General features: G+C 46.1%; 13 protein-coding genes, 1 long non-coding RNA gene and 1 other non-coding gene across 65 annotated transcripts in view; 10 read left to right on the top strand and 5 right to left on the bottom strand.

Moving 5' to 3' along the window:
- The window catches only part of STRBP (spermatid perinuclear RNA binding protein), a 73657-nt gene extending 36322 nt beyond the window's left edge, over positions 1 to 37335 (top strand). For 10 of the 24 annotated variants that reach the window (XM_087752741.1, XM_087752744.1, XM_087752735.1 and 7 more), the window contains 13 exons: positions 544 to 688; positions 6306 to 6400; positions 6817 to 6912; positions 7647 to 7758; positions 8365 to 8462; positions 8949 to 9060; positions 9794 to 9886; positions 10722 to 10921; positions 13213 to 13371; positions 15495 to 15629; positions 16544 to 16684; positions 18374 to 18497; positions 20556 to 22716. In XM_087752741.1, the coding sequence (XP_087608867.1) occupies positions 544 to 688; positions 6306 to 6400; positions 6817 to 6912; positions 7647 to 7758; positions 8365 to 8462; positions 8949 to 9060; positions 9794 to 9886; positions 10722 to 10921; positions 13213 to 13371; positions 15495 to 15629; positions 16544 to 16684; positions 18374 to 18497; positions 20556 to 20734 (1689 nt within the window). In that variant the 3' untranslated portion in view covers positions 20735 to 22716. The other 14 variants (XM_087752755.1, XM_087752754.1, XM_087752759.1 and 11 more) reach the window with 14 other exon arrangements.
- Positions 37336 to 49686: 12351 nt separating this feature from the next.
- On the bottom strand, positions 49687 to 125156 carry RABGAP1 (RAB GTPase activating protein 1). Of its 5 annotated transcripts, none has more exons than XM_087753485.1 (26): positions 125074 to 125156; positions 117990 to 118191; positions 111378 to 111612; positions 110628 to 110832; positions 109821 to 109995; positions 109313 to 109470; positions 105627 to 105737; positions 104447 to 104513; positions 102855 to 102957; positions 101458 to 101627; positions 98526 to 98700; positions 96684 to 96777; positions 93607 to 93757; positions 69100 to 69213; positions 68061 to 68135; positions 65669 to 65794; positions 64954 to 65097; positions 63318 to 63359; positions 62846 to 62974; positions 58416 to 58508; positions 57309 to 57419; positions 54433 to 54537; positions 53876 to 53959; positions 52955 to 53026; positions 52204 to 52401; positions 49687 to 51419 (listed from the first exon to the last, which is right to left on the bottom strand). In XM_087753485.1, exons 2-26 carry the CDS (start codon positions 118137 to 118139, stop codon positions 51297 to 51299), a joined length of 3210 nt encoding a protein of 1069 aa, XP_087609611.1. In that variant the 5' UTR covers positions 118140 to 118191; positions 125074 to 125156; the 3' UTR covers positions 49687 to 51296. The 5 variants fall into 5 exon arrangements, with proteins under 5 accessions (XP_087609611.1, XP_087609612.1, XP_087609613.1 ...); XM_087753486.1 differs by having other exon boundaries at positions 124984 to 125122; XM_087753487.1 differs by lacking the exon at positions 125074 to 125156 and adding an exon at positions 124434 to 124454.
- GPR21 (G protein-coupled receptor 21) lies at positions 84044 to 86909 on the bottom strand. The gene is made up of 2 exons (XM_087753491.1): positions 86785 to 86909; positions 84044 to 86361 (listed from the first exon to the last, which is right to left on the bottom strand). Exon 2 carries the CDS (start codon positions 85989 to 85991, stop codon positions 84945 to 84947), a length of 1047 nt encoding a protein of 348 aa, XP_087609617.1. The 5' UTR covers positions 85992 to 86361; positions 86785 to 86909; the 3' UTR covers positions 84044 to 84944.
- A 13-nt stretch (positions 125157 to 125169) lies between the features above and the next one.
- Positions 125170 to 133577, top strand: ZBTB26 (zinc finger and BTB domain containing 26). Of its 6 annotated transcripts, none has more exons than XM_087753481.1 (4): positions 125170 to 125258; positions 125512 to 125592; positions 127652 to 127755; positions 127962 to 133577. In XM_087753481.1, the coding sequence occupies exon 4, from the start codon at positions 127972 to 127974 to the stop codon at positions 129286 to 129288; it is 1317 nt and encodes a 438-aa protein (XP_087609607.1). In that variant the 5' UTR covers positions 125170 to 125258; positions 125512 to 125592; positions 127652 to 127755; positions 127962 to 127971; the 3' UTR covers positions 129289 to 133577. The 6 variants fall into 6 exon arrangements, 5 of the variants coding, with proteins under 5 accessions (XP_087609607.1, XP_087609609.1, XP_087609608.1 ...); XM_087753483.1 differs by lacking the exon at positions 127652 to 127755 and having other exon boundaries at positions 125176 to 125258; positions 127962 to 128535; positions 129559 to 133577; XM_087753482.1 differs by lacking the exon at positions 127652 to 127755 and having other exon boundaries at positions 125176 to 125258; positions 127962 to 129219; positions 129559 to 133577.
- Positions 133578 to 133795: 218 nt separating this feature from the next.
- ZBTB6 (zinc finger and BTB domain containing 6) lies at positions 133796 to 138379 on the top strand. The gene has a single exon (XM_087753484.1). It carries the CDS (start codon positions 133918 to 133920, stop codon positions 135199 to 135201), a length of 1284 nt encoding a protein of 427 aa, XP_087609610.1. The 5' UTR covers positions 133796 to 133917; the 3' UTR covers positions 135202 to 138379.
- A 608-nt stretch (positions 138380 to 138987) lies between these two features.
- On the top strand, positions 138988 to 170014 carry RC3H2 (ring finger and CCCH-type domains 2). 7 transcript variants are annotated; one of them, XM_087752542.1, is made up of 21 exons: positions 138988 to 139135; positions 147328 to 147624; positions 149065 to 149182; positions 149637 to 149870; positions 150829 to 151004; positions 152315 to 152515; positions 152918 to 153050; positions 153304 to 153422; positions 153759 to 153871; positions 154502 to 154810; positions 155577 to 155791; positions 156788 to 157215; positions 157658 to 157828; positions 158955 to 159110; positions 160526 to 160739; positions 160886 to 160970; positions 161500 to 161581; positions 161984 to 162118; positions 162682 to 162789; positions 163864 to 163993; positions 165680 to 170014. In XM_087752542.1, exons 2-21 carry the CDS (start codon positions 147394 to 147396, stop codon positions 165709 to 165711), a joined length of 3390 nt encoding a protein of 1129 aa, XP_087608668.1. In that variant the 5' UTR covers positions 138988 to 139135; positions 147328 to 147393; the 3' UTR covers positions 165712 to 170014. The 7 variants fall into 7 exon arrangements, 6 of the variants coding, with proteins under 6 accessions (XP_087608668.1, XP_087608664.1, XP_087608663.1 ...); XM_087752538.1 differs by having other exon boundaries at positions 163864 to 164012; XM_087752537.1 differs by having other exon boundaries at positions 163864 to 164012; positions 164620 to 165812.
- On the top strand, positions 152716 to 152829 carry LOC148056261 (small nucleolar RNA SNORD90). Its single transcript, XR_015703809.1, has one exon. It is a non-coding gene; the product is annotated as a small nucleolar RNA SNORD90 (small nucleolar RNA).
- Positions 170015 to 170120: 106 nt separating the features above from the next.
- PDCL (phosducin like) lies at positions 170121 to 175046 on the top strand. Of its 3 annotated transcripts, XM_087752545.1 has the most exons (6): positions 170382 to 170603; positions 170689 to 170812; positions 171268 to 171318; positions 171771 to 171945; positions 173010 to 173191; positions 174300 to 175046. In XM_087752545.1, the coding sequence occupies exons 4-6, from the start codon at positions 171777 to 171779 to the stop codon at positions 174849 to 174851; spliced, it is 903 nt and encodes a 300-aa protein (XP_087608671.1). In that variant the 5' UTR covers positions 170382 to 170603; positions 170689 to 170812; positions 171268 to 171318; positions 171771 to 171776; the 3' UTR covers positions 174852 to 175046. The 3 variants fall into 3 exon arrangements, with proteins under 3 accessions (XP_087608672.1, XP_087608671.1, XP_087608670.1); XM_087752546.1 differs by lacking the exons at positions 170382 to 170603; positions 170689 to 170812 and adding an exon at positions 170121 to 170155; XM_087752544.1 differs by having other exon boundaries at positions 170382 to 170812.
- A 7462-nt stretch (positions 175047 to 182508) lies between these two features.
- Positions 182509 to 195270, bottom strand: PTGS1 (prostaglandin-endoperoxide synthase 1). Of its 3 annotated transcripts, XM_087753256.1 has the most exons (12): positions 195122 to 195243; positions 190475 to 192237; positions 189272 to 189388; positions 188970 to 189110; positions 188082 to 188225; positions 187487 to 187668; positions 187297 to 187380; positions 186651 to 186897; positions 185781 to 186067; positions 184712 to 184859; positions 183958 to 184333; positions 182509 to 183880 (listed from the first exon to the last, which is right to left on the bottom strand). In XM_087753256.1, the coding sequence occupies exons 4-11, from the start codon at positions 188986 to 188988 to the stop codon at positions 183978 to 183980; spliced, it is 1467 nt and encodes a 488-aa protein (XP_087609382.1). In that variant the 5' UTR covers positions 188989 to 189110; positions 189272 to 189388; positions 190475 to 192237; positions 195122 to 195243; the 3' UTR covers positions 182509 to 183880; positions 183958 to 183977. The 3 variants fall into 3 exon arrangements, with proteins under 3 accessions (XP_087609382.1, XP_087609381.1, XP_087609383.1); XM_087753255.1 differs by lacking the exon at positions 190475 to 192237 and having other exon boundaries at positions 195122 to 195270; XM_087753257.1 differs by lacking the exons at positions 190475 to 192237; positions 195122 to 195243 and adding an exon at positions 190331 to 190464.
- Positions 195271 to 206231: 10961 nt separating this feature from the next.
- MRRF (mitochondrial ribosome recycling factor) lies at positions 206232 to 220755 on the bottom strand. Of its 3 annotated transcripts, none has more exons than XM_087752843.1 (7): positions 220625 to 220755; positions 219459 to 219658; positions 218651 to 218806; positions 217298 to 217416; positions 214371 to 214462; positions 208302 to 208461; positions 206232 to 206777 (listed from the first exon to the last, which is right to left on the bottom strand). In XM_087752843.1, the coding sequence occupies exons 2-7, from the start codon at positions 219631 to 219633 to the stop codon at positions 206700 to 206702; spliced, it is 780 nt and encodes a 259-aa protein (XP_087608969.1). In that variant the 5' UTR covers positions 219634 to 219658; positions 220625 to 220755; the 3' UTR covers positions 206232 to 206699. The 3 variants fall into 3 exon arrangements, with proteins under 3 accessions (XP_087608969.1, XP_087608971.1, XP_087608970.1); XM_087752845.1 differs by lacking the exon at positions 220625 to 220755 and adding an exon at positions 220387 to 220412; XM_087752844.1 differs by lacking the exon at positions 220625 to 220755 and adding an exon at positions 220049 to 220319.
- RBM18 (RNA binding motif protein 18) lies at positions 220622 to 232782 on the top strand. The gene is made up of 6 exons (XM_087752846.1): positions 220622 to 220766; positions 220852 to 220968; positions 227343 to 227469; positions 228732 to 228818; positions 230689 to 230774; positions 232153 to 232782. The coding sequence occupies exons 2-6, from the start codon at positions 220856 to 220858 to the stop codon at positions 232310 to 232312; spliced, it is 573 nt and encodes a 190-aa protein (XP_087608972.1). The 5' UTR covers positions 220622 to 220766; positions 220852 to 220855; the 3' UTR covers positions 232313 to 232782.
- A 3473-nt stretch (positions 232783 to 236255) lies between these two features.
- Positions 236256 to 255192, top strand: LHX6 (LIM homeobox 6). 6 transcript variants are annotated; one of them, XM_087752997.1, is made up of 10 exons: positions 236256 to 236357; positions 236900 to 237027; positions 237288 to 237473; positions 237558 to 237679; positions 243474 to 243694; positions 246393 to 246493; positions 246575 to 246670; positions 248703 to 248877; positions 249577 to 249672; positions 251460 to 255184. In XM_087752997.1, exons 2-10 carry the CDS (start codon positions 236923 to 236925, stop codon positions 251540 to 251542), a joined length of 1185 nt encoding a protein of 394 aa, XP_087609123.1. In that variant the 5' UTR covers positions 236256 to 236357; positions 236900 to 236922; the 3' UTR covers positions 251543 to 255184. The 6 variants fall into 6 exon arrangements, with proteins under 6 accessions (XP_087609123.1, XP_087609121.1, XP_087609119.1 ...); XM_087752995.1 differs by having other exon boundaries at positions 236269 to 236357; positions 236962 to 237027; positions 251460 to 255189; XM_087752993.1 differs by having other exon boundaries at positions 236274 to 236357; positions 236887 to 237027; positions 251460 to 255190.
- MORN5 (MORN repeat containing 5) lies at positions 255003 to 269646 on the bottom strand. Of its 2 annotated transcripts, XM_087753001.1 has the most exons (6): positions 269479 to 269646; positions 269260 to 269407; positions 268837 to 268948; positions 267790 to 267921; positions 255842 to 255957; positions 255003 to 255060 (listed from the first exon to the last, which is right to left on the bottom strand). In XM_087753001.1, exons 1-5 carry the CDS (start codon positions 269523 to 269525, stop codon positions 255878 to 255880), a joined length of 519 nt encoding a protein of 172 aa, XP_087609127.1. In that variant the 5' UTR covers positions 269526 to 269646; the 3' UTR covers positions 255003 to 255060; positions 255842 to 255877. The 2 variants fall into 2 exon arrangements, with proteins under 2 accessions (XP_087609127.1, XP_087609126.1); XM_087753000.1 differs by lacking the exon at positions 255003 to 255060 and having other exon boundaries at positions 255424 to 255957.
- On the top strand, positions 269587 to 271841 carry NDUFA8 (NADH:ubiquinone oxidoreductase subunit A8). The gene is made up of 4 exons (XM_087752999.1): positions 269587 to 269735; positions 269837 to 270000; positions 270940 to 271105; positions 271594 to 271841. The coding sequence occupies exons 1-4, from the start codon at positions 269685 to 269687 to the stop codon at positions 271729 to 271731; spliced, it is 519 nt and encodes a 172-aa protein (XP_087609125.1). The 5' UTR covers positions 269587 to 269684; the 3' UTR covers positions 271732 to 271841.
- Positions 271842 to 275449: 3608 nt separating this feature from the next.
- LOC148056260 (uncharacterized) lies at positions 275450 to 279564 on the top strand. The gene is made up of 3 exons (XR_015703746.1): positions 275450 to 276126; positions 276773 to 277097; positions 278900 to 279564. It is a non-coding gene; the product is annotated as an uncharacterized LOC148056260 (long non-coding RNA).
- Positions 279565 to 280257: the final 693 nt, after the last annotated feature.

Below are 280257 nucleotides of genomic sequence, written 5' to 3'. Positions count from 1 at the left end.
TGAAATCTCTGTTGCTAAGGCATCTGAAGAGTATCTTAGGGTTGGTAAGAGATGGCCGAGGTGTATTTGGTCATACTTCACGGCAGGTACAGGGACTCGGCGAGCTGGTGCGGCTCCTGCACTGGAATCCGTCATCCGTTTGCACGGACAGTCACGGCTGCGGTGGTCATACTGCGTATGAGAGCTTTTACATTCAGCGGCAGCGTTACCGGAGAAGTGTGTACTTACTAAGAACAAAAGTTGCTGGTGGTATTTTGCACACTAGCGGACATGAAAGTCAGCTTCTGTCTTCATTTAAAAAAAAAAAAAGAGTGATAATATAGTGGGACTACTTAGCGTTCTCATTAAATTTGCTGCAGACCTTTTTTCTTAAGCATGTTACTGGGGTTTTTCTGTTTGCTTTTAATGAGGAAGGCAAGGCCTTATTTGTCATTGCAATGTCTTGCAGGCTTCTCCTTAGTTAAGAGGCATATGCACATACAGAGATTCTGCAGTTTTTCAGTTGATTGGGAGAGTCTTGAAATCTTTCTTGGTGACTTTCAGAAACTTACAGAAGAGAAGTATCTCGTGGAGGAGCATGTAAATGAGGCAGCTATTATTATTCGTAACACAAAGGAGCCCAAGCTAACTTTGAAGGTGATACTTACATCCCCTCTCATTCGAGATGAAGCAGAGAAGAAGGAAGGAGGTACACAGAGCGTTTTAACTTATTTTTAAGACTGTTCTATCTAAATGCCTGGACTGTGCAGCACAGGGTTAATTGGGAAGTAGGTTTTTAATTGCGCATCATGTACTAACTAGACTGGCTATTGCCACGATAAGTTACATTATTTGTGCCTTAAAAAGACAACGGTCACTTAATTTTCATGTACCTATGCATAGTTTTCATTTGCAAGCAATATTGCTACGGTGTTAACTTTGACGTACAATTAGATCTTAGTTCTCCTTTCTTTCAGACTTGCTAGTTAATTCTTGAGCACCCCAGCGCTGCACAGTCTTGTTTTCAAATTAAGTCAGTCAAGTGGGATTGGTTCGTAGTATCTTGAAAAACTCATAAAATTGTTTCTCTTTTTACATTAAAAAAAAACTCTCCTGCAAAGCTCGCAAGTATGTCGTCCTGGCCCTCGATTTTTATTAATCGATGATACATATGTGTATGTTTCTAGCTTTAAGAATTTCCTAACTGGGATGCAGTTGAAGTTACGGTGCTGTAATACAGCACTTTTGCTTCTGAATTGAACATTGTACCTCATGTCCGTAGAGCAAAGTAGATATAGAGAACTGTAACGTAGTTTCTTTCTGTTCCTTCTCCCTATAACTGCCTGACGTCCAATACAGCGATAGGCCCCTTGATAAAGGAACGTTGGCTGGTAGCATCAATGAGGTTGGAAACAAACCGAGAGAAGTAGAGAAGAGCAAATGTAGCCATACTTTGTTTTATTTTTTAAATCTTGTCAGTAATTTCTGCTTCCACTTCCCAAACCTATCCCTAGCAACTTTGCCACTGGATGATGTCAGACCTTTGACCAACTGGCCACTCTCTGTCATGACAACTGAGGCAGCTGGGCCCATGTGGGCTAGGGAACTCCCTGTCGCTCTCTTCCCATTTCTAGACTTGCCACAAGTCCTTTGCTTCCTCCCTTCTCCCACGGGAAATACCGACACAATGAGAAATGTTGGTCAGTTTCTCTTCGTTTCTGTTTGAGGCAATGGCAGGAAGGATCCCTTCTCAAATGCAACCTAACACTTTGGCAGCGGTTGGATGCAGAAAAATCTTACAGAACAGATGAATGGCAAAGATTTCCTAATTGCAATGTTTGTTTATTCTCAAATTAGTAACCATGCTCTTTTGCAAGACCATGGAAAATAAATTGCGTATTACTTCAGTTGTTCTTCAGCTACCCATAAGATGCTGAGATCAGCCCTGTAGTTGTTGCGGTGGATACGTGTTTGTGAGAAAGAGCACAAAGTGCAGAACAAATTGTAATGGTAAGGGACTGGTAAGATTCCCACAAGGGAATACAGTTTTGCACAAAGGCTTCCGTCCAAGTATTTCCTTGCAGAAAGTGATGCCGTTGCAGCAGTAAACTCTAGGGACGCCTGAGTTCATCTCAGTCTGAATGAGGATTTGAGGTTTTATGCTTTCCTCTATTTAAAATGTAGGTGTTCTATCTTGTTTTCAGTATCTTAAAATATTTTCAGAATTCTGCACTAATTTTTTTAAAATTTAAAGTAGTGTTACTGCCTCTCTGAGTGGTGTTACGCTATCATTCCTGAACAGCCGATGAGGCTAGTTAGTAGGGCAATGGATCTCGTTTTAAAGCCCAGGTTCTTTGACACTGATTCATCACAAGTGAACAGAGACATTTATCCTATTCCTTTTCAAAGGTATGGGAGACGTTATGCAGATGTCACTAAGTAAATTGAAAGGTGGGAGGGATACTTTTTTCCATAACACTTCCAACCACATTTAGGTCACTCTCACTTAGATTCAGACCAAAAAGTTTCATACCCAGTATCAAGGGAAAATCCTCAGAGCAACTGTCAGGGGCAAATACCTTGATCCCCAAAGAAAGCACTGCCGTATTTTTTTCAGTGCTCCTGAATAATGCCAACCAAATGTCAATAGACTTTCTGTGCAGTTTTAAAAACTGTTTTGAGCTTATTCCGTCCATTCTTTTGAACGAAGGAGCTCAAAGCGCTTGTCAACTTGCCTTTCATCTCCCATGTAAGATAGGCGCCGGGGTTCCCGGCGCTGCTGCGGGTTGGCCCCGGAGCCGCTGGCCCCCGGCGCCGCTCCCCGGGCGCAGAGGCTGCGCGAAACTGACCAAGGTCTCAGCGTTCGGTGTGATTAGCACTAATCTGTCCTCTAACCAAACCGGCAAGGTTAGGCGCAGCGGACCTCGTTATCAGTGCTCCCATTTGTTCTGTAGGAATGCTGTGTGTGCCTTCATGCCCTGATGTCAGAATGTATCGATTTCCTGGATTTCTCTTCAGTCCCCACCTCCTTGGAAAAGTGTTCATGTTTAATATGTGGTGTTTGTCCTATTTGTTTTTGCTGCTCGTTAGCAAAAATAAATAGTGGACCAGTGTGTGTGTGCATTTCAGTGTTTCTCACAAATGGCTATCCATAAAGCTCTGCTTTCTCATGTCGAGTTGAGAAGTCAAGCATCTAAAATTCCTGCATTTTGCATCAGTTTAAATTTTAAACTTCTCAAGAAACTGAATTTTTAGTCATAGCATCAAATATAAATTGGGCTTTCCAGACCAGAACCTTGTAGCTTGTGACTCAGTTGCTGTTACTGAGTGCACAGTAACAACAAGCTTGTGTAATAACGAATGAGTTCGTTTACCAAAGCGGGGCTGAAATCAACCTTGCTCCTGGAGCAGCTGCTGCATAATCAGCCTGCCTCTGCTGCTGCCTTGGCTGGGCAGGCGCGGCCAGCGACGCTCCAAAGGTGCCAACTGCCTTTGAAGGGGCAACAAGCCACAGATTGACCTTGCCTCTACGGAGAAGACAACGCTTCTGGTATGGCTGGCTGCAAATGAATGAAGTTGGCAGCTCCTGTGTGAAGAGAATACATAGAGCAAGGGGGGAGAGAATTATGGAAGGACTGGTTCTGTGTTGCATAGTGGGAGCTCATGTCAGGGCTTTATTAGTAACTGCTTATTCAACTCCTTGTATCATTGCCCTTGTTAAAACCACAAGGAAAAAAAAGTAAAGCTTTGCAATCACATTTGAAAATTTTGATTGGGTCTCACTTTCCTGACTGGCAGAGCATGAAGAAACATGCCATTCTCCTGAGGGTGTCGAAAGGGAGCCTGCTGCAAGCCGCTCGCCCTCTTCACTGCCTGTTCTCTTCATCTTTCTGTTTAATAGAATCTTGCACCCAAAAGTTGGCTGACTGCAACATCTGCAAAAGGTGCTCAGGACACCAGAACTGAATTTGCAATTGGCAAAATTCTCCAAGATGTTTGTAATTCAGACCTTTGGAAATAGCCTGAATCCTGTAGGGAAAAGTACGATTCTCACTTGCTGAAACAAAGTAAATCTTACGAGGTTTCTCATTCACCCGAATGACAGATGGCACATATTCTGGTTTTGTTTTGTAGTTTAAAGGAAAAATAAATTTCCTTTGTCAATGGCTGCAACGCACTTTAGCAAAGCCTTGTACAATACTAAATAAAAGTCCCTAGGCATTTAAAGATCCAGCTCATTGCAAAAAATGAATGATTTTGCAATCAGTCACCTTTGCCATTTCTAACGTTTTAAAATAAGATTCTGATCATTCATTGACAGTAGTTGTTTTATGCAATACATGAGCTTTAAGCAGATGTTTATATTGTCCACAATAAAGTTTTCTTACAGAACTACATAGACGCATACTTAGTAACTGTGTGCCACAAAACATTACTCCTGAAAATAGCAAAACTGCAAAGGAAATTTAGAAGCAAATCTTGTGTTCCAAAGTGACCTTTTGTGCTCACAGAAATCCAGTGCTTTGAGACTTTGCAGCTTTTATTTGGAAAATAGGCCTAAGAGGAGTGATTAATGCCAATATTGTAATACTGTTGATGAGGGCAATAAGAAACAATGCAAATATCTGCTGCGAAGTTCATTGGGGTTAGAAAATAAGCTTATAGCACTTAAGTCTTCTGCTGACAGCAGAGCCAGCAGGTGCGAGCTGCAGCTATGACCTGTCAGACAAGATACCTGGTTCTGTTCAGTTTTACACTGTCTTTATTTTCCCCCCCCCCTCCAGCTTTGGGCTCTTTTATCCATCATAACATGATGTGCTTTTACCAGAGTAACCTTCCCATTGAATGGCTTAGGAGGTGACGCAACTTTAACATTAAAGATGCGATTGCACGTGCGACCAATGCTATCCAAAGCAACCTATGAAAATGTACTTTGAGGTGTTACTAATAAATTGCACTACAAACTGATGGTACTTTTTTCTCCTAACTTGTCCTCCTGTTTTAAATGTCTTGCTGGATTTTGCTTATCTAGCATAGTCTTCAGTTTGGAATGGATATTGTATTTCATTCAGACATGCATAGGTCTCTCGTAAGACGTGGAGAATTGACCATTATGAATAATGAAAATACTATATTTCCAAATTAATTATTTTGAAATAAAGAGTAATTGTGTATTGACAAGAAAATAATATATTCAAGGCTTTAGTTGAGCTGTGGATTCATTTAGTTCTTCCAATATGCTCTTCTTATGTCAGCTAAATACTTTTTAACCTGATTTCACAGATATGCAAAATCTGTCATTTGTACAGAGTTTCCAGAGAATCTGGGTGCTAATAACTCCTTAGGATAAAAAAACAAACAACAAAAAAAACCGAACAAACAAACAAAAAAAACCCCAAACAAACAAAAAAAATCCAGGGAAGAAAGGACTTGATGCATCATGTCCCTCAACACAGAATCAGATGCGAATGCTAAAAGCAGTTTGTTGCATGCTGGATAAAAAAAGAGAACGGGGGAAAAAAAAAGAAAGTGTAAACCTGCACAGAAGATATCAGTGTCTTGTCTCTCAAATCCTCTTTGAATCTCCTCTGTTGATTTCAGTTACTGTTGGGAAGAGAAGATTTTTACAAGAGGGGACTGCCTCCCTAATACATTAATAATCTGCAAGTTACCAAACTTACTCGCTTCTTTCATATGTTCTGGTTATATGAAAGACGATTCAAACTGTAAAATTTCTTACTAGCATTTCTTATATGTTTCTTTCATTTGATTACATTGGCTAGTACTGTTAATGCAATAATATTTCAAATATATTCAATGTTTTTCTTTGGAACTCTCAACAATTGCATGGACATAACTTCAGTTTCTACCTGTTACAATTTTTTTATATCCCCCCAAGAATATCTTCCTCTTGTCAAAAGAAGCTTGTCTCTTTGAAATTCTGTGCCGTTTTTGTGCACTTGGAATTGAAGTCACAAAGAAGGGAAATGAGGGGAAAGAAAAGCCCAATACAACCCAACCAAAAGAAAAGTGCTATATAGCTATTTTCTGCCCTGAAATGTGTTCTACATTTTAATAAGATCCCAGATTGTCTGTAGCAGTGGCCATCTTTATTATTACTATTATTTTACAAGGTGTGAATGCCTTTGCTTCTGTTGCACACGTGCACATTTACTACCTTTAATGGCTTGTTTAAATTAAATAACACAGTGCACTTAAATTCTGGGAGTCTTATTATCTCATTGAGATGCTGCCGCTCTTTTTGTATTGTGACAGAAACCCCTTGGTCAAATTGTATCTGTCTCTTTTTATCCCATTTTTACCAGTAGATAATGTTGCGATGAAAGATCCTCCGGACTTATTGGACAGGCAGAAATGCCTGGAGGCCTTGGCGTCTCTGCGGCACGCCAAATGGTTTCAGGTTGGCTATTTGTTCTTACCTTGTTGTTATTGTAGCCTTACGAGGTTTAATTTGAGACAGTTTTAATTTTAATGCCTCTCTAATTTCTGACTAGTCCCTAATAGAGCGAAGGTCTAGAATTCCGAATTCAGTGCTGTACTGTACAAGGGCAAACGTGACAGGTAGAGAGCCAGCTGGTCTAGAGTTGTCATGAGGCTACAAAAGCAATCTTGACGTTGTGCTTCCTTTTTTATATGTCTCTCTAAATTGAAGTATTTTACTTTTATATACCTGTCTTTATTTTGCATGAAGCTGATTAAGTATTAAGTAATAATAATTAAAAAAAATCTATCGCAGGACTCTGTGCATTTAAAAAGAAAAGCAAAATTGAAGGCCAGGTTTTTGCAGGTGTATTGGAATCATTTTGTTTGTTTTAGGCCAGGGCAAATGGACTAAAATCATGTGTAATTGTCCTTCGTATTCTGCGGGATTTGTGCAACAGAGTCCCCACATGGGCACCACTGAAAGGATGGGTAAGTACAGAAAGAGTTGAAGGCCACAAGGTCAGGTCTCAGATCTCCTGAGAACTGTAGGAGTCTCCGACTGGAGAAAAGGGTCCGTTGTATGGAACGCCTCCTTAAACCCCCCTTCCTTTTACTCCCCACTAAGCGTTACCTGTGTAGGAAAGTGCTGATGGGAAGGAAAGAGAACACGAGTATTTGTTCAGTCTGTAAGATGTACAGATACCATGGAAAGAGGCATAATGTTGTGGGGCCTTGCGTGTCCTCGTGGATTTGCAATAGAATCCCACTTGTTGCCTCCAAGTTTAGCTTTTCAAAACTATCCTGCTACCATGACAGTGCTGCTCCTACCAGCAGATACCATGTCACGTTAGCAGGTTTGGGGAGGGCCAAATATCCGGAGAGGAACGCTTTGTAGGTCAGCGGAGGCAGTGTTTTCTCTCACCTAGAATTGATAACCCTTTGAGAGGAGGAGAATACTCACGTGGCTTGGCTTTAGAGGGCTTCTTGTAGGCTTCCTGGGCAGTTAATGGAGAGCAGGCGCTTTCCTCAAAAGGTGACTCTGAGCAGGGAACACACAGATGTGCCGTGAACTGTCCTCCGGGACGGACGTCTGTCGGTTAGACCTGTAGTGGATTAGAAACGAAGTAAGCGGATGTGAACATTCTTCCCCTCTACCCCTCCATATTTAACTGCAGTTACAGTTACCCTTGTGTCCATACTAATCATAATTTAATGTCTTCTAGCCACTCGAGCTTATATGTGAAAAATCTATAGGTACTTGTAATAGACCATTGGGCGCTGGGGAAGCATTGCGACGAGTGATGGAGTGTTTGGCATCCGGAATTCTGCTTCCCGGTAAGGGGCCAAATGAACTTCAGGAACACCAAAGGTTGCTCAGACAGCCTTAACGTTTTGCTGTTGCTGTGTGATTAGATAGCAAATGCCTGCCTTGAACTCCTAACCTGCAGTGGAGCTAAATGAATGGTTTCTGGTTTAAAATGAAAAAAAAAAAAAAAAGGGAAGTTGCATGGTTGTAACTGTTTGAATGAGTACTTCCAATGCAGTAGAAGTTAATGGGGAATGTTAGGTTTGTTTATAAATTAACCCATATCTCGTTAAGGGGTTGCAAACAAATAAATAGACCTAATGACCATCTGCTTTCTATAGATTCATTGAAATCTATGTACCTATCCAAATTATTTGGTTTTTTAAACCTCCCGCTTTAGCTCACGCTATTGCATATGCGCAGCGTTAACCCTGATAAGTTCTGCGGCCGTTGCTGCAAGGGAGCAAAATCTTGGGGCTAGCTTGCTTTGTACGATGCTGGAATCCTTTGCTGGAAAAGGTGCGCTTCCCACTCTGCTGCAGGCTGAGACTGGCAGTTGCGATACCCATCGGTCCCCATTTTCCGATTGCTTCTCGTTTGCTCTCAATAATCTGCTGTGCCTCTTTCCCTCCTAGGAGGCCCTGGTCTGCATGACCCCTGCGAACGCGAGCCAACAGATGCTTTGTCCTACATGACAGTTCAGCAAAAAGAAGCCATTACACACAGTGCTCAGGTAAAAAACTCGTACTTCTGAGGAGCCAGATACTATGAGCAGTGAATACTTCAGCTCGTTAATAGAATTGATTCTCTGCTAGGATAGCTTATTTTAATGGCAGTCCTGACAGTTCTGGTGCGCTACCCTGGAAAGATTAATTGATAGTTCATGAGTGCAAGAGTTAAATGCGTATAAAATCTAATCTTTACAAATCTTTACAAAAGGCCAAAGTCTGTGCACCACTTGCATCCCACCTCAAGTGCTTATGGCACAGAGCCCTTGAGTAGGCTCCCTGTCAGTGTGCCCTGCGCTTTCTATTACAGAAGTCAATGAGTTTTAAATTTGTAGATGTTAGCATTTTCTATAGCTATCGGAGAAGACAGCTGTAGAAGCTGTCTTCTCATAGAAGAAGTGGTTTTGTGTCTGCAAACTTATTTAGAAACTTAGACAACTGAGGTAAAGTAGTTCTGTGATGTAACTTACGCTTCTATTGTCACCTTATAGCATGCCCTCAGATTATCAGCCTTTGGTCAGATCTATAAGGTCTTGGAAATGGATCCCCTCCCATCAAATAAGTCATTTCAGAAATATTCCTGGTCAGTAACTGACAAAGAAGGTAGGTATTGCTTGCTCCAGACATCACTAACTGGGCAGTAAACTAGGGGTTAATTTAGAATGGGTGAAATTCCTGAATTATATGCTGTGAATGCGAGGTAAAGGCTTTTCTTTGTGTTAAATGTGTGGTTGGTTTGGTTTGTTGTTTGGGGTTTTTTTTAATATTTCATTGTTAGGAGAAAATCTGGAAGTTCTGTTCTCTAGAAGTACCAGCAGAGGAGCAGCAGTACAGCTAGAATACAGCCGATGATTTTCTTTAAACACAAAGTCCTTTTGGAGTCCTTTGAAGAGTAGAAGTAGTGTTTGTGATTCTTAAGCTGGGGAAGGAGAGACTGTAGACTGATCAAAAAGCATATAACGAGTGTCCGTAATAAGAATTACTCGAGAATTTTTCCTAGAAAACACTTATACATCTAATAAAAATAAATTTCCATGTGTATTGTTTGTAAAAACAATACTATTAGAGTTCTTGCCTTAGACTAACTGTAAAAAACACCACTGCAGAACTGCGCTACTTACATCACAGGATATTGGAAGCAGACATCTTGCATGGTGTGGTACAGTGAGCAAGAAGCTACTATCGGCTTACACGTAGCCATAAGAAAGGTTTGACTGATTGTTGAGGTCTTTTCGTTATAAATGTGCAAGGAACAGTGTGGGACTAATCTGACTCCTGCTGTGGAATTTTGTTTTTCTAATAGCATATTCATATTACAAAGAAATTTATACCCTAGGTACAGGCTCATCTGCTCTGAAGAGACCATTTGAAGATAGTGTCGGGGATGATAAAGATCCAAATAAAAAGATGAAGCGTAATCTGAGGAAAAGTAAGTGCAACACTTCTCCGTTCTGTTTTCAAAGATCTATTGTACAGGGGGAGCTGGTGTAAAAGCTGCTCTGTGTTGGTGTGGAATAACGTGTGAAAAAGGCTTTGGAACAAAAAATGTTGTCTCTATCACCCCACATTTGGAATGTCAAACACATCTCTTACTGTGCATCTGAATTTCCCTTGACATGTTACTAACTGAATGATTTGCATTTTTAAACGGGATTACCCGTCAAGTTACAGTAAAATTTAAGTTGCCCAAGCAGCTGAGGTATTTTATTGGTAATGTCCCTGTACTGTGGGGGTTTTTTTTTTCAAAATACTGTAGTGACTTTGCTGTGTGAAGATTTGCCTTTTTGCATTCTTCCCCTTCTTGAGCTAGTTGTTGGTCTCTCAAGACCTCCCACAAGAAAAACAGAACGCTTCATGGACAGAGCATTGACATTGCCTATATGCACAGACCAGAAGTCTCAGCATCGCTGGGATCCAGCCAGTTCTGGGGGCTATTTTCATTGTGCTACTTTGGTGCCAGTTCTGCATCTGGTTCCTCCCTACTTGTTACTCCTTTTATAGCAGCCAGGACGAATATAGCTAGCTGCAAAGAATTGTGTTAACAATATAAAAAAAAAAGGGGTAATTATAGTTGTTACCCAAAAGTAGAATGGCTTATTAAAGACTTAGCAGCATTATGGCTATCCTCAACCTCTGAGAGGCTGAGGGGTGGTTTTGCTCCTTTATACAGACAGAAGGCACTGAAATGCAAACTGTTTCATTTTTCTGTTCATCTTGTTTTGTTCGTTTTCCCTTCCTCCCCCCTTCCTACTATCTTGTACTAGTACTAGATAGTAAAGCAATAGATCTCATGAATGCTCTGATGAGGCTGAACCAAATCAGGCCAGGGCTTCAGTATAAGCTGCTGTCACAGTCTGGTCCCGTCCATGCCCCAGTCTTCACAATGTCTGTAGATGTTGATGGTACGACATATGAAGCATCAGGACCTTCTAAGAAAACAGCCAAGCTCCATGTGGCAGTGAAGGTAAGGCAGCCTGAAGTAATCTGCTTACCCCAGATCTTGGCACATAGAGTGAAACGTGGTTAGAACTAGTATTATGCAACCTCAAAATTAAAAAAACTTGGATGAAGCTGAGCCATACCTATATACTCTAAACGCAGCTGGGCATGGTTCAAAGAGCGTCACTGGTTTTATACTAGCGGAGGGGAGGGAGAACTTCCCAGGGCTCTGCAGGTCAGCTCATGTGGCAATGCATTGAACGTGGTGGTTAAGTTCGGGACTGGAGGGGTTCAGTTTTGTTCTGTTCTACTCCTTCCTCCTCTTGGTTTGAAAACGGCATGTTGGTGGCTCCCTCTTTCTCTGTGTCCGTTCCTGGGTTGTAAGCTCCTGGGAAAAATGGAGTTGTTTCCTGTCCTCAATGTCTAAAGAGTACCTTTGCGCGCTGGGATAAACAGTGTACGTAAATGATTGGTCTCCAGTCAATTTTTCAGTAAGAGACTAGCATCATTCAGGTACTGGTCATCCTGCTGTTGCGTCTTGTAGGTGCTCTACATGACAGAGCTTAGGTCTGTAAAGCAGCGATAGACTGGAGCGCCCAGCGTGAACATCCCTGTATTGCATGAGGACAGTTCGGAGTGCTGAAGCAGACCGAGCCTGCTGGGTGTCTGGGAAGAAACGAAAGTTTCCTACAGACAATTCATGTGAAAGAGAACCTCTTTTAATAGAACTGCACTTAGGATAAAAACAAGCCCATCTGTCATACTGTGCTTCGTTTTGTTTTGAACAAGAATTTCCTTTTTAGAAGCTTCATTTGGCAGCTTTCTGCTTTCCTTTGATTTCAGTTTTGAAAACCCCATTGTCCCATGTGCTTTCAAGTTCAAAGTGTCCAGAAGTATCTGAGGGAATGTTTTGTTCCTCCAGGAAAAGTAGCTCTCTGCATGTGTGTCCTTCCAGACCTTCTGCCTCATTCTTTCATTTCGCCTCCCTCCCTGCAGTTGTTTTAAAAAAAAAAATTGCCCTGAAAAGCTGTGACTTCTCTGCCCTTGAACCTCTCTGCATCAGCCAGATCTGCGCTGGTGCCTACCCAGCTCTGTTTCCTCTAAATTTACACATACACAAATCCTGGGCTATGCTTCAAAACGTCCATGATTCAAGCCAAGAGGAAATGAGTGGTGGGGCAGAGACTAGCTGCTTTTTTTTTCTTTTTTTTTTTCTTAGCAGATCCGGGCCCTGCTTTCCCAGACTTATAAGAGGAAATAATGTGACCATTTCAGTGTCTAGACCTGACCTTTTTACAATTTAGAAGCCCTAAAAATGACAGCCAACTGTCCCGTATGTACGGGAGCTGAGCCCGCAGTTACCGTGCAGTTCTCAATTCGGTGTTGGAACACTGTGATTTTTGCAGACTTTGTTCTTGGGACTAAAGTTTCAGCGAGGCTTCGGGTTCTTTTCAGATTCTTTTGGGCCTGCGTCTGGTACCTGCGTACAACTAGGTTGGGTAGCTGGTTAAAGGAGAGGCTGGCCTTGCTAGCGGAGGATGTTTTTGAAGGAACTGATGAATAGTACCTTAACCAGTAAAATTTCATTTGCCCTACAGCTGCTGGTTTTAAGCAGCACAGAGGCAGGCTCCCTGCAGACAGACAGTCTGTCACGCTGCTAGCCGGGCATTCCTCACCCCGCATCTCGGCTCAGGAATTTGCGCCCTGTACCCCTGCTTTGGAAGCACCTACCCTCCGGTGTTCCTGACAGATGCGAGCAAGGGAGGTGCTATCAGTCCTCTAGCTGCAGGAACACCTTCTGTGTACTGCTTGGGTACCTGCCGGCTGTCGCCTGCGGCTCCCTAGGGAACTCCAGAAGTGCCATCTTTAGAAGTACAATGCTTTCATTCTCATCAGACTGTTTGTCTTGTTTGCCCTACAGTCCATCTCTTTATCTGTCCACATACACAGAGAGAGGGGGGAATGGTGTGCAAAACAGTCTCCTTATACTGTTAGGCGGTGACAGGCAGTGGATCCATTTCTGAATTTTAATCTATTATTTTACGAGGAATTCTCGAGATGATGAATGATGCTCATGAGTAATTGCTGTCTTTGAGACTAAAATTCTGTTTGTGTTGATTCCACTTTTGGAAACCTGGAACTAGTTTCCCCATTGCTATTGTGTTTTTCCCTATTTCAACACAGCAGAACACTTACTTCTAAGCAGTCTGCCTTTATCAAGCGTATGGGGGGCATTCTTTTGCGTTGTGATTGGCTTTGTATTTGTTTCTGTACTGCTGCCTATTTTACAGTTCATTCCGCGTGGCTTTGTTGTAGGTTTTACAAGCAATGGGGTATCCAACTGGTTTTGATGCAGATGCGGAGTGTATGAGTTCTGATGAAAAATCAGATACTGAAGGTAAAAATGAAACAATGTCTTCAATCTCAAGCAATAATACTGGAAATTCCACAGCTGACACCTCCGCTACCCTAGAGGTGAGTACCGCGTTAAAAAGTACGAGTGATGGAGGGGTGTGGGGTTTGGGGGTTGGGTTTTTTCTCTCGGCTCCCAGAAGAGGATGGCGTTTTAGTTAGGGCGGTGGATGAGGAATTAAGGGATAGTTTCCAGTCTCAGATCTGCCATAGGCTTTGTGTCACTGTGGACAAATAACTGATCTTTGAGCCTCCTTTCCTCACGTTTAAGGTGGGGTAGCCATCTTGTCCTTGTAAGACCATGAACTCTCTGAGGCAGGCGTTGTTTCCTCTAGGTAGCTTTGTATGGTCTTACGATTGGGGCAGCTCCGTCTTGTTTGGTGCCTTTGGGCTCCGGTAATGCAAATTTCACAATTTCTGTTTTGTAATAATGGGCTTGTCAAAAAAGGTAGACTTACATAGGCAGTATTTTAAACTGATACACGCGAAGACCAGTGAAAATATAAAACTTCATTAGGCGATGTTAAGAAATGTAAAACCTGATACCTCTGTGCATGCTGACTAGGCGAGAACATGCTGCACTGACAGTGCTCCAGTTCAGTGTAATGGACCTTAACTCTGGCGCTTGTAGCGGACGTCAGGTGCTACAGGGAGCGTGCCGCGCTTGTTTTCTCACGGAAGTTGTGGGAAATGGAGTATTCCTCAAAGGACAAAATTCCAGTAACTTTAGTAACGTTGGCTGAATGTCCCCAGGAATCAAGCTGTGAGGGGTCTGCAGTACATTAACGGGATATTTATTCCTAAAGTATTTCTGGCATTTGTTTCTTGTCACCGTTGAGAAACCAGGCGATTTTGAACTCATGCTTAGATGTCATCCCTTTCACCCTCCTCTTCCTGATTTCCTCGACCAGTGTTCGTAATTGCCACCAGGGATTTTAGAGAAGCATCCTGTGTAAAGACTGCGTAACAGCTTTCATTTCTGTCTCTCTTTGCCTGCCCGACAGCTCTGTGGCAAGCTCGCTGGGGCTCCACTGATAAACCACTGTAGATCCCTGCTTTCTTTTTCCTTATAATGCTTTTTTCCAGGACTACGGGGGGTTTGTGCTGTAAATATAAGTAATTGTTCTGTTCTTCAAATATTTGTCAAGGTGTTAAAACATGAATTTCTTCAGTTGGAAGCCACTTAATTTCCAGACAGTGCGTAATCAGAGACAACTCAATTCACATATGTGTTTAGTCCACTGAGACATTTCCAGGGGAAGGAAATGGGGGTATTTCATAGTCAGCAAACTGACCTGTCAATTTTCCTTTAAAATGTATTGGATTTTATCACAAAAGCGGGTAATATTTTAAGATGACCAAGATATTTCCCAAGCTGCATGACTTTGAGTTTCCGTCTTTACACTTCTGAGACGCTTTACTTTCAAAGGGCAGGTCCTGGTACTGGGACTCCTGGTCTTTATCCAGAATAAGAAGTTGCTTTGGAAAACATTGGTTTGATCCCTTAATTATCTTTTTCTTCATTAGGGAGTAGTCATCTGTATCTGTAGCTGAGTGCACTCTAACACAGGCTGATGTGCTGGTGCGCCGAGTTCCCAGCTTTACCTTCCTTGCTTTCTGAACAGTTACGGATATTTCTGCTGAAACATGTGACCGGGATAGGAGGCTTCTTCAGTCGGAGCTCCGTAGTGGCAGGACGTAATTAGATCAAGCAGCAGAGATGTGTGCAAGGTTGGGAAGGCTAATCTCTCCTTTCAGCGATAAAGCCTTCCAATTCAAGGAACTTGACACCGTGTCCTCAGGGTCAGCTTTGGATCCCCTCAGGGCTGAAATTCCAAGCGCAGCTGGTGTAAGTTCAGTTTGGGTAGACACCAGACCAGGCCGCTCTCTCCAGCAGAAACAAAGAGGGTGTGACTTCTTTTATAGGATTGTTTGTCCCCCTGCCATGCTTCAGAGACGAGACATTCCATCCGCTCTCCTGGCCCAGCACGTTATCCTGAAGCCAAGGCAGTGTTATCTAAGCGCGCCGAGCCCTGCGCGTTGGGAAGAACAAGCTGTTGCAGAGGCTTGCCACGGTGATAACGCTGGCATTCTCCAAGTGGCACTGTAAGCCACAACGCTGTAGGTGTTTGCCTGCCATTTGAAGAGAGAAAGGCTCTAACGCATCACCATAAATGTCTTTCTAGGTAAGAACTCAGGGTCCTATACTCACAGCAAGTGGCAAAAACCCAGTGATGGAGCTCAATGAAAAAAGAAGAGGTCTGAAGTATGAGCTCATCTCTGAGACAGGTGGAAGCCATGACAAGCGCTTTGTGATGGAGGTGAGTGAAGCAGAGTTACAGAGCTGGTGGGTGGTTTTATTAACAGTGCTTCAGTCTTTGGAGCTGCTTGCTGCTACAGTTCAGATGTTTTGTATCTTGCTTTTTGCAATGCACGTCTGTGGTGGTGGTTTTCACGGTTTTGTATCTCTTATTGCTGCTGTGATGATTAGACTGGGGAAGGGAATGTCTTTTATGCTTTAGGAAAATACAATGAGAATTAAAACTGGATTCTGACAGGCCCAAACCACATCATGTCTTGACATGAGGAGGAAGAGGAGGGAAGTAGAAGATCCACAGCTTAACAAAAATACCGGATTTGCAAATTTTGCAAACATACTTGGTAACCCCATGTCAGTGACCTGATTTGAGCCTCCCGTTGCCAGCTTACCAGGGGTATTTGGAATGACTGTAACAGAGGGCAAACACATTTGATTTCTTCATCTACTTGTGCTATCGCTGAAATAGCACTGGGCTCTAAAGTGGTATGAGGTAGCATCCCAGTTGAACAGTGTATGTACAGTGTAGGCAAAGACGTTGGTATACAGGGCCTTGGTCAAGATAAAGGGGAGCCTCAAATGATTCCCCAAACCCCTGTTCCCCAGTGGTATCATTCATGTGTTGAGAAGCTCAGGCGTACTGGCTGAATTCAGCGTCAAATAAATACCCTGGGGCTCTGTGAATTGCGCTTGTAGTTTCCAGATTCCCGATATCTGCGATAGAATGGTTCACAGGATCACTTAGGTGTTCTTTATCAGCTTCGTGATCTAGAAGCGATAGACATTTGTCACATAAACCACTGAGGATTTTTTTTTTTACTACTGAAGTTCTTGGTGGATGGCACATCGTGACGCGTGGGTGCAGCACGGTGTTCCCAAGTATAAATACTAGGCATAAACTCATGTCTCGATTTTCAGGTAGAAGTAGATGGGCAGAAGTTCAGAGGTGCAGGCCCAAATAAGAAAGTAGCAAAAGCAAGTGCTGCGTTAGCAGCACTTGAAAAACTGTTCTCTGGGCCTAATGCAGCGAACAACAAGAAAAAGAAGATTCTTCCTCAGGTAAGAATTGTTATTTGCTTTTGGACTGCTCTGTTATCACAGCTCTGCGTTGTTTTTTGATACAGAAACATCTACAGAGCAAGTGATTTCAGTCTCTTTGTTTTATGCACACATACAGGTTTCTATTTTTATTCTTCTATAATAATTATTGTAATAACAATTTAATCTGATAGTTGGGACCATATTGTGGGAAATAGAGTAGAAAAGGAGGCACAAAGAGCGAGCGGTGCGGTTAGCTGGAGGGGATCCAGTAAGGTCAGCGGTTCAAGCAGCGATGCTGTGGAAGTCTCTCGTGTTTCAGGCCGGAGCCAGGGTGTGCTCCTCCTCACCTGAGGTGCGTAGCCGTAGGGGATAAGTCGTTTATAGCCAGGTAAAGGCCTTAACTCTAGATTCTGGGGTAAGCTGAGATTTTTGCACCTTTTTTGCACCTTTTCAACTTTTTAGATGAGCCGTTTTGTTTGGTGAGGAAGACTCGTGTAATAAAAAGCTCGGTCTTGTCCATTAGGTTTAGCAGCCACAAGGAGCTCTCAAATGTATTACAGTTGAACAGAGCAGAAACTAATCAGCAGTGCTCTTCCTCCAGAGGACTACAGTCTGAACTACGTCCTGAGGATTACAATTTATGTCTCTCCTGTGCGAATACGTTAGAATTAGGATTTTCTTGTCATTTCACGCTGGAGCAGAAGGTATCATAAAATACACTTACAGAAGATAACAGTCAGCCTTTATTTTTGTTTTTGTTCTGTAACTAATAAGTCTGCTCCATTTCGCTAAGACCTTTGGTTAGGAGTATTTCAGTTTCCATTACTGTGGTGAAAGTCTAGTAAATGAGAAAAACACGGCCTCACAGGGTAATGGTCCACATGCAGTTAAGATACAAAAATGGCCTCTGATTCAGGCACTTCCTAAATTCTGATTTTTCTTTTTTGTTGTTGTTGGTATGTTGTTTTTTCAGTAGGTCAATGATGGCAATAACTGCCAAACTTGTTTTTGAAATACCTGGATTTGCATGATGCTGTTGTTTTCAGGAGGCAGTCAGGGCATCTGGTACAGCAAAGCTGTGCTCTGATGCAGTGAGCAGCACCAGCTTCTGTAACTCCTCGCCGTTCTTTCGCTTGTAGGTGCTGGCAATGGGAAAAGGAAGGTGGCGTTCTAGTAAAGTTAGGTTAAAGCAGTCCGGGGTTGCCGTGAGGCGGTTATTTGTCTTTGGGGTGAACTCCTGGCCCTGCTGAAGTTACGTGGGATCAGAATGGTAGGGGAGAAGCAAAGAGGATGTTGTAGAGGGAGGAGGGGAAGCCTGTAAGGAGGTGGGCAAGACAGCAGCGAGGCGCAGCAGGGAAAGGGTCAGGAGCCACCGGTGTTCGTGCGTGCCCGTGCGACCAAAACGGAGGTAAATAACACGCAGTCTGACCACGCCGACTGCCGGGTCCGAGTGAGGCGAACGTGCTCCGGGACTCGGCGTGCGCTGCTGCGCGCTGCAGTCAGCGGCCTGGCAAGGGACGCGTTTGGTTTCTGCCAGTCGGATTCTTTAGGACAGTGCCTCTCCAGTCCGTATGCCGCCTTCCGCAAGACTGGTGCATCAAGCACGTTCAAAGAGGTTTTTAAAAGGTGGTGATTTAATGCAGATGGCCTTGTATTTCCAGCAATGCTTTCACTTTCTGAATTGCTATTTTTTATTACTCTGGGCAGACGAAAGGGGTTGTCAATACAGCTGTTTCTGCAGCAGTCCAGGCTGTTCGAGGCAGAGGACGAGGTGCTTTAACACGAGGGGCATTTGTTGGGGCAGCTGCTGCTACTGGATACATAACGCCAGGTAAGGCATGACACTAATAGCTAATGGTTTCATTTTTGTCTGCTGGGGTGTTCCTTTTCCACGTGTGTCAGTCGCCTATGCAAGTGATTTCTTCAGCTTTAATCATCTGAGATGGAGCAGAAGGGAGAATTCATGGGCCTTTAAATACATCAAAGAGCTGAAAAACCGGCAGGACCTGTCCTTTATGAGCGTACAACTTGAAGCTCGGTGTGCACAGAGCAGGCAGTTATGGACAGAATGGCTTTCCTGGCTTTATTATTTTGTGTCGTATTCATAGTTCACGGGCACGGCACAATTCCCAAAACTCTCTTCCTAGCTGAGAACCTCCTGGACCACGTGCCCTTTAGCATTAGCAATGGCTTTCCCAAGAAACCCTTGTGGAGATTACGTTGGCAGGCTCAGGAGTCACTGGGCCCCTGGAAACCTACGTGAATAGCTTCTGCGGTGGCCAAAAACCAAAAATAAAAGAATTTCCATTCAGACTCTGGCTGATGTTAATTCGTCATCCCTGCCGCGTTGTTCTGATTAGCAGAAACATCTTCTGAAATCCAAGGCCCGTCTGGTTCACATTTATCCTTGGTGCTTACTGTACAGAGCAGGCGGGTGCCCCGTCAGGATACCTCATTGCTGATTCCTTAGGGCAGGTCTGCAACCATCAGAAGCAAAACTGCTCCAGCCTGAAAACAGTGTAGGGCTTTTTGTTGTGTTGTTTTTAATATGACAGGCACCTGGAGTGTAAGGTGTTAAAATGTAAACACGAGAAAATTGTAACGAAATGGTCACTTTCTCATTCCCCTTACTTTTCAAAGTGCGTTGTTCTTTGCAACTCTCTACAACGTGTCTGAGGCTTGCAGGTGACGTGAAGGGAATCTAGACATTGTTTTTACTTGGAATAAGAACCACAAATTTGTAAGAATGAGATGCTGGAGATTCCTTAGTCAAAGCAAATCCAATAGCTTCCAAAAAATAACACTTCTGTTCCTCACGCTCAGGTTTTCAGATTACAGCGTGAGCTGTAATTGTACCCATCAGCATTCGCACATGCTAATAGCACAGCCCTGTTGTTCGGTGGACTTGCTTCCTGGCACAGTCGACAGCATGTCGTCTTCATTGTTCCTGTATGTTGATGTAATTATAAATATTAAAAACCAGTAATTCATTTTTAATGGCTGTTAACATTGTTTTTGGAACTGTCTGTCTGCCTGAGGAGTCATTTATGAGACACTTCAACCTGCCAGGGGCGTGCTTCCTGCCAGCATGGAATTACTCCAGAAATAGGTTTACTTTTGCAGTCGCTGTAGTTGTTAAGCTTTTATTGGCCTTGGCCTTCACAGATTATTTCTCCTCATCCCCTATTCCTCTCAGAAATCTCTTGCTTTTTGTGATGGACACAAGCGATCCCACCAGAAAAAAACCTGTAAAGCCTTCCTGAACCACGGCGATGCAGTAACCAAGATGGGTGTTACCACTGTTGCTTTTTGTCGCGCTCCAGAGACAAGCTCAGCTCTTTGGGACGGTTCTGTGTGCGGCCGGGTGTTCAGCTGTCCTTCCGGAAACCTGCCTCGGTCTGTTAGAAAGGGCAGAGAAAGCAGAACTCGCAGGAGCGTTACTGATGGTGATGTGGTACCTGCCACAGGCGTCTGGCATTCCCCTCTTCGTAGTGGAAGTTGAGGAAAAGGACTGTTCTCTGCTTTAGACTGTATTTCTATTTTAGGAGGAACGTAAGCTACTATGGGATGTCTGACTGGATCGTGCCAGCTCTGTGCCCTGACAGTGCAGACTGGAGGGCTTCAGCTGAAAGAAAATGCTAAAGGAAAGGAAATACGGAATTTAACGCTCTGATGCCGAGGCTTGGGAGAGTCCCGGGGTAGCTTGTTCTTCAGGCCAGCACGTAGAAGGATTTTAATGTTGTCAGCAAGATTTATGTGTGTTAGTGCGAGTTTGTTTTTTCTGCTTTGTGTAGCAGAAGGGCCCTTCCCTGCGTGTTGGTGTGCAAACACTGAGTGTCTTCAGATGCTGTAGGAAATGAAACCCATCCCTTATCTGTTTGTCTTGCAGGCTACGGAGCACCATATGGGTACAGTACAGCTGCGCCGGCTTACGGTACGTATAGCCCAATAATTAACAAATTAGAAATGATACAGGAACTGTTGTGGCAGTCCAAATGTGGCAGTCCAAGGAGAAATTCAAAGAGATTAAAGCTCTTAAACGATGACAACAACACTTTTATGCCATAACCTTGTGGTTCTTTTTTGGTTGGAGTAGCTTTTTTGCCTATGCTTTGCCTGACTTGTGGAAGGACTGCTTGTTCTAATTGCCTGTTCCCCTTCATACCAAAACTGAATTGAAGTAGTTTTCTTACTTTTTACAGCCAATCTGTGCTCCATTCAAAGACTACCGAAGGGCCTATCTCAGCATCTCTGACCAATATTTATCTAAGTGGCATTACAGTAACACTGGCGAAACGCTTGTCCCCAAGCGTAAGCGGCTTGCGGACAAAGCTCCCCTAAAGCCGTCAGCTCTGTGCACATGCACCCGCCCCCGCCCCCGCAGGCTACAACACTGCTGCTTGGGCCAAGCAGAACGGGTTCTGTGTAGCTCATACCCTTAGCCATCAGCTTGCAAGGAAGCTAGGAGATGGTCGTTTGCCACAACGCTTTTTACCAAGAAACACAGTAATACTAGGCTGGCAAAGCACTGGTTTCACGAAGATTGTAAAATAAGCTAATAATCAGAGCGCTGTGATGGAAGGGTTTTTCTTAACTCAGCTTCTCCCTCCCCACCGGCTTTTTTTCTGCTAGACTAACAATGCACACCTCTAACCGGCCCTTTTGGTTACTTTGAATGAGGTTTATGTGGCAATGGGAGCAGAGCAGTTTGGAGTCAGTGATATGTCCTGGCACACAGAAAGCGAGCCCGCCAGAACCAGTCCCACTGTCCTCTCCTCTCCCGGCGATGGGGTGAAAGCCTGCTACTCAGATGATGAGTCGAGTGCATTTCAAGGCCTGCAGTTTTTCATATGGGAAGCTAAGCCTGCAATTTGCTATTAATTTTCTAGCTTTTGTAGCATTTGCAACACTTGTGCCTCTCAAATTTGTATAGCTTGGGCAATACCAACTCCCCTGATAGCGTTATAAAAGTTAAAAATATTTTGGAACATTGATTTCATTACTTTCTTTTAGAGGTATGAGCTATAAACAACGGAGGAGTGCTGCTGCTTTATTGAAAATGCTCCCTTTGCTTGACTAAGACCCGCGGGGCCCATTCCGTGCTCCCACAGGGGAAAGGGGAAGGAGAGCGGGCCCCTGGGTGCAACTCCCCCTTCAAAACGAAAGCAAACCTCCCTGGGCGCGCTCCTGCCCCGCTGGCTGGCCGAGCGCCTTGGCAGGACGGCAGCTGGCGGCAGCGCTCCCCACTGAGCCGGCTCCGTGTGTCGTCTTCTGTGTTGTGTCACAGGAGGGACAGCGGCCTGTTAGCTCCAGGAAAAATGAAAGGAAGTTTAGTTTAGGGCTTGCTTCATGGTAACTTTTCATGGACTTCATGGTAACTTCATGGTTACCTCATGGTAACTTCATGGTTACTTCATGGTAACTTCATGGACTTTTAAAAAATCCCTTTGGTTCTTTCCAAGCGATAGTCACAGACTGCAGCCAAGCTGAGTGCTATCTGCATGCGTGTATTTTTACGAGCAGAGACACAGTGACTTAGGAGGAATCCTTTCCCTGCTGCAGAAAAGAATGCAGTTGTTACCAACTCTCCTTGCAGCTTTTCTTGCCTTTGTCATTCATTCCCTCCGTTTTGTGTTTTTTCTCGCGATGCCTATTTTGGGAGCTGGATTTTAATCACTTAGTTGTGCCTGTGTGACATATCACTGACTTCAAAGCATTGTGGAATTGAATGCCCCCATTTTTCACATAAAGAGTTTCTGTTTTTAATGTCTTATGGTTGTGATGCGAAGTACTGGGATAATGCTTTTTGGCTGTAAGGTAAACATGTCTCTGCCTTGGTAAGCTGTTGCATGTTGGGAAACTTCACTTTGATCATCTGGTGCTCTGGAATACCTGCTGTTGCTGCTTTGTGATTTCTAAATGGATACACAGGTTAAATACTAGAATTTAAATAGGAAAGATTAAAAAACCAAACAAACATTTCATTGTGCAGAAGTTTGCGAGGCCACAAGAACTCTATAATAATCATTAAATCAGGCAGATATTAATCTTTCCAGATTTGCCACTTCAATACAGGAGAGGAAATGCAGAATCATGAAGCAGATGCAGAATTTACTGTAGGTGCTTGATTTTTGGCTGACCTACCTGGATGCGTATCAAAACTGCTGAACAGTTTCCCTCTGAGTTCTTACGCACAGCAGTGCCTGTCTAGAATATCTGCAGTTGTAACTGGCCTGTGAAATTAACTCAGAACGTGGAACGAGCGAGTAGAGATGAATTACCATAAAGATTATGAAGTAGAGCCTCAAGCCCGAATACACGCTCCGCTTTGGAGAGTATCGCTTACTTTAATTTTACCAAACAGCAGGGCAAAACTAAAAGCGAACTGCCAGCTAACCATCTGTTTGAAACAGTGCGAAGCGTTGAAGCGTTACTGTTCATGGGACTCTGCGCCCTAAAATCGCACGGGCTGACTGATCTGGAAGAGGTTAATGAGAACACTACTGTAAGCTCTTATCTGACTTTCTTGGATCACTGAACTTATGTGGAGTCCTCTCCCTTTCTTCTCTCTGTAGGTTTACCCAAGAGAATGGTTCTGTTACCAGTTATGAAATTCCCAACTTATCCTGTTCCCCACTACTCATTCTTTTAGCACATGGCAGAAGCTAATTCCTATTGATTGAACACCACAGTACAGTACAGAATGTTAGAAGAAAAAAAGCCTTTTTATCCTGTTTTCTTTGAACACATACTTGAGCAAAGTCATTTGTAAAGAAACATCTTTTTCCTACTTTTTGATTTTAACAAAATGCAAATTTAGTTCTCTAAAACTTGAAAAAAATGTTCTGTGAAATGTTACCTCATTTTCAAATAACTTATACCAGCCTTCTGTTATAGGGAAGAACTAGAAGCTTAAATCTTACGTTTTAAATGAAGTATCCGATTATGTAAAATTAAATTTGTGAAGGATGTATAGAATATAAAACACTGATCACAAATAAACTGTTTTGTTGTAACACAAGAGTACTGCCTGTTTCCTAATGCAGTCACACAGATTCAGTTAATGACCTGTACTTGCTGTAGGGTTATTAAATGCAGGGCATAGTTCTTTAAAAAATAAAAATTAAAAATTTAAAAAAAAAAAAAACAAAAACAAAAACAAAACAACCAACCTCACACAATAGAAACTTTACAGTTAACATTTAACTTTGTAAATATTATGGTGTGTAATAAACTTAGTAAAATATGGGTTAAAATATTGTTTTATCTTATTTTTTATAGTTAAGCATCAGTACCTGAGTTTCCTTATAATCTTTAAGATCAGCATACTGTAACTGTGATTTTAGACACAGTCTTAACTATCCAAGAAGGCTTTTCGCTTGTACACAAAATACTGAAAACCAAACGAAACAAAGGGAATTAATCGTAGGCTGTCTCTCTGTATTAGGCTGCATTCTGTGAATAAGGATTAAACAAAGCCAGCTCCCGCAGAAGGACTCGTTACCTAATTCCAGGGATACACAGCTCAGTCCGTATTGCCCAGAGAAAGGACGACAATAACGTTACCATCAGGTTCTTTAGAGCTCACAAGCTCCTTTTTTTCCTTTCTTTTCTGTTTTTACAAAAGGAAAAAAAAAAAAAGAAAAAAAGAAAAAAAATAAATTGCACTTGTTCTTGTGGCCTTCTTCACTTTTGAGATTGTCTGCCCACCCTCGATTTTCCATCCACCGTTTCTACAGAAAGCACGTTAGTTGTCAATCTTCTATTCAAACAAAGGCTTCTCCTTTTCCCCCTTACATTTATAAGAATCTAAAGCAGCAACAAGGTCCCCATGAAAACTTGCTATTTAATTGTCCCAGTTCTTGTTGAGTGCTGCTGTGACAAGTGACACACTTCAGCCATAGGCCAGTACTTTCTAAGAGTTGGTGTCAAACCGAACGAATCTCCTTTCCGCTAAGGAGCACGTGCAGCTGCCTGGGATTCCAGGACAGGCCCCAGCTCCACGCTGTCTCCGTGCATCGCAGGCTCTGGCACAAAAACTGCGGGGGGCTCTAACGAGGGGCTCGCGTAGTCTTTATTAAGGTATCACCCCCCAAAATAAGCAGCGTTGTTGGTTGCACTTCTCTACTCGGACCTCGCCCGTTGCTTTTCAGTAGGTTTGCTTTCCTTCCCGCTCTTTTAAAGATTGCCTTTATACGCCGTTCTCCAGCGCTCCGCTGCGAGGCAGGGGAGCTTTGTATACGAAGAGGGTGTAAGAACGGCGCCTAAAGCGATGTAAAGCTCCTCCTCCCCTGCGCCCCCCCTTGCAGGGAAAGAAACATGGGGAAAGCTTACCAAGGGGTGGCTTAGAGAACAAGCTGCTTTTCTCGGAATTAACTGCAGCTGTTATTCTTAAGCGAGGTATTTGTGCTTAGGAATGTGGTCATATCTGAAATGGTTTTTCTTCTGCTGTAGCTCTTGCTTTCGTTTGGTGTCGGTGGTACTTTAATAAAAAACGTAGGTCTATTGACAAGTAGCGGTGAGCCCGCGGTTGTCGCCCACGCGGTAGCGTTGAAGTGGAGAGCAGGGCCTCGGGGGTGTAGTCAAATTGTGGCGCTCGTAAATCACTGATCTGTTTTGCTGGCCTATGGATGAAAGGAAGCCATCACGGAGCAGAAAAAGCATGGCTGATAAGAGCCCATTTTTGTTAATCAAATATTCATTAAAGGAATCTTTTCCTCTGCCCACATTTTTGATCCCCCTTTCTCTTTTGGAGTTCCCCTGATTGGCAACTGTTTGTAGTTTCTGGTTTTTTTTTTTTAATCCCCAGCTTTGTAAAATTTCAAACAAAATGTTCTCTGAACCAATTCTATACAACCAACGTTCGCAAGCCAAATAACTTGTTCTTATTTCAAAAACAAGGAGGGCGCTATGCTCTTTTCCAACATGATGGCAGTCATTTCAGATGATTTATAGAAGTCATTTTTTTATTTTTTTGTCATTTGTTGGGAGTTACTAACCACATTGTAAACCTGCCCCCTTGCTGCATATTTTACATTTCTCTGCTTTACTGAAAATATGAATGAGCTGTCAGTTCTTTGTTTAGAAGGTGGTAACCTTGGAAGCGTTAGATGTTTCAATACCCTCACAGAATTAAAAGTGCCCATTTTACAATGAAAATTCCACTTGCAGCTGAAAGAGCAGAGAAATTTAAACGGAGCTTTAGCTTCAGCCGGTCTCTCTGTAATTAACGTGAAGTTTTGCTTCTCTGCTCTTTTCCCACTGTAGGTGGTTTTTTCATTGACAGTCCCTATTGCCAGCCTCTCAGCATCGCACCTTTTATTATTCACTTGGGCCCTCAAGATTTCTTCTCTGACTTCTAGAACCATCAGGTTGTGTGGCTCGAAATGGCATTTTGTACATGTCTTAAAAGCAAGAACAAACGTGGCTCGTTTTGAGGTTTCTCAACTTCAGACATGGAATCTGAGCTTTTTGCTTTTTTTTTTTTTTTTTAAAGTGTTTTTCTCACTTCTTGAACTTTGTTCCATTTACTGAAAAGCAATACTTACTCCAAGCCACAGTCCTTCCTTTGGGTACATAGCAATAGATGTGTATATACTTCTGGTTATTTCTTTACACTAGGAGGGGAAGACTGGTGTGTCGGGGGGGGCGGGGGTCAAACGCCAAAACAAGAAACAAAACCTAGCAGAGTGCCTGCTGCAAGCAGCGAATCCTGCGTTTATTTTCACTATTTAAGTACTTCGGAATTTTAATACTATGACTGTATTTGCATGTTTCCTATAAAAATTGCTACGAAGACTCGCAATGGTCACTCTGAAGCAGTAGTGCTTTGTACCATTGTGCATGTCAGCAGACACGAAATGTAGCAAAAAGGCAGAAGAAAAAAATAGAATATATATTTTTCCCAAAAGCTAACTAAATCGTCTATTCTCTCTCTCTCGCTCTGTCTCCTCCCCACATCATTAATATGAGGCACAAAAAGGGTAGGCCTGAACTTGACTTTCAAATGGATTGCTTTTGTGTCTCTTAAAATCATCGCCAAAGGATAGGGAAACATAGTATTTGGTAAACATCCGTTCAAAAAACTTTGCTGCTCTAAATTTACCGAGTTTTTTTTCCTCTTAAATATTTGTATGTTGATATTTTGAGATTGTGAATCAGCGATCAGCAATAACTGAAAGGTGAATGTGTTTTTAAATGGTATTGGAACATCTACATGTTGCAGCTTAAGACTTTGAAGCAGTTTTCAGCAGGTTAATACCGCTTTATTCTCATTCTCTCCGGACCTTCATAGCCATATGCACTTGTATAAAATAAGCAGAAATGTAGTGACTGTAAGCTGAGATCGTGATATAAAAGGTAAGAGATTTTATTTTCAGCTTAAAGAATATTTTTATTGCTTCTTTTCTAAAAATCTCATATACCTGTGACAATCTTGTATATGGCACATTTTTATTCTGTCTTGTTCAACTCAATGTTCAAACAGGTAATACGTAGGTCTGAATTCCAACTTTGTATTTTTCAAGGCCACTTCAAATACTCCAGTTTCAGTTAAAAAAGAAAATATTACTTAACACTTTTAAGAAATTGTTTGATTTTATCAACAGACTGTTCTCCTTGAAATATTTTTCTCTCGTGTAGCATAACAAGCTGCGTGCCAGGCACTGCCTTCCTTGCGTACCTGTGGAACGCATTTGGGCAGGTACCGAAGCCATGGCCGTGGCCTGCACTGAAAGCCAGACCGTGGTTCTAGGTACGTGAATAAAACCGAGAGGTGGAATGTGTGATGTTACCTAACGAATACAGAGAGAGGCTCTTTCCCTCAACTATTAAAGCTGAACTCCAAATGAAGAATGAAAGACTTTGATGATATTGCAGTTGAAATCTGCAGAGATTGGATTACGTTAGGCCAAATTAATTCCTGAAGCAGCCAGGTTTGCTTTCCTCTGGTGGGTGCAGTGGGAGGAGAGGAAGGCAGGCAGGCAGTGATTTAGCTCTGCATGAGTAATTTGCTTAGCTGTGGTTTTCTAAAGCTAGAAATTAGGATACAGCCATCCGTAAATAATTCTTTTCAGTTCTGTAGTAAATGTTTTAACAAGTATTTTACTTGGATTAAAATGGTTTTGGATTACGACCTATATGGTGCACATGATATGTGTAGTTTTAAATACTAGGGGTTTTTTTAATTTGCCTTTATATAACCTTGCGTAATGCAAAGTTGCATAGTACAGTACTGCACAACTGCAGTACTCGCAGTACTTGAAGTTGCTGGAAACAACTTTTTATATAAAAATGGTGGTAAAAGGCGGGGGGGGGGTGATGATGTTGTATTAGCATTTTAGGGTCTCAGTTCAGAGATGAAAGCATAAAAAACCCCTGACTGATCACAGTTTATACTGATGTAAAACAGGAAAACACTTGGTATGGAACATGTAGTAGTCTATCAGGCCCAAAGCTTGTTGTTTTGCATCAAAATTTAACAGCAAAAATAAACTGTATTTCATTTCAATATTGAAAACATCAAATTCAGTAAATAACTGCATGTGTAGGTTATCCATAACTCAGGATACGTCTGGATAGAATCATAGGCTGACGTAGAAAAAAGCTGTTAAATATTGTTAGCTATGCTACTGTTGGCAGAATCCCGATCTTGCAAGTGGGCTACAGATTTGCCCCTGGGGAAAGGAACTGAGACCTGTACCAGCGACTTGCCCGTGAAAGCACATAACCATTTGATTACATCTGCAGGTGCAATTGATGAGCCATCAGAATGTCCTTCCCATTCGGTGGTGCAGATTTTCATCTGCTGTTATCTTCAAGGTGCAAACCTGGGGCTTCGTCTGAAGCTCACTTAAGATTCCATTCACTCTTTCAGCCTGTCAGGCTAAGCAATCCTGATAGCGGAGCAGCAGGCTGCTCTGTTTCCTTCGGAAGACAGTATTTTATATGTGTCCAAGCAACGTTAAGGTGCATTATAATGAACTTCTCTTGAGTATTCCTTTCCTAGGCTTAACTGATGTCAGTCTGACAAGCACTGTCCAGTTCAAGGACTGATTAATAAAATGTCTTGCTGACTCTTATTTGATCTGTTTCTTTGTGGCCTGTACTTGGCAGCTTAATCCATCTGTATTGCTTTCCATCAGAACTGCTTTGACTGTGAATTTCCATATTTTTCTGTCATTACCCTTTTAACTCTTACAGTCCTAAGCATTCCACCCTTCCGCTTTTTTTAAATTCTCACTTTGTTGGATCTTCTCTTTTTCGCCGATACCAAATTTTTCTTCGTAATGCAAGTACTTATGTCCGAAATTTGCCCCCTTGCCTTTGCTGCACCCCTTCTCAGTAGGACAGACACCATTTCCTGCAAAATACACAGTGTACTTAAGACGCCTAAATCCTGGTTTTTGCAGCCACTTGGGATGAGTGGTAAGATCCTAAGGTGCAAGACTGCCTAGGAACCCGTCTCACTGACAGTGGAACTTGAGCAAGACAATCCCGTGTACTGAAGTGTCACGGATGTAGGCTCCTTAAGTGCCTAATATATGGATATCTGAGAGAGCAGTTAAATTCTGACAGTAGGTTTTCACCTAACTGAAGTACCAGGCTACTACCTGATGAGTAATTTGGATAACATCTGCTTGATCAATGTTGCAACAAGCACTGTTTTCGTAAGGCAGAACTAGAAATTCCCTTCCTTTGCATAATACTTGCAGGTTTCCTTTTAAAAGCCTCCTCACAGGAGCATGGTCTGAAGTGCCTTTTCTGTGAGATCAGCGGTCTGTTACACAGCTGCTGAGCTTTGTGTTTCTGGATATACCCAACAGCCAAATACGTAAACCTGGTTCCATATGCTTTGTGCAGCTGCTAGTAACGTTGCCTCTTTTGTAGTACCTTTTCAGTGAAGCAGAAATGTTGTAGTTTGAATTTCTGGTTCATGGAGGAGAACTCTGAAACAAAGTTCCTTTCGATTAGTACATATATAAATAAGATACCAGGGAAAGTCTGTGCCTGTACACTACCCACCTTAACTCTAGTTTTAGCTAACCAGATGACAGTGTGTATTTTGGGAGATGATGTCTGGCACTTAAAAGAAGCCAGAGCTTTACCATAAAGATTTGACCTGTTTAATGCATTAACTGTATTGGAGGTGGATGGCACTACCACTGACTTTGGAAGAACACCTGTGAGCTTAAGTGGTCTGCTCAGTTAACACTGAGGAAAGTGAGTCTAGGTGCAGAATGGAGATAAATATAGACTGTTCCAATGTTACAACAGCACTTGTTTGCCTTTAGCTGCTCCTGCATACAAACCCATCATCAGGCAGGTACTTCCTTTCCCTTTCTACCTATTTGGGTTTCATGGGACCACGTGAGGGAGAAATGTATGTATAACCAGCCTGTTGCAGTGTCTGCTGGTGTCTGAAGTGCCCGTGCAGCACAGCAGTTCTCTCTGGCCCATCTCCCCTTCAGAGAATTAAATCCCAGTTGATCTCTTACACAGTTACAGCACTGGTGTAAGAGCAGCATCGATATGACCTTGCTGTGAGGTCATACATTCTGTAAGTATTTTCCTTTGTTTTGAAATAGGTGAAACCTAGACAGAAGTATTTTTTAGAAATGTGTCAGCACGTGACTTCAGGAGACACCTGGTGTTATCATACATATGATATAAATCAGCTGGTAGCTCCTCTCCAAAAGTGCACAGCTCTGCAAGGAGCTGGCACCTCCATTTCACCAGCTGCAATGGTCAAGTAACTGGAGTTCTAAACAACAGCCTTTACAGGTGGAAACCCTTAGGTACTGTGTACTGCTAACCACAGCTCAGCGTTTTTCCTCCTGATGGGTGAGTGGCAGCTGCAATGCTTGTCATTTCCCCAGATATGCAATTCTGAAGAAATGAGGTATTTAATAAAGTAGGACTTCAATCCTACTTTGTCAGCCATACGAGATTTCTCCAGGCATGTTCTATCTAGAGAAGGCTTTAAGGCAACCAGATTGGTTTGGAGGGCTTGGCTAGCTGAAAGCGTGGTACATGATGCTTCCTGCCATCACGTCCTTTCTCTGCCAGTGCTTGCTGTCTTCCTTAAGCACACGTTCAGGAGTTGGAACATGGTGACCTTATTCCTGGGCACTGTGCCACTTGGATGGCGGGAGGCCAGCCTATACTCATGAAGGGAATGTGTAACATGCGGCCTCTGTTGCCCAAGCAATTTCTGTTGGACACAGTGCACAATCCAGCCCTCACAAAGGCAATTTAGTGCCTGGGTAGGTGGCTCCTAATCTGTCTAATTTACTGTCATGTAACCAATATGAGTTAATTAGATGATTCAGCAATTATCATGGCTCCCACTTAATGTGCTGTAAACCCTGCTGCTGTGACTTTCACTGCAGTTAAATACCTTTGCTTCTGTGAATTCTGTCCTTACCTGCCTTTCTGATCACCTTCTAGCATCCCAGTAAATAACTGATTCTCTCAACTTATGGAATTGTTACATAAAAGTTTCTAGATTCTTAAAAACTTTTAATCAGCCTATGAAGAGCTTCAGAGAAACAAGTTTTCCTACAAATATTTCAACTTACTCATGTGCCAAGGGACTATTTCTACTCATTTACAAAGATCTGTGAAAGCTACTCTGGTATCTCTGATCTCTGGAGAGTAGGATTCTTTCTTTGACAACACTTGCCTTCTGGTAGGAAAAAAGATTTTAAGTTTCTTACTCAATAAAAGACAACCCTCTAGCCACTGAAAGAACTTAATTGGGGAAAGGTGCACAAATCTAAAATTATTTGAGGCTTTTTGCTTTCATTGAACTATTGAGAAAAATTTCCCTGACCCTAAGTTCCTCACTTCATTAGGAAGTAGAAAATGAAGAGCGACATGAATATTTTTCAAGTGGTCTAGGGAAAAAAAAAATCTCCTGTTCGTTGGCTGTTCAACTATGGGACATCAATCTCTTGGCACTTCTTGTAAAACTCCAGGATAGCAATAAACGTGAGTGGCTTTAACGTACCATCCCTGATCCAGTCCCAGCAGTGTCCTTGGAGAGTGAGCCTGGCAGCCCCTGTCTTTTCAGTCACCGATCCCCTGAAAGAAACAGTGTCCCTTGCTTCATCTGTAATTCTGCATCTGCACTTCTGAGAGCCCGTAGATCATCACAGTCCAGAGGTGGGATTCCTGAACATCTCTCCAGAACTGTATAAATGAAGAGCAAGCAGACAATATAGTATTTCAGTCTTCACTCAGACAAAATTGCAAGTTTTCCTCTGCCTCTTTTGCTTGGTAGGCTAAGATACGATCATTCCCAATTAGAGCTTCTTGCCTTTAGCTAAATTCTCTGTAGACTGTTGCCTGTTACTTAATCAAGGGGAAAATATGTCCCAGCCTCAGATGAGTTCCAAGTCACAGAAGCAGCTTACAAAAGCAGCTACTGTTTCCGGTGGCTCTGGGAAACAGCACAAGAACTCTGCTGCAGTGGATTCTTTTGGATACATGATGAGATATGTAAATATGAAGTTCAGATTGTTGTTCTCAGTCGTGAAGCTGACTCAGACCTCTCCTCTCTGGCATCAAAAGAATGAAAATGAGCTCTCTGCTGGACTCACTGAGGAGTTCCGTTAAGACCGGTTGTGCTGTCTTAAAAAGCAGTAACTTGGCTTGAATGTTCAGGACACAGACTCTCTGGGGCTTCCTGCTGAATAAATCTATTGAAAAACAAGATACTTTATTGACTTGTTTAAAGCAAAGCAAAGGGATAGTGTAGTTGCATCCGCTATCTATAGCATATGAGAGAGCTTGTCTAACAGCTCGTTGGTTTCACTCTTCTGTTTTAGCCCATCTAGTTTGCCGTGACTCTGATCCTTACTGTAAAGCGGAAATTCTGTTATGGTCATTTTAGAGCAATTCACTGGAGAAACTCGGCACTGAAGTCCTATGCCTACAGACTATGGCAGCAGTTTTCACCTCTATTTTCTTTTGAACATTAACCACTTAACCTAGTAATTAAGCATTTGACATTGTGAATTGTCGTCACAAAGCTGGTTTATTACTTAGCCCCAGAAGTTATGTCGCCTTAGCTTTACTTGTGTCATCTAAATCCATACCTATTGATGTCCAGGTTTTCTAGTGCTCCTGAAACATCTTCCCTTTTCCCATTCTGCTCATAGCAGTGGGACTGATTCCGTGGTTCGTTTGCAACTGATGTTTAAGATAATGCAAAAGCATAAGTAAGACATATGCCTGTTCCTCTAGTCTGGGGTCTTCTAAGAGAAAGGGTGCTTTTTCTGCTAGGCCTGTCTGACACTGTGTAGGCAACACAATGCCTTACTAAAAGTAGCTGTGTGAGTTTTGTAAAAGAAAAGTTCATCATAGTATAAGATTTAAATTCAGTAAAGTCGTTTTTTTTCTCCAATTCCTGTGGCTGCATGAAACATTCAGACCACATGTTTACCTTGACGTTTAAGAGGAGTCGAATAAGTAGTATGTGGAGATGTGCAGTTCTAAAGCAAATTTCTTATTTCGGATGTTGTTTTATCTTGTATTTGGTGCCTTAACTCTATACAATCTAAGGTCATATATACTGCACCACAGGTAGTTCAATAGTTAAGTGTACTTCAAAAGAACCCATCAAGCCTAGTTTACAGAAACTGTTGCAAAGACTGAAGCCTTCTCAGTGGGAGAGTTCTCTTCCATGTTTAATTAATAATCCATTGATAAACAAGAGTTGCAAGAATTTAAAGAGCATATAAAAATTTTAACCACAGATTGAGACTGAATTTATCTGATTTCCAACTTCAAATGTTTGTGGCAATAAGATAATTAAAGGTACAGTCTCTTCTATGCTGTGTAAGTAAACAACATCAAACTGTTTTATACCTAGCCAGAAGTGCATATTCGTGAAAGCCTCTGGACTGTTATCTCCGCTAGAACAAATTACCCTAATTCTAAAAGGCATTAATTGAATGTAATTGGCTATCCTTCATTCATTGTTACAGGGGAGTTGGAATGAGTAAGAGTTGCAATTATTTTTTAATTCCAAAATAGCACGTGGACTTAAGCCTCATTCCTGCCTCTTACCTGGATCTAGAAGCTCCAGGTGTCTTACGCTGCTTTGCAGTTTGCGAGGTGTAGTGCAGCTTCTACTTGAACACGCAACTTGCTGAATGCATCTGGTCCTGGTAGAATGGACTGAGGTGAGAGAGAGAGAAAAGAAAAAAAATGAAGCTAGAATGCCCTTTTCCAGTCTTAAAGGTTGAGCATCATAGATAGGAAGCTGGAGGGAAAGCTGCACTGCCTTTTCCATGTCCGTTAATAGAGTCTGTGGTAAAAGCAGGAGGTTTATGTCTACTATGGTAAACCAGCAGCCTTAGTATACTAAGAGCAGAGGGAGACGGTATAGTTTTTTCAATAGTTTGTAAGAAATTAGCTAAGAGATTTAAGCTATCCATATAGCAGGCTAAAAGCTGCTAGTGATGTTGCTACAGATTAATTTTTTTTTTTCTGTTCAATAAACAAGTCCAGGTTGGAAGGTTTTCCAGTGGAGGAACAGGGACAGGAGAAATCCAATGAACAAATTCTATTTCCTGACGCAGCCCTATCCAAAATAGGGAGACTGCTCCATGTATACAGCATACAACTGAATTTTGGGAGGGAATGGAATCATAGTAACTTCCCCTAAAGGAATACTAACAACTTACTTCTACAATGCCCACAGTATTCTAGACAACTTGCTTTTACAGAGAACAGCATGGCAACAAGGCAAAGCAGATACTGCTTCCACAGCTACATGCTGTAATGTACATACTTCAGGTCACCAATATTGGTGTAACTAGTTATGACAAAGTAGGTTCATCTTACCAGAAAAGCGTATTTTGACATTCTATCCACTTCTATCTTTTTAAATAGAGGGTAGTTAATTATAGCACTCATCTGTTTCAAAGGGAGTAGAGCAGAAGGTAAGTGTTAACTTCATACTTCAAAGCTGCTATGAATAAGCTGATTAACAGTGCTCCATGGAAACAACCTGATGTACTTATTTATTTTCTTTGTGCTCATTTCTATGTTCTTAGAAAAGCACAAGCTTGTGTAAGCGTAATCAATACAAAGTTACTCAGGGTACTGTGTCATCTCAGCAGTGGACACTAACTGCATCTTAAGTCAACAGGCACATATAAATCAAGCTTAATTAAGAGGAACAGAACACGTTGGCAGGTTTTGCTTTACTACTGGCACTGTTACAATTTAATGATCTATGCATACAGAAATGTGTGTATTGCTGCACTCCCAATAGAACCTGTAGTTCTGTAAGGGCACCCTGTTAAATAACAAAGCCAAGTGTAGTCAGTGTAGGAGAGAGAGTATTCTTCTTTCATTATTTCCACAAAGAACTGTTTATAAGCAGACAGAAAGTGATACTGCTCAAAGCAGAATAATGGTGGGCTGAAGAACAGCATCCAGAGCAGTACAGCTTTGAAAAGTTAGTGATTATATGAATTGAATTATGAAAATTCTAATTTGCTGTACAGATGATTTCCTGTGTTTTCAAACTAGTATCACTGCTTCCCTGCTCAAAATAACAGGATAAAGACAAGTATAGTTTTCTGATAACATCTATTGCATGGAAATATACATATACTGGAAGAAAACAGAGGCTGCACTGCAGACAGCATATTCAACTACAGAGCCATTCTCTGGGCAATGCTGCATAATTTAAGAGTGGGTAAATACGCCTTCAGGGACAACACGACACAGAACAGATGTTAAAAAAAAAAAAAACAAACACACAGGAAAAAGCCTCAGAGCTTTGTCCAGTCATACATTTATTCTTCCCTGAAACAGGGACAGGTACATTCATATGCGCTTAGTGAGTTATACATCAGACATCGCCAAGGTCCTTCAGGACAAATGTTTTAAAGCTAGTCTCCTTTTGGACAGAAAAGGGAGGAAGTTGACTCTGTCTTCCAGTTCCAAAGTGCAGTGTCTTATTTCTGATCCTAACCCTAAGTCAATATTTATTCATCAAACTGACTAAGCTTTTTAGGTTGACAAGCTCTCTACGAAGCAATTCTGTTCTCTCAAGCCTCTGCAGGGGCCAGCAACTGGTGCTTAACTACTGCTTCCACTCCAGAATGTCACCCGTCCTCCAGCTGTCCCAGAGCCATTCTGGGACACTTGCACTTCTAAGAGAGCAACACTGCTGTGGGGGGACTGTCAAAAGCACTGAAATACTACAGCAGAGCAAGTCCCAGTGGGCTGTTTGCTTTTTAAAGTCCTGTCCAGTTCTTAGTGACAAAGTTGAGCATGAAACCTGTACTGCCAAATGTACCAGCCCCTTAGTGAGAAGGACATCTATGGGAAGCAGTCTCAGAAGTGGAGATTTTGAGGAAAGGCTGGTGTTTTCCAAGTCCAACTCATAAGCTTTTTTTTTTTTTTTTTTAAAAATGGTTGAGTTTCCACGCACCAAAAATCACCATCAGTCAAATCAATTAATTGTTGCTAATTTGGGCTAAAACATGCCCCTTGTATAACCCAAACTACCACCACCCATCCACCTAAAAAATTCTTAAGCAAAGAATCCTCAGGAGGCAGAGCACTGCGAAGAGTCTGCACACTAGAAGGCAGACAGGAAATCTGGCAGTGCAGTATAATGTGACTTTCTGATGACAATTACTTCTACAAGACAAGGAAAAGTCAGAGGCAGTGCTTTGGGGCAGTGTTTCATGCTCAGCAAGTTTGTAGAGGGAAGGAATGCAATTCTATAAATCACTTGTACTGTATTGCTGTTTCTAGACTTGAATGAATTTCACTTTTCCTTTGTGGGTCAGCATAGTAAACATTAAAGAAAAGGTCTATTTTTCTAAATCTCTTTCACCAATAGAGGTCTGACCTGAGCCAACAGATGGATTTATTTATCCACAGAGGACAGAGCGTTTATTTTTACACTAAGATTGGATATGGCATTGAATAAAAAGTAAGACCTTTGAACTATCTAAACCTTAAATACTATGAACAAATTCCACAAATTAATAATATGGTGGACAAATCCATCTTTCTTCCCAATAAATCTCTCTCTCTCTCAAAAGAAGTTACCCAGAATTAAACTTCCAAATGAAGTACAAGAGATCCTTGTGGTCTAATTACAGACTACTTTCAAAATATTTAAAGATTTCTCTCAATTTGTGATCTGTAGAGAACAACAATTAAACAATTCCTGACTACACTGTAAATAAAGCAACTCCAAATAAAGTAATTTGGCAACAACCTCAGCTATTTATAGCATTAAAAACGTAATCTGAACATTCAAATTGTCTTAATTTGATAGCAGTTGAGTGGGAAGAAAAATAACAGCACACTGAATTTTAAATTGAGTTGTATCTACTCACTAGCCAAAAAAGCCTGCAAATGTAAAGTAAATGGAATGCTCTTTGTACATTAAGTTGCTTCCTCACGTGATGCTGTACCCTGTACACTTGGCTTCATTTGGCTTCTGTGTTGTGGTTTGTACGCCAGCCACTGTTATTAACTGTACACAACACTTAGATCTGCACTGTAATCCTGGTTCATTTGCCACTGATTGTAACCCAACGCTACAGACTTCTCTGTATATAAAACCGTAACCATGTCCCATTTGCTTCCAATAGCATACAATAAAGGCTTATCTCTGTAAACAGGAATTACGGCCTTATGATTGGTTTGGGGTTTTTTGTTTACAGTGAGGAAACTGGCTTTAAGGTTTTCTGAAGCCTGGGAAGCCAAACCACAGAAGTCCATTCTACTTCAGTCAGGTCACAGGCTCAGCAGAAAGGGGAGACAGCGCTTCCTCAGGCTGCAGTTTTATCAGAGATGATCATTAGCAAAGCTGTGCCTTCGTGTAAACATAAAACACATTTATGCTGTAACAAGCAAGCAGAATGCATTCCTTCACAAAGGTGGCAGTGAATAGAGTATGCAGGACCCAAATTGCACTGCTGCACGCAAATACCACCGGGGGTTAGCAAAAAGGGAAGCAGGAACAGAAAAGCCCAGAGAAGGCTGTGATGAGACGAGCCACGAAGGCAAGTTTTACTTCAGAATGAAAACTGGGCATTTCCTAGTACTTAGCCAATTAGAAAAACTGTACGTCTATTTTCTTAAAAGGTAAGTTACATATATAAAGAACAAGTAAGGTTCTCTCTCAAGGTTTTTTCCTCTCCGGTCCCTCTCATTTCACTGTATTTCCTGAACATTAAATTCCTGTGGTCCCAGTCTGTCCTCTGAGGTCTGAAGCAAATCCAAGCAATTTCCTTGACCAGAGCCAGGGCAGGAGTTGAGGATACCATGAGAATTGTGTGGCTGTTGTTGTTTGCTTGGGGCTGCAAGTCATGGTAAGATTTACTGGAATATACAAGTATGTCCAGTTGCCTGGAGTTACAGAACACAGTTTTACTCTAGAAGGGAAGATAAGTCATTTCTATCATATGCTCCTACCTTTTCTTAGAAGTGTTTTTTCTGGTCTTTAATTCAGCATTTCAAGTCTAAGTGCAGAGGAGATCAACCTTGAGGAAGGATTAAAAACTGTTGTGAGCTGACTAAAGCTGAGATTGCTCTTAATAAAATGAGCTGTATGGAACCCCACAACTTAGCATATATGACAACTAGAATAAGACTTGGCGCGAGACTTTTGCACTCAGCGAAACAGTGTGCAGCCAGCTGAGTCTGCTGTTGTGCAGCAAACAAGTCAGTTATGCACATAAGAGCTACCGAGGGACCGCTGTACTGAAACCATGCATCACTTAAAATTCTGAGAGCTGCATCAAATATTTAGCAAGTCAGATCCATAAAGAACTGAACATAGTCAGTTAAGAAAACATCATTAACACTTGGCTGAAACTGAGGTCAGTTTTACCCTATATATCAGTATAATACCATACCTATGGACATGCTTAATGTTAGCTAGCTTATTAAGAGGTCATTCAGAAAGCTACCTCAGGATTATCACCTCGGAGGTTCTGAGAAGGCTGACAGCTCTTCAGCAGTAGCCTGGTCAGTAACAGCTAATGAAATGAGCTGGGCCCACTCCAGGAGCTGGCTGACATTCTGTGGCCTCACAGCAGTGAAACAAGGGGTAGATAAGGGAGTGGTGCATGGGAGGAGTAATACAATACTGAGCCTAGACTGATAAAGGAGGAGACATGTCTGTCTGTCTGTCTTCACTGTGAAACTGCCTGACATCTCCTACTTAAGTTTTATTCCTGTCCTGCTGTAGCTAACCTAAACTTGCCCAGGCAGTTACACAGTGTACTGCTTGGGAAAACAGGGAAGCTGCGATTTGTGGCCCCTTGTACTCATTACTGTTACCGCCTCTCCCCCCGCCCCTTCCAAACCAACAAACAATACCCAAGTCTGTCTGCTTTTTCTCAGCATACTGCAGTGTCTCTCACTACCAACCTGCAGATGAATGCATGCAGTGAGATCTGCAACAGAAAGCTCCTTCATCATTTTCAGGCCCTCCCCAATGTTGCTTAACCGCTCTAGCCCCATCCCTTGCTGGCACAGGGATCCATGTAGAAGGAACCATCTGCTCAACAAGCAGGACGTCCAGTTTATCTTGCTGCAATCAACATCACCTTGAAAAAGTGTATTCGATTACAAAGGAAGCAGGAAAAATTATTTATTGACTGATGTTCATGCAACTAACAAGCCAGCCTGTCACCTCCACGTGCAAAGAACTGCTGCATCTATAAACCTGCCCAAAAAATCAGAGAACTAGCTCTAGTCTCACTTTACGATAACCATGCAATACCAAACAATGGAAATCCCACGTCCTACTGTCTCTTAATTTCAGCAGCCTGATTTATCTAGATGTCAGTTCCCTTTTCTCATGAATAAATAACAAATCCCAAATGCAAGTTTTTGTAACATGCATTTGGGACACTGAGGGCTGGCAAAAGTTCCTATTTACTCAAAAGCACACATAGGCTGTGTACAGCCAACACTAAACCATCCCTCATGCTGCTCTACTTTGATGCTGGTCTGCTTTACGAGACTTGCAAAATGATAAGGAAAAACAGTTAATGCAGAGTGAAAGTAGAGGTCTACTTTCAAAAGAAAACTAGGATACTTAATAGTATCTCAAACAAGGACATCTATGTTCCCCAGGCTCACAGACACCTTCCACAAGGCTGCCAGACAGTTGACGATTCCAGCTTTCCTTGGGAAAAGAAAAAAAAAAAAATAAATGAGAAGGCACTCATTCACTCATTTCAGCATTTAGGTTTCTGAAAACTTACGTGCATGACAGTCTGAGCCACGCCTTGCTTGCCACAGGACCGGTAACTTGCGTGACAACTATTAGTTGTCGCTCAGAGCAAAGACTTAAGCATGGGATCAATTGCGATTGTTCCACAACAAGCATATGAGAAGCCAGATTACAAAACTGTCCACTGGAGGCCAGCTGTAGTGTTCTAAATTGCATCCTCAGACTGAAGTCCCACAGAACTACTGCACTCTCCTTCAGTCCCTCCATCAAGCACCTAGTCTCCCCAGTGCCAGGGGAATCTCCGTCTCTGCTGCAGAACTCACTACTGGCACTTTACACTTACTTGAGCATTACCTATCCTTACAGGGCAAGCCTTCAATAAAAGAGTAATTTCTTCACCAGAACTGTCCCCTCTGCTAAGCTAGCACAAATTCTTCATGAACAGCACCCTTCTTTCTGCAGTAGACGTGTCACCTCACTTAATTGTTCACAACATAATGCTAACTTTGATTGTCTGCTGCAGGAATGAGTTCCAGCAAGTCGGCTAGAAAGAGTTCTTCTCTTTCCCATTTGCTAAGCTGTAAATTATCCTTCCCTTTTGTCACCCCAATCCTTGGTACACTCAACTGAAAGAAACTGGAGCTGCTAACGCTTTCAGGGCCTTGAATTCATCTTCACTTTGGGCTATACATTCCAGCACATTTATTTGTAAAGCTATAAAAAGCCTGTGTGTACTCTTGTTACAGTAATACAAAAAGGCCCTTTCTTGCTCCAGGCACGAACAGGAGCAAAAACCTAAAAAGGCCTTTCGATCTCAAAGAAGGGTCACATACCCTAGCACAAATAACATTTCCCTCTAGTAGCCTTTGCTTAGGTGCTGACACATAACAAAGATGGGGTTTCCTGCTTGCAGTAAAGGTTATCATTTATTCAAAGGGATTTTTTTTTTTTAAATCTGGGTGACTTCTGATAACAGCAGAAGAGGGAAGGCTAAAACAGGGCAAGATGACAAACTACAGCTCAGTAAATCAAATTATGTTGCCCTGCAAAGCAGTTCCACACTTAGTCCTGTATTACTGACACTGCAGGTCTTGAGGTAGCAACAGGATTTTTGCATGCAGCAGGCACAAAGCAAGCATGTGGACAGGGATTTGAGTTGCAAATTACAGGTCAGTTATTGTGGTTTTAATGAACAATGTGCTTTTGAGAAAGATGCTATTACATGTTGAAGACACATAACTTCCTGTGCCTGCAGCTTGCGAACTGCAGGGATCTGCAGGTGCCTCAGTTTAGGCTGTGAATAAACAAACCTGAAAGACGAAGATGAAACCAAACCCCAGTGACTGGAAGAAAGGTGATGAGAGCTTTCTCCATCTTCTGTTAATACAGTTATTCCAAAAATCTTCCTTATGGTGGTTAAGATTAAAGGCTTAAATCCCCAGAAAATTAAGCCAAATTGCAAGAAACTGCTCCAAACTGACTTATGTGGTCTGAGAAGAAAGGGGCTCTTGCAGAGAGAGCCAAGAGCCACTTTGCAAGCCTCAGCCTCAACTGGCAGGCCTCATCCTGGTCAATTTCATCTTATCTTGGCAACAGTGAAGGCAGAGCCCTGCCTGCACCCTGCCTGGCTGAAGCGTGTGACTGTTCCTACACAACAGCTTCGTACTTGGAGATGGAAGGCACAGAATCAACACACCATTCCAGTGATGCCACAGTTATGCAAAAGGATCTGTCCCTCATGGCTCTGGCTGACCCGTACAGAAAGGGCAGTATCACAGATTGTCATTACTCCAGTCCTTTGTTCTGCAAATTTTGTTGTGCACATAGCTGAGGGTAACAAACACAGAGCTCCTTAAAGGAGGCATCTGTTTACAGCATCTGATAGAAGCCCAACAGAACTGGTCTGCCAAGACGGGGCTGCATGCCCGAGCAGCTATCTCAAGGTATTTTATACTCTATTTAATCTCTCACCTTGCTTGCTATGTACAAAGGGCACATGGACTATTCAGGGTTGTCTGGGACAATGAACTGGCTCATTTTAATACTGGAACAAATGAAAAATTACACAGCTGAAGCTAAAGACAACACCCTCCCCTGCAAAAATAACAAAATCAAAAAAACAAACAAACCACTAAGGCCAGACTAGCATACACCCAGATTAGAAAAATGCAGCAGTATTCAGGTGAAACATGATGAATAAACTAAATTCAAGTACATTACATTATTCTCACTGAGAGCAAACGAATGAAGACTTGAACAAAATTTAGAACTTCCTACTTACACTACTTATTACTGGCCTCCTCACTCTGTCCTAACCACGGAAACGAACAGCACCTGTAACTTCTAAAGACATTAAGAGATCAGAGCAGGCTGCTGAGTTGCTAGTGGATTCTAAAAACAGTCTGGTACTGTAATGCTGAGACTGAAGCTTTACAGTTTGCTGTTCGTGTCTGTGCTAGCAGCAGACATCTCATCCATAATTCATGGAAGTCTGGCAGAGGCTTCCACAGCCCCTGCACCACGCTGGCTTTTTCACCGTACCATGCAAAAAACACCTTAGGGAGACGCACAGTCGTCATCTCATAGAAATACTATCCTTTCCCCTCCATGCTAGATGAGATCTTGTTCCACAAGTGATTCTCAGTGGGATTATGCAGCAGTCCTACCATGCCCTGAGTAGGTGGAGAGCTCAGATATACACTACTCTGTAAGCAACAACCCATCATCCTCCTCCTCTTTCCCATCCATTCACTCTGATGCACCAGTATTAAATTACCATAAAACCACTTCTTTAAACTAGCATAAGCCTTCAGGGCACAGAAGACATTAAGTCACTTCCCTCTTTTGTCAGCCAAGAACAGTGCCAAAAGCACAGTGGTTTTCTGTGGTATTCTTAGAAGAACTGATAAAAACCCTTTGTTCACATCATGAAAGCTGATAGTGCACAGCTCTTAGTCTCATCTCAGCAAGTATTTTACTACTTTTTCTCAGGCACAGAAACTGAATGAAATCTGCGCAGCAGTTTTCTTTTCCCTACGTAGGATAAACTGGCCAGACAGATTAGAAAGCCCCATCAGGTGTCATTCTAGTGTCACCTCCCAAAATTCATTTATGAATGTGGCTCTTAGGCTACCCTTTACCCTGGATCACACAGACAACTCCATGCATTAACAGATGCTCACAGCAGGGAGTTTAAACACACAGCTTGGATGTATTCATGGTATATACTAACTGTACACTCTGCATGATGAGGGCTTCTGCTCATATCTGGCAGCCTGCAAGTCTCATCACTTCTGCACCTTCTGGAGCCTGAGAGTCCAGAGTGGCTGTGAGTCCACCTGAAGCGCTGTAGAACCTTCCTAAAAATCATGACTTTTGTCATACGGGGCAAACCTCTGCAACACCATAACTAAAACAGCGTGCTCACTTCTATAAAACCACCTGTACTCTGAATAGTTATCATCTCCAGAGATAGTCATGTACAGAGTTAAGCTGCACACCAAAGGCCCGTAAGGTGAGATTATCATACAGCAAGCAAACAACTAAGGTCACGTCACCTCCAACTGTAACTCAAGTCACCGAAGCCGATTAAAAAAAAACTTTTGCCCTAACATTTTAATTAAGGTAAATTTAAGTTTTTTGTATTCTGAAAAACTTTTCATTAGTATGTGATAAACTTTTGCTATGAAGTTTGCTACACCTCATATCTCAGCCGGTATTAGTAAAGCAAGAGAGTAACAGAAAGACGTATCAGTACTCTAAGCCAAGTTCAAGATGTATTAGAAATACATCCCACAGAGTTACTTCCAACACACTTCAATTTTACTATACTTCCTCCTAGCAGATCCTTTTCGTACAAGGACATAACACAACTTTCAAAACAGAATCATAAGAGAATAATATGGAATGTTCCAGTCTTGTAACTACTCCAGGTATCACTCAGATTGTAGATTTTGGATTTGCTAAAAGGAAATGAGGGTTCACACAGAGGATTTTGCTAAGGCTGGGCACCTAATATCACTAAATTCTTTGGAAAAGTCCTGGCTTAATGATTTGAACATTTCTCAATAACTCATTCAAACAAGCAGCAGTCTATGAAGTTTAGCGACAAGGGTTAGCATGCTGAAAGCAGACAGTTGTCATGAACATGTCTCCCAGATCCAGCTGGGCCAAAGCAAGAGGTCCCTGCCCCTTTGTCACTGTCATCCTCCCAGACACTATCACGGCCATGGACTTCCTAGCAGTGCAGTTCATGAAAGTGCTCCCAGCCCTTATCACGCAACATCAGCGGGGTCAGTTTAAGCAGTTTTGTTGCTGGTCTGAAGTAACCACTGCTCATTTTTTAAGAAGAAAATTATAAAACACCGCCAACTGCTCTGCTGGCAAATCAGCGTGACTCATTATTCTAACAGCCCAGAACAACTGGCATCCGAGGGCAAACACCTCTGATGTCAGCAGTGCATCTGGAAGACAGCATCTATCCAGAATGCCAGAACATGCTCCTCTCTCTTCCATCCCGAAGCACGGGAAAATTGTAAACACAAAATACACTAGGAAGCCTATCTGGAACACGCATTTGGTTCAGACTGGTGCATTACATGTCATGTGCCATCTGCATCCAGTTCAGAGTACCTTTTAGGACAGAGCCTATAGTACACCCTTCTCTTAGAAAAAGCTCCATCAGCAAGTGTATCTCCAAAAAACAGTTGGCACCTTTCCTACACCACCTACCTACAGAACATCAAGCTCCTGGCACAGTTATCACAAAACCTTTTCACTACAATAAGTGAAAAGCAGCATTAAAACATCAGAGTTATCCATAGCAAAAAGAAGAGTTATAAGGGTAATACTACAGGATGTCTTGCAAAACCATTTTAAGATACTCGAGTTAATCCTACTGGATTGAGAAGAGCCTAAGCGTACATTAAAAATTAACTGCTCTGTCCCTACTGATGCAAACTACGGATCTGACTCCGTAACAAATGGCCATCAGGTTGGCTGTAGATCTGCCCCCTCTCTCACCCTAGCACCGGCACGCCTGGGTGAGTGTTGTCACCAGGAAGCCAGTAGGAATGCACAGCTGGGAGAGGAGGACTGACCTTCTAGTGCAGTCCGATCATTCCATCAGTTCCACCACACTGTAAATCTGCACCTAATAAGATCGAAAATATTAATCAGAGAGTGTGCTTTTTAGCAAAGCTGAGGGTTTAGGACTTGTAGAGTTAGACAAGCAGAAACTCAGCACAGATTTGAGTGCCCCAAGGTAAAAAAAAAATCAAATAAATGAAAAGTACAACATGAGAAATGCACCTGCAAGAAAGCACCTGCAAGTGTTTTCTTTCTTCACCTCTTCTCTGACATACACAGACCTAATATGACATGCCAAGCAGACTCAATAATACGTGTAGTAAGCATAAGACAGTACAAAGAAAGATATTATCTTGAAATCTGCATCTCTGGCTGGATGCTATTTGGCATCCTGACAGATTCTGTCTTTATTAGTTCATTACTTGCATTACCTAATTGCCAAATTTTATCAAAATAGATTTTAGCTCCCTAAAAGCACAGAGAACATTTAATTTAACATTAAAAGATCATTCAACAAAGATGATTTCTATTAAGAACTTTGCTATTTAACATTGCTCTTTAGAAGTCTTGCAGGGTCCAGGACTTTTACAGTGCCATCTGTGGCAATTTCATCTATGCCAATTTGGGCCAAACCCTGTAATATAATTACTCAATTAAAAATAAAAGATGTTTCACAAAATTGGTTAGCAAACTGCTTCTGCAGTCCTCAGGGGAAGATCAGATAAATCACATTCTCCTCCCATTACTTCAGGAACAGAAATCAGAGAAGTTCTATTTACAATAGTTTTTACCCTATATAAACACATTTTGTTTGCATTACATATGTAAACGCATAAGGTACAGTGATTTTTTCCTACACAGAAATAGCTTCCTTTTACACATCTATACAAGCATTAGCTCAGTGATTCTTAAGATTTACCGTAGATTTTTTTTCTTTATTCGAGCTTTCTGCGCTTCCAGCATGAGAATACAACCAACATTCAGCAGAGCCCGTAACAGGGAGGAGGAAACCATGAACTGCCTTAACCTGCTCAGCAGTTAGTGATTTGATTGGTTTCTTGTTGTGCAGGGTCTCCATGGGGAGAACAGCACAAGGCAGCCACTCAACACGTTATAGATCAAACGGTTCAAGCACACAGTGCTTTATTAGTTCTCACATCCTATTTCAAGGCTTCCCACTTCAGGAGGCCTCAATTCACCTCTCAGCAAAGTTGGCGCAAGAAAGGAACAAACCTGTCTAGGACTCTGACAAGCTGCCATAAAAATTACCCCCAGAACAGAAGGTGCTGATGCTACACAGGAAGAGAACTTCGCACCTTCCTCAACCTGAGGGGCCTATGGTGCTGTCTAAAAGCGGGGGGGGGGGGGGGAGACAAGGCACTGAAAATCCCATGCAGATTAAGAGAAAATTTTACACCTTCTCCACAAAGACCATTAACACTCTACCAAGTTCAGCATAGGTTTCCCCCAAAGCATTACCAATCATCTCCAGCGATTAACATTTTCTTTTAAACCTCTGCCATCTTCCCTGCCCTACTGCTCTCCAGACACCATTATGTGGCACTGGAAATGCTGGGGAGGGCTCAAGGAGAGCAGCCCGCTGAGGGGATCCACCACAGGCGCCGTATGGGGAATGAGAGAACCGCCATGCTGAAAGGTCTCTGCTCCCTTCGAGGCCTCAGGATCAGGGGTGGCTCAGCAGCTCTGGGCAGGCCACTCAGGTGCCTGCACTCAGGCCCTCCTTCCCGTCCGGGCAGATACAGCCTTTCCTCTGGCCACCCCTCTGCTCCACGGCTCCTCTCCCTCGGCGCAGCGCCCACCACCGTGGCGCAGCGCCTCACCTCCCACGAAGCTTCCAGCAAACAAAATGGCGCCGGGGAGAGGCTGCCCCGGGTAACGACCAACGCCTGCCCCACGAGCCGCCGTCTCTCAAGGGCTGCTCCTGCTGCCAATCAGCGCGCCAGCCTATCAGAGATCGCTCTGGGACCGCGGGCTCTGCCCCCCACTCCTCAGGAAGGAGGAGGGAGCCATGAGCCCCCCTGAGGCGGCCGCTGCCGCGGCCCGGCTTCCCTGCGGCGGGGAGCTGCGCGCCGGGGTTTTCCTCTTTGCAGCCGTGCAAGGAGGGGCCTGAAGAATTCGGGGTGCTCTGCACTGCTCCTCCTCAACTAAATCAATCTCAGACAATCATCCGCATGTTAAAATTCAAAGTCAGCTCAGTTCCACTCATCTCATGTGAGAAAACACTTGACTTTCAACGTTACACCCACGCCAGGCAGCAAATATGGTTTCTTAACAGGGATAGTTGTGCTTTTGTCACAGTCCTTGCTTTCTTGCCATTCCTGTAACTGGACTGCAGCTGTGTGGCCAGATTATCCTAAGAAAAACCCTTCAGTACAGGATTACGCTTTGTCCTATTTCATTAGCATGCAGAAAAATGCAGCAAAATGAAATCCTCATTCCTCAAAGTCAGGGACATGCAGCAGTAAATTCTAGCAAAATTTTGAAAGTTTTTGCATGCAGAGTCCTTGATGGGTAATACAGAAGGGATAAAAAAAAAGTGGGGGGAAAAAAAAGGAGGAAAATTTAAAACAGAAAGCAATCCTCACTATGCACAGAGATGCCACATTTTTGTTGGGTTTTTTGTTTGTTTGTTTGTTTCGTTTGTTTGTTTTAAGAAGGACCTTCAGTTTAGTGAGTTGGCTCGCGGTAGCCTCCTCGGCCAGCCAGGGCGCCAGGGCCAGCCCCGTGCCCCGCAGCACCGGCCCCTCTCCCGCTGCGGGCTGAAAACCTCGCCGGATTAAGCTCTTATGTGAGGCACCTCTGAAGCGTCTAAAGTTAGGCTGGATGAACGCAAGCCAAGCTGTTGAACAGATGGAGTGAAATCCTCCTCTTGATAACAGGAACTTTATATCACTGCCACGGATAAGAAGGGCAGCTAAAAAAAGTCAGGGAGGTGGTTATATAAGTTTCAAGAAGGCTTACCAGCAACGCTTAAAGGTAAAACTTTCTGATAGATCTTGAATATCCACTTCCAGCTGCAGACCCTGAGCAGCCAAGAAGTTCTGCAACAAAAATGAGATTGTAACACTAAAGCTACCACGCTACGAGACCGTAGTTGCCTCATGACGCAGCACAAACACGCAGAGCATTAGGAAGCTGGAGGCTGCAGCGCACGAGACTTAAAACCCAGGATCAGCAGAGTGGCACGAGTTCAGTGCACAAAACCAGCCGAGAGGCATATGTGAACAGAAAGGTGACTGACTACCAGCAAATAACTTACCATCTTATTAATGTCAAAAATGCTACCAAATACACTCACTCCTTTTTGCTTACAGGTCTGTAAAATACTCGTGCTTGTAGCAGCTCTGACCCAATGTCTTTTTTTTTTTTTTTTACCTTGCTTATTCATAGTCTTAAACATCTGCAAATTCATTGTCCTCATCTTAAAAATGACCTGCTTCCTCGTCTTTCACAAGGAATTGCACTTCAAAAGATGTGCGCCTCAGCACAGGATCCATTTTTCTTAATTAGCTGTGGATATTTTAGATGGAGTCAGATGGAAATACATTGGTAATATTCATTTTCAAGCATCAAAATCCTTCAGGCAGATACCTAAAATAATCCAGAATGACTGGAAATTGGCTATAAAATGTTTCTTATAAAACGTTGTGAGGAAATCGGTTTCTCATTATGCATGTTGCATGTCCATACTAAAATGGGGAGTATATGCTGCGTGCAATTTTGAAGTAATGTTTACTTCGAGAGTGGAAGAGATCTGAACAAGAAAGCAACTTTTCCCCTCCCTTTAAGTACCTCATTTTTGGAGGAAAGACCAAGCTGCGCTATTTCCCAGTCCCTTTGGGGAAGATAAGTGGATGAAGTGCTTTGGGCTTGAGTTGTTCCTTCTTCTCCCCTGCTCCCCCTTCCCCTATTTACCATCAAACTTTCTCCAGAAGTTGTAATTTTTGAGAAATTGCAGAGTTGAAGTTACCAAGGGATGCACCTCTGTAAAAGACAAAGCAGCAAAGACTACATACAACCTTATAATGCCATTCTCATAAAGCAAAAGTATGGTTAGAAAAGTGACAGCGTGATAACAGCCTCCTAGAGCAGGGCTGCTTTCGGAGTCACCTTTAGTCATTTTGGTGACAAAAATACATTTTTACTCCTTGTTATCTCTGCAGAACACACACAGCTAGGGGAGCCTGTGCTGCACTGCGACCCAATTAGTGCAGTCATCCCGTCGCACAGCTAAACCCTACGTTCAGCTGTGACTAGAAAATCCTAGTGAAGAAGACGTGAACGACACTTGACCCCACAGAATTTGTTACTGATGATGATAAGTAGAGCTAGCCTACATTTATTTTGCAGATCCAAGCAGAATTTGGAGGGCCATGGGAAAAAAATGTTCTAAATTGGACATGTTTGAGAAATACTGAGTCACGAGCCTCAAGCTGCACAAGGTCATTTTTGCAGTTTCTTTTTTTCAAAGCAAACCCTAGATTTTCTTATATAAAGCAGTGTTGGCAACACTTAGAATATGCAGTCTTTTTTAGCAAAGCCCTTTGCGGCATGACTATAGTTTCGGTCTTAGGGAAGCTTGCAGATGCTACTGCTTCTACTTTAAGAAGAGTATTGGTTTTATATTGCAAAATATTTAATTAATTTCCTGTTAAAATGAAATGAAACAACAAAATAGTTATACAATTTTACTAGTTTATATTTCAATTCATAAAGTATACACACTGCAACTATGCTACCACAATGTCCACGCATCTAATATTGATGGAGTTACAGTATTTTTTTTTTTTGGTATTAAACAATAGAGATAATGTATGTAGTTAAGGAAAAAAGCTTGGACATAGCATGTTCTATTCCGTAGTTACAGAGTACATTAGCTAGCATTAGTACAGTAAACAAGAAAAAGGTAGAAATACAAAATAAACCAAATATCTTTATATACAAACCAGTGCCTCTTATTGTTACCAGCTTATACTCACACTGCACACAAAATTTATCCACTGATGCAATAGATACTTCAGCATAACACAAACCATTATAAATTAAAAAAAATTACAAGGTGCAAAACTCCATTCTACAGCTTTCTGGTGAGAACTCAAGACAATCCAATGAATAAGAAATCCAAGCACGTTTAGCACCTATTAGTGCAACTGCATCGAGCGTGAAAAATGACCTACACAACCTCTGAACATGTTACCAGGGAAGCGAGTTGGATAGCTATAGATGCTCGCAGCTACACTCACGCAGTGATTTTTGCCTCATATATATCTCAGTTTATTGGTTCTTTGTCCCATTCATACCTATGTGCAAAACTAAATCCTGGAAGCTTTCTCAGAGCTTCACAGAAGGCCTGCTACAGCCGGGTAAAAACAAACAAACAAAAACAAAACAAAAAACCTGACAAAAAACACACAAAAAGACTCAATTAAATGTCAGACCATCCACATAATCAGTACTTATTAGCAGTCCTGGTGTTGGGGATTTTAACGCTGTTGATACGTGGATCAAACAATATGACACAGAAGTGAAACGGAAATTTGCCAAGAATTCTGATTATTCTTGTCTAGCACTTAGACAAGTCTCCCAGCCTCAGGTTGTGAATTTGTTTGGCAGCCCATGCCAAAAAAGCCCAGAGTTGCATAGAATTGATTAGTAACAGAAAGAAACGCCAAACACAGAGAGATGGATGCTGCATCTACTAAAACAAAGTGGGGTTGCTCGACAGGAATGCTGAAATCATCCCCATTCATAAAGCAAAACATGTCACCTCCTCCTCTCCATAGCCTACCTCTGGGGACTGCTTTCTGGCACTGATGTAGTTCTTGCTAAAGTTGTCTTTTTTGTTGTTTGTTTTTTTCCTTTTTTTCCTTTTTTTTTTTTTTTTTTTTTTACTTTGTTAGTGACACTTTTCCTTTCAAATAAAATATTAAAAAAGGTTATAACTGTAAAAAAACCTATCATATGTAAACTTAACAATTAGGGTTTGGTAAGTTCTCGTACCTAGTCTGTGAAAAGCCTCCAGCCAGACCGCAGAATGGAGTGTTTCTCTGAAGAGCTTCAATCTAGCTACATCACCTGTTAAATATCAGTAGTATGAAGATCCCATGTCTAGCAATAAAACCTTTCTTGTGTTTCCGTCCTCTTTATCACTGACCTATTGAAATCCTGACATGCTGTGTTTCTATTTTATTTACATTCTGGTCCTCTCACGTCACAGAATTAAACATCTGGCCAAGGAAGGCAACAAAAGGTGTTGTGTTAAGAAGGTATGTTTGACAGAACTGCTTTTCAACAAGTCTCTTTTCCTTGGACTCCAGTCACTGTTTTTATGGAGCTTATTGTTCTGTTGAACCATGTTTTCTTTGCAGCTTGTACTTCATTCAATGCCAGACCCAAATGGTGCTCCAAATCCTGCGAACAGAAGAGTAATTTCATTAATTTGTTATGTATTCACAGCACAAGGTCATATGAGTTAAAGTTAGAAGGCTCTAGGACATCTACAATCTCTTGGCCACTTTAGAAGTTAAACAGGTCTTACATAAATTAAAAGTAGCACAACAAGCTGATGAAGGGGAAAAAAAAAAAGCTTTGAAAAGCAAAACAAGACTTGTGTCACTGCCCTCAGTGAGACATTCAGCTTCCTTCAGTAGATCCAAACCCTTTAATCCTTCCCATCTGAGGAGCAGCTATTCCCACAGGAAGTGGGGCTTTCTACAAACTGATTTTTACGTTGCTGTGAACAAGAAGCACTGACATACCAGTTTGAGGCTAAAAGAACAATGCTGTCGTATTTTACACAAATACCTGGCGTGCTTTCCAATCATGTTTTAAGAAACATGTCTAACGTGTCACATTACTTCTTCTTTTAACATTGATTGTGAGATCAAGAAATGCATGATTCAGTACTTTGTCAGAGCTTGGATTTCTTCCAAGAAGTTGCAGAAGATCAGTCAGTAAGTACTGCACTGCAGCACTGGAAGCTGTAGTAGCTGGTAAATACAGTTCATGCAATTTCAATTATTTTGTCTGCATACACTAAGTTTCAGACCCAATGTTTGGTTAAACAACCCGTGCAGGAAATAGCAGGTCACAGTTTCAACCCACAGGAGCTGTTTCAATCCCTCTACAACACACAGGTTTTTCTAGGAATGCAGACATACCATACAGACTACAAAATGAACCTCCAAAGCATTACCTGTATTTTACATTCCGCCTCCACAAGCTGCAACTTGGTCTGGGCCAGCTCAAGCTCCATTTCCCTCAGCTGGTTTTTCAGCGTTTCCTTCTCCTCGTCTGTGTCCTCATCTGAACCGTCCTTGGCAGAACTAGCAACCTTCACACGGCCTTCTTTATTGAAGAACTCCCGGCAATGCTCACAGTCATCCACTTTTTGCTAAAGTAAATACCTGACTGTGAATGCTTGCATTGAAGTGCTGGTGATATGATCAAAGCCTTTTCCTGCCTCTGCTCTGGAAGAGCGGCAGAACACGAGAGGGACCACTAATGCCTTGCAAACTCAGAACTTTTGGGGAAGCACAGCCAAGCAGGAGCTCCTGCCGCCCCAGATTTATGGGCTCTGGAAACACTGCTGTATTTTTGGTAACCCTGTATGGCTACAATAACGGGCTCTGTACTGCCCACATGTTACTTTATGGTAAAAGACAGTCAGAGAAATCTCCTCCAGAAAAAGACGACCCCTCAAAAAATTAAGTTATTATTGCCCAGCATCACCATTAGTATGTAAGCAATATAGCATGGGAGAGAGCTGACCGTTATTCATCCCTTCTCCAAGATCTCCCCCTTACAATCTTCTTCCCAAAACTGTAAGTCACTAAGGAACTCTCTTTCAGCCACCATTTTAGTAATGAAATAAATTGTGTGCTTGCTGTTATGATTTCGCTAAGAGATTTAAACATTGTAGACTGTGGATCTATCTGGTCTCTTACCCGTATTTTCTCAATTTCAGCTTTATTTGCTGTTTGTTGCTTTTCCAGTCGCTCACTCAGCTGGGAACAAATCTGACAAGCAAAATTATGTTACCAGACGATTTATAAATGTAAATATCCTCCCAAATGAATGCTAAAGCACAAATAAATGCTACAGGAATATTAACATGGATAGTCTGAGGGCTCTTAGAAAGCCAGGAAAATTGGGATGCTGCATTAAGTTGTCTCATCGTAGATATTCTCATTCTCTATGTATTCTTCTATGCCCACAGGAAAAGGTGCAGTTTCAATGTAAGTTATTAGCAGTTTGGCCTTGCTAAAGCAGCCAGAAAAGGTTAGGAATAGCATGGCTCTTTTTGTTGCCTTTGGGATGAAAGAATCAGGCAAGACAGCCAGAGTAGAAAAAACCAGTTCATTCCTCGAGACCTGTGTGATGCAGACTTCAGAGTGTTTTGAAGGTTATGGGCCCACTAAAAAGATAGATGAATTTGCTCCCTTGATACCTTATGATCAGGAGCGTGAATTCCAAAGCAAAATCTTTAAAAGCAAAAAGGCATCTTTTTTTATTTCTTAAGTGCAGTTACCATTTGATTGCAGAAGGGAAGCTGGGAGAGAACATCTTTTTGGAACGAGGTGAACCTTTGCTATACAAGAGCCCATTTAAATGTTAGGCTGTAACCAAGGCTGTGGGGACTGATGACCTACAAACACCTACACCAGGGGCAAACAGAACTGACCACCAAGCATCAGTATCTCAGCAAAAGAAAATGCAAAACCAACCACAAGCTTCCCATTTAAAATAGCTAAAATGTCTCCTCAAAGGCGTGGTGCAGATTACACTTATTTCCAGAAATCTCCTAAAGTACTTGAGAAAGTCTTGCAATTTGATAGCGAACCACATCATCATGAAGTTGTACTTACCTGTTTGTAGTCACCAATAATAGAGCTGTTCTTTTTGATCTCTGACTCTGCCTTGTCTAGTTCCCTACGACACATTTCCTTCAGCTGCAGAAAAAAAAAAGTAAAGGGTTTATATATTTGTACAGTCTGAAAAATAACCAGACGGCATTTCCTCCTTCTCCTTAACCTCACTGCTATACTCTGCACCGGGGAACTATGGTCCCGCTCAGCTCCATGCAGACCAGGAAAAGCTGGACTCTGGTGGCCATCATTGTTAGAAAAATTGACTAGCTAAGAGAAGAAAGTATTAAAAAAAGTGCTGACAGCTGAAGTCCTATACTGCCTCTCTGTGCAGCAATCTCTGGCACAGTCTGTGCCTTCGTGATTTCAAGTTAAAAATTCACTACCCTACGAAGCACCTGGCAGGAAAGCGAAGAATTCTGCTTTGCTGACGTCCTTTACACTACAGAAGAGGGACAAACATGACTTAGAACATTAAGCCCTTCCCACACTTGTCACTTTTTTTTTTTAATTTCTGTACTGCACAGAAATGTGAAAATGACAGAAATGCCTCTAACCTGAGCCGATTCTTCTTCTAGGCGCCTCTTTTCTTCTTCTGCATCAATCAACTTCTGTTTGGTCATTAGCAGTTCCTTATTCAGAGCATCTGCCTTTTCCTCCGCCTGAAACACAAAGCACGGAGTACGGCGCTGAGGAGAGGCCTTCTTGCCGAGCCGATGCTGCTAGGCAGCTGTGGGCAGAGGCTCCAGTAGGACACAGCCCAGAGAGCAGTCTTTTCATTCTTTTTAACAAGGGTCTGTTCATTGTTATTAATAACAATAAAACTTTATTCTGAAAATTATTTTTCTGAAAATTACCATCTGCAATGGCATAGCAGCAACAAATCAAAATTAATGAAGTATACCACTACACTCCATCGCTCCAAAACTCCTCCTTGTATTCTGTGATTAGTTTTAGCAAAACTGGACTAGGGATTGCTCCAAAGAAATCCAATAACAGAAATAAGTTTTGTTTTCTCATCCAGACTGGACGTTGACCAATACATTTTGAAGACAACAAAAGGCACAGAACAGCTCACAGTGTGCAAGGTCAGTAAAAGACTATAACCAGCTTAGATCTAAGTTCAATTTACAAACATTCAACCTTGCAATGAAAACAGAATTAATGAAAAATGCCTCTAGAACATTTAAAAAAACCCCAGAACTCTGACACCTACCAATATATGTGATACCATCTTTATTATGTCACCCAGAAAATACTGCATGAAAAAACTTAGCTGCCAAAGCAAACATGAGTCAGACCCCTCTCTCCTCCTTAAAGAAAAAAGATGTCCCACCAGAAACCACACAATCCTTTTTTACTGCAGTTTTTTAAGAGCAAAGATGCATTGCTGAAAAATCTCGGTCTCTTTATAAACCACTGAAAACTCTCTCTGCAAAGGTAAGACACCTTTTCCTGTCTTATACGCAGCAACCCAGTACTTCCCAATAGGTGTATGAATTCTACGTAAAAATAGATCAATAACTCAACTGATATATAAATCTTCAGAAAGTAGCTGTACCAATTCCCTTCAAAGGGAGAAAATCAAAAAGTGAATTTTAGTCCCTTAAAGTCCTGCTGATCCTTTAAAACAGATGGCAAAGAGAACATCTTTTCATTATACACGATTTTTAAGCTGTTTTAAAGTTAAAGAAAACTGGGATGTGGGAGTCCAACAACAGTAGAAAAATGAAGCCTATTTTCTGGTCTAGTGCAAAGGATATTAAGGAAATTCTTGTATTTCCAAATGCTTTGCTTTGATCTTTTAGGTTGCAAGATTTCAGACATGCCATGAAGGTATTGGAAAAGGTGGGTTAAACAATGTCCTTTGGTACTTTTCTTTCAGGACGTCTGGCTAGGAGAAGGAAACTTACCGTTTCAGGATCCAATTAGGAGAATTAATCAGGGTCCTGAAGTAGGATCAAACCCACCTATCTCCTCCTGGGGGATAACCCCAATGCTGCCAACATCATTTACCGTCTATTAGATATCCAGTGAGGTATCTCAAAGATTTTGCTTAATCTTGCTCCTCTCCCAGCTCTCCATTTAAACGAATCAATGTGAAAGCATAACTGTGTCTCATGCAGGCTCAAACAGCCACAAACAGCGGTTAATAGCTGGCACAAAGAGCTGCTTCAGTACATGTTCTGCTGGAGTCCACGCTCTGAGTGCAACCGCTGGGCAGTCCGCACAGCCTTCTGTGGGCTATCGGTAATGAAGTGAAAAAGCACAGGTAACAGGAAGCGAACATACTAATCCTTTTGAAAACCCTGCTTCTAGAACATACTTCTGTGATTCACGGGTTTTAACACTAAAGGGCAGTAGATGTCATAAACCTGAAAGTCAGAAACCAAACCTCATCAAGAGCAACAGTCACCCATTAGCATCAACATTTACTATGAATATTCTTCCAACAGCAAGTTTCCAGGAGACCGTGGGAAACCTTAAATTCTCTGAAGCAGATAAGCTGAAATATTTTAAAGCCTGTCAACTCCTGCACTGTATGGTTTTCAAAAGTCATTTTCCTTTGAGATTTCAGAAATGCACTTATCTTGATACAGAACAAGAATGGCAAAACAGGAGCACTTGAACTCTTCCCCTCATCTCCCCAAGCAGATAGACTAAATGCATTCTAGCCTACCACGTGCGCTACAAACGCCAGTATCTTTCTGTCTCTGCATGTCCTGTAAAAAAAGCGTAACCTAATAAAATCTCCCACACATGGGTATGTAAAGAAGGGAATGGGACAGCAAGCTTAAAAAGAAAATCCTACAACACAAAGCGAACCTGAAGTTTTCTCCTGAGAGCTCTACTGATATGGGAAACAACCCAGGATGATGAGTTCACACAGGCAGATTTCAACAAGCCAAATGGAAACCACAATAACATTTTCAGAGTTGCCTAAGGTACCTGAGAATCTGATTCTGCTGAGAGCCAGACAGACTCAGACTTTCAAGTTTATTAGGCACTTTGCAAAAGCCTGTCTGCTGTGAAATCTTATTCATGAGAACACCAGTTGAAGGAAAACAGAATACAGCATCCATGTTATTATCTCTGTGACAATTCAAAGACTTGACTTAGCTCCTGCTAGACTTTCTTTTAATACACATAGAGAAGAAAGCAACTACTCGAGTACAGGCTCAGAAACTCTCCTCTCCCTCAAAGTACTCTGAATGCTTTTCAGAGTAATTAGTATTTCAGTCACCGGTCCCGTTTCCCGTGGGCCTCTGACACCGGCCTATATATCATCAGTCTGCAATAAGGACACTGAGGAAAGAATCCTGTCCCACCCAAATCAAAAATACTCTATGTATCTCCTCTCCAAGTGAGAGGCGTAATGAGGAATTAGCCCTAGTACCTTGTCTCCACTAGACAACATAAAGACACGTCTTACATTGTCTAAATCTTTTCGCAGAGCAATCTTGCTAGTCACCAGTTCGTGCGCAAGATCATCATTTTCTTGCTCAAGCCTCATGTTTGCTTCTTGTAGGCGCCTGTTTTCACGCTGTGGGAAACAAAACAAAAGAAATCAAGAAAAGGGTCTTCCCAGGTGTTTGTCCATGAAACACAATGCTTGCCGTGCCTGAGCACAAATGCCTACCTTATAGCTTAAGTATGCAAACACAACTCCACCTGCATGAAATTCAATGAGGATAAAACTAGCTAGCCATATTGTAAAGATAAAATAAAGTAAATAAAACATTAGCCTTGAGAAGAAACTACATGTAAGTAACTCTACTCAGCTATCACTTGTTGAGCTACAGAAATTATTTTGAAGGATGCAGTAGTAGGGGTGTCATTCTGCCATCGATACCTTGCCAGGAGGTTCCTACAAGTACTGATTTTCTTGGCTCAAAATAGAATTTGCATGCTGGAAATAGGTGAGAGAGGAGGATCCTGGGAAAACCACTCATATTTTCTCCTGTTACAACTCCCAGCACACAGACAGATATTAAAGAAAGTTTACATAAAACTCTTCAGCTTAAAATACATAAAATTATGCATGTATGTGCGTTACGTATACACATACGTAATTTCATATGTAAAATTTATTCCTATATCATATTTATTTGATAAAATATTTATAAAATTATATACTTACTGTAACATACATCATTTGAAATTAGGGAGAGGAGTGAAGGCAGAATTATAAACGGAAGACAGAGTTATAATCAATTCGGCATCTTCTTTCTGTTCATGGCTTTTGGTGCAATGAGCATGTAACACAAGTGCTAGAAATGGGCTCTAGTGAAACAGTTGTATAAGCCCAAATATAAATTCATACGATTCCTTTTTTCATGGTGAAGTTGGGCTCACAACAACCCCGTCCCGATTAACATTGCCAATATACAGAGATTCACTTCATCTTCAGGTAGCCAATTCCCCTTTTGTATCCAAATTGGTCCCAAAACAAAGAAAACAGCTCAAAGAATAAGGAGTCAAAGTAGGAGCTTCCTGCAGGTACTACGTGTTAAATCAGACTGAAGTAGGTAAGCGTTACCTCAAATCTTTCTATAGGATCCTCCTGTTGAGCTTGCTGCTCTCTCATGGTATGATATTCCTTTTCGTATTTCTTCAGCTTCTTCTGGCTAATCTAAATTAAAGCAGCCCATTAGTTCCTGCCCAGAACATCAATAAAAGAACACAATTCACAAAGGGTCATGGTACAAGCTTTAGGCAACTCCTGCCTTCTACAAAACACAGCTTATATCTTCACTCAGTTTTGAGTATCAAACCCTTAGACACTGTCAAAAATTCTGTTCCACTCAATATAATGACAGAAGCATCCCTTTCTCTTATCCTTTTGTGGAACATGGGAAAGTGTTTGAAAGGCATCCACAGGAGCATCCTACCCGAGTCCTCCTTGGTGCTGCGCAGCTATGTGATGCTCCAAATACTACAGTGGCTTAGCGTAACAGATTGCCTCAAAACCCACAAGATGTGTTTAATTTTTGAACTAGCATGATGCTGAGGCTTCTTCAGCTGCTTTTTCAGCTCTAACATTTATCATCATGCAGAAGCGTTTGGTTTACTTTACATGAGACTGCAAATGCTGAAAGGGCAAGCGCAGGCTCGGCTGACATTTCTGCTAGTGTCACTCAAGCTCAGCAGAAAACAGGCCGGTCCCAGAGCTGCCTGGGTGCCTCGGCAAGCAGCAACAACTCAGAAGCACGTATGCTCTGTCCCCTGCTGCTCCGGGACTCGGGAGGCTGGAATTCTGTCCTCAGCTCCGGCAGCCACACACCACCCCTAGGCAAGTGACTCTCCCAGGGTCCCAGTTTTCCCTTCTGTGAGAAGGGAGAGAAAGGTGGTGTTGAATTCATTATTTTGTGCACAGTGTTCAAGTCCTACAGGGACAGAGAACACAAGAGAACCCCTAACAGATCCTGACCAGCATCGTCCCGGTGTCACCTGTGCCACGTGCTACGGTGGTTCAGCAACACAGACCACGCCAAGACCACTGTGAGCATTTCACATGCAAGTTAGTATGCCTCGAAATTAAATCTCTAGTACTAAAAGTTGCTGCTGAACCTTTATTATTATTTCAGTAAACCAAATAAATTAAAAAGCTACGGCTATGTCTTCCTCCTTAAAAAAGCCTTGTCTGAGAACCATGTTAAACAAATTTTACATGCATAAATGACAGGCAGAATGGAAAACATGTTTAGTTTCTCTTATCTTTGGTTTTATCATTAACAACCTTGCTTGAAATGAACTGTAGAAAACTGGTAGCTAGGCTCCCTCTAGTGAGAGCTGGACAGAAAGATCTCACCATACCTCAGCTGACATTTTTCTGGAGATGCCAGCCCATTTATCTGGAGGCAGTCCAGCCACATCACAACTGCAGAAGTTATTCTTACTAACCGCTCCAGACAAGCACGCAGAGTATTAACCCCTTACTGGCAATGAAGCCAGTAACCTCGGTTGATTATTTCACTGCTCTGCCCCTGCTGAAACACTGCCCAAATTATTGGGTTTCATACACCAAATCTCAAGCTATGTAAAGGTTAGATCTTGAGAAGAGAGGCATCCAGCCATGTGAGAGAGAAAAGGAAGGCAGGCACACCACTGTAGTTTCATCTTCTACTTTTCTGAGTACATTAAACCAGTTTGGCCTGTAAATACCAATAACAAGGTGATCCTGAGAAGATTTGCTGTTGTCGCTGATTCTGGGCATTGGAGCCCTAAGGGGAACCGTGCCCTGGGGAAGTCAGCAAGGCCTTTGGGTTTGCATGGTGACAGAAAGCAGAAATGAACGCTGAAGTCCCACCAGAGTTTTTCGGGGGTACAGGAGGCAGCAGTAACTCTGTTAACATTTGACCGCAGCATTGAGGAGTGACTTTAAGAATCCAGTGTCATCTCAAGCTGATCATTTACCGACCTCCTTTCCAGCAGAATGCTGTTGTAATCACAACGCCTTAGCCAGGCTACTTCTCCTTTCCTATAAATGATTTATTTTGACATCAGGCCCTTTTCTGCACAAAAACACTTCCAGATACAGAGCTGGAGATTTCTACTGACAGCAAAGGACTTCTATTTTAGGTCAAAGAAAGCAATTATATGCAGCACTCCCATCAGGGGCGACACACATGGATGCGATACAGAAGTGTCCAGCATTGGTGCAGAGCCCCGTAGCGCAGCCTGCACCTCCTCCGGCACCTCCCGTTTCATCCCCCGGGAAACACACAGCGCTCGAGGAGCAGTGAACAACCTTGCCATGTATCGCTCGGAGAAGACTGCTTTAACTACTTCACACAGCACTGGGAACGCAGGGAATTTTGGCAGAATGGGAATAGGAACAAGTTGTTATTTGGAAACATGAAAGGCAAATGCACTCATTACACATGATCTTAACCAGATGCACGTGCAATGTCTAATGTCTGTGGCTAATGTTAAACGACTGCAGAGCTAAAATAACTTACTTTATTCTTGATTATTCCATAATATCTACTCTAGTGTCATATAAGATATGCTTGAACTCTGTGCAGAATACAGTTATGCACACTGCTACTACACCAGGAGTACGAGGTGCCTGGAACGTTAACATACTGGGGAAGTTGTGTACTTATGTGCTGATGCTACAAAGAATTCCTCTACTGAATTCTAAGGAAAAAGGATACTTTCAACCATACCAGTGTATTTGACTAAAAATTAATCTACATGAAACTGTAAAGAAAGAATCACAGCTTCCTTAAAATACACTAAATAAATTATCAAAGTTCCATTTTGGAACTCAATCATCACATCTATAAAGAAGAATCAATAGCTTCCTAACTGTAACTTTTTTTGGAATTTTCACTTTCAGGGCTTATTCCGAAGTGCCCGTATAAAGCTTTACTTACAATATTTACTGATTAGAAAAGCAACTGACTTTCAGCTGGGAGGTAATGCAATATTTGCTATATATAACTGAAGTCTTAATGTCAAAGGCTAGAGCTTTTATTTCATATAGTTATATTTCAGAAACAGAGCTTAGTGGGCAATTGATATCTAAAAAAAAAACCACAATCAAGCAAAAAAACCTCCGCTGTTTACCTCAGTAGTTCAAATTTACCTCAGTAGTTCAAATATACAGGAGAGCTCACAGAGCTCTCTGAATAAATTCTATTAAGAAAACAGGTATTACTGAGATTAATTTATTTATGGGACAGCGTCTCTCCAGTCTAGAGTACACACCGAATTCTAGTTTCTGTGTTTCTGTTCTGTTCAAAAGAAGGCTCCTACAAGGATCAGAGATGACATTTTACTGTGATACACGGTTCTGTTCCCTAAGTCAGAAATCTAATTATCATCAGTATTTCCTAAGCATTGACTGTAGGAACAGTTAATCAGTGCTTTGTGGGAAAAGCCAAAGAGCCGGGATGACCACGTTAGAAGACAGTCTAGATTAGCTTGCTAGCCTCAAAACACCCTTGCAGAAAGCAGCAGGTACTTACAAAAGATTCACGTTCAGAAACATCCGCACACCAAACACCGTGCGGTACGTGTCAGAGCTCTGCTTCCCACCGGGGTGTCCCAGCACTTGTTTCCAGTACCCAAAGGAAAAGCCAAGAAGGAAGCCAATACTGTAAACCTCCCACGTGGGCTGCTCATGAAAAACACTGCTTTTTTGCACTATTAAAAAACTTCAGCTAACTGTGGCAGCACAAGACAGCAAACGACTCGGCCAGCACTTTGTTTAATTTCATAGAAAGCAGACCCTCTTTAGACTACAAAGATCACAACAGATTAACCCGTTACTGTCAGCTACCTTGAGTACAAGTGAAATAGTCTCGAACGGGAAATTAACTTAAAATGCTTTTTAAAAAAGCATAAAGCAATGACAAATCAAAACCTCATAAACCTCAAGGTCATTTCCCTAGCTTGACTTTTAAGAAATTTTAAATGCCAAATCATATTCCTTTATCTCCCCAGAAGATCCGTAAATCAATCGATGCATTTTTAATGAGCTCCCTATTGCAGTACATAAACATCACATGCACCCACAATTAAAAATAGCCATATTCTGTCTGAAAGATGACATTCTGTTGCTGCATTATTTGCTCTGCTTTAAATGAAACCTCCCCACTACCTCGCGGTGAAAGATACTACCCTGTTTGCAGCTACTACCAGAGAAAGATTTCACCAAAGAACTGCAGGGATTTCTGCAATTATTTTATATTAGTGCCATTAGTCATTTAAGCTTTTTTTTTTTTTTTTTAAGTAGTCTGATTTTTAGTAGCACTGAATATTGCTTTCTGAAAGCCACTCTGGTTTTGAGTTCTCCAGGTGGGCCCACATCACTCTGAGAATCTTGGGGCTTTGTTGCGTTTCACTGTAAAGCATCTGCAACATATGTGCATTTGGACAAGCGAGTTGCGAAGTTACACAGGGAGACAGAAACTGTACCCATTAAAGATATGCTCGCAGTTGCTATCACCACATCTTTACCTTCATATTACATGCTAATTCCATCAGCTTTTTTGCATTTTCTTCGGAACGGTATCTCTTGGGCAGCTGTACACGGAAGAATTTTAAAGCCCCTTCAAAGTCAGTCAGTAACAAATCATCCTTGGTAGTCTAGAGACAAGGAAAGAAAAACCAGTAACTGCAAAGCAGATTTTGTATAATTACTGAATTCCCAGAGACAATAACGCAACAACAGTTTTGTAAAGCTCCAAGAACATAACTACTTTTTAACCTTCTGCAAATAGTGTTCGTTTCTATTTCTGCAAGCTCCTATTTCCCCGCCACCCCACCCTAAAAAGCCCTGTGCTGTACAGGGCATGCCAGGGAACAGCACATAGCATACAGGAAGTTGTTAGCTTTTTTTTAAAAAGCATAATATTTTTGTAACAGGCATCTTAATTTTTTATGTTGTGCATGATGATGCATAAAACACAATGTAACATTGGATACTCACTTTTAATAATCCCAGTGCAACATTAAAGATAACACTTATTCCCTGGAGAGAAAAGCAATGACAAAGTCAATTAATTTCTCAGTATTTACAAGCCTGGATATTAATTTATTTGGTGGGTTTTGTTGTTTGTCTAGTTTCTGTGAAAAGGACAACCAGGATGCAAGCGTAACCAGGTGCTATATTAAATCAAAGGCCCAGAAAATGACTTTGCAAACAATTAGGGAAGTATCTTTACTGGATAGCCATTATAGATAGCAAAACAATGTTTCAATACAGGTTTTACTCTCTCTTTAGTAGTCTGAAACTCTAAAATGATGAAGGCACTGTTGTGTACTTTATTTTATTTTTAATGGCTAATTGGTCAGCTCAAGATTAATTTTCATAGATCAATTTTCAAGATCAATTTTCATATAGCAACTTCTGAAAACACTGGATTCAAATGCAGCAATATATACACCAACATATTAAGTTCTGGTATTAAAAAACTGGGATAATTCATGTGATGAAAAAGAAAGTGACTCACTTTAGGACAGCGTCCCAGGTCACCTATTTTGCCACTACTATATTGCCCAATTAAATACAGTGGCTATAGTCAGTAGTAGCATACACCTTCTTAAGGGGCACCTTTGATAATCAGGACACATTGCTCATCTTATTTCAAGATTCTGTCTTTCTTTTTCCCACAAAATTATTCTTTCACTATTACTTTAAAACGATAAAAAAAATTAAAACTTCACTATGAACACATTTACTATTTATGAATTGAAAATGTGTTTCTAAACAAATAGAACTGGTTTTCTCGATACCATCTGTTGCTTTCTATTACATTGGCACATGGACAAAGCAAGCAGCAAAAAGACACAGAGAAAGGATAAGAGCATTGACCAGGAGAGTTACGAATGCTTCAGCAAAGGAAGTGCAGACAAACTGCCCCTTCACAGTAACAACTGCGGATCCAATGAAGAATGGATGCATAATGTTAACCAGTGAGTAAAAAAGCAAATCATTAAAGAACTCACGGATGCTTCAGTACAAAGTGTGATTTGTTCACTTACGTTAATAAGCTCTGACTCAAATTACACTACCTACCAGGATACTACCAAATATACTGTTCTATACATGATTACATACAAAATCTCAATGTAAAGAATTTTGCTCTCTAAATATATGCTGTGATGTATAAAGAGACTTCAAGTTTCCAGAAGAAAGACCTCCAAGCTTGTTAGACTACCAGCATGAGAGATAGCTGGGTGATTTTACATGCAATGGCCTCCATGCAATAATATTCCAGAAAAAAAAAAAAAGTTATCATTGCGTATAATACAATTTAGCAACAGAGGAATCCACATATTTGCAAATTAACTCTCATCCCATGAGCACTGTATGGAATCTCACATAGATTCAACAGTGTTATAAGAAATAGGAGATTATAATCTTATATATAGATATTGACTCCTAATTTATATCTTTAAAACGCCGAGAACTCTTTTTCAGTGCAGAAACATAACACTTCTACATAAAAATAATTATCACGTGCCTAGCTCTGAAAGAACAGATAGTAACACGGACATGAATCAAGATAGTGAGAAACTGTCAAAAGTTCCTAGCAGTACAAGTCTCCAATTATAACACGTACCTCACATAAGAGTAAGTCAATAATATGGAAGACCATGTAGAGAGGGAATTTTGCAGTGAACAGGGTAAGGAACCACTGGGAAGCATACATGTGCGCTTCAAGGCTAATGTCCAGAAAGTGGTTATACAGATCGGGAATGTATTCCTAATAATAAAAAAACCACATAAATACTGAAAGTTAATTTATACTGTTTTGGAACTGTAGCTGAAATCCCAAAGTAACAGAAGTAAGTAGGGTAGAGTGACAATCAGCGCAGCAAGGCAGGTATCCACCCATGCCTGACAGGCTAAAGGGCCTTCCAAGGATGCCGAAGGTTTGCCGCGGTGCGGAAGCTCAGAAGGACGCTCTATCACATGCACAATGAGTGCAGTCTCTGAGCTCTCACCTTGGCAGGGAACCCAGCCAGTGGATGTGCTGACATGGCAAAGCCACGCTGCGGCGTGCCTGCAGCGAGCTCAGAAGTCACGGCTACGCCAGGCCGTACGAGAGCCACGCCAACTGGTCAGACATGGCTGCCTGCAAGCGTACTGCGCACAGCCAGCAGCATCAGACTGGTCTCCAGTCAACTTTCTCTACTCTTAAAAAACCTCCAATATGGCTAGTCCTCTCTCTGCATCCTTACTAAGAGGTCACAAACTATTCACGTATAAGATAAACTGCTAGTTTTGAATTGCAGGCTCCGATCCATCCAATTCACGCACGTTTGAACACCTACCTGCATGAGGCGCTCCAGCTGATAGAACTTGCAGTGCAAATCTTCAAAGTTTTGTTTGAAAAGTTCCCTGAGTCCATAATCAAACATGATTTTGACCAGAACACTGAAAGCTTGCTCCTCAGGCATCTGTGAGAGAGGAAAGCGTATTTATCACCGAGCGTTTAAATCTTTCCTATCGCTTCCATTTGCCCTTACTTCCCTTCTCCTGCCTCGTACAGAAAGGCCAAATTGTCACGGCTTTTTAATCTGGCCCTATCCAGTTTAAAATTAAACACGAATATTAACACACAAAATGACACCTAGTGTTGCAAACGGCATTTCATTCTTACTCTGTGGAATAAACCGCCTCTCAATCGCCCGACTGAAAGTACAGCTTTCAGACATCAAGACCAAAGCAGTTTCTTGGCGTCTTTGTTACAAATCATGTCAGAAGCAGAATCCTACAGATTTTGAACAGTTTAACCTCTTGTCACCTATGCAACTAAGACAGAAGCAGTATTACTAGAGGATGTTAAACAGGATCTTTCCCTTATTTTAATGGTATATTTACTTTTTAAAATGACATTCTTGCATTTGATGTTTATTTATTAGATGGCATGAATAACAGAGACCAGTAACTGCTAATGAAAGTTCCACATATCACAACTCAGCATCGGTTTGGGAAAGTTCAATATCCCTTTCCTGCCGAAAACCGAAGGAACACTCATCGTGGCTCGTCAGTGTTTACAGATATTTTTCCTGACATCAAAATTCAGTTTTCATATTTCTATAGTAAAGTCTGACTTCAGGTCAATCACTTGTTCCTGTAAAGGACAGAACATTCATCTCAAGTATTCTGTTATTAATCTGCAGATGGAGTTTGTTAAAACTGAAAACTTTGCTGAGACATTCCAAACTGGTAGTGAAGGACGCACAGAAACTTAATTTCCTTTTCTGCAACATTTCTTTTTAATATTTATTTTCCCTAGCAGCCACACTCCGAAGGCTGACTTCAAAGAGAATCAAATAAAAAGAAACTTATTTGAAATTTAGCCTTTTAAAATGCATACATTATTCCCAGAAGCAACAGCTATTGTTAAAGAAAGAACTCTAGAATAACACGTGGTTCGTTCTTGACAGTGAGTCTCTCTAATGCAATGGATATTAAAAAAAATGGACATATGACAATGAAAAAGCTAAAAGAAAGCACATATGTTTCAGTAAAAGTGTCCGGTTCTCCTATCAGAAAGTATCACCCTTCTCGACCCGATTCAGTGTAGTAATAAAGAATTGCTCATCAAGTAAATATTTCAGCTTACAGTTCCAAAGAACTAAAAGGTTGTTATCATGAATCATTTGGCTTTTGTTTCAAAAGAATGGAGTTTACAATCTCTTCTATATCCTCCACTGACTTTACAACATTATGGAAAATACTCCACTGAAGACCAGACTTCCTCTTCCACTGAAAACTGCGGAGAAGTCTTCATGCTTAGCTCGCTCTGGTAGCAATGACCACTAAAAAGCATCCAGGGACAAGAAATCCCAAAACACTACTGGGGTTAGGAACTCCGTTCAGTTTCAACTACCCATGCTTGTAATAGAAACACTGATAAAAAGCAGACATTACTTTAAAAAAGAATGGTCTACAAATAATTTGCACAGATTTCTAATCCTCTCAGATTTCCCAAGCATGAGTGAATCTAAAACTTTTGCTTCTGATATACAGGAACCATAAATCTCTCCAGCTTCCGAACACGCAAGCAATTAAAGAATATTACTCTGATGAGATCACTTCTACCAACAACAATTGGTAGAAAGCATAATTCAGTACTTTCAAAAAAATTAAAATATTATTGTATCCTTCACTAACCTCTAAAACCAAGAAGCACAAAGGCCTACAGTGCCATAGCCCGCATAGGCGGTGTATTGCTCAAAGCGCTCAGACCGAATAAACTGACATCCCATCAATGTCGTAAACACACTTCTGTGTATACAAGGCACATGGCAATTACCATCCATAATTCTGACTGATTCCAATAGAAACCGCTTCTAAAAAGCTTATATCTGACCTCGAAACCCTTTAACAGAAACATTTACAGTGTTGTCTTATACACAAATTCCATGCCTACTAATGATCATGAGGACAAGCCTGCAGAGTTTCAAATGGAAGGGGTCCTGAAACAGAAACACAGTGAAATGAGCACTGACTGTAGACAAGACTCGTTACGGATATCACAGTAAGTTTTAAACAATGTACTCTTCTCTGTCTAAAATCACATTATCATTGACCAACATTTAAGTGGGTATGTGGCCTGAAACCCTACTAGTTCAGGAGTTATCAAAGATTATTCTAGGCAAGTGGGGCAATATTTATTCTTAAGCTTAAAACAAACGGGAAAAAACCACCACTTACATGTAGAAGCAGCACAGCAGCAAGAAATGACTGGCCTTGACAGTAGCCAATCTCTTCATCATAGACAGAATAGGCCTAAAAAAAGAATCAAGACTTTACAGCGTATCTGTCTCGAGCTACAAACACAAAAAAAACAAAACACTGCACAGAACATAGCTCCATAAAAGTTTCACGGGGTGCATCAGTTGCTATTCCAATGGAGGGATAACCTGTATGACAATCAAACTGCAATATATAGTGGTGGTGCCAGGTTACAGCGATGCACCAAGACCACTGCAGCCCATTAAACCCCTGGTCTGAGTGCTTTTACCTCTAAACAGGTGCTACAGGGACATTAGGAAGAGGGAGAAACACAAAAGAAAGAGTGCTGGAAGCTTAGAACATTCCAGTTGAGATAACTGAATACAACAACAAGCTGTCCGTTTTTGCCAATTTCTTCCCTTTCATAAGCAACTTCAGTGCATGCCCATGGCTTTAGAACATTTATGGGAGGTACACAGTTATCTCCAGTTTTAAAGACAACTGTGTATGACAACCACAGCTTATGGCGTACGTTACACATAAAGGACACACCCAATATCAGCACATTTCTTTTTCAAGAGGCAACATCAGCGTGATCTCCTGCATGTGTCCCTCACTTTGCCAGCTCAACCCAGACAATATTGGCAAGTAGGGAGCATGCTGCAGCCAACGGTGAGCTGCTCTTGATCGGTATGGAATTAGGCCTCATCTCCATCACAGCGTATAGTTTGTCCAGCTCGATCCAGGCTGACAGGTCTGGAATCACATGAAGTCTCTGTACCAAGCATCTCAGTGTTCAGGAATCCAGAAAGGCTCATTACTTTAGGTCTGCTATCTGGATGGCACTATAACCAGCTGAACAGCTACAGTGAATTGCCAGACCGAGTCTAGTGCCAGAGTCTGTCTCCCTGACACGGTTAACTGTAATACGTACACGCTCTTCTCAGGTAACAGTTGCGTCTGTTAATGATGTTAAATACAAGTTACCAAGACCAGTCAGGAAGAATTTAAAGAATACCTTGCATATTTTGTACAGGGAGTCCTGGCCATCTCCCCCAGTATCTTTAAAATAATCATGAGCAGGGAACGTTCGATTGATGTCTCGGGTGATAGCACTGTCTTGCGGAGACTCCTATTAGGAAAAAAAAAAAGTAAATTAAAACACATCAAAAGAATATAAATTACAATATGCTAGGACTGAAAGTTAGGAGATTGGCACTGTGTTCTGTGCACTGTTCTAAATTTAACGAAACACAGTCTACTCAACCAGAACAGACTGCCTGCAGGCTGGCAGCTCCAGATCACGATCTTGATAGATTTGGTTACCTAAGCACATCTGGGAACGGTCAGTGAGCGGCGGAAAAAGAACACACAGAGAAGTGTTCCAGGACATTGCAATGCAGACAGCAGCCTTCCCTTGGAGACTTCTGAAGGCAAATACTGCCCAGTCACATTTCTTTTATCTCACAACTACAGAGACCAACAGTCAATTGTAAGCAGCTGCACGCTGCTGTCCAAAATTGTGTCCCTTAGTTTCAGCTAGAGAAACCACTCTTCATTCCCTCCATGGAATTAGAGAATAGAAAAGTAGAAAACTGCGTACAAGCCCAAGAAAGACAGCATTGTATAGTAAAACATAATATAATGCAGGGACAGTTGCCTATATGAGCTGGGCATTTCAGCATGAGGAAGACCGAACTTTCTTCTCTACATTGCTCTGATGCAATCAGTTTCAGATGCCTTAGACATTTGGAAGGCTGAACAATAACAAATAGCATACAATTATGAAAACCAGTAAATATGAACAATAGACCGAAAAGACCACTTGGAAGAAACACCAAGCGAGTCTTCATCGAGGGCGAGTCCTACACAAAAGGCAGTGAAAACTCCTGGTAGAGATGAAAGGAATTAGACAAAGCATAACAATTAAGTTCAGTAAACAGTAAAAGGGAAACTTAGAGCATTTTCCTCCCAACTTTTATCTGAGTGATTTAAACACCAAATAATCTCCATGAAATTGGCTGGCAATACTGGCCTCAAATAGCCCACCCTATTAGGAATTGTGAGAATTGTGGAGGATGGCTTAAAAGGAATCCTAGTCCTACCTTGGAGAAGCATCCTGAAAAAAGCTTTCCAGAATATGGAAGGAAGAGGTTTGTGTCAGGCACATCATGAGAAACCATAAGGATTTGTGAACAATGTCCAGCTTAACCTAATTTGCCCTCTACAACAGATTCACATTCCGAATGGGAAAATAAGAGGGTGCCATTCCCACACCGAGGTCTTCTCGGGTCTCTGCCAACATTAGACATGCGACCGAGTGAGATGTCCTCATCCATCTCATTCAGTTCAGTTTGAAACTATTTCTAGTGTAGTCATTTAAGCCAGAACTCATAGCACTGCAAGGAAAAGTATCTTTCGAAAACATAAAAAACTACTACCCTCCCCCATGAGCAAGTGAGGTAATTTGCTTATTTAGGAAGCCAATGGAAATAGTTCATAGACATCGTATGTCCTCCTTTAATACAGAAAACAACAATAAGAAATATGTATTTTAAAAAAAATACACCAAACAGTGCCACAAATGAAAAAATTACTAACCACACACAGAGAAAATAGCTGTCAAAAGATTTGACGCAGTTCCTAAAACCTTTACTTTACAAGGAACATTTATGCAAATTGGAAGACTAAGCAGCTTCTTCCATGTGGATGGAAACAGTTGCTGAAAGAGGCTGTAAAGTCTGCGTCATCACAGGTGTTCAAGACTCAACTCAACAGGGCTGTGAGCAACCTGCTCTGGTAAGACCTGCTTCGAGCAGAGTGTGGGACCAGATGACCTCCAGACGTCCCTTCCAACCTGTTATTCTACGAGTAGCATACAACAGAAATCACTCGCTCAAGCTTGCTTTACAACACTTAATTTACCCGGCATGTAATAGGTAATTTTAGGGTGCCTTTTGAATCTGAAATTGTGCTCACCATATTGAATTAAAAAATCTGAATTGACCTCTACAATTTCAGAACTATTTCTAAAATTTTATGCCATACTTTGCGACTTCTGATTAGTCAGATTTCCGATTTTGTACGGCTGTGTTTCACCATGTCTTGTACCTTTTGAGGCCGTGATGACCCAGCTGTTACCTAGCTGATTATCTAGCTGTTATCTAGCTGAACCATTGCTATTACCCAAACTGCCGAAATAAAACAGAAACAAAAGCCCTCTGTTTGTCTGTAGGTATTTCTTTTTGCCTGCAACTGGTCGCTCTTTCTACTATTTAAAAGATGACTTTCCTGGGCAGCTAACGAGAGCAAGAGCTCCTTGGTAGTGGGAATCATCTGAAAAGACACCAGAATAATCATTAAGGAACCACTACTAGTGAAAGAGCCGAAGGTTCCCTTGTTAGGTGGCTTCCCTGGCAATGACTGAACACACCAATTAAAAAGCCAGTCGTCTTCACACGTGAGATTACCATGTAACAGTGCCCAGGTTAAGACTACGAACATACAAGGTGCTCTGTGGAAGCAAAACAGAAGGGATGTTTTATTTTTTAAAAAGTTTTACTCTATCCAAATAGCCCGTGTTTCTGTCAGACAAATGGAAAAAAGGTTAGAAGTAAAATAGTAAAAAAAGTACATGATGTAATCAGCGTGAAGATCATTAAATATAGCTTTTAGCTGTCTTTTTCTCCACAAAAAAAATTGTGCAAACAAGAACAAAATTACCACAGTGTGCTTGATTTTCTCTTCTGATTTTAATCCAAGGTTAATGTTCCTCTCTGTGGCTTAATACAGGCATTTCATTAGGAAAGCATTACACTGCTATTAGAATCAAGTTATTGGATTGTTTTGGAAATTATATCAAAAGTACTGTTTAGCATTTCAATTTGATAATAATTAACATGCCAAAGAGGTCCGTCTCATTATAAGGAAATCAGACAAACAAAATCCCATGCTAAATAGATTTCATATAAATATAAGCCTTTCCAGTTAACAAAGACAAGTAAGAGGATGGCTGGCTGTTAGCTTCAGCTAGTTTTGCAAGCTGAGGAAGACAATGCTCAGAACCAATTCTGAAAACTTTAAAGCATGTGAATACAGTCTTAGTGCTAACTTTCAGTTTCTTAAAAGTTTGCAAGACTGAATTACAGTAAAGTACTTCGCTTTGCAAGCGCACAGGTACTGCTCGCCGCTAACAGCGATCTGCGGTACCAAACCCGTGGGTCTCCTGAGTGTTTGCTACCTGTGTTCTGCTGCGATGGCAAAATAATCTTAAACCCACTTGCCTTTCAATCCACTTATTTAATAGCAGAGACCAAAGCATCTGGCTGGAAACTCTGAGGATAGGCTTCTCAAACGAATCACTCATTATGGCTAAAGAGAACTAATTAGGGGGCTCTCTCTGGCTTTGCGTGACTTGCTCAGCGCTTGACTCCTATGTTTCGGTACAATTCTTCAAGTAATCTGTAACGCTAGTTCCTGCACCTGAAACATAGCTTGGGGAGAGAAAAATTAACGGAAATGATAAGGTTTAAAAAATGTTTTTCAAACCGTGGCTTTGAAATCTCCCCATTAGTACAAACTGCTGCAATCCAAGCATTGTGTAACCTTTTCTTTACTCCTATTTTTATACCTTGCTGTGAGAATTGGCTCAATGGGCAATTTCTCATGCTTTCAGGGGACTGGGAACTGAAGGAAACCCTTCTGAACCCACACCCTTCACAAACTGGGATTGAAAAATAGAAAGCTAAGAATGACAGGAAGAAAAAGAAAGTAATAAAGAAAACAGAATGGAAAACAGCCATGAGAACTGAGGCAAGTGCACTGAAGATTAAAATTCTCACAACAGTTCACTGCTCCAAAGGAAAGCAGGAAAATGTGGATGCTCAGGCTAAGAACATACCCTTCCTTCCCCTCTTTCATGCACTTTAAAATATTAGTGGAGTTATACTGAAACCTTCGTCTCCAGCTGATTTAAAAAGAAACTACGAGAGCAATTATGGAAACTAGGACGCGGTCCAGCAGATAAAAGCTCATCTATTGTATCAGCCTGTCTATAAAAGCATGTTGGTTCCCACCTCCTAAGCTGGACAAACTTAAAAAAGACATTTTCCTTTTATTTTCATGACATTCCAGGGACCATCCCAGGATCTGCAAACCATATCGTGCAGCTACAACCTTGATCGATGTCTTCAGACTGAGACTGTGTTACTTTAGAAGCTTTTTCTGTAGCTCAAGCCACAATTAAGAGACATGGAAGAGCTGGAGTTCCTAGCACCTCTTCATGGGGCTGATCTACTTGCAGTTTTCAGCAGCTCAGGTTTATTCCTCCTAATCCCCTACATAAACCCAAGAGGATGAAGAAGCAGCAGCAAAGAATTGCTGAAGGGACAAGATCTGTGATGAAAAAAACTGAAATAAGAATCTCCAGAGAAGCAGAGGAGGTTGCCTGCTGGAAATGGCTGCCACCCAAAGAGCAACTCCTGGCTCACCAGGCTACTGGAGAAAGCCGATGGGGGCATGGAACATAAAGCCTTTACCTAGACACAGGTTGACTTCGAAAACGACATAAAAATGGAAAAAGGGTAAGGTCCAAACTTTAGATTCCCCTCCTGTCCCCACCCCCAGAATGATTCGAAATATGGAAGTTTGCTCACTGGGGAGAGTTATCTGACACATCCACCACAAACACCAGCCTTCTGCTTGATTCTCGCTCTTGCCACAACAGCATTGGTTTGCACGTGGCAATTATTTCTTAGGAAGATCCCACCGACTTTGCAAGGATTTTGTCAAGCGGTCAGAGATTACTGTGAGCAGGGTCTAGAGACTCAGTCCATCAGTGGCATTTTACCTGCTTTGCCCAGGGTCGGATCAGCACGTGCCATGTCGCTGCAAGGCATCTCTGTGCAAGGCATAGACAAGTCATTCGAGAGAGCAACAAGCCAGCTGACTGCTTTCAGCAGTTGCAAGGAGCAGAAAAAGCCAAAACTCTCCGAAACTTTCATGGGCAGCAACAAGGGTAACATTACACGACGGGGATAAGTTATTTTGAGCAGATCTGTACATTTTAAATACATCCAGAAACGTTAAAAGGTCTTTCGATAGCTATTTTCAGTGTCAATCGGATGCTGCGTCACCAGGTCTATTTTGCAGACTGATGGCATTCCCCAGTTTACTTTTAATAAGCAAAATTTACACTGACTTTTGCACAGAGTGCGTTTCCTGCGTTTGTCCTCGACCAAACCACTGTGAGAAGGTTTCGGCACGAAGAATTACACCTGTTACGGAGACCTTCAGGGAATATCACAAAACCCCCTTTCAAAGCAACGTACTTGTTAACTTCTCTCAAGAAACGCTTCCCGCAGAACGTAAGTGTTACCTGGAGTTAGCACGTACTGAGAACATCCACAAGTAAATAGTATTTGTGGAAAAAACCTGAATAATTTAGACAAATTCAGAATGGTTAGACAGCTGCAATTTGATACAATAGTGCATTGATACAGCATACTTTCAGTCCAAATATGGCAATATAGTGCAATTCTAAAAATAAAAGTGAATCCCTTGTGATATCCAGCCCTTTCGCTGTGTTTGTTTCCTTTTAGGGCTCAAGTTTCCCACAGGAAAATTATAGAGAGGAGTTTGCCTACAGTGCCCTACATCATGTATGGATAAAGCACAAACACAAAACGCATGCTGGAAGGTTTTCCTGCTCTTGGCAATTACGTACAAGCCGCACTATTTAGAGCCATCAAGATAAGAGGAAAAAACCCCACCCGCTCCCAAACGAACACACCTTTATCAGCACAGTTACATAAAAGTCATCCGAGACAAGACGTGAAAACATGTGACGTATCATTTATTTCTTAAATGTATTTATGATCCATTCAGACCTTTCAAATAAAGTGTACAAGTGCATTTCAGAATAAAAAACTACACTCTTCACACAGCTCTGTAGAACACTACATTTCATCAAGAAACTTGAAGCAAAAACTTCCTATTAAACCACCCATGCATCCTTTGGCTACAATATATCACTGATCAACAAGTACTGCTATTCAATTCTGAGTTTCCCTTTAAAGAGAAGGAGCATCCTAAAATATGCTACCCCTTCCAGAGACCTCTCTTTAAAGAGAGAATATTAAATAAATTAGCTAGGCTTTTAGGCAAAACAGTAAGGCTACTTAGTACTGTTGATGCATGATCCATATATTTGGAGAACAGGCAATCCTAGGCTATGTGAAATGCGTCAACAGCCCTTGAAATTTTAGTAGTATCAAGATTACATCAATCCAGAACAAATGGCAGACAAAAATGTAACCAGTGGAACAATCACTGAAAAATGTGCAGTTTCTCTTGGGATGGGAAGTGCTGATAACAGATTCAGAAAAGTGTTTATAAAATTCGCTAAGAACCACATTGACATTCTTAAAATTACATGTTGTACAAAGCCCTAAACTTTGTGACTGTACAATTACTGCCGTGTTAAATTGCTTGGTTTTAAATACATATATACACATACACACATATATATGTAAAATACACATATGTATGTATTTTAAAACAATCAATTTAACACGGCAGTAATTGTCCAGTGACACAGTACACATATATATATGTATGTACATCTACAGCAAAAAGGAAACAAGCCAAGAGGTGTATGACACAGCTGGGGTACGGATCATTTCAAAGGGAATAATACATTTCTTTGAGTTTTAATAGCTCATAGCAAAATTACCTCTTGGAAATAATTATGCAAAGATTTAGAATCAGATATTTACATGCTTCCAATTTATCTAGTTCCATTTAATATTTAAAAATATGCAAGTATTATTTTAAATCAGTAACATTTGTCATTTTTGGCTCAACTGTAGTTTTTCTTATTATTAGGCTTAGTTGAAAAATCAGCTACAGAAACGTCTATTAAAACGATGGGGTACAAGTACCCCTCTCCCCTGTATTTTAACAACAATTCTGAGTTGGCACAAAACACGTAATTCTGGAGCCACAACAATAACTCTTCCTCAGCTGCCTGGCGTATCGAAACACCCATCTTCACCGTCTCCCCGCTCCCTCGCAGAGCACAAAACAGAGCAAACCCAGGCAGAGACGAGAAACGTCGAGGAGCCCGGACTGACACCCTGATACTCCCCGCTGCGTCAGAATGAAACGCAGCCAGGGAGAGTCTTACGGGTCGGGTTGGCTCTAATTCACCTGTTTGCTTTACTAATCTGCTTTGGTGGATTTTTTTCCGTGGTTCTTCATCGCAGGGGTTTCACACTCACACCTCTTTCTCATCTTTTAATACGAAACCATTTCCAGCATTAAAAGGTGCACAAAGTTCTCAGAAACACACACATACACATTCTTACCTGTGATTTTGTCTATTCTTGGCCCTTTCACTGACACAGGAAAAAACTACCAGTTGTAACACTGCTCGTGTAAGGAGCTGGACTGTCTCCCAGCCAAACTCCTCGGAACGACCCTCTGACAAATGTCAAATCTGCACAGAACACACTGAAATAACCTCACCAGTGGCTTCTGCTGTCCCAGTTACCGTGAAGGCGCAAGGAGACAGGTGGGACGCAAGGAGAAGCGAGCATCCTTTGAAGTCAGATCGCTCCACTGTATTTCACTCAGCAAAGCAACCTAAAAGCACATGCACACATAGCCTCCCATGCTTGCAGTTTAATTGTAAACAGCATGTGGGAAAAAAAAAAAAAAAACCAATTAAAAAAGGTACTAATACAATTTTGAAATCCCTGAAGAAAAGACATACCCACAAGTATTAAGAACAGTAAAAAAGCTCATCATTAGCAACTGCAAACTCATGTCCATCCTGCTGCATTCATTAGAGGAATACAAAATTGAATCTAGTGTTTACATGCTAGAAGTACAATAGAAACTAGATTTCAAAGGTTACATATGGAGATAAATTTATCAGCGTAGGAACTTGCAAAACACTGTGCTGTACAGCATTTCTAAAGACGTAAGTCTGTGAAGACAACATATGCGATTGCAAATCCTTTCAGACAGTTCAAAAGCGTGGCTGGAGGTAACGCTGCTTCCTGTTATCTGAAAGGATTAACTGCGCCATTAGTTTTAGTAGGTTTTAATGACAACAATTTATCCTCAAGAAATACCAAACCCCTCAAAAACCGAGGCGATCAGAAACATACAGGTACCTTACAGCCCTCAGGGTTTTATTTCTTTGTACACTAAACATCAATTCCTTTGACAGCATCTACAGAAAATGTTTTAAAAAAATGTTTGTATGAAATACTTTTAATACTCAGTAATGCTAATATTTAAAAATACTTCACAGTGTGGTACTAATGTAACTTCATAAAACGAGCAACTTGAGTTAGCTAAAGCTCAAAGCCTTACATTATATTAAAATAGTCCAAAGATTTCACACACACACACAAAATCACTAGCACTATAAATACACCTAAGCCACTTTAGTGCAAAGTCTGGTTTTGCTTCCCCTGACAAATCCCTCTATATTCCTGCCAGCATATTAACACGTCATCCTTTACTAATCTAATTATTGATTTTCAAGGATTCATTTACAGTTGAAATCCCAGAAGAACTTTTTTCAATTTACCATAAAAGTAATGACTTGGTTTATTAAGCATTTGATTGGTTGCATCACGTGATCTTGGTAACATTTAAGAATGACTCGCATATGCGCAGCAAGATTTGAGTTCATCTTTACAAGGAGTTACTTCAATTTATTTAACTTTTTAATTAAAGGATCTCCAGTAACGACCACCAGAGAGAAGCCAAAGCTTTGAATTACAAAATTGCTATCCTCATCTTAAAAATTCATAAAAAGAAAGAGGTCGGAACGAGAAGTTCGGACTCCCTTCCCTCTCCCTACCCACCCAAGGGAACCCTCATGCAAAGGAACCGCCCGCGCGCAGCGCTCCTCCGCACACGCAGCGACTGCTAATTTCAGAACGCGTTGGTCCATCTAAACCCCAATTCTAAATATAATCTAATGCAATGTGCATCTGCTCAGCATTTCGAAAAACTTCTCAGCAAATAAAGCTCCTGGCTACCACCCCGCGTGCAGGTAACGGTCCCACAGCGACTCGGCCTCCCGGTCTCTCCCCGGCGCAGGGTCTGCACGTCCTTTGATCAGCTCGGTGATCGCAACGCTCCCCCCCCCAAATCTTCAGGCCAAAACAAAGATGACTTTAACAACTTCTGTTTCTCAATTTAAGTCACCACAAATTCACTAGCTAGAGAATCAGCTTTGACTGGACAGATTGCTGAAGTACGCCAGAGGCTGTAAATAAACAACCTGGATCAGGATACAGGAACGTAACTTACGCTAACGTTTTCATTAAGTGCTAAATCTCAAGAGATCCAAATGCGACATGGGTGAAATCCGCAAACACTTCCATTGCACGTAGAGCAGACACAGACTGTGGCTTGTTTTAAACTCTGCAATGGTAATAAAAACTGAAAGGTGACAGAAGTCAATATTGAACGGAGAACCGCCAGCAAAGCTGCCTGCATAAGCAAAACATTTCACCTCTCCAGAAAACCTTGCCTCACAGAAAAAAAAACTGAAAAGCTGACTAAAACTCTATCACATCAAATTATTTCCCTATTGCTACACCACCTCAGATGGTCAACCATGACACAGCCTGGTATTACCCCGTTTTACCTGAATGGAAATGGAGGGGCTGGATCGCCGCTCCAGGTCTGAGGGGAATCCGTTTGCTGCAGGTGCAGCAGCCCCGAGGCTCAGACCAGCCGCCTCCGGAGTGCAGCAAAGCAAAGGCAAGAAGGTTAAACTCCATCTTTTAAAAAAATGTATCGTAAAGGATATGACCCAAATTAAATACTCCATTGTTTTGACAGAACTGCCATTTACACACCGTCAGCGCAGGCACACTGTCCAGGGGGTTTCCTTTGTTTGTTTCCACTGGCCACAACTTTCAGTTTCTTTCTCTAAATACAACTGCATCTGATTTTACACATACTAGATTTTAATTTAGAGAGCTCTCCCCTTCCAAACACATAATTTTAGTATTAAATTGTCTGCCTTTGCTTATCTGCAGAAAAAGTCATTCGCAGTGGTACCTCTGCAATGCACAGGCAATAAGGGAAGCAACAACTGAGAAGCTTTAAGACATCGGCGGCCTCTAGAAGTCAGGAGAACACTTCTTTTCTAGTGCAAAATGGGTTGTTTTCGCGATGGGGGATGCTCCCATCACCCTAACGGAGGGGCTCTTTACTTTGCTGGAGACAGTCTGTACAACCCGACGGCCCCAAGGTCGAACCTGACCTCGCTCAAATGGATTCCAAGCCCGCGCTATGACAAAGCCTGAGGGACCCCGAAGCGAGTAAGAGATTTAATAGACCTGATTGACCCGAGACCACAGCCACATACAAACAACAGCATTGATCGTATAAAGATTATGAAATATAAGAAAAGCCCTATGTCAACCATGCTTTCTAGAGCTCTGAATTTCAGCAATAGGAATGGAAAGAGAAGAGCAGAAGAGGCGGGCTGAGACAGCAGGGAGGAAGCGCTGCTTTCACCAGGAGAAGAAACGGACTCGGCTCGGGCCCTTCTCCGCTGCCGTTACGCCCCAGCCTCTGCCCTCCTGGAAGCCTGAACAGAACAACCCCGGGGTCTGCACAGGGTCCGCGCCTTTAAGTCACGTAAGGGAAGACAGCTACTCTTCCCCCATTTAAGTATAAAAACCCACGGAGGCCTTTACACCTCTTGGATCTCAGCAGAACATCGGTTACAAACGTGTGCTTTGCCAACTTCAGAGAGTGTTGGTAGTGAGGTAAAGTTCAAGTTTATCTTGAACGACACCATGGAAAGGATGTGTCGTCGTATTCTGCAAAGTCACAGAAGGGAAGAAAAAGGTTTCTAAACTAAACAACAAAATAAGGACCACACCACGCAAATGTTTTAGCAGGTGCTTCAAGTACCCAGAATCAAAAATGTGTTAAAACGACAACAAAAGCCCTCCAAAACCTCCACCTCCTCTTACTAAATTAAAATTACCTACAACAGATGAATCAAGTAATTGGAAAAATTTTAAATGGGCCTTTTGTTTGTAATGTCTAAAAGTAGAGTCCTATGCTCAGATATCAGTTCCTAAGAAACGCGTTTTTAAAGCACCGACCTGAATTAGGAGCAGAAATTCTGTCAACTCCAAACCCTGATGTGGAGTAAGATCAGACTGAAATGTTTCAGGCTTCCCGACTCATGAAGGTTCAGTACATCTGTTACCATCACAGCAGTTGGTAATACCACAACAAACATTGAAAAATCTACTTATTAAATTTGCATACTGAACATTTCCATCTCACATAACCTGTATGCCTTGGAAGTGTCTTTTTCAGAACAAACTGCTGAAATTTAGGACTTCTTACAGGTAAAACCTTTATATGAGGAACAATGCCATAGAGATGCAGCACGAGACTGAAATTTAGAAATTCTCATTTAAGTCTCTGCTGTAAGAAAGACTCTTCGTGCAACCTCGTGCTACTCTTTGAGAGTCTCTGTGCCTCGGTACTTTATTCTTCTTGTCAAAGATTTGTGACAAATATTCAAGACTGCCCCTTGGCACTCTGACACGGAGCCATGTCAGAATTTCAACTAGCAGAAACAAATTTCTGAGTGATAAGAAGCTTAAAAACAAGTACAAAGCCCCTAATAGCAAATGAAGACTGTAGAAACTAGCAACATTTAATTAAAAAAACTTAACAGTAGATAACAGCAAAACTTCTGTTTCACACAAAAGATATCTGTTAAGTTAAAAAATACTGTCACTTGATTGGAGATTATAAAAAAATAGTATTTCATAGATTTTCTGCCAGCCTATTTGGAAAATGACAACATAATCAAAACCTAAACTTCCAGTAAACTTTAAAAAAAAAATAAAAAATCAAGAGTTCTAGATGAAGCAAATTATCACCTTCTGAGAAGTTGTGCATATAGAAATCCTTTCCATGGTACTAAAAAAATGCCACTGAATTGCATCCTGCAAATTGAACCTTCAAGCAGCTTAATTTGAAAGTGAGGCAGATAACCCTAATAAAAAAAAAATAATATATAGTCTGAGATGGAACTTCAAAATTAGTTAATTTAATCATATCACAACACACAATTTTTTATGAAGATGTAATTTGATTTCTGTCTTCTCCTTGGTGTGGCATTCATCTGTGCAATGCTCTTGATACCAATTTCTAAAGCACCAGGCACACTGAGATACAAATATAGCCAAGGAAGGATTAGATTCCTATGTACAACGATGGAAGCGATCCAACTGGAAAGTTTGCTGCCTAACAATTCATAGCAGAGATCGTGATGAAAAGGACTACTGTGCCTCATGTTAGCTATATGACAAAGGATGTTAAATGGACTGCTGAGCAAACAAGGTAATACATTTCGAAATTATTTCTTCCACAGTTGGCACAGTGAACAAGATCAACCCCCATGCAATTTCACTGAAGACAACAGACTCAAATGTTATGAATATTTAAAACACCTAATTACATACAAACCTAGATCAACATTAAATTAACTTAGAGGAAAAAGAAGTAATTTAAAATTTTAAAAAATCAATAAATTAACACAGACAAAACCAGAAATATTTGACACTAAAACTAAGCTACTGAGGCAACATTTAAAAGCGTCTGTGCAAACATTGGATGAAACTTGAACGCATCACTCGGCTGCAACTCCTCTCTGTCCTCATCTCTTGGAGACTTCCAGATTCTGATTTTCACCTCTCACGGAAATCATCTGAGCTGATGAAGACTTTGAGATGAGTAAGGCAACTGAACAAAAGCCTGGCTGTTAGGAATGTTATAACTGAACCCTAGCTGCAAAGCAACAACAGCTGCAAGCATGCATCTGCATCTGTAACAGCCACTACGCTTTGAGTACAATTCTAGGCTTATAGCGGAAGTAGCAACTGCTTCATCTCGAGTTAAATCTCTATGCCATGATTTAGACCCCTTACCACTTTTTTAAATTTTCGATATTCTCAAAAACTAGCATACAATGCTCCTATTTAAACGCTCTATTCATGCCATGGGGAAAAAAAAAAAAAAAGCAACAATCTTTGCTCTCCAGCTTCCACTTAAACCTGAAACTGCCATTTTTAGGGTTTTAGGCCCTAGCAGATTCTTTTCTTCTATTAAATTTAATCAAATGCTATTTTAGTGATAGATTGCATCACTTCAAAGACTTGGAAATGTTAGATAAGGTGAAGAGTCAGAGAAAAGCTATTGGGAGTTTACCTGAGAGGCTGTTCCAAAAATATCACACGCACCCCCTTTGATATTAGTGACTAAAGCCCTTAAATTGCTCCCCAAAGCCCACCTTTGCCATAATACCTACAAAACACTTGAGAACAATTAGCCAGCTGATGTGCTGTGAGCTTATTATACCATTTACAAATGACTCACTACACCCGTACGCTCCGCTCCCCCCACGGCTGTCTGTGTCTCTAACCAAAATTCAGACTGCAAGAGCTCTGCAGAACAAATCACCTCTATCGTGTCTGTGCAAGGATCACAGCGTAAGCCCCGGCTCTAGACACTGCCTTATTACAAAAGATAACAAGAAATGTCGTCGTGAAGGCATCAGGGTTTAGACAGCCTTTGTTCTTAAAATTTCAGATGAACTACGGAGGAAGTTTATCTTGAAAGGTTTGGACTATTGATGAAATACGTTGAAAGCAGACCAAGATATGACTTAAATGTGCTTTGTAACAGGGTTCTCAAACCAAAACGCGGCAGCTATAGTCGGGGGTTCTGCCCCGTCCTCCCCAGGAGCAGGCACCCGCACGTATCCGTGAGAGGAACTCCTGTCTCTCGGCAGTGAGTGCTGACCAGTACGAGCCGTGCCAGGAGCGCTTCATCCCGCTGCTCTCCTCCTTCGCTGCTGCCTCACTGGCAGCCTCACAAGACTGAACTGGAGCAAATGCGGATGGGCAGCAAGCAGGACGGCCTGTAGCAACCGCTGCACGTGCGAACACGGACAGAGACACGAACTGTTATCCTCCAGGGTAAAGCACGAAGACGAGAGGCCAGGGCTCACGGCAGACCGGAGAGGAGGGATGTGTATGCTTGCAGGAGGGACAGGGTAGAGTACTAACAAGAGGACGATCTTGATCTACGACAATGGTAGACCTGAAACCATTTAACAAAAATACAGAGTCTTCCCTTTGGCCAAGAGAATTACCCCAATTCTAAAAAAAAAAAAAAAAATTTAAAAAAAATCAAATTACTTTTCCCTAATATTTTTTCATTCCCACTATGACTAAGAGAGTACACACCAACTGTAAGACGCGCGCTCACGAATTCCCCAGGCTCACGGCAGTCCAACGCACCGACTGGAAGCACAGCGGAGGAAGCGAGCTGCGGGCGGCCATGGTATGTAACCTGCTCTCAGACCGGCGGTGCGGCGGGGGCAGCCCTGTCCCAGGGGCAGGGCGGGATAAGACGATGCAGACTGTAATCCATTATTACAGGAACACATGGTTCACTTTCATTTTCCAATATGGCATCAGTAAAAAGACAAGGATTTTCTTTAGGAAAACTAATCCATTTGAGGGCCATACTGCCTTCTTAACAGCATTACAGTACTCAAAAATATTTAATCTAAACTAGCTTGAAAAAGCTGCGGTCAATGAGGTTTTGTTTCTCAGATACTGACTTTGTTTGACCAGTTAGATACGCGTTTGCCAACAGGATTTAGCTCCTGCTATATTCGAACGATCTTTAATCCCACAAAGGCTAAAGAAAAATGTCTCTGATTTAGCTCTGTGCACTTATGAATAACTCAAATACTACAGTTAAATTTACAACATAGTTCCCTTAGCTGTTTAGAAGACAATTGTTTTCTTTCCTTTCCCCTTAAGTTCTAGTATGTAAAATATCAGAAGAATTTAGATTAAAAAAAAAAAAAAAAAAAAGGGGGACATGTTATTTTTAAAGCTGTTCTTGAGAAAATTTCCACACGCAAAAACGTGGCATTTCTCCACTGGTCTGAGAATAATTTTCACATGTTGGCATCATCCTCGAGTGGCTGCCACAACTCTGGTATCATAAAGCAACATGTATTTTCTCTTAGCTTATCAAAACACATTTTATTCAACTGCTAAATTTGGTCTGATCCAAGTTTTTCTTCTTATTTCACAACAAACAGGAAAATGCAGATGCCGTACTCTGATCGCATGCATGCATCCTACCAGAGAACCGGGGCACGGACGCCAGAGCAGTCCTCCTAAGCGTACGACTGTTCGGATCACACCGCTGCACTCATGGCTCAATAAGACCTTAAGTTCACACTAAAATGTTCACATTGTTCACTACTGTTCTAGAAGTCCTGTCTAGGTAGCACTGAAAAAAACAAATTGTTTGGACCCTTCTGTTATGATGCTGGAACATCGTGTCAATATACTTTGGCATATGTTAAAAAAAAAAATCCCTGTAATATACCATACACTGTGACATTTCCACTTCAGATCTATCATTTACATGTGAAGCACGAATCTCGAAAGAACCTAGTAAAGCTGTAAGAAAGACTACATTTTGCCGAAGCTCTCAGACACCCACTCCATTCAGTCACACCAGCTGGAGAGGTAAGTGTCAAGATACAGCTTTATTCTTAAAAATGAATATGGAGGTGAAACTCCACAGCCTCCTCCACAGCAGTAATTTTTTAAAGTGAAATCACAATGATATGTGCTCCTGATTCTTCTATGTCAGCAGCATTTCTCAGAAACCTTTTTGCAAATCTGGACATCTGAAAATCATATTTAACTTATTTTGCAATTTACGGAATTGTCCCTGCACTTCCCAGTCCAGCTGACAGGCGTCTTAGACATGACATCCATTGGAAGATCTTTTGCTCCTAGAGGTAGAGGAGTCCTTAGCTACCCTCTGTCTAGCGCAAGAGGCACAAATAGCCCCTGAGAGACGCTTAAGCCCCTTCTGAAAGACACTGTTGGAGAGACTGTAAATGACACAGTTGCAGAAACTGTTGCTAATGGCAAGCCAAGTGGTCAAGAAGGATGCAACGCGGTTGCTATAGACATTGGAGCTCTCCAGCAGAAAATAGATTATGTAGGGCAACCAGAGGATGTAGAAGACACTGGTGATGCGGAAAAGAACCATGGCATAGCGCTTGTCCGGGCAAGGCTGTGCCTCCCCAGCCTCCCCATCCTGAGAGCTGAAGCGCACTCGCCTCTCGTTGATCTCCTTGGTGTGCTGCTGGCAGATGCGGAAGATGTTGAAGTAAGTGAAGCAGACGATGAAAGCAGCCGGGGCATAGAGCATCACCACAATGAAGAGGGTAAAATAGGGATCGGTGTTCCAGGAATTGGCACACCACTGAAAGACATCTCCGTGATATCCAGGCTTTCCCCAGTGAAAGGAAGGTAAGAACACCAGGCAGGAGTACAGCCAGATGATCAGTATGCAGATTCGAAGTCTCCATGGGGTAACCAGCGTGTTGTAGGTCAGCGGCTTTGTGATGGCAATGTATCTGTCAATACTAATGCATGCCAAAGAGGCCATGGAGACGCTCTTCAGCACTGAGACCACGTAACCAAAGATTTGGCAAACCAAGGACTCACTCAAAACAATAGGATAGTGCAGCAGAGACAAAGAAGGCACCAGACAGCTCACGCCCACCAGGAGGTCAGCATACGCCATAGTCTGGATGAAGTAGCTGGTGGTGTGGTGGTTCAGCAGAGGTGCACAGTGAAAGACAAATATCACAATAATGTTGCCCGAAATAATCAGCACCATGAGGAACACAATAATAACCACTTCCAGGAGGCAGAAATTGATGGTCTCCAAATAGCTAATGGCCAGGAGACAGAACGGCCGGCCACTCTGGTTGCTAACCAAAGAGGAGTTCATCTTGAGCACTGCAGTGATCTCTTTACTTCATGCTCCTGCCTGCTGCCTGCAGCCACTCCAGGCAGCTGCTGCCATTGCGGCTGGTGCTGCGTGTGTAGCAATGTCAAAACCGGAGCTCCAGTCCCCAGGGCTGCTCCAGATGCTGCTGCTGTGCATTGTCTGCAGCACAATTCCCCTTTAAATCCGGCTCCCCGCCGCTACCGGTGCACCGGGACCCAGCGGCAGTCATGTCAGCAACTTCACACACGCACACGGGAGAGGGCTGATGTTAAAGCCCTCCCGGGTGGGCTGCCTCGCCGAGGAGGGACGAGGGGCCGGGGGAAGAGGGAGAAGGAACCGTCACCGAGTCAGGACGAGAGTCCTCCGAGGGCTGACAGAGAGAAGGGGAAAGTGCTTTACAAAACCGCCTCTCACCTCCACCGCCACCCCTCCTTCCCCACGCCCTGCTACAGCGCTTCCCCGCCGCCGCCTGCCCCCGCTCCCCGCCGGGCTCCCGCCGCTCCTTGCCCCCGCCGCTCCCCCACGCCCTCGGCCCGGGGCGCCGGGCTCCGGCGGCGGGCAGCGCGGGGAGGCTCCCGGGGCGAAGCAGCCTGCCCGAAAGCCCTGCCGCCGGCCGTGCGGGCGGAGGGATGCGCGGCGGGGAGGGGGTCCAGCCCTTCTCTCCTGGCTCCATTTTGCACGACGCTTTTGTTCGCCGCCTCTCCCGGACCGCGCCGCTCCGGCCCCCGCCGCCGCCCAGCCGCCCCCCGCCCGGCCCGGGCCGCAGCCCTCGCCCCGCCGCCCCGGCCCCTACCTGCCGCAGGGGAACAAAAGCCCGGCAGCATCCTCGGCCGGGCGCCGGCCCGGGCGGCGTGTGCTCCGGCCGCGGCGATGCGGAGCCGGGGGGAGGGGACGGCGGGGAGGAAGGGGAGGGAGGCGGGCAGGAGCGCGGAGGAGGGCGCGGCGCCGGCGGGGACCCGGCGGGGAGCGGGGCCGCAGCCCCCCGCCCGCTGCCCCCAGCGCCGGGCCCGGCCCCGGCCCCGGGCCGCCGGCGGGAGCCGGGGGTGGGGAAGGGGAGCCCGGCAGCGCTGCCCGCCGCCTCGCAAATGCGGGTTTCCCCTCAAAAGGCGCCGGGCGAGCCCGTTTCACCGGTGGCCGGCGGCGGGGGGGGGGGGGGGGGGTCCCCCAGCGCGACCCCGACCCCGCAGCCTCCGGGACAACAGGCGGGTCCCCCGCCGCGGGCAGCGGCGGCAGCGGCTCTTCCCCTGCGCGCCCCGGTCCTGCAGACAGACAGACACCCACCCACGCCCCGGTCCTGCAGACAGACGCACACCCACGCCCCGGTCCTGCGGACAGACAGACACCCACCCACACCCCGGTCCTGCGGACAGACACCCACCGCGCACCCCTGCTCCTCCTCTCAACACCTCACCCCACGGCAAATGACAGCCGTCCAAAGCAAGGACAGGAATTCAAACGTTGAGTCGTAATTTAAGGCTTTTCCATCCGAGCCCGTTTGGGGAAACGCTTATTCTGGAATAAACGTCTTCAGTAGGTGTAGTTTGTGTTGCTTAGGAGACACCTGAAACCAAGGGCAAAGCCGAGAACTGGGTCCCACCGGTAATCCAGATGTTGATCCAGGCAGGGAAGCACCTCCTGCATACACAAAACCCAAAGGCGTCGCTGTCCCTGACAGTCCCCGAGACACCCTACACCCAAGTAGACAAACTGGAAAACCCAATGACATTCCAGAGAGCAAAGAGGCACGAGATTCACGACACAGCACTTAAACTTGTATTCACACCATAAGCTAATACCATCACCCGTATTTAACCAGAAAAACCTCTTCGATGCACGCAAGGCAAAGATGCCATCACAGGACACTCGTATGTTGTTTGTCAAGAGCATTTTACTCACTCGACATGCTGGAGAACACGTTCCCGTGGCATGTGGAAGCTCGTTCTCCAGCCCAGACACTGGACTGCTCCACTGCCACGGCTTAGGACAGGCCCATGGCTACGGGAATGGGTCTTTGAACTGATCAAACCAGCAAGAGACTGGAGTGAGGCTCTTCAGCAACTCAAGTCCTTTTGTTCAAAAATGAAAGCGTGCAACTGGCATCCTTAGGAGCGTAAGCCCACACGCTGAATTCAACTGATACCAGCAAACCCAAGGTTTCGGTCCACCTAAGCTAAACATTTCTTATTCTGCGGGACACCTAATGGGAAATGAATTGCAGCCAAAGGGACAGATCTCAAAGCAATCACACTGCAGCGCTCGGGATTTTAGCTGACCTGTAAGCAGAAGAAAACATTGTACAATACACTTGTATTGGTCAAAAATCTGTGCTGGGCAACAGCATGACTTGGCAGATTTTTAGTTAGTCTTATGCAAAAGCCTGAAAACAAAAACTTGGTTTTCCTGCCCTATCTTTACCCCAAAAAAGATCCCTTTACTATTGTCCTTCATTTTTGTTATAATTTATGGCATTTCTACTCATGGCAATTGAAGTACTAGAACTGTAGCTAGGAAACATAAACTTTGAATCAAATTTAGGCAAGGGTATTGTGGTTATACAAAAACCAAGCTATGACTGAATTACTGCTGGAGAAACGATCTCCTATCCTTCCAAAGCAGAGAATGATTTACATACCAATTGGTTCAGATAGTATTTCTGGATCCTTAGGCATGAATAGACACATTATAAACATCCTTAAGAAAACAACATACATTGAACTTTAAATATATCTCAGATATATAAAAACAAGGCAGCATTGGAAATGGTGAGATTGACCAAAACAACATCTGGTTGCTGAAATCTCAAAACAAAAGATGCACCACCGAATCGCAAACTCCCCAATGTTTAGATTTTTATTACAAGTACAAGCATAACTCCTACACAGCTGACAGGTATTTCTGCAGAAGAGACAGGTCTGTTTTTTCCTTTAACTGACATTCTATTGTTTCTCCAAAGCTGAGAGGAATAACTCTATTCCAAGTTCATGCCAGCTTACTCCTGATGGCTTAACACACCCAAGCCCTAACCAGCAATCTCTCAAGTTAATTTTCTCACGCACCCCTGCACCAGAAGCCAGACCGAAGTGGCCAAAGCGGGTAAATTGCAACTGGGAGGTAACTGGGCTGGAGATAAACCCACCTGCTACCCCAGCCCTCTGGTCAAGCGCACAACCAGCCTACCGAGAAGAACCGCTCCTAAGTGACGTTAAAACCTGTGGCTCGGGTGGCTGAGGTCTGCGAGAGGCTGAAAAGATTTCTGCGTTGTAGAGACTTCTCCCACTCTACCCAGTGACACAGTACGACTTCATCTAAGACTGTCAGAAGGTATTCAAGAAATCATTCAAACTTACAACGAGAACTCTTGGGAAAACTACTGCTGGTAAAAGATAATTAAACTTTTATCACCACGTGATCAAAACTAATCAAACAAGGGATCTAGAGGTTCAGGCACACTGACAGCAAGACTACGTCATACTTCTTATACCATGATTCACAGACGTACGTGAGGTTTAATTTCAGTTCATCGTACACAATCGTGGCCCTTTGTACTCCTGAAAATTAAATGTATTCTTCTTAATTTATATGAACATATGGAAATGTGATTGTGATACAAGTGGAAAATAAATGTTAGCCACCCACAGCTAAAGTACTGTTACATTTTATGCCACCGATGAAGCAACACATTCAGTGAAATAATGGTAGTGACATTTTAATCTATTTCTTCATTAAAAACTAGTATCATCTGCACCAAGACAGAGGATTATATTTGGTAGAACTTTTGTGTACTGCAATCCTCTGCTCATGGAGACAAAAAAGTGGGAAGATGAGAAAGTGGGTAGCAAGAGTCCTGTTCTTGAAAACCTGCAACAAATTCACCTCTTACCAGGCCTAGAATTTCTACCAGAAATGGTGACCCGGGGGTAACGTCCCAGGATACTCCTCCTGCCACGGGATTTTTTTTTTTTTTTTAAATTTGTGCCACGCGACATCCCTCTCACGTTGTAATTTTCTTAATATAGTGTATTTATCTGGTACAACAGTTCATGGTTTTTTCCTTTCAACATTATTTCCTCCCACACAGACCTATATCCAAAAGCGTTTATTTTCTCCTCAATATTGTAAATGTCAGGTTCTTAAAATTTTGGTATTATGAAGTACTGCTCCACTGAGAGATCGCCACCAATCTGAGAGATTCAGGAGTTGTATTAATGCTTTTTAAAAACCTTGTCTGAAAAGTGGCTGTTGTCTATCTTGCTTTGTATCATGATCTTTTTTTTTTTTTTTAACCGGTGTGGCTAGCTTTACAAGTTTTCTACTCAACAATACTTTCCATCCACCTATGACTGTCAAAAACATAAAATATTTTTCCTGCAGGTGTCCATTAATGCCCGGAGCGAGTCCCTGTGTCTCTTCTCCTACCTTTCAGTGGCTGGAAGCCTGAAGATTAACAGCCATAACCACGATTGCCAAAGTCCTACCAGGAACAGATGCCTCTCAAAGGGATTGTCTAGATTCATTTACCTAGAGTTTGCTTTCTGTCCCCAGTAGGGACATGACCTTAATTCATTGGGCTGGCTTTCATCCACGCTCCCCACCACGAGCACGGCAATCTGGAGTTGCTAAAAGCTTTATTACTGCACACAGATGGTGTGCAAATTCTCAAAAGTAATTTGTGGAAGCACCACAATGGTGAAACTTAGACACTACCGCAACAACAAAAGCCCAGCTAATGTTTCTCAAAGAAATAAGGAACAAATAATTAATAAACACTGTCACGATGACTAGAACGCAACGAGCACACCTAGAGGCACGGTTTCAACGCCATTTTTAAAGCACATGTCAGATTCAAGAAGAGACCTAGACACAGCCTTCACTGGTAGAACACAGCAGAAGACATTTCCTTTTCAATCATTCCGTAGCCATGCATTAACAATAAGCAAAAAGCTATCCTTGCAGCAGTTAATTTGCAAAAGAAAGCAAAAAACAGAGATTTGTCGAGCACCAGGGGCCAGAACCGCAGAGGAAAGCAAACACCAGAAGAGATACTGGGGCGCCTGCGTCCAACACCCTGCGCGCAGGGGAAAAAAAAAAATCCCCGAAAGAGGCCAGAAGCTTTTGAAGCAGCTGTCAACACAGATCCTTATTAATTTGAGACTGTGCTGCCGCATGGGGTCATGAAAAGCCTGACAGAAATCAAATGCAGCTACAGGAATAGAGGTCAACATTAAGAGAGATGGGGCACTGGATTAGGAGTACTCAAACAGGCTTACTGCATCTCCTACTTGCACTGAAGAGCAAAGGTTTTCCATCAACTCCTTCTGCTTCTGCACTACGCCACAGCAGTTATTCTCAGACATACCACTTTCAGTGCATGGCAATGCAAATAATTGCACGCTTGCCAGAGAAGAATTTGTATTAGTGACATGCAAAACGTGGCAAAGCATTACGAGGACGGTAAAGCAATATATTATAAGAGACCCTTGCCTTCACATAATGAACAAATATCCTTTTTTCCCAGACACGTTTTCTCCTGCGCATTGCTGCATATTGACTGTAACTGAGCTGCTATTTTCAGAGCAGTATGAATTAGTCACATTAGAACTACAAAATTGTCAAATAATCTATGAAAGGCATGAAAATAAAAAATGAAAGCCACAGCGCAACCCAGCATTGTTATACTGTTAGCATATACTATGTACGACGGGTCTGCAAACATTATCTTCCTGGGTCTTGACTTCATGTTCCCATCAGCCTCCCAAACTATTTTGTATTCTTCGCCTGTTCGCATCTTTAGTACTTCCACACAGCCACTGATAACCTTTTTCGAAACCTTACACCTCTTCCGCTGCCTGCAGATTGAAGAAATCACAGATCCACCGTGGCCCAACCAGACACTTTTGCTCTCAAAGCGTCGATCTTTGTCCATTCTACAGAAACCGTCATGGCCCATTTTCATGCAATTTACATTTAAGTCACAATAAGGCGAACGGCCTCAACAGTGGTCTAATATGGCACTTCCAGATTAAAGGAGACTTCATTTTCATTTGCTTGAGCTGGTTATTATAGCATGCTGGTAGTATACTACAGACCTCATATGATTACAGCAGAGCCTGAAAATGGTCTTTCAGTACTCATTTTCTTTCACTGTTTAATTCCTTAACTAGTTTCCACGCTGAATGACCAGTGCAGGCATAGCCAGGCCTTTTGCTGCAGAACACAGTGCTGGATCAGCCTACTCTCCTTTGACTTGGACTCTAGAGATGCTCCCAATACATTAGATCCAGGTTATTTCCTTTGTCTCTGCCAAATGTAAATGAGTGGAAAGGTTTCACAGATTTAAAAATGAAATGTTAACACTATTCCTTTCTAGCTCACAAAGATAGTAGCAGTACATGTCACCAACTGTGCCACAAAGAGATCATCTTTTCCATTCTGATACCAAAACATCGAAACAGAGAAAAGTGACACTGTCAGCTACTCACTCGGCAATTAAAATAACACAACAGGGTAACTGTCACACACTCCTTGCCAGAGCACTCACCCTCCACGTTATTTGTATGATTTATTCACCACAAAATCCAAGTTATAGCTCTACAATGCATGCACCAATATTAAGGAATTCAGATCAAGTTTCTTCTATATTCAATAAGCGTGTGAAAGTACTTATGGCGGAACATTTTTAGCTAATCTAACATGATTCATTCAGATCACGTAGGATCCTTCCTGCATGATTCCAGCAGAAACGGAGTTTAATTTCAGAAGCCCTCTCGCCCTCAGAATAAGGTCTTTAATTGCTCCTTGCGAATCTGCGCCATCAGAACATAGATATACAAAGGCTGATTCAGTTGTTTTGCTTTTTTAACTGGTGAATAATTAATTTCTGTTATATTTGTACTGAAGTTGCATCATTAATAATTTCTAATATAGTCCTTCTAGACTTGCATGTTTGATGAAAGCAGTAAAATACAATGTATCTATACAGATCACGGTCAAATCCAAATTAACACATCGGTTTTCTGGATAAGGAAGTGACATTTTATTTTGCGACCCATTTGTTGCTCTAGAACTCTGAGAAATACCAAATGTATATATGATTCTTATTTTCTTTTCCTACATTACTGAGGTCAGCATTCAAGATGAGAAGTTAAAAACCTGCTGTCTAGTGCAAAAATGTCCAAAGCGTTCTGTTTTTTCTATCAAAAAAAGGCTGCAATTTCAACTAGCATTGGATTTTTAGCATAAATGTGAAGACAATACAGCAAAATTCAGCTTTCGTTCAGGAAAGCCAAACAGGCAAAGGAAATGAGCTCCCTTAATCTCTGTCAATCATGAAAGCAATTAATAGAATACAAATTTCTGAAAAAGTAACTCAGAACTCATCCGAGTGAAAAAGAAGGAGGACTATTAAAAAGAAAGCACTCCAAGTAGAGATAATGGCACAACTAGCACTGCATGTTAGGGCTTTTTGCTGGAGGGAGGATTGAATTATACTCACTGGTTGATAGGCTATATTCAGATACATTCATGAACCTTTAAGCAAGAGGGTACACACTCGGAAGTCTCCGTATTTCCATTCCTTACGATATGGGGGAAAAAAAGATGAAAAAAAGCATTCTACCTTTGTGATGAGAATTCGGTACTTCTCCACCAGGTGATCGTTATTATGACACCCTGCCAGCAACTGCCACACTTCTCCTCTTAGGGCCTCAGGGACACCGCTTCTCACCAACGCTGACAAGGTCTTTGGCCTCACGCTCAAATTGAGGTGCCTGGGTGTAGGGGAAGGCATTGTTACTGTTATCCAAATACAAATAAACGGGTACATGAGCAACAACTGATGTGTAACATCAAACATGTCAAATGACAGGAATTTCAAGACAGTCCATATGTTGCCAGAGTAAGTGAAATTCAAGTTATGAAAAAAACAGATTTGGAGAAGCACTTTCCAAATGATTTCCTTGATTCCCATTACATTTAAATATAATATAAATATATAAAACACTCAACAAACCAAAACACTCCAGCAAAAACTAGAACTGGAGGACAGGTGCCACACTGTGTAAGATTCCAAGCTCAAACGACACCAAAACCAGAATTAGTTTGCAGAAGCATATGCTGCTCTCTAGTCCTCCTACACTCGAGCAGGCAGGTAACCTTCCAGGTGAGGGAGGGAGAGAAGGCAGGCAAACAGAGCTATAAAAAAAGTCTCACATGGTTATCTAACTACATCCACGCATTTAAGCAGCTTCCACTGTACAAGCTAGTCCCATCTAAACAGCTTCTTCAAGCGAGACTGGTGACAGCTCATAAATTACAGCACTGTAAGTTGTAAAAACTAAACCTACATGTAATTTATGCAGTTACAGAAAGTTAAGCTCAACAGTCCATTCGTTGCTTATACATAAAATCCCCAAAAGACAGGAGCCTTAAATCAAGAAATTACATTTTTTTCTGCAGTTACTAAAAACAAACTTCTAGGTAAAATGATTAAGAGGACTGATAGACAAAGCCAGGCAAAAAACTGAACTTAGGTCATATTGATCACATTATCTTCTTAACAATAAACTGGTATTTAATAATGTTTGTTAACAGTCCAACAGATATGCGGATGATAATTTTACACAGACTGGGACTCCTTGTTGCCTTTCTCCAGTCTACAGTGTTCCAACACAGTAATCTGGAGACTAGCAATGTCCAACATTTAAATCAGTATATATTGCACAGGACCTGGTAGCATAATGTCCTCCTTCACTTTGCTTTCTCTAAACAAAATCAACTATAATAAAAATAATGTTTATATAATTGTTACATTTTTATATATATATACACCTTCATATCTATAGACATATATTTACAGAGCATTTATTATACCGTTATATAAATATATATAAATACTTATATAAAACACTTGTTCCATACAAAATATTAAAACTCTTTGTAAAGGCCTATAAAACTGCTTTGCCTTAATCTCGGATCAGAATAAGTACAACAGTAATTCCAATGGATACAGCCATGAACTGTAAGGCTGTAGACAAAAAGCCACACGCTACGAGATTCTTCCGAACTATTTTGAAATGAGAAAATTGTGTGACTCAGCAGTTACGAAATATGAGCCAAATATTATTTAGAAATCACAAAATACCAATGCATATTTAGTTGCTATACAAATCTAATTACAAGATTCTAAAAAACTAGCATGAAACTACCTGAACTCTGATTTTTATGATTTTCAATCCTCTTACGTTAAAAGCTCGAGGATCATTACTTCCAAATACTTGTTTTTAGTTAAGAAGGAAAGCCCTTTAACACATATTAAAGTTGTTGCCAGCATTAGCACAGAAGCACTTCATATCCTCTTAGAGCTGCCAAAACATTTTCAATGGGAGTCAGGTGGCTTAATTATCCTTGAGCCCTTGGAAGACTTACAAAAAAATTCAAGTTGAAAGAAACTTTATCACAGCACCAGATGCATAGAGCTCATCTGTCAAAGATGTTCCTACAAGTCCAGGAGAGGCAGGGAAAAGGGATCACCTATCATTTTACCACAGCCTTCCCCTTCTTATGAATGCGTCCATTTCTGATGTCCGCTTTCCTACCAAATTAGCACAATATATTAGTGCAAAACCAAACTGGAAGTAAAAGTACTTATTCAAATAAGTACTAAGTAGTTGTGGAAAATAAAAAATAACGCTAAATTGTTATAACCTTAATTTAAAGAGAATCCTGGCTAAGTGGTCACATCAATACTTTTCCTCATCTGAAGTGCATGACTTACTCTAATCCCTGCTGTCCTGTTCCATAGATCTAATATTCTATTCAGATCTTTGATTTGCTGTACACTCCTTGCCCTGCTCCTCAGTAACATTAGGAAGCAGAAGGCAACAACCAAAGCCAGAGTCAAAATGCAGCATATTTGAGCTCAATCTGATGTTGTGCCTGTCATCCCCCTTTGCGGGGAAAAAAAAAAAAAAATACTGAATTTTGCAATAATCAGCATCACTTTCTTAGAACTGCTCAGGCTACTTCAAGATGAATAAAAGATCCTTCGTGAAAGGAGAACAGGTGTTGCATTAGCAACTTGACTGTCAAGAAACACTCTTCTTGTAAATTGGCATTTTCTAGGAAAAAAACAGAAGAGCTCATGTACTTCCTTCTTGGCAAGCTCTGGAGCCATCTTCCTTTAGATATGGGAGGAAAAGCATCTTCGCTATCCAAGTACAAATCTCCCATATTCTTAAGCTACAGCTCCTAAGATATGACAGCTGCAGGAAAAATTGGCTGTGAACTGCATCAGAATTACAAAGAGGAATGGAAGTGATCTATGCAAAATAAAGACAAAGGAAGTGCTGCATTTTCTTTATGCTACTTAGTTTTTCTTTAACAAAATCCCAGTGAAACTCACAGATAAGTAAAATGCTCATTTTAAGAGATAACCACCTAAAGACAGAGCACAAGTGAATTTCTATACAGTATTTAAGCATGCACTCAAAAATGAAAATACTTAAAACACCCTCTGAAGAAAGTAGAAAACACAAAGTCAGAGAATAAGGGGTGTTGTGGAGATGAAAGAGGACTAAATACATACTAATCTCATCTCAACTGGCTTCTGGAAATAACAAAAACTCCAAGCAGAAGGAGCAAACAGACTGAGAATATTCAGAACTGCAATTTTCAGAATGTGATTTTGCCACTTACCATTTGGACAGCAGCTCTCCCCACGTCTCAAGAATTTTTTCTGCACACTCTTTGGAAACATCTCCAGAACCACTTAAGAGTGGTTCATCATTGTCTGCCAAGAGAACAGAGGAGATGCTATGAGATCAACAGCCATCGCTCTGCCTCTACAGATTTAAATGTCGCTCTCCTAACTGTATCAGTGTGCGGCAAGAACTGCTCCTCATCTGTGGATGCAGCGCTCATGCACTCAACACAGAGAAGGCAGAAGTAGACTCTTCTTGGAGGCACGCAGTGATGTGACAAAGAGACAGAAGACAAGCAGCAACATGTGAAATTTTGCTTAAAAATCAGGAAAAAAATTTTACCGTGAGGGTGGCCAAACTGATACAGGGGCCCAGAGAGGCTGTGGAAGCTTCACCGTTGGAGATGGCCAAAACACAACAGGACAAGGCCCCGAGCAATCTATCTGGCTGGATTCACACTGAGTGGGAGGCATGATTAAAGACCTCCAGAGGTCCCTTCTCACAAAAGTAATTCTGTTATTTTACCCTTAACCTTTGGAAGACTACGAAAATTCTCCAATAGCACAACTTTCCGTATGTGAAAAGCTACAATACTATAAAAGCAAAAACGACAGTAAAATCAACATGGTTCCACAGAGCAGCTGCAGACTTGCCGTGTTGTTGCAGATCCATGAAAGTCCACAAGGTATTTTACTCTAACTGTTTTATACTTTTACTTTGAAAGCTAGTACTTTTGGTAACTTCCTTGGCTTAAATTAAACAGCTTTCTGAATGAAACGCATTCAAAAATGCAGTGGAGGGGGAGGATTAGCATAATCACAGTAACTCTTTTTGAAACCAGTACTAACTGATGTACTCCCAGATATTTTTAAACACTCACAGCAAGGATCATATACAAAAACTACATTTCATTGATACAGTAGTCAACATTGGTTTTGCATTATTGAGGAAATACATTCTTTTCCATTAAATCTATGCTTCCTCAACTGGCACCTGAACTTGTCAGCTAACTCTTGCAATGCTGCAAGTCCTATGAACGGTAAACAAAATAAATATATGTTCCTGGTCTAGAAAAGAATACCACTGTGGTTAGCGTGGTGGTTAGAGATTGCTAATGAATAACACTTTGCAAAGGAGTTCATTTTCAAACCAGCCTTCCCCTCCTCCCTCCCCCCAAAAAAGGGAAATTAAAGCACAGAAGTGAAACAATTCACCCAAGGCCACATAAAAGGCCAGCAGAAAAAGTGAAAAAGCAGAAACTCAAGTCATCTAATTTCAGCTCAGAGCTGTAAGGCCAGATGTTTATATACCCAAAACTAGTCCATATTTTGGTTTAAGAGAATTTTTAAAAAGCAGGAAAAAGATCTTGAAAATGCATTAAGTTTCAAGCTGGGCAGGTCCTGGTATAGTTTTATGTATTACAGATGTCTATACTCGCCTCTTCACTAAAACATGCTGCTTGCTTATATTTCCAAATAATATCAGCTTCTCATTTTTATTCTCAAATCTGTTCACAGCTGCTCAGGGAGGGGCTGAAGCTACATGATAATCCCAAACTTTTAGCAGCCTCTTTTCACATTGTTCCAAATATATCACACTGGAGGCTTCATGAGGCCTGGGCTGAGAAAAGCATAGACACAGAAGTGTCAGACAAGGGAGAGGCCAATCCAGGAATGCAGGGGTACTGGTTATTGAATACCCACAGCATTAAAGCAAGGAAAAAAAAAAGTCAGTAGGCCAGATTCTGACTGGAAAGGATTCAACACATTTCATAACTATGTTATTTACCAACTGCCCTTTCTTTCGAAGTACACAAAGTCTATGATCCACTTCTTACCTTCCTCTTCATCATCCTCTGGAGGAGAAGGAATCATCGAGCCCTGTGACCCAGACTGGGGCAGGCGAAGAGAGGGGCTTGCTGTAGTTTTTCTTCTCTCCCTTTCTGATTCACTTTCTAGGCACACAACTTCATACAACGTGTCCGAGTTATTCTTTCTGTCCTTTTGCTTTATCTAGGAAGCAAGAAGTTTAATTTTACTGAGAAAAGCTATACGAATACCCATATTACTTCATAAGGCTCTACCTTCTCTTTTTGGAATAGGAGAGCGGAGCACCAATTTTCATCACATTCTACAATGAGGAACGTTCAATCCTTGCAGCACACTTAGTGCATCGTGCAGGCCTGCAAGTGCTTCCATCCCGAATGCCCTAGAACAAGCTGTAAGCATACTGCGCCCAACAGGCATGAGCGCCTGTCACAGGCAGAGCAGAAGTGTCGTTCGGGTCTGCCATGCGTAGGTAGCGCCTCTTTTCAGACATAAATGAACTGGACGCAAATGCATGGATTTTTAAAGCTGTAAATGCATCTGTCCAAGAAATGCTCTGAGAGGGGAAGGTTCCTTAATATGAAGCAATTCTGCCTTTATTTAAAGATTAGCAGAAAATTAAAAGCAAAACATTTAAAATTATGTCTAATTTCTTTCTTTAACTTTCTGGGGATACTGATGGTGGCAAAAGGAGAGTTTTAAGAAAAAATTATTTTCCCACCATGGCAATTGTCTTTAGCGATGCTTCCAAGTCATATATCTATCTGTGTATACATCGCTGCAGGAACACAAATTGTTGAGTCCCAAAGTCTATCATGCGGCTCTGTTTTCTCCTTATTTCTCAATGCTTTGATACCTTCCTTTCCTTTAAAGGAAGATTTTTCTTTGTGAAGTGGTTCTAAAATGTTAATACAGTCTAAGGATTTAGAACTTTTTTTTTCATAATGAATAAAAATAGAGAGCAGAAAAGGAAAGGTGAAGAAAAGAGGGAAATAAGATTTATAATTATACTCTACACTAAGCTCCCAGTGCACAATTTTATCCTTTGGAGTATTAAAAATGAAGAGAAATGCATAAAAACTAAAAATGACTAAATCACTAAATGTAATCTGAGCAAATAAAATCCCTCTGCTTTCACCATTTCCGAATAAAGAAACACTGCCAATGTAAGATAAGCCAACTCCACACAGCTGTATTTTTAATAGGCTAATCATGACTCCATAGAAACAGGTTTCCCTTCCAGGCTTATCAGGCAGTACATTCTATATTTGTTGCTTCCACTATGAATTTTGATAATCTTCCATTAGTAAACACTGGAAGTTGGATAACCTGACAGTGCCTGTGGAAAAAAAAGAATTAGCTAAGATAAGTCACAATGCCTGTGAATTTGGTAAGACAAAAGATACAGAATTAGCTAAGTAAGATAAGCTTCCTTTAAACTGCCAAACAGAAAAGGCACCTTTTGGAGGCTGCAGAGTATTTATAGCCCAACAGCCTTAACTGTTCAACTGTTCATGCTTCGCCTCAAAAATATCCTAAATAAAAAGACTGATTTCATCCATGAAGAATTTTTCCACCTTAAATTTTGAAGGAAATTTTGAATGAAAGTTTCCAAAATGTTTATTCGTATTTCATATAAAAAATAGGACATACACATAAAAGAATTCTTCGTGAACCTCATCTTTGTTACTACCAAGATGCCATTATTTATTCGCACTTCAAGACAAGTGCAAAAAGAACTAAGAAAAGCCTCTTATTTCATTCAAAACCTCTCTAAAAAAAGAACACTTATCAAGGTATCAGGACTCCAACCTTGCTTTTTTGGGCTGCGCCCAGAATTATTAAACCTTGAGAGAGCACATTGTTATTTGCTTCTATATATTTCCGTTTCTTTAAACAGGACTTTCACTTCAGAACAATAATTTCTAAAGCAGGAGAATGGCAGCTCCTTCAAGTACATCATCTCTTTAGCAACTTGGACCTTCAACTTTCCAGCCTTATTTTGAGACCAAGTTATTGCCTTGTACTGTTATTATGAATATCCTGGACAGAAATAATCCTTTCCTTTTTAGTAGATAGGGTAAAAAAGTAAGTTGGAAAAAACAGTAAAAGTTTTTAACAAGTTCTAGGGATTTTTTGTGGTTGCTTGGATTTTTTTTCCCTGAGGGGAAACCTGGGGTATGTGTGAAATCTCGGCTTCCAATCATGTACAAGAGGGAAAATAGACTTTCACAAAAATTTTTTTTTTTTCTAATTTCAAGTGGATGTTTGCTCATCTAAAAAAAAATATGTTGGATTTGTATGATAAAATCAATTTAGTGACATATCAGATAGCATGTCACCAGGATAATATTAAAGCCTTTTTTTCTCTTAACCTTAATTTTACATACTTACCCTACTATACCCTTATGCAAGCAACTCTCAGCATAGCCATGGTTTGCAGATAAATCCTCTCTTCCTTTTATTTCTGTGGTTTGGCTGGAAAATCCATAAGCCTCTGTAACTTCGCAGCCTCATCAAAGCTGTCAAAATTTGCTTTGAAATGAGGACATCCAGCTTTTTATGGGAACTTTAGATAGCCAGCAACAATTAGCATAATGAAGGATAGCTTTTCTAAAATTGAAGAGCATTAATTGTACCTCTGATTCAGGAGCAAAATGTTGAAATACGTACATTGTATTAGTAAAGGTTTTACCAATCATAGGGAGAAACAACCGTAGTGAAATTCTCATCTGCCAACAGGCACTAATAACTGCAATTCATCTTTACCTCCAACGCATTTGTATTTACTCAGCATTATACCATAAACCTACCTCTCAAGTCTCGAAACAACATAATTGACCATTCCACAATTACATTTAAAAAACTACCTTGCCAAATCCCAAATTAACTGTAGTTTGGTTGGTTGGTTGGTTTTTTTTTTTAAAGTGTTGGAAGTGTTACCTGTTTCAATTTTAGGAAAAAATTTTCAGTAGAGCTACGTTTGCTGAAGGGCCAGAACAATCTCTCATTAGGTGAACAAACTCTGACTTTAGTCTCCAGAATGAATCGAACAGGTTCTTGAACCTCAGTTATCACCAAATCCACAGCGGTAGTCATGAACAATACTTTATCTAGAGAGAAAAAACAAAGTGATAGTATTAAAAGAAGTATGTCAAACAAAATATTCCATAACCTCTTCCCTAGTAACATGAAAGACCAAAGAAACTTTTTTGCAGAATTCAATTTCTTCCCTAGTTTAACATCTCAAAAACCTAGAAGTTTCAAAACAGGAAAATAAGATGACTATGCACTATTCACTAGAGAGTAAGGAAACTTAAGTCTTCAAGACAAGAAAATGATCTTCTTACAGAGAACAAAAATTTTGCTTTTCCAAATCCCACTGAAATGTATCAAAAATCTTCATTAAACATTATAAAGGATGTGTAGACTTAAGACCACAGTGCAGATCTCTTGCCCTCTAGCCTAATTACATTTTAGTTGGGTTTTGGTTTTAGCAGTTACTTAGACAACATTTAAGGCCCTCCATATTAAAGGCAGCATTTAAGACCATCCCAGCTGTGAGATTCAGAAAAATGACTATACAGTATGATGCTCCAAAAGGAGGCAACTGGACTCGGTGACCTATGAGATCTCTTCTGGCACTAAATGATAAATTGTGTCCTTTAGGTAGGATGGCATTCAATCTAGTAGCAGACTGTACCCAGCTGTACCCAGCAGCTGACTTTTATGACTTTGCCCAGTCAATTTCCATTAACTTCCCCAACCTTTGGCGTGCAACTGTGACAGCAGATTGAAAAGATGATAATTCAGCTGACATCTTAAAAGAAGTAATGACAGATCTGTTTCAGGACTCAAGAGAGCAACGCAGCATCAGCTATTTTCAGATTACACTTGGGAGTGTTTTACTTTCATTTTTATAGGTACAGGAATCCTTTTTCTTTTTTAATTAAAAACTTGGATTCAGAAAAATCTGAACTGACCGCAGAAACTGAGCAAAGAAGAAATCTGCAATAGTCATTTAGTGCAATTCTCAGTGGGATTCTTAAGAGGCTCTAATGGTGCGCAAAGCATCTGCATCCTGTCCCCACACCTATCCAGCCTCCTACTGGGACACAGTTATTCTCACAAGGTATTATTACTGAACACAGGAGTTTTCTTCTAGCCTTCTATTGTGTTTAGATTTTTATGTTACATCTGGCATCCTACTTTCTGAGAATACGTCCCGTACTATGAGAGTCTTTTTGCAGGATTCATCTTAAAAGAAAAGAGAATTGATCCGATGCCCACTCTGTAAGTCATTTGTCCTGGCTAGGGATAACATCTGGCAAAGTTCATACCTTTCGGTGTTTCTTCATTTACAAATTGGAAGTGTGGAGATTTTTGATTCCAGCTCCCAGTGATCACGTATGATTTCCCATCAGAACTTTTACCCATGGACTCCTGGAAACAAGGTAAGTTTATGTATTTTTATTTAAATTAAAGAAATTTCTATGTTATGAAGTCTCAGCCCCATAAAACAGCTACTGCACTGGCAAGAGAACGGCAAGCATCTGAAGTCCATGTGACACAGTCCTGTAACAGAGACCATCTCTGAAGAAAAGAATAGAGCTCCCATGCAACCGTTGTTCTCCTTGCTGATAACACAAAAAGGCCAATTAACACTAATTGTTATAGATGTTTGTGGTATGAACAGGTGTCCAGGATGAGACCTGAAGTCCAATAGGTCATTTTGGAGGTGGCCATTTGACAGCAACTTTCAGCTCACAGAGGTGTAGGTGAGATCACAGCCAAGTACTTGGAAAGACAGGACTCCAAGCTGCAAAGGCTTTGCTTTTTTGCTGCTGTTTGGGGGGGGGGGGGGAACCAAACACAACAGAAAAAAGAAACCAAAAAATAAGGAACACCTTTTCAAGCTTCTTTTAAGTTGTTCTGAAAAATCCCAGGCAATCCAGTTATTCTGGCCTCATTTTGCATCATTCAGTCTCTGAATGACAGCTGCCTGAGTGGTAAAGCATTTAAACATATAAGGCTTTAATCACAAACTGAGGGGATGGAGTTCATTGCCTCTAATACAAGAAAACAAATTAAATCAGAACACTCTCTTACAAGCTGCTGAACTTGTAAACTTGGCAGATGTTTCACATTAACACACCTTCTACTTCACTACAATGTTTTAATACACCAGATGGGTTTTATCCTAAGTAGCTATTTTATAAAACAAATTTTACTCTGAAACATCTTGAGATCCAGCTTTATTCAGCGTACAAAACACGTTATTCAGCTATTCAGAACCAAGTCAATATTTTATCTTTAGTGTTCAGTGTGTCTGTCTTCCCACCAACTTTATTTTCTGGGCAATCCAAAGCCTGGTAAAAAGCAAAATTATTCATGTAGTATTGGACCTTTTTGGGTACTCACTACTGTAACAAGCATGTACTTCATTAATAATAGCAAGTTTGTTTTCACAACACACTTGTGAAGTCAGATGATCTCTATCATCATTTTATAGATGGAAAAGTGAGTCATAAAAATAAAGCGCTCACTAATTCTCAGTGTTATATTTGAAGCCGCTTAGGGCTCCATTTTTACGCTATAGAACTTTTTATGTTCAAAGCACAGCTCTTTAATATTCAGCACTTTCAAAAATAAGGTTCCATGTTTCTTATTTCAGGCCCCTAACCAAGAACAGTCATGACTGACCGCAAAATCGGGCAACTCCCTTGACCAAGAATCAGGCCATGTTCTAACTCTGTAGCAGCAGCAGGGATTCAACCCAGTTGCCCAGAGCCTCACTCTCAATAGCATAAGCTACAGCATCAATCCCCATCAACAAGTGTGCATAAGCGTCTACATCTTTTCTGTCTATCCTGAGATGAGGCACAATCGTAATCAAAATTATTACTGAATTTTGTTAATAAAAGATCCTTACCAAGTCTAAAAGGTGCATGTCACCACTCCGAACATCTTTCCCACGGCTAAGGAGAAGGCCAAAACATCTGCAAAGCCAGGCAAAAAATTAAATTGCAAAAATTAGACTTGCTCATAAACAAACCATTAACATTCCTTATCTAAATATTCGCTGTCATACATCACAAGCAGCCCATGAATCCAATAACAAATGTCAACAAACCTTGACATTTGAAAGCAGCATCAAGCACATCAAGCAAAACAATGTCAAGCTATCATTAAAACTGTCAAGCAAGATTTCATAAGCATATTTACAATATGATTTTATCCTGCCTACAGTAGCCTGGAAAGTTGTTCAATTATCTTTGTTTGCAAGAACAGTGTAAAACAGGCACTGCTAATAAGTGTTCCTTATCCCACAGGACAACTTGGCCTGCGTTCTTCCCTTCTTTTATTTTTTTGGGGGGGAGATATATTTGCATAGAATTTACCCTTTGATACAGACAAGAATCCGGTGAAGTGCAAGGACCTGTCTTTTACGGTTTTATTTTACAAAGACTTTTGGCCCACACAGGTATACTCCACTTCACCCTCTGGTTTACTGTCCCGCATTTCATTTCAGACTGCAAAGGCTGGCAGAAGCTGTGTCTCTTCTCTGCAGTATGAGCAGCACTAAACTCTGTCAGTAGTCAAAAACCGCTAGTTTATTTCTAAGCAGTGAAAGATTTGAAGCCTGAGCTCTCCCCTTCCCTACACAGACACTTCATATTCTAGAATTCCAGACAGCGGCAGATTCAAAGCATACGTACAACAACATTCTCAGATGCAACAGAGATGAAAGGAAAGCAAATTGAAATAACTCAGTCACTGATTATAGTCTCAGCATTTAAGACAAACTGGCCACTGAAAATAAAAGCAGTATGTTTTTTGAAAAAGATTTTTGAAATGGGTATTTAGAGGGGATGTGACCACTGATTCCACAACCAGATCTGTGCAAGATTTGACTGCGCCTGTATTGTGCCCCCGGCCACACACGCACTGAACAATCCAATCTGATCGTCTGCACAGTCCCACTCAAGAGAGGTGTGCCGTTAAATTACACAAATGGAGCATTCATAGAACAATTACTAATCTGCTGCCTCAGAGGAAAGAACACAAACCGTCAAACAGATAAAGAATTCTTTAAAAATTGATGAAATTACCTCTCAATAGCAAGTTCTTTATTAGTTGTCTGTTGGACGTAAATCACTATCTTCTTATCAATGCCTTGGCGGAGTTTAAAGCATTGCCTGTCCTTGTCTTTGGGAACCGCACTGTTATTTACCAAGAAAGGGAAAAAAAAACTCAGAGGGTCATTTATCTGTATTCCTTGCATGTATCAAAACCAGCATCAGACACTTGGTGAAGCCAGCTTCTTACACAAAAGCACTCAAGACCTTTCTTCCTTGCACACTGCAATCAGTAACATGAAAGAAAGGGCAACATAATTAGGTGATGTTATTTTATCATCGTTAGGTGAAAACCAAGGACACAGTTTTCAAAATAAAAACCGTGTTTTTATACTGCATGGCTTAGTGTTGTGAGACTTACAGCAGCGTTTCAAGAAAGTTTCTAAATACTGATTCCCCATGTAACACCAAGTATTATCTGCTAAGCAATTTCTTATAAGAAACTGCATATCACTTTCTTTCACAAGGAAGGTGACTGCTGGGGCACATGATATGCCAACAAGCCAAGAGAGTGCACCAATCTTTAGAGTATTTCCCTTATTTTTTTTCTAGAGAGCACCTTCTCCTAAATGCTGCAAGAGAGTGGATAGTGTGCTGTGGTGGAAAATCCTAAAATTACAACTCAGTGCTAATACACGTGCTGAAGTTTTAGCATCAATATTCCCTGTTGAGCAGCACAGTTGCACTAAATACTGGACAAATTGAGACTGTTGGGTTTTGACTTTCTTTTTAAGTCGACCGCATGTTCACTTTCCCTTGGGTATAAAAATAATCCTTATTTTATTTCAGACTTTCAAACTATGCATTGTTACCCCCAAGAGTTGGAAAATGGACTGTGGAGTATTGCCTGTAGTTTAACACCTCCAATAAAATTGGGGTTTCTTTTCCGACAGCGGGTGCTTACGCAGGCCAGTGAAGGGCAGACTGCCTTTAACTGTCAGCAGGAGCTCTGTGTCCGGGGCCAGGACAGTGGATTTACGCACTTCGAGCCAGTACGTGCAGTCAGACCTCATTTCCCCGGCGTGACAGAAACGCACCACTAGTGACCCGGGGAGACAAGCGAAGGCAGATGAGCCAAGACAGGTTCAGGTACATTAAAGACTGAGATCAGAGACTGAGTATGTGGGAAGGGTTCTTCCCAACTTCCAAGCGAGTATGGCTCTGCACGTGAAGGGTCATACGAGGATTAGTGTCAAACTGATCAAGCTTGCTATTTGAACTAAAACCTGTACTGTACGCCCAACGTAAGTAGGATTCTGCCTAGCTGGAGGCACAAATGCACTCTTCTTCACCTTGTATAGAGGAGGTACATAGCTTTTAAACAAATGCCCTGTGCCACCCCTAATGCAACTGTATTTTTGTGGCTGAAAAGATCTTTAGATACATCTCCATGGCACAGGCTGAGGCTCAGTCTCCAGTCCATGCAGACATACCCAAGCCAGCTGGGACCGAAACAGCTCTTAGCAGCACAACTTCTGGAAACCACGTAAGCATCAAGCCCTAGGCTGGCTTACACTGCCTGCGCTGCTGTGGCCATGCTGACATCGGTACCCAGCCCGCAAGACTGAACCTCGCCGGGCGCATCGCTGCGTGCTGCAGCCACGCTGCCACCCGCCGAGCAGCCCAGCGGCCGCTGCTCCACCCAAGCCCAAAGAACCGTCTGTATCTCTCAGGCTCAGGCCCTGAGCTAAATCATTTTTCAGTTTCAACACTTGAGCAGTCCTTTGCAGTGCTGAATAAATACTGGATTATTAAATGGGGTGTATTTATTTAATTAATAAATAAAACTCGAGCTGGATGTAAATCCAAGAAGAGAAACATCTCTGAAGCTGTGGCTAGGAGCCAATGTGCTCAACAAGTCAGAGTGTTTGGCAGACATGCTGTACTGAAATAAAGACACTTCAGCAATTACAGAACACTATAAATGGTGACATAAAACATCTAAGGGCACTGGTATAGGCTAAGGAGCAAAAAACTTTTTAGCATAAACTAAAAAAGGTCTTTTTAGAAACCAAGGTTATCCACCAGACTTAACATGAAAACAGCATTAGCCGATACGATGTGAAAAGCTGCTCTAATACTCTCACCCTACACCACCACTTGCTGATAACACCTGGCTCAGGGAAAAAAAATGAGGAAAAATTAAATTAAATTTTGAGAACTCTGTCAGAAAACAGAACCACTTAGAAAGAGGCAAGCTTTGTTCATAAAGCTTTTTTGATGCTGATAAAGAAACACTACTTTCACATCAGAACAGGTGAGTATTTTAATGAAACATCATAGAGAAACGGAGGAGAACTACTATTGATGATCTTTGAGAACAAATTTGAATTCTGCCTTCTATTCTGCTTTCAATAACTGTTACAGAGATCAATTCTAAGAAATCACAGGGAAATGGGTACAGATGAAGGACTTATCCTTTTTATTCTTGAAGTGCATGATGTCACTAGAAGTTGCAATCACAAGGGGAAATAAGGAAAGGTGGTTTTTTATTAGTATAAAAATAACAGCATGTGTACATAGGCAATGTCATCCAAGAAACTTACCTTTCCTGGGCAGCACTGGAAGATTTCAGCTTGCACTATGCAACTGCAGTAACTACCAAAGCACTAATGTCCAGCACGTATGATTTGTTCTATTACATTCTGCTCTCAAACTTCCCTAGAGTATTCTCTCTGTTCAACATATTTAAGAAAGATTGAATTGAATTTATCCCATTCATGGAGCAAAAGCAAACGTAATGACCAAAGTTAAAATGCAAAGTGGTCTTTATGTTCCTATATATTTGAACCTTCTGCCTCTAGACAAATATCTTTCCTATGACTGTAAGCAAACAACTATTTAAGAAAGGGTTTTGAATACTATTATTACATCACATTCTAGACACTTGCTGATCACAAATTCATGATTGTATGGTTGTTTTCCGACAGCGGGTTGCGTACAGAGCCAGATCTCTGGAGACAAAAAACACATTATAGACAACTACACCTTTATTTAGTTCTAGAATAGCAATGTGGGAACAAGTCTGAGATCTCAATCATCAAGCTCTCGGCTGATGAAGCAGTAATAGCCCTGTACTAGATATTAAAAGTAAATGTGTCTTGTGACAAACAGATTTGGCTGAATATTTCTCTGGAGAGTAACTTATCTTTTTCAGATCAGCAAAATGATTTAAAAAATTGAATTTTTCAAAGTTTCTAATTTTCTCTGCCTTCTTTCATGAGACTCTATTAAAAATATGCATCCTTATGCCTCCTGCAGTATTCACACAGCCTCGGCACCTTTGAAAACCTGGCTGAAACCATGCACAACTCTGGCTATGAGAGCAGAGTCATGATGCATTTTCAGCTTCAGCAGCAATTTAGCCAAACACAACTTAAAACGCATTGCATAAAAAAGGGTTTAAAGACAAAAGAAAAATACAAAATAGAAAAAGCACTTTGCAGGTAGCACCAGGTTCAGTTCAACGACCAAGATGAAATAGTCCAGATGGTCATCGCTGTTTGACTTCCCAAAAATGTTTGTGTCTGGGATTCACTTAAACTAGGACAGGAAACTTTCAAAAAGGGAATTCAGGGACCACCTCAGCCTCACACTCTCTATTCACTCACTTTCCAACAGAACCAGATGCTGTATGTACAGGAATGAAGAATCTATACCTGAAATAACCTTTCCCATCATCTTCTTTGATTTCCAGTGACACAGAGAAGGTGAAAATATCACTGTCTGGAGTCTGTGGGGTGGCAATGGCCGAGAGCGGAGTTTGTTTGGCAGAACGACGGAAGGCAGTGGCAAAGCTGTACAGTATTCGGCTCACCTGCATTTAGACGGCACCGAAGAACGATCAGAAAGCTACAGACATACAGAATGCAGCAGTTGAAACCTATCTGAATTTTCACTAAAGAACAGAATGAGAAGTAATTGTACGAAAATAATTCAGTTTTAGCATCTAATTGACTGGGTTTCTACACTTCTTAAAAGGATAAACTGTTAAATGTGCATTCTTATTTCATATCTGAGGTTTCTATAATTATCTTAACTTGGGGTAGAAAAAAGCCAAAAGCGATGAATTACATTACTTCTAAAGTGCCTGAAATACTTCAGTTTCATTTCAGGAATAACATTTACATGTACATAATTATTATTTGACAAAAAGATTCAACTTACAGCCTCTTGGATTTCACATCGGAAGACATGAATCCTGAAGAGTTCTGCATTGTAGTGGCTTTCAGTGAAAGCAAAGCAATCACTTTCAGGGGTTCCGTCATGCCCTCGTACACAGAAAAGGATTTTATAGATTGGATAATTTGCTATTTCTGTGTTTGTCTGAGGATCTAAAAGTCTGTTAAAAGAGAGAGGAAAAAAAACCAAAGCTTGCAACTTCAGAAGAATTATTTCAGCCAGATATTAACTTGCAAGCTTTAAGAATTTCATAGCCACTGGAGAAAGTACATCACAAAGAAACCAGCTCCCAACTGTCATTTACTGCAAAGCTTGACCAGAATAATTATAGTTGAATTGAACAGCATAAAAAAAGTACAATGCGACAGACATTTCCAGCAATGATTTCCCCGTGGTTTTCAGGGCTTAGCCTTCAAAAAGCGATACTAACATGCAGCAGTGGATAGCCTCAGCCCTGTTAAGCCTCGTGTATCAGCCATTTTCCAGCCCTACAAACGAAATACTTTCCAGGCTATTTCCAAAGTGTTCATCAATAACCACTCCCACTATGGCTCTGGGGCCACCTTGGATCATCGTAATACTTCATACTGGTCCTTGGACATAAAATGTTGTTGCTAAACAAATTCAAAGCATCTCTTTTCTCAGATCTCTTTAAAACCCACTTTTTCCACTAAACGAAATCCCAAGTTGCTCATGTCTCCTCCCAGGTAAACTGGTGGCTTGTTTCCTTTGCTAAAAGGAAATAAGATTAAATGGACACAGTCACGGCGTACACCTGAGTGAGCTTCATACCTCACTGTTCCTTCAGAGACATTAGGCACTGACAGAGTCACATCTAAAGAAATCTGGCACTGGCTTCGTAAGATGGACATCATTCTGAGGGCTTCCACTTCACTCCGGGGAGCGTTCACAGAGGCACAGCCTAAGTAGGTGAGCTTGCTAAACACCACGCTGTCCTCATCTGTCATAGGTGTAAAAGGGCTCAAATCCTCACAGTCTAGGGTGAGACACAAAGTTGAACGTAAGAAGCAAGATAAGGCGCGCGTAAGTAAATTATCAGAAACTGACTCATCACTAACTAAATGACAAAAGCAACCAAGAAACACATTACACAAAGTCAGGTCTACAGGAAAACCCTGCCCGAAAGTGAGTTACTGATGGCAGAGAGAAACTCAGCTATCCCAACTCTACAACCAGTTCACTCAGAGGGCTTCTTTTAACTATAAGCATGCACCAGTTTTCACTGCAGCAATAAGATGCATAGATGAGTGGAACAGACTAATATTTTATACAGCCAGGCAAGTAAGCATAATATTTCTGCACACATCTCAAGGCTAGTATAGCAAGCGTTTTCAGAAGAGAGGACAGTTCAGCAGATGTTAACTCCTGCATCACACAACCTGGCATTTACTGCGCTAGGTGATTATAATGGGAGAAATGGGGAAAGGTTGGTGGACACACCTGTACCTAAATTCTCCTTCCTTTCCCCACAAAAAGCTAGCTCATAAGATACCACCAGGCATTCCCCATTTTTTTCCTAACCTCCCTGGGATGGTTTCACTGGCAAACTCATTTCTGGTTTCTGGAGTCCTGCCACCGACACTGGGTTAATGGTAGAGGATGCTGAAGCTTCAAGGACAACAGGTTCTTCCCCATCTCCATCAGTTCTAACTTCTTCTCCATGGTCCCGGTCACTTGACTGATCTTCCATGGGTGGGTCCATCAGCACGTCTTCAAGCTCCCTCTGCAGCTGCTGTTCGCTTCCATTCCCCACGATCTAAGAGCCACAAACAGAGTTGGGACACAAAAAAAGACTGTTCAAATGAAAAAAAAAACAAAAAACCCTCAGGCACAGGATCATTCATATAGCTTTTTCTGCCAACCAAAGCAGCAGTTAAAAAATTTAACCTACCGTAAACACAAACTGCAATGTGCAAATGCTCACCAGTACAGATTATATCCTCCCTGCTTTAACAAATCAACAAGCTCAAAGCAGGAATTTTCTAGCACTCGAAAAAGTGAGGAGATTACTTTCAAACCAGTCGTAATCACCGCCTACAAAGACTAGCTTATGACAGAAGAAACTTACAGATGTCCACAGTGCAGTGGCCTATAATAATTCTCAGAATAGTACAAGAAAGGGCCAAATATAATTAAACATGCTACATGGTTCATGGGTAAGATAGCAAGGTTTCACAGGAAGAGAAGAATCTGGAACGGGATTACACCACCATGCTGCGGAGAAGAAGCAGTGTTGTTTTATTTCCTAACACTCATCTACAGCCTGACTTTGCACTCATTGAAGTCAACATGAAAGCATGAGGCAACCGAAATGGTGTGAAATTAGGTCCTAAGCTAGAAAGAAAATGAAGACATTAATTTCAGGAAACCCTTAGATACTGTATCTAAGGAGACTCTTTGTCCATTCCTCTACAATTAATAGGGAAGTGACTGATGCTTTACATAGTTTAGAAATTAAGCACGGAAACGGAGTTTATAGAAGTATTTTACCAGATGGCAGTCAGAGAAAGGTACTTGATTCCAACACTTCAGCTGCTGCTGGTTATTATTGTTGGCACCAACACTCAACCCTAGGAGCAGATATGCATTTCTATATCCTTATGTCTCTGTAAGCTTACTGACTTAAGACACTACATGCAAGCTAATAAAATCCAAATTGTGCAGCTACCCCAAGTTCTTAAAAAGAGTGTAAATGAAATTGTAAAGAAAATTTTCTTTTTTTTTTTTAAACCTGTAAAATAAGACAGTAAAGAAAGGAAGTGGTTGAAAACAGGAAGAAGAATACAGAGCAGACAGAAATCTGCCCATAACACAATCTCAGTACTGAAGCAAATTCCATCTGCCTCAAAACTAGCATCTCACAGTAGAAAATTAAATTATCTTGAAACTACCTGAAGCAATGGCCAAGGTTCTCACATTTTAACAGTAAATAAATCAACCTGAAGTCCAGTTAAGATTGGTGAAATAACACCGGAACAGATAATAGAACACTTCCATGCACACAGATGACCCTTGCAATGAATTAAATATACTATGAGCAAAACAACAGGTCACTTAAATATCTGTACGTGCATTTCCACCAGGCGTGTCTCAGGAACAATTACAGCGAGATTAGAGGTTTCTAAACCAAGTCAGAATTCTGACATATGGTCATTTCCATCACATCCCCAAAGACAGACTTCTCAGTTCAGAGGGAAAAAGAAGAAACATGAAGTTTACTTACTGTCTTCTCTTTCACACTCAGACCCACAATCTCCAAATAATTATCTGTATCTGCAGCCTCTATCTACATTGCATTAAAGGTGTAAACTGCTTACTAGTTTTCTAGTGGAAAATAACTATTTAACACACAAGAATATTAACGAAGAACAGAAACTGACCTGGAATTTCTCTAGAACAGAGCAGAATACAATTACTTTAAGAGAAGAAAAGTCCCAGACCTCTGTTCTTCAGAAGAAAATAGGCAAAAAATGAAATTCACAGATAATGAAAAAACCAACAAGCACACAAGATCCTAGAGGCAGGAGGGACATAAAAAAAAGTAATAACCTAGTGACTGTTTTACTACAGAATCTAAAGAACAACAGAAAAATCTGTGAGATTTTGAAACTCGTGCTCGAACAGAAAGTAATTTTTAGTATGGATTAAAATACATTCATGTGCTATCTGGGATCACCTCCCAGGAGCAGGACAGAGTAACTGCCTTACTCAGCTTGTACATCCACAGAAGTGCCAGCAACCTGTAACTAGCTACAGGAATCCACAGATTTGCATTTCCTCCCAATAATTTTAGTATCCATTTGCATGATTCATCATGGAAGCAATGAAAAATCTTGCACAAGCATGTGGCCATCAAGGGCGTAATCCTTTTAAGTATCAAGTTGTTTATTCAGGTCTTTGCAGACATTCATCAGAAAGATGATGATGGAAGATGCACCATGTTACTTTACTGTACACAGGTTATATGTTTTGCAACAAAATATAATGAATCAATTACAATGTCCTGCCAGCCCCCTTAAAGCCTATATATTAAAAAACATAAAGTAACTTCTAGTTTACAGGACCTGTTTTCTATGAAACTTGAAGTTAAAATTCATCCCAGCAAAAACCTGCACCTCATATGCTTTTGCTCACAGTGATTAAACAGACTTCAGTTTGGGTTTCGGAAAGGAAGGTAAGGAATTTGTATCCAGTGAGAATTAAATGTTGTAACGGTATTAACATAAAATGCACATGAAAAATGTTCTATTCCATCAAAATTACAAGCCAAAAAAGTCTGAACGGTAATCTACTGTATTTGGTAAAATAATCAATAACTTATATCTAGACACTGCCCTATAAAACACGATCTTGAAAATAAAAGTTCCTAAAAATAGTAGTGACAGGTAAAACACGAGCCCAAGTTCTTTACGGTGCAACACGAAATAAGCACATAAAAAGAAAAAAAATCTGTCACATAAATATTCTAAAACCTCATCATCAAAATCTTTAAAAAGTAATTTAAGAGAGTCCCTCCAAGAAAGCCTCCCTTCTCAGCCCAGGCTGCCCTCAGAAAAGAATTCTAAAAGACACAGTAAAGGTACTTTTGGACCGGAGAAGCTCTGCTGTTCTCATAGCCCTAACAGTCAAGCGCAACAAGCCAGCTGCCTGAGAAATGAGGCCTAAAATACAAACTAAGACTAACTTCACGTCAACCAAAGTCTCTTATGCAACCGTATAAATTCACCACATCGTGGGAACGGTGCACATGAAGATGTAAACATGCTTGAAATTTTGCTGCAACCCAAAAAACCAGTAAGAGGCAGCATGACAGAGGGGAACAGAACTAAGGGCAGAAGGGAAGAATAAACAAGGTGTACCCAATAAATGCTTTGTGTAAGTTTGCTTGAGAGAGAGGAAAGAAACCATTTACCCTAATCATTGTTTTCTCCATTTCTCACAAAACTGAAAACTAATTTTACTTAACCTTTGAATAGGATGTAGCGAACTTCCTTTACAGCAACACGGGGGATTTATTAGAACTGCAGTTTATTCCCTTCTCCTGATGCATGTGCTGCTGGCTTCTGCTGTGAGAGGTCTCATTGTACCGTGTAGTTCAAAAAATCCTGTTCTGCAGCGTGCTTCAGAAGCAAGGCTTTCGTAAAGCCAGTTCAGTTCCACTGGCAGCGGGCAAAAGTAGACACAGAAACAATACGGGAAAGCAGAGACAGCTAGCAAATTGTATTTCTGGAAAACAATCACTGACAGCCCCTTTTTAAATTGAACCAAGTACTTCAGCATAGACAAAAAGCAAAAACACATCTATGAATTATGACCAACTGAAGAAAAATATGGTTCCAGATTGTATTCAGAAGAAATATTTCTTTGTCTGGACTTGAGAAAGAACAAAAAGAAAAGTGTGCATTAATTCAGTCCGCAACGCTATTACTTAAAACTATAGCATATCAACAAATTTGAAATGAGAGCCTTAGGTCTGATGTACAAATTTCACAGCCTGTCACATTCAGCACACGCAAGCCTAAACTTCTAGCACCATCCTCAGACTGCGCTTAGCCGCTGTAGGATCCTCATGTTCTGAAGAAACACCAGAAAAAGACTCCTGCTCAAATATGAACCTGTACTTATTTTCTGCTTTTCTTAGTGGGCACATCAAAGCAAATGGGTTTTGACATATACAAACAAATTAACTTAGTTACAAGTACCAAAGCAATTGCTCCTCCCTGAAAAAACTACTCTCATTTGTTCCTGTGAAACACATAACCTCGGTTCTCATATTGCACTGTTAATATTAATTTTCCATATACTACTTAAACACTTTTAGATATCACGGTGACAGTACTTTTAACATACCTCTGACAACCTTCACAACTTCACTTCATCCATGCACACAATAAACAGTTTAAGAACACTGTAAAACTGGCTACTGAATGACTATTTGCAAGCTGAAAAGATACCAAGAACAAAGCCATATTCTAGGGTAGTATGTCTCTTTTCTTGCAGAACGATAGCAAAAGACAATTTCTGTCCCTAAGAACAGCTAAAAAATCTTCCTGTTTCCGCTGTTCAAAGTTTTCACCTTCTTAAGCAGAAGGAAGGAGGTTAACAGCAAGATCCCTGTATGGGAGAATTTAGACCGTGCACTGACTGCTTATCTGAGGTATAACGTTTCCATTAATCGCTCAGATTGCAGCCAATAACCAAGCAGCACATACTCTCGAATGCCAGAATACTGAAAGGCTCAAGGTGAATCACTTTGTTCCAGGATTGTGCTCAATCTTGGCACCAAATTCATAAAGAAGCTTATCTTTAAGACCTGCAAAGCTCTGTGACATTCAGTGCTAAATCAGGGAACAGCATAACTTTATTTTACAATTGGTGATGCTCAGGAGGCAGCAGTGCTCATGGTCTTCTTCCCTCATCAAGAGAAACAGCGTACCTGTAGCCAGCACTTCATAAACCACTTCGGAAGTAAACACACGAGGAAAATTTAAGACATACATTGCAGGAGTTGGTTTGAAATTAATTAAGCGTATTCTTCTCTGAAATATTTGCAAGCTTTTTGAAGATGACTTTATATGCAAGTCTCTTCAATTCTTGGATTGTACTAAACAAGATATAGCGTGCCACACAAACGCCGCAGGACAGCCACAACAAGGCAACTGTTAGACCAGCAATACAAACAGCTCCCGTGTGAAGCAAAAAGCGTTGCGGACTACGGCATTTCATGTTTCCAAGCTTTCTTTGGGAATAACAGGATGGAATGGAAAATCTGGTTGACTGTGTCTGTCTCCTGGGGTCTCAAATGATGCATTGCAACTTTGGGAGCTAATTACATACACTGCCACATAAGCGTTCTCAAGGTAAGCACCACTATGGAAACTATTCTGAATTCTTAAGCATTTATAGCTGCTGGTATTTGCAGCATCTAGAAAGACAGGCGTGAGGTTACAGTCTTTCAGCAGGTTTCATAGATCACCAGGCTGATTGTTCAAGAAAATTTCAGATTTTTTTAGACTATCCTATGATGTGAAGTGGCAATCTTCTGCAATAGCAATAAAATATAAGCGAACATTTTTGCCAGATTAAGAGTCTCAAGATCTTACTTTTGCTTAACTATTAGCTTTAAGTCCTATGTAAAAGAAAACAGCCACTATAATGGCATCTTGTCCAGGACTCAAAGGAAGGCAAGAAAAACAAACAAAGCAGTTGGTAGGTAAAAGCAAGATGAGCAAAAGCATCAAGAAACATTCAGTGAAGTCTTTGCTACAACTGCTGCTAAGGAAAAGAGGAACATCCAGTCCAACAGGCAGAACACGTGCTTTCTAATCATCTTTAAAGACATTATTTTGAAGACACAGATGTGACTGTAGACTTCAGCCTCTTGCGATGGTGGAATATCTCTTTCCATCTCCCACAAAGAACACGCTAACTTGACTCACTCTAGGAAAGATCTGGTTTTCAACACATTAAAATGACGGAATTTGGAGTGACCACCTTACTTGTGTCACTTTGCTTAAAGACTGCTGAAATACAAATTGGGATGAAAGATTTTCTTTAACTAGCCAAAAAAAAAAGAAAAGAAAAAAAAAAGAGAGAGTGACAAGGGTCTCTTTTCAGAATAGCACTTTTAAAAGTGAGAAGATGTCAATGCCCTTCCAATTCACACAAGCCCACCACATAGGCTTGTATTCTCAGATTCATGCCAAGTTGTTAGTTATAACTACATTTCTATATTTCTTAAAGAGAACATTTCACATTGGGGAAAACTTTAATGTATGTTTGAATTAACAGATATGGTCAAATCAAATGTTAATGTTGCTTTCTATCTGAAAGCTGTGATAAAATCACTGTTCCAAGTTTGTGACAGTCAGTCTGTTTCATCCTAAGCACTTCATGAAGGATTCTGCAAAGTGGGAAAAAACCCACAGGTAGTGATGGAGAGAGCTCTTACTCAAAACCTAATTATCACCTCTGACATCAGCAAAAGTAATGCAGAAATCACTGGCAAAATCAATTCTTGAATAAGTTCTCCCTTCTGTCAAGTTTTCCACAATAAAGAAGTCCCTCTTTAAGCTCTCTATGGTTAGTTTGATTTAGAAGAATAGGGAACAAACTCAGGTTATTGATTCTTACCTTCAGTCCTGTTTTTTCATCATCACTACCATTATTTGTAGATGGTGTTTCATCCCCTTGCCTGGAAACCAAGACAAAATCTTCACTGTTAAGAGTGGATACCGAGTCTGAAGAGACACTGATTTTTCCAACAGAAGCCTTGTCATCCATGACTTAAAAAGGAAGTTCGATTCATGAATGAGATTAAATATGTTATAAACTCCTGAAAAACAAAAATCATAAAAATACTTATATAAAACTTCATGCTAAAATGCTCAAACGTTTCTTTTCAGAAACCTGCTAATCAGTTACAAAAAGTAACACATCTGGACAGTTACAGCTCTTCCGTCAGCGTACACTCACGGTCCTGCTTTGATTTTGCTAAGAAGCACGCTACCATTAGAGCACTGGTTTCCATAGCTCACAAAAGGGAAGTTAATAAATCTTTTTGCAGCGTTTCATGATTATGTCAGGCACCGTTTTCTACACACAGCACAAAACAGGCCCTTGGAACATACACCACGCCTGCTGACAAAGGACTCGTGTTAAGGCCAGAACTATAAAGGCCATTTACTTTCTTCAGATAATCTGTCTGCCTTCACTTACGTTCATGCAAAAATTAATTTTGTAGCTACCAGAGCTCACTGTATGCTGCAGTCACATTCTTTTCCCCCAAAACAAGAGTTAGATCTAATTCTTGATATTTTGTGGTAAGGATGCTCTAAAACCTTGGGACATACAGCATTTTATGAATCTATGCTGAATCTTCTGTACTGTAAGGAACAATAAAAGAAAAGACTTCCAAGAAGCAGGAAGAACAGCGTAGGCTGGATCAGTACTGAGAATCGGAGCCAACAGAGGATTTTAAAAAGCTGGAACTGGCACTGAGAGGCATTTGAAGAAAGGAACAAAAGGTGAAGTTCAGCTGCACACCTTGAACTCTATGGCACAGATTCGCAGAATCCGTGGCTCAAAACAGACTGCCGTGATAAAAATGGGTGATTAGATTTCCCAGAAACGCAAATATACCCTTATCACAACAGCTCGGGTCTTTACATACTCCCAGGCATGATCAAACCCAAGTGCTTTTTCAGCCTCCATTTCTGCCCTCCGCTCGGTGGAGCACCGTCCCAACCCGGCTTCCAACACAACAGCCAACAACGGAGAAACCTGCCACATCCACAGGCGCAGCTCATCGCGTTCCCCCCTGAACCAAGAACAATGCACCGCAAATAGCAAAGCCTGGTTTTATTTCTATCAATACCCGTCTCTCCACAGCCACCAATACGACTTGAAAATCTGCCAGGAGGACAACAATTTTTTTTTGCTCTGGGTTATTTTTAACCTGATTACTTTCCCAACCGAGTCGCTTCATGGTCCTGAAACGTGTTTCACTGGACAACTGAAGCAGTGCGCAAGAGGAAGGATGGATGTGGGTTGTTCATGAGTAACAATATACCTATGATTGTGGGGTTTCGTTTTCAAAAGCATGCAAGATATTTAGATATCCTTTTAAAAAAAAAAACAAAACAAAACATTTTAAGATCCGCTGACTTTCAGTGACAATTACTGGCTGAGAAATTTAGATACTTTGGGAAGTTTTACCCACTGTATGTGTCTATGTGGTATTACTCACAGGTACCTTAAAGGTAGAGCAGAGATCTCATTTTTAAAGATGCTTTTGTTTAAAGAATTCGTATTAAAACGTTTCTACATAAGTTCCTTATTGCACCATCTACTTAATACACAGATCATCTGGAAATAACTAAATCAAATATATTGAAACAAGAATGAAAATAAGCTTCAAACACTTAATATCCCCTTGGCTTTACTGTTTTCATTCAAACAGTGCAAACTCATCTGCCACACTAAGACAGCCTGAGTAGAAGAGCGGGCTTTGATCACAAGCAGCTGTAAAGATCATCTAGGCAAGGATCAATTTAGCAATTTATTTTGGTACAGTGCGTCTGTCTTGAAGTGTTAATTTCACCTATTTCCAAAGTCTTTCGATCTGACACCTTTCACGAACATTAACTTCAATTAAAGAAAAAGCATGCTGTGCTTTTGCACACTCCTTTTTTCAGTAGCGTGGTGTAAACGGACACCACGCTTGCTCCTGGAGCACAGCTGGCTTCGCCTAGCCCCTACAGCAGTTTCACAATGCAGAATTGCAACAGCCGAAGGTCCCGATTAGTCCAACTTTGCCAACCTTGAGCAAAAGTCTTACAGAAATTACACAAGATAAGAGAGCACAGGAAAAGGGACAATGTAGTACAGTACTGTAAGAAGCTTTTGTTTACTAGTGATGTATCAGCAAGCAAGGCTCAATTACCCAACCACGCTGGAACCAGCCACAGAGATTCATCGGATTAATGCTCAAATAGTCGAGGTGCAAAAGCACAGCCTTAAAATACTGAAAATGCTAAAATGTTGCCTGAAATTAACCAAAATTTCCATATTCCCGTACTTTGCTTTGCACGCATTTTATTTCCTCCGTTCCTTGCTATCACTTTGTTCCATGCAGATTACCGCATGGATCATTTTACCTGAATCAGAAAACTCACAATGGCAGAATCAACAACAGAAAGCCTATGAGCTCATTAAAATATGGGCCAGCCTAGAAGGGCACACATCAAAGACCAGCAGAGCAATTAAGTGTGGCAGGCTCATGACTCCTCTGGAATCAAAACGCAATAACAAACGCCAGCGGTGACGGTGCTCTTTAGTAATACCTGCGGCTTGCCTAAGAACTGAAGCTTTCTGCTCTCACAGCTGAGAGAGGCAGGACAAAAGACCCCAGCCAAGTGCAGATCTCAAGTTTTAATGTTTCTCAGAAGCGGCCAATGTCTCATCCCTTACAAGGAAAGAGACTTTGGTTTGTTTCAACATAAATAAAATATGAGCTTATGAATTCAGTGTAGTTTAGTTCCTGACACAAAACTACACCACAATAACGTAGTGTTTGCCTGAAGGTGTCTTTACACCTCTACAGGAGACAGAGTGTCTAGGTAAAACACATACTAAGAGGCAAATTTTTAGCAACATATTTCTTTGCTCACCTGTGTAATTAAATGGGTATCCTGGCCTCTCCTCACACAAAAGACCACTGGAAAAAGCTGCAAAATGAGAAAGGCAACGCGGCTGGCTCTTGGGTCACTGCTTTCAATTCACCTTCACTCTGTGCTTGCTGTTGTTATACAATGCGAGTCCAAGACTCAAACTATCTTTTAAAAAATATTCTTGTTTATCTTTAAAGCAACCAAACAACAGCAGCAACCTACCTTACTCTCTCTATTCAAGCTAACATGCAAAGGTGCAGCAAAGACACCATTTACCATGCTAAAATTTCAAACAACTGCAAAACAAACCTATCGAAGTTGAAGATTAGTTACATAGATTTATAAAATATTTATCCTTTACTTTCCTATCCTCTTCCAAGTATTTGGCACCTGACCTGCAACTTAGGATCAGAATTTTCCTTGTAAGTACCGCCAGAATGAATTTAAAAGAGCTTAACGCAAACAGTATACAAAAAGAGAAAACCAGAAACCCTTCCATTTTACATCTCTGCAAGAAACTGAGGCTTGAATGCCACCTTGAGACACGTGCAACACGTGAAGCAAGGCACCTGTAACTATGGCTGGTCTCACTCCATTTCCAAGGGGCGCCCGTTTTCCAGCCTTTAGAACATCCACAGCCACAGAAAAAGCCAGAGGGTGAGCAGAAAAATCAACGTTTCAGCTGTGAACTTCTTGGACTGTTTAAAACAGCAGTTACCTTTAAGTCAACAGCGGATGTAGTGCCCTTAGCACTGAATTTAGAAGAGAATACAACACAAAATATACTTAAGGTTTGGGTTTTCAGGGCAGAAAAGAGAATAAGCATGAGAACAGGTATGCAAACTGGAGAGGAAAAGAGATTTTTTTTCCCCGTTCATATCTTTCCCAGCTTTTGTACTTCAGCTGCAGTTCCTACAGGGATTCCACAAAGATATACAGTATACCTGATGAAGAATGCACCAGATGTAGAAGAACAATGCAGCAATACTAACTAAATTACTGAAGAATATTCTAATTCAAGAAGCTACCTTGAACGGCAAAGTCAGAAAGCTTGCCATGCAAAATAAATCTATATCCTCTATCCCCTAAAATATAAAACCACTAAGTATAAAGCTAAAAAACATGGAAAAGAAGGAGGTAGCACACAGCCAAGACACTGAGGTGACTGACTCAATGCCAATTGATTCACTGAAAATAACATATTTTCTGTTTCCGTTTCCTCTGGCTTTATGCGTAACCTAAAAATAATATCCAGTACGGTTCAATTTAAACATACAAAGTTCTACTTTCCTCATTTTCATCATTAACATCTTAGTGTGGGTGAAAAGTAGAATTTGTAGCAGAGTTCAGAAGCTTTACAATGTACTCTGCAAAGCTGTTTTATGACAAATAAGCCAGCGTTCTTTAGGATTCTTAGCTCTTCACAGTCTTTGACATCTGTGATTTTTTTTACCTTCACAATTCACATAGTGTACACTTATTGTTTTACAAATACACAGCGAGTCCTGAAAAAAGCCTGGCAAATGCTCCAGCACGATGCCTCCATTACAGGTGGTTGTGCCAGGTGTTTCAGCCTGAGCAGCCTAAGAAATGTAAGAGCAAAAGTGATCTCACACTGACAGACACGTGGGAAAGGAGCTGTGGTTTGACTTCTTCTGAGCACATACACACCGCCTGTATTTTATTGCAGCTTTGGGAAAAAAACATTCGAGAAAGATCAATCACTAGCAACCTTTTTCTTCTCACATATCACATGATTAGTCTGCATAATCGTATGTTTGATCTTTACCCACCTTCCCTTGCAAAACACGTTCTCAAAAGCAACGAGACATATTTTGCACTGAAAATGAAGCAAGAAAGCCAGTGGAATACTGCATATGAACATAAAGATTTAGGATGACTAGAGAGAGTAATTAATAAAAAATAGCAACCACAACACTAACTTTTCTGTTCATTTTAAAACACGCTGACAGCCACAGATGTTCCGACTAACCTCGAGAGCCAGAAAAAACGATACTTATTTGGAGATTTGCCTCAAATTTCACCACCCGCCCCTTCTCAAGAGCAGAGAAGCGCAAATCTGGGGAAGCTGAGTGAATCATTGGCCACTGCATGCAAAACCAGCAATCAGACAAAACACAAGAGTTAAGGTAACACGATCTTTGTTAACAATCCTTAACAGATTCATAGTTATTGCCAACATAACTTTGCTTTTAATCTTAATTTGAACTATCTGCTCAGAGGACAAAACTCTAATTTTAGGCTCTTGTAATAAGCAAATTGTCCAACCCCAGAAACATGCGGCAGGTCCTGGGAAACTGTGGTTAATAAAAGAAATGCTGACACTGCCTTAGCTAGCCCATCACAGGAATGTCGCTGGAATGAATTAACTACGAACGGCTGGCTCATCCGCGCTCCGCGGCCGACGCTCCATCAGCATCAGGCACATCCACGCGCTGTCTGCACGGGGGAGCCGGGAGGTGCAGGACACAACACGGGCTGGAGGCTGGGATCAAGGCAGTGCAGCCAGAGGCTAAACGAACTCTGAACTGGATGCTCTATATACTTCTGGAGTTCCTCTCTCATTAGGATTCAAACAGAAACAGAGAGTTATGCTCACCAGACAAACATAGCGCTTTAAAAATACGCTGTGAAAGAACCGAAAAGAGGAGAGTTGCATTCGGTGCACGCTACTAAAAGCTGCCTGCACTTGGACTTCGAAAACGAAAGGAAACCCCTACGCCAAGCTCCATTTGTTAATTTGTTTACCGTGTACACAAGACTAAGTTTGCTCAGGTCCTTGACCTTTTGCTGTTATGTAGAGACCTTTAAAGAGAATACAGTGTTTCTGTAATTTAATCAGCAATAGGGAAGTCCATGCAGTTATGCATTTTCTAATAAAGTAGCCAAAAATCTCAGAAATCCCATCAAGTTGTGCTTTAACAAAACCCGTAAGTAGAATAAAATTGGGAGTATCGATCAAGCTATATCTGTATAACAATACAGGCAAGCAGTACCTGATCTCCCACTTGTATTTAAGACATAACGTGATCTCTTCCCTCTCTCCAAACCTCTCCTGAGTATTTTTTCTCCTTCTCGTCCTCTCCCCTAAAATGCCTTGAACAGACAAAAACCACAAAGTCTACTGCTACCGGTTCGACTTTCACTTAATTTTTGCTGATGTGTGCTTTAAACCAACTCAGCACACTCCCCTTGTTTATACTTAATTTTCACCCCTGACCGACACTACCAGCCCTTTAACGTTATCTTCTGGGGAGGTTTTAAGTGAAACAAACGCGTCCTTGCCAACAGGATGGAACAAAACCCGAGAGGAACGGCGAGGTTGCGGCACATAAACCAAATACAGGCGTCTGGGCGCGATGAAGTGCCGCAGTTTAGGATTCACCTGGAAGCAACAGGCAACAAGCGGCGGGGCCCGGCCACGGGGAGGGAAGGCGGGCCGCCCGGCCGGTGAACCGGCCTCGGTCCCCACGGGGCCCAGGCAGCCCGGGACGGGACGGCCCCGCCGCGGCAGCGAAACCCGGCGCCTTGCGGAGGGGCCCGGGAGCACCGGCGGGTTTCCAGGCTGGGGGGGGGCTGGAGCGGCCAGGCGGCTCCCCGCCGCCCCGCACCCGGGACCGGGGGGGCGAGCGCGGACGGGCCCAGCCCGGCGCCCCCCGCCCGCCCCGGGGACCCGACGGCGCCCGGCCCTGTGCGAGCCGGGGCGGCCTCACGGCCCCGCTCCCGCCGCCACCCGCGCCCGCTGCCGGGCGGCTCCGCGCCGAGGCCGCGGCCCCCGGCGGGCGGAGGGGAGAGAGGGCGGGAGGGCACCGAGACACGGCCCGCGGGACAGGGAAGGGACGCGCCGGTAACGGGGCGGGGAGGGCCCCCGGCTGCCGCACGCCTCTCGCCGGTCAGGGGCGGGGAGCGGCGGCGGGGGCAGCGCCCGCACGCACCTGGCAGGGGCCGCCGGCGGGAGAGGGGCGGCCCGAGGGCGGAGGGAGGGGGCGGGCGAGCCCCCGCCGGCAGCGCTGAGCCCCACCTACCCCGGCCGCCGCCGCCGCCGCCGCCTCCCGGTGCCGGGCCTGGGCCGCCGCTGCCGCCCACCACGTGACCGGGCGGAGGCGGGGCCCCGGCGGGCGCTTCCGGGTGCGGGGCGGAGGGCGCGGGAGCGCTTCCGGCGGCCGAACAATGCGGTTCCGAGTCGCCGTCCTGGGCTGCGGCGGCGGCTGTAGGTCCCGGCGGGCTGGCGGGGCGCGGGCGGCGGCCCCGGAGCCGGGTCCGGAGCGGGCCGCGGCTCCCGCTCCCCCCGCCGCCAGCGCTGCCGCGGGCCGGGTCCGGCGGGCGGCTCGGCCCGGCCGGGGGCGCGGCGGGTCGCGGGGCCGCCCGGGGGGCGCGGCTGGCGGCCGGGCCCGGCCCGGCGCTGGGGCGGCGCGGCCCCAGGCCCGGGCGGCGGCTCACGGCGGCTCTCCTCCCCTCTCTAGGTCCGTAGCCGGAGGCCGCGGCGTGCGCTGCGGTAGGAGCGGCCGCGGGTGCCAGCGGGGGGACGCGGCCCGGCGCTACAGGTACCCGCCCTCCCCTCCCCTCGGCGGCCGGTGCGGGCGGCGGGGCCGGGCCGGTGCGGGCGGGTAGCGCTGCCCTCTGCTTCCGAAGAGGACTCGGCCCTCGGGTGCTCTGTTGCAGAGCTGCGCGGGCTCCCGGCCGGGCTGTCCCGGAGCTGCGTCTTCCCCGTTACCGGGCAGAAGGCGCCGAGGCGCCGGTGGCCGTCCGCCGCCGGTAAAGGCCGAGGAAGGACCCGCTTCCGAGGGCGTGCTGCTCGGCCCGCAGGGCCGCGGCTAAGCAGGAGCCCGGCTCGGGCTGCCACCCGCCCGAGGGACGGGGCTGGGGCTTCACTTGACGGCTCCACTTTCCTCGGAGAGCGGTGGTAGTGGAAACCGAGCGTGTGCCCAGGCAAGTTGCCCCTCTTCTGTTTCCAGTGTCTCACGGTGCGACTCTTGTAACCTGCCTGAGGAACGCTGAGCGGCTGGAACGGTTGTGCCTGGGCAACAGCACGATAGAGCGTTACCTTGGCACGGGCGCTGTAACTGCAGTTCTATTGCAGTACCCCAAGGTGGGAAAAACGGGCTCAGAAGTGGACTTCCTTCATCGCTTCCAAGAGAAAACACAAAAAGAAACAGTTCGATAATGCTGAAATTCACTGAAGATACTTCATGATAATCTGTTGCTACTGTTTATGTTTGCCAGAGGCCATTGCCTCATAAAATTAAACTTTTTGCCCTAGAAATGGGGATGAGTCAGGCAGCACCGGAGGCAGGATGACTAAGAGACTGTGGCGGCTCTACTTTCTGTAGATTCAGCAGAACTGGTTGTACTGCGGAGCAGTGCTGCCCCTGCTTCCGAACTTCCCGTGGTCCCTTGTTTCTGAAGGCTTCTGAGATCCTTTTGTAACTTTCGCGCGCCGTACGCTGGAAGATACACTTGATGGGCTGGAGTAGTGAGGAGGTCACGTCTCCGGATGATGTCTGATCAGCAAATTGAGACAACCCTAGTTATCAACAGATGCTTCTAAAAACGTTCTTCTCTGAACCCTTGTCTTGTGCATTCATTCATTTACAGCAGGCGTGACTCCATTCCTGTTGTGTACGCTGAGCTGGTATTTCGTGCCCCAAGAGAGCAGTATCTGCTTTTATCTATAAACTTCAAAGCTTCCTTTCAAGCTTTACGTGGCGTTTGTAATAGTTGTGAGGTGCAAGTTTTGCTTTGTTTTGTTCTTTTATCTCACCAAATCTTGCATCATTTAGTCTCCTGTGATTTCTTCACTTCCTGCAATCCCAGTTTGCTGGCAGGACTGCACGAACAGTGTTTCATTGAGAATCAGTGTAGTCATAAATTCTTAAAAGAACTGTTGAAAGACAAAAGATTGATACTTGTTTTATGGAAGAGCCACTGTTCTTCATTCCACATCCTATCAAACAAGAACAAACTTCCTAGAGGAGTGATCTTCCAAAGAAGAAGACAAGAAACAAGACTTCCCCAGGTATTCAAAACAGGGAGCCCAGAAGGCGTGATTTATATAACGAGGCGCCATACGGAAGACTTTTTTCTGTGATCTTTTTAAAAAAAAACAAAACAAAACAACACAGCAAACCAACCCCCGCAAAACAACTTAAAAGACAGTCTAAACCGATGCGTTAAACCCCGTGCTGCAGATATCACAAAGCTTGCGTAGTCCTTCCTGCTGAAAGACTGTGGAAACTACGGTTACTTCCAGAGAGACAACGTGTCCCATATCAATATATACGATAATATTCCTGCAAGTTGTGGAGTGTCCTAGAGAAACTGCAGCCATTGTTCTTAGACTGTAACTCTTACGAGCAGTGTATGATAGATGCAGAAGGTTAAAGAGGGATGTTTGTGTCTGGTAGGCGCCAGGTTTTGTCTTGCCTTGAATTCATTTGTTATGAAAGCTATTTAGGCGTTAAAGAAAATTGAGAACCAAAAGCTAAAGGAACATCATTGTTATTTAGTAAAGACAAAATCTCTGAGGAGTTTTAATGTGGAAGCAAAGCTTAACAAGAGCTAAGGCTGCTAAAAATACTTCTGTGGTTTCCCTTTAAATTCCAGACAAGTAGTGTGGAAAACATCTTAACTCTTTTGGATGCTGCTTCAGGAGAATTTCTGTCAGATCACTTCTACTTTATATTCAAACTGCACTAAATTAAAGAAAGGTAAAAGATATTGTAATGTGAGGTACAAACTTGTTTTTTGGTTTTGTTTTTTTACTTCTAACTTGTAATGGACTTGAGTATTTATCTAGGATAAAACATAACATCTGATTAAACACACGCTTTATATTATTACTTTAGACCCTTCTAACTTGCATTCTAGGAAACAAAAAAGTTCTCACTTTTTTTTTCTTGCTGCTTTTCTTTAGGTGTGCCAAAATGTCAGAAAGATCAGATATTCTTCACTTCAAGTTTGACAGTTATGGGGATTCGATGTTACAGAAAATGAACAAACTGAGGGAAGAGAACAAATTTTGTGATGTCGTGGTCCACATAGATGACGTTGAAGTTCATGGGCATAAAATTGTATTTGCTGCTGGCTCTCCCTTTTTAAGAGATCAGTTCTTACTAAATGACTCCAGAGATGTAAAAATCTCTATACTGCAGAGTTCGGAAGTGGGGAGGCAGCTGCTTCTGTCCTGTTACAGTGGCGTTCTGGAGTTTCCTGAAATGGAACTGGTAAACTACTTGACTGCCGCAAGCTTTCTGCAGATGAGCCACATTGTTGAACGATGTACGCAGGCCCTCTGGAAGTTTATAAAACCGAAGCAGCCGTTGGAGAGCAAGGAGTGCGAACAGCAAAGTGACTCCTCTGAGCTGAAGGACCATCAAGGAGACGACGACTCTCTGCAGCAAGATTCACCTTGTATTCAGCCTTCAGAAGACAGCATGGACATGGAGGATAGTGACATTCAGATCATCAAGGTGGAGTCCATTGGGGAGGTAACAGAAGTTAGGAATAAGAAGGATCAGAACCAGTTTATTTCTTCTGAACAAACTGCACTGCATTCCTCAGAGCCTCAACACTTTCTTATCAACTCCACTGTTGAAAACCGAGCAAGTGAAATAGAGCAAAACCACCTCCACAACTATGCCCTTTCCTATGCTGGCAGCGATAACATCATTCTGGCCTCTAAAGATATGTTTGGGCCTAACAACCGAGGTATAGACAAAGGCCTCCAGTGGCACCATCAGTGTCCAAAGTGCACGAGAGTATTTCGGCATCTGGAAAACTATGCTAATCACTTAAAGATGCATAAACTATTTATGTGTCTACTCTGTGGCAAGACATTCACTCAGAAAGGCAATCTCCACCGGCACATGAGAGTGCACGCAGGCATCAAACCATTCCAATGTAAGATATGTGGGAAAACGTTCTCTCAGAAATGTTCCTTACAGGACCATCTCAACCTGCACAGTGGGGACAAGCCCCATAAGTGCAACTACTGTGACATGGTTTTTGCGCATAAACCCGTTCTGAGGAAACATCTTAAACAGCTACACGGTAAAAATAGCTTTGACAATGCCAATGAAAGAAACGTTCAAGACATAACAGTGGACTTCGATTCATTCACATGTAGCGCTGCTACAGACAGTAAGGTCTGTCAGCAAGCTGATGCAAGCCAGGTACTGGATGCAGGGAAGCTGCCTCAGGCTGTGCTCAGTTTAAGAAATGATAGTACCTGCGTCAATTAAGCAATTGACAACAGCCCTTTGTAGGGGTCGTGACTGAGAGGAGCAAACAGTTGGTTTGGGCTCTTACCTCAACTAGTGGTATGCCCTGAAAGGCTACGGATGGATGGATGGATGGATGGATGGCAGGTTGGATTGCAAAACCTGGCAGGTCTTCAGCCATCGTTCTTAGTCTTACTTGATATTTTCTGTGAATAGCAATCTTCCTTCAGGTTTCTGTCTGTGTCTCTACTGTGGATTATGGGGTTAATTGTTTCATTTCTCTCTGATTAGGAGACTCAAGACTAACACCTTTTGAAAGACTGTTGCTGTGGGCTGCAAGTAAACCACCTGCTGTACAGTTAGAGGCCTCTCTGCGTCTGGGCAGATGGAGGAAAGAGCAAAGAGGACAAGTCTGTGAGATAACCCGATTTTTTTTTTTAAAGCACTGGATAACTGAAAGCACTCCATATAGTTAAATTTAAATGTACCTCTTAAAATTGTCTTTCTCTGATCTTACCCCTAGACCCCTGCAGTTGAAATGAAGTACTTTTGTGTCACTTTTTTGCCCTTTCTAAATTCTGCTGCCAGTCAACGCTATCTTAAAAGCTCTCAGGGTTTTTAACCTCGGCATGCATTCTGAAAAGATAAAACCCTAAATGATTTGGCAGGGCTAGCTGATCATTGCCTAGAACTCTTCAAAATGAGAATGAATTGCAGCTCTGGAATGTGAGAGGCTGGTGCCTGGAGTGCAAGTATGACCTATTTCTTACGCTGTCATACCTAGGATTTTTAAAGGGCACCTACCAGTGTATGTAGAGACAAGCTAAACACTTCAAAACTAAAAGTTATTATCCATCTCCCATAAATTTTGCATCACATAAGCCACAACCATTGTTGGTTTTAGAGCAAAGCTGGAGTGGAGAAATACTGCTTTTTGACACTGTGAAAAGACTCTGTTTCAAAAGCTGCAATGAATAACTCCATGCTTTTCCTTTTTTTTTTTCTTCCCCCATCCTGTCCCTTAGTTCTCGTGTCTCTCTCCTTGATATCTAATATGGGCCACATGCCAGTTAACTTCAAAAAAGAAACAAAAATACCTGCCATAAGAACATTAACAACATAAAGTTTTCTGATTTCTTGGACATTCAAAGAATACCTTTTTTTTTTTTTTTAAAGTGACCTGCACAGTTCTTGACCATTAGTGTTTTACAGAGCCTAGGATGAGGTATAGGTAGCACAATTTCCATAGGCTAATGTATCAGCTATTGACTGTACTCAGCAATACCTCTCGTATACCGCCTTAAACATCAAATGTAGCGGGAATGGCATGTTAATTGGGATTTTGGGATTATACCGTACTGCTTCTCAAAAGTGCCGTGGAATTATCCGCATCCCAATCAGGCTGAAAGAAACTAATTTATCTGAGGAACACCATTCCCAGTAGAACAGCACTCTTATTATGTTGAAGTGTAGCATAGACTAATAATTGAGTGGCTGATCCTTGGTAGAGAACTGCTCTTTGTGTTTGGAGTAAGTATTTCTTCCAATGCAGCTCTTTTCCACAAGGTTTGCCACGAGGCTGAGATTATGCTTCCTACCTAAAAGTAGTACTGTTTTTGTGTTTGAATGAGGGGGTGGGGGCGAAAGGCTGCTATTGTGTGGTTAAAAATGCTAAACAGGTATGACCAAAGGTGTGTTAGAGCAAAAAACGTTTTGTATGTAATTATCAAAAGTTGGTCTTGATCTTCAGATATGTGTGTCTAGAAGCCAGGATTTCCTTATGCAGATGTTACACTGATGGACGATAAAAAGCGTTAATCTTGCAGAATGTTTTCAGAAATCCACATACTTTCAAGTAGAAAAGCAAGGTGATTCTGTGAATCAGTTTTTGCAATTGAGTTTTTAAACTACTGTACTTGACTGTTACATGAACTGTTACATGGACAGCTATGAAGTAAGCAATGGAAACGGAGTCAGGGCATTGCATCTTTCAAGTTGTAGCAAATATATTTAGGCCTCAAATCTAACTATTTGGAACTTTTTAAAATTACTGTTCAGGTTCCTGGGGCAGAAAATAGGTTTGCATGGGAAGAAAAACTGTTTTTCCTCTTAAAGCAACCTGCTTTCATAATCGTTTTGAGCTAAAACTGACCGTGACGGTTGCATCTGACACTTGGATTCTGTCTTCAGGCAGAATCTTCTGTGTCGTTGAAACATTTTCATGACATATTATTCACTATATGGAAATAAATTATAGCGCTAACGTCAAAACGAAGATAGACATGGAGAATAAGAGCTTGCAGAGGCAGGTCAACATGCCGTAAGGGACTAGTGAACAATCTAACCAGATATGAATATGGACACGGTAAAGAAAATGGTCTTCTGCCAAAGAAAGGAATAAAACTGTACGAATGCTAGAAAAAAGTGGCAGCAAAATGGACAGTATTGAAAGCTTTGTCTATCTGGGAAGGTTTTTTCTGTGGAATCATGAAGCTGTAATGTTACTGCAAGGAGAATACAGCTTGTTGAAGTAGCCGTGGGTGACCTGAAGCTCATATGAAGAGACAAGGGGTTTCCTAAGAAATAAAAACGTGATTTGGTCAAGATATATAGGTCTTCAGTCCACCCTGTGCTGTGGTGGTGTCAACGTCTGAGAAGGCCGAGACTGCTGGCCGTTCAGTTAAAAGGCTGCTTGGGGTCATTCGGTGAGACTGTGGCAGAAATAAATAGGAAAAAGACGACCTGCAGAAGCCTGCTTCGTCAATGAAAATGGACGCATCTGATGGATGAAAAGTGACTTCTTACTAATGTCTGTGCTTTTGGCCTGGCAAAAGGGTGCAGACCAAAAGATTTATGCAGGAGACAGAAACGCTGGGGATCTAAGGGCAATATGCTGACGGCACGGTGCAGAGTGCACTGGTGGTAGAGTTCATCTAAGATTTGCCCCTATATGGAACAGACAAGTGAAGAGTATAGAAGAGGCATTAGAAAAGAAAAATCTGGCTAATGCTTCTTCTCTGAATTACAGATTAAAATGGAGTGAGAATTATTATAAATGGAATATACAGAGGCAGCTCGATTATAGAATAAGATGAACTTAATTGTCCGTGTATGTAAAATGTTGTCTTCATTGCAATGTTCCAATTAGTGAAAGACTAGATCCATTGGTTGTTGCTACTGATGCTGCGTATTCAGACGAGGACTATGGCAGTTATCATAATCTGTGTGTTAATGTGTAGAATACTATTTGCTGGTAAGTGGATAGTCTCACAACTTCATGTGCTGTACAACTTCCTGCGTATCCTAAAAATAACTGAAGTCTATTACAAAAATATTTTAATAACTCCTTGAATATATTAGGACTTTTTTTATGTTGGCATTTTATTTATTTTTTTTTTTAATATAGGAGAAGAAAATCTTAGAACTCTTAGGTTTACCAGAGGTTTAGGCTCACCACTTTTCCGAGTGGTGGTAGCTCGTGTAGCACGCGTTCTTGCAGCATATGGTGCAGCTGCACAGCCTCCTGTATAGATCAGGGATGAGTCTTTCCTTAATTTATTTTTCCTTTAGAAGACATGTTTTGCAAGTTAGTAACTGATAAAACTGAAGTGTCAGTCTTTTTCTCCCGTAGCTTTTTGGCAAAACTTAGATAGCTGCTGCTGAACCTTTGTCGAAATAACTTAAAAATTAATTGTGTGGGGTTGATTTTGGTTCTGGAGTCATTGGGAGGAGGAAAGGCGAGGAAGGAGCATCAAAATGTGATACATGTTGAAACTGTTGAGAGAATTCTGAAGTCATGTTAAATCTTGATTATTTTTTTTTTTTTTTTTTTAAAAACAAGGGGGGGGACATAGTCATCCCTCCTGACTGGGTAAGGGTTGAGGAGGCAGAATGGACGTTTTTGCTTTGAGATTGTATAATGGACGGACTGAGCATTAGCTACCTCTTCAGTGACTGGGCAAAAGTCTTAGCCTAAGCGTTATTACCAAAGCAGGCGGGTCAGCGGCTGTCGGAGCGGCTTCCTCCCGGCTCGGGGCCCGGGACGGCGGCCGGGGAGAAGCAGCCGCCGGCGGCGGCGCGGGGGGCCGGCGGTGCCCGTTCCCTCGGCGTGTTCTCGCCGGCGGGGCGGGGGGGGCCCCGGGCAGCTGCTCTCCAGATGCCTTACGGGGGCGGCGCCCCGGGGCCGATACCTTGCTACCTCTACCGGGCGTCGGCGAGGCGCGCCCCGTTGTCGGAGCGGTGCGGTGTCCCCCGGCGGCAGCCGCTGTAGCAGTGCCAAGTCTTCTAATAAACGTGCTGCTAACTCTGTCTCCCGCCGCCTCTCATTTCCCGCCGCGGTAACGGCGCCCCGGGGGCGGGGCGGCGGCGCCGGAGCCGGAAGGGGCGGGGCGGGCGGGGGAAGCGCTTCCGGGGCGCTGCGGCACCGGCGGCGGAGCAGGCACCGGCTGCGGGGAGCGGCCGGGCCGCGGCCGGTGAGCGGGGCCGAGGGAGGGCGGGAGCGCGGCTCGGCGGGGCCCCTCAGGCGCCGCGGGGGGGGGGGGGGGGGGCAGGGGGGCCGCGGCGGGGCCCTGCCGGCGGGGGTGGCCTGGGCTCGGCGTGACTCTCTCCGGCCGCGCCCGGTGCCGGTGCCTGCCCCGCGGGACCGGCGCCATGGCTGCCGACTCGGAGGTGCTGCACTTCCAGTTCGAGCAGCAGGGGGACGCGGTGCTGCAGAAGATGAACCTCCTGCGGCAGCAGAACCTCTTCTGCGACGTCTCCATTTACATCAACGACACCGAGTTCCAGGGGCACAAGGTGATCTTCGCCGCCTGCTCCACCTTCATGAGGGACCAGTTCCTGCTCAACCAGTCCCGGCAGGTGCGGATCACCATCCTGCAGAGCGCCGAGGTGGGCAGGAAGCTGCTGCTCTCCTGCTACACCGGGGCTCTGGAAGTCAAAAAGAAGGAGCTGCTGAAATACCTCACCGCCGCGAGTTACCTCCAGATGGTTCACATCGTGGAGAAGTGTACGGAAGCTTTGTCGAAATACTTGGAAATCGACACGTCCATGGAGAACAGGAATCGGGCCGCAGAGAGGTGTCATTCCTCGGACGCTGAACTGGGAAACGGGGAGGACGTTTTGGATAAAGACTGCGAAATAATCGAGATCTCTGAAGACAGCCCGGTGACCGCGGAATACCCCGTGAAACAGGAGAAGGGGGACATCTCGCAGCCCGCGGTGCAGGGCTTGGTCTCGGAAAGAAAGGACACAAAAACCCCAGAAATATCAACAGTCGAAATCGGATATAAGGACGATGAAATCTGTATCTTCAGAATGGATTCTATGAGCGTAGCGAATGTAGAAAGCGATCATTTTCCTCAGCCTTGCACATCCTCTAAAACAAACTTGTATTTTCCGGAAACCCAGCATTCCTTGATAAATTCCACAGTCGAAAGCAGAAATACCGAAATGTCAGGCAATCACTTTCAGGCTTTTGTCAGTGACAACCCAGAAGGAACTTCTAGCCTGATGAATGGGTTCCAGAGCCTGGAGGATTCTGGCAATTCATGGCGGCACCAATGTCCCAAGTGTCCGAGGGGATTTCTGCATCTTGAGAACTATCTCAGACATCTAAAAATGCACAAACTCTTCTTGTGTTTGCAGTGCGGCAAAACATTTACGCAAAAAAAGAATCTCAACAGACACATCCGCGGGCACATGGGCATCCGCCCCTTCCAGTGCATGGTGTGCCTGAAGACCTTCACCGCCAAGAGCACGCTTCAGGATCACCTGAACATTCACAGCGGTGACAGGCCCTACAAGTGCCATTGTTGCGACATGGACTTTAAACACAAGTCTGCTCTTAAAAAGCATTTAACTTCTGTTCATGGAAGGAGTAGCAGCGAAAAGCCAAACCTGAACACTGTTACGAAAGTTAAAATAGACTATGATTAACGGAGGGGTGGATGTGGAGCCGGGCTCCACAAAAAGCTCCAGCCTAGTGAAATTCCAGATGAAATTCTAGATACAGACCCCCATGTAATGGAGAGAAGCACATATATGTGACTGGTGATCACAGACAGGCCTTGCAAGCAGCAAACTCGCCTGCTGTACTAAGGTTCCTATTGCTGTAGGTGTGAAAAAGGTGTTTACTGATTGAAAGTAAACTGCAAAATACGGGAAATGATTTCGTGCTTCTCTTCTGTTATCCCGGACGCATTCTGATTTCCCCCCCAATTATGTTTTGCACTCCCCTGTTTCAAGGGCAGGCACTGCCGGTTTTCAAACTATTACTGATCTTGCAATAAGCTGAAGCCTGAGCCGTGATGTTCCTGACCTATAACGGCTGAGGAAAGGGGAAGTTTGTATTTATTCAGCGAATCAGTCATTCCCACCCAGTTCACGTACTGTTTATGGCGAAACCATCTCCTTACTTGCCCAAATTTTCCTAGATCTTTCAACAGAAAGAAGGTATGTTTTCATACTCAAGTCTGTGATACTTAAGAAAGAACACACAACAAACAACAAATAATCAAGGAAGCTTTCAAATCGCCTGTTGCAAATAGAGAGTTGGTAAAAGAGAAAGAAACAAACAGTATTGCCTTGCAGTTCATTTTTAAGTGGACAGTCTCATGAGAAGGACTTGCGTTCAGTTTTATAAGTTCTGAATTTATTTCTAAACTCCTTTCTTCCGATCATTTTTCTGTCATACCAGTGTTTCGCACCTGTATGTGACTAATTCCGATTAAGTCAAGTTCTGTGCGTTGTCACATTTTTTACAGATCTTGGGTACATACAGTAATGTGAAAAATTAAGCTGTGTGCTGTTACGTAATGGCAGTTTCTACATTAATTTTGAAAAACAACCCTTTATATCTTATTAGGAACGGCTTAGACATAGAGTTCTTCTCATACTCTAATTCTGTGATACAGTAAAACAGTAACTAGGTGTGTTTGGGTAGGTGTGTTTGTACTTTGTCAAAGGTCATTCCCGTTTCATCACAAGCATCAAAAGCCCTGTAACGCAGGATCTTTATCCTGTACCTGTCTTTGACTGGTATATGTTTCTTCCGCTTAATGTGATCTGAATAAAGAGTCAATTCAGTTGTTAATATGAGATAACGGTACTTACATTAGATTCTCTCCAGTTAGCAAAAAGCAGTAGTTCTTAATCTCGTCTGTATCTCGAGGGCACGCTTTCCTTCAAGTTTTGAAAGTGCTGTTACGAAGTTCTTGCTCTGTGCCCGGAAGTCTGGCCCGTGTGCTCCGTAACCTGGCTGTTTTTAAAATCCAAGAAAATAGTTTTTAATATCTGTTAACAGGTTTTGCGTACTTTCCTTCCCTGTGTCTGTGAGTGCACTAGCCATTGTTTGGGGTTTTATTTATCAGCTACGTGAGGGGTTAGGTGTGTACAATGTCTGCCATGCAGTTTCCTGTTATTATCTGTAATAGCCATGCTCAGCTGTGCCAGCGTTATTACTGTCTTCATCTCTTGGAAATTTCAGTTGAAGAGTTTTTAAAAACTTGTTTCATGAGGGTTTTTTTAAGCTCTTTATCTGATATTATTAACACTTGAAGTACATATGAGTTGGATTGCAGCAACACCTGCAGGTCCCAGTTCGTACTAGGCCTTGTTGTGGTAGGCAGCCCGTCTTCCTCAAAAACCCTGTAGCCCAAATAGGCCAGGAGCGTGTTGTGAAGCTGGGCGCACCATAGTGCCGTATTCCTCCCCAAATTCACAGAAATGTCTGACTTGACATAGACAGTTGACTTGTGAAGGGCTCCATTGTATTGGATCATTGGAGGTGTGCGTGGCGAGTCTGCGTACCTGGGTGTCCCTATGCGTAATGCCAGAAATGACACCCCAGAGTAAGCAGCTAGTGTAACTGTGAATTAAAATCCCATTTTATCCAGTACTTTAAGCATAAGGCCCAACCTTTCACACTCTCTGCTATTATTTCATATTAAAAGTTGATAATTTGCTTTATTTTGGTGATTTTTAACTATAGTAATTGCCGTGACAATTACTATAGTTAAAAGGTTTGGGAGTCACTTATGGTGCAGCTGCCTGACATTTTGCAAAACATTGCCTTTTATAGCATTGTCTTCTGTTTGCATTCATTACTCTGTCACTGTTAACAGCCTTTTCGGCCTTGTGATTAGTATTGTTCGCTTGTTTTTCACACAATACCATTAATTTTGGATTCTTATTTGCATAAAAATTAAGTCTGATTTCTAAAAGCATGCTAATACCTGCACTTGCCCTTACTGTATTTACGGATGTTAACTTGAGTATACGTACAGGTTTTCATTTGTGTCTACAGACTTAGTTACTTAAAATAAACTCCTTCATCCTTGGAAGAGGTCATAAAACAAGGAAGAAGCTTACTTCCCTCCCCCCATCCTTTTTACATTGGGCTGCTATTACCGTAGTTCAGTAAATAAATGTATTGTGCGTTTATGGGACAGATTTGGTTCAGCTGTGCTTAAATTTGTTCAGTTGGCAGGCATATGATTATCATTGATAATACTTCAAAATATCATTCCCTGGGGTTTTTTTCGACTGGTTTTTATAGGTATATGCATGGGTGTTTCCCCGTGTGTCAAAGGGGAAACAGAAGCTGATCTTTTGAAGTGCATCTTCTGCAGGAGCAGGATTGCAAGTTATTTTGGTTTGCCGTTGTATTGCATGTAAACGCGAGAGGGAGTTGTGTTGTGCGGTGGGCCAACAGCATGTTCTGTTCAGTGGCTAGAGTGTCTTGGTAAGCTTTGTGAACAAAAACTGATTTTGTGCACATGTTCACATCAGTGTTTCTTCTCCCCTCTCCATACATGTAACCACTTGTCCTGTCATAACACAATAAATGAAATGCAAACAAGACATTGTTTCAGAAATACATACGCTTTCTTCTAATCACAGTTAAATAATTCAGTGCATACCTTAGTATTTACTATTTTGCCTTGCTGTGGTGAGTAAACAAGATGTTGTAAACGAAACACAGTGTTCAAGTGGCAGTCATTTTTTCTGTCCTTCAGAAGGGTCTATCAGCAGCACCTGCGTCCCAGATGAATGCTTTCTCCTCAGAAAACACAACTCTACGATGCCTCGACCTTGATTAAAGCACCTGGTTTGATCTTTTGTGAGCGACCAGAGGGGTGAGGTGCTGCCCCCGGGCTTTTCTCTGGGATGGCCTGTGAAAAAGGAGCAACGGGTTGCTCCCGCCGCCGCCTGTGTACCGGGCTGGCCCTGAGGCGGCCTCGCCGGGCCCCCGGCCTCTGCCTGGCGGCTTCGCCTCACGCCTCGGGAGGCCGCGGCCGGCGGCACCGGCACAAGCGACGTGCGCCACAGACGGCCTCCAATCCCCTCATCCTTCTGAGCGCTTGTAATAGTAAAGTTATTAATTAAAATTTAAAAAGGGGAAGACATAATCGACGCTAGCGGTGAAGACAGGGCGCTGCGCGTCGAGGAGCGGCTGAGGCGCCACCGAGCCTAGGCGGGCCGCCAGGGGGCGCCGGCAGCGGCCGCTCTGCCACGCTCTCTCTATGGCCGCCGCTTCCCCACGGCGGTGGGGCAGGTCCGACGGCGCGTCTGTGCCGCCGTCTCGATGGTAGCTCGCCAGCGGGCTCCCACAATACCCCCTGCCCCCCCCCGCCGCGGCGGTCACGTGCGGGGCGGTGGCGGGCGCGGCGCGGCCGTTGGGCTCTCGCGCGGCGGCGGGCGGGTCTCGCGAGAGGGGGCGGGGCGGCGCTCCCGGCTGTCAGCGCGATGAGGAGGCGCCGCCGAGGCCCCCGCCGCTGCCTCCGCCGGGCCGCGCCGCGCTGCCCGCCCCATGGCGTGTGAGAGGCCGGGGCCGCCGCCTGCTCCCGGCCCCGCCGCCCGCGCCTCGCAGGTAGGAGCGGGCTGGGCGGGGGCAGCCGGCGCGGGGGACGTTGTGACCCGGCGGGGCCCCGCCCGCCTTCCCCCCCTCCCCCCCCCCCCCCGGCCTCCCGGCGCCCTGCGGGGTCCCGGCGCTGCGGAATCCAGGCGGGGAGCGGGGCCGGGCCTCGCCCGCCGAGCGCGGCCTGGCAGGCGCCCCCGCCCCGCCGGGTACCGGCCGCCGCTGCGGCGCGGGGGAGGGGGCTGCCGCCGCCCCCCCTCCCCGCTAGGCCGCTGGGCCCGCCGGGGGACGCGGAGCAGCCATTTGGTGGCGGCTCCGAAATGACGGCGAGAGCCGGGGCCGGGCACAGGTTGCTGACAGCGGCCCGGCGGAGGGGGGCGAGGCTTTGAGGAGAGCCGGCGGGCCTCGCCCGGGCTGCTCCGCGCTCCCCGCCCTGCCGCCGGCGAACGTAAGGCGGTGAGGCTCCCGGTTACCTGGCTGGCAGCCCTTGCGGGACGCCGCAGCACCGAGCAGCCTCTTCTGTGGTGTCCTCCAGCACGGAGGAGAATTGCACCGGTATCACGGGTGTTCCCACTCTGGTGGAGCTGTGCTTTAGGGTAATGGTGGAGGAGAGTCATGGTGGAAAATAGGCCCTAGGAGTGCACCCGTCATGTCACGTTCGAAGTGTCTTAAACAAAAAACCAGAACAACGCAGCAGGAAAAGCGTGTCTTGGTTCTGCTGATGCGTGAGGTGCAGTGAGGATTTTAAGTTGAGCCCAAAGCATAGAAAAGGGCAGCGATGTGACTGGAGGGTGATGAGCGTTCAGACACAGTCAGGGTTCAAAGTGGAATGGCGTGTATCTTTAATGAGAGAAAATAGTGGCGATGTTTAGGCTGACAACCAGGAAAATTTCTGATGTGGGTCTGTTTCACCTTAATTGCAAACTTAAAGGATTTTGGTTGGGTTTAATTGTAATTCCTGTAGCTACTCTTGTGAGCATTCTTTCATGCCCGTTATAGCTATATCATAACGTTGAAACAAAAATCAAAAACAGCCCTTCAGATTGCAAGGGTGTAAATTTGTAATTGTGGCAGAAAAGATTTTCTCATTTAAATGAGAACCAACAAGTACAGTTGTAAATCTTCTGAATCAAAACACTGTTATTTGACCTTTGGCCTGTGTTAAATATCTGTGGAAACTCTAGAAATTGAGGCTTGTGTTGCTAGTATAAGTATTATTCTGTGAAGGACTGAATTCTTAACTTTTGTAATTAATCACTTTCCCGAGAACTGCATGCCTTGTTAATGAACTTTTTCTTGTTTCTGCAATGTAAGCAAAGCTTTCTACAAGAAACAATTTCTTACCAACTCGTGTTCCTGTCTTGTTTGAGGTCATGGCCATTTCTCTCACAAATACTAAATTCCAACAATTTCAGTGTCAGTGCTCGAGCTGTCTCAAAGTCCTAGTCTTGAGTCTTTTATTTAAGGCTTTGTTGATTTACAACAGATAGAATATTTACAGTATCCAGAGGGTGATAGCTAGTAGCATTTTTGTTAGGTGTCCATTACATTTTGTTTGGTAAGATTTTGTATACCCCTTAATGGGATGAATAGAAGTGGTCTCTCCTTACTGACAATCCTAATGAAAGGGAAAAAAAAAAATCTATATCTGTGGGCATATTAAACTATTCTGTGCAAACTTTTAAAAGGCTTTCTGACTCCGATGGAACCCTCTTTCTTCTTGCCTATGTCTCAGAATGGAATTGGTATTTTATTAAAATTATTTGAAAAATGTTAGAATACGGATTTTCTCTTTTATAAAATGTGTAGCTGAAGCATAGAGGTTGTGTTTAAAAAAAAAAAAAAAGGCATGGGGAACTAAGCCATAGATGAGAGTCCTTATTCTCTGAAAATATTAATGAAGAGTAAGGAATTCTTCAGTGTATCTCTTTTTGAAGTAATTGCGTCCAAATAGGTCTGCTTAGAGATAGATTCCCTGTCTCTGCATGCAGTGTAAGTTCAACTGATTTTGATGGCAAAGAAAATTTTTCGTTTATTTGCCCTTCAGTTAGTCCTGAAAAGTCAATACTGTTACAGGAGCTGAATTGGTATCAGGCTTGGGGCAAGGACAAACTCTCCTTTCAGTGACACCTATGAAACACAAAAAAAGCCCCCACAGTGGCATTACATACATATATGGGAAACTTGTAAAATCTAGTAACAGGATTTCTGCTAGCGACAGAACTGGAAAAGAGCAGGGGTGAACTGCTGAGGATACACTGACTCTAGTGTTGACTTGGGGGGTGGTTTACCTCTGAATCGAGCGAACTTCGGCAGCCACCGACTTCAGTTTGTGTTAGTGAATTGTACCGCTCTTCACAGGGAATTATTCTTCGGCCACATGTTTTAGGGAGGCAGAGGGGGATCTAAGCTTTAATTTTTTAAGAGGATAGCAAATGAAGCATCCTGTAGGTGTTTTGGCAAAACATAGTCTGGCTAGAGAGATATACTAGTATGTCACCAAGTTTTCTCTTGATAACTTTTCTGGAATTTAAATTGGCCTGTAGATACTCCCAGTAGCATTAACATTCAGTGAAAAAATGGCATTGAATTACTGTCTTTAATGGTCGTTAAAGACTCTGCTTTATATATAGAATTTGCACATGATATAAAGAGATTTACACGTGATAGATATTATGGAATTTAGAAATAGGCAAGTCTGCTCTGTAAAGAGGATTTATTTTAATTTCAAGCCGTCATAGCTGAAGGATGCAAAGCTATTATGGGGATGGCCCTTTTCTAAGCCTTTAATGAAGCTAGTTTTTTACATCTGTAGATGATGGCTGTTGAAGAGAAATGAATAAAAGATTCTAGCCCCTTCAGAGAATAATTTAATACTGATAATTTGATTACATGGACACTAAGTTTTTGACCCAGTCAGCATGCTTTCAGAACTACATAACTCAGGAAGGAAGGCTTGAAAAAGCTACCTCCTTGTAGAGCAAACAAACGATTAATCTGCATAAATGGAAAATTATAATGGAGATCACTTAGAAAATACCATGATCTCTGCAGTCAATATTAAAAGCAAGGCAATATCAAGGACTTTTTAATTTAGCAATTAAAAATCAATTGAATTCTAAGATTTAGGCTTAAATCCACAGTGGGATTGTAATTGGACTACCTTAATTTGTGAAAATGCCATGTGATCCCACGGTTTTTCAAGATTTTCCTTCATCTGTGGAGAAGACTTTCCTTTGTTCAGCACTGACAGAAGTATTCCATGTCGCATTCTCGTACAAGCTTTGCTTATTAGAGTCTCCTTTGCCTGTGCCCCACAAGGGACCTGATCAAGTAGGCCTGAGCAGAGCAGACCTAACGTGGAGCTGCAAGACTGCCGCTTCTGTTCAGAAACACGGCTGCTGGTAGTAGTGCTGCTTCTCTTTTTTTCCCAGGCATTTACCTAGGCTATGGGGGAACTGAGTTCAAGCCTTCAACCCTCCCTTTGCAAAGGGATGAAACTTGCATATCTCCTGTTTTGGTAAATGCCCTGACTGGGCAACGTGCAGCTCCCTACCTCGAGTTGAACCTGTTTCACTTTGAAGAGAAGAAAGTTTTCTTAGGCTGAGACCCATGCTTACCACACTGTCTAGGAATTGGGGCATGTAGCTGGGGAGGAGGCACTGAATTTTTTTGTTCCTATATCTAGATTTGATCCAATGACAGCTTAGTAAAAATGCACAAATGATCTTTTAAAATGAAGCAAAATCCAAGTCGTCTGCTTGGGCAGCTGAAGACTAGGCTGCAGTTGTCTTTGGTGAATATTCAGTCCTTTTATGTGTGAGGAGTAGCCTCAAGGGGAGGGACTGAAATTGCCCCATCTCTAGATGTGTGTGTTTGGATGCTTCTTTGTAAGATGAAAACATGGGTTAGAAGTATTTAAAAGTAATTGAATTTGTATCTCAGCGTAGGTGAGAAATCCAGTCGCTGAAGCAAGATGTAAGGCAACACCAGCGCCACTAACTAAAGAATATCCCTTTCTCTATTTTTGTATGAAGTTGTTGAACTCCTGAGGTCATTAACTTCTGTTGTGGAGAAGTCAACATCTCCTTCTGGTGTTAGGTCTCTAAGCCCTGGATAAAGGTAAACTTTAAGATAAAGCATTGTCATCAGAATTTCTAATTAGCTAGTCCAGGCAACGTTCAGCTCAAGGTGCTGGCTCAGTATCGTGCCGTGGGGTTCTGAAACCTCTCCTTGCCTTGCTTAACAAGTGCTGATACTGAACTCTGGAGCGCCAAATGTTTGACATTGCTCTTCATAGATCAAGCTGTCTGTCTTTAAAGGTTTGTTGGAATTCCTGCAGATTTGTGTCATGTCCCTACCTTCCAAATACCCCTTTATTGTATCTGAACAAAATTTTTTGGCAGGGTTCCGGTTGGCTGGTGTGTATATGCCGATAGATCAGAAAAGTAGACAGACAGACAGACAACTGCTGATCCTGGTGCTGTAGCCTTTCCCGAGAAGCGTGCAAATTTGGAAATTTTTCCAGATTTTTCATGGAATGTGTATACATTTCGGATGTGATGCATCTCTATCAGGTTTGCTCAGAAATGGTCCAGGGCTGAGGTTCATGTAGGAGAGGAACAGGCTAATAGAAAGCATGATCACCTAAGCTTGGTTTCTTTAGGAAATCAGGATTAAGTAATATTTATCATGTCCAAAGGCTGTTGAGTAAGTACAATGACTTGGATTAGTTGTAAAGACTGTCATAGGATTAGGTAGCTAAAAATTAATGTAAAATAAGAACATCTAAATTTTACAACTTCCATCATCTCTATATATTACAGCTATTCAAGAAAGGTTTGGGGGCTTCACCTCCCCCCCCTCCAAATTCATAAAATATTCTGGTCTAAAATTATCATGAGAAAATCAGTCATTTATCATTGTTACTCCACTCCATTGCAACCATTACTGCAGTGGCAAAATGTTACTGTAATAGAAACAGAAAATTACTCAACTGAAATAGTTTTTACTTATTATGTAATATCTGAACTTAGGCTTGTGCATTTTTCATCTGAAGTATTGCTTCCAGTAGTAATACTATAAAATCTACTGTAACTGTACTATGTAAACATCTTTTAAGTAAAAACCATCATGTCTTTTCAAACTGTTTACCCTGTATGTTTGGCCAGTTTCTGTATCAGCCATTTCTTTGGTTGTTTGGTTTTTTTTTTGCAGGGTGCTTCTACTTCGATGGGGAAGAGAAGCCCTGTGTATGTGTAGCAATAGATAGCATGTCTGCCAGGCTGAACAGGTAGACCAAGGGTAGTTGTACTAACCGAGTGTACTGCCTGTTAAAAACAAACCCAAATTGATTTCTGGTTTACCTTCTTTATTAAGCTCTCCTCCTTGTGTTTGCTCAGTTTAGAGCACTGGAGCAATTTGTTCTTCAAGAGGACATCCCTGAAATACATTGTTTCTGACAAGGACCAAGAATCTATTGAACATTTGGCTTATGCTTTTTGTGTAAGTTGACATGATAATTAGGAGAAGTGAGATTGTTTTCCTAACACACTGGAGTGCAAGGATGGCAGGGTTGCTGGCATGCTTAATAGAGTATGGAGGCTTCCTCTGTTCATGGCTGCTTGAAGTTTCAGGAGTTGAGAGCTTTCCCCAGCTGTTTGCTGATTTAATTAGATTTTTTTCCTGTCAAGAAATCTGAAGGTCAACACATGCTTAGTAGAATCTGTCATTTATGATAATTAAATACTCCGAGATGGTTCTTTAAAAATTGGTGGTGCACACTTTAAGAATCTGTTGTGTTTCATTTCTGTGCTGGACAGGAGAACAAACAACTGCATTTTAAAAGCTTGTAAATGTGGCTGTTTCTTGCAAGTCTCTGAAGTATCTGTGGAAACTGAATGTGGGTGCTGTCTCAGAGCAGAGATTCCTGCGTTTGAGATAATTAATGAGCAGTGTGGAAATAAAGACTGTTTATTAGGAGATTGTCACTGGCCAACAACATATTAGCAATTGAGCTGTGTGTGTAGCCTTTTCTTAAACTTTTCCCCGTGTGAGTCACGGTAGTAGCACGCTTCCCGGAGTCGTCTGGTTTGTGCTGTTACCTGTGTCCTGCAGCCAGACAGGTGAGAAAACACCGATAGCCTTCCTAGGTCAGCAGCAGTGTTGGCGTTAGTATCTTGACATTTCTGGTAACGCTGGCAAAAAGCTTTGAGGAAGGTGTTTACTGGAAGGCTGTATGCTACAATTCCGTGCATCTCTTGTCCTGCTGCTCTGGCGGGGCAGCTGAGGTAGATGTGCTAAAGGAAATGGTGAGATTCTTTACAGAGGAATTAAAAATCTTTCTAGGTGTGGTGGCTCATTGTTTGGTTTTGCTTTTGAATTTCCTTGGTTGAAAGACACATGTAGCAATAGCAGATTAAAGAGGGCTGCAACTTTTTTCATCCCTGTAAGAGCTTTGATTGCGCTTTCCTAGAAGTTGGATGAAAATCTGTTTTGTCCAATGCACGTGAATATTCTGGCTTATGTTGAAAGTGTTACCTCAGCAGTTTGGTTTTGAAGGGACAGGTTCAACTTTCAGTTTGTTGTATTTTACACTTACTATGGGAATTTATTTGGGGAAAAATCGCTGCATAATACTGAAAAGCTCACTGAGATAAGGACATCTCGTACAAGTATCCTGTTACTTAAAGGGCACTGAATGTTCATCGTACTAAATGGGATTTCTAAACAGATGGTCATAATTAACATAAAATACATCCACACATAGAGTCTATTTGGTGTTCTAGTAATTATTTCAATGGTCCGATACTTTAGCGTTAATTAAACTGTAGCACAGCCAACAATGGATTTGCAGTAAAGAGTTACTGAATTCAGATGTGGAGGGGAGATCTCAAAACAATTACCTTTTTTCCATCATTGAAGAACAAAAACTAGAACATGTAATTAAAACATTTGTGTGTTTGCATTTCTAACAAGCTGCTAGGAGAAGCTTGTTCATAGCCTTGAAGTGAACGAACTGGTCTCCAGGTCGCATAGAAAGTCAGCGCCGTTGCACATTGCAGCAAAGGGTGGGGCTGTTCAGCTCTTAGGTGAAGCCGTGAATTTAAATCTTCATGGTGAAAGCTTGAATGCAAACGGTTTCGATGAACTTCTTTGGCCTGTTAACTTTTTCAAGAACGTAAGTTATATAAGATGGGGCATCTTTCAGCACAATTTCTAGAAATCCGTATTTTCTTTGGAATACACTTAGCTAAACAACTTGCATGGTACTACTGCGCAGAATGAGATGTTTCAAGAGAAAAGACCTAATAGCAAGCCAACTGAAGTTACTGCTTGCTTTATCCTAAGGTTTGTCCTAAATACCTGGGTTTTCAACACGTCCAAGATTTTCTCGCTGTGAGTTCATGGAAGTGGAGTTGCATTGTTGTGTAAGGTAGAGATGTGAAAAGCAAAACTGAATACAGCTATCTCTGCCCTTGAGTGCTCCAGTGGGTTCTTGGGAGAAAAGGGGGAAGTAACACAAGAGAATCGTAAAACTAAAGCCTAATTTCTCATTCTTCTAGCGTGTTCTTATGATTCTTAACTTTTGATAATTGATTTGTTAATTGATTTGTCTTGTACAAAAAGAGAAAATGTGTCTTTCAGAAAAAAAAAAAGCAAAGCTGTGTTTAGTTTGGTGTCTGATTAAGTCTGAATAAGATCTGCAGAAGGAAGGCATTGTTCTACTTCACTTCAAATGGAAATAACATTTTAACTCCCCCCCCTTGGAAAAAAAAAAAAAAATCATTCTGTGTCTTCTCCCCACCCCAGGCCCATTCTACAACCAGGGAGTGCTTGCAGGGCTTTGAAAACTTGAGGTTAGATGAAATGGCATGAAAGATGGTTACTGTGATTCATGCCTTTATGCTTTCTGTGCCAATAAATGTCTTCCTATGCTAAAGGTGTATTTAATCCTGTGAGAAGAACTTTAATGCCATTTATTGTGAATAGGTTTGACTTCAACTTATGGTAGTCTGCATTAATTCAGTTCATGAGCCTTTTTTGGTACAATTATTAAACTAACACAGTTGAGTTTTTTGAGTACTTCAATGTAAGGATTTGGTTTTATTCTGTAAAATATTGAAATGGTGGGGTTGTTTTAATTAAAAATCATTCTAAATTAGCAGAAAGCATGTTTTAAATACTCTGTTATTTACTTACAGCTGCCAAAACATAGTACAGTGAAATAATGGTCTGCTAGCCTGCTAAACAAGTGTCCAGCTTCCACAATGCCTGTGCAGGCAGCTCAGTGGACAGAATTTCTGTCCTGCCCAATCTGCTACAACGAGTTTGATGAGAATGTGCACAAACCCATCAGCTTAGGTTGCTCTCACACTGTCTGTAAGACCTGCCTGAACAAGCTTCATCGCAAGGCATGTCCTTTCGACCAGACTGCCATCAATACAGACATCGATGTGCTTCCTGTAAACTTTGCACTCCTCCAGTTAGTTGGAGCCCAGGTATGATTTAAGCAGCTCTTTGTTTTGCCACTTCGTGTTATTACCATTTACATGCCAGTTGCAATACATGTGCTGATCTTTTTCCCTCATTTTAGTCTAAAAAATGGTAAGACTTTAACTATGTAGTATTTAGAAGTCCATACATACTCTAAAAGCAACTACACCATTTTCAGGACCATCTTCTTCTCATAAAATGAAAACATGTTCTAGTTGTAAGCTGAATTCTGGTTTAAAAAGGCTCTTGAACTGTGACTGGAGAAAAATACCTATTAGGAAACAGACAATTATCTGTCGCAATTGTCGTTAGAAAAGTGAACCTGCAGATTGTACTCTCTCATTGTACTCTTGCAAGGAATCTCATTTCTGCATGTCACATGTTCAAAAGTAGCTAGCTATTTAACCAAGTTCCAGAAGAGTGTGTGTAGAATTTTTTTTTAAAATACGCATGATGATGGCTTTTCAGTTGCGTTTGCAGACACCGGCTAATCAGGCCAGGAATGTTCCCCGTGCTGTCTTGTAGCAGTGGCAAAACAGCGATTATATAATCAGTACTGCGCTTTAGAGAGACTAAATAAGTCTGTTCCCCTTATGCTGATTCATACGCTTTTTCATATTACTCTCGCTATAACACCTGGGTGATGCAGTAAAAAGATGCTTTTTACTTTGCCTTTTAATGTCTTATCACATGCCTTGACACAGCTATTGGTAATAACACTGTCTATGTCAAGTGGCTTTGTTTCTCAAGTTCATGTGTTCCTTTCATTTTTTTTATTTCTAAGTTTGTGTCAAATCACTGTCTTGATCTTACAACGCTCATTTTCCCGGTCTCCTAACTTCTTGAAATGTCTTTCAAACAGTTGAATGTATTGTGACTAATACTCCTTCTATTTTCATTGTCTGACCTTGTTGCTCTACTTCGAGTTTTTTCCCACCAAGCTAAGTTTGCTAGTTCCTTCTCTTTGAAGATTTCAGCATGCCCAAATTATGCTTAAATTATTTTTTAACTTTGCATTTGATTTTTTTCATATTTTCTTGCCAGTTAATTTTGCCTTATAACTTCCCTTGTCTCTCTGTAGTAAATCATGCTGATCTTGCACACTGATCATCCTCTCAAATCTCGTGTTCTTCAGTCATCTTTTAAGTACCTTCTCATTAGAGCTTGGGCATTGTTTTCTATCCTACCTTTGTTCTTAATGTGTTGAGTACTAACAGAAATAATCTTTCATCACCCCGATCCTCATCGAGAGTCCTTTTTGTTATGCCTTATTACATTCTGCATACCCTGGGTGGGTCCTGTCTTTTACTTCTCTAAAAAGCAGCGTACATCTGCAGTGTTATGTAATTAATAGTAGTGATGTTGGTGCCATCACAGGCACATCAGATATGTCGGCCGGGTATATATAATTCTTCTCCCCCCTCCTCCCCCTTGCATTTTCTTAGGTACCTGATCATCAGACAGTAAAGTTGAGTAATGTAGGAGAGAACAAACATTATGAAGTAGCAAAGAAATGTGTTGAGGATTTGGCACTCTACTTAAAGCCATTAAGTGGAGGAAAAGGTGAGTCTCTACTGAAGAGCGGAATTTTGATGTACCTTACTTTTAACGGCATTGTGTTTTCAGCACTGATTTTAGGCGTCAGTGGGACAATCTTCTCATTTTTGTAATAAATTTTCCCTTACGTCTTTGAAAGCTTATTCACACCTGTGACACTCGATTATTTTTTTTCACTTTAAGTTTACAAAATATTCTTTTTTATTTAATAATATTTCCTTGGGGCTAACTTTGTACTAAAGCTGAACTTTCCTCAAAAGGTGTGTTTGATGTCAATTTAAGACTTTAATTAAAATTCTTTTTGATAATGAATGGCACAGAGTTGCCAAAGAGAAGGGAGGATACCTGTGACTAGTATCCAAGTCCTAGAGAAAGACACATACTATGAGGCATTTTTGTTTGTCTTAGATAAATTTATCTGATTAGAAGCAATAGTTGCCTTTTCTCGCTTTCTTTGAAGGTGTTGCAAGCTTGAATCAGAGTGCACTGAGCCGTCCAATGCAAAGGAAGCTCGTGACGCTGGTGAATTGTCAGCTAGTGGAGGAGGAGGGTCGGGTTAGAGCTATGAGGGCAGCTCGATCGCTGGGAGAGAGAACCGTTACAGAACTGATCTTGCAGCACCAAAATCCTCAGCAGCTTTCTGCCAATCTTTGGGCTGCTGTCAGGGCACGAGGATGCCAGTTTCTAGGACCAGGTAAAGTACCTGTAGAATCTGCAACAGAGTGTATCTAGCTCTACCTTTTCTTAACACAAAAAGCATTCATTGGAAATTTCTTCTGTTCGATTGAAGATGTAATTACTTCTGGTTTTCAACTTTTTGCCAGGGAGAAAGGAGAAAACAAAAAGACTACAAGTTAGTAAAATCTACTGTTTTAAAGTTGTGTGGGTTTTTTTTTTTTTTCCCCCTTATTTACTGTTCTTCAAAATTGTAAGGAAGTATTTAAAAAATCCTGGCAAAGAAGAGTAAATAAGCATGCTTTCTGCACAGTTTGTAACGCAGCGTAACTGTAACACAGGCTGGTTGTACTGCTGCCTGTGATTAGACTTGGATAGGAAACTGCAAACGCTCTCTTGTTCATACTTTAGCTGTAAATACAATAAGCCAAACTTTAATTGCAGCATACTTTAATTTTAAAATCTGTAAGGATGCTGTTTATATCTTTGATAGAAACAGGAAATTCCTAGTTAAGAATGTTGCTAAAGCAAGCACAGAAATGAGAAGGAACTTATGTTTAAACTGGAAGTAGTCCTCTCTTGGTTCCAATAACTGATGATAGCATTGCTGTATTGTTCCCATATTTATTTTAGACAGTTTTGTGGTGTAGCATTGATGAGATGTCCAAAATTACAAAGGCTACAAGACTGCACAGTGGAGAAAAACACATCAGTAGTGCAGTTTTTATACTTATTACTGGAAATTAGTCTCAGCTCTTTAAGTTTGCTGTGCTTAGAGTGCTTCTAAATACTACTTCTAAATTAGCAAATTTCTTAATGTTTACAGAGATTTTTCTTATGATTAATGAAACGAAAAGTAATAAGGAATTATGTTCAAGATGATTCAGATGCTCCTTCTTATGGTGTAAATATATGGTAGCTTTGCTGTTTTCTGGCAATATATTTCACTTCCTATCTTTTATTTTTGTATGTTAAAGCTATGCAAGAGGAGGCACTGAAACTTGTATTACTGGCACTGGAAGATGGCTCTGCACTCTCAAGAAAAGTTCTGGTACTTTTTGTCGTACAAAGGCTAGAACCAAGATTTCCTCAGGCCTCTAAAACGAGCATTGGCCATGTTGTGCAGCTACTGTATAGAGCATCATGCTTTAAGGTAAAATACCAATATTTGAAGTTTGTTCCTGTGAACTAGTGCAGCTCCAGAGAACCTGAGCTAGGATTAGTGTCTTTCACCTTTAAAATATTACATAAATTCAGTTTCTACACATTTAAATAGTGTAGACTATAAGATTTTATCTAGAACTGTCACAAAGTAGTTGTTTGATATTTAAAATTCCCTGCAAAAGGAGCAAATGGTCACATGCAGAATTAGCCAGAATAGATTCCAAAATTGCTGCCCTCGTTATTAACTGCTGCCCATCGTCTGGAAATGATCTCCCCTGAAAGAGGCACGAAACCTGACTCTGTAGGCAGTCCTGGCCTGCTTCAGGAAGAAGCGAAATGTTTTAATATAATCACTTTTGGCTTTATTTAGATTCATAAGAGTAGGCCATGGCCAGATGTGCCAGACTGGCCCTGGGTGCTCTCAAAGATTAGAATCCAATCCCAGCATTCTAAACAAAACTTTTGGAATACTGTAGTCCTGCGAACTTCCCCAGCTCTGACACCAGGCATGAGAGGGGGACACCAGACACGGAGGGTGCTGTCAGCCTGAGCATCAGCGTTCTGTTCCAACACGTTTGTCACGCTTTCTCCTCTTTCTTTTGTCTGTATCTAGCCACCTTGCACTGAAGAGCCCCTTTATTTTTGATATATAGGGGTGGGTTGTTTAAACTGGATATTCCCACTCCTGATATCTGGAGAAGAGTGAAAAGTTAATTCCATGGGTCTTTTTTCCTTTTTGAATTACAGTTAAAAACATGATTATCACAACATCAGTAAAACTAAACATTAAAATAGTGAGACCTTTTGCTCTCCTTTATGGCAAACGTCTTCTGTAACCTAAGAGTTTTACTTCACATTTATAGGGAGCTCTCAGTTAAATATTCTGTTCTTTAAATGTCGATATCTTTAATTTTTTTTCCTCTGTATGATTTAAGTCACTTCTAGACACTTTCCTGTTTCTTTAAGTCATCCTTTAATATTGGGTAGCAAAAACTACCAGTAGAACTACTAAATATCTAAATGTATCTTCTGCAACTTGAGCAAATCTGATTACTTTCCTAGTTGGAAGTAGTGGAGTTGGTATAGTTTTGCACCTGTGATCCTGTAAAATCTTGAGCTGGCTGTCCTGCCTGTGCGCTGCTAGCTAAGTGGATGAATACATGGAGGAAAATTAAGTATATGCTAAATACACAAAAGCAATACTTTTGTGATTTGTGCTGCGTAACTGTCTTTTTCTGATGGACTTGGAGATTTTTTTTTTTGTTAAAGGAGGAGTATTTAACTGTTACTATTTATTAGGTCACTAAAAGGGATGAAGATTCTTCTCTGATGCAACTTAAAGAAGAGTTTCGGAGTTATGAGGCTTTGCGGAGAGAACATGATGCCCAAATTGTTCACATTGCCATGGAAGCAGGACTTCGAATATCACCAGAACAGTGGTCTTCCCTTCTTTATGGTGACTTGGCACATAAATCGCACATGCAATCCATTATTGACAAGGTTCGTCAAAGGGATGATTTTAGTATCTTTGTAGGATTAGATTTGACTGTTAAATGATATAATAAAAATCCAACAGATGCTTGAGTTAACTTTTTGTCTTTGGTCATATCAAATACTAGTTAAAACTAGAACGAAGGTTTTCTCCCCACTGTCGTGTATTCTTTATATGAAGACATTTTGTTTTCCAGTCATTTAAGTCTAACTCCCTTTTTTGTGTCTTATGATGAAGCTTCATAGGGCAGATTCTGAGCTGAGAAATTAAATTTCTCTCCACTGATACTCTCTATATGCCATCTGAAGACACTATGTATTGCATTTAGGAACCAGTTTAATGAAAATCTTTTTAAGATTAGTAGTTCACAGTTGTAAGATGCAGCACACTAATGCTCACTTTGTTTTCAGCTCCAATCTCCAGAATCTTTTGCAAAGAGTGTACAAGAATTGACAATTGTCTTGCAGCGCACGGGGGATCCTGCAAACTTAAACAGGCTGAGGCCTCATTTAGAGCTGCTGGCAAACATAGATCCCAATCCAGGTACACAAATCAAGCTTTTAAAACGTTTCCTGATACTTTTCGTATCTAGCAAAGTAAATTTATTAAGATTACAACCTCCATTCCTGGTTTCAAAATTCCCATTAATTAACATAGTATATCATAAACTCTTCTTCAGGGCTCTCTGAGCTCTGTCCTAGTACTTAGTGTTTTGAAGTACTAGAAGAGCTGCCTCTTATTTATGGTACTGCTGGAATTATTGACAGAATGACAAGCCTGCTTTTAATAATTTTAGATGCGGCATCTCCAACATGGGAGCAGCTGGAAAATGCAATGGTCGCTGTGAAGACTGTGGTACATGGGCTGGTGGATTTCATTCAGAACTACAGCAGAAAAGGCCATGAAACTCCACAGGTAACTATATTTGATTGTTGCATTATATGTCTTAATGTACATTTACTGAAAGATGCAACTTTGAAAAATTACTGTTGATTTGAAATATTTATGGCCTTTTCTCTGTTTTTTGCAAACTTAGCGTTTCTGAATATGGAATGCAGCAGAGCTTGCTGTAGCGAGTTCCATACAACGGCATAGTGCTTAGCCCATCAACGAGAAATTTCCTTACTTTTCTGATTAAAGATGCAAAATGTAAAGGCATATCATGGATGTGTTTGTGTGTGTATTTTAAGCCTATTTTTATGTAAACATGTATTAGATTGTAAGTGGAATGTCTTGTGCTTTTTTTTAAAGCCACAACCAAATAGCAAATATAAAACAAGTATGTGCCGAGACCTTCGACAGCAAGGGGGATGTCCAAGAGGAACAAACTGTACATTTGCTCATTCTCAGGAAGAGCTTGAAAAGTGAGTGTGGGAGACTTTTTTCTTGTTTTTTTTCTTTTCAATTTAAATCCAAGCAATCTCCACAGAATTTTGAAAACAGTTTCTTCTGTACGTTTATTCGTTCAGAAGGATTTGTGAGTCTGTTGAAGTGACAACTCTTTACATGAAATTGAAGGTACAGTAAAGCAATATCTCTAAACTAATTCCAGGTTTATTTTTTATTTTACCCCATATGAAGTAAAATTTCCTTCCCTGAAACTGAGTCTAGGCTCAGTGCCTGTCAGGGATTGGTTATATCACCTACAGGAGAGAGAATGTTAATTACATCTTGATTGATTAAAGAATGAAATGAGTTATATAAATATTATGTAACGTGGGCATTCTTGAAGCTGTTTTCACCCAAATCCATTTTCAAAGAACTCCAGAAGTGGATCTTTTAAGAGAAGAGATGATCTTTGGTTACAGGGAAGACATTGATGTTCTATTTACAGATTGCTGAAGACACGCACCAGTTTAAAGTCCTGTAATTTTTGGATATCACGTTCCTCTCAATCCCTTTCTTTGGGTAGTTTTACAAATATATTAAACTGCACAATAAACACTTTTTAAACCGTCTGTCTTTTGTGTGTTCGTACATGTGTTTGTTTATAGATATCGCTTGAGGAACAAAAAAATCAGTGCAACAGTGAGAACATTCCCCCTTCTAAATAAAGTTGGCGTAAATAGCACCGTCTCAACCACAACAGGAAACGTAATTTCTGTCATAGGAAGCCCTGAAGCAACAGGGAAGATGGTGCCAAGTACTAATGGAATAGCTAATCTAGAAAGTGGTGTTCCCCAGTTGATCCCTCGCTGTGCGGACACCTCCTTGAGAGCTTTGGAGAACACCAAGAAGGGAGGGAAGACTGGAGCCAATGGCCAGAATGTTTCTGGATCCCCTACAGAATCACTACCTGAAAAGTAGGTAACTTTTTTTTCATAAAGCTAGGCACAAGATTTTGCTTTTGGACTATTATGGAGTTTGTGGGTGGCAAAAAATAGATACTGAATTCTAGTCCTGGCTTGCAGTCGTTGCTAGTGCTCACTGGCTGCAGAGTTGTGTAAGATCTTGTACTGCAGTACAGATATCGTTATACAAAGTCTGTGGATTCAAGTTGTCAGAGCCAGCATCGGTTGTTTTAGCTGTTGAATGCTCCCATGAATACATACATAAAATGGTAAATCTCTCCCTTTATCTCTTACTCTGTTTTTCTCAACCTGGTATCTTTCTTACCATTGGGTTATTACATAAAAATAAAAAAAACCCAACAACTTGCACTCAAAATTTGATATTTCCTGAAACCAAGAAGGGCGCACGTAGTGGCTAGTCCCTCAATAATCCTTGAAATCCTTTATAGTTTTGTGGTTTTCCCTTAAAAATTTTTGGGTACTTCTCCAGGAAGCACTGAGCCTCTAAACAACTTCTCAAAGCCTTTGTCTTTACCAGAATACACTTACAAGTGTTATGTGAGCTTCTGGATACATACCAAAATGTTTATATCTGCTTTTGAGTTCTCTTTGGAGAAAGTCTGAGATGCAATAATAGTATCAGTTTGGGTTACGAAAAATAAAAATCCCGAGGAAATGACATGGCTCAAATTTCCACGTTACATGGGAGTGTACACAAGAGATGCCTAAGTGAAATAAGTAAAGATCTGCTTAATGATTTCTTGGTAATCCTTTTCAGTAAAATCGGTTCTCCACCCAAGACTCCTGTAAGCCAGGCAGCAGCTACCTCAGCTGGTCCTCCTAATATTGGAACAGAAGTTAATTCTGTGCCTCCAAAATCCAGCCCGTTTGTTCCCAGAGTACCTGTCTACCCCCCACATTCTGATAATGTTCAATATTTCCAAGATCCCAGGACTCAGCTGTCGTATGAAGTTCCACAGTACCCACAGACAGGTGAGTGAGATGAGCACTGAATCAGAAAGAGCTCTGAACTTTTCTCTAGATAAGCCTGAATGCTGAGAAATAACTTTTATCTCAGTTTTGTTGGTTTGTTTTTGTTTTTTTAAAATATCAGCTGAATCTGCAGTTAATGGAATACTAATCTGGTCCCTTGCTGAGTATGGGAAGAACCTGTAGTTTGCTCCCAGTGTTGGTGGTTCTTGTCTTTGTGTGCTGAGTGTTATGCAGCTTGTACCTCAGTATCCAGAAGAACTTGAACCTCAAGGTCTTACATCTACTTTTTCCTTTATTAGCATTTAATTGCATTTATTTAGGCTTGCTCACTTTGTGCCCTATCCGTGAGGGTATCTATAGACAGGATTCAAACCCAGAAGCATAGCATGTTTCTACTGTGAGACCTATACACCTTTGTGCTTGCTCAAATGTTTTTGAAAGGTTTCAGTCTTTTTTTTGTTGTTGTTGTTTTTAGGATGCAGTGCGCATGTTTATGTTCAAGTGAACAATTAGGTGTTATAGTATCAGGTCGTTCACAAGATCTCAAAACAAAAAGTAGAGGTGTTCAGACAATCCTCTCCAGAGAAAAAAGAATAAGCCAAGTGTGAAATGGTTATTTATGGACCTTTGGAATTACTTTTTTTAATCAATATAGCTTTTTATTTTAGAGAGAACTATTTTAACTTCCTATATAAAAAAGTGCTTAAGATGCTGTCTTTTCAGTTACATAGTTATACCATAGTACATAGGAGCAATGGCAGAGAAACTCCATTTTCCAAACGGGGTCAAAGTGGTAAAGGGTCACCACTACATCTGCAAATACGGTTGTCATACGTGAAATTATATTCCGCGGAAATATGATAGGGTCAGTAACAGGTTTGTAAAGTGTGACTTACTTCTCTAAAGGTACTTATCAACACTATTTACAGTTTTAGAAGGTGTAAAATTCTGGGTCATTTGTGGTTACATTAAATCTGCCTTTTTCCAATTTTTAAGGATATTATCCACCACCTCCAACAGTACCAGCTGGTGTGGCTCCCTGTGTTCCTCGCTTTGTGAGGTCCAATAACGTTCCAGAATCCTCCCTCCCACCTGCTTCCGTGCCATATGCCGATCATTACAGTACATTTCCCCCTCGAGATCGACTGAATTCTCCTTACCAACCTCCTCCTCCGCAGCCGTATGGACCAGTTCCTCCTGTCCCTTCTGGAATGTATGCTCCAGTTTATGACAGCAGGCGCATCTGGCGCCCACAGATGTACCCACGAGATGATATTATTAGGAGCAATTCTTTACCTCCCATGGATGTGATGCACTCATCTGTCTATCAGACATCATTACGTGAGAGATACAACTCTTTGGACGGGTATTACTCTGTGGCTTGTCAACCTCCAAACGAACAGAGGACTGTGCCTTTACCAAGGGTGAGTGAGAGCCAAAAAGGGAGGGATGTAGTCTTGATTCTGAAGGTCATTACTGAAAAGTTGGTGAATAATGAGCATAGACCTCTTCTGTTTATTTGGGTTTGTAGTGATCAAGACATGTGACCTGGACAAAGTTCTTGTTTTGTTTTTAACCTTAATAAAATGGGTTTGTAAAATAGACCACTCTAATCTGGATTAGAACCAGAGCCCCTCTGCCTCTTTAATTCCCATGCATGTTGCTTGAATTAATTACGTATTTGAGATTTGAGTTACCATACATAGGCCAGGTTCTCCCCCAAGTGCTTGTGAAATTCTTCTAGGAATATCAGTAGAAGGTTACAGACCCAAGGGAATTTGCGGGTCCAAGTGTGTCCCCTGCCAGTATTTACCTTCTGGTTAGAGTATGGTAGGGTACACAGTCCTATTTTTTTTTTATTGCTAGGAGCCTTGTGGTCATTTGAAGACTGGTTATGATGAGCAATTAAGACGGAAGCCGGAGCAATGGGCACAGTACCACACACAGAAGACTCCTCTGGTATCGTCGACCCTTCCTATGGCAACACCATCTCCAACACCACCTTCTCCTCTCTTCAACGTAGATTTCAGCACAGAGGTGGGAAGCCAAAGAACTTCTTTATTTTCCCTTCCTTTTTCTGTAAGATGCCCTTTAATATTTCTAGCAAAAATTTTCTACCTGCCATCTATTGTTCATAAAATTAATTTAATCTTCTAGGAAAAGGAAAGTAATATCTAATAATGACTGCATTCAGTTTGATATTAAGGTGATGCTAAACATGATTGCTGAAAAAAGGTCAAGAAGTGAAGTGATTCAATTTACCCTCACTAAAGGAAATATAATTTTATTGAACTAGCTTTGTGAACCTCCAGGTTTTTGTGTAGGGAACAACAGTTGTTTTCCGTTAACAAGGACTTTCCCTTTTATACTCTAAATGGCATTATGACATGATGAGTAGACTGAATCAAGCTGCATGTGCTTGTCAAGTCCCAGAGAATATATATCCCTTAAAAGTGGCAAAAGGCATTGGTAGAACATTGTGTACTTACGTGATAAGTTCTGTAAACAAGAATGGGAACTCAACAAATAGAAACAGTGTGCTTTTGAAGAAAAAAGAAATCTTGTGATATTTATTTTCTATATGTGTAAATTAAATGCATCCAAGAAACTAGTTTGAGAACCACTGTGCCAAGCACTCTTTGCTGTGGTTTGACAGTTCCGTTGATGATATTTGGGGTGTTAGACTGTGATTATTCCGAAAAGGTCTTGTAAGGTACTTGAAGTCCCTTATGGGTGCATTCAAGGTAGATTAGGATTGAGTCCTTTTCGTCCAGGTTGGAGGGTTCCAACTCATACTTCTATCTGCCACTGGCTTATACATTAAAGAAAAATGCATGGCTTCCTCTCAGTTTAATTACTGTAGGTATTTGCCTGAAGAAACCTGCCACCACCACAGTGACACTGATTTCAGTCTCTCATCTTGGCAGACCAGGCAGTTATTTGTAGTGGCAAAGCTTGCCCTGCTTTGACAGCTGTCAGCTGTACTGGTTTAAAATTTGACTGAATGGGTTACGTTGTCCCTGAGTCAAGTCTTGAATATGGCTAGAGTGCCTTGATTGACTTTTGAGATAATTTAATTAAATAGCAGTAAATGGCTTTTCTTATTTTAATACTGAATTCCCTGGTTTTATTATTCACTGCTTATTTATTCCCTTTTCCGTAGTTCTCAGAGAGTGTCAGTGATTTGAGTGGAACTAAATTTGAGGAAGACCATCTCTCTCACTATTCACCGTGGTCTTGTGGCACTATTGGCTCTTGTATAAATGCTATCGACTCAGAGCCCAAGGATGTGATTGCCAATTCAAATGCCGTGTTAATGGTAGGGGTTTTCTGCATGTTATCTCATTAGTGTCATGATGCTTACATGCTGAAGTGTCTTCTGTTTGGTTAAACGAGACTTTATTTTAAAGTTGATAGCTTCGGTTCTTAGTATTTTAAAGTAGTTCTGCCCATTTGAAGTTGTTTGGAATATCTTTTCCCGGTTTTGTAAATAAACAACGTATTTACGGAATGTAGTGCCATGAATAAAATTCTCAGGTGTCTGAAACAACTGTTTTAATAACAGATCTCAGTAAATCAAACTTGTAGCCAAACAGATCTCTGTAAATCAAACTTGTAGCCAAAATATTTTGAGTAGATGGTCTGCAAATTGGTAAGAATGCATTCATTTTAAATGTCTTCTCTGATTATTAGAGTGGGATAAAAATTTTTGACTTGTTAATTTTGCTTGTCTGTCTTCAGAGCTCTTTATATAAATGTATATGTGTACACATACGTCCTTACAATTTCTGAGGCATCTAAAATAGTCTCCAGAATACGTTTCAGTGGCAGGCTTGACTGGTTAATACGGGGTTGCTGTGGCCAGTTCAGAGCAGGCGTTTCCATCGCAGAAACACGTTTCTTGTTTGGCTTAAGTGCAATAGTCCATCCTGTATGAATGAATCGCTGGCCTTCTCAGGATTCTAAGATTTGTTACGTTGCCATTGTTTCAGAAAATCTTTACTTTGAAGTTAATCCCAAGAGCAGTATACACTCACAGAGAAAAGCTGAAATACTGTGGACCCAGGATAATCAGCATGAACTTAATCTTGGCTGCTTTGCACCCGCAGAGAATCTGTATGAACTGTTTTCCTAGACTACGCCTCTTACTTGGTTGGAAGGCACATTCTCCTCTAATAAACAGTTTAATGCCAACAAATCTGTGAAAATAAAATACAACTTATTTTTTATCAACCAATTGCCATGAGAGGAAAAAAGCTAACTGAAAGACTTTAAGGAACAAAAAAATATGTAGTATGAATCATGGAATACAGCTTACCTTTGGAGGGATCGGAGCTCATGCGTTTTGGAGACTTTCTGCTACGTAGCGTAGCAGGTTACCTTTGTGTTCTATGAAACAAGTGTAACCAAATCTCATCCCAAGCCTCCTTTGATACTGCCTCCTTCAAGTATAGGGAAGGGTACTGAAGGACCTTAAAGCATCCTGGAACTTTTTCTGCCTGAAACACAAGCTTGGAAAAGCAAAATTAATTCTTCTAGCACTGGCAATAGCTTTCTCGTGGTCACTTTGCCATTAAAGGGCAAGAGTTAACTCATTGAGGCCCATCTTGGCTCTTTAGTTGGACAGATTTTCAGCATTATATTCAGCAGCAATAATCGGAAAGTTATTGGCCAGCTGAAGAATCTGAATAACCTCAAATGAGTCCATATATCTTCTGTCTCCTAAATATGTAGGATTTGGACAGCGGGGATGTTAAAAGGAGAGTGCATTTATTTGAAACTCAGAGAAGGGCAAAGGAAGAAGATCCTATAATCCCATTTAGCGATGGACCGATCATCTCCAAGTGGGGTGCAATCTCCAGGTCATCCCGCACGGGTTATCACACGACAGATCCTATTCAGGCCACTGCTTCCCAAGGAAGTGCTACTAAGCCCATCAGTGTATCAGGTACAAGTACAGGCTTCGTGTGACGGTGTAGCATACATCATGAGCATTTCATCCTGTTCATGCTTACTCCGGCAAAGAGCTAAAATACCTGCATATCCCACTTTAAGAACAGAGAAGGTAATGAATGGTATCTTAATTTGTTACAGATTATGTCCCTTATGTCAATGCTGTTGACTCAAGATGGAGTGCCTATGGCTCAGATTCTGCTTCATCAGTGCGTTATGCGGAACGGTATGGACGTTTTTTTTTCTGTGTTCTCTTCAAAGCCTTTTCTGTAGCTTGCTGTTCTTCAAAATCCTGAATGTGGGGCAAAACAAATCTGGAACTATTAATAGATGTTCTTAATTTTAAAGTAAAAGATTTTTTCCTATCCAGCATAAAGCCTTGGAAAAACTGGGTTAAAACTTGTGTAGTCTTTAATCCTTAATGTGACTAATAATACCCAATTACTAGCAACATACCCCTTGAGAGACCTAATCAAAGAATTGGAGTCAGGTACTACCAAGCTGTAGTGTCAAAATCTGCGATCTTGAGTAGTTTCTCTCAAGTTTTCTTGCCACATCTTACCCATATGTAAAATAAGGATGTTTGCTTCATATAATGCCTTGGGGTATTGTGAGCCCCAGTGAAGAAGACCGCAGTATCTTAGTCACATAGTTTCTGTCCAAAAATCTAGCATTGATAGACTAATGAAGTTTATGGGGCCTTTGATTTAGAGAACTTGTTTTTAATTCCTAATTTTTCCTTCTTTCTCTTAAAGGGACAGGTTCATAGTTACAGATTTGTCTGGTCACAGAAAGCATTCCAGCACTGGAGATCTATTGAGTATTGAATTACAGCAGGTAAGATCAGATATTATACCATGTGGTTTTTAATTAAAAAAACAAGTTATTTAGTAAAGTGATTTTAAGTAACTTTTCTCAGTGTAGCCTACAGAAAATAGTACAATTGACAAAATGATCAATAAAGGTTAATTAGGCTCTAGCACCACAACACTTGGTATGGTGCATAAGGACTGCTAATATGAGCTGTTCCACTGACATCAGTAAAGCCATTTTTGGGAGAAAGTGGTGGGCCTGCTACATGTCAGGAAATGCAGAACAAAATAAATGCTGTGCGTTAAAGGAATACATAGTTAACCATCTAGCAAGAGAACTGTTCCTTTTGTAAGCTGGTTTATTTTGCCATTTGACAATAGGTGGTTTAAGTGTAGTTGTTGGTAACTGATACGTTTCTTTCCGTAGGCCAAAAGTAACTCGTTATTACTTCAGAGAGAGGCGAATGCACTAGCCATGCAACAGAAGTGGAATTCTCTAGATGAAGGCAGTCGTCTTACCTTAAATCTTTTAAGCAAGGAAATTGATTTGAGGAATGGTGAGGTAAAGAAAGGGGTAATTGGGATGAAATCAATCTTTGAGGTTTTTTGTATGTACATAAGTGCATGCATTTTAATTAAGAGTTAAAACCCTTAGTTTTAACATTCCCAAATATTTATAACACATTCTATGCCAGTTAAGTCGCTGTTGTTGTTGCACCCAGTTATTTCCCTGAGATCAAGTAGGTGCACCTGCCTTGCTGCTGCTCCAGTCATCCATTTGCAAAATGGGAAGAATGTGACAATCTGTTTTCATGCAATCATTACTCTTCGTTCTACTTCCGCATGTTGTAAATCTAAACATTCTGCCAATGGACTCTACAGAAGTTTCTACTTCAGTATTCATTTTATATCTTTGTTTCAGTACTTTAATGTGATTAGATTTAGCTTCGTATCCTGTGTTGTCTATGCCCAAAGTTCTATTTGTGTCTAACGAGCTCTTTTGTATTGTAGAAATGTTGCATCCTAGAAATGCATCTTCTGTTTTCACTTTAATACTTGAGTGTTGTGTGAAGCAGGTGAAAAGCCAACTTGATATTTACAGAACGTATTAATTCTTTTTTTTAGACTGATTATACTGAAGACTCTGCAGACACAAAGCCAGATCGAGACATTGAATTGGAGCTGTCAGCCCTTGATACAGATGAACCTGATGGGCAAGGTGAACAAATAGAAGTAAGTACAAAAATCTGTGTGTCTAAAGAGCTCACTGGGTCCTTTCATTAGTTATTAAAAAACTTCTAGAATTTCTTTGTCAATTAGTAGATTGATAGCAAAGCCTTTTGTTTTTAGTCTTTGTAGCGGTATCAAATATTTGCCGTATTTTAACACTAGGGGTCTCATACTTCTCATTCAGATACCTGGCAGTTAATATTACCAAAGCTAAAAACAGCTCACTGTTCTTTGTCATAGCTTTCAGCTTTTTGCTCTTTATCTTTTGATAGCATTAGCAATGATGGGGAGTCTGTTCCTTTCCCCTTCCTCTCCAGTGTTGAAACCATAGTTAAGAAGTTTTACATTGAAGTTTACATTTAAATGTGATCATTTAATTTAGCTTTGTGGTAACCTGATTCTAATAGTAAAGTCATTTAAATGATTGTAATCCAGTGTTCTTTTGTTTTCACTGCTACTTCATTGTTTGTTTGTAATTCTGTGTATCTGCCCCAGTTTCTTCTGTGCTGTTTCCTCCTTTGCCGTGCAGTCATAAAACATTCTGGTGTTCATTCCAGGCATTAGGTTCAATTGTCTCTTTTTTTTTTTTTTAAAAGCATCGTACACTTAAAAGAAATTAAGGTTCTTATCCGGAATATGTTCCGTAATACATTCCAATACTGGCTTACAGTACTGGCTACAGCTTTTGTTTACTCTGCCTGTGGTATCTGATGCACTACTGTAGAGTGAATTGTGAATCGCCATTTCATGAATGGAAGGACCTTTTTGCCTTTCCTCTGCCCCTTATTATTGAAACAGCTCTCGCTGTCTTTATTGCCTCCTTCGTATCTCACCTGATAAACCATTTTTTAGCAACTGATGTTTATACCTCTGTTGTCATTCACTGCTGTCTTTGAATAATTGTTTTTTCCGTTTTCCTATAGTAAAATGTGGTAGACATTCCACTAGTACAAAATAAAAATAAGGAGTCTCATGATGAGACTCCCGTTTCCATCAGCTTTATGTAGCGGAGCATAGCAGGAAAATTTAAAGCTGGTAGTGACAGTATTGATGGACATTTCTCCTTTTCTCCTGTAGGAGATTCTGGATATACAGCTAGGTATTAGTTCTCAAGATGATCAACTGCTCAATGGAACAACTGTAGAGAACGGGCATCCGCTAAAGCAGCACCAGAAAGAATCTATGGAACAGAAGAGACAAAGTTTAGGTGAAGACCTTGTGATTCTGTGAGTGTTAGACAAAACAGCAGTGTCTGCCAGTATTAGACAAACAGCAGCATCAGAATAGTTGAAGCATGATTGTTTAAGGATGAACTACATACCTACTCGGATTAGACATCTGCATTGTGTATACATGGTGAAGTGAGAAGAACCTGTTAAGAAATAGCATTAGGTCACAAATACGAAAGTCACAGGATGATGCCATTGTTCGTATGCATTGTTGTAATCGTATATACCGAAACGTGTCACAGCTGTTAAAAATACCTTTCACATTCAGTAAGCAAAAAATGCAAAAGTATTTTTATAGTTAACAGACATTAAGAAAAACGTCAAACGGTTAAATGTCATACTGTTTGCACAAATCTCCATAGAGAGGTAGTTTTTAAAATACACTATTTTAGGTTTCTATGTTCTGTAGTCTTTAATGTGTAGTGCAGCCTTTGAAGATGAGGCAGGCTGCATTTAACATCTTGAGCGTACCGTTCCATAGCAAGATGTTTAGCCTGTTGCTAAAAATGAGTTTATGTCAGTATTTATTTAATGCACACAATTCAGTTCCAGATTCTTGTGCATGTACTTGTTTAATATTTGTGTAACTTATTTTTCTCCTCAGGGAGGAGCAGAAAACAATCCTGCCCGTAACTTCTTGCTTCAGTCAGCCGATCACAACATCTGTTAGCAATGCAAGCTGCCTGCCCATCAGCACATCAGTCAGTGTTGGCAGCCTCATTTTGAAAACTGCTCACATTATGTCTGAGGATAAAAATGACTTTTTAAAGCCTGTTGCAAATGGCAGGATGGTTAACAGCTGAAAGGCATTCATCTTTCCAGCTTGTGACCACACCATGGAAGCATTTACACTAGCTTTTTATATATATAATATATATTATATAATGTATATTTTTTTTAAAAAAAATAATATTGGGGTCATGCATTTCCTGTGGACTCTTTGATACTTCAAGCCCCTCTCGCATTAGCATTCTGAAGAAAAAAAAAAACTTACTTTACTAGGGTAAGGCGTTCACTTTCCACAAATGAATGGAATTTGGACATTGTTTTACTTAAGCTTAAAGCAGCTTTTTATGAGTTTGTAGCAATCCGGTGCGGTATCTGAGCCATTCTTGTTTAAAATGGCTTCTGTAGAAAACTAACAACTCAGTTATTTAAACTAGCAGGATCCTACAATGATACATCTAGTGAAAGGAAGACTAACTTATTTGTCTCTATTTTGTTTCATGAGAGAAGAACTTGTGTCTTGTTGCAGCTGCTTTTTCTTTAGTTGTGGAACTTTGCATGGAGTATTGTTTCCTGTTTGAAGACTGAGAGGTGGAGATTTGGACTTGAGACTTTTACAGGGTTAACACACCATTAGCTTTGCACTGCTACGTTATTTGCAGGTCTGTGGTGCAGTGCTTTGCTGCAGCTTTTTGTTTCCATTCCCCCCCCCCCCCCCCCCCGCCAATTTCTGCTTTAGTACTGTAAATACACGTACATAGGCTACTTGTCCAGGTAAAGTTATCAGAAGTAAACCAAGTGCCTAAGTCCTCCAGCTAATGTACTAGGTATTGATTTCCCCAAGTTATACGTGAAACAATTTTCAACCATTTTGAGAGGTTATGCACTAATGTAACAGCAATTTTGGTTTTTCTTTTTTTCTCTTTTTTTATTAATAGTTCTCAACTTGGAGATTATAGAATCCAGATGACTTGGCAAAAAGTATCAGGTGCTCTTGGCTTTCCTTTGAAAACCCTGTATGTAGTGTTTGCACTGACTAACAAGATGGTATTGCTGTCTTTTGTACTGTTTTGTTTTTAATTTAAACTAAATATTGGGAATTTAAGGCGGTTGTATTACCTTTGTTAAATGTTGTTAATCATAATTTTGTATTCAGGTTTAATTTTTGCTTGTTCAGTGGCAACTTGTTTTCAAAGATCTTGAAAATACAACAATATAGCATTATCTGACCTTCAGAGTACTGAAAAGTGTATGAATTTATGCCCTGTTAAGATGTGACTGAGAATCGTATTAGACGTGTCAACTGAAAATTGGTTTTCATAAATACACACGAACTAGACCCTGGGCGTATTTTTTTTTGAGAAGCTTAAAAGTCCACTTTTTTTGGAAAAGAAAGCAGGACTCGCCCTCCTGATAATTACTATCTTCTTGTTTGTCCTCTTACTTTTCTTTGTGACAAGTTTTACATTTTTTTATGTTTTTATTAACTTCTGTGAAGTTGTTTACTCTGAAAATTGTACTGGAATATTTTAAGCCAAGCTGATCTTTCACCAGGTGTACTGCATGTAAGGGCTTTTCCTGCTAGCAAAATGCTTAAAGAGGATCATGTTACTGGTCGTCTGAGTTGTTATTTTACAAAATCACAGCTATGTGGTCGGGTAAGATTTTGATAACTGTTTTGTGCACGCTTCTGGGGGGTGGGGGTTGGCATTTCCCTGAGGGTTACTGATTAGACTAAGTAACTATTGGTGTTTGATATCTCTCCTAATGAACCTGTCCATGAAATAATTATGTTGTAAATATACCTGAAAATCCAAGGGTTAGTTTTGATATTCTGGTGTCAGTATGGAAGATCTTACGCATCTATTTAATACTCAAATGTAAAGGAATGTATGTAGAAAAACAGTCAAGTAGTCTCTTCTTGGTTTCCTTTGGCTGTTGCTGTACCACCTCGTAGCTAGGATTAGACTGACGCTTTGTTTCACTTGCAACTTGAAGTGAATGGGTACAAGAACCAGACCACCTTTGTCACCTTAACTTATTTCCTATTGATGTTAACTTTAACTTAGAATGTTAGACATAAATATGATTGTTGTATATTTTATACCAAGACCATTCTGTAAATATGAATTTATATTACTTTTGAAATGCTTCTGAGATACTATTATTTGCTGTACAATGTAATTCCAGAACAGATATGCAAACAAGTATGTCTCTTTCACGGATATTTAAACAGTGAGATCTTCCATGTTGAAGGTGATGTAATTTTTTTAAAAGATTTTTAAATTTTAAATTGCTATTTTGTTACAAAAATAGAGAAAATATAAAGGTTTGAGAAGTCCTTATTTGCCCTCAGGGAAAGAGCCCTCTGTGCACCAGAACTCCACAGAACATCTTCAGCATGATCTGAGGGTGAATATATACTACATAAATTGATTGTGTATTTACCTTAACTTTTTAATTTTAAAATTGCAATTTTAAAAACTTGGTTGTGCTCTGCTGGAGGGGGATTGGGATAAGCTGCTTACACACATTTGCCTGTTTGTCCAGTGAAATTACGTAAGCCTAACGTATTCCTGCCAACCGTATTGGCGTATTTAAGAACAAACGTATCTATATGCTCTTGTCTGCAGCAGGAGGTCCCATGATAGAGCAGTTCTCTAGGGTGACCACACGCTTCATGTGGAAAGTTGGTTCTTAACTGAGGCTAGGGTTTTTTTTAGTTGAATTTTAAATATATAGAATGACAGGCAAAAGGATTATTTGAGGGTTTTAACAGCATGCCAGCTTTGTCTTACGGTTTTAACACTGACTGTGGTTTTTGCCATGAAACTATGCCCTCCAGTGCCCTGACAAGGAGAAGCCGCGGGCGCGAACCTCGTTCTGCCTTGCTTCTTTGGTGAAGTTTCAGCCCTTGACCCTATACAAACAAGTATGTATTCATTTGTCTAGTTGCAAATCAGGTGCCTTTGGGCTATGGAAGGGCTTGTTTTCTGACGCTGAGATATAGTTGAATAATCTGTGTGTGTTAATAGCAGTGATTCCCATTTGGGTTTTGGCCTAATTTACCTGCGCTGTCAGAAAAAAGGCCCGTAGCAGATTGGGGAAAGAGATTGGCTCTTTTGCTTTGCTTGGACAAGCATTTTGGGTTGTTTTGGTTTGTTGTTGGTTGTTTTTTTTTTTGGTTGTTTTTTTTTTTTTTCCCCCACTAGGGGTACAGCAGGGATTTCACATGCAAGAGATACAGGAATTATTAGTATCTAAGTTAATTGTGTTGCCTCACTACCTGGATTCATTCCTTGATTTGCCTCATTTCCCACATAGGTCTTAACAGAGACTAATGCTTGTGCTGGGAGAATGCTCGTGTGAGAAAGTAATTATCTGTACATTCTTAACATATACTTATAGCAGAGTGATTGCCCTGCTACTGATATTTTGTTCCTGTAAACAGGTGACAAGAAATGAATCTTAGTGTTTATGCAGATTTTGCATTGTAGAATGTATACTAGACCCTTCAAAGGAAAGGTTAGACTCTTTGCAAAGCAAACTGGCGTTGGTTCTTGGTAGTCTAGTACAGGGACACTGAAGTTTGACATTTGATTTAGGGGAAAAAAAAGTTGTACGCAGCTGATTATGTTAAATAAGCTCTTGATTGCTCTTTGTAGAAGTCTAATTTGGAAGGTTTTAGTGCTTTGATAACACAATTGAAATTTTAATTTATCCTGTACTCAAGAGCTGAATGCTGTTCTTGTCTAATAGTGTGCTAGGCTGGATGAGGTACAAAATAATGCACAGTGGTCAGAAACAGCTGAGGAAGGAATGCTTAAAATAACTTGATCTAAACTCAGAATAGTTCCAAACATTGGTTTTGTTTGCTTTTTTTAAAGCACAAGTTGTCCAGTTGTACCTGTTGCTGTACATAAACACTGTATGCCAGCAGCTCCTTGATCATATTTGTGAACAGACTTTTCATTATTATTAGACTGTTATTAAAGGAAGATGTTGAATTTGAGAGTGTAACAAAATGAGAAATGATCGGATTATCTATAGTATGTAAAAGTCCATTCTTTATGTTGTAGTTTAATCCCTTTCTTAGGAAATTCCCTCTCATTGAGGGACCTCTTCTGCAAGCAGAACACAATAAATGTGCTTTTTTAAATGACCCAAATTTCCAGTATAAATGAACAGCTGACTTTGGCAGTAGTCATCGCCGTGTATCTCTTTGCTGGCAAGGGAGCACGACAAGGGAAGAAAAAAAAAAAAAAAACTGTCAGTGATGAGATGAAACAAATCTGAATAATCAAAACGGCCAATACCTGAACATACTACTACCCCCCGTTACTTAAGAAGGATGCTTGTGGAAGCTTTTAATCACTCAAGATTTTGCTGTAAAAGCTGAAATAAAACAGAGCCTGGCTGCATTTATTACTGCCAAAAGCCAAGGTCATTTGCACATAGCCCATCAATTTATCCAGAGTAGATCTCAGTTAATCCGAGGCATGGAAATGCATGCATTTTCTTAGCTGGGCAAACAAGTACATTATACGGTAGTTGTGATACAACACACGTGGCTTTTATTTGTACTGCACATACCCACTGTACAGCCACTCAGAAGTATTGTGGTTAGCTTGCAGCATCTGCTGTCCGCATTTATACTGTTTACTGCGTATTCTTTTCCCTGGAAGTTTTAAAGAAAAATTTTTTTTTCTTGTTGCATTGATTACATTTTATAAATTTGCTTAGCTGGAAAGTTTGGGAAAAGAGGCCTGTTTGTCAATTGTACAACCGATTGTGAAGCTCTAGTGTGAATATTTTTACGTCTGTATTAGACATTTTCTTTGCAAATCTATTGTTCGATTGAAATGTAAATGAAATAAAAGATGGTGTACACCCATCATGTATAAAGCAGGCACCATCGCTACGATGGATTTAATGCTCATTTTTATGGCGCATTCTCAGCTTCTATTTAAAACTATAATTTAAAAAAAAAAAAATCTGTAAAATGAAATGGGGATATATGGGGGAGTAAATTCTATTCCGTTTATTTCGGTTTTGATTCCCAATGGTAATGTTTCCCTTCGTGTTAGAAGTAGGGGGGCCCGGCGGGGCGGTGCCGTGTGTGTTTGCTGTAGCACTGAAGTGAAGAGGTTTTAGCTTTGGCTGGTCACGGAGTAGAGCATCCTGGTTTTCAGTGTTTGAGAGACTCGATGGAAGAAGTTTGCAGTATTGACATGTATTTGCATGCACGAATAAAAATTATTTGTCCACCTTAATTGTCTCCCTGCCTTCAGCCGCGGCGGCGGGGGGGGGTGAAGGGCTCCCGGGGCGGGGCGGCGCCGGCGGCCTCCCCCCGTCGGGCCGCCTCCTTCCCGCCGTGCCCCGCGCCGGCGAGAGGCGGCCCCGGAAGGCGGCGGGTGAGGCGCCGGGGCCGGGCCGGGCCGGGCCGGGGGGCGCGATAGGGGCGGCCGGGGCCGGCCTCGCCGGGGCGGAGCGCGGCGCCGGGCCGCGGGCGGGCCCCAGGGCTGCGGGCAGGGCCGGAGGCCGCGGCCCCGGGCGCCGCAGCGCGCCCCGAGGGGAGGGAAGGGGCCGGGGAGGAGGCGGCGGGGGAGCGGGGGGCGAAGGGACGCGCAGGCGCCTGCCCGCTGCTGCTGCTGCTGCTGGGCCGCTTCGCTTTGTGCTGCCGCCCGCGCGGTGCCTCTGCCAGGCCGGTCTGCAGCGCGCTGAGAAGTCACCCCGGTCACCCCGGGCCACCGGCTCGCCTCCGCCGTCGCCCGCCTGATCCGCTTTGGCGGCTGGCAGGAGGACCGAAAGCCCTACCTTATCCATGCGTTGCTCGGGGCGTCTGCACCAGAGGGCTGACTTGTAGGGTCCTGCAGGATTAAGTCCAAACCGACTGATTTGATTGATTTTTTTTTATTTATTTATTTTAACGAAATTTGCTTTTCAGCACTTGGAAACACCTGATCTTTCTGCTGTCCTGATGTGAGAGGCTTACAAAGTCTGTAAATGCCGACGCTGTCAGCAGCTTTAGAGGGTGGATTCTGCTGTTGATTATTTCTATTTAGCAAAAGGTATTTTGGATTAAAAAAATGTTTAACTCAGGAAAAGTGAGGATTTCTAGGACAGTTGAATCACTTTATCAGTGCATCAGCATCTAATTTCAGCGCTGTCCACACAAACAGGCTGCTGCTGACTGCTGTGCAGATGAGCGATGCGGTCAGCGGACGGGTGAAAAGATGACAGACGTGAAGGTCTTTCCTTTCATGTGTTGTTTCTCAGCCTGGAAGCGATGGTCACGAAATTGCAGCACTGACTGCGCCAGACATTTTTATGTTCTGTCTCAGTACTTAGAAAGTATGTTTTCTGTGCTTGAGAGTAACCTTTTTCATTAAACAGCAAACGTGGTTACATTTTCTTTAAATTTTTTTCCTTGCGTGTGTTATGTTGCTTAAACGTGCCGAATTTCTGCAAAAGCTTTTTTGAGATTGTCTTCAACAATTTGAATTAATATAATCTGAAATTTCAGCTTCCAGGTTTTGATAGAAGCTTGTCTCTGAAAGACTGGAAAGGAATAAAGGTCAGAACATTTTAATTTGATTAATTACATTGATCGTTTTTCAGCTCAAATAAATAATTGTTAAAATAATGCAAATCGTACTGGAAATTTAAATTCCCATAACTGGGAAATCAGCCTCATGGAGCCGTCTGAGTGAGGCTGGTAAGACTCCTGAATTACAGTTCGAAAATTCATTCTCCATCAGTGAGAACACAAAGTGTTTCTGCACTGGGGAGCCTCAAAGCAGTCCTGTTCGTAAAGGTTTTTAACTGAAGTGAGTTTGAAATTGTGACTAAGAAGGAACTCGCGTGACTGCGCCGTAGGCTGTGTGATAGTGGGCCGTAAACCGTTCTTATGTGGCTGGAAAACGGCTCTGGGGAAGTAAAGGACTATCGTCAGGCGTTTAAAGCGGCATCTTGCACTGCATATTTGAATAAGAGATATATTCTCTATTTTGTTAATTTATTTTTTAGAACATAATGACTACTTTGGATGATAAACTGCTTGGTGAGAAGCTCCAGTATTACTACAGCAGTAGTGAGGGTGAGGATGAAGACAGCGAGAAAGAAGATAAAGAAGGGGAGAGCGCCATTCCTGAAGGCATTGGGGAAGTAGAGCTTAGCAGCGATGGCAGCGCAGTCAACACAGGTATCGTCATATCAAACTAATTGTTTTGTAAATACTTTGTTTATTGGAAGATCTATGTGTTTTTCTAAAATTCATTTTTTGAAATTAAAGTCCTGGTTTTATGCATACTTGAGTCAGAAATTGATCATTTCCTGGCTATAGCCTAACCTTATTTTTAATAGCCAGATCTTTATTTTAATGTTTGACTTCTCCTCTGAGAGACTTCAGCATTATATCTGAAGCAGTTAAACTTTGCATACAAAGCTGGTTGGTACAATTTGGTTGATAACGCGTACATTTCTTTCCCGTAAGCCGCACGGTTGGTAACCACTAACGGGTAGGTGCTGAACGAGTACATGCGGAGTAGACAGAAAGTGGCCAGGCTTTCCCAAAATAGCGTTCTCTACTGCCGCTGTCAGAGACACAGTACAAGTCTGTGTGGATCGTTGGTGTGATTCAGAGGGTATTTCTTAGGTTCTTAGGAAAGACTGGCCCTCTGTGTTTTACAGTTTCTCTAAGAATGGTGAAAAACCGTCTTCCTGCATGTGTTCACATCTTTCGCCTGAAGGAAGAACGGAAGAATTATAGTACTAAACTGGCGCACTTAGAGAGGATCTGAAAAAGTAACTCCACTGGGCCGTAACAGCAAGGTGCGGTCCATGAGAATTAACGCTATTGTACATCACAGATTGTGCTTCTGCACAAGAGCATTGGCAAACTTATACCTCCCCATTGTTACTTTTGTTTTATGAAAAGCCATGCTAACAGTAGGGGAATTCTTGAGGGCTGGTGGTTCTGTTTCAAGAGCACAGATTTTAATCTTTGGAATAATCTTTTGGACAATTATGAGAGTAGCCTAGTTAGATGAACTTTAGTCGTCTTAGAAAAAAAAATAGATACGAGTTCAAGGACGTGTAAATGGCAAATTACTTCTTTCGTTTCATTTCAGCATTTTGCACATTATATAAAAAGTTTATGACAGGGCCGCTATTTTACTGCTGACTTATAAATTATTACTTGAATTTTAAATGATAGGTGTAATTTTATTACCGTTTTATACGAAATGCCCACATATTTAATTTCAGGTCCCAAAGGAGTCATTAATGACTGGCGAAGATTTAAACAACTGGAAACTGAACAGCGGCAGGAGCAGCGCAGAGAAATGGAACGACTCATTAAAAAGTTATCTATGACATGCAGATCTCACTTAGATGAAGAGACCGATAAGCAGAAGCAGAAAGAGCTTCAGGAAAAAATCAATGGAAAGGTAGCATGGCACGAAGGAATTAAAATGCCACTTAAATATTTAACATTTTCAGTTTCATCATTTGTGGAGGTGAAGGAGATAGGGATCCTTGTTCTGTCAGCAGATACGTGTCGTTTCTCCCCAGTAAACAGGAACACAGCAGCAGTATAAGAGGTGCATTATAACCGTATTTGCTAGGTGTTGTCAAGTTTAATTATTTTGCATTTTAGTGGTATTCTAGGAGCATTGCGTTTGCCTGTGTTAAGAAATAAGCAATTCAGCTGCTATACCAAAGAAGTCTGAATCCTTTTCCCAGGTTTCCCTTATGTGTTTATCAAAGAAGTCAGCTTCAGGAGATTAATAGGAAGAGTTGTACAGCAAACCTATGAATTCTGCCTTCCAGGCCTAAAACAAGAGTTTAGGAGTCCTTATTGATTTTGTATTTAGCAAGTGGATGTTGAGAGTTTAGCTTTGACTTTGAGCTCCAAAGATAGAAGGCGTTGGAAGTAGCGAATGGTTTTAGTCAACGGGGCTGGATAACTAGCTCTTACGGTTCTGGTCAGAGAAGTTACTAATTAGCAGATGGTGTTTCTTGCTTTCCGATGATGAAGGTTGGCCACGCTGTCCTATACCTTGAGTGATGCAAATACATTTAGTGCAGCAAGTGAACAGATACGAAATACATAAAATCCTGTTAATTTTAGTTCTGCAGACAAGGTAGTGCATTTGGTTGCCAGAAAATGTTAACTGAAAAACTAAATGAAAAAGCTAATGAAAAAGAAGCTAGACTTTGGTTAGGCGCGGTATCCAAATCGGTGCTCGTAGCTTAGTGAAAGCACATAGCCACCGTTAACCTGAATTAAAGTGGGAGCATGGAGCAGCCACTTGTGTTATTAGTGCAGCTTGTGGAAACTGGAATACCCAAGGCTGAAATTGCCGTTCCCACTGGATGCGGTTTCTAATTAGATAAAACGGAGTGTAATACAGAGCGTGCTTGAGCCTTCCTGGGTTGCACTTTGCTGTTATTAAAGATGAGTGACCCACATTTAAATTCTCATTATATAAGTGACCCAAATAGTGATGCAGATCTTTTTTCTCTTTTTCATGTGTCTTTGTATGTGTTTGTTAGATGACGTTACAAGAATATAACATGATTCACAATGATGAAGACGATGAGGAATTTTTACAGCGTTACAGGAAGCAGCGAATGGAGGAGATGAGACAGCAGTTGTACAGTGGGCAGCAATTTAAACAGGTTTTTGAGATTACCAGTGGAGAAGCGTTTTTGGACACGGTTGATAAAGAGCATAAGAGCACACTGATCATGATCCATATTTATGAAGATGGTATCCCTGGCTCCGAATCCCTGAACGGCTGTATGATCTGCCTGGCTGCTGAGTATCCAACGGTTAAGTTTTGCAGAGTAAAGAGTTCGCTCATTGGTGCTAGCGCTCGCTTTACTAATAACGCTCTGCCAGCTTTGCTGATCTATAAGGCAGGTGAGCTCATCGGCAACTTTGTGCGAATCACTGACCAGCTTGGAGAAGATTTTTTTGCTGTAGACCTGGAGGCTTTTCTGCAGGAATGTGGTTTGCTTCCAGAAAAAGACCTAGTGCTCCTGACTTCTATACATAATCCCTCTGCATGTTACAGTGAAGACAGTGATCTGGAAATAGACTGAACCGCTTATACCAAGGGGCCAGTAGGTGTAGTTGTACTATCGGATGTTCTTGTGCTAGGGATTGTTCTCTTTCGTCCATAGCGTGGGTATGTATTCTTCCCCTTCGTGCACTTTGACTTTTGCTCGTTAAAAATAACGTAAGGAATTCCTAACGTTTTCTTAAATTAATTCAATAAAGTACACACTGAAACAGTCTTGCTTTTATGCAATTCAAATGTATTTTACTAAACACGAAGTTCTAACACAATTCAGTAAGTTTAGGAAAATGTGTATCGTCATCTCTGTTCTCCAGATCCCTTTGATTTTTTTTAAACATTTTGTTCTCAGATCAGCTGTGTATGGTCAGTCTTCTTACAGGTTTCCTGAAACAGTGCATGTGAATAGCAGCTGGCTCAAGATGCAGGCACCTACTCGCTAAGACAAGAATTGGGACTGCAAATAAAGAAGTATTTGAGCATTCAAGACTTTCATTAACCTGGAGCTGAACTGCTGCCAGTTAACAGTGCAAGGTCCCATCTTCCGTTCCCCAATTTGCAGTCTCCTTCTTGGAAGGACCTTCTTGCTCTAACACTTGGCATCAGATTTTTGTTCCTTTCTCACTTACAAATAACAGCCCCGACTTCATCCTGAAAATTACTTTTCAGCTGGAGAGGGTTCTTCTTTCTTTAACCTTGCCTGGGACTTAAATGAGAAAATCTTCCTTCAGTTACAGCTCTTAATACATTCTTGGGTTTTAAAACACCCACCCTTAGAGTTCATAGTAGTCACTTCATCAGAAAATCATCTCTGCCTCTTAAGAAAGATGTAAAGAGCTCCAACATGTGTGCTGAATAGCATCAAGGAGAATTTTGTTGGCAAAATGCAGAATTAGGACTTGAATAACCTCAGAATTTCATCTCTCTCTAAAATGACTAAATCAGTGCTAAAGTTCATTTCTGTCTGCCTTCCTGAGATCTGCCTCAGCTGGGTCATCAGATGTCTTTTGAATATTAATACCCCTGAAGCTGCCAGAGGACTGGATGGCTTTGGGGGAAAGCAGCCTCGAGCCAAGAGACCAGCTCCCCGGTACAGGCGTTCAGCAGCAGGCCCATTTTCTCACAGCTGATTCCCTTCTCAGCAGCTTGGTGTCCAGTTTCTGCACAGGGTTCGGCAGGATCAGAAACGTTGCCACTGGCCTGGTTTTCCTCTGATGGCAGCTCTTTGGGAGCATGCTTTTTGTACCGTGCATCAGTGGAGTTCACAAACAGAAAAAAATCTTGCGGGATGGGTGTGAAACCTTGGCGGAGGCTGCAGTTTTTCCCTCCGTCCTTTGTAAGAAATAACAAATAACGAAGGCCTCCTCAAACGCATCACCACAGCTGTTTCAATTGCCCAGTGGCACTGATCTTAAAGTTCTCATCTTCCCCCAAAACACAGGGTGACTCCCGCTTCTGGACGCAGAATAAGCGGCACCCTGCGCTGGCTGAGCCCATTTGTCTCCTTATGCACCTCATCGCTACTGAATGCAGCAGCTGTGTATCACGCTTCCCTCCTGCAGCACCTTTGTCATCACCGTTTGTCAGTGATTACGTTTTCATTAGGGTGTGTTTATTTATTTTGTTTGTCCTCCACTTCCTTCATAAATCAGATCATAATACGGGGAAGTAATTTTCAGGGTTTCTGTTACATTAAAGTTCACCCTGCCTCCAGCAAGTCTGGTGCTGCGCAGCTGTGAGATAACCTGGCTGGCGCAGAAGCCATTAGCAATTCATAGCGAATGCAAGCACGAAAATCTGCGATGATGCAGAGCGAGGTGAAGGCTTTGCTGGCCAGATCACAGCGGGGCTGAATTGCTCCAACAGCGTACCTAGCACGAACGAGCACGCTGAATGTCTGCACGCTCTACTTGGTTATTACTGAATCCTCTTCTACGTACTTAATTTGATACTACGTGTTTGCTTTCTCACGCATTACTTATTTTGCTTGTTATTTTTTAGTTTTGAGGGAAGTAGACTATCGTTACCTAAATATATGACCCAATGTAATGCCATGTTTAATGATTAAATTAATTGCAGGTTTTACGTAAGGCGCTTTGGAACACGAGGAAGAAATGCAAATGTCTCTGTGTAAGCACTAGGTTCTTAGTAAGAATGGATCTTAGGATAGAAAAAGAATTTGTATCTATTTGAAATGTGTTTTTAAAAATAGTGTAAGTAGAAAAATAAATAATTTGTAATTAAAAATTACTGAATTGGCACAAATTGTAGCTGTTTTAAGGAAACTGGCAGAAATCCAGATTTTAAAATGATAAGAGATTATTTCTTTTCATCTCAGAATTGCGGGAAAAAGCCATGGACGTTATATGAAATTAAGTCATTGAGCATATGGATATCAGCACATTTAAGAAAAAAAATCAAAGTAGCTGTAGTTTATACGCAGGATGAGATTCAGGGAAGTCTGTTGTGCATCCTCATCAAACCTGGCTTGGCGAGGGGGTCGGGGAGGAGGTGACTGCTTGAGTTGCTTTGAAGTTTTACTTTCATAAAGTGCTTTTTTTTTGCCCCTATGGCAGCAAAACTGTAATAGGATCAAAACCTCTCCTGCCGGTCTATGTTGGATGGCCTGCAGCAAGGTGACTCCTGGTTATTAATCTCAGGTATATGATAGATGGTTTACAGTGCCAGTAGCAAAAAGGAGAAAGGTCTGAATCCAATTAATCTTTGATCAGAAGAATACAATAAGCACAAGGGAGAGAGGGGTAGAGAGACGTGCTGTAACGCTGCTGCTTGCTCTCGGCACAGGCAGCCCGAACGCAAGGACGGGGAGGCTGGCGGCGGCGCGGCTGCTGCGAAGCCTCGCTGGCGGCGGTGGGGGCTGCTGCTGATGCTCTTGTCCATTCCTGAAGCTAAATCCCTCCAAACTGACCAACTGGTAATTGTGGGTCCTAAAAAACCAGCATTCTTCCTGTGCATTAAACAATATAACAAAACTAATTTAGAATAGGTTCATTACTAATTTGTAAGTGTCTGTGTCCTAGCCATTCCACACAAATAAAAACTACAACTCATACCAGCACTGTATCTGTAAACGTTCTGGCTGAAGCGTTAAATTCTGCTTAATTTCTCTGACTGTAGATGTGGTCCTGACCTGCAGATTAAGAATTGGGGTGTATTTATAGACACATTCAGGGACTAAAGTGAAAAGGAAATTGTACAAACACCTACATAAAACAAAACTGTTTGAAACAGTCAACTTGGCATCGAGAGCATCAGCTTATCGGTTTGCTCCAGGTGCCCCTCCCTCCCCCACAGCCCTTGTACTCTGTCACCATCAGAACTTCGTTTAAATCGATGCACTCCTACTAAATGGTTTGCTTTTGAATAAAGGATGCTTTTTAATTTTGTCAAAGATGCTTCATCTATCTTTTCCGGCACAGCGGCTTCCCTGGTGCATAACACAGTTCTTGGCAGAAACCTGATGGGTTGTGGCGGTGGGTTTCGGTACCACGCGGGGCCCTGGGGCGGCGGGCGGTAGAAATGCGTCAATGGTGATGGCCGAAGGGCTCGTGCACTCAAACATCTTGTCACTAGACCTTATCTTGCCTTGGCCAAGCGTCCTTCCTGCTGCCAGACACCAGCTGAAGTTAGGAAAGAGCTGATTTGCCCAGCCGCTCTCCCCGGGCACCTCCTGAAGGGGTTTCTGTTCGCTGGGCAGGCAGCGCAGGCAGCCCCTGCCCGCAGGCAGGGCCGCGGGGGCCCAGGCAGCAACTGCGGGAAGGGGCGACCAGGGCAGCAGCGGGCCGTCGGCCCGGGCAGGCACCAGCCTCTGCGTTCACGGCCCTTGACGTCTCCGGTTGTTTCTTCCCCCACCTCCTCTCACCAGCGATTCTGCTGCTTTTAGTGCATCTGATGGAATGGGTCTGAGGTACAGACACCGCTCGTGGAAGGGCAAGGGAGTCCGGAGTCCTCCTGCAAAGCGACCGGCGTCACCTTGTCTCACACCGGCAGAGCTGTGCAGGCGTTTTTGACGCTTTAATGTTTTTCGGATGCAATTCTGCCAGCATCTAAAAGCCATAAATAAAAGCAAACTTTCTTAAATCCGTTCATTTCAACAGGACAAGAGATCTCGGAAATCAAGCAGCTGGTCCTGGAAAATACGGTTAGTATTTATCCCCTTTAAATGTTTTGAGACATTTACACTAGTTGTATATCTAAAATATGACTGTAAGTTAACATGGTTAAGATCTAATGAACTTCTAAGATCTAAGACTTCCTCCTGCTGAGATGTTGTGTGCTCTGTGTGCTGTCTGTCCTTCCTCGGTCCCCTTCTCTACCGGCTGCTTCCCAAGCGTAGGAAAAGGTGCAGGCGTTTGGCTCTTGCTGCAGGTAGCGGCGCTCTGGTCGGTTGGTTTTGTGCGTCACCTTGGCTGCGGCCCGGGCTGCTTTATGTGATACGCCCTTCAGAGCAAGAAGGTACACGTACCAAGTCTGTGTCATCTCTGCGTCTGATTTTCATCTTCAAGAAGTACTATAAATAGGAGTTGAAAAAACCATTTGTCAGGTAGGTTGTGTTGCCTCTGGGAAATGTTTTGGTTTGGAAAAAGCAGCCTACTGCAAAGAGAGCAGCCAGAAACAACTGTTTTTACAGGAGGGCATAATTCTGCATTGGGAGAGAGGAGCGTAAAATCACCTGAGGGTGTTCACGTTTAATGATGTTCTGATACAAACAGCACAATTTGGCCACAGAATGCAAATGCACAAGGAAATGCAGAGGCTGCTCGGCGAAGGCAGGAATGAAATTACGGGATGAGCTTAACTCAGGCGTTTAATCATGGTGCTGAGCTGGGTGCCAGGCAATAAAGGACAAGATTTAGAAAAGCAAAGTTTATCCTGAATTTTTTTTGACCTCCAATCTACCTCTTCTTTCTAAAATCTTCACCGTGTGCCTTCGTTGAAAATCCAAACAAATGTTCCTGTGCAATCGCTGGCACAAAGCGGCCTGCTGGGGCAGGCTCAGGGGAGCCCGGCTGACTTACTCGGACCTGGGGCTGCTTTTCCATTCAGCCTCAGGACCCTACGTATTTTTGCCGCTATGGGGTTTAGGTGACGTTCCAGCATGGATCCTGATCGGGCGTGGGGCTGGAGGGGTGCGGACTGCCCAGAGAGGGAGACCCGGGAGCAGCCGGGCTGCAGCCTCTGCCCCTTTCCCTCGAACCGTAGGGACCACTTTGCGTGAAAAAGCATTGCAGACAGTTGATCTTCCTTGTGCTGTCTGCTCCGGTCAGTAATAACCTCCTGCTCGGTGAATCATCGCTTAAGAGGTTGCACAACCACAGACATGTTTTCATTGTTGCTGCTCGCACCGCACGAACGCAGGCAGCGCCGTCCTCCTGTCCATGTCCGTCCCGGTGCGGGCAAGCTGCAGCTGGGCTCCTCGGAGACGCTTGTTTAAAAAATCAGCGGAGGTCCCATGAGCTGTGTTTACCAAGAGCTCAAACAGAGGGTACGTCTGGCAGCGCTCGCCTCCGCGCCGTCCCCAGAGCCCGCAGTGGCGGGGGGCGCTTGGAGCCCTTGGTTGGGTGACGCTGGTGGGCGCACCAGGCTAAACACCGCGTTTAGATGCAAACTACTGTTTTCTACGTTGGATGTGGCTGCGGCATTGTGATGGACAAAGTGGTGATGATGTGAGCAATTTCTGCAAACTGCCACGGTGGAAAGACTAGCAAAGAAAACACAAGGGCTCGGCAGGGCTGGGCTGGGGGAAGCTCCATCTGCGGGGCCGTGGGTCTCCGGGCTCGCAGAGGAGGAGGTTTCGATAGCGTGGTGGATGCTGTGCCTGGGGTTGGTACAAGTTAGTCCTACAAAGAAACAATTTCAAAGCTTTTCCCGCTAGCAGAAGGGTAGAGGAAGGAGATGCTTTGCTGTCCTGGACTGTGCCATGTGGGAGCTGGTGGCACGGCTGGAAGAGGTGTCAGGCTTGCCAGTGTTGGCTCAGCCGAGCTAGTTCCTGGTGAAACATTCCTCCTTGGAGGCAGAGAGCATCTAGGCAGCTCTCTGGTGCCTGACGGGCTGTCATACGCTTATCGCTTGGTACCAAAACAGTGCTGGCAGCCTTTGATAGCTACAAACAAAAGCAGGATGTTTGTGGTCTAACTGAAAGGAGCTGAGCTTGTGCCTTTAGCCAGATGGTGAAGGATGCTCGAGGCTGGAGCAGCGCAGCGCAGGGCAAGGGCAGTCATACGCACGCTCTAGCAGTGGGCCCAGGCTGGCTGGAGACACGGGGTGCGTGGATCCCAGTGTGGGCTTGAGACACACTGATGGTCTTTGGACGGTGTATTGCTCCCCATTTGCTGCCGTTTGCCTTTTTCTTGAGCACTGCGTTGCCAGCTGAGCGAGGGAAGCACAACAAGGGTGGTGGTCCTCGGGGGGTCGCGGCACAGGGTACGGCCGGTGGCGGGGCAGACCCTGGGGGAGAGACCCCCGCCACTGCCACGTAACAAGCTGTTGGCGGGCGTTGGTCATTTTGGTACCTGGGCACAGTGTCACCCCTGGGCACTGGCTTTCTACCCAGAGGGGAAGGGAAGGGGAAAGCTGGGGAAAGGGAACTGTGGGATGGGAAAGGACCGTGTCCTCCTCTCGGCTTGCTGCTCGGCACTTCTGCACCTCCTAGGAGCCCGTCAGTGCCTGGCAGTGCTGCCCCTGCCATGAGGCTGGGGTCTCTGCACGCTGGTCCCCAGCCTGGGCAGGGCGCAGGCAGGGCAGGGCCAACCCAGGTGAGCACGCAGCAGGCAAACCTGCCCGCTGTGCCTTCGTGGGTCTCTGCCTCCCTGTGTGCCATAAGGAAATTAAAATCCAGATGATATCCTGGTGAAAAATAAATCTCATTTCTGAAGGGTTAAAGAGAGTGAGTGAGGAGGCTCTTGCCTTGGGAGCCTCCGCTTGCAGATGTTCCTTTGCCATGACGTCCTCCTAACGCGTCCCTGCCAAAGCACCAGCCCTTTGAAATGCCCTGGTTTAAAATTCTAACACCTCCCTATAACCAGTTTTATTATCACCTGGAAATGCCTCACAACCCCCTCTTGAGGAATTTGGATCATGACATACTGGGTTGATCAGGGATAAAAAAGATCAGCTGGTGCAGCCAGAAATGATTGAAACTTCCAGGGCAGAAGGTGGAACTTCGCAGGCCTGTTGCTCCCCCCACAAATGCCCAACACCCCCATCCATCCTCGTCCCCACCTAGGGAATGGCAGCAGAGTAGGGAGGCGGCTGTGCCTACCTGGCTATATCTACCTGGAGATACGACGTCTGTCGTCCTCCTCACCCCTGCCTGCCCCGTCCCTCACGTGCTGCCTGGCCCCACGTTTCAGGGCAGCGCCCTGGACCAGGACTCCCCGCTCTGGTTCTCCTCTTGTCTCCCGTGGCTTTGTATGACGGGCAGAGGAGCAGCCGGCAGTGCCCGGGGGGGGTCACGGTGGAGAACCCTTCAAGAAGGGTCCGGCCGGGAGCAGCGCAGCCCCCATGCCACTTGTGCTGGGTGGCAGTCCTGCGGGGACGGAGCAGGAGCCCAGGAGCGGTCCCCTCCTCAGGCTCAGCACAGGGAGAAACTGCAGCCAACTGCTCTCTTACAGACTGGGACTATTTCATGCCTACAAAACACCTGGCCAGCAAGATTTATGTATGGATAGATTTTATGTGATAGAAATGCATATTGTTGGATGTAAGCGCTGAGATGCAGCGCGGCACAGGGCTGTGGGGGGGTGATGGCCAGAGGGCAGCGTAGCTCAAACCTTCACGGGAGACGGGCTCAGAGACGCCCCTGCCGAGGCGATTCCTAAGGAGGAGGGTTGCTCCGTTTATTTCTTCTGATGCAGTCGGCAATGACACAGCACGGCCCCGCTCCGGCTGCCTGGCCCAGCCGTGCCCCAGCAGGGACACCAGCCTTCCAGCAGCACTCCAGGGACTTCTCCTCGACCCCAGCTCCTGCCGCCTCCCAAGCATCCTGCCCTCTTGCAGGGCCTGGTGCTGGTGAGACAAAGCTTGGAAACTGGCTGGAGGAAATGAGAGGAGTTTTAAAAATCATGTATTATTTTCAGTGTCTGTTCTCTTGGAGGTGAACCGGGATCTGATGGGGATCAAGGCCAGTGACTGTGGCTGCCAGCTACCAGGTCGTTATGCCAGCGAGGGCCGACATCTGCGTGCGTTTCTGGAGCAGGACAGAAGCGGGCTCTGTGTGCCTTGGGGATGCCATTTGCTGAGCTGTTAATGCAGGGAAGTGTAATGATCGTAGGATGGAAGAGACTTCATCACTGTGTTTGCACAGAGGTAGCATCTTGCCCCGAGCAGCCCCGCTCAGGCGGCCGGCGGTGCGTGCCGGGGTCCCAGCAGTCTGATCTGATGCTTCTCCCCTGGTCTCCTCCTGCAGAGACATTGCTTTGGTTCCTTCTTCTTGGTGTCTCGGCTATGCCTGTGTGCTGGGCAGGCTGGGGTGGGCAGCCCGGAGCGGCAGCAGGAGAAGTGATCAGGGCAGGTTCTTACTGCAAGCTCAGCCACCGCTGGACCAGCATAAATGCCTACGGCGTGTCCTCCCCGTCCCTCTGCACACTGCCACCCTCCTCCTCCACCTCCCTTGGGGAGCTCAGCAGCTTAACGGGGTGCAGCAGAGGAGGAAGGACTGTGAGGGCTCCCCAGGCTCTGCGCTCCGCTGTCCCGAGCGGGGAAGCCTTGAGGAAGAGGGGCTGCTGGTGGCCTGTTGCTAGAAAGCCGTGGGGGCGGAGGGTGACAAAGCACAGGGGAGTCCAGAGCGTCCCAGGGAGGTGGGCATCCGCTGGGGAACCCCAAAGCTGGCTTAGTGCAAGGTATTTGCTAGCAAGAGAATTGGGTCTGTTGAGAACAGTGGCAGCAGCCACACTCCTGAGGCACTCGAGCTTTTCACAGAGCTGGTACCAGCCTCTCCTCAAGGGCTGGTGCGGAGGATGCCCAGGGTGGGACCATCTTCTGTCCTGCTCCGGCTCCTGCTTGGCACAGGGGTGGGCAGGGCCCTGCCGCTCCCTGCGGGAAGGAACGGGACATTCAGCGCCAGGCCGGGAGCTCGGCTCAGCTGGTGCCTGGGCAAGGACGGTCTCTACCTGGGCAGGCTGTCCTGCTGCTAGAGCTCAGTAGATGGTCCACCACCCCTAGGGCTGCCATTTTCCACAGCATCTGGCACATGAAACGCCACGTATGGGCACTTCTTCACGTTGAGGCACACGAGTTTCTCGAGTGATGCTGTCTTAACTATCTCAAAGCCAATTGCTCCGCCAAATGTACTGGGTTTCCAGTACTCTGGGGAGCAGATGGGGTTTCCAAGAAGCCCCTTCAGTGAAAACGGAGCTCCTATCTCCACCATGCTTTCTCCAAAAATACCATTGGGTTGGGGTTTCTCAAGCAGCAAGCCCAGATAAAACTCCAGAGCATCAATGTCTCCATACAGCTCTTCCAGCTCTGCTGCCTTCTCTTCCTCTCCTGCATCAAGTGAACATCAGAGTACTTTAGCAAGGGGATCACCCCCGGCAAGGACTGGCCTTGCTGTGGGTGATGGGAATGTGGCAGCTCCTGCAACCCAGGTAGCAGTGAGCCCGGCTCCCAGGCCAGGCACTGCCCTCTGGACCGCTCATCCAGCCTCGCGGGAGGAAGGACCTCTGCAACCAAGGCACCAGCCCTGTCCACCCCGGTGCGAGGGTCACGAGCAGGCAAGGCTTGGATGGGCAGGAGCGGCTGCTCTGCTGGGCAAGCCCAGCGGCGGGGGGGCAGCTCGTGGTCTCGTACCCCGCTGCGAGCGCAGAGCGTCTGCGCTGCCCCAGCAGAGCCCCGGGAGCTCCCGTGGCAGCACTGCAGCCCTACCTGTTAGCTCCTGAAAGGACTTGTAGGGCTTCATGCCAAACCTCTTCCGATACTCATTAAACGGCTGTACCCGCAGCTGCCGGGATTCCTTGATGACACCAACAGCCACTTTCAAGACGTTAGCATTGATGGTTTGTCCCCCACCGATCTGGAGGGCGAGAACAGAAGGAGGAGCACGCATGAGGCACAAGGCAGCACCAGCATCTGCTCCAGGGGAGCTGCGGCACAGCCCCACCGCCCCGCGCTAAAGCATCCATGTCCTGGGCATGGTGTCAGGGAGACCAGCACGTCAGTGCTGCAGCAAGAAGAGGGGGAATCACTGGACACTGTGAAAGAAAAGCCGTAGAGCAGCTTGGGTTAAAGCCTTTTCCCAGGGTGGGTCAGGGAATGGTGCAGGAGAAGCCCCGGATGGACGGTGACCCACCGGCCTGGGAGGAGGGGAGAAATTACAGGGGTTTGGGGTCACAGGGAGAACCCACACACCCAAAGAGCAGCGGGTCTGCACCTCAGCCTTGCTGCTTTGCACAAGGAAAGATGGTCAGAAATGTAGATGTAATCACTTGGAAGAAAACATCCATGCGATGGCAGCAAAGAACAGTGCCAGACAAGCTGCTCCCATGCCCAGGCTGCTCCACAGCCCAGCCCGGGGCCAGGAGATCCCGGCTTACCGCAGACTCCTGGCATCACCGGGATGTTTACTACAGAGTCCTGAGAACAAGCAAACGCGGCTGCCAAGGCCCAGCCTTGTACAGTGCTTGTGGGGAGGACTCATGACATGCGTGCCAGGTGCTGCCATGGGTAGGAGACTCTGTATGCGACAGCGACCCACTGCTGAACAGCGAAGTTCGGTACTGGTGTGCTACAGCTGCGCTCCTGGCACTGCAGGGACAGGCGATGCCTCGGATCGGAGCTTTGTGCAGTGGAAGAAGAGGAGCTCAAAACCCCGCTGCCGCCCTGCGAGCCCCAGAGCTGGGCTCCACCACCCCAATCTGCCTTCACGGTACCATGAGCATCCCTCCCGGGGTCCCACAGCCCTGGCACTGGCAGGGAGAGGAGAGCACGACTTTACCCTTCCTGCAATCTGCTTGGAAAAGGACTCCACCAGCGCCTCCACGCCGTAGTCCATCAGCATGGAGGTGTTGTAGAGGAACTGCTCGTAGCTGTACTCTTCCCCCTGGATGATGAAGGAGTCGGGCATCAGCCCGTGCCAGTGATAGAGCTGGTTGAACTCCACTGCGATGCGATTCCGGTACTGGAACTGCGTCCCAAACAGCAGCTCAGGGTCGAACTTGAGGCTGAGGAAGTACCCGCTGAGGTGCTGAACGTAGTCTTCAATGACGATCTTAATGGTCTCCCCTGGGCAGGAGGCGAGAGAAGCAGCCGTCAGCTGGCAGCAGCAGGAGCTACCAGCTCTGTGCCCCGAGATGTCACCCACGTGCTACGGCAGCACGTCCCAGCACCCATCCACCACCTGGGACCTTTCTGACTACAGGCTTGTTGAGTTGGGTGGGAATTTTTCAGTGAATTATTTTTTCACCAGCAAAGGTCAGTCTGCCAAAAGCGAAAGGGTTCCTGAGGAAGCTGACTGTGATAGGCTTCTTAGAGAGAATGTCGTGACACGGGTCCCTTCTGGATTTTGGTCAAAAATTACATTTCCTGAGATTATAGTAAATTTATAATAGAACATTAAAATGAAATAATTCAGAACTATGACAAAATTATTACAAATGAAATGTTTTGATGGACCAAAGCCAATTTTTTCTATATGGACCAAAGCCAACGATCCCCAGAAGGCTACCAACTCCTCCAGCCTCTAAAGCCAGACTGGCCATCACCCTCAAACAGAGACCGACCAATGCCCAAGTCCTTGGGGCTTGCCCGGGGAGGTGGGACACGGGGCTCGGAGGTGCCCATGCCCTGCGGCACCACCGGTCCTCACCGATGAGGATGAGACGAGCCGTCTGGAAGAGCTGCTCATCGCTCCAGGTGGGATGCTCCCGTTTCAGTATGTCGCAGACGCGGTTGTGCTCGCGCAGCCAGAGCGTGGTGTACATGCAGAGCCCCGGCAGCAGCCCAAACACCTCCTGCCCCATCGCCAGCTGCTTCTCCTTGGGGATGTCAGGTGGGTAGACCATGTGGACCGGAGCATCGGTGACCATGGGGGGGTACACCTCTCCATCCACCACCTTGGGGAGACAAGAATGGGATGGAAAAAAGGAAGGAGGGGAGAAAACCACCCCAGTGAAAGCCTGTTCAGCTGGCATCTGCCTCCCTACGGGCACCACGGCTGCTCTCCTGCAAGCACTGAGCAAGACAGAAACATCCCCCTCGTACAGCCCCAACTGCTGCCGCCAGAATAGCTCGACCCCAAAGCTCATTCCCCTGAGATGGCACCTCTGGCCAGCAGCCACCGAGGGGGGCCCTGGCAGTCCTCTGCACGGGGCACCAGGGCTGGGGTCTCCTACAGGGCTGGGGTCTCCTGATGCTCCTGGGAGTCTCTGGCCTGGCAGCTGCCAGAGACATGTGGGCTTCAAACAACCCTGGAGCACAGGACTGTGACATGTTTCTGTCGTGCCAGGCGGTACCTGGAATTTCAGCTTCCCATCTCTGAAGAGTCGCAGCTGGTGCTGCCGCTGCAGGTTGTCCCCATACAAGTGCCCGAGGTCCACCTGCCAAGAGAGCACAGCGTCAAGGCTGCTCAGAAAGGCTGTGCATGCCCCGGCCCCCTCCTCGCTCCCCGCATGCCCCTGTACCCCCCACTCCGGTGCCCCTCACCCCATGCCCCAGCGCCTTGGTGAAGCCGCGTCCCATCTTCCCAGACGTCTTGAAGAATTGGTGGGTGAAATGCTGGGCGAAGAAGGCAAACATCAGGTTGGTGCCTTGGGGATCGGCTTCAAACTTCTGCCGCAGCAGGAACCTCTCCGCCAGGAGCTGGGGGTCGGGGAGCTGCTGCTTCCCTGCGAAGGATGGAAGTTGAAGGCGGGTGCCCCATGCCGACCCGGCCGGGTACCAGTGCTGGCCGTAGGGCTGTCGGTGAGCACTGCTGTGCCTGCTGCAGCACCAGGCACTGACTCGTCTGCACAGGCACCTTACACCCCTCTCACCCAGGCTGTGACGTGCCCCGGCAGCTCAACCTGAGCTGCTGTTTTGGATGGCATCAAGCTCCTCCTGCCCGCGGGGCCAGCTTGGGCAGGATAGCGGTACCATTGCCAGCAGTGCCTTGCAGACATGTCCATGGCAGCAAAAGCTTGGGCACAGGTGCGTGGGAAACACTGATGCTGCACCGGGTACGGACCTGGGGTGCTGCTCCAGTGACTCAGCCCCACGCCTGGCACCACGCGGTGCCGGTCCCCCCAGGCCAGCCGCGTACCTTTGGTCCCCATGGGCGTCGGGCAGTTGTCCGGCACGGGTGGGAGGACGCGGGTGTAATAGCTGACGTTGGCGTAGGCCTCCCAGCTGATGTAGCCATAGTCAGAGTTGAAGGTGGGGGGGCTGGGGATGAGATTGGCACGAACTGAAAGGAGAGATGGGGTTCACCACTGTGGGGTACGGGGCACAGGGCAGCACCTCATGGGCTCTGCCCCCGGCCCCTGCCTGCCCACTCAGTGCTGCCAGACGCCCTCCCCTGCCGCCCCGAAAACCAGAAAGGTGCAGGCAGCAGAGGCATGCGGGCATCCCAGGCTTTGCTCTGAGCCTTTTCAATTCCCCACAGAAGAGGAGGGCTCATGCTAATGTGCTAGGTGGATTCTTGGATCATAAATGAGATGACAGCCACACAGAAAGGGTAAAATCAACAGCCGGAGCCTTGTGGACATGTCACTATGGCTCCAAGGGCTGGAACCTAAGTATTTATTCAAAGTGATGAATGTGGGGACATGAGTAGCAAGGCCAACTCCCTGTTTCCACAGGCTGTTTTCCATGTGGCTGCTTAAGAGCCCTGTGGCCCCGTGAGCGCAGCGTGCCAAGAGCCACTCGTGTTTTCCAGCTGGCTGGCAGCCCAGCCTGCCGATCCCCTGCGCCCTGCTGCTGCCTGGCCGGGCAGCCTCCTGCGGGCAGGGTGACGGCGTGACAGGGTGATGGAGTGATGGGGTGACAGCCTCCCTGGGTTTCCCAGTGACATGACTCAAGCCCGGTGCCCACCGTGCCCGTGGGAGCTGCTCAGCATCACTGCAGCCGTGCCGCCCCCACCTACACCTCTGCCGATGCCCAGGGGGTCCCCGAGTCCTGCTGCACCCCGAGACCCGCTCCAACCCCTCACCTGTGAGCACGAGCCTCATAAGCGTGTCCCTGATGAAGGTGCTGTTGATAATGTCCCAAAACCACTTGAAGTGGGTCAGGATGAAGTGGTAGAAGGCAGGACTGGGCTTCAGCAGGGCATGGAGGCGTGTCCAGAGCTCGGCTGGGGGAGACAGACCAGGCAAATCTCTTGTCCCACTAATGAAGCCTGCTAACGGCCCCAGCCCACCCGTGCTGCCACTGCCGGTGAGAGCGCATGCTGCAGGCGCAGCGTGCCACGCCGGGACCCACGGGTGCCAGAGGTCCTCTGGGCGAGAGACTTACGGGAGGTGCAGTTGGTCCCGAAGTATCCCGTCCGCGTGCAGTCACATTCGTATCCTCCCAGGCCGACCCTCACACACACCCCTTGGTGCTGGCAGGGGAAATAGCAACAGGGATTCACTGCGGGGGGAGAGAGAGAGACATCACCATCCAGCCACAGCGTCACCGCGTCCGGTGGCTCCCTGCTCCTCACGGGGTGACGCTGCCCTGGACACAGCCGAGCCGGGTCCAGCGCAGGGGGATGCACCCCGGGGGGTTACCCCTGAGACGAGGCACTTTGATGCCAATTGCCTCGGTGAGCCCAGCCCCCAAGCCTGGTGTCAACGACGTGCTGCAGGGAGACGGCAGACAGGTGCTGCAGGAGCCGAGCGCTGCCCTGGCCATTGCAATATCAGGCCTGCAGCAGACACTACTGCTTAGCTTTTCTTTTACCTCCCTGGTGAGGCATTTTGGGCAGGAGAATCACTTCGGCACTGTCCCTCTTGTGGAAGTTAGCCTTGTCTGAAACACCCAGGATTGCCAAAGGAACCATCTGCACCCTGTGGCCACGCGCCAACGGGTGCTGCAAGCCCTGGCCCCAGCTCAGGCTGTTGCTGTCGGGGCCGTGCCCTGCCCAGTGCCCCATGCCACCACGGGGCCATGTCACGGTGATCTCCTGCACAGCCGGGGCTGTAGCCTCATGCACTTGGGGCTGCTATGCCCCCAGAGCCCCAGCATGGGATAAAGCACTGCAAACACAGCACCGGTGTTAATAATAATGGCAATTGTCAGGGCTGATGTTTGCTTTGGCAAGCGGCTCCTCTGACCTCGCCAACAGGGGCCAACAGCTGGGCTCGCTCCCCTGGCCCCTGCCCAGCCCCTTCCTCTGGTGCCTTCGTGCCCCAGCCTGCAGGCGCGAGATAAGGGCCCCTTCCCGCCCGTCTCACAGTGGCGGGATCCCACGGGAGAGAAGGAGACAGGAGCAGCACTGCCACCAACTTGGGCTGGTCCTCACAGACCCGGGACGGAGCCTTTGCGCCAGGAGAATAAAAGTGCCAAGATACAAGACCTCCTGGAGCACACCTGGCTGAGGGTTTCCGTGGGCATCAGCAGGACAGTGGTCACCAGCCCCACCGGGACGCACAGTGCTTGGGGAAAGGGATGCCACCAACACACAGTGCTCAGCTCTGGTGCCACCGGCTGCGGGGAGAGGGACGGGCAGCGCACCCTGAGCTCCAGAAGGGACCGAGAGCCATTCCCAGTGTGCCCAGTGTCATGGTTGATGAAGAAAGGTCTCCCAGGTCCATCGACTGCTCCGCGTGGTCTGTGAGCTCATCAGGCCCCCGCCAGACCTGGTTCAGATTCTTCTGGAATCTGGGAACAGGTTCCAACGCTGGGGTGGAGGGACAGGCATGCAGAATAGAAACCACATTTTTTCCATAGGAAATTGCAGCTAAAAATTAACATCTTTGAAAAATAAAGCTAATTTTGTAAAGTTGCTCAGTCTCCCAGCCGGCCACACACTCGGGGCAGGGCAGGGGCTGTCCGAGAGCCCAGGGCTTGGCTGCAGCTCTGCCCCAGCTGCACTCAGCCCTGTGACCCCAAACCCCTCACGTCACGGGGGCCGGCTTGCAAAGACGCATTCAGCTCCCAGCCCTTCCCTCAGACTCCCTTTCATCTTAGATCTTTTCATGTATCCAGATGCTATTACAGACCCAGACGGGAGGCAGCAGGCAGGTTGTTATTTATCTCAGACAAATTAAGGTCAGACCACCCGTTCGTTATTTTGCAAGATGAGAACTTTTGCAAAGGGGGCTGTGTTGCAGCACAGCTGGAGCATCCTCCGGGCTATTACTGCATCGGTAGCTCTGCACTCAACTCTGCTGCAAATCTTGCAAGCACATAAGAGAGCAGCCCCATGCCGTGCCTGGTGCAACCCAGGGGGATGCAGGGCTGCCCGTGGGCGCCAGAGCCACAGGGCCAGGAGGATGCTCCATGCCATGGGTTCTGGCACGGCAGGCCGCGTCCTGCCCCGTCTCTCCAGCTGACGTGGGGAGTCAGGAGAAGTTCACTTTGCCAGGGCTCTCCCCAGTGCGGGGCTCAATGGCATGTCGTGACTGAGTACTCCTCCAAGGAGGGTTTGGCAGCACGCCGGGCTTGGCCAAGCTGCCTCCTCCTGCAGTTCACAGCGGTGTCAGTGCCGCGGGGTCCCGGAGGTGTGGTGGGAGCGGCATGTTCCAGCCAAAAGGGTGGGAGGGGGATGGAGCGTGTCCTGGCCCGCGACAGCAACCCCCTCGTGTCCTTTCGGAGCCTCCCTCCTGGGGCAGCTCCGTGCCGCTCCCCACCCTGGCCAGGAATCCTGTGCCGGCCCTGCCAGGACGGCTCCAGGTGTGGAGAAAGCTGCTGCCAACCTCCGCGCTGCAGCACGGCCCCCTCCGTGACGGCAGAGCTGGTGAACACACTCCATCACCGCTGAAAAATCCCAGATTTCGGGGACAACATCCGCTCTGTGTTCCGCAGCCAAAGCAACCTGGGGTGAACCACGGCCGGGCTGGAGCCGGGCTTGCTCGATGGGACACAGCTCCGCAGCCACAGACTTTGAAGACAATGAAAAGCTCATGCACTTGTTTTTCTGATTCAGGGAGGTTTCCTCGGGCCCACAAGCTGTTCACAGCACACGCAGTACAGCCAGATTGTCATCTGCAACCACTTCTGGCGGCACCGTGAGCAAGAGCAGCATGCCAGGGCTGCAGCTGCATGCCATGTGGAGCTCAGCAATCCTCCTCCCTGCACCTGAGCTGGGCTGCCGGCCCCAAGGATGGGCTGCGGGCAGGTGGACGGGCTGTGGGCAGGTGGCCGCGCTGGCTGGAGCGGGCAATGCAGCCCCGGGGCTCTCGGTGTGGCGGCAGGCTCCACTGCACGGCCCGGGTTGAAGCTCCGTGAGCCCCGTTGCAGAGGGGCTGTGCTGGGCGGAGGCGGTTGACCACGGGCTATGGAAACAGGCACAAATCAGAAGTGACTCTGCCAGAGGTGCCCCCCTGCCCTCGCTCAGCGGGGTCCGTGCCCGACCTGCCCCACGGTTGGAGCTGGGGCAGACGGTGATGTCCGGCTGCTGCCGCGCCTCCCGTTTGCCAGCGGGTGAAATGGCGTGAGCTGTGGAATGGCTGTGGAGAGGATGGTCAGGTTTATTTTCCAAGAACACTTGTACAAAACTACACCCCTGAAGGCAAGCCAACATCCAAGGGCACTATCTGCCAGAGGAAACAGAGAAACACCATGGGACCGGCTTGGCTCTGCTCACAGCCAGAGGAAAAGTCTACAGAGAGCAAACATCACAGCTCGGAGCCAAGGTGCAGCCAGCAAGGAGACAAGTAGAAGTGCTCTAAGCAGCAAACACCAAGTGAGCAGGAGATCCCAGCCTCAGCCCAACATCCTGTTATTTGGTCTCTGAGAGCTGATCCGAGGGCTAGATTAGGGCTGTGGTCCTCCCAGCACTGTGCTGGGGAGGAGCAGGAGCCCAGCCGCTCTGCTGACAGCACCTTGGGGCACGGCGCAGTTCCCCTAATTCCTCAATCAGATATCTCCCTCCCTAATTAAGGCTTGGAAGAGAGCCATCCTTTCATGTATATCCCAGGTATCTTTTTTTTTCCCCCCACATAGGGGGGAAATTTGCTTTGATCCTAGCGCACAGCAGTCAGCTCCAGGGGCTGGTCACAGCTGCACCATCCCAGCGCATGTCTGTCCCAGCTGCTTCAGGCACGTGGGTCCCCCGTGGGTCCCCAGGCCCTGTCCTGTGCCCAGCAGGACACATGGATGCTGCTCCCAGCTGTCTTCAAGCCCCAGGAGGAGCTTTTTGGGAAGATGAGACCCATGCCGGGAGATGGCCAAGCCAGAGGAGGAACCACACAGAGGCTGTCCCTTGCCTGTCCCTGCCACCTGTGGTCCAGCCCAGCGGGTGACAGCCAGGTTCATCCCATGGGGTCCCTCCTTTCATGCAGACGTGCCCGATGGGCCCTGCAGCAGGGTGCGTGCCGCCTCCCCAGCACCAGCCCTCCTCCTCCAGTACTCGCTCCTGCTGCTCCTGCTCTGACCCTGCAGCCTGAGAAGCCTGGAGGGCTGCAGGGTGGCTGGGCCACGCTGGGGGCACCCAGCCCCACTGTCCCCAGTGGATGAACCTGCCACCTCCCGCCAGGTCGCACCCCGACTCCCGGAGTCCCCTGCAGAGCAGCCATGGCCGCTCTCTGCACGGCCACGGCCACGGGGCCTCAAAGTGCTGGAACCCCAGGTCACCTTCCCCTTTTGGACATGTACACTGCCAAAACAGGGAAGTCCCCGCCGCGGGGTCACTGTTTTTGCACGAGACCAGCTGCTCCAGCACCGAGAAGTCCCTCCTCTCCCGGCGGGCTGGCTGCGGGGAGGCGTTGCTTCTCCCACAGTCCCGCTTCCCTTGCAATGGCGGGGGGCCTGCTCAGCTCCATGCGCCCAGCCTGTGCACGGTTTGGGGGCTCTCGGGTTTGGGCACGTCACTTCCCACAGTGGTGGGTAAGCCCGGGCAGGCTGCTGGAGACGGGGTCACCATCAGCACCATTTGCAAGGCAGGCGGCCGGAGCCCCGCTGACGGATGCAGCCCACGTGCCTGGGCTGCTTTTGCTCAGAACATTACTTTATCGAGGAACTGTAAAACCTGAAAAGTGCCCTGACCTTCATGCTGGGATGGCGTTTTTCTGCAGGGAGGAAGGTCATTTCACAGAAGAGGGACTGGAGTCAATGCCCCATTAAGGCCCTGGAGGAGACTGCACTGTAGGGGCCGGGGATGGAGCTGATGGGATTCAAGACACGGTTCTGCTTTGCAACATGCTCCCCGGATGCCTGCTGTAAGCAGCATTACTCCTTGACATCCCCAGGCGCACAGGCAGCCTGAGCCCACCGTGGCTGCACCAGCGTGCAGTCAACTGCTGCGGCACATGGGCATGGGAACAAAATGATGGCTCAGGCCACCGGAGCCGTCCCTGCTGCTCCCAGCCCCCCATCCTCACCCCCAAACTGCAGTTTCACCTGGTTTGTGTTCGGGGAGAGCGGGGAAGGGCCCCAGCTGCCAGCTTTCATGGCTATCGCTGGGAGGCTGCAGGGAGCAGATGGGTGCTGCCCCTCAGCCCAGTGGTGGGGCCACCCTGGGGCGGCCACGGCCCCATCCTGCCGCAGGGCCTCGCAGGACGGCGGTGGCCTTGGCGGGAGCCCAGCCCTGTTGCGTGGCCACGGCCACGCTCAGGCCAGCGACAGCTCCTCCAGCCCCTGTGTGTGGTCCCTGCGCGGTCGCAGCGGGAGGTAGAGGGGAAGTTTGTTTGTCATGGGTGATTTTGCTCGCCGGTCAGGCGTGACGGGCCAAACCCTGCAGGTCCGGGGGCTGCGGGGACTCAGCCCCAGGCGGTGGCCTCGGGGCTCCGGGCCGGTGGTGCCGTGGCTCCTGCCGGCCACCCTGCCCGCCCTGCCCGCCGCTCCGGGGCTTCTGCTCCCGGCCCCACGGCCAGGTCCGGGCAGCGGCGGGGCGAGGACCAGCCCGGGGTGATGGGCTCCATCCCGCCCCCGGCCCGCAGCGCTGGGCAGGGGCTTGGGGCAAACGCCCCGGCCGCTCCCGGAGCCCGTTCCCGAGCGCCGGGGGCAGCGACCACCCCGCGGCCCCTGCGCCTCCGGGGGTCCGCACCGGACCCTCCGGGACCAGGTTCCCCCGCATCTCCCGGTACCGGATCCCCCGGGGCTGGGTCCCCCTTTACTCCCCGGCCCCCCCGGTGCGGGATGTCACCGCTCCCCCCGGTACCGGCTCCCCGGGGTCTGTCTCCCTCCCTCCCTCCCGGTGCCGGCCCCCGCCCCGCGTACCGGAGCCGTCGGTCGCGGCGCTCCCGGCGGCGCAGAGCAGCACGGCGTGGGCGAGCAGCAGCCGCAGCCCCGCGGCCGGCGGGGCCCGGGCCCGGCACCCACCGCCCATGGCGAGAGGCAGCTCCGCCGCGTCCCGCCGCCGCTCGCGGCCCCGCCGCCCCCACTCCCGCCCCCGCCGCGCCTCCTCCCGCCCCCGACGGGACGGGGCCGCCTCCGACAGCCCGGCCCTCGGTGGGGGGCTGCCCCCGCCCGCGCACCCCTCCCGGGGTCCCTGTGGCCAGCCCTGGGTCCCCGGCCGTGCCCGGAGCCCTGTGTCCCCCGGGAGCCCCCTGCCCATGCCCAGGTCCCCCCGTGTCCCTCCCAGTCCCCACCTCCCCGAGCATCTCCATACCCATCTTCTGGTCCTCACATCCCCCGGCATCCCCATGCCCTGGTCCCCATGTCCCCCAGCATCCCTATGCCCACACCCTGGTCCCCAGGTCCCCCAGGACCCCCATGCCCATCCCCTGACCCACAAGCCCCCTGCCTGGGTCCCCGTGCCCTGGGGCACCCTGTTACAGCTCAGGCAGCAGCCCCATCCCCGCAGCGTGGCCGTGGGCTGTGGGCCTGGCCCAGATCCCTCTGACCCACTGCGGGAGGCTGCCCCAGCAGCACTGCCCGGCTGGCGCCAGGAGCCGGGCTGCCCACAGCCGCCAACAGCCAGAAAAGCTGAGTTTATCAGTCAAACCATCTCTGGGTGTTTCCTGCCTGGGCACTTTGCCCCCCCCAGCGCCAGCCTGCTGAGAGCGGGGACAGGATCAGGCCAGCCCAGCCCAGGCGGGCACCAGCCACCCCGCAGGGGAGCGCATCCAGCTGGGAGCAGCTCTGCGTGTGGCTGGAGTGGGCGAGAGCACGATGGGCTGCAGACCTTGCTGGGCCAGCCTCAGGGGATGTTCCTGAGCCTGGTGGCACCCAGAGCCCAGGGACTGTGGCTGCTCGCCCTCTCCTGTGTTGCTCTGCGGCGGCAGCAGAGACCCCAGCGCGGGCCTGGGTGTGTTTCAAGATTATCTTGGGTTTTGCTGTCACCTCCTTGCAGAGCGGCAGGAAGCCCGGCAGGGCTGGGTGGTGCGCGGTTCCTGCGTTGTTCCTGTGCTTGGCGTGGAAAGCGGCTGTGCGGTGGGGACGGGGCAGGAGCAGGGCTGTGGGAGCAGGGCTGTGGGAGTGGGGCTGTGGGAGTGGGGCTTTGCTGGGCTTCAGCGGCAGGGAAGGAGCGTGGCAGCGGCCTTTGCGGGTGTCCAAAAATTAACAAGACCCTTCGATCCAGCTTCAGTGGGCAAATGTATCAGCCATGACACAAACATGAGCTCAGCAGACTCTCAATTTGCTCTGGTAGGGTGGGGACACCGTCTGTCTCCCAATGATGAATACACGCTGGAAATGAGGGGCAGGTTTTGCTGTATGCATGCAGTTGGTGTGGTCAGCGTGCGCCGGGGCCAGGGCTGCTCCTGCCTGCTGCGAGCCTGCCCACGGGCAGCGCCATCCTGCTGGGCACTGCATGCCCAGCCACTCGCCCCGTTCTCTGGCCTCTGAGCCAAAAAGCGGCCGAGCCGCCTGGATGGGCACCAAATATAAAGCCATGGCATGTCAGCAGTTCAGCGCACAGAGATGGATTTCAGCACGGTATTGGGGTGGTTTCAGCAGGGCATTGGGATGGTTTCAGCAGGAGCATGGGGGAATGGTGTCAAACAATCGCCCAGGAGCTGCCCTGTCCCCCCTACCCCGTATCTGTGCGCTCCCAGGCTGTAGGAGCAGGGCAGCACCAGGATCCCCCTGCCGCTGCTGCCACTGGCCCCACAGTTTTGCAGCCCCACAGAGTGCGGAGCGGTTTACCCTGTGGGTGTCCATCTTTCCCCTCCGTCCCTGCCGGCGGCACCGCCAGCCCTGGCTCTAGCCTTTCCCCCTCCTGCCCTGCACCCGACGCTGGGTGCTGCTGATCACAGCATGTGGGACCTGGCAGAGCCCGACTCCCCCCGAGTCAGCCCAGCAGTCCTTGGGGATGTCCCAGCTCCAGGAGCTCTTCTGCACACTCGCAGCTCTGCTCCCTTTCCTCTCGTCAGGTTTTAATAATGATTTGCTTGCACAATACGGGAAACGGTTGCAACAGCCCCAAGGCTGGCTGTCTCGCCAGGTCTGCTGCGGAGCTGCCGTGGAGGGGCTGCCATGGAGGGGCTGTCCCCAAGCTGCCGGGTGAGGGAGGGGGCTGCTGCCAGCAGCTGCAGGGCGGGGGGTGGCCTGGCTGTCCTGTGCACCCCCACCGCTCCTGGCACCTTGCCCGGTACCCAGACCCCTCGCTCCAGGCACTCAGTGTCACACCAGGCTGCTCAGCACAAACCCATCAGCTACCGACCTCCCCGCCGCCAGCCCCAGCTGCCAACAAACCTCCCTGCTTCCCCTCTGTGATCACTGTCTGTCTGAGCTGCAACCTAGGATGTCTGTCCTCATGTCCCAGGACTGGAGCCAGCCCAGGTCCCCAGATGAGTCCCTGTCCCTGGCCAGGGCCAGGGCGGGTGGTGCTGCGTGGGCATCGCAGTGGGACCGCGGCCTTGCAGCCTCCCTTGGCATGAGCACGCGGCTGGGGCCACCCAGGGCACGGAGGGCAAGTCCACGGGTTTGCCACGGGCTTGGCAGCGTGGGTGCTGGATCTGGGCAGCAAACACCCCAACATCGCTCTGTAGCAGCAAGGGGAAGTGCCAGCGCGGTGCTGCCGAGCCCCACGTGTGCGTTACCGCCATGGGCCTGGGAGAAGGCAGGAGGAAACCAGACAAGTAAAAAGGTTTCCTTCGGCCTGATGAACCCCCTTGGAGGGGCAAGGGAGGCTCTCGTGGGGCAGCGGCACCAGCAGCTGCAGCCTCTGCGGCACGCGCAGAGTGGGAGGAAGCGGCTGCTGGGCTGCCGCCAGCACGGGGGAGCACCGAGCCGAGCCTGCCGGGTGCCGGCACCGCTCACGCCGCAGCAGCTGGCCCCAGCCGGCAGCATGGGTGCTGCAGGGCCCCACGCCAAGCACCGCACAGGCGGTCAGCGGGCCAAGGTCCAGCTGCATCTGGTGGCTCGCTGGAGACTTCCCTCCTCCTCCCTGCCGCGGGGAGGGGGCTCTGCCCTCGGTGGTCCTGGCACAGGAGCCGGCAGGGCTGGGGGAGGCGAGCGGCACGAGGGGTCTCCCCCAGCCTCTTGACCCCAGACCGCAGCCTTGCATGCGGCCCCACTGTCGCCAGTCACGGAGCTGGAGAGGGAGCGTGCAAGTTCCCAAAGTGCACAAACAGCCCAGAGTCTGCAGTGGGAAAATAAACTCTCACAAGTGGCTTTGGGAAGAGCAAGAGCCTCCCCGGAGACGGGCAGACGTGGCGCTGAGGGGGTGTGAGGATGGGTGGCGGCTGCTCTCCGAGTGCAGGGCAGCAGCGGGGACAGGCCTTGCCGTGGCGCCTGGAGCGCTCCTTGCTGACCAGCTGCCAGCGGGACACGGCAGCAGGACGGACGGCTGTGTGGCAGAGGCAGCCTGGGGTGGTTGGGCTCTGGCTGGAGGGTTTCAGCTCTGAGCACACAAAACCTCCTCAGAGGTGGCCAGAGCAGTTCCTGACGCCCAAGGGTTCTCTCCTCTCCTCCTGTGCGGTGCTGGGGCCTCGCCGCGCCTTGTGCCGCACTCTTGTCTGGCTCCTCTCGGCCAGCCCTGTGCTGGTCTCATGCTGCTCTTCTGCTCTTCGAAGCAGTGACTGCAGGCACCAGGGCTACAGCTTCACCTCTTTTCCTCCTGTGGCTTCCCTCCTCCTTCCGGAGGCATCGCTGGAGCTTTGTTTCCTTATTCTTTCCCCCCAGTGTAGGGGGGACGCGATCACGACCCCACTCCTGGTCCGGCTGTCTTGGGGCTGTTGGCGCTGCCCTGGTGATGTGCCAGCGCCGGGCCTCGGTCTCTGCCGAGAGGCAGCATCTGAGCAGGACGGGTGCGGGAACTGCCACGGCAGTCTTGCTTCGATTTAAAACCAAGGTGATCGCCCCGGCTGCGGGGTGCCCCAGAATGGGAGGTGTTTTGCAGCCGTGCTCGGATGCAGCCAAGTCCCTCCGGCGGAGCAGCGGCTCTGCCCGCACAGTGCCAGGCCCGAGAGGCCAGTGAGAGATCACTGCCGTGGCCTTACCCCGTCCCGGGTCCCCATGTGCTCATCCCCGGGCAGGGGCCGGCGAGGCCCCACTGCTGGCGGAGGAGGTGGCGGGGGTGCGGGAGCCGGCGGGGGTGCGGGAGCCGGCGGGGGTGCGGGAGCCGGCGGGGGTGCGGGAGGCGGCGGGGGTGCGGGAGGCGGCGGGGTGCGGGAGGCGGCGGGGGTGCGGGAGGCGGCGGGGTGCGGGAGGCGGCGGGGGTGCGGGAGGCGGCGGGGGTGCGGGAGCCGGCGCTGCCGGCCGCGTCCTCCCGTCGGGAGGCAGCAAAGCACCGCCTATGGCAGCGCGGCGGCGGCCGGGCTGCGGGAGCACCGCTGGTCCTGAGCCTGGGACCCCTTCCCCCGGGTTCTGATGGGGCCTCCGTCAGCCGCAGTGCCGCGGGGGGGGGACAGCAGCACCCAAGAGCCAGTGGCGGGTTGGCACCCGAAAATCCTCCCCCCGTGTCCGCCCAGGGGTGCTGGGGCTGCGGGGATACCCTGCGCCACGGCTCCGCAGCCATGGGGTGGGTGGTGAGGTGGCAGCGGGGGAGCCCACCCCGGGCAGGCGAAAGGCCGAGTGGGGCAGGCACGGACCCTGCCCGAGCCCTGCGCCGGGAGCGCAGCCATGGGGCAGCTGGGCAGGGGCACCCCCACGGCCCCCCAGTCCTGCGCTCCAGGGGTGGCCGTGCCTGGGAGAGGCGTGTCCCTCCAGGCCCAGGGGATCCCCATGGCCCACGGAGCATCCCCTGGCCTGCCCCATCCTTGCACATCCCCGAGAGGCTCTGGGTGGGACGTGGCTCAGCGGGTGGACCCTTGACCGTGGGCTGCAGGGGCTGGGCAGGGAACAAGGAAGCCAAAACTCCCGTTGTTCTACTTTAAGGTTAAGAGGCGACTGGTGCTGAGTCCCCTGTAGGGAAGGTCCCCGACAGCCGCAGGTACTTCAGTCCAGCACAGCAGCACAGCTCGTGGCTGGAGACCCCTCACGGGGCATCGGTCTGGTCCGGTTTGCCCCGCGCTGGGCTCAGGGGGGCTGTGGGGGTGCAGGGCCAAGCAGGGCAGCAGTGAGGCAGCCCGGAGAGCGGAGCTGTCCCCAATGGCTGAGCAGGGCTGGCGACCCCTTCCCCAGCTCCGCCGGGCACAGCAGCAGAGGACCCAGCGTTTCCTCCGGCACGGGGAGCTGACAAATGCTGTTTGGGAGGCTACAAATCAGAGCTGAAAAGCCAGGGCTGGACAGGCTGTCTGGGAACTCGTAACCCGAGCCCCAGGAAAGGAGGACTCAGGAAAGTGCTTTCAGCAATCATATTCATCATCTTCAGCTCAAACTCATTAGGCTCGCGGAGCCCAGCCCCGCCACCGCCAACGCCTCCTGCACGCAGATAGAGCCGCCGGCTCAGACAAATAAATGCTTCCAGCTTCCCGGTGGATGCGGCAGGTCAGGGAGCATCTGATGCCAATTACCTGCGGTGTAGGGTTCCCCGGCTGCGCTCACCGGCACCGCGCAGCGAGGCAGCTCCCGTGCTCCGGCCCTCCCGTCTGGGTCTACCCCGGCCACAGAGGTGCTCGGCCGCCTACACGGCCCCTCCAATTTGGAGTGGCCCCACGCATCACCCTCTGCTCCCTGTGCCAGGAGCCATGGGGGCAGCCAAGGGGGGGGAGAGTTTTAGTCTCCCGTCACAGGGGGAAGAGCAGTGCTGTGCCACCCGTGTTTTGGGCTCCTCCATCCTAGGGTCAGGCACCAGCGCAGGGATCACCCACCTGAGCATTTCAGGGGATGCTTGAAGGTGACCTCACCGCATGGCCGTCCCCACCAAGGCTGGCTGTGCACAGCACTGGGCACCAGCATGTCACTGCCAGGGTCTAACTCCCCCAGGACATTTCCTCCCAGGCTGTCCCCATCACACATGATCACGGCATGGTGCGGCAGGGACCCCTCCTCCCTGCTCCCGGGCGCAGGGCTAAGAGTGGAAAGCTGCCCCAGCCGGTGCAGCAGGTTTGGAGCTGTCTGGGTGGGAAGCGTGTTGGGGCTGTGCATCACCGTGTGACACCGCATGGATGCCCTGCACCCTGCTGTGCCCACCGCGTCTGGTCCCAGCTACGTGACTGCCCGGGGACATCCCTGGGGCAGCACATCCCCATCTCAGGGTCTGAGCGGAGGGAAGCCGTGGGACTCCCCATCGGGTTCAGGTCCAAAATTACAACAGATTGCCCCATGGAGACTCATGGATAGGGCTGGGAAGGGACGCCAGGGTCCAGGCACCCATCCCGAGCGGTGACAGCCGCGGGCACAGCCACGCAGCTTTGCAGAGCGCTGTGGTGAAACGGGCGCAGGCGGCTCCACTCGCCCGGCAGCTTTCTGGGGCAACTGCACACTTCCACTTCTCTGGGCTCAGGGCGGCCTGGATGTCCTTAATTGCCCAAAGGTCGGCATCCCCGAGCCTGGGGCCACGTGTCGGAGGGACCCCGGGCAGGAACCTGACACGGACTCGAGTCATTCGGGATCAACGCTGGGGGCCAGGAAATTGCAACAGACACGAACCTAAATATGCCGCGCGTCCCCCCAGGTAATCAGGGGCCGGGCCAGATTCCGGCTGACAGCTTAAATGCCTTAATTCCTCGGCTGCTGTCATTTGAGGGGGTCCCATGTGCCGTGGGCTTCTCCCAAACGGTCTCTGAGCTGGAGATTTGTCTGTAATTGGAGGCATGTTGCATTCCCCTGAAAGTAGCCAGGTCCCACTGGATGGGGGCTGTGGGAAGGCAGCAATTTCCCTTATGGAATTATTTACCTGATTAGAGAGTTTATTTTATCAAAATTGCTTCAGAATGGGGCCGCTCGGTGTGTCCAGCACGGGGAGCTCCCCGGTGGGGCCGGTGGCCTGGAGACAGGTAATTTGTGTGGTTAATGGGACTAATCCACCAGGCAATTACACCAATAGATTTCACGGCTGCAAAGTGCTCTGTTCCCATTAATTAAAAATCTGTTAAGAAGATTAGCACGTGAAGGTATCAAAAGAAACCCAAGAGTTTCTTTCCCCACCGGCCCCCGAAGGCGAGTGTGGGAGTACTGGATTGCTCACATTAGCACAAAAATTATTCTTTTAAAGGTAAGGGCTTCGCATCCAAAGTAACTGCTGACAGTTTTCCCCGACTTCCCTACCAAGAGGTCCTTTATGTTTAATTATAGTTTGTTTAAATTAGCCCTGATTGTTCGCGTGGAGTGTTAGTTTAAATACATTTGGAACGCGTGGTTCCCCTGTGCCCCGCCAAGGAGGGCAGGCAGCGCGAGGAGGGCAGCCTGCGGCCGAGCCCTGCGCCCCGGCAGGCGCCCCTGCTGCAGGGCTGGTGCCTGGGGCCGCTCGGGAGCAGATGGGGGTCCGGGGGGTCCGAACTCAGCATCCCCTGGTTGAGACGGTCACGCCGGAGCAGGGGCTGGGGATGGCAGGAGCTGGGGATGGCGGTACCCGCCGTCGGCAGGGGCTCAGCCGCCAAACCCAGCTCCGCAGCAGGTGCTGGGCTGCGGTGGGCACCTCCCCAGCACGCTGGTCTGCCCGCACCCCGCCAGTGGCTTCTCCGCCAGCAGGAGCCCTGCGCCATCACCACCTGCACCCCACGGTGCCCGCTCCCGTCCCCACGCTGCCGCCGCCGGCCCGGCACTGCTCAGCCTCGCGCTCGGCCACTGGTGCCACTCCTGGCCTTTGTCCACAGCCAGACACTGAGCAAAACAAAAGCAAATTCCCCGGCAGCTGAAGGTGCCATTTTTACGGCTGGGCTGAACAAGGAAGTATTTTTTGATCTCTTAAAAATCCTGAATATTATCTGACAGTTTATCTTGTTTCTCCGCATCCGTGTCTTTGCAGCAACGCCAGCTCATTTACATGTGTATTGCGCCTGCCTCCACGGGTGCTGAGGTCAATTGAAACTCAAGAAAAGAGGAGAAATTTATGCAAAACTGTTGATTGCATTTGTATGTAATGAAATCATCCAATATTCATCTGACTATAGACTCTAATCTGAAAGGAGAAGTGAAGGACATAAGAGTCACTGGAAAGCAATAATGAGCTTCTGTAGTGATTAAAAAAGCACTTGAGCTTTCTGAAAATCCAGCCAGAAATCGTGTCTAATCAACACGGAATATAGGAGGCAGAGATTACATTGATACATTTTGCAAAGCTCACTGTTGAAAATGTATGCGAGCTGTAAACTCTGACATGCCATCCATGGTCTGTTTTATACAAATCCGGGCAGCACACAATCAGCGCCCGGGCTCGTCCCTGGCACAAAGCAATCTTGGTGTCTCTGCTCGATGACTCACAAGGAGCGCAATCACATCTATTTTGAAGAGCAATGTTGGTTTTTAACTATGTCGAGAGCTTCCAGCTTCCTTGGAGTTTTTCCTTCCTTTCGCCACTGCTTCGTGTTTCCCGTGGCCGCGGGGCTCAGCCCGGGAGGTGATGGGAGGCTGGTGCCTGCCCCGGGTCCCTGCCACGACCCCCTTGGTGCGCCTGCCCTGGCTCTGCGGCTCGGAGCAAACCGAAGCGTCCTGGGGGAGCCGAGCGCGGCTGCCCGGGCAGCCCCAGCGAAGGGCGCGGGTCTCTGCCTGGGCTGCGGTAAGCGGGGATGCGCACAGGGGCACCGTGCATGCTGGGGCTGCAGCCCCCTCAGGGACCACCGACCCACCAGGCCACGGCAGTGCTTGCCGGGCAGGAACCCACCGGTGCCCTGAATCCACGTGCTGTTGGGAAAGGGCTCCCAGCGAGCGCGGCAGGGTGCAGAGAGCCCAGGCCGCAGCTCAAGGGGGTCCAGCCACGGCCCTCCCTCGCCCCTGCGCTCTGCCCCACGCCACCCGGCGACATTTGCTGCTGAGGCCAAACTGTTTGGTGGCTGAAGCGGCATCGCTGACATCAGATCCATGTTTCACCCCGCCCAACCATTTTCTGGCTCAGGATCGCTTTCCCTCCTGGGTTATTTGGCGCAGCTGGAGCTCCTTCCCCACCCGCCAACAGCATCAGCTGCAGCTTCTTATCAGCTCTGGGTGCAATCCAGGCTGGAGCCAAGTGAGAGGTTCCTGCTGATGGTAGAGGAGGAGGAGGTTTTTGGAGCAGGCAGGCCTTGTGCTGCAGCTCCTGGTGTGGGGCACCAGACCAGCAGATGATTTGTACAGCAAAAGTGCGACCTCCCCAGAGCCATCCGTGTGCCAGCCGGCCGCGGTCACAGTAAGCACAGTGAGTGTCTGTCCTCTCTTCTCCTGGGTGGTTTACAGTGGCCCTCAGTGGCCCCTGTGCAGTGGTTGTGGCAGGTGGGGGGTGGTGCCTGGGGCCAGCATGCTGCCATGCATTTGGCCACGTGTGGTGGGTGCTTCTGTGGTCCTGTGTGGCTGGCAGGGGCCAGGGCTGCAGCTGGTGCTTTTGTCTGCCCATCCCATGGGGGAATGGAAGGGTGAGAGCAGGATGGGCCGTGGTGGCACGGCTCCGTGGGGTCACGTGCTGCCGGTACTGGGGGTGAGAGCAGGATGGGGCCGTGGTGGCACGGCTCCGTGGGCTCACGTGCTGCTGGTACCGGGGGTGAGAGCAGGATGGGGCCGTGGTGGCACGGCTCCGTGGGGTCACGTGCTGCCGGTACCGGGGGTGAGAGCAGGATGGGCTGTGGCGGCACGGCTCTGTGGCTCATGTGCTGCCGGTACCGGGGGTGAGAGCAGGATGGGCCGTGGTGGCACGGCTCTGTCGGCTCACATGCTGCCTGCGCTGCTTTGCTGGTACTGGGGGTGAGAGCAGTGGGTGCTACACCTGCTCCTGGCTGATGCAGAGCACGGTGGGTGAGGTGAGGATGCAGATGGACCCCCCAAACCCTCCCCTGCCGCAGGGCCATCAGCTACGGTCGCTCGGAGAACAGGTCTCTGCCTTTCTTGAAATTTAAAAGCTATTTTTGCCCCTGGCTTTGCCTCACCAGCGTGGCCAGCCCTGGACCTCCTCCCACTGCCTCCCGACGGCGCTGGGGACAGGCAGCTCCATCCCCAGCCCAGCGCTGGTGCAGTTTTACTGCTAGGTTTTAATTCATGTGAGGCAGAGTGCGATGCTACAGGATAAGGAATATCTGTAAATACTTGAGAAATTCCTCAAACCCTTCAAGCCCAGGCTGCTGCTGGGATGCCGAGGTTGCGACAACAGCAAAAAAAGCCTAGTTGATAAATGTCAAAAGAAATACAGTAATCAGCTGAAAGCAATTTACCGGGCCATGTAACCGCCCTGGGCTCACCATTTTCCTTTATTCATTTATCATGGTAAGCGCTTTGGCCAAAATACACAAAGCAGAGAAATTGTTGACATGTGGGGCCCTAGCAGAGCAAATCCTTCATCCTTCTCCCCCTCCCCACTGCGCACAAACTAACTTTTTGGGAGTTGTTTATTTAAGGACTGCAGAGCACTTGGTGCTCTTTGAACCCAAACGCTTTGGGAGCGGGGCTGGCCACCACCTTCCCTCCTCTTGCCATCGCCCCAGGCTGCGGGGAGGCTGTTTGCTGCTATGGGGAAGTACCTGCTGGTAGCGAGGTGGTGAGCTGCGCGATGTGCTCAGGACCCCCTTCTGCTTCTATCTATCTCCTCCACCCCCTAAAATGTGGTACTGGTGGCTCGCATGGACATGCTGTAACCAGTCAGGGAGGTCAGATGCTGGTTTTGGAAAGTTCCTGTGTTGGCTCTTGGTATTCTTGGTCCTGGCTGAAACAGCCACACCAGCAGCACCGGTTTCAGTTCTGTGTCCATGAAGCCTAGGGAGCCACAAAGCCCATCTCCCCTGCCCACCCTGCGCCAGTCGGCGTTGAGCTCCCTCGTGCCTTCCTGGTGGCCAAGCTGCAGGTAACTGCTGGCCACGGCAACAGGCAAACGCTTCTTCTGAGACGCGTGAACCCAAGGGGACACACCAACTGGGAACTGGCTGTCCCAAGGCTGCTCCTCCACATCTCGCTTTTGACTTTATTTTAAGCAAAAATAAATGCCGAGGTTCACAGCAGGACAGCGCGGGTTTCTCCTGTGCGTGGTCCTTGCTTCTGCCAGGCTGCGAGGTGCTGGGATACAAACGGGCCGGGGCGCAAGGCGAGCGGGGCAGCCTTTCCTCCTGCGCCTCAGCGTCTGTGCGGGAGCCCTTCCAGCAGCCTCCAGCCCTCCTTCCTGCTATTTTATTTTTAATCTTACTTCCCCCAGTTCTGTTGCGACCTGGATGAAGAAGAGCGAGGAGAGCTCCCCCTCCCTCCAGCACAATCCAAGGTGGGGAGTCAGAGCAGCCAAAGCACCGAGCTGCTCCGGAGCTCTGGCAGAGCTGCCCCTGCTCATCGCCTGAGGCCGCTGACTCCGGGCAGGATGGCCACTGGGGTGCACGGCAGTCCGCTCCTGCTCGAGGGGGGAGTGTGTCCGTAGGGACGGCGCTTATCCAAGCAGCTCCTTGGTCTTCGCTGCCAGCAGCTTGTCCATATCTGCTGCAGCGCTGTCCGCCATTTGCTGGATCTGCAGCAACACAGCACAAGTCTAAGTGGCACGCTAGGTGATGCCAGAGTTAAAAGGGAAAGGAAGGACTGGATCACCTCCTGAAACAAAGCCTAAAGTCCTAATAAAACCCAAAATAGTGCCGAGGCAATAACTGACTTTTCCTGGTGGCTCCCACCAGCCCTCAGTGCTTCTGTGCCAGTGTTGCATCTGTAGAGTGAGAACATGGACTGATCAAAGGCTCTGAAAAGGGATGCACAACACAAACTCTTGGCTAAGCTTCCTAAGTTACTTGGTCAGGTCCTTATTTAACAGAGCTGCTTCAGGCAGAGTCGGAGACCTGCGGGTGTCAGCACCAGAGAATAGAGGGCTTCTCTCACTACCTCCTGCAGCATTTCCACTGTTAGAACAAACTAGGTAATAGCAGGAGCGCAGCCTTAGTACATGCTAAGAATTCACGCATCAAGTAACAGATCTGTTTATTTCTTGTAAAAAGAAATAAATGGCTATTGTTAAAGGCCTGCCCAGGGATCAGGTCTCCTGGTAACACAGGATGGACATAGCAAGCACGTAAACAGGACCAAAATCTGCCTGCACGTATTTGAGTGCGTGCAGATAAAGGCTGGAGCACGTTGCAGGGGGGTTTATGCACTAGTTCTACAAGACTGATTGAGATGTACTTGCTCCCAAGGTTGAAGGTATATGATGATGACCTTTCCTCATGCTGAAAAATTTGGGTACAAGCAAAAATTAGACTTGAGACGCTACCTCTACAAATGCAGAAAACCATCTGTCTGCTCTGGGAGAACTGCTTCCCAACAGGATTCAGTTACAATAGCATGGCCATTTTTCCTGCTTGCACAAATGCTCTGTATATCAATGTTTATTTTTGTGAGCACACAGAGAACTGTCCCGAAGCATTTGCAATGTATCTAACTTTAGCTGTTAATAAACAAACAGCTAAAAAGTAATGGCCTGCCTTCAGAGGCATCAATTCAGCAAAACACTTAGGCTTGTGCCTGAATTTATGCCCAAGTAATTGACTTTAGTGACATCTGCTCTTAGGGAATTAGGCATGTGCTTAAGTATTTTCCTGAATTGGAGCCAAAAAACTTCTAACAGAGATAATCTTGCTAGCCTTTTCATTAATAACAAACTGGAGCAATCTTCATTAACACCAGCTGTTTTGCAGTGGCCAGGCACTGTGTAAATGGTGGTAAAGCTATGGACATGGGTTGTTTGCTCCCCAAGCTCAGCTGGTTTGTGCAACAATCCCTCCTAGTACGAAAGCTTTCGGGGAACGTTTTTTTCTTCCCTGTGTCAGCTTACAATGGTTCATATCATAAATTTGGCTTTGAGATTGAAGCCCCAAATCTCACAAAGAACGGGCAAATACAACAGCCATTGCTGACTCCAAAAATTCAGCACAGGGCCACCCATTCCCCGGTTCGGTTCTCAGTGCTGGAGATTTGTCAGCAAGGGCTGGGACAAACGCACCACTGAGCTGTGAAACAGCATGATATGGCAAAAGGAAAAAAAAATTACCTGCTTTTCTAGCAACCAGAGGGTATCTTCAGACACTTTGTTCTTGAACTTCTTCACCTGGTTGACGCTTTTGCTTCGCACCTTTCTCAGGGCCTCTTTGGACTTGTTGGTGGACTGCTTGGCAAGCTTGGCCAGGCTCTCCCTGTGCTCCCTCGTTACCCTGCAGCGAGGGGAAAGAATAAACATCAAAAGGAAAAAAAAGTCATATGTAGCACAGCCAGATTTATTTTCTGTGATGGACTTCGGGTAAATGCAGCGATGCTCTCCGCTGTGGTACCTCTCTGACTGGGAGAGACAGAGCTGCCATGCAGCACCAAGCCGGGCTGCGCAGGGACACCCAAACGCAGCCGGTGTTGAGATAGAGCTCGCTCTGCCTGGAGGCCCTGTGTCACAAGGGCAGAGGGACTTAACGGCTCGGGCGTGTTTTTATCCTGCTTTGGTCCACCTAAGCGAATCAACCACCTCTGTGCAGCGTCACCAGGGCAGCAGACCCCAGTGAAGCAAGTCTTGAGCCTAGAACGGAAAGTTCCCAGCACAGCCCTAAGCTGAGGGACTTGGACTGAACCCTACTTGTTTTATAGTTGTCACTGCAGTGCCTGAAAGTCATGGTGAAATGTTCAGACTTTCCTTTTTTCTGCTGCCAAAGCATCTGCAGGAAAGAGGGAAAATCCAGCTCCAGACCTGAGAGACAGAGCTGAAAAGCGTAATCCTGCAAAGCCGGAAGGAAACCTCCGTCCCTTCCCGAAACTCGGTATCGTCTCCCTGCAGCTGAGGAGCCTGAATTACATATCTGGGAGCTACAGAGCTTATGTTGTGTGCTCAACCTTGTTCCGGCTCATCACGACCAGGCTTTTCCACCAAGGTGACATGAACGCCCGGTTTGACAAGAGGATGTTGCTAGACATGGCTAGCCACAGGTACCTCGGCCCAGGAGAACGTCAGCTCCACCTTCCCCCTGACGTGGGGCCAGTTACTGCTGTGGTGCCACAAGAAAATCCTCAACTTTCCATCCCGAACTAATAACTGCAGTTGATAAGGGAGTCTGGCCATCTGAATAAGGCATAGGAATGGCTGACGTGTCACCTCTGCTCCAGCACCTACAGCTGATCACTGTCAACATCAACTGCTAGTGCTTAACAATAATATTTTAATTATTTTCATGGCGATTGATGTTTCCAGACTGCCTTGAGAATGAAAAACCCTGGTGCACTCACTGAGACTCGCCAGCAAGAGAGCGTACGTCTGCTCGCAGAAGATATTGCAAAATAAACATTTCACGGGAGTATTTAGAAATTGGCTGCAACAGCCTGGGTCACCAAAACACTGAGGCCAAGATTCCTCCTGCAGAGAGCTCAGGAAACGTGGGGTGAGGGCTCCCGGGGCAGTGCCAGCTCTGCCCCTGCCCGGGCGTGCATTACGGGGAGGCTGTCGGGGTACGATCGCACCCTCGGCCCTTCCCGAGCTCGTGCTCAGCCCAGCAAGCCGCACACGTGCCAATACCCTCCCCCGGCAGCCAGGTCGCTCGCAGCAGATGTCTGCAGAGGCACTGGCCTCTCGCCAGTTATCTTTATTTCATGGTGCAAGAGGGAATAGGCTTCCCAGAACCGATTAGTAACTACAGGAATTTGGGATCGCTAGAAAAGCTAACAGACCTAGAGAGCAGCGACCCAGCCCCAGCATCTGCGGTGCCCCTCGCCGGCATGCTGCCCTCACCTGGGGGCAGCCCGCGGGCAGCGGCTCGGACCCCCCAGCCCGTCCCGCTCCCTGCTGAGGGACAGCTGGAGGAAGATGGCCAGTGAATTTCACATGTGGCGAGAGGCTTCTGGTCAGCGCAGGCTTGAGCCTGGACCAGACGGCTAATTAAAAGTGAGTGGGGTTGCTTGTGGTTTCCTCCGCATCCCAACATCAATGCCTTTAGGGCTTCTCGTGTTCGAGCTCCCCAGCCAGAGGTCCCACGGCACATGCGAAACCAGCAAAGCCGGATCACAAACAGAGGTCCGGGTGAGGTCAGATTCTCAGGCAGCTTTTGGGGGGGGGGGGGAGTCAATCCCGGCTGCTAAACTTGGAGGAGGGAGCTGGAAATCTCTCCCATCTCCTGCTGGGTGGCGAGGCGCGTCGGTCCGCAGCAGGGCTGCCTCAGCTGTGGGAGACGGAGCTTGCCGTCAGCGATTCGCCTCCCTGCTCCTGCTCGGCTTTTGCAAGTTGTGCCGAGGGTATCACTCGCCTGCTTGGGGCTGCTGAGCCTTTAAGGAAATGTTTTTGTTTATGCAGCGCTGCCAGATTTCCTATGCTTCTTGGCACGGGGTCACAGCTTTCATGCCTCCTTGTCTGTCTTTATTAACACCAATTTCTTTTTATCACTGCGCAGCGCTGTGGAGTTTCTCAGCGGGTTTTATGTTCCAGCCAGACTGTGTGTAAATTCTCAGCAATGCTACCAACAATGCCAGAAACGGACGCTTTTTCAAGCAGATGCTGTTTCTGGTTAAGGAATCCATCAACACGAGCCAGACCCATGGTTTCTAAGGACAGTTGTTTAATCCTGCTCCCAGACCTGCGACTTTTAAGCTGTTCTTAGATATGTTTTCTTTTCTGTCTAGTAACTGTTGCCCCTACTCCCTCTTTAAAGCCAAAAAAAGCGTGAAGTGAACCTGGGGAAGGGATGCCAGAAGTAGGGAACAAGGACAAGGTCCCCATCTGTCACCCCTGCCCCTCTGCCCTGGGGAAACGCCGCCCTCCCCTGCAGCTTAAGGAGCAGCGGGCTCAAATCCTGCCGTTCCCCCGGGACGGTCCGGCCCTGCCAGGATCCGGACAGAGCCTGGGGACGGACAGAGCCTGGGGACGGACGTGCCAGGGCGTTCAGAAACACACACCGCCCCATGGGTAACATCTCCTCTTTCTCTGCTTCCCCCAGCAACCAGTGGTTCAAGCACTGCAACCCCTGGATGCTCCTCTCCCCGCGTACGGCAGGAGCAGACCCACAGCGAGCACGACGCAGGCCACGTCTCGTCTCCAACGCAAGACGTTTATGCGGGTAAGAGTAATTTCTGTATCTCAAATGCTAGGAATTTCCTGTGAACGAGAGGGATCAGTTAAAGGAAAGTAGGGTTAACTAGATACTCTGCATGCATAATTGCAGATAAACACAGGGTGCAATATATATTGCTCAACAAAAAGCACGCAAGAGATTTCTGATGATGAGCGATCCAGAGAAACACAGCTCAGAAACAGCTTTGGTTTTTTTCAAATCGATTTTTTGGAGTCCTTTCTCCCCATAGTAGGTATCTCTGCATATTTCTTAAAGGGCAAAGGAAAAAAAGCTCACAATGAGTCATTAAGCTTTCAAATGAGTCATCTGGCTTTCAGTAAAGCATGTGTAAAAATATTACTAATTTACAAACAATATCCAGTGTAACACAATGGGTCCAAAAAAGATGAATCTAAAAATGAGGCAATACCATAAAAGACACAAGGTCAGGTCAAATTCGGCCAAGAGATCAACCAATACAAATGTTCCCATGGCTGGTTTTCTTTCTTTTTTTTTTTCCTTTTTAAACCCTCAGAGAATACTTTTTTATACAAATAAATATTGCCTATGCAACACAAACAGGCGAATGCCTTAGGGAGCAGAGGGGATCCTAGCAGGAAGCAGAAGTAAACACGAAAGAAACGAGTGTACTTTTTCTGTTAAAACTGCAATGCAAAAACTAAACTAACAGAATAACTACTGAAAAGTAAACCCCATTTTAAAATACTCAGTTGAAACACTCTCAAGCACTGAAGCATAGCTGGAGCTGCATAAGGCAAAATATGACATGTGTGTGTCCAGCTGATAGGTCAGACTAAAAAGTGTTTTTAATAACAGGCAAGGACAATTCCGGTCTGATTTTACTTTTACTGTGCCTCCCCTCATGAAAGAACCAATTTCTGCAGAAACAATATTCTCTTCATTTCTGATCTGTTTGCTCATTTTGCCACCTGCCATCATTTCGGCGATTTCACTGCGTCTGTCTGTCACACATTCTTTCATAAACATCTTTAGAGTTGGGAAAATGAAAAACTTAGAAAATTAAAAGAAGTAATTCAGGGATATAATAGTAAGGAGAGGCCTCTAGCAGAATTTGATCATTTCCGCCCCCCTTTGCATTAGGTTTATAAGGTTGAAACTGTCTGCGTGTCTTTTGGATAAGTGGATGAAACTCTGAAAGACCCAGTCGTCTTACTAAAGAGTGGGTGAGAAAACAGGACTGGAGGTGGCCGTGAGGGCAGGCCTGCGGGGCCACCACGTCTCCCAAGCAGAAAACCTCTCTAACTGGAGACTCCTGGGCTGCCAACCCGCCAGGGAGAACGGGGCCAGCAGCAGCAGCCCTCGCACACCAGCGGAACAGGGGAGCACCCCAGCCAGGCCAGGCAGACCTTCCCTGGGGAGAGAAGACTCTTCTCGCTCTGCAGCACCACAAAAGATAGTGACAGACCGTACACGTTTGTTTAAAAAACAGTATTTTTTTAAAGATTGGGATTTGCAGTTTTGGAGTTTCCTCCCCTGCAATTCATATTCAAGGATGACCCAAGTGCCCATTAACAATCAAACCACTGTGCAGCAACCCGGGAGCCTCAGCAATTATGAAGATAATGGTGCCCTCCTCCTCCTCCTCTGCCTCCTCTCCTGAGGAATGGGGGAAGGGCAGGGAGCATGGGGAAAAGAAAATCAGCAAATAGAATGATAATGTCATTCCCTCTCACCAACGGCAACGGAAAGCTGCAATTAGACTTCTCTGATCAAAATGCTAGATAAAATTCCATAGAATTTTTAAAGTAGATCTAAAGCACGAGAAACACTTGGTTCATCTTTACGGAGAAGTCACCTGCTTGTAAAACGCAGCGCACGTGCAAGGCGTTTGTGCGCACAGGCGGTGTACGGAGCCGTCTTTACCCTTTGCGGGAGCCGTTCCCAGCATCCCAGCACCACGTAACCCCAGGGCGTGAGATCAGGTACCTCCGCATCTGCCCAGGGTGTTTAGACAGCTCCATCGCTGCAGGGTCCGAGCACCCACAGGAACTCGTGAATTTTCCTTGCACCACCCGAGCCCAGGCAGAGCAGAGCTACTGCCCGTTACAGGCTTTGTCTACGCTGGAGAGTTGTGCAGCACAGTGCGAGCGGAGCTGCTGGGAGGTCTCGCTCCACACAAGGTTCAGCCTGGTCCCAGGGACCCAACACGTGTACGCAGTGGGGGAGCTCCTGGTGCACCCCCAGAGGGTACCTCTCTATTTAGTTTCATCTGAAAGGAATCCCGTTCACAGACCCCAGCATGCTGCAGCCCAAAGCACGCTAGGCGGGGATCACCAGGATCGCTTCAAAAGCGCTCTCCTGACCGCAACTGAAGCACTGATGCAGTGGCACCTCCTGCCTTGTCCAAGGGCTGGGAGACACCCATGATGGGTGAGGGAAGCGATGCTCAGTCCTCGGCCAGGAGCAGCCTGCTTTTCTATCAGCCCTATATGAGAGTTTCCACGCAGCCGTCAGTTACACGATGCGTATTACATGAGAAGAGGGAGTGGATTTTTTAGCCAAAGCCATCAATTTCCTCCCTCTTTCTTTCATCGCTTCCTTTTAGTGCTCTCTGCAGCAAGGTGCTATTCGCCCCTAACACTACTGGTTGGCTACTGCGTTACTGCTGCTCCACGCTGGCGTAACTCAAGAAATTTACAGCAGGGCAGCAAAGAATCAGCCCCTGAATTAAGGCAATACAGCTTCAAAAGCCTTTGGCTGTCTCTTGCAAAGTGCTGCAGCCAGCTAGGACCAACTTTCCTCTGCAGGGGGAAGATAAAGAACAATAAGACCAACCACCAGATGCCAAAATGTGGTGACTTAGAGCTCAGACACTTGGAAGAGCTTCCACCAGATGCTTTTAGGGGCTCAGATTTTTTTCTGAACCTGAAATACAGCTATTTGGAAAGCAGCTGCATCACAACATTACAGCAGCCGTGCACGGTTACCCTCTGAAGGGCACTCACTGCAACGCGTTGCGTTATCTTGCATGATGATGAACTCAGGCAGCCATCAATACTCACTTAGGAATTGGCACCCGGATTATTGTCCCATCCACTTCTGGGTTCAGGTTCATGCCACTCTCCCTTATAGCCTTCGTAGCTGCAGCTGTGCTCTGTAAAACAGATCAAAAGGTAAAGGGAATTAGGAAATAATCATTCCCATATGCCAGAACTCTGTCAATAGTTGGCAATCCATCTCCACGGAACATGGAAACATTTACTTCTGTTACCAGTAAGATCAGGAAGTTACATTGGTGCGGAGAGCTTTGATCAAACCGAATGGGAAACTATGGCCGCGCTCGGCGTCGGGGTAGGGGGGCACGAAGGGGGGCAGGGGGAAGGGAAGCAACAACAAAAGAAAACTGTTTTGCTTCTTTGAAACTATTTGAATGGTTTGAGGCAACGCAGAGTGAAACCGCAATAAATTCCCAAGGCATAGCCTGACTGTGGCGAAGGAGATGAAAGATTCTGAGCATTTAAAAATTCCAGTTGAATGTTTCCCACTAGAAATCACACAGTGCCAATTTAGAAACGTTAACTGACTTAACCACTTCAGCACTACAGCCTAACCACATTACATCAGGGCAGTAGCAGTTGGCTGAGAAATAGCACCTGTGCCCAGGTCTATGTTTATTTTACAGCTTATTAGTTAGGATTAACTTCTCAAAACTCCACCACCGCTGGCTGACACGCTGCTCTGCTTAAAAGGTGGGGTGCACAGGTTTGCCTGGTACCTGCAAAGCGATTAAAAGGCTTCCTTCCCCATCCCAGGGCGCTGGTGTGCCTTTACAGAGTGTCAGGCTTTACGGTTAAATCAGAGTTTTGCCGGGAGCCCCGCAGTGCTCTGCCAGGTTGCTTCATTCTTGACATTGACAGCAACAAGACCGAGCGAGTCTGTATTCTTGTGGCACTCGCGTGGCTCTTCCTACAAGGCGCGTTGCTATTTCTGATACTCTTTCCCGTCATTAACTTTAGCTCCAGGCTGCTGCGGCAGACTGTATTTATGAAGTTCAGCTTTTGTCAACTGAGGCACAAACTAAAGCTCTGCGCATTTGTTTAGGTCTCCGACACGTGAGGTCGCTGAATGAACTGAATGCTCTGCTAGTGTTTTGTAAGACATAGCTGCTGTCCTCTAGAACACAACAAGGGCAGAGAAAATGTAGCTGAGATGATCTCAGCACATTAGGAATGTAAACGTGTTATTCTATGGACAGTGCTTGCTCTGTAGGAAGGAAATGCTCAATAAAAGCTGTGTTGTTTAATGTATATATTGGAGGAGATAGAGGAAGGGGAAAATACTGCAGTATTGCCCCCATTCTCTTGCAGCCCACGAAATAAATAGCCGTGCTTCAAAAACATACTCTTGTTTGGTTTTATAGCTCTTGGGCAAACAGAATTTGGCCCTGCAAGTCCTTTTCTGTGATTATTTTCTTTCCCAGACTCTTCAGGCATTTTTATTTGCTTTTCAATGCCATGAAGTACCAACTATATGCTGTAAATGATGACATCAAGTAAACGTGTCTGTAATGGTTTTAAAGAGTTCAATCTCTCCATGGAACAGTTACGGTATAGAACAACTCCATCAAAAGAAATAGTTCTAGCTCTAGTTCTAATGAAAAATGGTCCTTTGGCTTAGAAAGCAAACGTGGGCAATGCTATATAGTGCAATATTTCATTTCTCACATGCCCATTTCTCAGCCTGAGCTCCTGCCCGGACACGGGCTAAGTCATGGAGTGACTTCCCTGGCCCTCTCAGCATCAGCACCCCGAGGGACCGTGGTGCGCTCGCCGATAAGGGGCCTGCCTTCTTCAAAGCCATTATACGTGCTGGATACGCTTTCAGAAACACTTAGGCATCAAGTGCCTTACACTGACCTCCTCTGAGACTTTGCTGACTTAATTAATTGGGGAAAGCCTTTGCAAAATAAATAGAGATAAGCTTTGGCAAACCTCCAGACCTGGAGCGGGATGAATAGCTAACCTTGCGCTCGTTACTGCTCCCACCTCCGCGGCTGCCCAGCTCTGTCTCTGCGAGCCCGCTGCAGGGGACCACTACTGCTTGATCCTGAGGTGGGATTCAGATTTGCTGCCTCATTTAGGGGCAAGTCTAACTAAGGCTCCTGCAGAAAGGGAAGGGAACTCGGCTCTCCCAGAGGACAGGTCGAAGTACCTAATTTGGGTTCTGACCTGCAGGCCCTACCAGGGAGGCTTTTCAGCAGCTCACAGGCTACATCGGCAGCTTCTTCCATGGGCTCTCAGGGGGTGTCACCAGCCCTGGCGATAAGTAAGCAAGTTTTAGAGGAGTTTGATGGCGTCCCCAGCACAAATTCAGACTATTCCAACTACACATCTGGTTCTGTGCATGGCCACGTCTTCATAAGGAACAGAAATGACATAAATACAATGGGACACACGCAGCATCGCTTCCACGTGTGTAATTCAGGTGAACCAAAGGAGAGCGTGTGTGTGCTCAAGACGACTGGGTGCTGTAAAAGCATGGGAAACGGGGAGACCTGGCAGGGCACAGTTAATCCAGGCATCTGGTCTGTGTCATGCTCAGCGCTGCTTTTCAACCAAGCTCTTGCAGATCCAACTCACGGGAAACCAGTCCCCAAAGCAAACCCCTCACACTGTGGCATTTATTGGATACGACCCTGAGAGCAATCGCAGCCTGACGAGCAGCCTGTAACTCTCGTCTGACCCTGTGCCGCTGCACGTGAGATGCTCCGTGCGCCAGGCAGGGCCGGAGAGTCGCTCGCCCCGTGCAGTCAGCAGCAAAACCCCACTTCTGCTCTGCGTCGGCTGCGAAGTGACACGCAGCCCAGCCAGAGCTCTCACCCCTGCCAGGTTTGACTGATTTTGTCTAAATGTTCCTTTGCTCAGCATCAACCTGTTTGTTCCCGTGGTAATCATCTCCCCTCGCAATGCCTTCGGGAATGTGCCCTTACCTCTGGAAAACTGGTCATGTTGACTATAATAAGCTGCGGTGACTTCTGCGAGATCTGCGCCAGCTGGTTCAGCGGAAACTTCCCATCTTTTGTCATCACGATTATGTGATCAAGGGCCCCTCAAAAGAACCACACAGGGGAGTTTCAGTATGATACAGCAGTTCACAGTGATGCTGAAGAAAAACGCGTACGCGGTGTCCCACTTCCCTTCTGGTATGCAAAATATAGATGTTACAAAAGAAAAAACCCATGTTTATTCAGATTTCAGGTGCTGTTTGTGTTCATGTGTCCCCTGGGATATTTGCAAGCTAAATATTTCAATGCTACTCTAAAGCACAAAAACATGAAAACAAAACTCTTGTTTGTTTTTGTTACTAGAATGGGAAAACTAAGCAAGACTTTTAAGAATTAAAAGGAAATCGTTACTTTTTAATTCTCAGAACTTAAAGAAAATCAAAACATTGTTATAAAAATCAGGACAACTATTTCCTTTAACTTAGCAGTGTTCTCTTAAGCCCCTCATTTTTTTTTCCAAGTCCCACGAGGAGGTGGTGTACACTGCCTAATTTAAAGTATTCAGTTTCTCCCTGAGCTACTCTTAATCTGCTCTCTAGTTTCTACTGCAAAATGTTAACAGGCCAAAAGGCACATGGGACAAGAGGTACTTTATCAGTGCAATTAAAAAAAAATACCTATGGTTAAAATAAATAGTTAAGAGACTGAGCTACACTTTCCAATGCCATTAAAGACTGAAGTGCCCTTGCCAGAGCTGGGGTGGTGAATGATTCAAATTTGGTCATTGTTTAATGTTAAATTTTATCCCTGAAACTTGATACTACTTACAAATACGTATGTTCAGTGTTATAGTAACTGTAGCTTAGTCAAATATATTTACATTTCTTCTTAAAACACAAAATTCACTAAGTGAACAGGGCTTGTAAAGGCCACTAACCACAAAGATGCACAGCAAAAGAAGTTTGTATATGCCAGACACCAGCCTGATGGCAATTTCCAAAAGGCTAATTTAATGGCAATTGGATTTTTCTGCCCTACTGCACCATTAGCTGACAACCTGCTTCTTCATCACATCTGCAAACAGTTCAGTTAGACACTTTTGACATCTCCCACTTACAAAAACTATTTCCAGGAAGCTATTAACAAAAACAGATTCTTCCTGGTCAAGCTCAGGGTGAAGAAACCCTTCAGTTGGGGACGTCAAGGTTGTAGTAACTGGGTGCCCAGTGAATAACTCAATAAAAAGAAAATAAATTTTGAAAAAATCAGAGTTCTCTGTTACTGGGACTGGTATCCTTATTTACAGGCAATAGAGCATCATACAAGAAAGTTACCAACCTGGTGAGGTTCTAACACTGAGATTTCTGCTGAAATCTTCTTTCAGAGCTTCCACCACTGCCTGCATGTCTTCATTGGTTTCCTCCAAATTGATAATATCCTCAACTAGGGCGGCACTGATATTCACTCTGGCTTGACTCTGCCCTTTACCTTTAGCTGCAGATTACACAGAAAATTAATTTCTATTTCTGACAACAGTTAGTTGTTGCATTACAAATTAGAAAGAAGGTATCAAAACCCCTGTTAGATTCAGGATTGAGTCTAAGATAAACCGAGGTAACTGTATTTTTTAATGAGTCAGTAGCCCAGCACTTGAGCACATAAGCCAAGATGTATTTGTAGGTCACGCTGTGTGCACTGACTCCAGCCCGGGCTGTGACGATTGCGCCCTACGGCCGCAGCGCAGCAGCAGCTCCGTGTGGTACCTCTCCCCTGGGAAGGGCTAACTGTACACTGCCACAGCGTCAGGCAAGCCAGCTCCTCAGAGCTGTGCTCTGCCTACGTTAGATCAATACTGGTACATAGGATAAAAGGGAGAAGAAAAGAAATCCTGGCAACAGGATGCTGGCAACCACCTGAGGGTGCTGAAACACAGGAACGGGTTGCCCAGAGAGGTGGGAGATGCCCCATCCTTGGAAACATTCAAGGCCAGGCTGGATGGGGCTCTGAGCAACCCAATCTGGTTGAAGATGCCGCTGCCATTGCAGGGGGGTCGGCCTAGATGGCCTTTAAAGGTCCCTTCCATCCCAAAGCATTCTGTGATTCTACACACTGAGAAAAACACTAGGAAAAAGGCTGCTGCCTGTACCTTTTTTGGTAGCTAGCTGTCTGCTCAGCAGCGTCCGATGGACACGCTGCCTGCAGCCATCCAGGAGCAGGGCCAGGCAGCCTGCAGGAGCCTGCGGCAGCCCCCGCACCACTGCGAACGAAGGGCGATAAAGCAGGGAAGGCAGGTGGCGGAAGCACCTCAGCGCCATAGCCATCGTTTACAGCTCTTCTCTAATTCACCTGGAAAAGAGAAAAGGCAGGTGGTCCACTCGGCGTGCTAAAAAGAAACAGATTGAGGTCTCAGCTGCACCTCTCGGTGCAAGGCGACAGCTCAGCAACGCGGGGCAGCGGGGCCTGGGCGTGCTGTAGTGACGACGGGCAAAGGCAGCGGACGGGGTCGGTGGCAGCCAGCCCGTGTCTGCACGTCTGTCCAGAGGGGCACGGGCCTGGGACGCAAAGGCCACGTCTGCCAAGCAGGAACTGCTCGTCAAACCGTCTGGTATTTGCGTGTCAGATGAGCAGAAACTTTTAATTTCTGTCCCAGGAGGTTCGCGGCCCCAGACGTCCCAGTCTCCCCCGGAATCACAGGATTTATTTCAGCCCGGGCTGCTCGGGGCTCTGGGGCGTTACCGCGGGCTGCGGCTCTGCTGTGCTCAGAGCTACAGGAACGCGGGCGGGAAGCGGGGACCCCCGGAGCAGGGCGCGATCTCTGCGGGAGCCGGGAAACTGACGGTGACGGCCAGCGGGGGACCGGCCTCTGCCGGCCGCGGGCTCCCCTCCGCCGCTCCGGGGGCACCCAGCCCCCGTGCTCGGCCACGGCCACTGCCCCCGGAGCCCCCCGAGCCCCCGGAGCCCCCCGAGCACGGCGGCGGGGACGCCGCGGGGCTCCCGGCCCCGCCACACCCGCGCACAGGCCCCGCCCACCACGGCCCCGCCCCCATGCGTGATGCCCCGCCCATTTAACTGACCCCCGCCCTGACAAAAGACCCCGCCCTCCGTCTGGCCCCGCCCCCGCTGCCCCCCCCCCCCCCCCCCGGGCGCGCCGGCCCGGCCCCGCCCCGCCCGCGCGCCCCCCCGGTGCCCCGCGGAGGGCCGGGCCGGGGACCGGGGGCCGGGGGCGGTGAAGGGGGGGAGGAGGGAGGAGGAGGAGGAGGAGGAGGAGGAGGAGGAGGAGGAGGGCGGGCGTCCGCCCGCCGCCCCGCTCACCGTCGCGCAGCGCCGCGCACTCCAGCCAACGTCATCGGGCCGCGCCGCGCCGCGCCGTTGCGTCACGAAGCGGCGCCAAGGGCGGGGTGAGGCCTGCGCGAGGACGGAGCGGCCGCGGCCTGCGCGGTCCCGCGGTGTCATGGTGAGTGCGGCCCCGGCCCGGCGCGTCCCCCGGCCCCGGCCCCCGCCCGCCTCCCCCGCCCCGCTCTCACTGGTGCCCTCCGCAGAGCCATGGAGCCGGGGCGCCAGACGCTGCCGCTGGAGAACGCCTCCATCCTCTCCGAGGGCGCCCTGCAGGACGGGCACCGCCTCTGGATCGGCAACCTCGACCCCAAGATCACCGAGTGAGTGACCGTCTGCGCCGCGCCGCGCCCCCCCGGCGCTCCCGGCACCCCCCGTCAGCGGCACCGCCTCCCCCGGCCCTCGGGGGCGCCGCCTCCCTCCCGCTACCCCGCCCTCAGCAGCCGAGCCGCCCCCCCCGTTACCCCCGGTGGGGCCGCGTCCCCCCGCACCAGCGGTGCTGCCCCCCGTTACCCCCCGGTGGGGCCGCGTCCCCCCGCACCAGCGGTGCTGTCCCCCGTTACCCCCGGTGGGGCCGCGTCCCCCCGCACCAGCGGTGCTGTCCCCCGTTACCCCCGGTGGGGCCGCGTCCCCCCGCACCAGCGGTGCTGTCCCCCGTTACCCCCCGGTGGGGCCGTGTCCCCCCCAGCAGCTCTGCTGCCCCCTCTTACCCCCAAAAGGGGCCGTGTCCCCCTACAGCAATGGTGCTGCCCCCCGTTGCCCCCCAAAGGGGCCGCACCCCCCCCAGCAGCGCAGCACCCCCGGACAGTGACACATCTCCCCACCCCAGCCGCTGGCGTTCCTGCCCTGTCCCTCCCCAGCCCTGGCCACCCCCGGGGGCCCGGCGTTAGGTCCCAGCACTGCCCACGCTCCGGTGCCGGGGCCTTGCCGGGGTGTGGGGTGGGTGACAGTTCGGGGGGCCCGCGCTGAGGGTTCCCCGTGCCCAGGAGGGCAGCGCGGGCTGATGGAGCACAGCCAGCTCTGGCCTCTGCCCCGCGGTGAGGGGTGACGGGCACCCACTCGAGCAGATTTGCCAACCGGTCCCAGCTCCCACGGCGCTGAGGGGGCGTCCCGGGGTCTGCCCGGTGCCGCTGCCTGGTGGCGGATGGCCCGAAGGGGTGTGTGGTGTGTGTGTGTATGTGGGGTGTCTCCAGGGCTGCGCTGGCCCCGCGGACCAAGGGGCTCAGAGGCAGGCGCTTTAACTACTGCAGACAGCGATCCCCGGAGTCACCGCTCAGGCTGGAAGCCCAGGGGTTGAAAACATGTTTTCTAGACTAGGGAAATGTTAGAATTTTAGGTTTGAGACTTTCAGGGTGACCAAGAGCCTTGTTTTGTTATTTTGCTGGTGCCAGCAGTGGGGTGTAGGTTGAACAGAGGAGAGTTACTCGAGTAACTGAGCGGTAATGAGGTAGGGTGCGGTGTGATGGGCTGCTTATGGTGGATAAGTGCATGAATCAAACGCATGTGTGTATGCATTTTGTGTTTTCTCCAGGCTACAGATAATTATCTTCTGAGCAAACATCATATTTGAACAGCTAAATTGTCAAGGAAATATGACTTGCTATCCAATATTTGGATAGTGTGCTGAGAAATCAGTAGGTTGTATTAAAAAAAAAAAAAAAAAGCCCAAACCAAAACAATTTGGGGTTTATACACTTCTAAGAAACAAGCATTTTTGATTAACTATTGTATATGCCTGTCATGGAATACTTTTTCTTCCTGCTTCTTTTTGTGTGTGTGCAGGTGCTAGGTTTTAATTCTAAATGTGGTTCATCTTAGCAGAGCAGATTTCTAATAGCCTCTAAATGGAATCATTAATGCATTGTGCTTTTCAGCCATTCAGCTTTGCGTGGTTTCTGCATTAATTACCATTTTTATCCCACAGCTATGTTACTCTGGTTTGTCCACATTCACTGACCACGTAAAATTCGATATAGGACTTCTTGAGCGTGTTGTTTGCTGGGTCCTTAAAGATTCGGGAAACTGGGTTAGCGTGAGGGGAAGAACAGTGGGTGTTTGTAAATGCATTAGATCCTTCACTTCCCGGGGTGATCGTTAGTGGGGTTCTTAAAGACCCTTTCAGCCTAGGTTGTTCCTCTGAATCTAGGCCAGACAAGTAATAGCTTTATATGGCAAAATTTGCTGTTTTCATAGCTTGGGTGAAATGAGTTTTGTGGGTTTCAGTTGGCTTCTTACAGGGGTGGGCTGTTTCTCTTTGAACAACCTGTTGCAGCTGCATGAATTCAGCAGTCCGGGCCTGGGGCACGGCTGCCCTGGTGCCCTCGCTGCCGGGGACCGTGTCTAGAGCAGCATCACGGCTGGGGGCAAGGGGCTTCGTTCTCCAGCGTCATCAGACCGAGAGTGCTTCCACGCTACTAAATGTTTAAAGTTCACCCAGTGATGAGTGTCAGTGCTTGTTGCTTATTTCAGGCTTTATAATTCTGTGTCTTGCTTTTGGTTTTACTTTAAAAGTGGCTGTTCTCTCCTGCAAAGTATATTGTAATCTGTTTCCTTGTGAATAAAAAAAGAGGAAGTTCCTTTTAACACGTTGTCAGTGTAGAGAGAAAGAGTGCAGTTCTGTGTCAGGTCAGTAAGTTTCTATAAATCATTTCCACCCTTACTTTCTTATCCTAAGGGCTCACATCTCTGCTCATAGTTGCTCACCTAAATTATCCCTGTTGGGGTTACTAATCACGTGACTAAAAACACACACCTGAAAACTAAATAGCTGTTTCTTCATTTGCTGCTTTTATCTGATTTTTAAAGGGTTGCCCCTGCAATTTCTATGTTAGATTTGTTTAAGACAGAGTAAAGTTGATTGAGTTGTTAGCAGGGTTAATAACTGGGTGTGACTTTCTTGAGCAGAAATGAGTTCAGAAAGTCTTGAATTAATCCAAGACTTCCATTTAGAGAGCAACCTATAGCTGCAATCAAGCGCTAGGGAGTTAATAGGTAACACACACATTTGAGCACAAGCTGCAGTAATAGGAATTTATAAATGTAGGGCTGCCCACAAATTACAGCCTGCAAGTTGATGGCTTATAGGAGGTTATTGCACATACTGAGTAACTGTGACTCAGATGGGAGTCTCAAAGGATCTTGAACGCTGACATACCCTGCGTACTGGGGTATGGTGGGTCTTCTGGTGGGCATTCCTCCTTACCAGTAATGTTTGTTTGGGTGACTTCTCTTCTTCTATCCAGCATCCTTAGAGGATTGTTCTGCCTGTGGAAGAAGATAGTACTAGGAGTCTGCTGAGTGTATTCTCAGCAGCTGGAAGGAGGTGAGCTGCCACCATAGGACCGCGCAGCTGTTCATGGTGCAGGACATCGTCTCCAGGCACTTCTGATGCTGAATGATCCCTGCTGCGGGGCCCGCTGTGGCAGTGCACGAGAAGGGCAGTGGGTGGTCGGTTCTGGGTTTGGTATTACTGAGCAAGGAAGCCAGGGAGTCCCCTCACCGTCACCGTGAGCATTGCCTGGTGCAGCATTTGTCCCCCAGCTGCCCAGTGGGGTAGGAGATGTGCGGTGGCACAACTGTTTGTTCACATCACCTCTTGGTGCTCTCGTCCTGTGGGGGAAAAACCCTGTACTTTAGTTACGTCTCCTGCGTGGCAAGCAGAGTAGGACTGCCTCCTCTGCCCATTCCCGCTTGTGAAGCCTTTTGAGATTTTTAAAGTTTTGCCTGTCCAAAATGTTGCATTTCCAGCTCTACAGCTACACATACATATTATCTGATTTCCAGTAGCCTTCGAATGACCATTCATTTTCTGCGGGTATGAAATAGCGGGTGTTCAACTTCCTTGGCTGTTCTGCTGCGTGTCTAGGATCCCATCTTGATGAGTCTCACCTAGAAAACAATGTGTGCAGAAGTTGTTGTTACAGACTCCTCCTGACTCCCAATGGGGCAAAATTCTTCGCAATAATAGGTTTTGCATGTGGCCCGGTACCTTTGCGGTATCCTTGGGACAGCATTGTTCAGAGGAAGCCTTGCCTGTGTTTGAATAGCGCTCGGGGTGCCAGGAGGAAGAGCGGAGGAAAAGGAAACGGGGGAGCTGCTGGCTTGTCGCACATTCACATCAGATGACGGGAAGTGGAAATTGAGGTTGGCTGCGGTGATCTGTGCAGCACCGTGGGGCCACATCTGTGCGAATAGCTTCCCAGCTCTGGATAACCCAAGTCGTTGCCATAGTAAAGCTTTTTACACATTCTCGCTTTTTTTTAAGGCTTTGGGTTTATCCGTGGCAGGTCTTCCTTCAGTACTGAAGTCCTCTTGGCTTGGAGAACTACTCGTCAAGTTACTGTTAATGCCCTCGCTATATTAACAATAACAAATCATAATCACAGCCTGAAACTTTTAGTTATGCAAGGCTTCATTTCTGAACTGGTCCATGGAGAGCAGGTGACCCGCAGTTGTAAAAATTGCGTGCCTGGTTGGAAAATAGCAGTTGCATCATCTGCAGTCTACGGATTCTAGATAAAATAGATTACATAGGTTGCTGCTAGACTCTTAATGAAATTTGTTTTAAAGGAACAGCTACCACTTTGCTGCTAAGAAAGTATTATTTGAATGCAGAGGTCTTCAGGAAGAAAACCCACAAAGTGTTCCTTTTAGTGGGGTAGCTGCAGGGCTTTTGTTGTTGCTGAACAGAATGCAGTGAGAATCATCGTTGCCCTTCCACTGCCCCTGTAATTGCCTAAGGGGGAACAGCATCCTAGTGATAAGGACTCTCTTTTCATAGTGCCGAAATGGCAAGTGCTTTTTGTAGCAATATGTTTACAGAAACAAACCTGAGGTGCATTTACATATTTTGGAGGCTCTGAAACTTCAACATGTGGGGTTTTATATACATCATGTCTCCAAAGTTAGTGTTTTCACTTGTACATCTGTGACTGCTTGTTGGTAGCTTGAGGTGCAGTGGTGGAAGTTGGCTACTGTGTACCCAGCTCCTTTTTTTTTCCAGCTCTTGCTTTTCTGTCTCCCCCGCCTTCTGAGCAGAGACTGAGGGTTCATAGGCCTCTTGGAAGACCACAGTGCTCCTTCCAAAGGATGTAGGAAGCCTTCCATAATCAATTACAACGTGTTTGCTCCCCTGGGGGAAAACTTGGCCCTTCTGCACTGGTCGTCTGAACATTTGCTGCACCTTCACCTCTTTAAAAGTGCATATCCTGAATGTCCACCGTGACCCATCCTGTGAGATGACTCACATTCCTGGAACTTTCTTGCCTGGCTTCTGAAGCTTAACAAAGGGCTATGGCCCTTTTCAAACATCCTATCGGGCTTTATTAGGAAAAATGTTGTCTGCCCTTCCCATTTGGACTGTCCCTAAAGTTGCCTGATGCATTTGGCCGTCTTGGGCCACTACTGGTCATTCACATCTGGACATGCAAGGTTTCATCCAGTGCCTGGTGGTCCGTGTGCACGTTGAGTTATCCTGGTAGGCTTTCAGAGCGCTGAGTGTTACCTTGCAAGCCGAAAACTGGGCTTAGACAACGTGGCTTGCTAATGAACGCTGTACAGCTGATCAGGAGAAGATGAGTCCTGACTAAGATGCCCTTATTAAACCCTTAGACAATGCTTGCACTCTAGGGATGGGGCCAGGCAGTGAAATAGTAGCAGGTGTCATTTTCCTTCTCGGTCAGCTAGTGTTAAACACTTTCATCCCAGGCAACCAAAAGAAGCTGCAAAGAACTTTCGGGATTAGATGTGGCCTGTACAACAAATGTGCTCCTAATTTTAAGTTGCTCAGTGCACTAGATACTAAGCAGACAGATTTACTCTGGCTTTTCCCAGTTTTATTGAAAACAGCACTCTCCCCACTGGATGGCAGGAAGATAATTGGCTAAATAAGTGTCTGACTTTCATGTGCATGTCACTGAAAAGCTGTCTGAGCCAGAAGCCCTGGCAGATTTGGCCTGGATGGTACTGAGGTGGTCTGGTGCCTTTTTTTGCCTGGTCTGCTGTCAATTCCTGGTTGCAGTTTGTTCTGCTCGTTCTTCTGTCTTCCTGCTTCCCCAGCTCTGCCCAGCAAGGGGGAGAGTGGCTGCGTTTCTGTATGATCTGGCCACGTCCTTGTCAGTGCACTGATACGGCTGGGCACAGGGAAGGGATGGGACTAGGAGTGCTTGTACGGGGAGAGGGAGGGCTGCAAGAATAGCCGGGATCCTGAGGGACGCAGGGTGCTGTGGACTGTGGGCTAGGACTGCTTGTGCAGGGAGAGGGCATACAGGGGATGGAGCTTCAGGCGGTTGTATCAGGGCTAGGGAGGGGGGGACGCAGTGTTTATGCTTGAAAGTAGGTGTGATTGAGAAGCAGGAGGCAAAGCCCTCCCAGACTCCTAGCAAAACGTTGCATAATTGTCCAAAAGCCGAGTATTAATAGATTTTCTGCCTGCCCTTCGGCTGGCACCGCTGGGAGGGAAGGAAGCTTTGTGCCTTGGGGTTTTAGAGCAGTTGCTGATAATGCCGCTCAGAGCTATGGATGCTGAAGCGTTGCTGTACAGGGTACCCACCTCCACCGGTATTTGGGAATATGTATGACACAGCCGAACTGCCTGTGTAACTGACTGTGATGCATGCGTGTGTGTCAGGGGGTTCCTCTCTATCGCCCTGTTTTCAGAGTGGTGAAAGGTTTCATAAATGTCTTCTCTCCCCTTCAGATACCACCTTCTCAAACTCCTTCAGAAGTTTGGCAAAGTAAAGCAATTTGACTTTCTCTTTCACAAGTCCGGTGCTCTGGAGGGGCAGCCGAGGGGTTACTGTTTTGTGAACTTTGAAACCAAACAGGTATGTTGCTGTTACCTAAAATTCTGATGTAAATGATTGGCTTCTTTCCCCATCCTTTTTTTTTTTTTTTTTTTAGTGTCAATGTAAAGCTAAAACAGGACAGGATAAGTTATAGACCTTGTCTACACAAACCCATGGGCTCTTAACAGCCCCGCTCCGTGACTGCTCCTGGAAGCAGCAGTAGTGATTTCCTTTCTCCTGTGCTCTCTCTTCCTGGATCCTGCTTTCTAATGCTAATTGGAAAGGGCTAATTCTTTGGTCCGCTTTTGTAGTGAGCTTGTGGAGTTGTACAGTGGAGATGCTGCGATCCACACAGAGCCTTGGATCAGCCTACCAGACCACCTGAAATCCAGAACTGTTCTGAAGTCCCCCTGGTTTTTCTTTGGCTTCATGAATGCACAAACACCAACTTCTGTGATGCTGCCAGATGTAGGACACGACAAATCTGCAGCATCCTGGAGTGAACTGCCCCTGGCTGTCCATTTGGGGCTTCAGCTCTTGTTACAAGTCAAAATTTCAAGTCATGCCCCCCTGTAACATCAGAGCAGTAGTTATTTTGTCACAATTCTGCTAGAATTGTTCAACAGTTATGAAGAACACTGTGTTCGGAGATTGCTTGTTGTTGTATGCCCTCATCTTTTTGCTGTGCAATTGCTGGTAAGGATGCCCTGACACAGTGCGTTGGCTCTAGAAGCTATGCTGGAAGGATTATTCATGGCAAGGTGGAACAGCATTGCAACGTACATTTTCAACTGCTGTGAATCAAGTTTTATGGGAGTGTCTTGAAGCTGAGATTCTGCTGCTGAGCCTGGATCAGGACCGAGTGGATAACTCCCCCAGTGCGCATGAGCAGGATCTGGAATAAGCATAGATAGGTGTTAATGAGACCCATGTAATCATTGGAAAGAGTCACAGTATTTTCTAGAAAAATTCCTGTAGCATAAACCTCCCTCAGAATGCTGTTCCAGTGGCCTCGACATTTGGTATTTTCAAACTACTGATCTTTTTCCCCATTTTCTCTCCCAAAACAAGTAAAAGAATCAGCCTTATTGGTTTATAAAAGTCTGGTTACTGAAATGAATCTTGGCGTCTTCCAAAGATATTCCTGGATTGGGATACAATGGGATAAACTTTCTTTGCTGTCAGTTAGCTGTACTTACAGAAGACTGATTTGCAAAGAAAAAAGGCTCTTTACATCTGAGTCGGTTTTGACTAAAGACTTGGTTTGTTTATTGAACTGTCTTCCTGTGCATCCTGTGCAGGAAGCAGAAAAGGCGATCCAGTGTCTCAATGGGAAGCTGGCCCTTTCCAAGAAATTGGTGGTGCGGTGGGCACATGCACAAGTCAAGGTAAGCTGCTTGGTGTAAATAAGAACCGCTTTTAATTTGCAAAATTGAAAAATGTTAACATTAAGGAACAATTCTTATCAAGGCTGTCTTAGCCTGGCGAGATAATTTCAGTCTATTCTAGGAAATAACTCTCATAGAAACACTATTAACAATCTGCTACTTCTCCTGTCTAGGAGAACTCTGCTGGATAAGCTGTGAGTAAGAATAGGCTGTTTAACCTGATGTTCTTTCTAAGGGAGTTTCTGATCAGAGCGATATGAACAGATTACTTCTATAAATGTCCACATTTTAACTTTTCCCAAACTTCATGAGTGATTGGCTGAAAGTTTGTATCCTTCCCGTTGTGGTTTTGCTCCCTTTTTGGATAGGAGATGCATGGAAATTCCCAATTACCAAGCACTTTGTTGCTTTGTTCCACTTCTGAAAGCACTTATGTGGCAGCAGCTCTCATTACTTCTGACTTTAAAACAACATATTTCACATCTAAGCTAAATACCCTTTCATTGCTTGCTCTGTTGCACAAAACATAAAGTTGTTAATATTACCTTAGGCAGTACCTTCTGGAAGATCCTTTTTTAAAATTTTTTTTAAATTCTTGTCTTGTTTCTCCTGCAGTTATTTAATATCTGGTATTTGATAAAGCAATTTATTATGAATAACTTTCTTTGCGGATAAATGGATTTTGGGGGAGGCGGGGGGGAGCTTCTTGTTGTTATTTTCCTTTGGGTAGTTTGCTTTTAGCACACGTTGATTATCCTCCAAGCAGCTTTCTACCCTTTCTCTTACCGAGTGTACTAGTGCATCTGTTTTGGATGCTAAAAAAAAAAAAAAAAAAGCGCCAAACCAGGTATCTCTGTTGGAGGAGGCCATGTTGTTTTAATTATTGGCTTCAAGGGCTCCAGGCTCTTGTCAGCATATGCAAGCTTGTGCAAATCCAGTCTCCATTTTCCTTAGCTGTGTAGCTACTGGAGCACCATGTGCTTCCAGATGCCTGAAGAATGATCGGGCCATAAAAGGAGTTTCAGCCGGAGGAGCGAGTGTCTGCTCGGCTGGGAGTTCAGCGGGGTAGCGCAGTGCTTGGCTCTCCGGGCTACGGTGAAGAACATGCATAAATAATCAGTTCAGTTTGCATGGCATTTTCTAATCGGTGAATGGAAAGATTTAACAACACAAAACTTTGGCTTCTTGTAACAAGTGTTTATTTTAGACAATACCAGCGCCATGCTAAGTAGTTTTAAGATGAGTGGCCAAGGCTTACCAGACAGCGTCAGTTTGAGCAGCTCTGCTGAAAAACAAACCTGACTTTGTGCCAAGCGAAATAAGGAAGCAGAACACTGCGGATAGTTCAGGAGGCCCGTTGCCTGCAGAGACGACACTCACGAGCGGCTTTCTACAGACAGGAGGTGGTTCCGAACTGCTCTTTTTTTTTTTTTTTTTTTTTTTCTTTTTTTTCCCCCCCCTCTCCCAGCACTGCACAGTCCTGTGGAGCCGTGTGCTTGGGTTACCTTCTGACTCTGCACAATGTCTGTGTAAAGAGCATAGCAATACAGTGCAGTAGTTACCTTAAAATTTACCATCTTTACTTCATGCCCTTATATAGAGGGGAACAAGAAGTGATAAGACAGGGTAAGGTTTAAGGATCCATAGTACAATGCACATAAGTGTTCGGTATCAGAGTCTAAGTTCCACGTTGGTACTAAACAAATATTACGGTTGGGATTTGTTCCAGTGTTTGGCCACCAAAATCATTCCTAGCAAAAGCTTTACAAAATCTGAGGTGTTGTTAATACAACTTTAAAGCGTATCTGTGGGCAAATGTTTCTTTGTTCGTAATGCCAGCTGACTTCAATCCTTGGTCTCTTGTTTGCAGAGATATGATCACAATAAAAATGAGAAGATCCTTCCAATCAGTCTGGAGCCATCTTCCAGCACGGAGCCACCCCAGTCTAACCTAAGGTAGGAGATGGGGTGGGTGAGAGGTGGCCAAATTTGGGCAGCGGCAGGGAACTAGCTTCTTCAGTAAGATCTAGAGTTGTTGGCATTATCTTTGTGCTAAAAGTATAACATGGCAGAAAAGCTGTTTCTAGAAGGGCAGCATGCTGCAACGTAACTCGTTCAGACTTCACAAAGTAACGCTTCAGACTTGAAGTTCATTTTCTAACGCGTGAAGCTGCTAGGGCAGTAGGAAGGAAAAGACGTGAGGAGAGGAACTGGGAGTGTGTAACATTCCAGCTGCTTTGGCCAGAATGTGCTTTGTACTTCTTCATATGAATTTCAGTGAGAGGTTTTGTACTGTACTAATTTGATTAAGCAAAATGCTTATGAGCAAGAACTTCTGCTATAGCAGCAAAAGCTTAAAACAATCACAGGTAGTATTTCACATAAAACTATTTTTTTTCCTGGCATTAGAGCTGGTAGGTCTTCTCTGCGGGATGTGGTTAAATTCTCAACCCCTCTACTTGCCTAAAGCACGTAGTGCTGCTTTGCTAATTCACAGTTTGGTTGAGAGGGTATGTGATTTTCCTCTGTGTTCTGTCAGTGGCACCCTGTAAGGAACTGGGACTGGGGATAATGAATTTGCCTAGAGATAAAATCAGCTTGGAATTCAGAAGTAACACGCTGGGAAGTAATGAGCGGAGAGACCCGAGTCCTGCAGATTGATAGCTACGTCAGTGGAACGAAGGAGTTGTTTTAGTGAGGACGGATGCTGCAAGAAGCCACAGCAGAGAAGGGAACGTTCCTTGGTCCATTCCCAATGGAGGACAGTGAATAACAAAAGTCCTAGGAATTTGGGGTGTAACCTAGGATAGCTTCTCCCTTTGGCATAAACCCTGCTAATGCTGCAATAACGTTTCTTCCTGACGTAATTAGAGTCTGGGGTTTTCCCATCCCGAGCGGTCTTGTAGCTGGGAGGAAGTCTGGCTTTCGTTTCTCTGCTGTTTCCAGCAGCGTTATCTGAGCTGCGCTCTGCTGCACGTGCTCAGACCTCTTTACATGACATCATTTTACATGAAGTAGGAAGCCTGCTTGTGTACTTGTCTCGCTCAGTGTCCTCAAGAAAGTGCTGAGTAGGTGCAGGGACCGTTATTATGTGGTGCTGTGATATATCTTGGAGGAGCAAATCTGTGCTGAGGATTGAGATGAAGTAGCGTGAGCTTTAAGCAGTAGATTCCTGCCTCCCAACTTCGCGCTGCTTGTGAATGCAGCGATGGGGGCTGCCTAGCCCCTCCTCGTGTGACTAGGTATTCGCATGTCAACAGAATCTCTGGATTGCTGTAGTCTGATTCCATGCTACCATCAAGCTCAATTTCGCTTCTGCTTTTCCTCTTTCCAGTGTCAGTGCAAAAATAAAGGCCATTGAAGCCAAGCTGAAAATGATGGCAGAAAATCCAGATGCGGAATACCCTGCAGCACCTGTTTATTCTTACTTCAAACCGCCGGATAAGAAAAGGACTACTCCTTATTCCAGAGCTGCCTGGAAATCCAGAAGATGATGCTTATGAATGGATAATGGTAGCAAGAAACACTGCTGTGTATAGCTGGAGTCCTCCAATGCTTTTGTACTTTGTAGAGTGCGAAGGATGCTGCCACCTGAGCGCGACACCACTGTACCCGGCCCCGAGTTTTGTAACACCTTAGGTGGTCTGCTGAATGCTCCTTACTGCCAGTGCAGCTCCACAGCTGAACGCTGTTCAGAAAAGTAGGTTCCCTTCAAAGCCTCTGATGAACACGCCGACAACCTCTCGTTAGTGTGCATTCATTAGCAAGATTAGAAACAGTAACCAGTGTGTGGAGTAAAGCACATCCAAAAATACTCCATTTAACTGATTACTTTTTAAAGTATTTTTGAACAAAAACTATTCCGATTTGTGTTTTTAATGGAGGGGAAGCACTTGGTTTTGATTAACATTCTGTAGTTACCATGGAAAACTTTTTCATCTCAATAAAATTCATTTTAAATAGATTTTGCAACACTTTTAGTAACTGTGCATGCAATATTTTATAGGCACCAAAGCAAATTTATTTTGCATTTCGATTTGCAAACTTTAAGGTGTGACTTTATGATGTGATAACCTTAAGGCAAGTCATGACACAGCACGGGTATTTTCAGTGTCCCTTAGGCTGTAGGTGTGTGCCTCCGTGTAGGAACTGGTGTATTTACACACCACCGAGGTCTGCTCTGTGCCGTAAGCTTCAGAGCGCAGCAGTGGCCTATCTAACGTTTGCGTTCAGTGGCAGCTCTTCATAAACCAGATGTGACAACGCGAGAATAACACCGCAGCCTCAGGACATCTGTCAAGCACACGACCTCGGCGTTTGCCCACCCGCCAGACCAGCGAAAGGTGGTCGGTTGTCCCTTGGTGTAACGTGGCGCAAGCGTTTGCGGCACGATGGTTCCGCTGTGCGCTGAGGGTTACCCGCACCAGGTGCTTAATTTACAAGTGTAATGGCTGGCGTTTCACTTAAACCGTTTGATCTGCAGCACATTCTTCTCCCTAAATATTACCTGCAAAATAGAAATCTGAGGAAAAAAACCATCGTCTGGCAGTGTTTTTTCCTTCGTACACGCAGCGCTGTGACTGTGCGTGCAAGGGGGACGTTGGAGGACGTGTGCGCTCGGGCCCGGAGATGCCGGTCTGATTGGCCGATGTCTGCTCTCTCTGGTCCTTTCTAGGGCGAATCTTCGCCTTGTCGGTCACTCTTGAGTTGCTTCCCCAAGCTGGTTAACAGTGGTCTCAAACAAGAGGAGGGAAATAATTTTTAAAGAGCCCCTGATTTCTGTACGCAGGTGTTGCTCGCTGGCGCAGCAAAGTAAGGTTTGTATTCCTGAAGCAGCGCCGCTGCCTCCGAGCAGAGCACGCTTCCCGCTGCCGAAGCGAGCGCCTGGGACGGAGCTGTGCGCGTGTACGATGGATGGATTGCTAAAAGCCCGAATTGTTCAGAAGTAGGTCTTGTGCTGTTAAATGTTTGCTTTCTAGTTTTTGGGTACCTGAGTAAAGAGAAAAGTCGTACCCTTGGGAGTTTGTACCCCTGTGAATGTCAGTAACGCCCGTTTACATTCCTCTGTGAACAGCCTCTGTTTTGTTCTTGCGTGGCCCAACGTTTGTAGTCCTCCGGATCTGTATCTGCGTTATTTAGAACAGCAATCAATTCTATTTCTATTAGGAATTTAGAAAATACCTAGATTCAAATCGGGTGTGTGGTTGTGTTCCTGTTAGAAACATACTTTGATATTTATTTGTATTTAAATACAATTTGTTGACATTCTTGCGGCTCTAAATAAACATTTAAAATGCATGTTTTCCTCCAGGAACGTGAGGGTGGCAAGCAGGAAGGGAGGGTGGTAAATGCTTGGCATCAGCTGAAGTCCACTGATACAAATCTGGGTACAATAGCAGTAGTCTTTTTTTTTTATTATTATTATTTTATTGTTTTCCCTACCAGAGTCACTAACAGAAGTGCCTTGTCTGTCCTCTGGCCAGACTCAGACCTGGGGGAGCTTTATTGCAGGTCACTGTTTGTGTCGGTCGTTCCCGCCGGCCTGGCAGGCGCTCGTGCTGCCTGCGCTTCCCAGGAATGCTGCGGCTTCCCGAAGGCCCGGCTCCTCTTCGGCAGCCGGCGGCGAGAGCACAGCAAAACCAGAGTTTCTAACCCTGGAGCTGGGAGGAGGTAAATGCTCAGTAACGTTTTTCGTGAGCGTCAGCTCTGGCGCTTTGCCTATCAGCCATCATAAAATAGGTTGGAAAAGCACCGGGAAGCGTGGCATCGCTTTGGTGGAGGATGCGGCCGGCTCTGAAGCCGTGAGTACGGAGGGCGGTGGGAAGGAGAGCGGGCTTGGCAGCCGGCCCCCCGGGGCATCACCCAGGGGCTGTTTCCCACCTCCGGCCCGGTCCCCTTAGGGCTTTCTTTGCTTCCCCTGCACTTCAGCAAATCCCCGGGGGCGAGGTGGGATACCAAGGACGATGCTCGCCACCTCCACCGTGGGGGTTTTTCCTCTATTTCAACAATTTTCCTGCCTGTGGTGAGACTCCCTCACCCGGGAAAGGTACGAAATCGTGCCCTCGCCTGTGGGAGCACGCGACACGCCTAACCCCAAATCTGGGGATTCCAGCTGGGTGCTCGTGGGCGCGCAGCCTCCTCGTCGCTGCCTCGTACCAGCTCCAGTGCTGGTGGGAGCGAGCACGGGGGGAAAGAAAGGGGATGAAGTTGGTGCTGATGCCCAGCGACTCCACTGCTTCGCATTCCCCGCGCGCTGCGTGGGCCGTGTTTGCGGTGCAGGCAGCCGTGTCACCCACGCTTCGGGGATCTACCTGCTCTCAGCAGGCAGCGAGGGCAGGAGACCGGCTGCCCGCAGGGCCCAGGCTTGAGCCCGTGGCCGAGGAAAGGCAGAGGCTGGGCTGAAGTCACCCTGTTCCTGTGCCTGTTCCGACTTTGCAGGGCCCAGAGTGCCTGGCCTGTAATTATTAGAGCAGAGAGAGCTGTCAGCGTTGCCGTGGCGTGGTGTGCCGTGGCAGCTACAGCCCTGCATCGCTCTCGTATGCAAACAAAACCTGCATTGCCCTGCTCCGACCGGCGCTGTGTAGGGGGGCAGACAGCTTTCATGGCGGTGCCCGTGAAAACTCACTCCTACGTGTTTCTTCTGGAGCGGTCGGAGCCAATTCAGGCCCCGCCAGCGTGGACGAGTGCTTTAAATTGTCCTTTCTCAGCGCTGCTCCTCCGCACTTGTCCCTGCTGCTCTGCCTTCCTCCGCAGGGCCGAGGGGAGGACGAGCAGCGGGCCGCGGGCTGAGTTTCCGAGGGGTTTCTCGGGCTTTCTTACAACCTCAATGTTTAAAGCTAATGTCTTGTATTTATTCTAAAATGGCTTTCATCTGATTTCCCTCTCGGTTAACAATTTAGCTGTCAAAACCAATAACGGCGAGGATCCATCCCCGGCCGCCATCAGCTCACGTTACCGTCCTGCAATTACCCCGCGGTGGAACCGCTGCCGGGGCTTTGCCGGGGAATTATCAGGTTACTAATGAAGCCCGGGCAGCGGCGGGCGGCGAGACGCCGCGGCGGTGGGTGCGATCCCCGCTGCCTCACCCCATCCCGCCCCGCTCCCGGCCCCGCTCCCGGCGGTGCGGGGCGGTGCTGCCCCGGGGCCCGGCCCGGCCCGGCCGCCCCGTCGGGGCGGGCAGCGCCCGTGCGGTGGGGGAGGACCGGCCCGGCCCGGGCACCCCCCCCTCCCCGCCGCGCCCGCGGGCGGTGCCGCTGCCTCCGCCGCCGCAGGTAGCGGGGCCCGGCGGGGCGGGCGGCCCCCGGGGCGCGGCGGGGGGGCGCCGCTTCCTGCCCGGCCCGCGGCCGCCCCCGGCGGGGGAGCGGGGCCGCGGCGGCTCCCCGCCCTTCCTGCCGCGGCCGCGGGACGCGCCGCCCGCGGGCACGGAGCGCGGCGGCGGCGGGCGGAGCGGGGCGCGCCCGCCCCATGCACCGGAGCCATGAGGGCGGGCAGCCCCGGGGCCCGGGCCGCCGCGCCCCGGCCGGCGCCGAGGCGGGCAAGGTGAGCGCCGCCGCCGCCGCTGCTGCCGTCGGGGCCGGGAGCGGGGCCGGGAGCGGGGCCGGGCGCCCCGGGGCGGGCGCGGGCCGGTACCGGGGCCGGGGCCGGGGCCGGGGCCGCTCGCTGCCTCCCGCGCCCGAGGGGAGGATTTTCCATCCCGGCGTTTTCTGGGGCGTTTTGTGCTCAGCGGAGGGAGAGGGGGAAGAATTTCGATTTTTAATTACTACCATTAAAAAAATCAAATTTGCAATTCTTTGGGTGGCCTGATGGATTCCCTGATTGACAGCCGGAATTGACACTCTGGGTACCTCTTATCTCGGGCATTTACGGCAATTTCTAATTGCAGGTAGTTTGTGGGGTTTTTTCAGCGCTTTGGCTCGCATGGGAACCGAGCGATTACTTCAAGAGGCCCGGGTTAAGTGCAGGCAGGGAGAGAATTCAATCCACATTCAAATTGCTTCATTAAAGAGACGCAGCTTTTGTTGCAAAGGATTTAAATGGCCACTAGAAAGTTCTTATTTATTGTTTTGAGGCGGTTTATATAGGGTGCCCCGCGCTCGCCCGGCGCATGGAGCCGCAGCCTCCCTCTCCCGCTCTCTCCCGCAAGGTGATGCCGCCGGAGCCGCTGCCCAAGGGGAGCGCCCGCTGCCTCGACCCGCACGCCCGCGCCATGGTAAGCGGGGCCGGGGGCTGCGGGGACCCGCCGGGCCGGGGGCTGCGGGGCTGCACCGGGCCGGGGGCTGCGGGAACCCGCTGGGCCGGGGGATGCGCCGGGCCGGGGGTGCCGGGGGCTGCGGGGACCCGCCGGGCCGGGGGCTGCGGGGCTGCGCCGGGCCGGGGGTGCCGGGGGCTGCGGGGACCCGCCGGGAGGCTCCGGGGCTGCGGGGGACGGCGGGGCCCCGGCTGACGGCCCCGCGGCGGCTCTGCCCGCAGTCGCAGCCCGACGGGGAGCCGCTGCCCGGCGCCCTGGAGAAGGAGGACGCCCGCTCGGCGCCCAGCACGCCCTCCACGCCGTCCGTCTGCTCCCCGCCATCCTCCTCCTCCTCCTCCACCCCGTCGGCCGGCAAGAACGTCTGCTCCAGCTGCGGGCTGGAGATCCTCGACCGGTACCTGCTCAAGGTGAGCGGCGGCGGGCGGCGGGGGGCGGCGGGGGGCGGCGGGCGGCCCCCGGTCTCAGCCCCTTCTCTGGTTCACCTTCCGCAGGTGAACAACCTCATCTGGCACGTCCGCTGCCTGGAGTGCTCCGTGTGCCGCACCTCGCTGCGGCAGCAGCACAGCTGCTACATCAAGAACAAGGAGATCTTCTGCAAGATGGACTACTTCAGGTAGGGGACGGGCCGGGGGGCAGCTCCGCGCTGAAGCCCCGGCTGCGGGGAGGGGGCTCAGCGTCCCCGCCGGCTGCCCAGGGGCCGGCTCCGCTCCGGCGCTGGCGGGGAGAAGGTTTGAAAGAGCCGCCGGGTTCCCGGGAGCAGCCGGGCAGAGAGGCGGCCCCTCGGGGCGCGGGGAGGCAGGGGAGCCGGGGGCAGCCGCACCACCCCCGGCGGGGCTCCTGAGCCCCCCGCCTCGCCGCCGGGGTGCCCGTGCCGCCCGGCCGGGGCCCCGCGGGCCGCCCCGAGCCCCGGCGCCCCCCGGCCCCGCGGCGGCAGCGCCTCGGCGCCGGCTCCGCGGCGGGGAATTGGCCCCCGGGCTGGGGAAACGCCGGCTGAACGGCATCGCCCCGGCTCCTGCCGGGGGGCGAACGCCAGCCCGACGGTCTGCGGTGCCGAGCGGCTTTTAGAAAGCCCCGTCCGCGGCGTGGCACCAGAAACGGCGGGGCCTCCCCGGCGGGAGCGCGGTAAAGAACCGAAACAAATTCCCGGCGGCGCAAACCCCCGCGGCCGGGCCGGGGCTCGGCGGGTGCCGCTGGGCTCGGTCCGGACCCGGTCCCCCGGGGCAGCGGCTCCTGCGGGGAGGCTGTTTCTGGCTTCGAAACAGCCTTTTGCTGATAAACCTTAAACCACGAATTTTTCCCCCAAAAGCGGAGCATGAGGGGATGGAGGATCCTGAGCTCCTCACTGGGGTTTAACTAAACACCGGAGCTCCCCGCTCTGACTTCCCGCAGCTCCTGGGGATGAGGGAATGCCGTCTGCCCCGGGAGGCCGGGACCGGCGGGCGGGCAGTGACAGCGACCCGGGCGGGGGCCGCGGGGGCCGGCAGCCTCCTCCCGCCGCAGCGGAGCGGAGCGGAGCGGGTCGGGTCGGGGGTGCCCCGCGGGCAGCGGCGTGCTCGGGAGGAAAAACCTTCGAGGTTTTCTCTAGCGGTTGTTTTTTTATTATTGCGAGGGTCTCCAAATGCTCGCTAAGCCGCGGCTCAGCCCCCGTCCCCGCCGGGGCTGTGGGGCTCCCCGGGTCCCGGAGCGGGAGCGAGCGCTGCTGAGGGCCGGGGCCGCGGCGCTCCGCGTCCTGCCCCGTTCTTATCGGTATTATTTTTTAAACTGCTATTTTTTTTTGGGGTGATTTCACCGAAATTTCCTTCCCTCTCAGCAGAAAGGTTTGGGGAGGTCGGCGGTGCCGTTGTGCTGCTTCGGGGCACTTTCAGCGTTTTTCAGTCATTAATAACCGTTCCGATGCCGTTAACGGTTTTCTTTGAAGAGGGGACCTTTCCGAAGGCGGTTTTAAAGTAGGGACTGGATCTCCAAATTGCCTTCGAGCAAATACAGCGAGTGGCACCCGTTAGAAAGAGACCCGTCTGGGCAGCGGGCGCCGAGCAGCCCCCCCGCCCGGCGCAGGCAGCGGGCGCGGCGCGGGGTCTCCCCCGCCGGCACCGGCGATGCTGACGGAAAACCGCAACGAAAATCGCTGCGGGCTCCGGGGGACGCCCCCGGCTCCCGGGCGGCTGCTTTGGGGGGCGGGGGAGCTCCCAGACCGCGCTTCGCCCTCTCCTTTTTGCTGAAAAATAGGCGTTGGATTTGATTTTTTTTTTTCTTGCGGGAGCGGCAGCGCTGGGTGCGGGGCGGCCCCGCTCCCCCCAGCCCCGGCTCCGCGGGGCTCGCTGCGACCCTGGGCCGAGCCCGGGCCGGTCCCGCCGCGGGGGCAGCGGGCGGGGGTCGCTCCCGCCGCCTCTGGGGGCGGCCGCGGCGGAGGCCGCCGGGTCGAGCCGCGCCGTCGGGGCCGGTCTGCGGCCGGGAGCCGCTCGCCAGGGCCGGGCCGGGGCGGGCAGAGGCCCCCCGGTAGCCCCCTGGCAAACCCGGCTCGGGGGCCGCTCGCCTGGCCCCCGGGAGCATCCTGGCGAGCCCGGGACAGCCGGGACCCGGTGCTTGGCAAAGGACAAATCTGACTCTTGAGATGGTTTGGTTTTGGTTTTTTTTTTGTATTTATTATTTGCTGCAGATGAAGCGTGTGTTTTTTGTTTTTTTTTTTTAAAAGCAAAGCAGAAACCCCATCCTAACACGTGCGGGTCTTCGGAGCCAAGGCAGACGGGAAGGGGCAGCGGGATGCGCTCTGCATGGGGCGAACAGCGGCTTTTATCGCACCAGCGCTAATTCCCCGGCAGCCAGGGCTGCTCGCGGGCAGCCGGGGCTGGGGGCCGTCAGGTGTGGGGCCGACCGCGGGCACGGCACCGCTGCCCGATGCTGCGCGTGTTTTGGCCTGGTCTGTCCGACCTTCCCTTCCCCGTTCATGTGAGGGGCTGCGTAAGTGCTGGCGCTGCCGCGGCTCTGCGGCCTCGTGTGCGTTTTTAAGCAAACGCTGCTGTTTCCTGTGTCTTGTCAAATAATTGTATTTGGCATCCAGGGCTCCAGTGCTTCGAGGAGAACCAAATTAAAATTGGAGCTCATTGAGCAGAACATTGTGTTCCCGGGCGATGCGAGGGCTGCTCGCGGCCAAGCTCCCATGGCTGCGGTCGCAGGGAGGCCCGGCATGATCCTGGTGTGATTCCCGCTGTGACGCCCGTGGCTCCCTGCCTCACTGGGCAGCCCTTGGGCACGCGAGCATGGAGTCCCTGGCCCCGGCATGTGTCCGTGGCGGCTGGGACGGCAAAAGAGCTGTGCCGCGGGTGGGCCAGCACCTGCAGCCCGGCTGTGGCCCAGGTGGCCTCCGTTGCCCCTCGCCATCGTGCCCCGCTGGGGTGATGCTCCCGCTTGAGCACCGCCGTGGCTCAGCGTGGAGATGGACTCGCTGCGGCGACTCGCCGCTGGTCTGCTGTGCGATTTGGGATGGTGGCTGGAAGCCGCGGCTGACTCGGGGGCTGTGCTAGGGGCTTCCGACAGAGCGGGCCCAGGAGGGGATGGGGACATTTGGAGCCATGGCTCTGGGCGCGGCGCATCCCTTGCCTTGTCCCCGCAGGCGGGGATGGACAGCAGGGCTTGGGGAGCTGTGGCACCCGGGTATGAGCGGTGTGTGAGAGCCAGGACGCACCAGGGCGTCCTCCCGCCTCTGCTCTTCCTGCGCTCCAGATGTTGCGGCCACCCCTGGGGAGGTGGGATGAGTCTCTCTAGGATGACTCTCTCTGGGATGAGTCTTTCCTGGTAAAGTTGTTGGCATTTTCCATCTCCCGGTTCGAACCGTTGCGGAGAGCCAGCAGCATCTGCTCACTCGACCACAAACCATGCCCGTGGGGCGCGAGCCGATGGCTCTGGCAGATGCTGGTGATGCTCCGACTTGTGCTGCAGTGCTGGGCTGGAGGAAAGCCGCTGGCTCTGCGTCTCCCACTGCAGTGCGGCCCTGGCCCCATCCCTGTCCTTGCCAGGCAGGTAGCAGGAGCCACGGGGAGCCCCTCGCCTGGTGCTCCGCCGCCCCGAGTGGCCAGGGCTCTTTGGGCTATCGCTGCCCCGTGAGCTCAGTGAACTGAGGTCTGTTTTATTTTTGAGCCGTTATTTCCAGTGGTGACGGGTCGGGGCAGCCTCCTTGCAGGCGTTTCTCTCCCTGTTCCTGTGTCGCTGGCTGTCGCTGCAGTGGCAGTCCCTGCGGTGGTGGTGTCTGTGGGGTGACAGCGGGTGCCCGTGCCCAGCCCCGGCTCAGCCCAGTTTCTGTAAAACCCGATCGCTGCGGTTGGCGCTGGAGGCAGGTGTTGGCCACAAGCCGCGGGTGCAGCATCGGCGGTTGCCAGTGCCGCTGCCTGTGCAGCCCCCGTGCCTCTCGCCGGGCGCTGCTCGCACCGCGGCTCTGCAGGGACAGCAGTGGCAGCCCCTGCCTGCGCTGGCTGCTGCAGCCCTGGGAGCCCCCGTGCCCCTGGCAGCCCCTGCCCCGTGCCCTGGGAACCGCCGCCAACCTGGGGGTCCCGCCTGGCCCCGGGGGGCACCGTGCTATGGGTCTGGGGCCACCTGGGTCCCCCCCCCGCCAATCCCAGCTGGTGTGTGATGGGGACGTGTGACATTTCCCGCGCGGTGCCCTGTGCCTCAGTTTCCCCTCGGTCCCGGAGGCGCCGGGCTGTGCCCGTCCCCGTGCTGTGTCCCCCCACCCCGCAGCAGGCTGCGATCCGAGCGGGGAGCGGTGATTACCACGTGCTATTAGCTCGGTAAGCCTGCCCCTCGTTTGATACCGTTCAGCAAGTATGACTGTTTACATAGCACATTGTTCAAAGTAATTCAATTTACAGGAATGATCTTTACTTCTAAATAAAAAATTAATACAGTTCTTTTGTTTGTGCGTTTATATAAACTAGCTGGCACAAAGTCAGTTTACAATGTTCCCATCTGAAGTAAATTAGTGAAGTCTCTTAGCTAAGTCTCTGTATAATTTCAGCACAGAAATGTCCTCTCTAAGGCAGCCCTTTTTTTTTTTTTTTTTTTTTTTTGGTCAGCTACAGTCAGGCTGAAAAATTTAAACCTTTCTTTTCCTCCCAAATAGTTTTGCCGTTTGTAATTCCAGCACAGGACGGTCTTTCTGCATCTCGCGGAGCCTGCGGCGGGTGGCAGCTCTGCGGCGTGGTGTCGGGCACGGGCAGCGTGCGTTGGCCGTGGCGGGCTGACCTGGGCTCTCCCACCGCCCGCCTGCTACGGCTGGGGCTGCTCTGGGCGTCCGAAACCGAGGGGTCTGTGGTGCCGGGTGTCTCCTGCCGCTGGTGCGGTCGTCTCTTCGCGGTGTTTTGTGCCTGCGCTGAGGGATGCTGGAGCCGCTCGGGCAGGGGCGGCAGCGGCTCCGCTCCCTGGCCAGTGCGGGGGTCGGGAGCGTGCGGAGCCCGACTGCGGCGGGCGGCCGGGTGGGAGCCCCCGGGGGGCCCGAGGCGGTGGGTGTGCGGGGAAGCGCCGCAGCCGCCATCAGGGCCGTGTCGGAGCCAGCACCATCTCTGTGGTGACAGAGGAGATGCTCGCTTCTCCCCTGCTGCTCTTGCTGCTGCTGCTCATTGCATTTATTTTTTTTTAAGCAGCAGTAATACTAAAATGCAGAAGCTGAACCGAGGCCGTGCCTGACCCTGCCTGCTCTGTGGGCAGCACCTCCCGGCAGGCGCTGGCCCAGGGGCCCAGGGCTGCGGGGGCCATGGCTGCGGCTCCCCGTGAATCGCCCGCCCTCGGCCAGCGGCGTCCTGGCAGAAATGGGGTTTTCCAGAAGCACACGCAAAAGTCCTGCACCTGGCGCGGGGATCCTGGCTGTCTCATTGCCTCTTCGTTGCACTGAGCTCCTTTCCAGGGCAACTCACTCGAGCACAATCACCGTCCTCTCGCAGCGAGGAGAACTCCTCGTAGGAGGAAAAGCAGATGCATGCGTCTGTACGTGTGAGGAGAAAACACATGTTTTGATTTATGGCAATGGGAGAGAACCGGCTCTGACACAGTTTCCATCCGAATCTCACACTGGCTGTTATCAAAATACAAAAACCCACGGGCTTGGAAGCTGATTCATGGCGCTGCGTCACCTCAGCCCCTCGGCCACGTCTGGCGCCGCGGGGGCGCAGCGAGTCACACCCTGCTCCTGCCCGCACCGCTGCCCACGCCACTGCCCGTGCCGCCCTGTCGCGGGGGAATGGCACCGGTGGGGCGGTTTCGCTGCGGCCCTTTGCCCGTGTCAGTGTTGTGGGGTTTGGGCTGGACGGGGCAAGCGATGGGGCTGGCAGCAGTGCCCACAGCCCGGCACTGTGCTGCCTGCCCTCACCCTGCCTGCCCTCACCCTGCCTGCCCTCACCCTGCCTCTTCTCCTCCCGCAGCCGGTTTGGTACAAAGTGCGCCCGCTGCGGCAGGCAGATCTACGCCAGCGACTGGGTGCGCCGAGCGCGCGGCAACGCCTACCACCTCGCCTGCTTCGCCTGCTTCTCCTGCAAGCGGCAGCTCTCCACTGGCGAGGAGTTCGGCTTGGTGGAGGAGAAGGTGCTGTGCCGGATTCACTACGACACCATGATAGAGAACCTCAAGCGAGCGGCGGAAAACGGTACGGAGCCCCAACGCCGCGGTCATGGCCTCACCCCAGGCCGTCCCTGTCCCCTGTGCTGACCCCCATCGTGGGGTGCCGGGCCCAGTCCTGTCATCGCCAAAAGCGGGTGATGGGTGGCCCCAGGAGGAGTTGAGTGTGAGGCCCTGGGCTGGCAGAGGGCTCCTGGGGGCGGCCGATGTGCCGGCAGTGCCTGTGGCTCGTGGGAGACCTGTGTGCCATGGGCAATGCCGGGGACAAGCCCCCAGTCCCACGCAGCCCGGCGCGCCACGTGCAGCGAGGGAGGAAGCCACTGGGATTTTGAGGCTGTGAGTCATAAATCTAGAAGGTGGGAAAGCTGGCGATCCGACAAAACTTTCCCATCATTTTCCACCCGCCCTGCCCGTCTGGGGACATGCCGCTCCCAGCTGGACCACGCCATGTGCTGCCGTCCCCACCGCGGCACGCCACAAGCAGCTGGCGAGCCTCTGCTTTCCCAATCAAGTCCCGCTCCCACCGGGGCCGGGCTGGTGACACCGAGGTCAGGCACCCCCTCCCCTTGGGCACAGCCCAGCCCCATCCCTCTGCGTGGCAGCGGCCAGAGAGACGCTTGGAGGAACAAATCCATGGGGTTAGTCCGACACGGTGCATGGGGAGGCCAAGCAGCGCCGGGGCTGTCCTGCATTGGAAAGCACCTGACATATGTTGATACGGCAGCGATCGTAGCTCGGGGGAGCAGGCAGCCTTCTGGGCTTGGTGCCGCAGGAGCTCGGCCATGCCCAGGGCAGGAGGGAGCCTGGCTGGGTCCTGCCCCGGTGGCTGGGGCCGAGGCCGGGTCCGTCTCCCTCCTGCACTAATGCCTGCAGGGAGCGATGGCTGCGGTGTCTGTGAGGCTGTTTGTTTTTATCACGTGAGCGCTGCACCGCGCAAGGGGAGGCTGCCCAGGGACGCTGTGCAGCCGCAGAGTCACCGAGGGAAGGGCCTGGGGTCGCCTTCCCACCGGCCCCCGTGCCCAGGACCCTCCCAGGGCTGGGGCTGCGCTGGGGCATCGCCCCTGGCCGGGAGCAGGGCTCCAGCCCTCTCTGCCCCTCGCGAGTGCTTGGTGGGCACAGGCAGGCAAATGCTGTGTCCCGGCCTGTACAGCATGTGGAAACCATTAACAACCTGACATGAAAATAATCAGTGTTTCTGTTTACAGTGTTTGAGTAAGAGGATGAAAACAGAGTACCCAGTTGGGCTGGGAGGGTCCCAGCTCGGGACGTGGCTTGCGGCATCTAGGTCCATATGGTTGGCTGCTGCGGAGGCACGAGCGAGGCAGCGGGGAGCAGGGATGGAGGGCGAGAAGCCTGGAGGAGCAGGCTGGTGCAAGGACGGCAGGGTCTGGCGCTGGGGGGTCCCACAGAGCTGTTACCCCAGCCGAGGGCTGGGCCGGAGGGTTTGCTGCTGCTCGTAGGGTCCTGCTGGTGTGGGCTGGTGCCCCATGGTGTTGTGGCAGTGCTGGAGCACGTGGCGAGTATCCTGCGTGAGTCCCTGTGTCCAAGTACCCCCTGGTTTTGAAAATGGGATAGGATCACTTTGGAGAGCTGCAGTTGCTGCGGAGTTGGAGGGCCACACTCCCCCCCTCCAGTAATTACCCAGCAATTTCTTCAGCACATGAGGTTTTACATACAAGAAAAATAAACAGATGTTGCTGAAGTCAGAGTCCCATTCATCATCCTAAAAGAACAAGTCAAACTATATGAGAAAGTCCTTCAACTCAAGCCAAGACAATCACAGCCCAGTCCAGCTTGCAGAGTGAGCGCCGGGTTGTGCAGGCGCATCCTGGGAGCGGGGCGAGCACCAGCCCCGCTCAGGCATCCTCCCTCATCCATCACTCGTCGGTGCTTCACCCGCACCACCGAGAGCAGCCGGGCCGGGTACGACACGGGCTGCAGCGGGGACCCTGGCGAGGAACGCCAGCTCCGACCGCCCTCCCCGCAGGCTCCATAGCTGTGTGAGCACGGCTGGGCTCACCCCGACGCTGTGCTTGGCAACCGGGTGGACAGTCCCCCCTTGGCGCGTCCCCCTTAGTGTGGTTGCTGCTCAGGGCATCGGCACCCCAAGGCCATGGGGATGGTGCTGCTCCTGCTGCTGCTCCAGGAGCCAGGAGGAGAAGGTTGGGGTGCGGGAGGATTTGGGGCCAGGGAAAGGAGCAAAGAGCCCATCGAAACACTCTGAGCAAATGAAACAACTGATGGAGGCAGCGCCCGGAGGGGAAGCCGGGGTCACGGGGAGCAGCATGGGGCAGGAGTGATGGATGTCGGTGAGCCTGGCGGAGGCAGGGTCCCCTTCTGAGCCGCTCGCTGGAGGATGTGGCCAAGTGGTGACCGCGAGTCAGGGCCAGCGGGACATCACCTCGAAATCCATCTTCCTGCTGCTGTTTCCCCGTCCCTCATTCCCCGCATCTTCCACCAACTTGCTGCATTTTTCTTAATTCAGTGGTAAACTCCTCGGGGCTGGTGGTGCCTCCTGGAGGGGCTCAGCAGCCTGGGGCAGACCCTGAGCGGTGGTGCTGGCTCTGCTCTTTCTGCTACGGCTCGCAGCAAGGGATGCTGCAGGTGCCCCACGCCGCGATGCCAGCCGTGTTGTCCCCCGGTCGAGCGGCCGTTGCTCAGGGGGGCGACAGGCCGGTGGGCAGGGGAGTTTCTGACCTGCAGCACATGGGGCTTCTCTCTCGTAGGCAACGGGATCACGCTGGAGGGGGCTGTGCCCTCGGAGCAGGACAGCCAGCCGAAGCCGGCCAAGAGGGCCCGCACCTCCTTCACCGCCGAGCAGCTGCAGGTAGCGGGGCTGGGCTGGGGGGGCCGGAGGGGCTGCGGCTCCCCATGCTCATCCTGACCCCCTCTCTGCTCTCCCCGCCAGGTCATGCAGGCACAGTTTGCTCAGGACAACAACCCCGACGCACAAACGCTTCAGAAGCTGGCGGACATGACGGGGCTGAGTCGGAGAGTCATTCAGGTGAGGGACAGCCGGGGGCGGGCAGGGTGCGGGCAGGGATGGGCAGGGTGCAGGCACCATCGGCTGAGCAGGGCCAAGGAAGGGGGCAGAGGAGATGCACCAAAAGGCTGGTGCTGGACAGGGCTCACGTCCCTGTAGCCCCTCGCTGCTGCACATCGACCCCGGGACTTGCTGCATCCAGCAGCTTCGTGCTGCCTCACTGGTGTGTCGGCTTTGCCGGGTCCCGTTGCGGTGCCAGCACTGTCCTTCCTCTGTCTCGTTCGTGGGTTTTCTATTTGTTTTTCCCTCTTATGATGCAATGAAAAAAACCCAAACCATACAGCCCCAGCCAGTCCCAATAAACTGCTGGGTGGGAAAGCTGCCGTTAGCAGCTCTGTGCTCCGGAGCTCTGTGCTCTGCCCTGACAGCGGGCACGGGCAGCGCGGGCGCGTCCCCGGCAGCTGTCCCCGCAGGGAGCAGGCAAAGCCAGCTGCTTCGGGAAGTGGTGGGATTGAGAAGTTTAAAGAAAAAGGGGTTTTGCAGCCCCAGGGGAAGCGGTGGCAGGGAAGTCCTCATGCTCGTGCTGTTCGGGAGGGGAGGGAGAGTGGTGCCGTAGGGACGGAGAGAAACGTCCCCTCTGCAGCTCCCAGCTCGCCATCCCCGTAGACAGCCCAGCTTTGCTCCCCGGTGACATTTATACTCTTCACTTTAATGTTCTGCTGACATACTTTCTGCATACAATAAAACCATGAGCGATTGAAATAAATTTGGAGCTTTCATCCAGGATTGTTTTGCCAATGACACATTTAAATTTCGTGTGTGAAAATCTGGCTCGAGCCTCCGTTATTGAGATTCTTCATTTAGCTAAAGAGCAAGCAGTCTGCACACTGGGCTATTTTTTATGTCGATGTTTTTTAAAGGCGCTTTGAACAGGAAACAATTTGTCAAATGCTTACGACTGTTTCCTTCTCTGTGGTCCAGCATGCGCGGCCTCAGAGAGCTGATCTTCTCTCAGCCTTGGAGAAGGTTTTTACTCCCAGCTATCTTTCAAAAATTAAAGCATAAGAAAGAAATCACCACATTAGCATAGAACCCCCCTCCCCGTGCATGTTTTAACTCTAGGACACAATCCCCTAACTATTCCTTTAATTAGAAGCAGTGAGGTACGCTCAGAGGGCTCATACCCGCTGCTCAGAGGGAGTAGGGCTGTATCCCACAGTACACTCCTTTCTCAGCTTTAACGTTCTGCTGATGTGGTTTTTGAATAAAATAAACCACAAGTGATTAAAACAACATTGTTTTCATTGTCCCTAAAGTCACATCTTCTCCTAGTCTAAGCTTTCACTGGGTTTTGTTTCCCCTTGTCTCTTGCCTTGCCAATGCTCATGTATTTCCCAGCTGATCTCAGCGGTGTTTTTAGGCCAGACTAGCTGGGGTTGAAGGTTAAAATCTAAATCAGACCTTGAAGGGTGCTCCCATCGTTTGCCGTGGGAGCCATGCAGGGACGAGGCTTTCTGCCTGCAGGGATGGATGAACCCAGCCGAAGCTCGGGTACGGGGGTATTCCTGCCTGGCCGCTCCCCGGCCGGTACGGCGCTGGTCCCGAGGGCTTTCACAGCCCTTCGCGCTCAGGAAGCAACTTGCCGTTAAAACTATTTTAGTGTGGAAGGGAACAGCGTGATCATTAATGTGAGTTTCTGCATCACCAAGTCAGGGTGTTTCACTCAGTGACTCCTGCGTCAAGCTTGAAAGTTTTAATTACCCAAATACAGAACGGTGTTGGTTTTGACCAAGACAAATTAATAGTAGAGATGCCACTTCAGGCACCCTAACGTCTGTACTGTCTTGAGGCAAAACTCTTGCTCTAGTGAGTGTAAAACAAAGCTATGGAAGCCGTTGGAGCGCTGGTGAGGTATTTCAGCGTGCAGATTTCTAAATTTCATTCCTTTTTTTAAGATACTTGGACGAGAGACCCATCATAGGGTCTTGGTGAAGGACCGCACTTCAATCCAATTGTCTCTCCATTGACACAGGGTTTGCTGCTTTTATTTCAGGTTTGGTTTCAAAACTGCAGAGCCCGCCATAAAAAACACACCCCGCAGCACACAGTGCCACCCTCGGGAGCCCCCCCGTCCCGCATCCCTTCTTCGCTCTCTGATGACATTCACTACTCGCCCTTCAGCAGCCCAGAGCGGGCCCGGATGGTGACGCTGCACGGATACATAGAAAGTAAGTGCTGGCTCGCAGGGCTCTGGCAGCGGGGTGCTCGGGGACGGCAGGGCAATGGGGTGCTCCCCGGGAGCAGGCGGTAGCACCACGGCACGGAGTGCTGTCAAAAACGCCCTTGTACTGCGGGTGCACGGCTGGTGCACATGCTCCTCCTCCTCGTGGTCTGATGAACTTTGTCTTTGGGATTTTCTGAAGGGCCGTTTATGGGGAAGCCCCAGATGAGAGAAGGAGGGGAGCGGGGGCTGCTGCAGCCTCTTTCCCTCCCTACCTCATCCCCAGGAAAGTCGCTGCCCATGTTTCACCCGACTGGTCCTTGGCCCTCCTTGTGTTTTCTTTGTCACGGAGTAGAGGCGTGAACGTGCCCTGTTGAGCGCGGTGGTCAAGTGGTCTCCTTCCTGCCCACAAGATCAGAGTTGCTTCTCTAACAGTTGCCAAGTGCTGGTGAATCATTTGCGAGCGGAGGGCAGCTTTGGTCATGCCTGGACGGAGGTTTTAGCTCCGTGACTCGTCAGGCTTCTCCTCTCCCTTGCCCACGCAGCCCTAGTAAAATGTGGCTCCTGCTGCGCCTCTGCCTGATCCGCTGGGCACCTCTTCTGCCACGCGCGTCCCCAGCCGCTCCCTGGCAGAAGCCTGACCGTGCCGGTTGCAGGGCGTGTGTTGTTTGTAGTAACAGAGGCTGAAGCCTCTTTTCATCCACAGGTCAGGTACAGTGTGGACAAGTGCACTGTAGACTTCCCTACACTGCTCCACCAGTGCACCTCAAAGCAGACATGGAAGGACCACTATCTAATAGGGGTGAGAAGGTAATTGTAGTCCCTGTCTTAGGCTTTGGGGCCAAACCTCAACTGTAGCAAAGATTTTTGTGTAACATCATTGCCGTCTCCTGTCAGCATCACTGCTTCTCCATGGTCTCTGGCAGCTGCCACCCACTCATGTGTCTCTTCTTAATTTTGGTGGCCTTAGATTGGTGTACCAACTGTCGGTCAAAACAGCCTCACTTTGCTCTTCACTGAACCCCGCTCGTTGTTGTGATGTGCTGGGATGCTGTGCCTGCCTTCATGAAGGCTTTTGACACCCTCCTGCCTGAACTCCTCTCCCTCCGGTCTCTCCCCTTCCCGCGTGCAATGAGCTCCGTTCTCCTGCTCCGTTCCGCAGCTGCCTGCACGCGTCGGTGCGAACAGCGGCTGGCCGTTAACCACGGAGCGGGGGGGACCTTTAGCGTGTGCTGACTTTCCAGTTTTCCATGAGTTAATAAGAAAGATTCATTTCTTGGGGATTCCAATATTGCTTAAAAAAATAACAACTGGCTGTTACAATATCTGAAGTGGGAATTTTATTTCACAATGTCTGGCCAGGAAACAATATTGCACATCATTGATATTTTTCTGTTCAGCACTTAAAGACGCTGTCTGTTCTAACACACAGCTTATTTGGGGGCCAGGCTTCTGAAATATGCTTAGGCTCATAAGATTTTATTTAGGATGCCAATTTAAGTTCGTTTTGAGGAAACACTGAGCCTTTGGCTACTCATATTGGTTTTAGCTTTCGTCTTTACTGTTAGAAGTTCTCGGCACCTCTGTTGAAATCTCCCTATTCAGTGCAGCAACTGCAGATTATTGAGCTCTGTTTCGATAAGCACAAGCAGGGGTACGGCCAAGTACTTTTTCTGTCGCAATGCTACCATTTTGTCATTATATCTGCACAGCAAGCGGGAGAGTTTTCAGAAAATATTATACAGTCCTGGTGCTGTCATTCGGAGCAACTTCACTGCAGCAAGTAGTTCCTGTGATTTAAATGCGATTACTTGCTCACAGCTGGTGCAGAACGGGGTTCTCGGGACATGGAGCTGCCCGCCGACCCGCTCCTTTTCCAGACCGTCACTGGCACGTTGAATTCCCGAAACCTGAAGCAGCCTCTTTTTCCACATCCAAAATTTTTTAAAAGCAGTGATAGCTGAGATCCTGGGAAAACACGTGTAAATGCTAAGTCTCTGTTTCCACCCGCACGCGGGGCGCACACCCCCACTCCTCTCGGGGCACCCAGCGCGGCGGCTGTGGGAGAACCGAGCTGTGACGGGCTCAGCGGCCGCTCCCCCGACTGACGGCAAGGACAGACACCGTACGTGCAGAGCAGCGACGTATAGCGGATTGAGGGAAGCCTGTGGTGATTAGCAAGTGAGGCGGATAGAGTAAGGACTGTTGGCAGCGGTCGTCATCTTTCTTGGTAGCTGCTGTATCACAGAACAAATAAATACTGGTTTCAGCGTGTTGCCCAGTATGATGTGGTTTCACAGCTCAAGGTGTGCTGGGAGGTGCACCCCTCTCTCAGGCTGTGTGCTGCCACAGTCCCGTCGCTTCTGCCTGTGCCTTCCCCGGCCGGCTCCGTCCCGTGGGCAGGGCTGGCGGCTCCCGGGCGGACGGTGGTCCCAGAGAGGGATTTTCCCGGGGGGAAGCGGCTGCCTGGGCGCCCGCCGCCGCAGCGGGGCACGTGTCTGTGCTGTTGGTCCCTGAATCCCCATTTCCCCTGCGAGGGCTGTCTGTCTCTGAACGCAGCTAACGCTCGATTCCCGTTTTTCCCACTAGGTCATCCTCTTTCAGTATTGACTGCGCGAACTCTTCCTCACCTGCCCATGGCGCTACCAGCACCACTGCCCCTCAGCCGCTGAAACACGGCGTCCAGCCCAAGGCAACTGTTGTCAGTCATGCAGGAGAAACTCAGATCCAGCATTCTCAGTTATTTCCATTGACCAGCACCTAACATCCACTATTATTTCTCCGGCGACACTCTGTGTATGTGTGTGTTGAGTGCAGAGTTACATTTTTCACTTGTTTCTTGTGGACTTGTAGAATGACCGTGAGTCTCTCCAAGGCAATGCCAGACACAGTCAAAATTAGTGACTCTACTGTGCTTGCAAATCTTGCTCCCAGACCCATGGGAATATGAACAAACCAGAACATGCTGAGTCTCAGGGGGGTCGATGATCACCTCTGAACATAAAGGAAGGAGGAATTTACGTGGTTTGGCCTGATTCTCTTTTTGCACCAGTGAAGCACTGCCGGTTCCCGGACATCCCTCCTTATTTCCACTTGCATGTGTGAAATCTGAAATGGGCTTTTTTTTTGGCTCAGCAACTCGATATACACACAGACCTTCCTGAGCCAAACTCGTGGGTAGCTGAGACTCCACTAAGTGGAAAACACGATGCCAGCTGGAAATAGGCAGTTTTTCTTCCTCCTCAAAGTGCTTTAGAATCACATGTCCTTTGATCACCCTAAGGTAAGTAAATCTTAGTGTTTTTCCCCCCGTTTTATAGGAGGGGAAACCGAGATGTCCTAAACCGAGAGGAACCGTGAGGGTTGGTGGCAGAGCCAGGTTTAGCACTCGGAAATTTTTGATTGCTGACTTGTTCTTAGAGCACTGAATATCTCTCTCCTCTCACAGCCATCTGCCAAATCTTTTTTTTTTTATTTTTTACTCTTGTTCTTTATTAACAAGCTACTTTATTTCCTTGGAGTCATATTGGATCACAAATGGGTGATTTCAGAATGTACCTACACAAAACTCTCAGACACTCCATGCTCTGGGACTGGGAAATCCTCAATGGAAGCTGACCGTAAAGGCGCAGAAATGTTCTGCCCTGGTGTGGACCCAAGTTCAGTTAGTGGAAACAGTGGGGTAGAAACGGGAGACCAGTTAAAAAGGTGCCAACTGCAGGAAGGCCAGCAGGAGCAGTCGCTAGCTGAGTGGACAGCAAGGTGATGGCGTATTCCTTTATCTGGCAGCGTCGCTCTGAGCCCCTCTGCCCTCCTGTTTGTCTCCCTCGCTGGAGTACGGCTGTTGCTCCTGCCAAGTCCTCGGAGGACTGCTGCTGGCGGGGCCGGCACCGCGGGGCTCATTGCAACAGCAAAGAAAGTGCTCAGCAGCCTGGCCCCAAATCAGGAAAACAACTCCGAAATGATCCTTCATTGACGGTAATAACAAAAAGTAAACAAGTAACCTTTGCCAGCCCTTCTCAGTTTGCACCGAGCCAAGAGCAGGTCTGTAATGAAACCTTTCTCCATGCAAGCACACGGGTCTGTCTTGCTGCTAAGTGTCTGTGAGGCCGCATTTCCAAGAATGTGAAAGCCTACTATGAGCCACAGTTAGTGCGTAATATGACCGAACTGTGCCTGAGGAACAGACGACAGGAATCCATCCGTTACATAACTTGTTTTTAATTCGAACTGTAGATACATGTGTTTTTCTTTCTGGGAGATCCTGGATCAATTTCCAACATCGGCCGGGTGGGCAGCCATCCCACTGGTTTGGCCGGTCCGTGTTGCACACACGGCAAGCCCTCTCCTGACCGTGCCCCCGAGCTCCGTGAGACACCGACAGCCGGACACGCGGCTCCAGCTAACTGAGGCACGCTCGCCGCTCTGACCGCACGCAGGATGGCATAAGGAGGTGTGGATGACTGCTGAGGTGGCCACTAAGATCTCTTGGTTTGAGAAGTAACTGAATACAAGCATGCATTGATATTTGTTGGAACAAATATACACACACACACTCCTCTGTGTGTGTGTGTATATTAAAAAAATACAGAGAGAGAGTGCGATGGTAATACCTTGGACAGTGAGGCCAGTATTCTGTCTAATTGCAGCCAGCAGCTAGCAGCTCTATCCCCAATTTAAACTCACATTTGCAAGGAGAGGGGAAATTAAGTCCGCAAAGAATTATTGTCACCTCCTGATGTGCGAATAACCATTTCCAGTGTGTAGGCAGTGGCAAGGCACTCCCGCACGCCTGACCTGGCTGGAACCACCGCTGCAGCAGCATCCCCTTGGGAGGGGACGGTCACAAGTTGCACCCCTTGCAGTCACTTTTCTCCTTGTCCGTAGCAATGAGCGCAGGACAGGGCATTCCCTTTGTTGGCTGTTGGTGGAGCGTTTGTAACCGGGAGGTTGAAGTGAATTGTGTCCGCACGCAATAGCCTTGAGACGCTGGTGGTGGTCGGCAGGGTCACCGGGGCCCAACTTTCTTCTCTCTTCTCTGCTTGTGCTCGCGCATCCTAATGATCATTCAGTTGTGGAATTAGTGCCATAAACGAGTGGGTAGCTATTCCATTTAAGACTGAAGGAGAGACTTCAGGCTGTAACTTGACCTGACATCCCACAGTACTTGAGATTTCCACAACTCTTTTGTTGAGGGAGAAAATGGTTTGATGCATTTCTCTTCTGTCTCGGCGGTGCAATGAAAGGGAAACTATTAAATATGTATCTGCTAAATATCAACTTAGTTACTGATCAAAAAAAAAACAAAAACCACTTGTGAGATGTACTGTATATCAAAGTTTTTGTAACTGATGCCACTGACAGGACCGGAGTGCGAAGCGGAGGGCCAAGGGAGCGTAGGTGCTTCTCTCCGGTGGAAGCGGCCTCACCACTACGCGCGGGGCGAACTGCCCCGCACGGACTGGGCGCCGGGGCACTTGCCCCGTAAGTAGCCAGGAGCAGCTTTGCTAATTCAGAAATCAGGCTCTGTTTATATTAAGCCCAAATTGTTTGCAAAAACTGGAAGCAATTCAGCTTGTGCAGTTTTAGAGCTAATTATGTGTATGGAAAATACTCAACTGTACCAAGAATGTAAGAAATCCTCTAATTTATTCAATACATTGTTTCACAACATATTTCACACTGACTGTTGCCACTGAACCAAACCTTATCTCAGGTCATTTGCATTCATCTCCTGTCTGTAGATTAAAAAAAAATAAAATTAAAATCATTCTCATTTTCTTACTATATTCAGTAATTGCCAAATGGGTTCTGGTGCAGCAATGCAGACTCCACGTACTAAACTTTTCCAGTTGCTATTTACAAAACCTTTTGCAGACAAAACCCAATGAAGGTAGCCAGTGAAAGGCTTTCTGTTCAAGTTTAATAAGGTAACTAAATATGGCTAGGCTCTGAAAGCGGAACGGTTTACAGTTTTACTACCGATTATTTTTTTTTTTCGGCTCATGCTGGTTAACCCCAATGCCCGAGCTAAAGGTGCTTACACAACTTACTAGTTGGGATGGGGAAGTGGGAACCAATCCTGCACTACTAGCAGTGATGTATCTTAGGATGCCAACTATAGACACATCAGTTTTATTTCATCCGCCAGTCATTTTGTCGTAGCATGTTGCAATTCTGCATGTCTTGGCTACAATGGTTAAAAAAAAAAATTCTCTGAATGAGTGGACAGTCAAGACTAATATTTATTTTAAAAAAGTAAAACTAAATTGTAAGCACTTTTTTGTAAAACCAATGTCTGTTTTGTTACATACTTTTAATGTTGTGCTTTGTAAATGTCTTATTTGTGTAATAAATAAAGTTAATGCAAGTAGAAGTGCTGGCACTTACATCCAGAAAATGATGTAATTCCATTTTATTTTATTTTTAAATACTTTCTGGCTTACTAATCAAGCAGCAACCCACCCAGTTTTCCTCTTTTATTATTTTGTTAAACTCTGGCTTCAGGAGAGTTCAACAAACGTTCGTAGTAAATGGATATAATTTCCTAGTTAGCAAACCAGTCATTAAAGAATACCTCTGGTGTACATTATTACAATGATCAATCAATATCAAAGTACTGAGCAAAAAGAGAGGAAAGGAATTCACCAGGACAGCTAACTAAAATCTGGGAAAATAATGTTGATTAAGATGGATTTGAATGACTTCAACACTGAATCTGAGGCACTCTTTTTAACAAATTGTTTTCAGGCTTAATAACGTGTATATATACTACCCTACACACCTCTCAGGAATATTATTGTGAGTACAGTCTGCTTTTTTTCCATGGCTTTTTCTCAGCATGACTGATTAAATGATTATTTCCATTTTTGTTTGTGCTGACAAAGATGACAAAAAGATTATATTCCTGTAGAGGGAAAGGGTGAGACAAATCCACAAGGACAAATTAGATTTATTGTGAATCAGATTACCTGCTCTGGAATATAATCGTCTAGCAAAAACTGTTTTCATGGTTTCGGTTTATGTTCAATTGTTTCGTCCCAAGCTTTCCGGCAGGTCCGAACGATCCATTCATGCTCATCGTCATCTGAAAGGGAGAGAAAGAGAGCGCCAAATATCTCCATGTCAGATCTGCTCTTTGCATCGCTAGGGCCCAGCTCAAACAAACAATTTTTCCTTTGAGAAATACATCTATTTTTAGCCACTGGCATCTCTTAGAACACATTTTTTTGTTTCTTAAAAAGATTGTGTGCTGTTGTGTTGGAATTTGTCAAGGCAGGAGTTACTGGATCTGTTTGTCTGTTTGGTAAGATTAGCTTTGGCGGAGCTATGAGATTTACAGGTATATATGTTGGGTTTTGCCTTTTCAGCAGGAGATGTGCAGGAGATGTGGTGAAACTATCAGAAATGAAGATACACATTTTTTAAATACTATGTCTGTGTTGCTCGTTGGTTTATGAAAAGTGAAGGTAAAGAAAAATCTATAGGCAAAACCTAGGTTCTTGTCTTCCAGCCTTTCTTTCAGGGCTGTTTTTGAAATGTACATTCTGACAAGTGTTGATAAGCTGATATAGTGGCTGATTGATGGACGTATTTTAGACCATCTTCTGTGTCCCTTGTTAGTATTCATGTCTGTCATATTTATTCTCAGAGCATAATGACAGTGTGGAAAGAAAAAAAAAAAATCAAAGACAATGTAGGGAAAAACAACTGTCCAGCAAAGTTTGAATAGAAATTTTCTGTATGATTACAAAAAAATAAGTTGGCAAATGTTAAGTTGTGGCTTCTTAATTCCAGGGATTTAAATAGTCTTGTCTCCAAAAAGTGTTCTGCAGCCTTTTCTTTTGTGTTTGTGTAGGGGAAGAGAGATCTGTGTAGCAGACCAGGAAAAACAAACTTCAAAAAGCCTTGGAAAAAATCAAAGTATTACTTAAAACAATACCTGTATTTATTTTTATATAAATGAAATGTATTAGAGCTGCTTCTTGTGTTTACCACTGTCTTAACAAATTCACATTAGCTGCTTGTGATGTGTTGTCTAACCTGCCTCCATCTAAATTTTAAGGGGTTTGTAGCAGCCCTTACGACCTGAAGGAAGGGATGAGGGCAGAAGGCTGGAGCGGAGGGGGCTGTGGTGCCAGCACTGCGACCATGCCTTGGCACAGCACGTAACGCCGTTTATCTACACAGCTGCCCTGCACAGCTGAGCGCCCTGCTCAGGTCGGACGAAATAGGTGGAGAAGGAAGCGTGTTGCTTGTAAGGAGTCAAATTTTCACGGAGATCTTTTGACTGTAGAGTTGGACTTTGAAGCTAAAGCGACATAGTAGTATTTGAAATGCAAAAGGCAGGAAGGTGCTGGGAATTAAGTTGTGCTGATCTAAGAAGTGAAGTTCACAGAAGGGTATGTGACAAATTAGGTCTGGTGTACGTGTCTTCAAGCTTAGGGTTGATCTTATTGATTGCAGTGGGTTTTGAATCGTCTGCTTTGTCTTTCTTTTTTTTCTTCCCTTTTTTTCATGCTATGCTCTGCTTTTTCTCATTGCTGGCCAAGCGAGTTGAGTGCAGGCCTTCGCTCCTCCTAAGGTGCGGCTCACACGCAGCTCTGTTGGCATCCCGGCGAAAGCAGGCTGAAGTAAAGCCTGCACCAAGGCATTTGTCCCTTGTCTGAACGGCAGCACCCGTCTGCCACCCTTGGCAACCAGTAGTCAGAAAGGCCAGTGAATCAATCACAGGGGGTTTCCCTTAGAGCCTGCTCTCCAGTTTGCTCTTTGCATGGAGTCACTGGTTTCCAGACAAAGCGCTGGCTTGTGCCTACTGACCCTCTTCTCGTTTCCCACTGGAGGGTGCTGGCTTGCAAAAGCTCGGTTTTGGTGGTGAGTGAGCGTGAGTGGTTGGAGAACAGACTCGTACTGCCGTTGTTCCAACAGCTCAGCCTTAGCCTTGCTTTAACGGCTGGAAACGGGGTACATTTGGATGGAATAGCTAAGTTCAGCTCTTTCCGTGCTTCACTGACATGATCTCTTTTTTATTCCCTATGCCTATGAATCAATAGGTCCATAACAAAATACCCTCTTAATGGCACATTTCTTATTTGGGTATAAACTAGGAGAAAACAAATGCTGAAAAATACGCTAAAAGGGAAATTAAAAAGATGAGCACTGAATCTTGCTTAAAGACGACACAATCGTTACAGAGGCAGAGATTCCACTGAGGGCTGCAGCAGGAATGCAAATGCGGTCCTTAAGCTTTCTTAAAAAACAACATCAAAGCCGTAATCAATGTGCTGGCTTTTGTTCTATGCACTAGGTGTTCCGGCACGGTAACGACGCGATCACGTGAGCCTCGGCTACAACAGATATTGTCCAGCCTGGGTAGCTCAGTGATTTCAGCTGGAATCGCCTTAACTAAAAATATAGTTGATCTGAGCTTGTAATAATTGCACGAAAATGAAACTTTATCTATTTCTGCCCTGGTGAAGGAATAAACAAAACTTACGCATGCTATGCATCACCACCCTCTAGATCCTGTTTGGGTACAGACAGACGTGGCTCACCTGAGGACTAGAAATAATCAGCCTGCCTTCCCAGTGAGAAATCACAGCACTCACCTCGCTGAGCATCACGGGTACCAGCACTAAGAAAGGCAGCTGCTCTCTTGGCTTCATGTAACAGCTTCCCAACATACCCTTGGTTTGCCTAGAGTCTTTCCTTCTGCACTCTGGGTTTCATGGTCTCCTAGGAAAGCACCCAGGGCAGGGTGCTCTAAGGATTTTAGCCTCCCCGGACCTGTCCCAAAATGTCTCTGTTTGTGCAGTGATCTGATCCCATGCAAATTAAATACATGTTCATAAGCACGGCTTAACTTGCATATAGTTTAATCAGATGTAAAAACTGAATGTGCTATATGAATTTCAACTTTGTCTATGAAAAGGAAAAATAGATGTAAGGACTCAATATTCCCCAAAATAACCTAAAGCAAATCCCTAGAACTGCCATCCAAGGCAGCGTACCGTGCTACTGGTCCTTGGTCTAGGTAAGGGGAAATGAAAGAATTGATCCAGCATAGCAAGAAGACCCACAAACCCAGAGACGGGAATGGCTCATCGAGGGCTAGCTATGCGAGAAGAGGCAGGGAAATATTAGAATGTAAAGAGTTAAGCTATGGTAAAACATACTTTTGCTACACTAAAGAAGACTGGTTGATAATTACTGTAGTTTTAGGGCTATTTGAATCAGTGCAGCTGCAACCTCTTCAGTAGTAACCCCTGAAACAAGACAAACTGGGTTTATTGTACTGAACAAGTCTTAAAGCTCCTCCCTGATTGTTAGTAATTGGCAGCAATGGACTTAACAGCCTCTTGACTACCCTTTTTACACTCTACCTGACTGTGCAGCTAACAATTTAAATCACAGATGCCGATCCTTCTTTGTGGCAGCTGCTTGTTAACTACACGTTCCTCTTTTTCTGTCACTGGCTGCTTCCATAACCCTGCAACACCAGGGTTAGATTGGAGAATCACATTTCATCAATATTTAAAATGGAATTAAACCTTGAAGTTTGATTAATGCTACCAGATAGTGAGTTGTAATTACTATTTTGCAAATTGCAATTGTTTGAATATGTTAATATGATTGTCTAAGCACATCTTCACCTTCAGAAGTAATTTTCCCTTTAAAAAAGATTTGAAAAAAATACAAACTCTTTAATCAGTGGTAAATTATCACCCTGTGCACAATTAGGTAGTATGGGGTTCTTCATGTGTGCTGAATTTTGTGTCAGCGTATTTATCTTTAAAAGTTTATCCATTTTTTTAGATTTTCCTCAGTAGAATAAACATTCATGGAACAGACTTTGCTGAAACAGGACTAACCGTGTCGATATTTGAAGGTAAAGAAAAAAAGCTTTGTCTGAAAATTTTATTGCCATCTGGTGTATCCCTCTTCAGTTAGTAAATGTTAACAAGTTATTTCTTCCAAAGTTAGTGAAATATAATGACTATTATCATGACATACCATTGAAATCCTGAAATGGAGAGAGATAGTGAGAGATCTTAATGGATGAGCTGTTAGAATATATGTAAGTATGGGCTGATTTTTTTAAGTTATTTTCTTGCACCTCAATCAAAAATAAGACCAGTTTTCTAGCGCCCACAAAAAATATTTTGAATATCGTGGGTCAGATCCTCAGCCAGCCCAAACTGGGGTAGCTTCTCTTTTATTTTTGTAATTAATTCAGGCTGTTTTCATTAAGCAGGCAGAGGCATACGGAGCCAGCCCTGGTAGCCACCTGCACGACTGATCCCCAGAAACAGCATCTGCCCACAGCAGATGATTAACCAGGGCTGCAAGTCCTACTGATCCCCTGTTGGACACTGCCTACACAGTCAACAGGTCAGTTTGGATAGAGTCTTTTTAGGCGAATAAGACCCAACTAAATCTGTTGGTCACACCGTGTTCCTGTAAGTAGCCCGTTTCAAAATTAGTTCTTCTCAACAAATACTGCTTTGCAAGTTTCTTCCTCGTTTTGGGTGGCTTTAGGGGAGGCTCCAAATGCCAGCAAAGTCCAAAGAGGTGTCTGTCAAAAATGCTGTCAGGTGTGTTCCACGGTGAGCGCAAACTGCAGCCCGCTTACATCAGTGGATTTCTGCTCAGCATCTCTGCAAACTGAAACCACTTGTCTAATTTTCAATGTTCAGTCTAAAAGTAGTGGCAGAAGAGACTTCCCCAACTACACGCTCCAGATTTATCTCTCAACTGGGATTAGAAACAGCTGAAAATACAGGGTGGGCTTGCTTCAGGGTGCTTCCAAGGGATGACTTGAAAATACACTGTAATTTAGGTGCATTTAATCTTTCCATATTAAATGCATATTGCAAAGTTTAGAATTGTTTGCTTCTAGCTATCGCGTTTCTGTGTTGCTTATGGAAACCTCAGCTGTGAGGGACTTCTTAGGACTCTGCATGCTTAGGTGTCTGCCGCGATGCAGAGCGGAGACTGTCAGCAAACAGCAGTATTGTCGTGTAGGCTTCCAGATTTGCCCTCTTAACTAATGCTTTCCCAGGAAACCACCTAGAGGCGCGCAGGAAGATGCACTGCGTTGAAATTAGAATACTTAGTGGCTTACACAGGGAAAAACTACATTGTTCACCTTAAAAACCTTGTCTGACTCTGTGTTAGGTCTTCGTACTGCACTTTGTAGCTGTAATCGTTCCTGGTGTCTTAAAGGCTTTGTCTGCACTGGAGGCCTGTTGCACTCCCTGATGCACTCCAAAATTCAGGTCCTTGGCTCCCTCCTCTGCCCAAAGGCAAGCTGGGACCAGAGGTGAGTGGGCATCGTCCCTTCGCTCACTCTCGCTTCTGTTAAAGGCCATGTGAGCAACGAGGGACGTAGAGGTGCCCTGGTATGTGCCTCCATCGGGGCAATCGGAGGCTCACAGCTCCAGCGTACCCCGAGGAGGCAGCCCTGTGGTAAGAGCAGCTTTCCATGACTACGGTCTGTGAGAGGGTGTGTTTACACGAGACAATCCTTGAACAAGAGCTGAGTTTCCTCTGTTTGCAGAGGGCCAGGCACACACGGACCATTGTAAACAACAATATCATTTAATTCTTTCGCATGCCTGACTCCTCCCAGCACCCGCAGCGCAGTTTATCGTGTTCTTCCACTACACAATTACAATCACATGTGATAGCATCTCAGCCCTGGATTCTGCCTGGCACACCCCTTTCATTTCCACTGCCCCCTCCGGGTCCCTAGCACCACTTTCCTTACCGCACCTGACCCCACCAACATCAAGGCTGGCAAGAAAATGGAAAATATGTTTTCAATTAACCTTTGCTTCCACCCACAAATTCTCACCCTTCCATTTACTTTTAATTACTGTAATTCCAAAATGGCCCCCAAATGAACTTTCCATCTCTTGTAAAACTTGTTTTCACGTGAACTGTATAGTTGAATATAAGTGCATATAAGACTTGTGTATACCCTATCTAATGGATTCACAATGGGATGGCTAGCACACAAAGTTGTTATTCTTGGCATGCCACTGTTTGGAACTGAAACTTTCACAGTTTTCAAAACGATAAGTATTTTAAGACCAGGAAACCACAAGGAACAATATATCTGCAAAAGCTATAGCTACTGAAATTACTGTAGTAACCTACACTGTGATGCATATATTAATATTATGATGGTTGGTTATAGCATTGAATATAAATCACACTGGTTCATAATCTATTTTACTGAATGGAGGATATTTTATATTAAAACATGTAAGCCAAATTTAATCTAAAAATATTTTCTTGGTTACACAGGTGAGAGGTCTCTATCTCTGTCACCTGAGCAGACTGACACTGAGAAAGACATAAGTCGTCTGCATTTTGCAATGGTATTCAAAATGTGCCTGATCTTAACACATTTCTGTATAGAAAGATAGGAAAAGAGCATATGATGGGTAGGAGAATTGGTCCAACATTTTAAAAAGTGTTTACGGTAGAATAAGAATAGACATGAAGCTACTTCTCGTAGGAGTCTGGGATCTTCTCTTTAAATGAAGTAGACTCAATTTCCTTCTGCCATCTTCACTTCAATATTCATTCATTTGCCTTGCCCACTCAGCAGTCCCCAGTTTGATACTTGGTAACACTCTGTCTCTCCTCCTTCTAAGATTTGGCTCCTCCTTGTTAAGCATTGAAGATTATTTAGGTCCAAAGCTCTCACAGCAGGACAAAAGCTATCTATCTAACTAAAAAATAAGAAGAGATAGACAGGAGACACTTGGAGATCCAGGTGAAAGAGTTATAATATTCTTTATATAATAATATAAATTCCTAACCTTCCTCTTAATGTAATATTTTTCAAATCTTCTGACTATCATAGAGGCAGTGAGTCTGGAAAGCAAGTACCAGCAAACTGGAATTGTATGAAAACGGGCAGAAAAACTATGTCGCGGGACTAGACACAAGAGAAAAACGTATATGGGAGACAGAGGAGTCAAGACCAAAAGGTGAATTTGTATGGACTTGCGTAGAGCCTTATGGGCAAAGAAAACAAGCTGAGTGCCATGGTGGAGAGAGAAAACATTTTTTGCATTGGTATTGTAGTGGAATATGAATCAGAGAGGCCAGAAAGAGGAGTTAGCAGTAAAAAGGACAAGCACTCCAGCTGTTGCAAGAAAAGCAAAGGGCTACTCACGTTTGTGTGCTCTACTTGTGTAAAGGGAGAGCAGTATTGGCTCTCTGTTTACAAAACCCTGTTTTCAGAAATAAGTTTGTCAGCCAAAGTGAAGAGAAAAAGATCAATGGATTGCAATAAATGGCATTTAACATAAAAATGAGTAAAATTTACAATTCAGTTAACTTGCTAAATGTTAAAAAATCAGCAAACAATAGACGCAATTTGTTTTGTTCAGAGCCCAGAGGTAGAGACCAAATCCTCTAAATTAATTTCTGGAAAAGCTGGTTTTTTTTTCCAAACAGGTCTGGATCCTATTCGTTGTAGAATATACTGATTACCAACTATTTTTAAGAGCTTTACACAAACATTATTTCTTTTGTTGTGTGAAATGCAGAATCAGCCATCTGGCAAATGCCCCAGAGCTAAAATCTTTTACATGACATATAATTCAAAATGATTAAATATACAACAGAAAATAGCTATAGCATTGCACTTAAAATAGCATGAACTTTTACTGCCGATCAAAACTGATTTCTTTAGCTTAACAAGTATCCAAAGAACAATTATTTGAAGAGCTTTTAAGAGTTTCAATATGTAGGAACTAAACCTCATCTAAATTCAGTATCTTAAGTCAAATAAAAAAGAAACAAATGTACAAAAGATTAAATGGTCCTGTGTTACAAGTAGACATTTGAATCTATGGGAAGCTAAATTCATTTGAACAAAAATACTATATTCCCTCTGTATGTGTATTGCTGGGGCTTTCCTCTCCATTGCTAAGGGCATCTGCCAAAACAACTCTTACATTCTTAGGCAATGACTAGGGACTAGCCTGGAATCAGACTGTTCATCCACTCCCTCCATCATCAGAATGGGCGATTTCAAAGAAGGACAGGGAGTAAAGCTCCGTCCATGAGTCCTAAGTGCAGTCAATCTTTTTTCCTGCACCACAGTCGACTTTAAGTTAAACTTGCTGTCTTTTTTCCAGCAATACTCCAGGCCTGAAAAATTGCCAGGTCCTCATCCCACACCCAGTTCTCCAGTAGTTTATGAGAAAGAGCACGCAAACATCTGCATGTGTTTGGGGTACATGAGGGTAGGTACAGAAATATTACCCTGTGTAATTATTGAGTGGTTATGGCTCTGGTTCTCAACTACATTTTTCAGACAAGTCGAAGTCTGCATTTCCCAAAAAGCACTTGGTGCAAGTTAAATCTGAGTTGTAGGACAAAAAAAAAAAAGTCTAAATGTAGGAGAGATTTACCTCACGGATTTGCATAGTTGGATAAACCTGAAAGGGATGAATACATCGCTGCCCACTTTCCAAAAAATTTTGCCTCTAAATTCTTTCAGACCAAGCATGAGAACCTTCATCCCAAGGTAACAACGTGAGGAAACTCTAAGCCTGTGATTACTAAGGCTTAGAGTTAAACTGGCTTCACACCCCTGCCTGTGGAGTTGGGTCAGCCTCACAACCGAGGAACCTCAGGCGTTCTAACCCCAGACTTTTCTAAACTATAATAAAATAATGTTCTTGAATCTTGACCTTTTCAGCTCATAATGATTCCTGAAGCAGCAGGATTTTACTGCTGCTTTTTGCAAGACTTTCAGGCTTGTAGAAATCCTAAGCTGATTGCTGGCTGCTTTGGGATTGCAGCAACACCAAAACCTCTCCTCTTAATAAGACACTTGTCCTGGTTTTCTGGGCCAAATCCTGCTCTTAATAACATGCATGTTAATTCAGTTACCTGACTGGGCTTTTAGCATAAAGGCAGGCTTTGTGTCTTCTTGCTCTTGATGTTATACGGAGAGATGCATATATTTCAGGTAATGCTGACTGCAGGATGGGAAGCTACCCTGTGCACCATACACATACTAATTAAACCTGAAGATGGAGTATGAAAGTAGTAGCACAAATATTCTCATCTTACGAAGAGCAAAAGCATGTTTTATATTATTTATCCCATCCTTGGGAGAACTGCAGGAGAACCAGAGCAATTTTCGTCAAAAATATCTTTGCTTGTCATCAAAAGCGAGGTGACCCAGGCAATCTATAATCTCTTCCATCTCAGTAGAACAAAATTTCTATTTTTGACGGTATTTTCTCTTTGAAAGCTATGGGCTTCTCTGATATTCAGGGTCCTAAAACCTGAACGTGACCGCTCTCCTTGTACGTCCCTGCTTTGCATTAAACATAACATCATATATTTTCTACTTTTCACTGAAAAATTGGGAAATCTTCCCATCTTTCTATTGACCAAACACTGTTACAAAGGTGCCAGGAGTCCTATTTCTGAAAAGAAAAAAAAAAAGTAATACTCCTAGTGAAACAGGAGTCTAGTCCTAGTATCTATTCAAAATAAACAACGTATCTGCTTACAAATGAGCATTCCCATTCTTATTTATGTGTCCAATTTTGCGTACTTCGCAATACTGGAAAAAAGAAAAGATTGAAGAGCACATGGAGAATCGAGAGAAATTTGAGCATCCCTGAGGAAACGGAGGTTTAAGGACGGAGTAATAACTGCAAGACTGTAATGAGAATTTGGAAAACTTTGCTAGATAAAAACGTATAACAAAACTGTTGCTGTCATTTCATTCCCTGGGCCTGATTATGTTTTCATGATGGGCCTTTGCACTGCTTTAGCAGTAAGAGCTCTTCAAGTAAATGAGTATCAGACCTCCACGCTAGTGAAATGCAAGGCTTGCCAAATTTAACAGGAGTCTCCACGGTACTCTACATCCACTCATCTTGACAAAGAAGTGGTGGAAGCAGACTCAGTAGTTTCAAATGGCGTCTGTTTTCTTCTCTTCTGGAATGGTACCTGGACGCTGCCAGTTTGGAGGCAAGTCAGCACCAAGGCTGTGCGCTTCCTTGCCCTCTTTCACAAACAGCCGAGAAACAATCAGAAATTGCTTCATAATAGGGCCAGGGTGAAAGGTGAGAACTGGAGTATTCTGAAAGCCTGCTGCCAGACCTGAGGAAGATAGTGTCACTTCGGTAAACCTGTCAAGCTGTTGTAAGAACTTCCTGAATGCTTCCTACCATCTGCTTTTGATGCTTTCAAGACTTGGCTGGAAGCCTGGAGGTTTTCCTGCTCCTTCCTGCCCAACCTATAATGGCGTAATTCTGGATCTGTTCCCTGTCATCCCAGCCTCTTCCTCAGTTTCTTCTGCTTACAGCTGGGTTTTTTTATTTTTTTTTTTCTTTACTGCAGTGGCCTTGTGCCCTGAATCATCTCTCCTGGGGCGGTGAGAGTTCCTCTGATGTTGAACAAGTGCCGGGTTTTTCAATTGTGTTCATGTTCTTGAGAGGAAGGGTCTGGCCTACATGACACATTCCTTCTTCACACTCACATCAACAAGTTTTACTTTGTGTACAGGGCTCTCAACGCAACGGCCACACAAAGCACATCTCCAACCACTCCGTCAAACTGCACGCCGCGCTGGTCTGGTCAGCGAATATTGATTGATATAATTTGTAGGGTTTGAGATAAATGTCATAAAGGACAATGAGTTCAAAGAACAGACTAAAAAACAATAAATTGAATTCCAAGGCGTTCCCTCCTGTACTAATCTGTGTAGGTTCCTGTGTTTTTGGAAAGCATGTTGCTTATCTTCCTCATCAGTAGGCCCACTGCATTCCAGTATTTTGGATCAATGCCATTTGTAATAATCTAGATCAGTTTTTATTCAACGTTTATAAAACAGGCCATGTATCATAGGGTATATTTTATAGCAGATGGTATCTCCAATTCATTTAACCCCCCCTTCACTTCCCTCCTCCAATATCACAGTGCATACTTATAAAAGCTCTTGAAAGTAGAGCTGAGCAGAATTTTTTTCAACAAATAGTAAATTTGCTGAAAAATGGAGTTTCCAAGCAACAAAACTGTTAAACTGTGGCACACTGAAAATGAAATGTTCTGTCTTCTAGAAAAAACAGGTCTTGCAATTTGGACTTTTGGGGGAAAAAAGAAAAGCGGGGTGGGTGGTTGCTTTCAGAAATCATTTTCATTTAAAAAAATTCTGCACTAAAAAGGTGATAAACACAAAGGTTAAACAACCAGAACACAAAGCGTTTGTTTTAGGTCAGATGACGTTTTTTGAGTTATCCCAGTGTCAATTGTTTGGGGATCTTCTGTGTGTTTTTAATTTGAAAAGTTTGTCTTTTGGCTTGATGAGAACTAATTTTCCCCAAGGCTTATTAATGTGGGGACTTATCCCCGAGACCCAGTATGTGCCAGACTCTACTCAAAACAGCTCTCCAAGACGACAAGAAAGTTTCCTGTTCAGCATGGTATTTAAACATAGCCCTAAGACTCATTTCAATAAAATGGACTATTCTAACATGTAGGGATAAGCACATGCTTAAGCACTTCGCTGGTTCACAACACCAAGTTTATTAGCTTTCAGGTTCAATGATGTACACCTTACAACCACTCCCTTGCTGGAGAACGTAATGGAAGAGACTGAAGATTTTCCTGAGATTAACATACCAAACGGTAATAAAATATATTTATTCATATCTGCTTGGGAATACTTCATTGTAATTTTGCAAAATATGATTTATATAACTCTGGGGATACATAAATCGCTGATAAAAAATAAATAAGTAAAAAATATTTTAGCTCGGTGACAACAGAACCAAACCATGGACTTTTTTATGTTTTACCTTTAATCACGCATCCAGGAAGACATGACAAATAAACTCATCTTAGTTTACCTTGCAGAAGTTTATCATACCTGCGTTTCTCAGAAACCTGAGTTTGTAGTCAACGATAACTCTGGTTTCAGGATTATAGAATCCCTCACCACAGTCGTAACATCCTTCTGGGATTTTCTTGGGAGGATCCAGATTTGTAAGCTGAGAAATGTCTGAAGAAAAAAAAAAAAGGGTTTGCTTTATTTTACCTTTTTTTTTTTTTTGCATTTGTGCCTTTGATTAAGATAACTGACAAATATTACATCTCCATGGCATTTGCTATAAAAACAATGAAGTTACCTTACAATAAATTTTATAAAACATTTTGCCAGTTTTGCAGATGGAGAAAATGAAAACGGAAAAATCCATACACAAAAAGTGTGTGATAAAAAGGATATCGCTTTGATTTCCTCATTCGTGGTCCTGTGATTCAGCCCACTAAGCTAACATTACAAATATGACCCCAAACTCCAAAATGGGGCCAGGAGAGTCTTGCTGGCCTCACAGAACTACATGTCATCACGAAAATATTCTATGTGTAAAGAAGAGCATTTTATGTATTATGTTACATATTTTACTCGTTCCTTGTAAATCTTTTCACCTTTCGACTACAGACAAATAATAATATTATAAAAGTCTTTAGCAAAAATATAGACTGGACAGAAATGTTTATTTTGGTATCTACTAAAAAGCTACGTGGGACAGACGCATTCAAACTTTATTTGATGTCCTGGATGTAAAGTAATTGCTTTTGCTCAACTTTTCTATATTAAAAGCACACAGCGAATGCAGTGAAGGCGAAACGTATAAAAGGGTTAATTGGGATATCAAAAGCTGTAGATAGCAAAGCCCTGTCCTGCAGGTCATCACTCAAGAGGAGACCACGCGGTGGATGTAATGCTGCATCCTGCGCTGCGCCGGTGGAAGGTGGTGTCAGCATTCTTCTGGCAGCGTCGTATGGTCAGGTCCTGAAATTAGCCAGAGCATTTCTGCTCCATGTTACTCATGTAGCCAAATTAATCTTTCTTAAGCAAAGTTGTTAGTTTAATTCCTTCCAGACTGTTAGGATCGCAAATGCAATTCAGTACCTGCTGGTTTAAGACCAGAACAGATTTCTGTATAAAATCTTCTGTCGTAGCCATCACAGTAATGCCATTTTTTATCTTTGTATTCGAGACCATCTGCAAAAGTGTATTTCCCCTGCAAAACATGTTCAAGCAGAGAGTTAATAAACATGATGGATGGATTGAGTACGAACAAGGCAGCGTTCCTGCTGCCAAAACCGCGCGGGAGCGGAGCAGAGCACGCGCGTGGCTGTGCTCGGGTTTGAGGAGCGTTGGGAACCGCGGCCGCGAGCTGCCTGGCCGCGAGCAGCCTCGCCCTCACACGTTCGGCTGCGGGACGCCGCCGAGGGAACGGAAAATTGGCTTGGCTCGGAAATCCGCTCGTTTCACCCCAAACCTTCTCCGCTCCCCGGCGGCAGGGTCCCCTCGGGGCGAGGCCCGGGGTACCTGCGTGGGCACCCCGCGGTGCCAGACCGCCCGGTATCTGCCGCCGTTGGGGAACAGCAGCTCTCCCTCGCCGTGGAACATCCCGTCCTTCAGCGCCCCCCGGTACTCGGTGCCCGTCGGCAGCGTGTAGGAGCCCTCTCCCTCCATCCTGGAAGAGACAGGGCGGTTGGGGAGGGCGGGACGGGCACCCCCGGGCCCCCCTCGCCCCGCCGGGCCCACCTGCCCCTCACGCTGCCCCCGCTGTACCGGCCGCCCGCCGCCTCCATGGCGGCCCGCCCCGACGGCGCGGCCACGTCGCCATGGCAACCACGCCGCGGGGACGTAAAGCGGCGCCGCCGCGCACGCGCGTTCCCCGCCCCGCCGGCGGCGGCGCTTGCGCGGTGGCGGGCGGGCGCGGAGGGGAGCTCAAGGAGAGCGGGGCCGCCATGCCCGGCTCCCTGCAGGTGCCCTCCCTGGAGGAGCTCGACGTGCAGGAGGTGAGTGAGCGCCCGCCGCCACCGGGCCCTTCCCCCGCGGGGCAGCGCGGCGGGCCGGCGCCGAGGCGGGCCGCCCCCATTGCCGCTCTGCCCCGCTGCAGGTGGCGGTCAGCTCGGCCGTGCTGAAGGCCGCGGCCCACCACTACGGCGCGCAGTGCGACCGCCCCAACAAGGAGTTCATGCTGTGCCGCTGGGAGGAGAAGGACCCGCGGAGGTGCCTGCGGGAGGGCCGCCAGGTCAACCAGTGCGCCCTCGACTTCTTCAGGTGAGCGGCGCCGCGGCGGCCGCCCGGGCCCGTCCTCCGCCCTGGGCGCGGGGGCGCTTCGGGACCTGCCGGTGCCCTGCGTCCTTGCCGAGCCGCCTTGTTCGAGCGCTGGCAGTCGCTGGGTTTAGTTAAAAACGCCGCCGCTGCCGCCACGGCCTTCGGAGTCTTTATTCTTGCTTCATGAACTTTAACTCTCGGGGACAGGGGCCGTGCCCGTTTTATTTATTTATACGTGAATTTAGACGCTCCCTGGCCTCTGCTCCAGAGAAACTGGCGCAGGGTTCCGTTAGGTTGCCCAGGGAGCGCTGGGGGGGGTGGAAGGCGGGCGGCTTCTGCACCTTGCATCTGTGCTCGGAAATCCAGGAACCCGGCCTAAGCTTTGCACTGCCCGCGCTCTGTTTCGCGGGCGCGCTGCTGGGCAGTAGGCACGCAGTTTACCTCTTGTGACCAAAAATGTAGATCGAGGCATGTGCCAGTATCACGTTCTTAAGTTGCTAGCAAAAGGCCTAGTTTAATTAGCCTAAAGCTGTCCATTTCCAGTATAGCAGCTAGTAATCAGAAACCTCTGTCCTGAGCGTGTCTTCTTAAGACACCAAATTAATTTGGAGTCATTAGAGCGTTGTATAGTGTACACTATGTTACTTAGCAAAACAAGCATCCCACGTGGAGGAGCTGTGTACACCTACCTAGCAAGAATACCTTCCACGCATTGGTTAAGTTGTTGCTGTCCTCACTTGTAGCCACAGTGATACAAATTTTACTGGTATTGGTATCAAGTTCTGTTTAATGATGCTTCAAATATTGACTTCTCTGAAGGCTTGAGGTGTTCCTGAGAACTTGAAACTACAAAAACACTTTATCACAAGTTAAAGTTTGAACGAGTAAGAGAGAAAAACATTAAAGCTACAACACTTGCTAACTATTTTGTTTCTCTTACAGGAAGATTAAGACGCACTGTGCGGAGCCATTTACTGAGTACTGGACGTGCATTGACTATACCAACTTGCAGGAGCTCCGTCGGTGCCGAAAGCAGCAGGCAGTATTTGATAACTGTGTGCTGGAGAAGTTGGGTTGGGTGAGGCCTGATCTGGGAGAGCTCTCTAAGGTAACTGCGTGCCTTTTCGATTGGATAGCCAGGTTCTTCTCTCCCTTCTTAGGGGTATTTTCTCCAGACCGGGTCTCAAACTCTTCTCCCAGCCAGAAGGTGATTAGTGAACTCAACACTGGAGGCTTGTGGACTTTACTTGAAGTCAAGACTCTGTCAGCATTCTCCAGGGTTGCTTTCCTAGAAGACTTGCACTTTTCTTAGACAGTGCCACTTGCTCTTACTTTTTTGCTTTTCCTAGCGCAGAGACCTTTCCTTCAGGAGCGAAGCTCTCACACATGTAGAACTACTCTGTAGTTATGAGTGAAATGCCCCTCCCCTCCTTTTTTTAAAGTACGCTGGAGATAGGAGCTGTCATCAGATCAACAACGTGTCCTTACTGTCCTTTGGTACTTCTTGGTAGTTCTTCCTTTAAGTTCTGGCTCAATCTAGCTTTTTCTCTTAAATGCTGTAAGAAGTCGTATCATTTCTTCTTCTATTTTTTCCAGGTTACGAAAGTGAAGACGGACCGTCCTATGCCTGAGAATGCCTATCACTCTAGACCTAGACCAGAGCCAAACCCACCCATTGAAGGAGAGCTGAAGCCTTCTCCGTTTGGCAGTAGGCTCTTTTTCTGGTCCTGGTAAAGTGAGCAGACTGCGCTGTAACTAAAGTGCAAAGATGTATTGCTTCTGAATGTAAATTGTCCAGTATGCGTTGGGTATAACTTTAATGATTAAAGAACCCCAAACCGTTACATGGCTTAGTAGACTTCTTTAAAAATACTCACACATCATAGCAACTAAAAAAATGCATCTACCTCTTTTGCACAGTGCTCTCTGCAGTCCTGTAGCCTTTGGGACCATCTTGACACTCGTAATGTCAGTTGCTTGATAGAGGCTACCAGGCTTGTCTGAGAGATGTATAAATGTAGCCTGAGTCTTCGACTACTGCTTCAAACAATCAAAAACTGGCGTGAGACTTCATTTACTTATCAAGAACACTGTCACTTGGATTAAGGAAACTTTGAGAACAACAAGTCGTTAATGTCTTCCCTTAGTCTTGCAGCTGATAATTGTGCATTTTTTTTTCAAGAGACTCCTTCTGTAGATGTTTAACCTAAAATCTGTCTTGGAGCAAGTCTGAATCTGTGTTTTTTGCTAGGTATGAGGTCAGTACTGTTTCTGACATAAAGATCCTTGTTCTACTTAGCAGCTACTCATTCCTCATGCAGTTAGGTTAGTGGCTTCCTTTTTTTTGGGGGGGTGGGGTGGGTGGGAACACAAGCTACTTCATCAGAAAAATCACACTAAATTTTCAACAGCTTTAAGGAAAAATTATCTCCTAAAGAATCTTCCTGTCCCATTAAGCAGTGTAAGAAGGTGGCTTGTCCTCTGTCTCAAGGCCCTTACCATTGTTTCACTGTGATATTTTTGATAAAGGAGTAAATCAGCTTTCTTTAATTTATTTTTTCTGCAATATCTGAAAGTCCTATGTTTCATAGGAAGTAATGTAGTCTTTTCTAATCCCACCCAATAGCAAGAACCTTATTACAAAGGTCAGAAAAAATTAACTTGTTTTCACAAAGCCGTGTGCAGTTTCTGGAGCCTGAGCTGTAGCAAATACTGCTTTGCTCCTTGAGTAGCCTAGCCTTTACTAGGATCTGAAGATTTACCATCTCCTTGTTTGGGGTAAGATGAAACTGCAGCGGGTCTGTAGCTGCAGCATATGTTTGATCCATGGAGCTAGAGGGAAAATGGCATAACGTTTATCTAAAAATAGCTCATGCAGTGTGTGGCTGATGGGTTCTTGCTACCTCCTGCTTGGGTGTGTTGACTGAAACTCCAAGCAGGTGCTACGGCATACATGTTTGCATTTTAACGTACATATCCTGTCTTAGCGGCTCCTTGTCTGAATCTATGAGGTGGTGGGCACCTTTGCAATTTCTCCTTCCAGATCACTGCCAGCGTTTCGGAGCAGCCACGTATTACTGAAGAAAGATAACCTCTCTTCTGCAGAGACTGAAATTAGGACAAGCTTGAGGTCTAATTGCATTCAGCTGAGTGAGTGAAATGAGGTTTGGCCCAAGCAGAGGATAAATTGTTCTGGGATGTTAACATGTGTCACGTCTGATCTTTTGTTGCTGACCCACTCCAATAGGCAACCTCACAGAAAGACTTTTTAGATATTACTGTGTTTTGCTAATAACTTACTACTGTCAGCATAATGTTTGAAACATTGCACTGCTGAACATCTGCTTTCGAATATACAGGCATGGGCATTCCGGTAGTCAGCCCGTAATCAAAATTAAAGAGTATTTTTCCCATTAAATTGCTTCTGAAAAGAATGACATGCATAAATAGGAGGGCAGGTTTTTTTAAACAGCCTTTTATGAACCCCACCCTTAAGTTGGCTAGTACTGTAAGCAAAAAAAAAAAAAAAAAATAGTGATTTATGCTGCAGCCTCAAAGGTTTCAGATTGTTCATGTGCTTCATGACAGCTGAATCTACTGCCTCTTGGGTCAGAGGCGGTTGATCCAGTAATGATGCACTGACCGCGTTGAAACGTCAGAATTAACGGTCTGCTGGCCTAGATTCTCTTCCGTTTCAAGCAGGAGTGGGCAGGTGAATGTACAAAAGAGAACAGCAGAGGACAATGAAGTGATAAAGTCAAGTAGAATTCAGCTCTACTGCGAGCACTTCTTTCGTTAACCTCTTTGAGATAATTGCTTCTTGGCTTTATCTCTTGGCCGAATCTGCAAAAACGTGCTGCTAGAGGTCTGCTTTTTGGTGCTTCAAGCACTGCCTGTACATAGCTCTTTCTGTTCAAAATCGTTGTGTGGCTTCACTCAAACATAGATGCCCCCTTTGGACCTGTAACGTTTTCTTGGAAACTTTAGAACAAGTGAATGTCAAGATTGAGTAAAGACCATAAAAGTGTTTTTGGGGAATGTATCTTGACGGTTTTTTGGCAGATGGAGAGCAGCTGCGTACAGATTCAACGCAGATATTTTACTGGCGACGTGAGAAGTGTTATTTGTTATGTTGTAGGCTCTTAGCTCTGCCAGAGCTTCTAATCACGGGTCAAATTAACAAAATGTTAAGCCAGTGTCATAGTAGCTTGCCGCGCCATGGGTTAGATTAGGCAGAACCTGCTCCGTTCTTTCAGATTATGGATGGGAAGAGTAAAATCCTAATGTAATTTCTAACCTCAGTGAGGTAGGAGCGTGCATTCCTGGTGCAGCGGAATTGTGCGGCACTAGCATGACAGCATCCTTCTGGAGAGGAGGTCCCCCTCCGAGGCACCTGGCGGTTTTGAGGTACCCTGGTCTCAAATGGTTCTGCTTAGCTCCCGAGGCAAAAGGGCTGGAGAAGGCGTACTGTGAGCCAGAAAGGCCCGGAGTCCGACAGCAGCTCCCACTCTGCTTACAGCCACCAAATCTGAGCAAGGGGTGGGAAGCAACTGCTTTTATTTAACTCTCTTGCGAGTGCCATAATTCTGTTGCGTGTCGTGTTATCCATCGTATCATCCCTGCTAAAAAAGAGACTCGCAGGAGTCAGTTCAGGTGAAACTAGTCTTGCAAGCAGTTGTAAGCTGAGTGGTTAGGGCAAAAACCATTCACGTACTCCTCTTCCTCTGCCTTCAATTGTAATATGGTTCTAGAATGGATAAATAAGGTAATTCCCCCGCCCCCCGCCGCCCCCAAAAGAAAGCCCTGCATCTTTATACCAAGGATTCATAATATTAAATAACCTTTACCTTCAGAACAAGGATAGTCCTATAAAGCCAGAGAAGAAATTTGGAGGGTAACTTTCTGAAATCCTTTTGAAAGCTTGCTGTGTGCTCTTGTACTAGAAGCGTTTTGCAACTAGAATCCATCTGGGTATTAATAGGAGATTCAAGACTCCCTCTTGTGGCTGCGTTAAGCTGATCTTGGGCATCTGTGTGAAGATTTTGCCATCATGAAAGTCCTAAGCCTACTTCAGTATTGGTAATAGCAACTCGATTAGATGCTTTGTCTCTGCTACAAAATCCTCAGCTTGATGTCTCCTACATATCAAAACTCTTGAATTCAGTATGAAGTGAGAAGAGGAAGAAAAACAGTTTGAAAATGCTCCTGTCACCTCAATCACATTTGATGTGACCTAAGGAAGTTAAGGCAGAGCCAAAGTAGATGGAGGTGGTTGGGAAATCCCCGTGTAGGTCATCTTTGCTTCTCTGAATCCAGAAAGGGGGGGTTCCTGGTGCTGCAGAGAGCGGGATGAGTCTGGACCTGGGGCCAGTGCTAGCAGCGTGACAGGCAAACACGGGAAGCAGGTTAATGGCAATATTTAACTTAATGAAAAAATGCATTATTTCTTTTTATTGGGAATAGATATGACCTTACCAAATGGTCTTAATAATGTAACCTTGCCCTTCTGTTAATAGTTTTATGGCTATGGTTTTCCATGTGAATCGTTCTAGCCGGGGACTTGGTCTGAGCCTGTCCTAAGACACCTGCGTGGGTGAGTGTGGTGCACGTAGTACTTTGGTGAAGAGAGAAGATCTGAGAAAATACAGAACAGCAAACTAGAAGCAAAAAGTCTGTGGCACTGTTTTGGATGTTAAGGCAGTAAATCAGCCCATCGAGCAGAAGCAGATGCTGAGAGGGGGATGGTTCCCAGACCCCAACGGCAGGTCAGCAGCACAGCTCCCTCGGCGGTGCAGGGGTTATTCCTGGGTTTGGTTTTCTGCTTCAAGGACAAGTCCCTCCACTCCCTTACACGTGTTTCAAAAGCTTTGGCAAGCCTCGCGCATGCATGGGTGCAGGTTCCTCTTGCGTGTGGTGTCTGTGCTTGCCGAGAGCAATGCAGCGAGGGCAGGCAATGAGGAGAGCTGCATCGCCTGCCTGCTCCGCGTCTGCCTGGCTGGCTGAGAGCTGCTCCAGGCTACCGCAGGGCTGGGACAGCAGCAGAAGCTGCTGGGACACGAAGAGCTTTGCTGTACCTGACTGGATCCAGGAATAAGGGCTCAAAGACAAGAAATGAGAGCATTTAATAAGGTAAAAGCTCTTCTCTCTTGCCTGCATCCCAAGCATCTCCCCATTGCTTCTGCCCTCGCTGCCTGCGAAACGGTTTAGATCACGTTTGTCTGTTGCAGATGCCTGAACAAAAGGATTCCAACCTGCGTGTTCCTGTGCTCTTGGCTGGGCTGGCAAATGCAGATGGTTCAAGCGAGTGTTTCGTTCACGCTGTGTTCTGCAGCACAAAATGGCGAATAGCTTTTGCTGTTTTGATAGGTTTTAAATTAATTTTTCCCTTCTCACCAGGGGAAATGAGGGCTGGGAAGAACGGCCATGCCTGTTGCTTTGTTAAGCTCGGCTTTGGCTCCAATTCTGGCACCAAGAATGGAAATAAAATACAGGGAAGGGGAGCTTTATAAAAGAGCTATGGGTCTGCTCCCAAGTTGATAGGTTAAACCGTACAAAACACTGACTCTGAGGCACTGCTCTAATATTTGTGAAATCAGCATGGCAGCTCTGTTAAGGGCTATGAGTCACCCTGAGGGTGGTTCAGCTCTTTATAAGTAGTAGCACAGCCTTCTGCTTCCATGCAAACGGGAGCGAGAATTTTAATGGAGTCAGAATTACCCCTTTGGTTAGAGCACCGTCTGACCTCTGCTTTGTTCTCGCTGCCTCCCGTTTACAGCTGCGTGCAGAGTGGAACCTGACCCATCTTTGTCTGGGAGAAAAGGACTGGATGGAGCCCTTCGACGGGAATCCCATCGATTGTAACCGTCCCCCCCACCGCCCCTCCTGTCCCCAGCGGCTCTCTCCAGACTCCCGCGGCTCGGCCGGGCCCGGCTGCTCCTGCGGGACGCGGTCAGGTGTGGCCCGACTTGGCTTTCGTTCGCAGGAAGCCGCTGACAGCGGGCCTGACCCTGGCCATGTGCAGGCAGCGGGAGGCTCTGCCGGTCCCCAGGCGCGGCCTCGGCGCTCGTGGCCAGCCTGCGCTCCAGGCTAAACAGAGGAAGGTGAGGGTCAGCAGCGGAGAGCTCTGCCCAAGACTCAGGAAGCACATTTTGGCAGAGGAAAGAAATACAATACAAGCAGGGAGGGAAACTCAGCTTCCATCCAACCCCCTCCAAGAAGCTTTTGGCTCCTTACAGCTGCTGGGGTCTTACTATCAGTTATTGGGCTCTTTATTGTTACAGGCTTTCATGTGTGTGTTTTCTGCCTTTTACACCGGCATCTTGCAGAGGGGAAAGAAGGAGCAATACAGGAGTAGCGCGGCCCGGAGGGCAGAGCCCTGCACTGGGGGACAGTCAACCCGGCTTCCCTTTCCTGCCCGTCGCCATCTCATTGTGTGGCCTTGGGGCATGTCACTTCCCTCTCGGCCCTGGCTCCTCTGTGGGATGGGGTGGTTCCACCCAACGGAGCACTCTCTGCTTGTTTACTTGTCTTTGTCCTTGTAAAACGCCTTAGAGGAATCTTAGGGGAAGCTCTGCGTGGCCACGGCAGGCGCAGACCCATCTCTGGGGGGGAGCCGCAGCCGAGCGCTGCTTTCCCTCCCCAGTGCAGGCCGTAGGAACAGGCACAGTGAGGGTGTGCGGCTGGGGAGAGAAGTGGCGGGCCCATCACCCTACCCTTGTCGCTCAGTCTGGCAGCTGCCTGCTGTTTGAAATGCTTTCCTCTACAGACTCTGCCCCTTCTGCCCTCCGTAAGCACGCCGGCAGGCAGACAGCTCTGTGATCGGGAAGGCAGCTGGAGCTCTCACCGTCTGAGGGACGGGAGATGAGAAGTGTCACGCTGAGCAGTCTTGGAAGGGTATTTCCCAAGTCTGAACACCACGGGTCTCTCCTGCCTCTCAGAGATCATTAGGGCAACACCCCGCTTTCAGCTCTGAGCCCTGCCTTGCAGCGGTGGCAGATGTGTGGGAACGGCTGCGTCCAGGGGGCCAAGGAGCGAGGGAGGTGGTTACCGGAGCGAACGTCCCCCAGACACGTGCAGCACCTGTGCACAGCGCTTGTCCTTGCAAACCCCGCTCTGCTCCCCGTCATCGCTTGCTCAGAGCCTTTGTTGCTTCTAACCATGAGTGAAACCAGTTGTGGGATGTTGTGTTCGGGGCATGACATAATCTGAGTCTGGGACCCCGCTGGAGGAATCCTTTTGAAGATTTCCTAGTCTGGCTAATTACAATAAAACTATGAAGGTGCTGCACTCTAAATGATTAACAGTTAATAGGGGGAGGTTTCTGCTTTCTTGTGCTTTTTGCTAGGAAACAAACCAGAGCGATTCTGGCTACGTCAGGGGCGTGCTCTTTTAGGAAGGAGGTCTGTCAGAGGCACGCTAACACATTTTCGCAAAGCCACTCTCCATCTCTGTGTTGCTGGTAGCAGATCATTTGATTAAAAATATAAGCTGCTTCCTTGCTCCTTTCTCTGCTTTCTCTGTATGTTGCCTTTCTGCGTTTCTTCAAGCTTGAGCAGTGACAATAGCCTGCAGGATTTATTTGCTCTTTATTGACATTTTCACTTTCTGATGCGCATCCTTACGTTACCCTGTAGAGTTCAGCTTGCATCAACCGCAGAGGAGAGGCAGCGTTAGCTGGGAATGCCCCTTCCACCCTCAATCCCTCTCAAAATGCCCATATAAACAATACACTTAAAATCTGAATTTGAATATCTACTTCCATATATAGTCCCATTTAGCTGTTATTGTCCTCAAAATATTTATTTGCTGCCCATTCCAGCATCTTTATCATATTTTTGAGATGATGTGTCATTATGTGTCATCTGTAACAAGTCCGTAGTGTCTCATTCTCTGCGTCGTACAGGTCTGCTGCATCTCAGCGTTCTGCTAACCTGTCCCTGCGCGCTGCCATCTCGTCTCCTGTTGATTGGCAAGGGCTGCCCTGGAGTTGTAGCTGGGTTGGTGTCACACCTATGGCTTCAGCATCCACGGTTCCTCGGTGCGAAATTCCGTGCGCTTAAACAGAAGCTGAGGGGTGAACGTATAGACACGGGAAAGCGGTGAGAGAGGTTCTGGGCTAAGCTGAAAGCTGATGGATGGAGGTAGCAGTGTGACACCCATGAGACACCAAAGCCACCAAGAATCTTGATAGCTTCAAGCTCCATCTTCGGGTTTCTTTCAGCCATCGCAGGCCAGCTGCCCCATGGATCTATGGGGGAGAAAGACCCAAGCCCGCAAGCGCTGCCGGAGCCCCGTGTCCACCTGTCTCCAGCGTTTCCAGAGTACAGGCAGCTCCCCAGGAGCAACCGGAGCTACTGGGTCCTGGCCCTGGGCCTAGCCCGTTGGCGGGATGTGGGTGGCTGGGCGCTGGTGCGGCAGGCAAAGCGCCGTCAGAACAAAACTGAATTGAAGTGATTCTTTTCCTCTCCCCTTGGCCTGCAAGGAAATCTTTTTCCATTTACTATAAAACATAGTCCTTAATAGTGCTGAAGTGTTCTACGTATTTTAAATAAACATGAGTGGATTTGAGCCCAGGAGGACATGAAAGAATGCAGCATTTGCGGGGTACCGGCCCGGCACACATGTCAGCAATTTGGCTGCCTTGTGTACTTTGGCTTTTAAAAAAGCATTTAAAAGTAAACAAATGAAGGAAAATCTGGCAGCTGGATTTCAAAGTAAATTGCTTTCAGCTGATATACCCCATTTCCAGCTTGCTTGGGTAGTATCAAGCCATACACATCCAGCGAGAAGAGCGAGCGGCCAAGGAGAAGAGCGGGGGCGGGAGGGAGAACAAAAGCAGGGAAGTTCTGTGGATTTAGTTCTTCCATTTCCTTCCTTTGCACCAAACACTCCCTGCCTGTCACTGCCCTCGTGTCAGACAGGCAGGGTAACGCTTCAGACAGCAAACCATGCTCCATCTTCTCTCAGCCCCTCTTTTGCTGGGCTCTGCCTCTCTTCCATCAGGCCTGGAGCAGGGATTGGATGGGATGGGATGGGATGGGATGGGATGGGATGGGATGGGATGGGGTCGGATGGGATGGGATGGGATGGGAGCAGCATCAGTGTTAGCTGGCAAAGAGCTGAGCCTTATGATCAGCTGCGAGCTAGACGAGTGCTTGAGCTGCTCCATCAAACCCTCATCCCTATTGCTCCCCCGCCGAGCATAGGGAGAGCCCCGTCCCATGGCCCCAAACCCCATGGACCAGCAGGATGAATCCATCC

The sequence above is a fragment of the Nipponia nippon genome, unplaced genomic scaffold, assembly GCF_047370975.1.
Source record: "Nipponia nippon isolate SJK-2023a ecotype South Korea unplaced genomic scaffold, ASM4737097v1 scaffold_16, whole genome shotgun sequence".
Taxonomy (NCBI): Eukaryota; Metazoa; Chordata; class Aves; order Pelecaniformes; family Threskiornithidae; genus Nipponia; species Nipponia nippon.
This window is presented reverse-complemented; position numbering and strand designations above follow the sequence as displayed.

Excerpts from the sequence above, each read along its gene's own strand:
- MRRF (XM_087752843.1), bottom strand. The coding sequence starts at position 219,633 with ATGGCTATGGCGCTGAGGTGCTTCCGCCACCTGCCTTCCCTGCTTTAT. Across the intron at positions 218,807-219,458 it reads ACAGCTAGCTACCAAAAAAG|CTAAAGGTAAAGGGCAGAGT; the intron begins GTACAGGCAGCA and ends TGTAATCTGCAG. Across the intron at positions 206,778-208,301 it reads TCTGGTTGCTAGAAAAGCAG|ATCCAGCAAATGGCGGACAG; the intron begins GTAATTTTTTTT and ends GTGTTGCTGCAG.
- RC3H2 (XM_087752537.1), top strand. The coding sequence starts at position 147,394 with ATGCCTGTGCAGGCAGCTCAGTGGACAGAATTTCTGTCCTGCCCAATC. Across the intron at positions 147,625-149,064 it reads TCCAGTTAGTTGGAGCCCAG|GTACCTGATCATCAGACAGT; the intron begins GTATGATTTAAG and ends GCATTTTCTTAG. Across the intron at positions 164,013-164,619 it reads GGTGAAGACCTTGTGATTCT|GGAGGAGCAGAAAACAATCC; the intron begins GTGAGTGTTAGA and ends TTTTCTCCTCAG.
- RBM18 (XM_087752846.1), top strand. The coding sequence starts at position 220,856 with ATGGAGCCGGGGCGCCAGACGCTGCCGCTGGAGAACGCCTCCATCCTC. Across the intron at positions 228,819-230,688 it reads GGGCACATGCACAAGTCAAG|AGATATGATCACAATAAAAA; the intron begins GTAAGCTGCTTG and ends TCTTGTTTGCAG. Across the intron at positions 230,775-232,152 it reads CCACCCCAGTCTAACCTAAG|TGTCAGTGCAAAAATAAAGG; the intron begins GTAGGAGATGGG and ends TCCTCTTTCCAG.
- GPR21 (XM_087753491.1), bottom strand. The coding sequence starts at position 85,991 with ATGAACTCCTCTTTGGTTAGCAACCAGAGTGGCCGGCCGTTCTGTCTC.
- PDCL (XM_087752546.1), top strand. The coding sequence starts at position 171,777 with ATGACTACTTTGGATGATAAACTGCTTGGTGAGAAGCTCCAGTATTAC. Across the intron at positions 171,946-173,009 it reads TGGCAGCGCAGTCAACACAG|GTCCCAAAGGAGTCATTAAT; the intron begins GTATCGTCATAT and ends ATTTAATTTCAG. Across the intron at positions 173,192-174,299 it reads AGGAAAAAATCAATGGAAAG|ATGACGTTACAAGAATATAA; the intron begins GTAGCATGGCAC and ends TGTGTTTGTTAG.
- ZBTB26 (XM_087753478.1), top strand. The coding sequence starts at position 125,219 with ATGCGGTTCCGAGTCGCCGTCCTGGGCTGCGGCGGCGGCTGTAGGTCC. Across the intron at positions 125,593-127,961 it reads GACGCGGCCCGGCGCTACAG|GTGTGCCAAAATGTCAGAAA; the intron begins GTACCCGCCCTC and ends GCTTTTCTTTAG.
- RABGAP1 (XM_087753485.1), bottom strand. The coding sequence starts at position 118,139 with ATGGATGACAAGGCTTCTGTTGGAAAAATCAGTGTCTCTTCAGACTCG. Across the intron at positions 101,628-102,854 it reads AAATGAAGAAACACCGAAAG|ATAAAGTATTGTTCATGACT; the intron begins GTATGAACTTTG and ends TTTTCTCTCTAG. Across the intron at positions 93,758-96,683 it reads GGAGAGCTGCTGTCCAAATG|GCACCTCAATTTGAGCGTGA; the intron begins GTAAGTGGCAAA and ends CCCTACACCCAG.
- NDUFA8 (XM_087752999.1), top strand. The coding sequence starts at position 269,685 with ATGCCCGGCTCCCTGCAGGTGCCCTCCCTGGAGGAGCTCGACGTGCAG. Across the intron at positions 270,001-270,939 it reads TGCGCCCTCGACTTCTTCAG|GAAGATTAAGACGCACTGTG; the intron begins GTGAGCGGCGCC and ends TTTCTCTTACAG. Across the intron at positions 271,106-271,593 it reads ATCTGGGAGAGCTCTCTAAG|GTTACGAAAGTGAAGACGGA; the intron begins GTAACTGCGTGC and ends TATTTTTTCCAG.
- LHX6 (XM_087752993.1), top strand. The coding sequence starts at position 236,283 with ATGCACCGGAGCCATGAGGGCGGGCAGCCCCGGGGCCCGGGCCGCCGC. Across the intron at positions 237,474-237,557 it reads TCGACCGGTACCTGCTCAAG|GTGAACAACCTCATCTGGCA; the intron begins GTGAGCGGCGGC and ends CACCTTCCGCAG. Across the intron at positions 246,494-246,574 it reads TCACCGCCGAGCAGCTGCAG|GTCATGCAGGCACAGTTTGC; the intron begins GTAGCGGGGCTG and ends TCTCCCCGCCAG.
- ZBTB6 (XM_087753484.1), top strand. The coding sequence starts at position 133,918 with ATGGCTGCCGACTCGGAGGTGCTGCACTTCCAGTTCGAGCAGCAGGGG.
- PTGS1 (XM_087753255.1), bottom strand. The coding sequence starts at position 195,230 with ATGGGCGGTGGGTGCCGGGCCCGGGCCCCGCCGGCCGCGGGGCTGCGG. Across the intron at positions 189,389-195,121 it reads CGCCGCGACCGACGGCTCCG|TGAATCCCTGTTGCTATTTC; the intron begins GTACGCGGGGCG and ends CTCCCCCCGCAG. Across the intron at positions 189,111-189,271 it reads CGGGACCAACTGCACCTCCC|CCGAGCTCTGGACACGCCTC; the intron begins GTAAGTCTCTCG and ends TGTCTCCCCCAG.
- MORN5 (XM_087753001.1), bottom strand. The coding sequence starts at position 269,525 with ATGGAGGCGGCGGGCGGCCGGTACAGCGGGGGCAGCGTGAGGGGCAG. Across the intron at positions 269,408-269,478 it reads GGGGGCAGCGTGAGGGGCAG|GATGGAGGGAGAGGGCTCCT; the intron begins GTGGGCCCGGCG and ends TGTCTCTTCCAG. Across the intron at positions 255,958-267,789 it reads CAGGTTTCTGAGAAACGCAG|ATGACGATGAGCATGAATGG; the intron begins GTATGATAAACT and ends TCTCCCTTTCAG.